Source organism: Heteronotia binoei, chromosome 12, assembly GCF_032191835.1.
Source record: "Heteronotia binoei isolate CCM8104 ecotype False Entrance Well chromosome 12, APGP_CSIRO_Hbin_v1, whole genome shotgun sequence".
Taxonomy (NCBI): Eukaryota; Metazoa; Chordata; class Lepidosauria; order Squamata; family Gekkonidae; genus Heteronotia; species Heteronotia binoei.
This window is the reverse complement of record NC_083234.1, coordinates 9,697,312-9,932,951: the sequence shown is the minus strand read 5'-3', so window position 1 is coordinate 9,932,951 and position 235,640 is coordinate 9,697,312. Positions and strand designations below refer to the sequence as shown.

The 235,640-nt window shown below is 49.8% G+C and overlaps 3 protein-coding genes across 5 annotated transcripts; 2 read left to right on the top strand and 1 right to left on the bottom strand.

Moving 5' to 3' along the window:
- Positions 1-8,968: 8,968 nt before the first annotated feature.
- Positions 8,969-156,669, top strand: USP2 (ubiquitin specific peptidase 2). 3 transcript variants are annotated; one of them, XM_060251272.1, is made up of 14 exons: positions 8,969-9,071; positions 26,239-26,322; positions 63,376-64,163; positions 125,740-125,790; positions 132,629-132,752; positions 138,010-138,121; positions 142,046-142,156; positions 144,488-144,552; positions 146,401-146,504; positions 147,412-147,492; positions 149,528-149,606; positions 151,019-151,126; positions 152,759-152,879; positions 154,240-156,669. In XM_060251272.1, exons 3-14 carry the CDS (start codon positions 63,420-63,422, stop codon positions 154,325-154,327), a joined length of 1,788 nt encoding a protein of 595 aa, XP_060107255.1. In that variant the 5' UTR covers positions 8,969-9,071; positions 26,239-26,322; positions 63,376-63,419; the 3' UTR covers positions 154,328-156,669. The 3 variants fall into 3 exon arrangements, with proteins under 3 accessions (XP_060107255.1, XP_060107256.1, XP_060107257.1); XM_060251273.1 differs by lacking the exons at positions 8,969-9,071; positions 26,239-26,322 and adding an exon at positions 47,711-47,874; XM_060251274.1 differs by lacking the exons at positions 8,969-9,071; positions 26,239-26,322; positions 63,376-64,163 and adding an exon at positions 110,103-110,281 and having other exon boundaries at positions 154,240-154,443.
- Positions 156,670-170,648: 13,979 nt separating this feature from the next.
- Positions 170,649-212,162, top strand: MFRP (membrane frizzled-related protein). The gene is made up of 13 exons (XM_060250914.1): positions 170,649-170,783; positions 174,486-174,636; positions 177,555-177,686; positions 180,036-180,194; positions 181,814-182,042; positions 183,207-183,337; positions 187,083-187,208; positions 189,065-189,141; positions 191,148-191,296; positions 193,077-193,207; positions 199,015-199,149; positions 204,891-205,018; positions 211,917-212,162. The coding sequence occupies exons 1-13, from the start codon at positions 170,649-170,651 to the stop codon at positions 212,139-212,141; spliced, it is 1,908 nt and encodes a 635-aa protein (XP_060106897.1). The 3' UTR covers positions 212,142-212,162.
- A 20,117-nt stretch (positions 212,163-232,279) lies between these two features.
- LOC132580638 (uncharacterized) lies at positions 232,280-234,261 on the bottom strand. The gene is made up of 6 exons (XM_060251611.1): positions 234,210-234,261; positions 234,020-234,079; positions 233,801-233,902; positions 233,589-233,684; positions 233,154-233,467; positions 232,280-232,432 (listed from the first exon to the last, which is right to left on the bottom strand). Exons 1-6 carry the CDS (start codon positions 234,238-234,240, stop codon positions 232,280-232,282), a joined length of 756 nt encoding a protein of 251 aa, XP_060107594.1. The 5' UTR covers positions 234,241-234,261.
- Between the last annotated feature and the right edge of the window lie 1,379 nt (positions 234,262-235,640).

Sequence of the window (235,640 nt, the reverse complement as noted above, 5' to 3'; positions counted from 1 at the left end):
AAAAGGAAAGGTCCCCTGTGCAAGCACCAGTCGTTTCCGACTCTGGGGTGACGTTGCTTTCACAACGTTTTCACGGCAGACTTTTTACGGGTGGTTTGCCATTGCCTTCCCCAGTCATCTACACTTCCCCCACAGCAAGCTGATACAAGTTGCAATTCCAGGGGATCTCCAGCCACTGCCTGGAGGTTGGCAACCTTAACTGGTAAGCAAGCTTGGACCTCCAGATTGGCTAGGTCTAGTACTGTGAGGACTGGCTAAACATTAGGAAGAAATTCCTGCCAGTAAGAGCGGTTCTTCAGGGAGGGGGTAGGTTTTTATAAACTTTAATAATAATAAACTTTTATTTATATCCCGCCCTTCCCGCCGAGGAAGGCTCAGGGTGCCTCACAAGACATGGAGTGTAGCATGATTATAGTAAATACAATTATACAATAAAATACAGTTAAAACTCATTAAGATAAATAAATTACGTAATTAAAACCATTACAAATCGAAGGTGCTACAAGTACAGTACAGTGTATGTATGTGTGTATATATATATATATATATATATATTATATATATATATATATATATATATATATAAAAAGATGGCTAGATGTCACTTCAGGATTCCATCTTATGAAGATGAAGAAGATACTGGATTTATATCCCGCCTCCACTCCGAAGAGTCTCAGAGCGGCTCACAATCTCCTTTATCTTCCTCCCCCACAACAGACAGCCTGTGAGGTAGATGAAGATATTGGATTTATATCCCGCCCTCCACTCCGAAGAGTCTCAGAGCGGCTCACAATCTCCTTTATCTTCCTCCCCCCATAACAGACACCCTGTGAGGTAGATGAAGATATTGGATTTATATCCTGCTCTCCACTCCGAAGAGTCTCAGAGCGGCTCACAATCTCCTTTCCCTTCCTCCCCCACAACAGACACCCTGTGAGAAGATGAAGATATTGGATTTATATCCCACCCTCCACTCCGAAGAGTCTCAGAGCAGCTCACAATCTCCTTTATCTTCCTCACCCACAACAGACACCCTGTGAGGTTGATGAAGATATTGAATTTATATCCCGCCCTCCACTCCGAAGAGTCTCAGAGCGGCTCACAATCTCCTTTATCTTCCTCCCCACAACAGACACCCTGTGAGGTAGATGAAGATATTGGATTTATATCCCGCCCTCCACTCCGAAGAGTCTCAGAGCGGCTCACAATCTCCTTTATCTTCCTCCCCCACAACAGACACCCTGTGAGGTAGATGAAGATATTGAATTTATATCCCGCCCTCCACTCCGAAGAGTCTCAGAGCGGCTCACAATCTCCTTTACCTTCCTCCCCCACAACAGACACCCTGTGAGGTGGGTGGGGCTGGAGAGGGCTGTCACAGCAGCTGCCCTTTCAAGGACAACCTCTGCCAGAGCTATGGCTGACCCAAGGCCATGCTAGCAGGTGCAAGTGAAGGAGTGGGAATCAACCCGGTTCTCCCAGATAAGAGCTGCACACTTAACCACTACACCCAACTGACTCAGTTGAAACCAGTTGAAAAAGGACACTTTTACAAGCCTGTGGAACTGATTGTAGTCCCGCAGGGCTCGCACCTCCTCCGGTAGCTGATTCCACCAATGGGGAGCCATTATTGAGAAGGCCTGCTCCCTCGTTGTTTTCAGTTTGGCCTCCCTTGGTCCAGGATTTTGAGAAGATTTTGAGAACTGGATCTCAGTGCTCTCTGGGGGGATGTATGGAGAGAGGCAGTCCTACGGTAGGCAGGTCCTCGGCCATATAGGGCTTTAAAGGTGATAACCAGCACCTTGTAACGAACTTGGAACACAATTGGCAGCCAGTGCAGCTCCCGCAGCCTAGGCTGTACATGTGCCAACCGAGGTAGTGGGAACCTCGGTAAGCCGTATTGCAGTCCAAGCTCTGCTCACGATGAGTGTGATCCCGGTGGAAGCTGGGTTCAGGTCACTGGCTCAAGGTTGACGCAGCCTTCCATCCTTCCAAAGTCAGTAAAATGAGTATCCAGCTTGCTGGGGGGGAAAGTGTAGATGACTGGGGAAGGCAATGGCAAACCATCTTGTAAAAAGTCTGCCGTGAAAATGTTGCAATGCAACGTCACCCCAGAGTCAGAAACAACTGGTGCTTGCACAGGGGACTACCTTTACCTTTAGATGGCCATCTGGAAAGGCGCAGGGCCTTTTTTGAGCAGGACGCCCAGGAACTCAGTTCCGGCTGGCTTGGCATCATGGGGTGTGGCCTGATATGCAAATGAACCCCTGCGGAGCATTTTCTACAAAAAGTCCCTGCGTGGAACAATGGTAGTGTTGGAGGTGTGGCCTAATGTGCAAATGAGTTCCTGCTGGGCTTTTTCTACCATAAAAACCCTGGGAAGGAAGGCAGGAAGGGTTGCATCAGTGCCTAGTTCTCGTGGCCTTTCTTATGTGCCCAGGGAAATGCTGGTCACCACTTTGGGGTTAGGCAGCAATTCTTCCCCAAGGCAGTTTGGCCAGGGATCCTGGCGGTTTTAGCCATCTTCTGGGCACAAACCAGGGGTCACTGGGGATGTATGTGTGTGTGTGGCGGGGGGAGTGTTTGTGAAGTTCCCACATTGTGCAGGGGGTTGGACTAGATGACCCTAAAGCTCCTTTCCAACTCTAGGATTCCCTGACTGGGGCAGGACCCCTGATCCAGCAGTAGGGTTGCCAATCCCCAGTGGGGGGCAGGGGATCCCCCGGTTTGGAGACCCTCCCCCCGCTTCAGGGTCGTCAGAAAAGTGGGGGGAGGGGAGGGAAATGTCTGCTGGGAACTCTATTATTCCCTATAGAGATTTATTCCCATAGAAAATCACGGAGAATTGATCCGCAGGTATCTGGGGCTCTGGGGGGGCTGTTTTTTGAGGTAGAGGCACCAAATTTCAGTACAGCATCTAGTGCCTCTCCCCAAAATATCCCCCAAGTTTCAAAACGATTGGACCCGGGGTCTAATTCTATGAGCCCCAAAAGAAGGTGCCCCTATCCATTATTTCCTATGGAAGGAAGACATTTAAAAAGGTGTGCTGTCCCTTTAAATGTGAGGGCCAGAACTCCCTTTGGAGTTCAGTTATGCTTGTCACAGCCTTGATCTTGGCTCCACCCAAAGTCCTCCTGGCTCCACCCCAAAGTCCCCAGATATTTCTTAAATTGGACTTGGCAACCCTATCCAGCAGGGCTCTGCTTATGGCCTTGTGTTTTTCATTCTGCTGCTAGTCCCAGTTGTTGCGGGGTTTGGGGTGCAAACAGCCCTTGCTTGTTGCTGACACCATCAGGAAAGAGAGAAGAAGCCACCTGTACAATAGCAATCTTGATAAGAACATAAGAGAAGCCATGCTGGATCAGGCCAGTGGCCCATCCAGTCCAACACTCTGTGTCACACAGTGGCCAAAAAATGTCGGCCGTTAAACCGTCGTGATGCGATGTTTGCCACCAGTCTGAATAGGGTACTTGCTTTGGGACCTCTGTGCCCATCGTTTGCTTTGGGCACTGCAATTTCTAATATCACAGAACTTCTCTCTCTTGCTCCCCGCCCCTCACCAACACAATGCACACACATGGCCCGATTATCTTTATCTTAACTTTTCTGAGCCCTGTTCTCCATCAGAATTGAAGCGTGCCTATGATAAAAACTGGAGGGCAAGAGAGAGCTTGTTCTTGCACTAGGGGTGATGTAAAAGTTTCCTCGAACCCGCCCTTTTCAGGCTGGCTGGCTGAGTCACAACCTAATATATGCAGAGGGCAGCCATTGGCTCAGTCATCCCAACACCCAGCGATTCCTGCTGGGTGTGCACTCGTCTTGGGTGTTCTCCTGACCCAGGGAGTTCCAGGAAGAAATGTCCACCCCATCCCAGCTAGAAAAGTTCCAAAGGAATTTAAAAGGGCTCCCTTTAGGAGTCTTTCCCCCCCCACTCTTCCCTTCAGAATCCTGGATTCCTTTCCATGACTGAAAAGAGGTGAAACAGAAAAAAGAGAGGCTCTTGAATGAAATCCATAGTTGGGTGAAAGGATTTCTGCCCCTGTAGACTCAGGTTGTCAAGAGCCCTGTGGCGCAGAGTGGTCAAGCTGCAGTACTGCAGTCCAAAATCTCTGCTCACGACCTGAGTTCGATCCCAGCAGAAGCTGGTTCAGGTAGCCGGCTCCAGGTTGACTCAGCCTTCCATCCTTCCGAGATCGGTAAAATGAGGACCCAGCTTGCTGGGGGAAAGTGTAGATGACTGGGGAAGGCAGGGGCAAACCACCCCGTAAAAAGTCTGCCGTGAAAACGTTGTGAAAGCAGCGTCACCCCAGAGTTGGAAACGACGGCGTGCTTGCACAAGGGACTACCTTTACCCTTTTTTTAGTCTCAGGTGCTAACTCTGGTTTGGGAAACTCCTGGAGATTTGGGCAGTTGAGGAAGATGAAGGGGTTTTTTTTGGGAGGGGGGGCATGGTATGATTCTAGGACTTCTGTTTTTCCTAGACTCTGTAACAGGGGTGGCCAAACTGTGGCTCGGGAGCCACATGTGGCTTTTTAGCACACATTGTGTGGCTCTCAAAGCCCCACGCTCTGTCGGCTGACTTGGAGAAGGCATTTCTCTCTTTAGATCACTTCTCCAAGCCAAGCCAGCTGGCAGCTGGGAAAATGCATTTAAAGTTGTCTTCTTTCCACCTTTTCCCTCCCCATATATTGCCTTCCTTCCTTCCTTCCTTCCTTCCTTCCTTCCTTCCTTCCTTCCTTCCTTCCTTCCTTCCTTCCTTCCTTCCTTCCTTCCTTCCTCCCTCCCTCCTTCTTTCCTTCCTTCCTTCTTCCTCCCTCCCTCCCTCCTTCTTTCCTTCCTTCCTTCTTTCCTTCCTTCCTCCCTCCCTTTCCTTCCTTCCTTCTTTCCTTCCTTCCTTCCCTCCCTCCCTTCCTCCCTTCCTTCCTCCCTCCCTCCCTCCTTCTTTCCTTCCTTCCTTCCTTCCTTCCTTCCTTCCTTCCTCCCTCCCTCCTTCTTTCCTTCCTTCCTTCTTTCCTTCCTTCCTCCCTCCCTTTCCTTCCTTCCTTCTTTCCTTCCTTCCTTCCTTCCATCCCTCCCTTCCTTCCTTCCTTCCTCCCTCCCTCCCTCCCTCCTTCTTTCCTTCCTTCTTCCTCCTCCCTTTCCTTCCTTCCTTCCTTCTTTCCTTCCTTCCTTCCCTCCCTCCCTTCCTTCCTTCCTTCCTTCCTTCCTTCCTTCTTTCCTTCCTTCCTTCCTTCCCTCCCTCCCTCCTCCCTTCCTCCCTCCCTCCCTCCTTCTTTCCTTCCTTCCTTCCTTCTTTCCTTCCTTCCTCCCTCCCTTTCCTTCCTTCCTTCCTTCTTTCCTTCCTTCCTTCCTTCCTCCCTCCCTCCCTCCTCCCTCCCTTCCTTCCTTCCTTCCTTCCTTCCTTCCTTCCCTCCTCCCTCCCTCCCTCCCTTCCTCCCTCCCTCCCTCCCTCCCTTCCTTCCTTCCTTCCTTCCTTCCTCCCTCCCTCCCTCCTTCTTTCCTTCCTTCCTTCCTTCCTTCTTGCCTTCCTTCCTTCCTCCTCCCTTCCTTCCTTCCTTCCTTCTTCCTTCCTTCCTTCCTTCCTTCCTTCCTTCCTTCCTCCTTCCCTCCCTCCCTCCCTCCCACCCTCCCTCCCTCCCTCCCTTCCTTCCTTCCTTCCTTCCTTCCTTCCTTCCCTCCCTCCCTCCCTCCCTTCCTTCCTTCTTTCCTTCCTCCTTCCTTCCCTCCCTCCCTTCCTTCCTTCCTTCTCCCTCCCTCCCTCCCTCCTTCTTTCCTTCCTTCCTTCTTCCTTCCTTCCTCCCTCCCTTCCTTCCTTCCTTCCCTCCCTCCCTCCCTCCCTCCCTCCCTTCCTTCCTCCCTCCCTCCCTCCCTCCCTCCCTTCCTTCCTTCCTTCCTCCTCCCTCCCTCCTTCTTTCCTTCCTTCCTTCTTTCCTTCCTTCCTCCCTCCCTTTCCTTCCTTCCTTCTTTCCTTCCTTCCTTCCTTCCCTCCCTCCCTTCCTCCCTCCTTCCTCCCTCCCTCCCTCCTTCTTTCCTTCCTTCCTTCCTTCCTCCCTCCCTTTCCTTCCTTCTTCCTTCTTTCCTTCTTCCTTCCTTCCTTCCCTCCCTCCCTCCCTCCCTCCCTTCCTTCCTTCCTTCCTTCCTTCCTTCCTTCCTTCCCTCCCTCCCTCCCTCCCTCCCTCCCTTCCTTCCTTCCTCCCTCCCTCCCTCCCTCCTTCCTTCCTTCCTTCCTCCCTCCCTCCTCCTCCCTCCTTCTTTCCTTCCTTCCTTCTTTCCTTCCTTCCTCCCTCCCTTTCCTTCCTTCCTTCTTTCCTTCCTTCCTTCCTTCCCTCCCTCCCTTCCTTCCTTCCTTCCTCCTCCTCCTCCTTCTTTCCTTCCTTCCTTCCTTCCCCTTCTTGCCTTCCTTCCTTCCCCCTCCCTTTCCTTCCTTCCTTCCTTCTTTCCTTCCTTCCTTCCTTCCTTCCCTCCCTCCCTCCCTCCCTCCCTCCCTTCCTTCCTTCCTTCCTTCTTCCTTCCCTCCCTCCCTCCTCCCTCCCTCCCTTCCTTCTTTCCTTCCTTCCTTCCTTCCCTCCCTCCCTTCCTTCCTTCCTTCCTCCCTCCCTCCCTCCCTCCCTCCCTCCTTCTTTCCTTCCTTCCTTCCTTCCTTCTTTCCTTCCTTCCTCCCTCCCTTTCCTTCCTCCTTCCTTCTTTCCTTCCTTCCTTCCCTCCCTCCCTCCCTCCCTTCCTCCCTCCTCCCTCCCTCCCTCCCTCCCTTCCTTCCTTCCTTCCTTCCTCCCTCCCTCCTTCTTTCCTTCCTTCCTTCTTTCCTTCCTTCCTCCCTCCCTTTCCTTCCTTCCTTCTTTCCTTCCTTCCTTCCTTCCTTCCCTCCCTCCCTTCCTCCCTTCCTTCCTCCCTCCCTCCTCCTTCTTTCCTTCCTTCCTTCCTTCCTTCTTTCCTTCCTTCCTCCCTCCCTTTCCTTCCTTCCTTCCTTCCTTCCTTCCTTCCTTCCTTCCCTCCCTCCCTCCCTCCCTCCCTTCCTTCCTTCCTTCCTTCCTTCTTCCTTCCTTCCTTCCTTCCTTCCTTCCTTCCTTCCTTCCTTCCCTCCCTCCCTCCCTCCCTCCCTCCCTTCCTCCTTCCTTCCTTCCCTCCTTCCTTCTTCCTTCCTTCCTCCCTCCCTCCCTCCCTCCCCTCCTTCCTTCCTTCCTTCTTTCCTTCCTTCCTCCCTCCCTTTCCTTCCTTCCTTCCTTCTTTCCTTCCTTCCTTCCCTACCTCCCTCCCTCCCTCCCTCCTCCTTCTTCCTTCCTTCCTTCCTTCCTTCCTTCCTTCCTTCCTTCCTTCCTTCCTTCCTTCCTTCCTTCCTTCCTTCCTTCCTTCCTTCTCCCTCCCTCCCTCCTCCCTCCCTCCCTCCCTCCCTCCCTTCCTCCCTCCCTCCCTCCCTCCCTCCCTCCCTCCCTTCCTTCCTTCCTTCCTTCCTTCCTTCCTTCCTTCCTTCCTTCCTTCCTTCCTTCCTTCCTTCCTTCCTTCCTTTCTGTCTTGCAGCTCTCAGACATCTGACATTTATTCTTTGTGGCTCTTACATTAAGCAAGTTTGGCCACCCCTGCTCTGTTGTATACCATACAGTCTGCCCTCTAAAGCTGTCATTTCCTCCAGAGGAACTGATCTCTGTTGTCTGAAGTGCAATTGTAATTCCAGAGAACACAAGGCCGCACCTGGAGATTGGCAGCCCCACTAGTGTGACTTTCTCACCTCCCCTTCCTTGAGTCCTGCTACAACTGAAATGCACCCCATATACTGTTTGTTCCTGGAGAACACTTGGAGTGTGTGGAATCTGGGTGCAGTGGGGTGGGGGGAGAAAGGATATCATACTCTGTCTGCACAGCCTGTCTGCCATGAATGCTGGCTTAATCCCCAGCCCATGTGATTTAATGGCTAGAGTATTCCTCTAGGATTTGTGAGACCTGAGTTCAAATCTCATCTCTTTTATGGAGCTCACTGGGTGACCTTGTGTGAATTTTTGTCTCATAGGCCCAACCTACCCTGCAGGGATAAAATAGATATGGGAAAACCACATATGCTGCTGTGCACTTTTTAAGAGGGAAAATAGGATTAAGTAAGACAGATCTTATTTTTGTGCCGTAGATTCTTGCCTTTGAAGTTCAGGGCGGGTGACACACTTTCCTTGTTCCTCAACGGTAGTGCCAGCAGCTAAACAGCCGGCTAATAGTCCCATTTTCCAGACGACAAACTGAGGCAGAGAAATAGAATGGCCACCTAAGGTGGCGTTGCATGCATGCTTTCCGCATTCTCCTGGCACAGCCGTCATGTCTGGTATGATAATGATTATTTCTAAATACGTTGTGGGGATTGCACATCCTTGCAACGATCTCGTATTCCTCTTTCCTGCTGTTGGTGCGCACTGCTTAAAATCGTTTTTCTTTAAAGGCAAGAACATATCGACATTTCCATATGAGACGCATTGAGCTTTGAATTTCAGTTTCAATTTTTTAAAAGACAGGATTCTAGTCCATATGACATGGTAAGCTCCAACCCCAGTGGGACTGGGGTTTTTTTTAACTTTTCTTTTTGCCAGATCTCCCTTTTGCTGTTCAGATTATACCCTCCGTCCCCTCTTGCCTTAGAGCCTCTCCCTTCCAGCACCTCTTTTTTTCTTGGAGCTGAGCCCCCAGCCCTCTATCTGGGCCCCCCATGTGCTGCCCCTTTAAGTCTCCCCCATTGCTGGAATGTGAGAGTTCTCCAACCATCCTGTGAGGTCAGATAAGACGCTATATTTATCTAGTTGGTAACCTGAGCTGTGAATTTCTGCCGTGGATTACACTGAGATCTGTTCCATTTGTTGGCTGTTTCGTTCTGGACTGGGGAAGTTGCTCCCGTCGGACTTGCAAGTAGGTTAGTACCTCCTTGTTCTTGATAATCAGTTTTCCTTTTTTTTTTCCCCCCCTGTCTTTTTCCTCTCCCCTCCCCCTCCCACCTTAGAAAACGCACCCCACTGCTCCAGAACTGAGCCTTCCCACGCAACCGGATCATCTCCCCTATGCCAATCCACTCTACTTCGGGCCTGTTGTTCCATGCACAGGTGTGTACAAAACCCTACAAAGGTGCGAGGGGCTGTTTCGTGAGACTCTGGTGGGTTCTAAGTAATGAAAAGGGGATTTGTTTTTTTGTCTTGGCTTGAGAAACTTTGTGTGGAGGGGGAAAAGACTATTACATGATGCTAGCAATGAGTTTTAGAGTCTAGGGCAGGGGTGTCAAACATTCAGTTCAGGAGCCGAATCAGGCCCCCGGAGGGCTCCTATCAGGCCCCCGAGCAATTGGTTGTCATCTGCTTCCTTCTCCCTCTCTCTTGCTTCCTTCTGCATAACAGCTTGCTTTGCCAGGCTTGCTCAGTTGCACAGGAGCTACAGAGCAAAACCTCTATTTTCTCCATTGGCTGAGGCTGCTCCCTTGGGGAAGGCAGGAAAGAGCCAGAGCTTCCTTTGCCCAGTTCCCTGGATCCCATGGGAGAAATGCAAAGAAAGCACCTTTAAGACCAAGGAGTGCTAACGTTTTAAGCATGTTTAAAGTTTTTTTTAAAAAAATATATATACATTTGCTTTTGTCTGTGTTCTTTATAAAATTTATATCTCTGCTACCTAATCATGAATAGGTACACACATGGCCCGGCTCGACATGGCTTGGCCCAACCAGATGTGGCCCAGCCCAAAAAGGTCTCTTTTATGTCAGATCCGGCCCTCATAACAAATGAGTTTGACACCCCTGCTCTAGGGCATCACTTAGGAAATATTGGGAAGAGCTGTAAATCGGGACTGATTTTTGTGGAAGTTAGGGTTGCCAGCCTCCAGGAGAGGCCCAGAGATCTCCCGCTTTTACAACTGATGTCCAGCTGGGAGAGTCCAGTTCCCCTGGAGGAAATGGCTGCTTGGAAGGGTGGGCTCTGAGGCATTGCTGAGGCCCCTCCCTTCCCCAAACCCCACCCTCTCCGGATCCACCCCCAAAGTCTCTAGGTTTTTTCCAGCACAGCCCTGGCAACCCAAGCTCCGTGGCTGAATGGGACTTTGAACCCCTGCCTCTCCAGTTCTGGCCCAGCAGCTTGACTGCTGCGCAGAAATCTGAGTAGGGTTGCCAATCCCCAGGTGGAGGCAGGGGATCCCCCAGTTTGGAGGCCCTCCCCCCGCTTCAGGGTCGTCAGAAAGCAGGGGGAGGGGAGGGAAATGTCTGCTGGGAACTCTGTTATTCCCTATGGAGATTTATTCCCATAGAAAATCATGGAGAATTGATCTGCGGGTATCTGGGGCTCTGGGGGGGGCTGTTTTTTGGGGGTAGAGGCACCAAATTTTCAGTGTAGCATCTAGTGCCTCTCCCCAAAATACCCACCAAGTTTCAAAAGATGGGACCAGGGGGTCCAATTCTATGAGCCCCAAAAGAAGGTGCCCCTATCCTTCATTATTTCCTATGGAAGGAAGGCATTGAAAAGGTGTGTCGTCCCTTTAATCGTGATGGCCAGAACTCCTTTGGAGTTCAATGATGCTTGTCACAGCCTTGATCTTGGCTCCATCCCTAATGTCTCCTGGCTCCAACCCCAAAGTCCCAGATATTTCTTGAATTGGACTTGGCAACCCTAAATCTGAGGGTTACATGGACTGTGGGAAACCAACCAGTGAAAGGACCCATCTTGGGTCTGACAGATGTGTAGGATAGGGAAGGGGGGGGATGAAGCAGGGCCGGATCTGGGGAGGGCAGTGGGGGAGTGCTTGTCCCGGCAGCTGACAGAGGGGGGGGCGCCAAATCAGGTATGGAGTCCATTCTATTCTATGGGCCCATAAATAGAATTGGCCCAGTAAGGGGGCATCATTTTTTTTAAATTTTGCCCCCCCCCCCAAAAAAATAACACATCGATCCAGTCCTGGGATGAAGGCGTAAGCAAAGCCCTGCTGGATCAGACCAAGGTCCATCTAGTCCGGTGTTGTGTTTTTCAAACAAGCCAACCGAATCTCTCTTAAGTAGGGTTGCCAATCCCCAGGTGGGGGCAGGGGATCCCCAGGTTTGGAGGCCCTCCCCCCGCTTCAGGGTCTCCAGAAAGCAGAGGGAGGGGAGGGAAATGTCTGCTGGGAACTCTATTATTCCCCATGGAGATTTATTCCCATAGAAAATCATGGAGAATTGATCCGCGGGTATCTGGGGCTCTGGGAGGGGCTGTTTTTTGGGGTAGAGGCACCAAATTTTCAGTATAGCATCTAGTGCCTCTCCCCAAAATACCCCCCAAGTTTCAAAAAGATTGGACCAGGGAGTCCAATTCTATGAGCCCCAAAAGAAGGTGCCCCTATCCTTCATTATTTCCTATGGAAGGAAGGAATTGAAAAGGTCCCTTTAAATGTGATGGCCAGAACTCCCTTTGGAGTTCAATTATGCTTGTCACAGCCTTGATCTTGGCTCCACCCCCAAAGTCTCCTGGCTCCACCCCCAAAGTCCCCAGATATTTCTTGAATTGGACTTGGTAACCCTACTCTTAAGAAGTCTGTGGACAGGATGTGAAAGGTGGTTGGTTGATTCCAGCATCTAGGGTTGCCAGCCTCCAGGTGGTGGCTGAGATCTCCTGGGATTACAGCTGATCTCCAGGTAAGATCAGTTCCCCTGGAGAAAATGGAGGGTGACACATTTAAAGGGACCGCACACCTTTTAAATGCCTTCCCTCCCCTGGAAATAATGAAGGACAGGGGCACCTTCTTTGGGGGCTCATAGAATTGGACACCCAGTCCAATCCTTTCAGAACTTGGAGGGTGTTTTGGAGAGAGGTACAGTGATCTTGCCTGGAGGGAGGCTCTATGGCATTGTGCCCCAGTGAAGTCCCTGTTCTTGACCCAGGCTCCATCCCAAATCTCCAGGAGTTTCCAACCTGGATCTGGTAACCCTACCCCCCATTCCGCACCAGGGGAGACCTGGCAACGACCCTAGCGAGAGGGAATAGCTACAGACCCACTTGAAGTGGCAATATTCTTACCCCCCCCTTAAAATTCCACTTTTGGGGGTCTCATGTTTATAGATTTTAATATTAACTTGACAGCCCCGTGGCGCAAAGTGGTAAAGCTGCAAGTACTGCAGTCCCTAATTGGATCCCGGCAGAAGCTGGGTTTTCAGGTAGCCGGCTTGAGGTTGACTCAGCCTTCCATCCTTCCAAGGTCAGTCAAATGAGTCCCCAGCTTGCTGGGGGGGGGGGAGTGTAGATGACAGGGAAGGCAATGGCAAGCCCAGCGGAAGCTGGGTTCAGGTAGCTGGCTCAAGGTTGACTCAGCCTTCCATCCTTCCAAGGTCGGTCAACGAGTCCCCAGATTGCTGGGGGAAGTGTAGATGACTGGGGAAGGCAATGGCAAACCACCCCGTAAAAAGTATGCCGTGAAAACATTGTGATGTGACGTCACCCCAGAGTTGGAAACGACTGGTGGTTGCACAGGGGAGTACCTTTACCTTTTTATTAACTTGAGAGCCCCATGGCGCAGAGTGGTAAAGCTGTAGTACTGCAGTCCTAAGCTCTGCTCACGACCTGAATTGGATCTCGGCAGAAGCTGGGTTTTCAGGTAGCCGGCTTGAGGTTGACTCAGCCTTCCATCCTTCCGAGGTCGGTAAAATGAGTACCCAGCTTTCTGGGTGGAAAGTGTACATGACTGGGGAAGGCAAGGGCAAACCACTCCATAAGAAGTCTGCCATGGAAACGCTGTGAAAGCAACGTCACCCCAGAGTCGGAAACGACTGGTGCTTGCACAGGCGACTACCTTTTTACCTTTTTATTAACTTGATGACATTTCCCCCCTCTAACTCCACTCCAGTGCAACTATAATCCGAATTATTGCAGGGCAGTCTCTCAAAAACCAGAAAGTAACCCACTCCTGCTTAATAAAGTGCCGAATTCCTTAATACAAAATCTCCCAATTGGTGGCCCTTTTCACCACCTGGCATCAGGGGAATGCGCTGAGCATATCAGTTGCTTGCCCAGCGGGACGCTGAGTGACACAGAGCTCTGGGAACAAAGTTCGGAGCCATCCAGTGAGTCCTCCTGGCGCCTCCTATGCAGCAGATGAGCGCGAGATTCTCCTGCATTTTGCTTCCCCAAACGGCTAACCCTTCTGCTTCCAAAGACTTCCAAGATTCTGAAGACCACTGTTTGGAAGCGTCAGGAGAACCTCGCAGAATCACACCTCCATAGGGTTGCCAAGTCCAATTCAAGAACTATCTGGGGTCTTTGGGGGTGGAGCCAGAAGCAAGGGAGTTCTGACTATCACATTTAAAGGGTCCGCACACCTTTTAAATGCCTTCCCTCCCCTGGAAACAATGAAGGATAGGGGCACCTTCTTTGGGGGCTAATAGAATTGAGCCCCCCAGTCCAATCCTTTCAGAACTTGGAGGGTGTTTTGGAGAGAGGCATTGGGCGCTATGCTGAAAATTAGGTGTCTCCACCTCACAAAACAGCCCTCACAGAGCCCCAGATAGCCACAGATCAATTCTCCATTATACCTTATGAGACTCAGTCTCCATAATAGGGAATAATGGAGTGTCCAGCAGACATTTCCCTCCTCCTCCCCCCACCCTGCTTCCTGATTATCCTGAAGCGGGGGGAGGGCCTCCAAACCAGGAGATCCCCTTCCTCCACCTGGGGATTGGCAACCCTGCAACTACAGCAGGAGAGAACAGAGACCACAGTTGGGTACAATATCACTAAGTTACCCTCCAAAGCATCTATTTTAGGGGTGGCCAATGGTAGCTCTCCAGATGTTTTTTGCCTACAACTCCCATCAGTCTTAGCCATTGGCCATGCTGGCTGGGGCTGATGGGAGTTGTGTCAGTATTTGAGTCTGTATAATGTATGACATAATGCTTAGATTGTGAGCAGCTGAGAATGACAGCCAATGACAGATAAGATCATGTGAGCTGAGTCAGGTGTGCAGTTCCCCCCCCCCCCTCTGTACAAGGACATGTGGGAGTGGGTAAATGACTCAGCACTATGTTACTATTGGCTGGCTGTAATATAAATGCACATGGGTGACAGTGTCCTCCCCTAGGGATTTATCTGATAATTGGCGAAGCATTTCAGGTTTTCACGGCTGGTAACATCATTAGGGTTTGTAGGATCTTTCGGGATCAAGTGCCGTGTTCTACTGGAGAAAGTTTTCCTTCCAGACGTTTCATTCTCAGCTGCGAAGAACATCCTCAGTGGCGTTGCAGCAGGAGCAGATATCGCTAGAAACAGCAGCTCTCCAGCAGCCCTGGCCCCACTCAATGCACAGCAGCCAAGAAGGTCTGAGCGCCTGCTCCAGCTGCAACGCCACTGAGGATGTTCTTCGCAGCTGTGAACGAAACGTCTGGAAGGAAAACTTTCTCCAGTAGAACACGGCACTTGATCCCGAAAGATTCTACAAACCCTAATTGGCGAAGCACTTTGGCACTCTGTGCAAGCTCTTGTATATATTCACCTTGTAAATACTTGTACAATACACACTACTTTATTTAAAGTCTTTGTGTGTGTGTGTTTCCTTGTTGAGTCTACCTGAACAGTCAGCTGCGAGCATAACTCAGCCATAGACCGAGACATTGTAGGCAAGAAACATCAGGAGAGCTACCATTGGCCACCCCTGATCTATTTGACCCAGGGGAATAGATCTTTGGGTGCAGTGGAAAATGTATGAATGGATTGTATTTTAAGAGCATTTGCCAAGAGCCCCGGTTCCTCTATTACCTGCGACCTGAAGAAGATTCTTTAATAGAAATATGTTTTTGAACCTGGGAAGCACGTTGTCACGTACAGATATGAAATTGACGACTTATCTTTGGCGTCATCCCCTGCGTTGCTTGAAATTGACGGCAACTGCTTCGCAACCAACACGGTGTATGTTAGCAGGCTGTTGCAATATATAATTAGGAATGGGAGCAATACCGATTGTGGACTTGTGATACCAAAAATATACAGTGAAACTTAAAAAAACAAAAGAGACTTAAATGACTTTTTTTTTTGGTAAAGCTGGAATTTATTAAATATTAGTGTAACTTTGTAACACAGTGAGCGGATCAAGTATCGCTGATTAAGTATGCAAAATAGTACCAAGTCAGAATCTATGCCAAAATATACTATTTTGGCATGGATTCTGACTTGGTACTATTTTCACCTGGAGAAAATGGCTGCTTTGGAGGGTGGACTGTGCAAGATTGTACCTGACTGAAGTCCCTCCCTCCCACAAACCCCCCCCCTGAGGCTCCCCCCCCCCCCAAAAAAAAATCTCCAGGTATTTTCCAAGCCGGAGCTCACAACCGTAGGAGTATCGCTTCACTAATTTTCTTCCTGGAACGTCATGAACTCCAAAACGTCCTAGTGTTAAGAGCCTCACTCATTCCCCAAGGCCTTTTTCCAGGGCAAAATCTTCTTTTCAAAGGACTCCTTCACAGAGAACTGCAAGCACTGTGCTGATTTATTTTATTTTTTTTTTGCAAGCTTTGACTCTGTCTTCCCAGCCTCTTTGGTTGTTGACGGTCACTACCAGGACAGCTAATTACAGGGAACCGTCGCTAAGGAATGTGCTGCGTTTCTGGCATGTGTTCCCTCCATGCTCACAGTTGAGCTAAGGCCAAAAGCAAACTGTCACCATGAACAACAAGTGCTGAAAAGACACATAACACGGTTGCCTGGACATCTAGCCAGCCGCTAAATTTGAACCCAGCACCCAATCCACCTTACAAAGCAGTAGCAGTTAGAGCAGGGGTTGTCAAACATGCGGCCCGGGGGCTGAATGAGGCCCCCAGAGAGCTCCTATCAGGCCCCTGAGCAACTGGCTCATGTCTGTTTCCTTCTCCTTCTCTCTTGCTTCCTTCTGCATCTCAACTTGCTTTGTAAGGCTAGCTCAATTGCACAGGAGTTACATAGCAAAACCTCAATTTTCTCCATTGGCTGAGGCTCCTCCCCCTTCTGGTCCCCTGGGGCGGGAGGGACAGAGCCGGAGCTTCCTTTGCCCAGTTCCCTGGATCCCATGGGAGAAATACAAAGAAAGCACCTTTAAGACCAACGAGTGCTAATGTTTTAAGTTTTCTTTAAAAAAAAAAATCTTTAGTTGTGTTTGTCTGTGTCGTTTAAAAAGTTTATATCTCTGCTACCTAGTCTTAAATAGCTTGGCCTGACAAGGTCTCATTTATGTCAGATCCGGCCCTCATAACAAATGAGTTTGACACCCCTGGGTTAGAGTGTTAGACTAGGACCTGGGAGATCCAGGTTCGAATTCCCATTCTGCCATGAAAGCAAGCCAGGTGTGCTTGGGTCGGTCACGTAGACTCACCTGCCTCACGGAGTTGTTGTGAGGAGGAGAACATGATGGAGACAGAGAGTGTATTGTGAGCCATTCTGGTCCCATGTTGTGGAGAAAAGCGGGATATAATTAGAGTAAGCAAGTTATGAGCTCTCAGTTTTTATTTGCTGACACTTCTGCCCGTATTAGTCGCTTATAGCACAACAAAGGGGAGGAAAGAGAACTGGCTGTGTAAATCTTCCTTGAAATAATTCCTGTTCTCCCTCGGCGAATTGCTCGTCAGATTTTGTATCTCTCCTCCCTTGTTGTTCGAATAGCTACTGAATTTGTTCTCGTTGTGCTTCTCTAGAGGGATGCTGAATGCTTTTAGTGTTTTTTTTTTAAAGTTTCCACTGGGTAAACTGTTTTATTCTGCTTCCCCCCCTCTCAGTTACCTTTCACTAGATATCTAGTTTCTTCTTCGAGGTATCATGCATGCCTTTTAGGGTTGCCAAGTCCAATTCATGAAATATCTGGGGACTTTGGGGGTGGAGCCAGGAGACACTGGGGTGGAGCCAGGAGCAAGGGTGTGACAAGCATAATTGAATTCCAAAGGGAGTTCTGGCCATCACATTTCAAGGGACCGCACACCTTTTAAATGCCTTCCTTCCATAGGAAATAATGGATAGGGGCACCTTCTTTTGGGGGCTCATAGAATTGCACCCCCTGGTCCAATCTTTTTGAAACTTAGGGAGTATATTGGGGAGAGCCACTGGATGCTATACTGAAAATCTGGTGCCTCTACCTCGAACAACAGGGCCCCCAGAGCCCCAAATACCCACTGATCCATTCTCCATTATTTTCTATGGGAATAAGCCTTCTTAGGGAATCATGAGTTCCCAGCAGACATTTCCCTCCCCTCCCCCCACTTCCTGATTACCCTGAAGCGGGGGGAGGGCCTCCAAACCGGGGGATCCCCTGCCCCCACCTGGGGTTTGGCAACCCTAATGCCTTTATTTGTTTGTTTATTTGCATGACTGGCGCTTGCACAGGGGACTACTTTTACCTTATTTAAATTTGCTTCAGGGCTTTTTTTGTAACAGGAACTCCCTTGCATATTAGGCCACACACCCCTGATGTAGCCAGTCCTCCAGGAGCTTTCAGTAGGCCCTGTAATAAAAGCCCTGTAAGCTCTTGGAGGATTGGCTACATCAGGGGTGTGTGGCCTAATATGCAAAGGAGTTCCTGCTACAAAAAAGCACTGATTGCTTTATTTATACTCTGCTATTCTCTCCCATGGGGACCCAGAGTGGCTTACATAGTTGTAATGTACTGGGTTCGGACACGAGTAACAGTCAACATCCTTTATTAGCTAGTTTATCATAAAGACAACATGGCAGGCTAGGGCCCCCTATTATATGCATTGCCCAGAACAACCCGCTTCCTGGTCAGGTCCAATCCTGGATGAAAGAATCCTGGATGGAGAAAGTACATAAAGAAGTACTTTTCTCCCTTTCTCACAATACAACTCGTGGGCATTCAATGAAATTGCTGAGCAGACAGGTTAAAACGGATAAAAGGAAGTCCTTCTTTACCCAAAGGGTGATTAACGTGTGGAATTCACTGCCACAGGAGCTGGTGGTGGCTACAGCTTCAAGACGGGTTTGGGTAAACATATGGAGCAGAGCTCCATCAGTGGCTATTAGCCACAGTGTGTGTGTGTATACACACACACATATATTGGCCACTGTGTGACACAGAGTGTTGGATAGATGGGCCATTGGCCTGATCCAACATGGCTTCTCTTATGTTCTTATGTGACACAGAGCGTTGGACTGGATGGGCCACTGGCCTGATCCAACATGGCTTCTCTTATGTTCTTATGTACAGAGTGTTGGACTGGATGGGCCATTGGCCTGATCCAACATGGCTTCTCTCATGTTCTTATGTGACACAGTGTTGGACTGGATGGGCCATTGGCCTGATCCAACATGGCTTCTCTTATGTTCTTATGTACAGAGTGTTGGACTGGATGGGCCATTGGCCTGATCCAACATGGCTTCTCTCATGTTCTTATGTGACACAGTGTTGGACTGGATGGGCCATTGGCCTGATCCAACATGGCTTATCTTATGTTCTAATGTGACACAGAGTGCTGGACTGGATGGGCCATCGGCCTGATCCAACATGGCTTCTCTTATGTTCTTCTGTGACACAGAGTGTTGGACTAGATGGGCCATTGGCCTGATCCAACATGGCTTCTCTTATGTTCTTAATCCTGACCAGTTAAACTTCCTGCCACAGATCTTCATAGGCGGATTGCCTTTGCCCTTTATGTCAGGTGACCTGTGGTTTCTTGCCGGTCACCTCAGTGTACGTAGTCGTGCTGTGTTGGAATTTCAGGGACTGAAATGCAAGACACAATAATAGTTCTCCTGTCTTCCATTTTTTCCTCGCTGAAAGAGTGCAACTGGCCCAAGATCACCCCAACGAGTTTCCATGGCACAAGCAGGGATTTAAATCCAAGTTTCCCAGATACTAATTGGACACTTTTAAGCCATTACTCCATGCTGACTTTTCCTCTTGGAAGCAAAGAAGCAGGGCAAAGAAGTAGGAGTTGACAGCTACCTTAAATAAATGCAAGAGATTTATTTCTTCTTTCCGAGAATTATTTCGACACAGCTATTACAGCATTGGGGAAAATGTAGAAAGGACAACTAGGACGATGAAAGGGTTGGAACACTTTCCCTATGAAGAAAGGTTAAAACGCTTGGGGCTCTTTAGCTTGGAAAAATGTCGACTGCGGGGTGACATGATAGAGGTTTACAAGATTATGCATAGGACAGAGAAGGTAGAGAAAGAAGGACTTTTCGCCCTTTCTCCAGTATCCAATATCTCCTTCTTCTTCCCACGCTTCCCCAAACTCATTCATCAGCCCCATCGTCAGGAGCTAGGGTTGCCAATCCCCAGGTGGGGGCAGGGAATCCCCCGGTTTGGAGGCCCTCCCCCCGCTTCAGGGTCTCCAGAAAGCGGGGGGGGGGGGGGAGGAGGGAAATGTTTTCTGGGAACTCTATTATGCCCTATGGAGATTTATTCCTATAGAAAATCATGGAAAATTGATCCGTGGGTATCTGGGGCTCTGGGGGGGGGGCTGTTTTTTTGGGTAGAGGCACCGGGTTTTCAGTATAGCATCTAGTGCCTCTCCCCAAAATACCTTCCAAGTTTCAAAAAGGTTGGACCAGGGGGTCCGATTCTATGATCCCCAAAAGAAGGTGCCTCTATCCTTCATGATTTCCTATGGAAGGAAGGAATTGAAAAGGTGTACCTTTTCCCTTTCAATGTGATGGCCAGAACTCCCTTTGGAGTTCAATTATGCTTGTCACAGCCTTGATCTTGGCTCCACCCCAATGTCTCCTGCCTCCACCCCCAAAGTCTCCTGGCTCCATCCTCAAAGTCCCCAGATATTTCTTGAATTGGACTTGGCAACCCTATCAGGAGCTGTTGTTCTGGACCTGGCCGTGTTTTCTTGCATTCCGATGACCTTAGCAAGCTGTCAGCAGGGGAGGTGTGTGTGTGTGGGGGGGGGGGGGACTGGACGTGTTTCTTGTTGTTGTGTACATCACCAAGGAGAGGTAGAACTGCTGCAGGCCAGCCGCCTTTGAAAATAGGTGCTGCGCTCTCTCAGAGAAGCTGGTCTGCCTGCTTGGGATGTTACTGGGGAAAGAGTGTTGCAGAACAGGTACGTGTGTGTGTGTGGGGGGGGGTGAGTTCAAGGCACAGAACAAAGTGCCCATTATCTGAAAAAGCGATCAGGAGAGAGCAAAGCAGAAAGGGTTGAGCCGGTGAATCGGCCAGGGTTGCCAACTTCCAGGGTGAGAGGGAAGGAAGCTGCAGTTAAGAGTCGCCAACTCCAAACCTGGAGATTTGAGGGTGGGGTTTAGGGAGGGGCCCCGTGGCGCAGAGCGGTAAAAGCGGCAGTACTGCAGAACTGTGATCTGAACTCTCTGCTCACGACCTGAGTTCTATCCCAGCGAAAGCTGGTTCAGGTAGCCGGCCCAAGGTTGACTCAGCCTTCCATCCTTCCGAGGTAACAACCCTAGCGGAGAGGGAATAACTGCAGACCCACTTGAAGTGGCAATATTCTTACCTCCCCCCCCCCTTAAAATTCCACTTTTTGGGGTTTCATGTTTTTAGATTCTAATATTAACTTGACAGCCTCGTGGTGCAAAGTGGTAAAGCTGCAGTACTGCAGTCCTAAGCTCTGCTCACGACCTGAATTGGATCCTGAAGAAAGCTGGGTTTTCAGGTAGCCAGCTCGAGGTTGACTCAGCCTTCCATCCTTCCAAGATCGGTAAAATGAGTACCCAGCTTGCTGGGGGAGAAGTGTAGATGACTGGTCAAGGCAATGGCAATCCCGGCGGAAGCTGGGTTCAGGTAGCCGGCTCAAGGTTGACTCAGCCTTCCATCCTTCCGAGGTCGGTAAAATGAGGACCCAGCTTGCTGGGGGGGGGGGCGAGGAGTGTAGAGGACTGGGGAAGGCAATGACAATCCTGGCAAAAGCTGGGTTCAGGTAGCCGGCTCAAGGTTGATTCAGCCTTCCATCCTTCCGAGGTCGGTAAAATGAGTACCCAGCTTGCTGAGGGGGAAGTATAAAAGACTGGGGAAGGCCCAACATCACTCCAGAGTCAGAAATAACTGGTGCTTGCACAGGGGACCTTTCCTTTCCTTTTCCTTAGGGAGGGGAGGGGCCACCTGCAGGGTATAATGCCATGCACTCCACTTTCCAAAGCAGCTATTTTCTCCAGGAGAAGCGGAATAAATGTAAATAATTAGTAATAACTAAGTAAACAATAAAGATGCATTTCTGGAGAGAAGTGGTCATTCTGCGAGTTCTCCAGCCACCACCTGGAGAATGGCAACCCTAGCTGGAGTTCTCCCAGAATTACAACTAGTCTCCAGACTACACCAATGATTTTCCCTGGAGAAACCAGCACAAGAGGGTTTTTCAGCACAGATTAATTGAATGGCTCACAAACTTCCCTGGATAAAGGATGGAGGACTGAGGTCTGTACTACTGTGGATAGCTTATTGTAGGGAAGGCCCTGCTTTGAAATCTCTGTACCTCTTAATGTGCCACATCAGGAATAAGGCTTCAGTTTCTTTCTGGTGGTTCCGGACTTTAAAATCATGCATTGGCTATTGAACGTCCCCCCTGTTTCTGATTGTGTTGATTCACTCTGTGTAACCCACCTTGCACGCCTGTGAGAAAGCCGGACGATAAATAATGGAAACAAATGAATTAATGAAACACTCTGCGGTCTATTCCAGATGAAACCACCCCCCGCCCCTAGATTTCAACAGGCATCCCCCTCCCTAAACTCCCTGTGAATTCCCCAGGGAGGAGTTGGCAACCATAGTAGCGGCTCAACGGATGGCTGGATTTTGCAGAGCTGGTTTCAAACCCCACCCACCATTGGCCTGGGATGGCTGCGAGTTTCCCAGCAGAGCTATTGTCTCTCTGAAGCATAGCCTAAGTACACGCAGGTGTATTTCGATGTAAATCGATGGTGCAGTCTCATTTGGAATACTGTGTGCAATTCTGGTCACCGCACCTCAAAAAAGGATATTATAGCATTGGGAAAAGTCCAGAAAAGGGCAACTAGAATGATTAAAGGGCTGGAACACTTTCCCTATGAAGAAAGGTTGAAACGCTCAAGGCTCTTTAGCTTGGAGAAACGTCGACTGTGGAGTGAGATGATAGAGGTTTACAAGATAATGCACGGGATAGAGAAAGTAGAGAAAGAAGTACTTTTCTCCCTTTCTCACAATACAAGAACTCGTGGGCATTCAATGAAATAGCTGAGCAGTCGGGTTAGAACAGATAAAAGGAAGTACTTCTTCACCCAAAGGGTGATTAACATGTGGAATTCACTGCCACAGGAGGTGGTGGCGGCTACAAGCATAGACAGCTTAAAGAGGGGATTGGATAAAAATATGGAGCAGAGGTCCATCAGTGGCTATTAGCCACAGTATATTATTGGAACTGTCTGGGGCAGTGATGCTCTGTATTCGTGGTGCTTGGGAGGGGCAAAGTGGAAGGGCTTCTAGCCCCAATTGTGGACCTCCTGGTGGCACTTGGGGAGGTTTTTTTGGCCACTGTGTGACACAGAGTGTTGGACTGGATGGGCCATTGGCCTGATCCAACATGGCTTCTCTTATGTGACACAGAATGTTGGACTGGGTCGGCCATTGGCCTGATCCAACATGGCTTCTCTTATGTGACACATAGTGTTGGACTGGATGAGCCATTGGCCTGATCCAACATGGCTTCTCTGATGTTCTTATTTATTCAACCTTTAGCATTCGCTAGCCCTGTTTCTCCCATCCTTCGTTCCCCTTTCTCCCTGTCTCTTCTCCATCCCTGACATCACCATTGTTTCACACAGGGCTTTTCTGTAGAAAAAGCCCAGCAGGAGCTCATTTTCATATTAGGCCATGCCCCCTGTTATCACCATCGTTTCACACAGGGCTTTTTTTTTTAAAGAAAAAGCCCAGCAGGGATTCATTTGCATATCAGGCCACACCCCCTGAGACCAAGCCAGCAGGAATTGTGTTCCTGTGCATTCCTGCTCAAAAAAACCCCCCTAGGGCCTACCTTGCAGGGTCAGCATGGGAGTGCGGACTCATGAAGAACACTTTCCAAATGCTGAGCGCCACTCAAGTAGTCTGTGGATCGGCTAGGCATGCCGCTCCTGCAAAGAAGTCCAAGAAAGTTCCTCAGGAATCCCTGAATAGCATGCCCTCTGGCACATGCCTGCTTCTTTAAGGCGTTTGTGTTAAGGCTCAAGCCAGGCTGTTAACAATGGAACAACTGTTGTTGTTGTTCAGCCGCACAGTCAAGTCCGACTCTTTGCAACCCCCTGGACCAAGTCACGCCAGGCCCTCCTGTCTTCCAGCATCCTCTGAAGTCTGCTCAAATTCGTGTTGGTTACATCCGCAACGCTGTCCAGCCATCTCACCTTTTGCCGTCCCCTTCACTTGGCAGGACATTAATTCACAGGGTCACTGTAAGCTGGAAGAACCTGATGGCACTTAACGTCCACACCCACATCGTCCATTTGTAGCCCTGTTGCTCCCAAGGCTGTTTCCAGCCACAGCAATTAAAAACTATGATGAGTTCATAAAAACAAAACCCCCAAAAAGTGATTAACAGAGCAATAAAACAACCAGCCACAAAAGCTTCCCATGACACCCAGCAGCCGCACTGTAACTTAGAATGTTAGCAGACATTAGTAAAACCCACCCTGTCCGATACGTTCATCTGGTCTAGTAGTTGCGATGTTGGGCTCGAATCTGGGAGACCCGGGTTCGAATCCCTGCTCTGTCTTGGAAGCTTGCTAGGAGACCTTGGGCCAGTCACACCCTCTCCGCCTAACCATCCGCACGGGGTTGTTGGGAGGATAAAATGGAGGAGAGAAGAATGCTGTAAGCCACTTGAGGTGGCTTCTTTAGTAGTAGATAATTAAAAAAAAAAGCAGGCAGGATGTGAGAAAAACAAGAAGAAGAAAAAGTTAGAATTATTAAAACAGCATCCGGAAGCTTGAGAGAAGGAAAAGGATTTTGGCACCCCGTGACTCTCTATGGGGGAAAGAATTCTGTAGCTGAGGGGCCGCAACAGATAAGGAGCCATCTTTAATGCTTGGCCAACTTGGGCAAAGAGAATGAGGTAGCTGTGAGTTCGCCCTGGAGAAAAGGGCAGCTTTGGAAAGTGGACTCTGTGATATTAGATACCCACTGAACTTAGGGTTGCCAAGTCCAGTTCAAGAAATACCTGGGGACTTTGGGGGTGGAGCCAGGAGACATTGGGGTGGAGCCAGTAACAAGGTTGTGCCAAGCATCACTGAACTCCAAAGGGAGTTCTGGCCATCGCATTTAAAGGGACCGTGCTCCTTTTAAATGCCTTCCCTCCATTGGAAAAAAATGAAGAATAGGGGCGCCTTCTTTTGAGGCTCGTAGAATTTGACTCCCTGGTCCAATCATTTTGAAACTTGGAGGGTATTTTGGGGAGAGGCACTGGATGCTACACTGGAAATTCGGTGCCTCTGCCACAAAAAAACAGCCCTCCCCCTAGAGCCCCAGATAATCATAGATCAAATCTCCATTATAGCCTATGGGAATTGATCTTCAGAATAATGGAGTGCCCAGCAGACATTTCCTCCCCCCTCCCGCACTTTCTGATGACCCTGAAGCAGGCAGAAGGCCTCCAAACCGGGGGATCCCCTGCCCTCACCTGGGGATTGGCAACCTTAACTGAACTCCCTGTTTTCATCAAATTACACCTCCCCCTCGCCCCCTCAGGTTCTGTCCCCATATTTCCAAGAATTTCCCAGTATGGAGTTGACATCCCAGGGTATACCACAGATTCTAGACGAAATCCCTCCCCATATCTCACCCTCCCCTGGTTTTACCCCCCAAATTTCCTGACTAGGAGTTGGCAACCCTGCTATATCAAGGGCATGAAGAAGGTGAGTGGAGCTGCCGTCTCTCAGTGTACTGAAGTTTCTGTGTCTGGCCGCCTGGGGTGATTGGTACTTGACAGATACGACCAGAACTCTCGCTGTGCTTAAGAAAATAAGAGAAGCCATGTTGGATCAGGCCAATGGCCTATCCAGTGCAACACTCTGTGTCACATAAGAGAAGCCATGTTGGATCAGGCCAATGGCCTATCCAGTCCAACACTCTGTGTCACACAGTGGCCAATAGCCACTGATGGACCTCTGCTCCACATTTTTATCCAATCCCCTCTTGAAGCTGTCAATGCTTGTAGCCACCACCACCTCCTGCAGTGAATTCCACATGTTCTTTGGGTGAAGAAGTCCTTCCTTTTATCCGTTTTAACCTGACTGCTCAGCAATTTCATCGAATGCCCACGAGTTCTTGTATTGTGAGAAAGGGAGAAAAGGACTTCTTTCTCTACTTGCTCCATCCCATGCATAATCTTGTAAACCTCTATCATGTTACTCAAGCAGTGCTTCCAATACAATCAGAAAGGCCTCTTCTACAGGTCATCGGCAAGCTGTTAAAAAAAGTATTACTGAGCATTTTTACACGGGAGAGGTTAGACCCGGCACCCTAAACTCACTCTCAAAAATTACTTTCTGTTGGAGTTTTCTGGAAAAGATGTATGCGTCACAGGGCTCTTTTTCTAGCAGGAGCTCCTCTGCATATTAGGCCACGCACCCCTGATGTAGCCAATCCTCCAAGAGCTAAGAGGGCTCTTAGTACGGGGCCTACAGGAAGCTCCAGGAGTGGCTACATCGGGGGGCGTGGCCTAATACACAGAGGAGCACCTATACACAAACTGAGTAACCAAGCCCAGATTGGGGAGGGGGCTGTGGCTCAGTGGTAGAAGCACGGAGAAGGTCCTGAGTTCAGATTCCGCAGCATCTCCGGTTAAAAAGGACCAGGCAGGAGGTGATGTGAAAGACCTCTGCCTGAGACCCTGGAGAGCAGCAGCCCGTCTGAGTAGACAAGGCTGATCTTGACGGACCAAGGATTTGCTTCCGTATCAGGCAGCTTCTCACGAAGAAAGTTAAAAAAAAAATGTTGGGTTTGCTGCCTCACACTAATCACCTGCAACTTTCAGCTCGGGTGCTCCCCTTTGGCGTGCCTCAGTGTCCCAACCGGAGCCCTGGGAACTTGGAGCGCATACCTGGCCAAGTCAGCGTGAATCTCGGCACCTCCCCGGCCCTTTGAAGCTATTAGATGAGGCAGCATTCCAAAAATGTGTCAGGCATCATTATCCCAGTGACGCTTGGGAGCAAAGCCTCGAGCCGAGGGCAGGAAGTAGCACGAGGGAGGCCAGCCAGAGGCCTTTTTTTCCCCTTTTGCACTAAGGACAGAGCTCACCTGCTCGCAACCGAGTCCCCCACGGGTCACGTGCTGAGCTCACCTTACCCTCTTGCTCTTTCTCTCCCCCTGCAGCCCGAGCAGTCAGGATGGTATGATGCGAAGTCGTTCCTAACACCACGAGGAACAAAACTCTCGTAGAAGTGGCAGTCACAGACGGTAAGCACCTGGAGGAGGGGCTGGCTCGGGTTTCCCCGGGAGGATCCGTAAGGGGTGCAGGGCTTTCCTTTCTGGGTGGAACAAAGGAAGCTCAAAGGGGACTTCACTCACTGGAAGAGCCTCTGCTTGGCACACAGAAGGTCCACCCAGGTCAAATCCCCGGCATCTCCAGCTTTAAGAAGGACTTATTTATTATTTATTTATTGCTTTAAATTTCTATCATATATATATATGTTGAACATATATATGAAGCTGCCTTATACTGAATCAGACCCTGGGTCCATCAAAGTCGGTATCGTCTACTCAGACTGGCAGCAGCTCTCCAGGGTCTCAAGCTGAGGTTTTTCATGCCTATTTGCCTGGACCCTTTTTAGTTGGAGATGCCGAGGATTGAACCTGGGACCTTCTGCTTCCCAAGCAGATGCTCTACCACTGAGCCACCGTCCCTCCTCTATCCCGCCCTCTCTGCAAGCGGACTCAGGGCGGCTAACAGCATTCCTTTTTACAGGTTAAAACCAATAAAAAAAATAATTACAGTTTAAATTAAAAACAAAACAAAACATTTCATTTCATGGTGCTGTATCACTACAATATAATATAAGCGGCGATCACATAGTACTCTATAACGATGCAGGGTGGCAGCTCTCTCTCGGTTAGATCTCAAAGGCCTGTCAAAACAGTTCGGTCTTACAGGCCCTGTGGAAAGTAGAAAGATCCCGCAGGGCCCTTATGGCCCCCGGGAGAGCATTGCACAATTCTGGTGCTGCCACCAAGAAGGCCCTAGCTCGCGTCAGCTGCAGCCCTAGCCTCCTTTGGTCCAGGGATGGACAATAGATTTTTTGTCCCTGAATGCAGTGCTCTCTGGGGAACATGTGGCGAAAGGCGGTCCCGCAAACAGACAGGCCCCTGACCATGGAGGGCTTTAAAGGTCAATGCCAACACCTTGAAACGGTGTTGAGCCAGTGCAGCTCTCTCAGCACTGGCCGAATGTGCTCCCACCGGGGGAGCCCCATTAACAGCCGTGCCGCAGCTTGTAACAAACAGGGCTTTTTCTGTAGCAGTAGCTCCTTTGCATATTAGGCCACACCCCACTGATGTAGCCAGTCCTCCAAAAGTTCACAGGGCTCTTCGTACAGGGCCTACTGGAAGCTCTTGGAGGACTGGCTACATCAAAGGGGTGTGGCCTAATATGCAAAGGAGTTCCTGATACAAAAAAAAAGCCCTGGTAGCAAGTGATGTGAAAGACCTCCTCCACTCGAGACCTTTAGAGCCACTGCCGATCTGAGTAGTCAATACTCACCTTTACATTCCAAGGGTCCGTTTCAGAATAAGACATCTTCGTGTGTTGTGGGGTTGTAACTCAGTTGGCAGGGCCTCCGCTTGGCATGCAGAAGGTCCCAGGTTCAAATCCCGGCATCTCCGATGAAAAGGAGGCGATAGGCCAGGCAAAAGAGACTTCTGACGTAGATCCTGGAGAGTCTCCGTAGACAGTGCTGACTTGGATAGACCACATGCTGTGACTTGTGGGGTCTGGGGAGAATACTGGAGAGGTTGATTTCGCATGCCTGGTGCTTAGCATGTCCATCGTCGTGGGGCTCTTGCCCGGGACTTAGCCACAAGTCAGTCTTCTATTTCTCCCCAAACAAATGTGGAGCGAGACAGATGCTCCCCGCTGAATGCTCTCACTCACACCCCACGAAAGGGCTCTGGGAACCCAGGGTTGCATTACAACAAGCTACCTTGTCGGAACGGCTGGCCTAATGACGCGTTCGCATCACGCCCGTGAGGTGGCGGCTTTGATTGCCCCAGCCAAATTCCACCCGGCTTAATTATATCCTGCCGCGCCAATTTTCCTCGCTCAACTCATTTGCCTTCTCCTCCTAACGATCGGTTAGAGCTCCGTTCCACCCCAGAAGCAGCAGCCTCCCAGAGCTAGGAAGCCAGACATGACCCCCAGGGACCAAAAAGGTATTTCCAGCTTTCCTTTCTTCTTTTTTTTTTCCACCAGGGCCAACCTGTTGGGTTGCGAGAGGACAGCCCCGGGGGGGAAGGGAAACAAAATTGGGATCAAGGATCTTGAGATCTCTTGAAACGGAATGGGTCAAAAGGCAAAGTCGCCCAGCGGGCTGTGTTTCAGAGCGAGAAGCTCGAAAGGTGATTATTGTGTAAGTAGCAATTAGTGAAGTGCAGAGCGATAGGGCTGGACTTTCCGTGAGCCTGTCTGGGCCTCAGAAACGTCCCGTGCTCCAGGATCCACACTGGTGCAATCCTGCTTCAAAAAACTGCTGCCTTGGCGCTACAACTGGAACCCCCCCCCCCTTTTCAGGTTGACGTGGAGGGTGGCCAGGAGACATCCCCTGCCTGTGGCACTCGGGAGTTGTCTGTGCTAAGCGAGCCACATGGAGAGAGCATAAGGCATTAGAAATCCAGCAATGGTCTCTGGGCCAGGTCCAGAGGACCATAGAGCGGGGGTGGCCAATGGTAGCTCTCCAGATGTTTTTTTGCCTACAACTCCCATCAGCCCCAGCCAGCACGGCTGGGGCTGATGGGAGTTGTAGGCAGAAAAACATCTGGAGAGCTACCGTTGGCCACCCCTGCCACAGTACAATCGGTGCTGCACCACGCGAAGGTCACAGCGATTTGCGGCTCTGGGCCAGCTCTGAGACTCTGATCCTGGTGCTCTCGTTGTGGCCTGGATCTGCGTTGGGTTGTGTGGTTCTGTGGGCCTTGTGACCTCGTAGCGCTGTTGTGGTTGTTTTCGATGGTGGCTTTTTCAGGAGCCTCGTTTTTTTCTCTCTGCATGTTTCTGGAATCTTCAAGAATCCGGTGTCTCCTTTGGCTGTGGCAATGCTAGCTTTTGTTTCTTTTTTTTAAAAAAAAAAACACAGTTTGGGGTGTGGCAGTCGAATGTGTGAACCTATCCGGATTCTTTTTTCCCATTGGGATGTATTTGAGGTAGAGTTGCCAACCTCCAGTCGAGGGCTGGAGATTCCCCAAAATAACAACTGGTCAATAGCTTTTTGTTTGTTTGAAATATTTATTCCACTTTTCCTGCCTGCTTTGGAAGGTGACCTCTATGGTAAAATGCCCTCCAGAGTTTCCTCACCTCCCTAAAGCCTACCCTGCCAGGTTCCACCCACAAATCTCCAGGGATATCTGAAGCAGTTGACAACCCTGTCTTGGGAGGAGAGCCAGTTTGGTGTAGTGGTTAAGTGTGCAGTCTCTTATCTGAGAGAACCAGGTTTGATTCCCCACTCCTCCACTTGCAGCTGCTAGAATGGCCTTGGGTCAGCCAGAGCTCTGGCAGAGCTGTCCTTGTGAGAGCCAGTTTGGTGTAGTGGTTAAGTGCACGGACTCTTATCTGGGAGAACCGGGTTTGATTCCCCACTCCTCCACTTGCACCTGCTAGCATGGCCTTGGGTCAGCCAGAGCTCTGGCAGAGCTGTCCTTGTGAGAGCCAGTTTGGTATAGTGGTTAAGTGTGCAGACTCTTATCTGGGAGAACCAGGTTTGATTCCCCACTCCTCCACTTGCAGCTGCCGGAATGGCCTTGGGTCAGCCATAGCTATCGCAGGAGTTGTCCTTGAAAGGGCAGCTACTGTTAGAGCTCTCTCAGCCCCACCTACCTCACAGGGTGTCTGTTGTGGGGGGGAAAGGTAAAGGAGATTGCGAGCCACTCAGAGACTCTGAGATTCAGAGTGGAGGGCAGGGTAGAAATCCAATATTGTTATTATTTGGTTGGCAGGATGGGATGGCTTTGCTTCTGATTGATCTTTCTCTGGATTTTGTCGTTCTTTTCGGCAGGCTGTAGTTTTGCTGGGATAAATACTGTTCATCCTCCAAGGGTGCAGTTTGGCTGGAGAGCGGAGAGGCAGATTCTCTCGAGGAAAGGTGTAGAATTGGGTCACCGGCTTCACAGGAGGAGGGGCTGGTCTCTCCGTCTTACTGGTGCAGAAGACGGCTTGGGGGAGGTGGTTTGATTTTGGGAGAAACTGCATTTTCTGAACCTCCTCCCCCCTTTCTGGATCACTGTGGGGGAGGAAAGGCAGCATTGGTATAGCCTAATCTCAGCAGATCTTAGAAGCTAAGAGGGTTTGGTGCTTGGATGGGAGACCACCAAGGAAGGCTCTGCAGAGGCAGGCAATGGCCACCCATCTCTGCTTCCTCTCCCTTGCCTTGGAAGCCCCTTGCTGGAGTCACCATAAGCTGGAAGCTCAGGCTGTGAAAACATCATGATACGGCATCACCCCAGAGTCAGAAATGACTGGTGGTTGCACAGGGGACTACCTTTACCTTTAAGCAGGGCTGGTACTTGGAAGGGAGACCACCAAGGAAGGCTCTGCAGAGGAAAGCCATGGCAAACCACCTCTGCTTCTCCCTTGCCTTGGGAGCCCCTTGCTGGGGTTCCTGCAAGTCAGTTGCAACTTGACGTCACTTATGTATGTATATACAGCAGTTCCCCACCTTCTATGCGAAATCGCTCTAGGAGTAAACATTCTGTCTGCACACCTGCTAATTGCATTTTTAAACCTCAGCTTTGAGCCCCACTGCTTGTCGTTACTGACCCTGGAGGGGTGAGAAAACAGACTGAGAGAGGGTAGAAAGGCTTCACCCTTCCAGGATTAAAACCAATCCGGGGATCTATCAGTGAAACTGGTTGAAAGAGGAGAAGCGTTAGACCCTGTCTTCCCCTGCACGGTGGCCCCGATCCATAACGAAGCTTCACACCATTGCTGTTTCCATGTTAAAACACCTGCCAGTTTTTAGTAGGGGTCTGTGAGGTAGAGTGGTAAAGCTGCAGTACTGCGGTCGGAGCTCTCTGCTCACGACCTGAGTTCGATCCCAGCGGAAGCTGGTTTCAGGTAGCCGGCTCCAGGTTGACTCAGCCTTCTATCCTTCCGAGGTCGGTCAAATGAGTCCCCAGCTTGCTGAAGAAAGCCCCATGGCGCAGAGTGGTAAAGCTGCAATACTGCAGTCTGAATTCTCTGCTCATGACCTGAGTTCGATCCCAGCGGAAGCTGGTTTCAGGTAGCCGGCTCAGGGTTGACTCAGCCTTCCATCCTTCCGAGGTCGGTCAAAGGAGTCCCCAGCTTGCTGAAGAAAGCCCCATGGTACAGAGTGGTAAAGCTGCAGTACTGCAGTCCAAATTCTGCTCACGACCTGAGTTCGATCCCAGCGGAAGCTGGTTTCAGGTAGCCGGCTCAGGGTTGACTCAGCCTTCCATCCTTCCGAGGTCGGTCAAAGGAGTCCCCAGCTTGCTGAAGAAAGCCCCATGGCACAGAGTGGTAAAGCTGCAGTACTGCAGTCCAAATTCTGCTCATGACCTGAGTTCGATCCCAGCGGAAGCTGGTTTCAGGTAGCCGGCTCCAGGTCGACTCAGCCTTCCATCCTTCCGAGGTCAGTCAAATGAGTACCTGGCTTGCTGGGGGGAAGTGTAGATGGCTGGGGAAGGCAATGGCAAACCACCCCGTAAAAAGTCTGCTGTGAAATTAGAAGCAAAGGAAATAAGTCCATAAATGGAAATGACACATTGGAATAAAGAAAATGGGAAAAAAAATTAATTAGAAAAGCTCATATAGCTGACAACAGAAAGTGATTACAATGTGTAATTTGTTGCCAGGGGGTAGTGATGGCAACAGAAATAAACAGTTTTAAGAGGAATTCGATCAGGGGCAGTGTTCCCTGTAAGCTGGGAAGTCTTGTGTGCAGAAATTGTACTTCGTGAGCTACTGGAATAAAGTTGTGAGCCACTGCATATATTACCTTGCTCGGGGGTCATCCTTCCTGAGCTAAGAAAAAAATGTGTGAGTCGGAGGCTAAAAAACTGTGAGCCAGCTCACACTAACTCAGCTTAGAGGCAACACTGGTCAGGGGTGTCGAACTAATTTGTTACAAGGGCCAGAGGTGACCTAAATGAGATCTTGTCGGGCTGGGCCATGTCAGGTTGGGCCATGCGTGTACCTAATGAAGATTAGGTAGCAGAGATATAAATTTTATAAAGAACACCCCCTCCGCTTCTCCCTTGCCTTGTAAGCCCCTTGCTGGGGCTCCTGTAAGTCGGTTATAATATATATATAAACTTAAAACATGCTTTAAAAGTTAGCACTCATCGGTCGGAGAGCCAGTTTGGTGTAGTGGTTAAGTGTGCGGACTCTTATCTGGGAGAACCGGGTTTGATTCCCCACTCCTCCACTTGCACCTGCTGGAATGGCCTTGGGTCAGCCATAGCTCTGGCAGAGCTTTCCTTGAAAGGGCAGCTGCTGTGAGAGCCCTCTCCAGCCCCACCCACCTCACAGGGTGTCTGTTGTGGGGGAGGAAGGTAAAGGAGTTTGTGAGCCGCTCTGAGACTCTTCGGAGTGGAGGACGGGATATAAATCCAATATCTTCATCTACCTCACAGGGTGTCTGTTGTGGGGGAGGAAGGGAAAGGAGATTGTGAGCCGCTCTGAGACTCTTTGGAGTGGAGGGCGGGATATAAATCCAATATCTTCATCTACCTCACAGGGTGTCTGTTGTGGGGGAGGAAGGGAAAGGAGATTGTGAGCCGCTCTGAGACTCTTCGGAGTGGAGGGCGGGATATAAATCCAATATCTTCATCTACCTCACAGGGTGTCTGTTGTGGGGGAGGAAGGGAAAGGAGATTGTGAGCCGCTCTGAGACTCTTCGGAGTGGAGGGCGGGATATAAATCCGATATCTTCATCTACTTCACAGGGTGTCTGTTGTGGGGGAGGAAGGGAAAGGAGATTGTGAGCCACTCTGAGACTCTTCGGAGTGGAGGGCAGGATATAAATCCGATATCTTCATCTACTTCACAGGGTGTCTGTTGTGGGGGAGGAAGGGAAAGGAGATTGTGAGCCGCTCTGAGACTCTTCGGAGTGGAGGGCGGGATATAAATCCAGTATCTTCATCTACCTCACAGGGTGTCTGTTGTGGGGGAGGAAGGGAAAGGAGATTGTGAGCCGCTCTGAGACTCTTCGGAGTGGAGGGCGGGATATAAATCCAATATCTTCATCTACCTCACAGGGTGTCTGTTGTCGGGGAGGAAGGGAAAGGAGATTGTGAGCCGCTCTGAGACTCTTTGGAGCGGAGGGCAGGATATAAATCCGATATCTTCATCTACTTCACAGGGTGTCTGTTGTGGGGGAGGAAGGGAAAGGAGATTGTGAGCCGCTCTGAGACTCTTCGGAGTGGAGGGTGGGATATAAATCCAATATCTTCATCTACCTCACAGGGTGTCTGTTGTGGGGGAGGAAGGGAAAGGAGATTGTGAGCCGCTATGAGACTCTTCGGAGTGGAGGGCGGGATATAAATCCAATATCTTCATCTACCTCACAGGGTGTCTGTTGTGGGGGAGGAAGGGAAAGGAGATTGTGAGCCGCTCTGAGACTCTTCGGAGTGGAGGGCGGGATATAAATCCAATATCTTCATCTACCTCACAGGGTGTCTGTTGTGGGGGAGGAAGGGAAAGGAGATTGTGAGCCGCTCTGAGACTCTTTGGAGTGGAGGGCGGGATATAAATCCAATATCTTCATCTACCTCACAGGGTGTCTGTTGTGGGGGAGGAAGGGAAAGGAGATTGTGAGCCGCTCTGAGACTCTTCGGAGTGGAGGGCGGGATATAAATCCGATATCTTCATCTACTTCACAGGGTGTCTGTTGTGGGGGAGGAAGGGAAAGGAGATTGTGAGCCACTCTGAGACTCTTCGGAGTGGAGGGCAGGATATAAATCCGATATCTTCATCTACTTCACAGGGTGTCTGTTGTGGGGGAGGAAGGGAAAGGAGATTGTGAGCCGCTCTGAGACTCTTCGGAGTGGAGGGCGGGATATAAATCCAGTATCTTCATCTACCTCACAGGGTGTCTGTTGTCGGGGAGGAAGGGAAAGGAGATTGTGAGCCGCTCTGAGACTCTTTGGAGCGGAGGGCAGGATATAAATCCGATATCTTCATCTACCTCACAGGGTGTCTGTTGTGGGGGAGGAAGGGAAAGGAGATTGTGAGCCGCTCTGAGACTCTTCGGAGTGGAGGGTGGGATATAAATCCAATATCTTCATCTACCTCACAGGGTGTCTGTTGTGGGGGAGGAAGGGAAAGGAGACTGTGAGCCGCTATGAGACTCTTCGGAGTGGAGGGCGGGATATAAATCCAATATCTTCATCTACCTCACAGGGTGTCTGTTGTGGGGGAGGAAGTGAAAGGAGATTGTGAGCCGCTCTGAGACTCTTCGGAGTGGAGGGTGGGATATAAATCCAATATCTTCATCTACCTCACAGGGTGTCTGTTGTGGGGGAAGAAGGGACTCTATCCTTAAAAGGGCAGCTGCTGTGAGAGCCCTCTCAGCCCCACCCACTTCACAGGATATCTGCTGTGGGGGGAGAAGATATAGGAGATTGTAAGCCGCTCTGAGTCTCTGATTCAGAGAGAAGAGTGGGGTATAAATCTGCAGTCTTCTTCTTGATTCCCCACTCCTCCAGTTGCAGCTGCTGGAATGGTCTTGGGTCAGCCACAGCTTTTGTAGGAGTTGTCCTTGAAAGGGCAGCTGCTGGGAGAGCCCTCTCAGCCCCACCCACCTCACAGGGTGTCTGTTGTGGGGGAAGAAGATATAGGAGATTGTACGCCACTCTGAGTCTCTGATTCAGAGGGAAGGGCGGGGTATAAATCCGCAGTCTTCTTCTTCTTCAAATCCATCCCCAAAGTCTCCAGATAATTTCAATACTGACCTGGCAACCCAAGATGGACTATTGGTCTGATCCAGGAGGGCTCTTCTGAGGTTCGTACGTCTCGTTCCACCAACCTGTTGCCCTGCATAGACTAAGGCCTGAAAGGGTTACAGACCCCTGCTGTTATGTGGTGCATTGCAGGACAAAGTTCCAAGCGAGGGAACACGTTCTTTTATTTTTCAGGGAAATATTTACCCCACAAGGGAATCCTTGTAAGCTTCTGAGGCAGGCTGAAAACCGCCGACTTAAACCAAGGCCCTTTCTCGGCCTGCGCCTCTTGTTTCCCCGGCGCAAGCCAAAGCCCAGCTGGCAGCCGGCCAGGGAGGCCAGCCAGTTCCAGAGTTTACGCCGGGCATCCTGAAAGGGCTCTGAAACGAGGCTGTTTCCCTAGCAACTGGAGACTCTCAGCCATGCGAGCTTCTGACTTTAAAGTCAAGGGAAGCCAGTGTGAGAGAGCGATGGCCGGCCGGCGGCCGGGCACTCCAGAGCCACATGCTCATCGGATCGTGGGGGATGCCTGCTTTCTCCAGCACCGCTTGGCATTTCTGGGTTTGAGCTATGTGGTAGAGCCGTCCTACCCCAGGCCAGTTGGATCAGGCCCCAACAGAGAACTTTCTTTCCAAACTGCGCCGTTTTCTAGTGGCGAGCCCGGCTCCTTCCTCTTTGACGGTCAAAACTGAACCAAGGTAGGCAGAGTTTGAACTGAGTTTCCTCCTGGGTCTAGCCCTGAAGTCTTGGCGGTAGGGGTGCCGTGTTTTTGGACCGGCTGCAAAGGTTTTGCAAGTGTTCCTTTTGACACCCTAGTTTGCTAGAAAAGTATGTAGGAAACCTAAAAGGTTAATATGCAATTAAAGGGCCGAACATTAAAAACAAAGTGCAAAAAAACCATAAATCAACATACATGTGTTTATTGTTGAAAGCTAAAACCATTTGAGGGCCCATTATAAGCCTCTAGCCTATGTAAAATCATAAAACCTCAATGGGAAGCCGCTCAACTTGACCTGACGTGTTTCGACCTAAATTGGTCTTCTTCAGAGGTCAGAAAGGGAAGTACATATATTGGCTCATAATACAGAACAGAATAAAACAATGTTGGACCACAAGGAAATTTAGTAAAGTGACAAAGACTTAGAGATATTCTTGAGGCCTCTTGTTCTATAGCCTTATGTCTTGATCAAGAGCGTACCTATAGCATTCAGTGTTTTTTTTTGTATGCCAACTCTTGGCACATAGGCTCTGACTTTACTTGATCAATTCTGGACCATGTGGCATACAAAAAAACACTGAATGCTGAAAGTATGCTCTTGATTAGGACATAAGGCTATAGAACAAGAGGCCTCAAGAATATCTCTAAGCCTTTGTCACTTTACTAAATTTCCTTGTGGTCCAGCATTGTTCTGTTGTTTTATTCTGTTCTGTATTTAGGGTTGCCACATCGAACCCCAGAAATATCTGGGGACTTTGGGGGTGAAGCCAGGAGACCCTGGGGTGGAGCTAGAGGGAGGGGCGGAAACGGCGCCGGGGAGCGTGGCGGACCGCCCCGCAGCCTCTTCTCCGCTCGCCGTGCTGCTCCTCCGAGATGGGCTCAGGCTGAGCCCATCTCGGAAAAGCAGCCACGGAGCGGAGCAGAGGCGGCAGCAGCGCGGCGGCCTCTTCTCAGCTCGCTGTGCTGCTCCTCCGAGATGGGCTCAGCCTGAGCCCATCTTGGAAGAGCAGCCACGGCGAGCGGAGCAGAGGCCGCCGCACTGCTGCCGCCTCTGGGGTGGAAGCGGAGGTGGGGGGGATGGAGGCGGGCCGGGGGCGTGGCGAGCCGCAAGTCCGGGTCCTAGAAGGGCCCGGATTCGCGGCTCGCCATGCTCCTGGCCTGCCTCGCCCTCCCCTGCGCTGCTGCTGTCTCTTGGCTGCTCCTCCGAGATGGGCTCAGCCTGGGCCCATCTCGGAGGAGCAACTGCGGTGGGCGGGGAGGGGCGGCAGCGGTGCGGCGCGGCGGCCTCCGGGGGACTCGTCATGCTCCCCGGTGCCGTTTCCCTCCTCTCCCCCCGCTTCCATTTTTTGGGGGAGCGGGGGAAGAGGGTGGAAATCCTGGGGTCCCCCGCCAGGGCGGGAGGGTTGGGAAGCCTATCTGTATTATGAGCCAATCTGTGTACTTCCCTTTCTGACCTCTGAAGAAGACCAATTTAGGTCGAAATGCGTCAGGTCAAGTTGAGTGGGTTCCCATTGAGGTTTTATGATTTTACATAGGATAGAGGCTTATGATGGGCCCTCAAATGGTTTTAGTTTTCAACAATAAATACATGTATGTTGATTTATGAATTTTTTTAAACTTTGTTTTTAATGTTCGGCCCTTTAATTGCATATTAACCTTTTAGGTTTCTTACTCCAGTTTTGGGTGAAGTTTCTTTCCCTTCTTTGTTTTTCTTTAGAAAAGCATGTAACCAAGAACGTAGCTGTTGTTGTTGGCATCAAGTCACAATCAACATTCCCTCTAAGCCGCGGAGTCTTGTGAGCAAAAATTCTACTTCATGAGCTACTGGCATGAAAGTCACGAGCTACTGCATGAATTAGTTTGCTCTGGGGCCATTTTTCCTGAGCTGAGACAAAAATGTGTGAGCCAGAGGCTAAAAACTTGTGTGCTAGCTCACACTAACTCAGTTTAGAGGGAGCACTGGTCACGATTGACTTCTGGCAACGCCGTACGGTTTTCCAGACGTTCAGAGGTGGTTTGCCATTGCCCTCTTCTGCGTCACAAGAATTAAATCTGCTCAAATGTTGTATCGTCGTCTGAGGAAACGACAGCTCAATTGCTGGGGAGAGTTGTCACTTGTAAGCGGAGCGGGAAAGATACTCTGCACAGGCTCAGAAATGCTGTTCATATTCCGGAAGCTACAAGGCCCATTCTAAATTAGAACAGAGTCGAATCTAGTCTAGTGAAATGTTGTGATCCGCCAGTCCAGGGGCACCCAAACTGTGGCTCAGGAGACACATATGGCTCTCGCACACGTAGCATGTGGCTTCTGAAGCCTCCCCCACCCTGTCGGCTGGCTTGGAGAAGGCATTTGTCTCTCTAAATTATTTATCCAAGCCAAGCCAGCCAGCAGCTTGGAGAATATATTTAAAGTTGCTTTCTTTCTACCTCTCCCTCCCCCATCCATTTTCCTTCCTTCCTTCCCTCAAACATCTGATGTTCATGTCTTGTCAAACATCTGACATTTATTCTATGTGGCTCTTATGTTAAGTTTGGCCACCCCTGCCCCAGTCTATCACACACACCATGTGCCATAGATTGTCAGGAACAGCAAGACTCTCTTCCAACCTAGCAATCTTTTCTCCTACTCAAGGTGTCCAAACCGCCACCCTATATCACTCTGCTCTGATTTACTTTTTTTTTTTTAGGCTTGCAAAATATTCTTCCCGACATAAAGTGGGTTATCCTTATTCCCATTTTTAAAAAATGAGAATTGTTTCATGCGTCGTAGATTTTTCTTCTTCCCACAAATAGCACTTTGTTGAAAAGCGTCCAAACCACACTGGCGGTGAACAGGGCCTTGTTTTGTAGAAAAAGCCCAGCAGGAACTCATTGGCATATTGGGCCACACCTCCGGACATCACCATGGTTTCACACAGGACTTTTTTTGTCGAAAAAGCCCAGCAGGAACTCATTTGCATATTAGGCCGCACCCCCTGACACCATGCCGGCCGGGACTGCGTTCCTTTGCGATCCTGCTCAAAAAAAAGCTCTGGTGATCAGTATATGAAAACCTGTGGGTATGTAGCTGCAACTTCTTGGTGCATTTTGGTCCCTTGCAACAAAACACTCTTGCGCGCTGCTTTCACTGTGACTCTTTGCACATGACTTGCATGCTTATGCCTTTAATGAAAGTGCTGTCTTGGACAGGAAACCTTTGCAGTGGAATGAGACCCAGGGTTGGGGGTGGGGAGCAATTCACCCAGGGCCTTGCAAAGAGCCAGTCAGTGGCAAAGCAGAGTCCGGAACCCGCTTCCCTCTGAGCTGTCATTCCAGCAAATGCTATATTATATTACTTTACCCGAGAATGTGTCTACTGCCTCTCCAGAGCCCAGACATGCCGGAGGGGGCTCACGACAATAAAGCAAAGTCAAGCAGACAATAAAAACAATAGAAACAAATCACAGCGGTGATGGGAAGTACCATCAAGTCAGAGTGGGCTTACGGCAACCCTGTAGGGCAGGGGTGGCCAACGGTAGCTCTCCAGATGTTTTTTGCCTACAACTCCCTTCAGCCCCAGCCAGCATGCTGGCTGGGGCTGATTGGAGTTGTAGGCAAAAAACATCTGGAGGGCTACCGTTGGCCACCCCTGCTGTAGGGTTTTCAAGGCAAGAGACGAACAGAGGTGGTTTGCTATTACCTACCTCTGCCCTGTGGCGCAGAGTGGTAAAGCTGCAGTACTGCAGTCGGAGCCCTCTGCTCACGACCTGAGTTCGATCCCAGCGGAAGTTGGTTCAGGTAGCAGGCTCCAGGTTGACTCAGCCTTCCATCCTTCCAAGGTCAGTAAAATGAGTCCCCAGCTTGCTGGGGGGGAAGTGTAGATGACTGGGGAAGGCAGTGGCAATCCACCCCGTAAAAAATCTGCTGTGAAAATGTTGTGAAAGCAACATCACCCCAGAGCCGGAAACAACTGGTGCTTGCACAGGAGACTACCTTTACCTTTGTAATCTATAGCTTAAGGAGCCCCATGGCGCAGAGTGGTAAAGCTGCAGTACTGCAGTCCTAAGCTCTGCTCATGACCTGAGTTCAATCCCGGCGGAAGCTGGGTTCAGGTAGCCAGTTCGAGGTTGCCTCAGCCTTCCATCCTTCCGAGGTTAGTAAAATGAGTCCCCAGCTTGCTGGGAGGAAAGTGTAGATGACTGGGGAAGGCAATGGCAAAAAAAACGAAAGGTCCCTTGTGCAAACACCAGTCGTTTCCGACTCTGGGGTGACGTTGCTTTCACAACGTTTTCACGGCAGACTTTTTACAGGGTGGTTTGCCATTGCCTTCCCCAGTCTTTTACACTTCCCCCCGGCAAGCTGGATACTCATTTTATCGACCTCGGAAGGATGGAAGGCTGAGTCAACCTTGGGCCAGCTACCTGAACCAGCTTTCACTGGCATAGAACTCAGGTCGTGAGCAGAGAGTTCAGATCACAGTACTGCAGTACCACCCAGTAAAAAAAGTCTGCCATGAAAACGTTGTGAAAGCAACGTCACCCCAGAGTCAAAAACGACTGGTGCTTGCACAGGGAACAGTCACCTTTACCTTTACCTTTGCGTAGCAACCCTAGGCTTGATTGGTGGTCTCCCATCCAGGGGTGGAATTCTAACAGGAGCTCCTTTGCATATTAGGCCACACACCCCTGACGTAACCAATCCTCCAAGAGCTTACAAAAAAGAGCCCTGTAAGCTCTTGGAGGATTGGCTACATCGGGGGGAGGTGGCCTAATATGCAAAGGAGCTCCTGCTAGAATTCCACCCCTGCATATTTCCAAAGCCCCTAGTTGTTGGAGAGAGGTGGGGTTTTTTTTGTAGCAGGAACTCCTTTGCATTTATTTATTTATTTATTTATTTATTTATTACTTTGCATTTATATCCCGCCCTCTCCGCAAGTGGACTCAGGGCGGCTTACAGTATCATAAAAACAATCAATTCCATAAAATATATAAAACCATAATACATTTATCAGTTTAAAACTATTACGCTATCTCGATCCAGTCTGGCGGTATTGGGTTCTGACTATGACCACCAGCTTCTGTAGGATGTCCGGTGGCAGTCCATTTTCAGTCAACCAGAAATGCCTGTCTAAACAGTTCGGTCTTACAGGCCCTGCGGAACGCCGACAGATCCCGCAGGGCCCTTATAGCTTCTGGGAGGGTGTTCCAAAGTTCTGGTGCTGCCACCGAGAAAGCCCTAGATCTTGTTGCGCATAGCCTGGCTTCTTTTGGGCCAGGGGCAGACAGCAGATTTTTTGTCCCTGATCGCAGTGCTCTCTGGGGGATATATGGGGAAAGGCGGTCCCGTAGATAGGCAGGTCCCTGACCATAAAGGGCTTTAAAGGTTAATACCAACACCTTGAAGCGAACTCGGAACACAACAGGCAACCAGTGCAGCTCTCTCAGCACTGGCCGAATGTGCTCCCGTCGTGGTAGCCCCATTAACAGCCGTGCCGCAGCGTTCTGCACTAGTTGTAGTCTCCGGGTTAGCGTCAGGGGTAGCCCCATGTAGAGAGCATCACAGTGATCTATTCTTGAGGTGACCGTAGCATGGATTACCGTCGCTAGGTCGCTGCGGTCCAGGTAAGGGGCCAGCTGCCGTGCTTGCCGAAGACGGAAAAAGGCAGATCTAACAGTGGCTGCCACCTGAGCCTCCATTGTAAGGGAGGACTCAAGGAGCACGCCTAAGCTCTTGACCTTGGGGACCGGTATTAGTGGCACCCCGTCAAGGGCCGGCAGCTGGATCTCTCTCCCCGGACCGCCCCGACCCAGGTAGAGAACCTCCGTCTTCGTCGGATTCAATTTCAGCCGACCACATATTAGGCCACACATCCCTGAAGTAGCCAATCCTCCAAGAGCTTACAAAAAAGAGCCTTGCAAGCTCGGCTACATCGGGGGGAGGTGGCCTAATATGCAAAGGAGCTCCTGCTAGAATTCCACCCCTGCTCCCATCCATGTACTAACCAGAGCTGACCCTGCTTAGCTTTTGAGATCTGATGGGCCATTCAGATCAAAGCCCCCACCGGGGGATTGGCAACCCTAACTAGCCACGTCCCAGCAAAGATTGCGCGAGCCGTTTTCAGAAACACAAAGCTGCATAGAAACTATTTCTACGGAAACAAGGAGCAGCTGTTCCATTGTGCACGAGAAATTAATGGATATCCCACTAGCCGTGGACTTGCAGCCAGCGCACTGTTGCTTAGCTTTTTGCTTTGTGTACTAAAAATATGTCCGTTTTCTGTGTCTGGAGCCTGGACTAGGGGTGGCCGAACTGCGGCTCGGGAGCCCACATGTAGCACTTTAGCACACATTGTGTGGCTCTCAAAGCCCACACTGCCCCATTGGCCAGTTTTGGAAAAGGCATTTATCTCTTTAAATCACTTATTCAAGCCAAGCTAGCCAGCAGCTTGGAGAATGCATTTAAAGTTAAAGTTGCTTTATTTCCATCTCTCTCCCCCCATCTGTTTGCCTTCCTTCCTACCTACAGGGATGGTGGCTCAGTGGTAGAGCATCTGCTTGGGAAGCAGAAGGTCCCAGGTCCAATCCCTGGCCTCTCCAAAAAACGGTCCAGGCAAATAGGTGTGAAAAACCTCAGCTTGAGACCCTGGAGAGCCACTGCCAGTCTGAGTAGACAATACTGACTTTGATGGACCAAGGGTCTGATTCAGTATAAGGCAGCTTCCTTCCTTCCTTCCTTCCTTCCTTGTGGCTTTCTGACATCTGACGTTTATTCAATGTGGCTGTTACATTAAGCAAGTTTGGCCACCCCTGGCCTGGACCCTGGAGCCAGCAGCCCCTAAAGTGCCCGCTGCCTCCCCACCTTTCTATCTAGGGCTGGCAAGACAGTCTGTGCTGGGGGGGGGAGGGGGGCTTCTTCTAGCGTCACAGTTGCTCCTACACAAAGCAGGGCTGACTCTTGGGCTGCTTCTGTTTCCTTCCCCATTTGCATCCGCCTGGAGTCAGTTGCTGGGTCTGAATTATTGATGGCAAAGCAGCTCACGCGTGGCGTCAGCAGGGCAGGCGAGCTGAGCCGCTGGGCTGCCCAAAGGCTTTGTGAATTCGCTCCTGTTGTAAGGCAAGATTCCCGCCCCCCCCCCCCCAAATTCCCACAGTTTTACAATACAGAGTCCATCCTTCTAGTAGTAGGGTTGCCAGGTCCAACTCAAGAAATATCTGGGGACTTTGGGGGTGGAGCCAGGAGCAAGGGTGTGACAAGCTTAACTGAACTCCAAAGGGAGTTCTGGCCATCACATTTAAAGGGACTGCACACCTTTTAAATGCCTTCCCTCCTTTTGGAAATTATGAAGGATAGGGGCACCTTCATTGGGGGCTCATAGAACTGGACCCCTGGTATTTTGAGGAGAGGGATCAGATGCTATCCTGAAAATTTGGTGCCTCTAGCTAAAAAAAGCCCCCCCCCCGAGAACCCCAGATACCCACAGATCAATTCTCCGTTATACCTTACGAGAATCGGTCTCCAATAGGAATAATGGAGCCGCCAGCGGACAATTCCCTTCTCCCCCTTTATGATGACCCTGAAACGGGGGGAGGGCCTCCAAACCAGGGGATCCCCTGCCCCAAACTGTGGACCGGCAACCATACCTAGTAGTCATTTTTCAGGAAAGGGATGCTGGCTCAGTGGTAGAGCATCTGCTTGGGAAGCAGAAGGTCCCAGGTTTCATCCCCGGCATCTCCAAAAAAGGGTCCAGGCAAATAGGTGTGAAAAACCTCCGCTTGAGACCCTGGAGAGCCGCTGCCAGTCTGAGAAGGCAATACTGACTTTGATGGACTGAGGGTCTGATTCAGTATAAGGCAGCTTCATATGTTCATATATGTTCTCTAGGGGGACTCTCTGTGTTGCCTGGAAGTAATGCCAAGAGATCTCCAGCCACTGCCTGGAGGTTGGTAACCCTAGCTTGGGGTGTGGAGCCAGCCCCCTCCCTGCCAGAGAAGTTATAACCCTGGCTGCTAAACTTTAATAAATATATAATTTAATAAACATTGCTGGCCTTTTTTACCTTCTTTTGCTACACCAGCCGGGCATGATGATTAATCCTCCGTGTGTCATGTGACAAGGCTATCATGTGACTTCTTTTCACAGTGCGCTCCTGGCTTCTATGCTCATTGCCTTGCCTTCTGAGCCCCGCAGTGAGCATTGTTCTCAGATTTCTGAGTCTCCTTTTTGTCTCTAAAAGCGAACAAAGATTTTTGCAGCAGCAGGCAGAAGTTCTGTGCCTCGCCCTCCACCCCCACCCCACCCCAATTATAGCCTCAGGAGCAAAGATTTCAAGCGCGGGGGGGATCTTGGTGTGGGGGTGGGGGGCTCCCACTTCCCCTTCATCCATTTCTTTCACTAGAAATAGGATTGCCAGCCTCCAGGTGGGGCCTGGCGATCTCCCGCTTTCACAGCTGATCTCCAGCTGGCAGAGATCAGCTCCCCTGGAGAAAACGTATATAACTTAGAACACTCCATAGGGTTGCCAAGTCCAATTCAAGGAATATCTGGGGACTTTGGTGGTGGAGCCAGCAGACTTTGGGGGTGGAGCCAAGGTCAAGGCTGTGACAAGCATAATTGAACTCCAAAGGGAGTTCTGGCTATCACATTTAAAGGGATGGCACACCTTTTCAATTCTTTCCTTCCATAGGAAATAATGAAGGATAGGGGCACCTTCTTTTGGGGCTCATAGAATTTGACCCCTTGGTCCAATCTTTTTGAAACTTTAGAGGTATTTTGGGGAGAGGCACTAGACGCTATACTGAAAATTTGGTGCCTCTACCCCAAAAAACAGGCCCCCCAGAGCCCCAGATACCCACGGATCAATTCTCCATGATTTTCTATGGGAATAAATCTCCATAGGGAATAATAGAGTTTCCAGCAGACATTTCCCTCCCCTCCCCCCGCTTTCTGACGACCCTGAAGTGGGGGGAGGGCCTCCAAACCGGGGGATCCCCTGCCCCCACCTGGGGTTTGGCAACCCTACTCTGTGAGTGCTTTAACTAATGCATATATTTGAACAAAGCAGGAGTCAAGTGTCACCTTTTAAGACCAACCAATTTTTTATTTAGAACGTAAGCTTTCATGTGCTCTTAAGCACACTTCATCAGATTCCTCGTCTGATGAAGTGTGCTTAAGAGCACATGAAAGCTGACGTTCTAGATAAAACTTGGTTGGTCTTAAAGGTGCCACTTGACTCCTGCTTTGTTCCACTGCTTCAGACCAACACGGATGCCCGTTTGGATCCAATGCATATATGGAAAACAATTTTTTTTTAAGCCACAGTATTTTTCACATACTAATTTGAAATTATTTTACAGTCCATTTGACAATATGCAGTGTTTTTTCCTTCGTTCGTAGGACTTCCTGAAGTCCAACGCAGGTGCGATCGCAGTTCCCAAACCTGATGCGGCTCCAATTGGACTGCTGCTTCCATCCACTTTCAGAGAATCCTTCTTCAGGCAGCTCACCGAGGGATACAGTTTCCATTTGGCACTGCTCTGTCCATCTCCAAGGATCAAGCACGGCTCCACACTTCTATTTGACCTTAGCTTCTCTTGAAAGGGCCGGCCTTTGAAAATGGGCAGAAACAGCAGTTCAGTTGTAGCCACACCAGTTTGGGGAACTGCAATCACACCTACGTTGGACTTCAGGAAGTCCTACAAACAAAGGAAAAAAACATTGTATATTGTCAAATGGACTGTAAAATAATTTCAAATTAGCATGTGAAAAATACTGTGCTTTAAAAACGTTGTTTTCAATATACGCTTTGAGAGCCAGTTTCGTGTAGTGGTTAAGTGTGTGGACTCTTATCTGGGAGAACCGGGTTTGATTCCCCACTCCTCCACTTGCAGCTGCTGGAATGGCCTTGGGTCAACCATAGCTCTCTTATCTGGGTGAACCAGGTTTGATTCCCCACTCCTCCACTTGCAGCTGCTGGAATGGCTTTGAGTCAGCCATAGCTCTCTTATCTGGGAAAACCGGGTTTGATTCCCCACTCCTCCACTGGCACCTGCTGGAATGGCCTTGGGTCAGCCATAGCTCTCTTATCTGGGAGAACCAGGTTTGATTAACCACTCCTCCACTTGTACCTGCTGGAATGGCCTTGGGTCAGCCATAGGTCTGGCAGAGGTTGTCCTTAAAAAGGCAGCTGCTATGCGAACCCTCTCAGCCCCACCCACCTCATAGGGTGTCTGTTGTGGGGGAGGAAGTAAAGGAGATTGTGAACGTGATATAAAGGAGGGGTGGGATATAAATCCAATATAATCTTCTTCTCTAACGGAGTGTTCTAAGTTATACACCTTACTCATATCCGTGAGCTCTCTGGTTTCGCTCCTGAAGAAAATGGCTGCTTTGAAGGGTGGATTCTTATGGCATTGTACCCCGCTGAGGTCCCCTCCCCTCTCAAACCCCGCCCTTTTCCAGATCCACCCCCAAAGTCTCCAGGTATTTTTCAACACAGACCTGGCACTAGGGTTGCCAGCCTCCAGGTGGGGCCTGGAGATCTCCCACGTTTACAGCTGATCCCCAGTTGGCAGAGATAGGCTCCCCTGGAGAAAATGGTAGATATCAACAGGTTCCGATGTAAGTGAATAATAAGTGAAAAAACACCAGAATAACAATTAACACTTTTACACAATATAGTGTATATGCAACCTACATTTATCAAAATGCATGCATAGCAGAAGTCATCATTCGTAATAAGTAATTATGAATGATTTATTTATTTATTAAAGATTTCAGGTTTTCACGGCTGGCATCATCATTAGGGTTTGTAGAATCTTTCGGGCTCAAGTGCCGTGTTCTACTGGAGAAAGTTTTCCTTCCAGACGTTTCGTTCTCAGCTGTGGAGAACATCCTCAGTGGCGTTGCAGCCGGAGCAGGCGCTCAGACATTCTTGGCTGCTGTGCATTTATTTATTACTTTAAATTTCTATCCTGCCCTCTCCGCAAGTGGACTCAGGGCGGCTGACAACGTTCATATTCACAAGTTAAAGCCAATAAAAACCGATAAAGCATAATTACAATTTAAGATTTTAAAGCCATTTCGTGGTGCTGTATTACTACAATATAAGGGAGCTCTTGTTTTCTGACGGTGATCACATAGTACTCTATAACGATGTCGGGTGGCCTGTCGGAACAATTCGGTCTTACAGGCCCTGCGGAAAGTGGAAAGATCCCGCAGGGCCCTTATGGCCTCTGGGAGAGCATTCCACAATTCTGGTGATGCTATGACTACTGCAATGCTTGTATTTTGATAAATGTAGGTTGCATATACACTATATTGTGTAAAAGTGTAATTGTTATTCTGGTGTTTTTTCACTTATTATCCCCTGGAGAAAATGGCTGCTTGGAAGGGTAGACTCTGGGGCCTTATACCCTGTTGAAGCCCCGCCCTCTCCCAGCTCCACCCCCCCCCCCCCAAAGTCTCCAGGTATTTTCCAACACAGACCTGACAACCCTAAGGAAACGGCTGCGTTGGTGGACTCTGTGGCATTATGGCAAAGTCCGTCCCCACCCTAAACCATGCTACCATGGTTGCCAGCCTCCAGGTGGTAGCTGGAGATCTCCTGGAATTTCCACTCATCTCCTGGTGAAAGAGATCAGTTTTCTGGGGAAACTGGTTGCTTTGGAAAGTGGGCTCTACGGCATTTTCTTTGCTGAAGGCTTTCCCAGGCTCCATCTCCAAAATCTCCCAACGTGGAGCTGGCAACTGTATGGCCTCCCCGAGCTACATATCCCACCCCCCCCAGTCTTTAGGAATTGCCCAGCCTGGAGCTGACAACTCTAGCTGGAAATCTTCCCTCCATCTCACCCGATACTTGAGAATGGGGGGGGGGGGCTTATAAAGTTTACCCAGAGGGGGTTAAAAGCAGGTGATCGCAGCTTTCAACTTGAAAATAGCGCGAGGAGAAATAATATCCCATGCTGATCTGCAATTGCAAGCCCTTTCTCTTTCTCTTTTTTTTTTAAAAAAAAAATCCTCCCTGAGGAATATAATTGCTGACAATTACTTCAAATTGCTCAGTACAGTTGCGAGTTCTCAGGCCCAGCTTCTGGAACCCTCTGCCTTGTCTCCAAGCAAAGCCAAGACATGAAGTTTGCAGCAGGCAAAAGGTTTGGATTTGGGGGGAGTGGGGGTGGGCATTTGTCTTTTCCAGGATGTGGCAAGGCTGGAGGACAGCTGTACGTCAAAGGAGCTTGCATGGTGTCATGGGTCTGGGTTCGAGTCTCTGCTCTGTCAGGAAGACTGATCTTGGCCCAGTGATAAGCTCAATGCTTAATCTCCTTTACAGGGTTGTTCTGGGGATAAAATGTGGGAGAAGTACAAGTGCAAAGTAATGCACATCGGGGCCAAGAATCCCAGCTACAAATACAAGTTGATGGGGTGTGAACTGGCAGAGACAGACCAAGAGAGAGATCTTGGGGTCGTGGTAGATAACTCACTGAAAATGTCAAGACAGTGTGCGTTTACAATAAAAAAGGCCAACGCCATGCTGGGAATTATTAGGAAGGGAATTGAAAACAAATCAGCCAGTATTATAATGCCCCTGTATAAATCGATGGTGCGGTCTCATTTGGAATACTGTGTACAATTCTGGTCACCACACCTCAAAAAGAATATTATAGCATTGGAAAAAGTCCAGAAAAGGGCAACTAGAATGATTAAAGGTTTGGAACACTTTCCCTGTGAAGAAAGGTTAAAACGCCTGGGGCTCTTTAGCTTGAAGAAACGTTGACTGCGGGGTGACATGATAGAGGTTTACAAGATTATGCATGGGATGGAGAAAGTAAAGAAAGAAGTACTTTTCTCCCTTTCTCACAATACAAGAACTCGTGGGCATTCAATGAAATTGCTGAGCAGTCGGGTTAAAACGGAAAAAAAGGAAGTATTTCTTCACCCAAAGGGTGATTAACTTGTGGAATTCAGTGCCACAGGAGGTGGTGGCGGTTACAAGCATAGCCAGCTTCAAGAGGGGGTTAGATAAAAATATGGAGCAGAGGTCCATCAGTGGCTATTTGGCCACTGTGTGACACAGTGTTTGACTGGATGGGCCACTGGCCTGATCCAACATGGCTTCTCTTATGTTCTTATGTGACACAGAGTGTTGGACTGGATGGGCCATTGGCCTGATCCAACATGGCTTCTCTTATGTTCTTATGTGACACAGAGTGTTGGACTGGATGGGCCATTGGCCTGATCCAACATGGCTTCTCTTATGTTCTTATGAGAACTGTGTATACTCCTCTGAGCTCTTTTTAAGAAGGGGTAAGATTTTTTTTAAAGAGCTGAAATTAACATCAAAATCAAGGAGAATTAAAATAATTAGAACATCTGAAACATCATTAATTAACCAGGGGTTAAGAAAACCAGTTACATGCATTGTTGTTTGGAGATAACTGAAATATCATTAGGGAAAACCTGGTTTAAATAGGTACTTATTAAAAAAAAAAAAAAAAAAAGGAAAGGTCCCTTATGCAAGCACAGTCATTTCCGACTCTGGGGTGACGTTGCTTTCACAATGTTTTCATGGCAGACTTTTTACGGGGTGGTTTGCCATTGCCTTCTCCAGTCATCTACACTTTCCCCCCCAGCAAGCTGGGTACTCATTTTACCGACCTCACTTATCAAACCACCCCGTAAAAAGTCTGCCGCGAAAACGTCGTGATGCGACATCAATCCAGAATCGGAAATGGCTGGTGCTTGCACAGGGGACTACCTTTACTTTTTTATCCTTCATTGTTTCAATTGCTTTGACTGGAAATCCACCCAGCCTGAGTTTATTTGTTTTGCTACCTCATGTTACAACCTCAGCCAAAAGATAGCCCAGTTAGTAACAAGAAAATTCTTTAATGTATGTTTGTTTCATTTCCTCATGTGCCTCGCCTTCTCTCTCTTTGGATGTAAAAGCAACATATTATTGGTTCCGGTGGCCTTGATTTCCCCATCCCTTCCATGCTCTTCTCTGTACTCTTTGCTCAGTTTCAGTTTGGATTGGAAGCCTCCTGGGGCAGAGACCTGCCTTTCTATATATTTCTATTTCCCTCTTTGGCTTCTCTCGGAGGTCAAGTTGCAGTAGGGTTGCCAATCCCCAGGTGGGGGCAGGGGATCGCCTGGTTGGAGACCCTCCCCCTGCTTCAGGGTCGTCAGAAAGCGGGGGGAGGGGAGGGAAATGTCTGCTGGAAACACTGTTATTCCCTATGGAGATTTATTCCCATAGAAAATCATGGAGAATTGATCTGTGGGTATCTGGGGCTCTGGCGGGGCTGTTTTTTGGGGTAGAGGCACCAAATTTTCAGTATAGCATCTAGTGCCTCTCCCCCAAAATACCCCCCAAGTTTCAAAAATATTGGACCAGGGGTCCAATTCTATGAGCCCCCCAAAAGGTGCCCCTATCCTTCATTATTTCCTATGGAAGGAAGGAATTGAAAAGGTGTGCCATCCCTTTAAATGTGAAGGCCAGAACTCCCTTCTCTTATGTTCTTATGTGACACAGAGTGTTGGACTGGAGGGGCCATTGGCCTGATCCAACAGGGCTTCTCTTATGTTCTTATGTGGCACAGAGTGTTGGACTGGATGGGCCACTGGCCTGATCCAACAGGGCTTCTCTTATGTTCTTATGTGACACAGAGTGTTGGACTGGATGGGCCACTGGCCTGATCCAACAGGGCTTCTCTTATGTTCTTATGTGACACAGAGTGTTGGACTGGATGGGCCATTGGCCTGATCCAACAGGGCTTCTCTTATGTTCTTATGTGACACAGAGTGTTGGACAGGATGGGCCATTGGCCTGATCCAACAGGGCTTCTCTTATGTTCTTCTGTGACACAGAGTGTTGGACTGGATGGGCCACTGGCCTGATCCAACATGGCTTCTCTTATGTTCTTATGTGACACAGAGTGTTGGACTGGATGGGCCACTGGCCTGATCCAACATGGCTTCTCTTATGTTCTTCTGTGACACAGAGTGTTGGACTGGATGGGCCATTGGCCTGATCCAACATGGCTTCTCTTATGTTCTTCTGTGACACAGAGTGTTGGACTGGATGGGCCACTGGCCTGATCCAACAGGGCTTCTCTTATGTTCTTATGTGGCACAGAGTGTTGGACTGGATGGGCCACTGGCCTGATCCAACAGGGCTTCTCTTATGTTCTTATGTGACACAGAGTGTTGGACTGGATGGGCCACTGGCCTGATCCAACAGGGCTTCTCTTATGTTCTTATGTGGCACAGAGTGTTGGACTGGATGGGCCACTGGCCTGATCCAACAGGGCTTCTCTTATGTTCTTATGTGACACAGAGTGTTGGACTGGATGGGCCACTGGCCTGATCCAACATGGCTTCTCTTATGTTCTTCTGTGACACAGAGTGTTGGACTGGATGGGCCATTGGCCTGATCCAACATGGCTTCTCTTATGTTCTTCTGTGACACAGAGTGTTGGACTGGATGGGCCATTGGCTTGATCCAACAGGGCTTCTCTTATGTTCTTCTGTGACACAGAGGCCGTTTTCGCACTAGCGTTTACTCCAGCGTAGCACCCCATTTACCTCCGGATCTTTTCCTGGTTTTCGCACCTGTTGCTCCGGCGCTGCGTCTTGCTCCGGTGCTGCAGGGGTTTCACGCCGGAGTATCTAGATCCACCTCCTTCCGGAGTTTTTGAAAACCTCCGGATCCACTCCTCGGAGTTTGCTGTGGGAAATCCATCCACGCCGGATCGACTGCTTTGTGGGCGTCACCCTCTCCCTTTCCGTCCTCCCACCCCATCCACCCCCTTGGCCAATCATCAGCCGTTCGCAGCGCTTCCCAAAAGTGCCCGCACGGCCATTTTTTTAAAAAAACTTCATATTTCTTGCGTAATAGCGATATTTCGAAATTAACAAGAAAAAAAAAACCCTCCTGCGTTATTTCGCTGTTGCGTTATCTCGCAACTACATTATACATTGTTGGGGGGGGGGGAGAAATCTAGTGCCGGCGTGGGCCAAAGCGTTCATGTGTGTGTGTTTTAAAAAGGCAATGCCTCCCTCAGCTGTGCCACCAGGATTTCTGGACCTGCACAAAATCGCCATGTATAAAATGGGAAGTTGGAGTCCTGCATTCTTCTCCCTGGCTACATTCCGCTCGGTTAGAAAATAGACGCGAGCTCGCTCTTCACACGCGCCACAGAAGGGGAAGGAGAGAATGGGGCGGGGGGGGGGGGAGCTCTGGCGGCAGGAATCAGTCAGGTCCCCGTTGCAAGCGCCAGCCAGGGAGGGGAAAGAGCGCAGAGGAAATCCCAGCTTCGCCACCCGGGAGAGAGCGAGGCTGGGAAAGGAAGAAGCTGCCACACACACACACACACACACACACACACACACACACAAACCCCTCGATTTCTCTCTCTTCGTTATTGCGATATTTCGCAACTTCAGAATTTGAAGGGGGAATCTAGTGCTAGGATTCTCCACTGTGAATGCTTCTGTTAATACATAAAGGGCTGTGGAGGATTCTACAGCTGCAGCCAATCCATAAACAGCAGCAGCACACGTGATGCGGTTTGTCCACGAAAAGAAGGGGAAGGAACAGCTGTGACTGCCGATGTTACGTTAGTACGTCCTTACGCAACCAGACTTGCGCTTAAAAAAAAAATGATTGACAGGGCATCGAACTCAAGTCGATGCCAGTGGGAAAACGATTTGAGCCGGGGCTTCATGGAAAGCGACTCCGCAAATGAGTCCATGTGCAAAAACGAGGAAAATGAGCCGGACATAATTGCGCCGTGGAATAAGGGGAGCAAACGCTAAGTGCGAAAACGACCAGAGTGTTGGACTGGAGGGGCCATTGGCCTGACCCAACATGGCTTCTCTTATGTTCTTATGTGACACAGAGTGTTGCGCTGGAGGGGCCATTGGCCTGATCCAACATGGCTTCTCTTATGTTCTTATGAGTGATAGAAATAGAAATATAATAATAATAATAATAATAATAATAATAATAATAATAATAATAATAATAATATCCCCATCCTGCCTGACGATGCACCTTATTTGTTTTATTGTTCAACTGTTGGATTTGTTAATTTTATTGTTTTTTAATTTAAATGGTAGGTTTTTCATTGTTGCTCGGTTCATGTTGGATTCTGCCCTGAGCCTGTTATGGGAAAGAGCGGAATATAAGCCTTCTAAATAAAATAAAATAAATAGTAATTAGAGAAGCTGCTGTATAGAAGCGTTTAGGTAGGATGATAAATGCTGTGACTCAGGCTTCTGTGTTCTGCTGAGAGCTACACTCAAGAACGCTTCCTGGAGAACATGGTAGCGCTGCATGACTTGAGCCAGTGAGCAAAGCTGCATGCTTGGAACAGAAAGCAGAATGGCAGTCCCTTTGAGTCATCAACCGGCATGTCTGTGGGGAGAATTCTTCTAATGGCTCTGAATGTGATGCTCAGTCAGTGCATGATCAAAGTAGCCCCAAAGTTGAGTCATTCCTCAGAGAGAATTCCCCTGGCGTGGAAGTCCATCCCGAACACTATTGTTTCATTTGTGTCAGGTGGCCACCCCGATGTCCCAAGAAAGTTGGTGGGATGGGAGTCAAGCGCCATGGCAGACTTAGGGTTGTCAATCCCCAGGTGGGGGCAGGGGATCTCCCAGTTTGGAGGCCCTCCCCGCGCTTCAGGCTCATCAGAAAGTGGGGGGGGGGGGGGTGGAGGGAAATGTCTGCTGGGTTCTCCATTATTCCTTATGAAGATCAATTCCCATAGGGTATAATGGAGAAGTGGTCCACGGATATCTGGGGCTCTGGGGAGGCTCTTTTTTGATGTAGGGGTACCAAATTTTCAGCATAGCATCCAGTGCCTCTCCTCAAAATACCCTCCAAGTTTAAAAAAGATTGGACCAGGGGGTCCAATTCTATGAGCCCCCAGAGAAGGTGCCCCTATCCATTTTTTCCAAATGGAGGGAAGGCATTTAAAAGGTGTGCGGTCCCTTTAAATGTGATGGCCAGAACTCCCTTTGGAGTTCAGTGATGCTTGTCATACCCATGCTCCTGCCTCCACCCCTAATGTCTCCTGGCTCCACCCCCAAAGTCTCCAGATATTTCTTGAATTGGACTTGGCAACCCTAGGCAGACTCCAAATGGAAAATGACAAGTTTTCGTTTGCAAATGTTGACTCGAGGGCCTCTTCGCACATTACTTTCCCACATAAGCGTGTGCTTCACCATGTCTGAATGAGACAGAGACATGTTTGAGAACTCATTTATCTTCCAAGCACATAAGAGGCAGGATTGAGTCCAACTTCACATGGAGTGAATAATAATAATAATAATAATAATAATAATAATAATAATAATAATAATAATAATAATAATAATTTTTATTTGTATCCCGCCCTCCCCGCCGAAGCAGGCTCAGAATGCTCACCAGCAAAGCTGATGTGGTGCATTTTTCTCTTCCCCATCCTCTGAGAAGCTCTGGGTTCTGCAGTGGATCCGTACAATGACCTTATGAGGTAGGACAGACCCCAGGGGTTTTTTTGTAGCAGGGACTCCTTTGCATATTAGGCCACACACCCCTGATGTAGCCAATCCTCCTGGAGCTTACAGTAGGCCTTGTACTAACAGCCCTGCAAGCTCCTGAAGACTGGCTACAGCAAGGGGGGGGGGACGGGCTAATATGCAAAGGAGTTTTTGCTACAAAAAAAAGCCCTGGGACAGACCATGGGTGATTAACTAACTCAAGGTCACCCAGTGAACTTCACGGCAGTATGGGGATTCAAACCCATTCCTCCCAAGTCCTAACGTGATACTCTAACCCAGGGATGGCCAAACTTGCTTAACATAAGATTCACATAGAATAAATGCCAGATGTTTGAGAGCTGCAAGACATAAATATCAGAGGAAGGAAGGAAGGAAGGAAGGAAGGAAGGAAGGAAGGAAGGAAGGAAGGAAGGAAGGAAGGAAGGAAGGAAGGAAGGAAGGAAGGAAGGAAGGAAGGAAGGAAAATTAACTTTAAATGCATTCGCCAAGCTGCCAGCTGGCTTGGCTTGGAGAAGTGACTTAAAGAGACAAAAGCCTTCTCAAAGCCAGCCAATGGGGCGGTGGGAACTTTGAGAGCCAACACGTGGCTCTGGAGCCGCTGTTTGCCCACCCCTGCTCTAACCATTATACCAAACTGACTCTTACTTTGAACATGTGCAGAGAAGTTATTTTTGCCCCTGCTCATTTCACACTTTAGAACACAAAAAGGATAGTAATTCTCTTTCGGCTTGGCTGTTGTGGGTGTGCACAGCTTTATGGGTTGTGGGTGTGCACAGCTTTATGGGTTGCCAGGGCTATTTTTTTTTTTAACTCCTTTGCATATTAGGGTGCGTGGCCTAATAGGCAAAGGAGTTCCTGCTCCAAAAAGAAAGCCCTGTGGGTCGCCAGTGAGAACGACAGCAAAACCCTCTTTTGTGAGTGGAAATCACCACAGGAAGCATGTATGATTTTTAGTTTGCTTTCTTTATATCCCGCTTTTCTCCTCTACAGGGACTCAAAGCAGCTTACTTTGTTCTCCTCTTCCTCCATTTTTGTCCTCACAACAGCCCTGCGAGGGAAGTTTTGGCTGAGAGGGAGGGACTGGCCCAAGGTCACCTGACAAGCTGTCAGGGCAGAGTGGAGATTTTGATGGGTGTGAAATAAAAGTCCTTGCAGGCAGAGGTGGAGAAATGGCCCTCGTTTGCCCTAGTGTTGGTTGAAATGTGGGAACTTGGAGGTATAATGGGAGGTATAGGGTATAATGGAATTCACTGCCACAGGAGGTGGCGGCGGCTACAAGCATAGCCAGCTTCAAGAGGGGATTGGATAAACATATGGAGCAGAGGTCCATCAGTGGCTCTTAGCCACAGCATATTGTTGGAACTCTCTGTCTGGGGCAAGTGATGCTCTGTATTCCGGTGCTTGCGGGGGTCGCAGTGGGAGGGCTTCTAGTATCCTGGCCCCACTGATGGACCTCCTGATTGGCACCTGTTTTTTCTTGGGGGGGGAGGGGGTTGGCTACTGTGTGACACAGAGTGTTAGACTGGTTGGGCCATTGGCCTGATCCTACATGACTTCTCTTAATAATAATAATAATAATAAATTTTTATTTATGCCCCGCCCTCCCCGCCAAGGAGAGAATATAAGAATCTCACGTTCTTATATTCTTGTAACAATTGACAACAAATCCCAGAGGGAAAACAAATCCCCAAGGGGTCGCTGTGTTAAGTCTGCAGCCGCTGAGACAAAGAGGAGCCTTGTGGTACCCTGAAGGCTCACAGATTTTATTTGTGGGTTTCACAGCAGGGGCTATGGCTCAATAGCAGAGCATCTGCTTGGCACGCAGAAGGTCCCACGTTCAATCCCGGGAATCTCCAGTGAAAAGGGCCAGGTAGTAGTTGATGGACAAGACCTCAGCCTGAGACTCTGGAGAGCTGCTTGCCAGAAAATCCCGGCTCTGATGGACCACGGGTCTGATTCAGCATGAAGCAGGAGTGTCATGTGCTCATGACTGCAGTCCTTGATCCATCTGGTGTCACAAAGCATCTCTTTGTTTCGAAGGGAAGGGAAGGCTTCCAGAATATTTAATCGAAAAGAGCAAAGTGATGTTTGTTGCTGTACTTTATGACTTCCCCACATGGGAAAGTGTGTCGTGGTTCGGACTCTGTTTGCCCTTTGGGGGAAGCTATTCAAGGGGCTGGAATTAGTTGTACTAATGCGCATGTACTCTAGGGGGCACTCTTTCACCTCTACAGTGCTCTGTATGAGCAAACCAGTCGGTTCTTCCTAGGAGGTTGCTATCAGAGGCAACATGTGCGAACGCGGTCATGTGTGGAATGTGCCGTGGCAACTTGTCGGCTTTCCAACCTCGTGATTCCACCTAATGCTTCGGGAACTTGCCACAGCATGGCAGCTCAGGGTCACACGGGGGTGATGAGTTGTCTTGGAGGATCTGAGATTGGACAGCGTGACCGTTGCCTTTTCTGATGAAAATTTTGCATTCGCAGCAAAGGAACCAAGTGGTTTCGTGTCTCCTGCCTTTGGAGATGAATTCCTCCTCACTCTTTCTTTGGCCCTGCCTGCTGCTCTCTGATGCCGGAAGACCAAGCTGGGGCGTGGCCTAGTTGTCTTATGGAATTGCCTGCCACCGGGTAGGGTGATAGCGCTGGCAGAGATGTAGATGTGGTTTTAAAAGAATCCTAGAATCATAGAGTTGGAAGGGACCTCCAGGGTCATCTAGTCCACCCCCCTACTCAATGCAGGAAATTCACAAATAAAGATAAAGGTAGTCCCCTGTGCAAGCACCAGTTGTTTCCGACTCTGGGGTGACATCGCAGCATGACGTTTTCACGGCAGACTTTTTACAGGGTGGTTTGCCCTTGCCTTCCCCAGTCATCTACTCTTTCCCCCCAGCAAGCTGGGGACTCATTTTACTGACCTCGGAAGGATGGAAGGCTGAGACAACCTTGAGCCAGCTATCTGAACCCAGCTTCTGCCAGGATCAAACTCAAGTCGTGAGCAGAGAGCTTGGACTGCAGTACTGCAGCTTTACCACTCTGCGCCACGGGGCTGCTGAAATTCACAAATACCTGCCCCTAAATTCACAGGATCCGCATTGCTGTCAGATGGCCTTGTAAGAGGGAACAAGCCAGTTTGGTGTAGTGGTTAAGTGTGCGGACTCTTATCTGGGAGAACCAGGTTTGATTCCCCACTCCTCCTCCTTCTTGTGTCATTGGCCTGATCCAACATGGCTTCTCTTACATTCTAATGATTTGATTCCTTCGCCCGATTTGAGAAAAGCTTCCAATTTGATTCTGCTCCTGACTCTCCTTTACTCTCCAAACTGGAGAGCCAGCTGGGTGTAGTGGTGAAGTGCGCGGACTCTTATCTGGGAGAACCGGGTTAGATTCCCCACTCCTCCACTTGCACCTGCTGGAATGGCCTTGGGTCAGCCATAGCTCTCGCACAGGTGTCCTTAAAAGGGCAGCTGCTGTGAGAGCTCTCTCAGCCCCGCCCACCTCACAGGGTGTCTGTTGTGGGGGAGGAGGATAAAGGAGATTGTGAGCCGCTCTGAGACTCTAAGATTCGGAGTGGAGGGCGGAATATAAATCTAATATCTTCTTCTAAAAGAAAACACAAATATAGGAAGAGCCCAGCTGGGTCAGGTCTACTAGGGTCCATTTAGTTCGGCATCACGATTCCAAAAGTGGAACCAGGAAGGAAGACCACAAACAGAGCATGGTGTTCACAGCCTTCTCTGCTGTTGCGCCCTCTGCAGTCAGTGTTTAGATTCAGAGATCTGAGTTGGGAGGTTCCATTTAGCCACAATAGCCTACAGCCATCAATAGACCAATTCACCATAAACGTGACTAAGTCCCTGTTAAGGCTGCCAAAGCTAATGACCCTCAGTACATCCAGTGGCAGACAGTCACACAAGTTAAGCAACAACATTTCCTTTGCCCACCCCGGAATCAATTACCGTCAACTCCGTAGGTTGCTTTCAAATATTAGTCTTAAAGGGAGAAGGTGAGAAAGTTTCTGTTTAGTCTGGGTATGGCCTGGGTGTTTGGCAACCGTCTCCTTAAGGTAAGGGATTGGCTGCGGATCTGGGAGGTGCCAATTCGAATCCCCATCCGTGATCCGATGCCAAGGAAGGATCCTGTGCTGGCACAGGAGAGGGAGTTTCATGCGGGCACAGCTGTTCTCTATCTTGCCAGACAAGGCACTTCAGATGAAAACCCCTTAAGCTCCTAAGAGCCCCACTGAATTGAATCAGCAGCCCATCAAGACCTGCCTGGTCCCTCTGGAACACTTTCTCTGCTCTCTGTTGTTGTTTTTTTAAAACCTCCTTTCAGATCTCCCCCTTCAATGGGGCTTTTTAGTTTAGAAAAAAACCAAATTCCTTTGACCAAGGGTGTCAAAACATGCTGCTCAGGGGCCGATTTAGGCCCCCAGAGGGCTCCTATCAGGCCCCCAAGCAACTGGTTGTCATCTGCTTCCTTCTCCCTCTCTCTTGCTTCCTTCTGCATCTCAGCTTGCTTTGCCGGGCTCACTCAATCGCACAGCAGAGCTACTGAGCCACGCCTCTCTTCCTTCGATTGGCTGAGGCTCCTCCCCCTCCTGGTCCCCTGGGAAAGGAAGGAAAGAGCCAGAGCTTTCTTTGCTCAGTTCCCTGGATCGCACGGGAAATATACAAAGAAAGCACCATTAAGACCAACGAGTGCTAAAGTTTTAAGCATGTTTCATTGTGTTCGTGGCCTTTATAAACTGTATATCTGCTTCCTGGCATTACATTTTATGACACACATAGTCCAGCCCGACAAGGTCTCATTTATGTCAGATCCGGCCCTCATAACGAATGAGTTCGACACCCCTGCATTGGGCTTTCATCACAGGAAAGGTGCTCTCAAACCCCTTCATCATTTGGCTTGTCTGTTTCCTTTTATGATTTTTTTCTAGTTGCTAATTTTCCCCACAAAGACTCCAGTAGACTGTAGTTTTATCGACGGGGGTAAGAATTCTCTATTTGTACTCTCTCTCATTGGGCTACAGTTCCCAGGGTTCCTTGGTAACACAGGGGACGCTTATCAAATCACTCTGAAATGCTGCTATAAAGCTGCACGATAGGGAGAATTTTGCCAGAGGTGCTTTCCCCGCTGTGGTGCTAAAGAGATGGGAGAAGCTGCCCCGATGGGATCTCCCTATTTCTCCAAGGAGAGCCAGTTTGGTGTAGTGGTTAAGTGTGCAGACTCTTATCTGAGAGAACCGGGTTTGATTCCCCACTCCTCCACTTGCACCTGCTGGAATGGCCTTGGGTCAGCCATAGCTCTGGCAGAGGTTGTCCTTGAAAGGGCAGCTGCTGTGAGAGCTCTCTCAGCCCCACCCACCTCACAGGGTGTCTGTTGTGGGGAAGGAAGGGAAAGGAGATTGTGAGCCGCTCTGAGACTCTTCGGAGTGGAGGGCGGGATATAAATCCAATATCTTCATCTACCTCACAGGGTGTCTGTTGTGGGGGAGGAAGGGAAAGGAGATTGTGAGCCGCTCTGAGACTCTTCGGAGTGGAGGGCGGGATATAAATCCAATATCGTCTTCTTCTTTCTTCTTCAACACTTATAGGCCAACCAGCCTTCTCAGAGGGTGGACACCTGTAGGGTTTTCAAAGCAAGTGAGAGCCAGAGGTGGGTTTTTAACCTCTGCCTAGCAACCCTGGGCTTCCTTTGAGGGACCCATCCAAGTGCAAACCAGCTTCGCTTCCAAGATCTGACGAAATCGGGCTAGCCTGGCCCATCTGGGTCAGGGGGCAAGGCTCTTTGGAGATCTCTTGCTATCTTTCTGCAAAAATACCCTTTGCCCAGCAGGAGGCGCTGGCACCCTTTGCATCTCCGGGTATTGCCTGTAAACAAAATTGGGGTGTTGAGTTTCTGTTTATGCCTCGTCTCTGCCGGTATTTATTTCTGCAGCAGCTCGGAATGGATTTCATCGTAACAATCCCAGTGCATGTGTAACACTCTACTTTGCCAAGTGTCTTGCAGGCTCTAGTGTGTCTCCTTAATGTGGATCTGGGAGGTGCCGGTTCGAATCCCCGCCCGTGATCCAATGCCAAAGACTGGGCTGGCACGGGAGAGGGAATTTCATGTGGGCGCAGCTGTTCTCTCTCTTGCTGGATGAGCTGCAGCTGCTGAAAACTCTTTAAGCACCTAAGAGCCCTCCTGAATTGGATCGCCAGCCCATCTAGACCAGCCTGGTCCCTGTGGGCACTCCCTAGAGGGAAGGGAGCCGCGATCCTTTGTTTTGTATCCAGACATGAAAATATATTTATGGCTATCCAGACCAAATGGCCAAGCCATACTGTTTTATGTGACCATGTGATCAGTTAGTTTGCCCTCTTAATCAACAAACTGCTTGTATTTCAGCTCACGATCCCTAATCCCCTTGTCTGATGAAGTGTGCTTAAGAGAGCGCACGAAAGCTTACGTTCTGAATAAAAATTGGCTGGTCGTAAAGGTGCCACTTGATTCCTGCTTTGTTCTGCTGCTTCAGACCGACAGCCCACTTGGATCCATGAAAATATATTGGAAGCCATCTGAGGCTGAGCCTGACAGAGTAGTCTTGTGTACTTGACACTAAGGTTGCCAGTCCCCAGTTGGAATAGAATACAACCTGAGAGAGGTCACTATAATGGATAACACAACAAAAAATGCAAGCTAGTGACCAGTTTACTGAGAAGTATATAGAAACCAGTCCAAATGTCCAAAACATGTACATTCAAGTCCCAAAGTAGTGTGGCGACAAGCCAATCGATTAAGTACTTGTTTCTTTCCAGTCTTCATCAGACCTGGGACCAGTCATGATTCAATTATATAGATTCGTTACACAATTTTCAAAAAAGAGGGATACAGAGCGTCTCCAGCAGCAATTTCACATCGGCTACAGCTCACTATGTGGCTTCTTGAATCTTTCCCTTCTACTGCAGACTAGCGCCGCAGTCCTCTGAAACAGTTTGTTCTGATTGGAAAACGTGTAGAGCTATCAGGACTGTTCCCCAAGAGAGCAAACAGCAGTTCCCGGGGGGGAGTGGTTTCTGCTTGGGAACCAACAGGGACTCATTTGCATATTAGGCCACACATCCCTGACACCAAACCAGCCAAAACTGTGTTTCTGTGCGTTCCTGCTCAAAAAAAAGGCCCTGATCCTCGTGAAGGCCCCAAGGACTTGGTATAATATGAAAATCAGTCCTCAGTTGCTCCCATTCGTGCCTGCATTCAGTCCTTCAACTTGGTAACCTCCTCTGGATTTCCTTAAATGCATTTTGCCTTTAAAACTTTCCGCTCCACGTTTGAAATGCAGAGGAATATTCTGTGCTTGTTATTGTAATTACTTAGAACTCCGTGTTTCAGGGTAGGCAGTCGTGTGACTTGGCCTTCAGCTAATGCATTGTGCAAACAAGCCATCTTTCCAGTTTTGTTTATTTTCCTAAGGTTGTGTTGGTTGGCCTTTGACTCTGTCAGTGCCATTGATCTTGATCTGTTCGCCTCTTCGATGCCGTTTGCTTTCACAGATGCCGAATAATGCACTTTTCGTTACACTTTGAGACTGGATTTTACAGCATGAAATAGCAAAATCCTCTTGCAAACCGTTGCTTCAATGCCTCGAAAGTGGCTTGAAACGGCATTATTCAGCGTATCTGAAATGGTGTTTTAGACGCCAGCAATTGCATATGACTAACCTGGGGTGGATGCTTTCTACGTTGATATGGAGGGTCATTAACAAAAGCATCTTGTAGGTTGGATACAGATTGGAGGAAGCTTAGAGCAATGGACAAGGATTGTTATAATGAATACTGGCACTACTGGACCAATTGAAATCCTGCAAATAACTCAAATAGTCCCGAGAAGAAGGATTTCACATCCGAAATGGTTTTCATAATTGCACTACCTGCAAGAACACTAACGTGACTTTGGCAATTCTTGCTTTATAGGGACAGTAGCTGCGACGTTTTACTGACATGGCTTTCCTTCTGTATTTTGCCTGTTATTGTGTTATATGGGTGACTTTTGGTGTTGTTAGGATTATTACAGCAGTTTAAATACATTTCTATTGACTTTTGTTACATGGGGAGCTGGTTGTGTAATTTTGTATATTTGAGACACAACAATGAAGAGTTGCGGGTTTGATTTGCACAGGGGAGAAGCAAATTTTTTTTTAAAAAAATCCCCACCCCCAAGACTATCCAACAGAGTTGAGAAATCCAGTCGCATCCCTGCCAGTTTTCCGCATTAGCGGTTGCTGTTCCGATGGTCCTTTTACAGGCCTCATCTTGGGCAGGAACTCACAGGAGCGGAGCTCCGGAGCCTCTACATTTTATTGTGCTCTGTCTTTCTTACCCTTCCCCCTCTCCAAATACTTGCTTCTGGGCTCCATCGTTCAACCCCCTGTGAGACTTTTGCTGAACTCTGAGATTGGACAAACTTGCTAATATTTCCCCCCACAAAAAAGTGGGAAAATAGCCAGAACATCTAAAGCAGACATGGAAATCTTCCTCGTGCCACGGTGGCTACATAGGAGAAGGTAATTTTAAAAGTATGATGTGAGTAAGGTTTTATGACGACGGTCAGGGCCTTTTTATAGAAAAAGCCCAGCAGGAACTCATTTGCATATTAGGCCACACCCTCTGATGTCACCATTATTTAACACAGGGTTTTTCTGTAGAATAAGACCACCAGGCGCTTAGTGTTTCTGGCCCTGATTGTTTTTTTTCGGAAATAATCTTTCTTTATAATATACACCAGTCCAACATGACACTGCATTAAACCAAAGACAAATACACATTTGCTACAGAGAAGATACAAATATGGAACGACATACTTTAGAAAAATAGCAAATCCCGATAATAAGCCTTATTAGGAACCACATTTTTTTTTTTGGATTATCATTCTAAAAGCCCTGATGACAATTATAAGCTGAGCTGATATAATTTAGTGCCCCTTCCAATGACGTCAAGGGGGTGTGGCCTATGCAAAATGAGTTGTGTAAACGAGTTGGGCTAATGAGCTCCGGCACCTCTTTTTCTACGAAATGACTCCTGTCTCTTTATGTCCTGCTTTGCTTTCCGTCTGTCCTTCCAGTCGATGCCACCAGCGCAGCCTCCGACGACGCCCCATCCATCAGGATGTCCCAGCTGTCCTCCACCTTGAAGCGCTATGTCGGCTCGTCCCACTACTCGGATAGCTCCTACGGCAAGTCCCCTTCCAGCTATGGCGCCTACTCCTCGTACACCTCCAATCTATCCTCCTCGTACCCGAACAAGGAGAAGATCGGCTACAAGTCCGGCATGACCTCCAGCTACTACACCTCCAGTCACTTGAGGACTTCGGGGCCAGCCACCTCCTCCTCCTCTTCCATGAACTACAGCGGAGGCGGGCGCCTGCTCCAGCGCCCCGACTCTGGCACCAGGCTGAGCTCCAGTTACAGCCGGGCCCCGGTGAGACCCCCCGGCAGTGGAGGGCTGAGCGGGGGGTCCAGCTACTCCTTCGGCAGCACGCCCTCCACCAGCTACGGCACCATGTTGGGCCGCAAAAAATCCAGCAGCCATTCGGACCTGGCGCAAGACTTGTCTGGCATGCATTTGTCCGACTCGTACCGGGTCGATTCCACCACCCGTAACCCCCTTATTGCCCGGAACCGACAGGAGCTGTGCAACCTCCAGGGGTATTACCAACAGACCGCCAGGCGCTCGGATTACGTCAAGGATTATTTGGAGTCCTACAACCACAAGGGGGGGCGCTCGCCGGTCGGTCTTCAAGGCAGCAACCCCGAGGTCATCACCCCTACCCTGCGACCCATCAGCAATTGCTCCCTTCAGCAGTGGGAACAGAGAGAGAGTCGGACAGACATCCTGGCCAGAGAGTCTTCGGTAAGATGCGGCTGTAGAATCGGGCATGGTAGAAGCCAAGGGGTAGGGTTGTGGTTCAGGGACGAGGCCACATGTTTTGAGTGTCGGAAGTTCTTGCCTTCAATCCCTGGCATCTCCAGTTTGACAGATTTTAAGGAGCAGTCTTCAGGAAAGACTCCATTCATTCATTCATAGACCTTTATTGGTATATGAGCACTCACAGTTCAAGAGAGACTCTTCTCTGACCAAAATCTTGGAGAGTCTCATAAGAACATAAGAGAAGCCATGTTAGATCAGGCCAATCGCCCATGCAGTCCAACACTCTGTGTCACACAGTGGCAAAATTTTATATATATATATATATATATATGTATATATATAATAATAATAATAATAATAATAAATTTTTTTATATCCCGCCCTCCCCGCCTAGGCAGGCTCAGGGCGGCTGACAAGAGTTCGATAAAATTATACAATATAAAATATACAATATAAGGTAATTTAAAACAACATTTAAGTTATACATTGATTTAAAACAACAATCTAAAACCAGTTCCAAATGTCTGGATCATTCCATAGTTTAAACGGCGGTGATCTTCCTGATGTTATCTGTACACTTGTATTATGGCAAGGGTCACTAGATAAATAGTTGGTAATTAAACAGCCATCCTATCAAGTTCTACAAACGCCTGCTTGAAAAGGATGTGTCTTTACACACACACACACACTGTGGCTAATAGCCACTGATGGACCTCTGCTCCATATTTTTATCTAAACCCCTCTTGAAGGTGGCTATGCTTGTGGCTGCCACCACCTCCGGAGAGCCAGCTTGGTGTAGTGGTTAAGTGTGCAGACTCTTATCTGGGAGAACCGGGTTTGATTCCCCACTCCTCCACTTGCACCTGCTGGAATGGTCTTGGGTCAGCCATAGCTCTGGCAGAGGTTGTCCTTTAAAGGGCAGCTGCTGTGACAGTCCTCTCCAGCCCCACCCACCTCACAGGGTGTTTGTTGTGGGGGAGGAAGGTAAAGGAGATTGTGAGCCGCTCTGAGACTCTTCGGAGTGGAGGACGGGATATAAATCCAATATCGTCGTCGTCATCGTCTCCTGTGGCAGTGAATTCCACATGTTAATCACCCTTTGGGTGAAGAAGTACTTCCTTCTATCCGTTTTAACCTGTCTGCTCAGCAATTTCAATTTCATCCAATGCCCACAAGGTCTTGTATTGTGAGAAAGGGAGAAAAGTACTTTTTTCTCTACTTTCTGCATCCCATGCATTATCTTGTAAACTCACTCTCCTCTTCTCCACAGCGCTTCCGTCTCATTTCACACAAGCTGCCCCGGGGGCTGCGACTCGCTCCGCCTCTTTCCCACGGCAAGCAGAAACCGGTTTTCAGAGGATCTAACTTGCTGCGGGCAGGGCCGGTGCTAGGCTTTCTGGTGCCCTAGGTGGATCACCCACTAGTGTTCCCACATGATTTAAAAAAAAATAGGGGAAATGAAGAGCGCCAAACTTGAAACTTTTCACATTTGTAATTTATTGATTTTTAATTTTAATTTTTTTAAAAAAAATGTGATAAGTTATAAAAAAAAATATGAGAATAAGTGCTTGCAGGCCATGCCAGGAAAAAGGGTGGCGGGATAGGATGAGGTGGGAGGCCAAGTCGCACATCGAGGACAGGGGGGTGGATTGGCTTTGCTGAGGGCAGGTTGGTGATGGGAGAGGACAAAGTGACAGCAGTCAGGAGCCAGAGTCATGTGTCGGAGAGGGGGCGCCTAGTGGTGCCCCCTAGGCCAGGTGGCGCCCTAGGCGACTGCCTACTATGCCTACTCCCACGCACCAGCCCTGGGCCTGCGGGAAAGAGAAGAAAAAGATATTGGATATATATATCCCGCCCTCCACTCTGAAGAGTCTCAGAGCGGCTCACAATCTCCTTTCCCTTCCTCCCCCACAACAGACACCCTGTGAGGTAGATGAAGATATTGGATTTATATCTCGCCCTCCACTCCAAAGAGTCTCAGAGCGGCTCACAATCTGCTTTCCCTTCCTCCCCCACAACAGACACCCTGTGAGGTAGATGAAGATATTGGATTTATATCCCGCCCTCCACTCCGAAGAGTCTCAGAGCGGCTCACAATCTCCTTTCCCTTCCTCCCCCACAACAGACACCCTGTGAGGTGAATGAAGATATTGGATTTATATCCTGCCCTCCACTCCGAAGAGTCTCAGAGCGGCTCACATTCTCCTTTACCTTCCTCCCCCACAACAGACACCCTGTGAGGTAGATGAAGATATTGGATTTATATCCTGCCCTCCACTCCGAAGAGTCTCAGAGCGGCTCACAATCTCCTTTCCCTTCCTCCCCCACAACAGACACCCTGTGAGGTGAATGAAGATATTGGATTTATATCCCGCCCTCCACTCCGAAGAGTCTCAGAGCGGCTCACATTCTCCTTTACCTTCCTCCCCCACAACAGACACCCTGTGAGGTAGATGAAGATATTGGATTTATATCCCGCCCTCCACTCCGAAGAGTCTCAGAGCGGCTCACAATCTCCTTTACCTTCCTCCCCCACAACAGACACCCTGCAAGGTGGATGGGGCTGAGAGGGCTCTCACAGCAGCTGCTCTTTCAAGGACAACCTCTGCCAGAGCTATGGCTGACCTAAGGCCATGCTAGCAGGTGCAAGTGGAGGAGTGGGGAATCAAACCCGGTTCTCCCAGATAAGAGTCCGCACACTTCACCGCTACACCAAACTGGCTCTTGCAGCCCTGGAGCAGCTTGTGCAAAATCGGACGGAAGCCCCACGGAGAAGTGGAGTGTGAGAGCAGGACGAAGCTAGGGGGAAATCAGTCTGAGTACATCTTGCTATGCTAGATTTAGGCCCCTGGTGTCAGTATTTGTTTATGTATTCCTTGATGTTGCTGTTCACTTCTGCCATTGCTACCCTGGTTTTCTCCCCTACGGGACCCAAAGTGCCTCCTGTCCTTCTCTTCTCCTCCTTTTGATCCTCGCAACAACCCTGCGAGGTAGGTCAGGCTGAGAGTGTGCGACTGGCCCAAGGTTACCCAGCATGCTTCCATAAGTGGGTTTTTGAACCTGGGTCTCCCAGATCCTAGTCCAACCACATCACCCCACTGGCTAGTGTAGTATAGGGCAACTTCATACCTCTGCATGTCATCAAACCGTCCATAGACCAAGATGGTCTCCAGGCTCACATATGCATAAAAGTCCATCAGTGGCTATTGTATAGAAGGAAGACTCTGTCTGGGGCAGCGATGCTCTGTATTCTTGGTGCTTGGGGGGGGGGGAAGAGTGGGAGAGCCTGGCCCCGCTGGTGAATCTCCTGAGGGCACTTGAGCTTTGGCCACTGTGGGACACAGAGTGTTGGACTGGATGGGCCATTGGCCTGATCCAACATGGCTTCTCTTATGTTCTTTTGTGACACAGAGTGTTGGACTGGATGGGCCATTGGCCTGATGCAACATGGCTTCTCTTCTGTTCTTATGTGACACAGAGTGCTGGACTGGATGGGCCATTCGCCTGATCCAAAATGGCTTCTCTTATGTTCCTCTGTGACACAGAGTGTTGGACTGGATGGGCCATTGGCCTGATGCAACATGGCTTCTCTTCTGTTCTTATGTGACACAGAGTGCTGGACTGGATGGGCCATTCGCCTGATCCAAAATGGTTTCTCTTATGTTCCTCTGTGACACAGAGTGTTGGACTGGATGGGCCATTGGCCTGATCCAACATGGCTTCTCTTATGTTCTTCTGTGACACAGAGTGTTGGACCGGATGGGCCATTGGCCTGATCCAACTTGGCTTCTCTTATGTTCTTTTGTGACACAGAGTGTTGGACTGGATGGGCCACTGGCCTGATCCAACATGGCTTCTCATATGTTCTTATGTGACACAGAGTGTTGGACTGGATGGGCCACTGGCCTGTTCCAACATGGCTTCTCATATGTTCTTATGTGACACAGAGTGTTGAACTGGATGGGCCATTGGCCAGATCCGACATGGCTTCTCTTATGTCCGGGGCAGCGATGCTCTGTCTTCTTGGTGCTTGGGGAGGGGGGCGCTGTGGGAGGGCTTCTAGTGTCCTGGCCCCACTGATGGACCTCCTGATGGCATCTGGCTTTTTTGGCTCGTGTGTGACACAGAATGTTGGACTGGATGGGCCATTTGCCTGATCCAACATGGCTTTTCTTATGTTTTTATGTCTGGGGCAGTGATGCTCTGTATTCTTAGAAGGCAAAAGTAGGAGGGCCTCTGGAGTTCTGGCCCCGCTGGTGGACTTCCTGATGGCACTTGGGTTTTCTTGGCCACTGTGCGACACAGAGTATTGGACTGTTTGGGCCACTGGTCTGATCCAACATGGCTTCTCTTATGTCTAGGGCAGTGATGCTCTGTCTTTTTGGTCCTTGGGAAAAAACCAGGGGAGGGCTTCTAGAGTTCTGGCCCCACTGGTGGATCTCCTGTGGGCACCTGAGTTTTGGCCACTATATAACACAGTGTGTTGGACTGGGGGGGCCATTGACATAACATGGCTTCACTTATGCTCTTATGTCTGGGGCAGTCAGAGCCACTGCTAGAGTGTTGGCGAGGTAGGCCATCACCTAGAGTGCTGCATGGCCACAGGGGCACGCTCCTGCATGCACGTGAAAGCCCCACCTTGAAGCATTCTGCACCGCCGAAATCCAAAAGTTTGCAGTGTTGCTGAGGCCGCCTTTGCTGCCCTGGGAGGTGGGAGCAGAAGGGTTAAGGATGTCGCAGCACAGGAAGAGGCGGGGGCGAGGTGCCCTAGTGGCCTCCTGATTGGCTCACACCTTCTCCAGCCATGCCAGTGCAGCCAGGCCCTGTGGCCAATCAGAAGTCAAGGTGGATGGGCCGGCAGGTGAAGAAGGCAGGCGGGCAGGGGTGCGGTGGGCAGACATGGGCAGGCAGATGGACACAGGCACCCTAGTCTCACCTAGGGTGCCAAAAAGCCTGGTGCCGGTCCTGGGAGCAGTGATGCTCTGTATTCTTGGTGCTTGGGGGGGGGGCAACAGTGGGAAGGACTCTGGAGTTCTGGCCCCACTGTGGGACCTCCTGATTGCCCCTGGGTTTTAGCCGCAAGCCTTGGACTTCTTGTGTCATTGACCTGATCCAACATGGCTTCTCTTACGTTCTAATGATTTGATTCCTTTGCCCGATTTGAGAAAAGCTTCCAATTTGATTCTGCTCCTGACTCTCCTTTACTCTCCAAACTGGAGAGCCAGCTGGGTGTAGTGGTTAAGTGTGCGGACTCTTATCTGGGAGAACCGGGTTCGATTCCCCACTTCTCCACTTGCACCCGCTGGCATAGCCTTGGGTCAGCCATAGCGCTGGCAGAGGTTTTCCTTGAAAGGGCAACTGCTGTGAGAGCCCTCTCCAGCCCCACCCACCTCACAGGGTGTCTGTTGCGGGGGAGGAAGGGAAAGGAGATTGTGAGCCACTCTGAGACTCTTCGGAGTGGAGGGCGGGTTATAAATACAATATCTTCATCTACCTCACAGGGTGTCTGTTGTGGGGGAGGAAGGTAAAGGAGATTGTGAGCCGCTCTGAGACTCTTCGGAGTGGAGGGCGGGATATAAATCCAATATCTTCATCTAGCTCACAGGGTGTCTGTTGTGGGGAGGAAGGTAAAGGAGATTGTGAGCCGCTCTGAGACTCTTCGGAGTGGAGGGCGGGATATAAATCCAATATCTTCATCTAGCTCACAGGGTGTCTGTTGTGGGGGAGGAAGGGAAAGAAGATTGTGAGCCGCTCTGAGACTCTTCAGAGTGGAGGGCGGGATATAAATCCAATATCTTCTTCTTCTTTAAATAAAGAAGACAAATTCTCACTGAACGCATCCATATGGCCGTTCCAGAGTAAACGCCGGTGACTCATTTTGCAGGACGGATAATGCAGGATCAGCAGAAACATCTGCATATCTTCTCAATTTGGGGAAATGCAGACTTTGACTCACTTCACGGTTGTGTGCAGTTCTTCCCCTGAGAGTTCAAGTCAGTAACTCTTCCAGGCAGGAGAGGGGTCTTTGGAAGGGGTCCATATGCGGGGCTTGCAGTGTTCCCTCTAAGCTGAGCTGGTGTGAGCTAGCTCGCAGGAGTTGTCCTTGAAAGGGCAGCTTCTGTCAGAGCTCTCTCAGGCCCACCCATCTCGCAGGGTGTCTGTTGTGGGGGGAGAAGATATAGGAGATCGTAAGCCGCTCTGAGTCTCTGATTCAGAGAGAAGGGCTGGGTATAAATCTGCAGTCTTCTTCTTCTTTCCGAATGCCACAGCAAGTGACTGATGTAGTTGAACAAACACCAGAAAGAAAAGCAGCCTCTGTGTGCCCAGAACCTTTGCTGTTTGACCGTGTCGCAGAAGTTTAGGGTAAATACACAGACCACACCCCTTCCCAGCATGGAGGGCACAGCACAGTGGCCTGCTTTTGCTGTGCCAATGTCAGGTGAGGTCACCTGTTCTCCTGCCCAGCCTTTGCCTCTGGCTCTTTCCGTTCCTGCGCTCGGGTCACATGTCAGCAACAGGTCAGGAGGGAAGAGAGCAGAACGCTCGGAGCACCCTGACCTGGGTGGCCCAGACTATTAAAAAGATATTATAGCATTGGAAAAAGTGCAGAAAAGGGCAACAAGAATGATTCAAGGGTTGGAACACTTTCCCTCTGAAGAAAGGTTAAAACGCTTGGGGCTCTTTCGCTTGGAGAAACGTCGACTGAGGAGTTGAGTTGAGTTGAGTTTAATTTATTTATATCCCACTCTCCCCTCCAAAAGAAGGGGTGACGTGATTGAGGTTTATAAGATGATGTATGGGATAGAGAAGGTAAAGAAGCCCTTTTCTCCCTTTCTCACAATACGAGAGCTCGTGGGCACTCAATAGAATTGCTGAGCAGTCAGGTTAGAACGGATAAAAGGAAGTCCTTCTTCACCCAAAGGGTGATTAACATGTGGAATTCACTGCCACAGGAGGTGGCAGCGGCTACAAGCATAGCCACCTTCAAGAGGGGATTGGATAAAAATATGGAGCAGAGGTCCATCAGGTGCTATTAGCCACAGCGTATTGTTGGAACTCTCTGTCTGGGGCAGTGATGCTCTGTATTCTTGGTGCTTGGGGGGGAGGGGGCTGCAGTGGGTGGGTTTCTAGTGTCCTGGCCCCACTGGTGTCACCAGTAACTCACGAAGTAGGATTTTCACTCGCAAGCAGTGTTCCCTCTAAGCTAGCATGAGCTAGCTCACAGTTTTTTAGCCTTGGGTTCACACATTTTCCTCTTGGCTCCGGAAAAACGGCCACAGAGCAGACTGATTTCTGCAGCAGCTCACAACTTGAATGCCAGCAGCTCAAAAAGTAGAATTTTTGCTCACAAGACTCCACAGCTTAAAGGGAGTAGTGCCCCCAAGGCCCCGAGGCACACCCCCATAGAGTCATCCAGCCCCGATGCTTTTCTTGGAGCTCTCTAGCAGGGCCATCCCCGAGCCTTTCCTAATCTGCTCCTCCGGGCCTGTTGACTTGTGTGTGTGTGTTCTCAAGCGGGTATTAAGCAATTATACCTGTTATATAATCTCTGGGGACTGGAGCCAGGAAGGGAGAGACAGAATTAGAAGCTCAGAGGACTGCCGCGACTTCACCGTTTCGCTGCCAGACCCCATGAAGAACTGTGGCCTTCCAGGATGGGAACGTTTTACGCCGCTCTGACTCTGTGGTTCGGCTGTCCGAGTCAGGACACGATCCCAGAGCTTGCGTTCTTGGGACCAGCGACTCAAAGTTGTGTTTCCCTCTCTCTGCACCAGGAAGCTGTTTATTTGGTACTTTAAAAAAAAAACCACACAACCTCACCTTTCCTGCAAGGCGTTCAGGGCGGCACATGTTCTTTAGTGCATCTCTAGTTTAGCGTCACCGCAACTCTGTGATGTTGATTAGGCAGAGGGGGACTGGCCCTGCCAGCTTCATAGCAGAATCGGACTTTGACCCTGGGTCTCCCAGATATTAGGGCAGGGGCGGCCAAGCTGCGGTTCAGGAGCCACGTGTGGCTCTTTCACACATGTTGTGTGGCTCTCGAAGCCCCCATTGCCTTGTTGGCGGGCTTGAAGAAGGCACCTGTCTCTTTAAATCACTTCAAGCCAAGCCAGCTGGCGGATTGGAGAATGCATTTAAAGTTAAAGTCGCTTTCTTTCCCCCTTAGGGTTGCCAAGTCCAATTCAAGAAATCTCTGGGGACTTTGGGGGTGGAGCCAGGAGACTTTGGGGGTGGAGCCTGGAGACACTGGAGTGGAGCTAGGAGCAAGGGTGTGACAAGGATCACTGAACCCCAACAGGAGTTTTAGCCATCGCATTTCAAGGGACGGCACACCTTTTTAAATGTCTTCCTTCCCTCCACCCTCCCCTTCTCTGATTTCACCTCAGAGGCAGAGCGGAGCGGGCGATGCCGCTGCGCTGCTGCCGCCTCTTCTCCGGTTCACCTTAGCTGCTCCTCCGAGATGGGGCGGCTCGCCACGCTCCTTGGCGCCGTTTCCCCCCCTCCCCCCGCTTCCGTTTTTTTGGAGAGCAGGGGAAGAGGCTGTAAATTCTGGGGTCCCCCGCCAGGGCGGGAGGGTTGGGAAGCCTATTCCCCCTCCCCCTCTATTTGCCTCCCTCCCTTCCCGCCTTCTTTCCCTCCTTCCTTCCTTCCCTCCTTCCTGTCTTGCGGCTCTCAAACATCTGACATTCATGTCTTGTGGCTCTCAAACACCTGATGTTTATTCTACGTGGCTCTTACGTTAAGCAAGTTTGGCCACCACTGTTCTAGGGTAACACTCTAACGGCTACAGCACACTGGCTGTTGAGTGTTGGACAGACCAGGGTGGAAACGCCACACGTCGCGCCATTTGCACTTCTGAAACCGAGGCTTTATCCGTGTGCAGGATACGAAATGGAGCTATTCAGCAGGACCCAAGTGAAACCGATAAATAAGTGGAATGGGGTCGAGCCAGCGCTGGATGTAACAACAAAGAATCGTAAAGACTAACAAACGCTTTGTGAGCCAGGGCGCATAATGCGGTCTCCGGCTCCCGAAACCTAACGCTGCATAATTTGTTTAGTCTTTCATGTGCCACAAGACTCTTTGTTCTTTTCGTAGCGACAGACTGACGCAGCTGCCCGTCTAGAGTTTCAAATGCAGGGTTTTCTTGAGAAGTCACACCTCCCCTAGACACACATTTCCAAAAAAGAGACATTGTTCCACACTTTCCTTCTTACCCTGCCCCACGTTAAGGCGCCTATGCAAATTCATCTTCACGCCCCTGTTTGAAGGGTGTTAGGCATGACCCTGTTTCAGACAGGCTGGGTTCAGACAGCCTGTTCTTGAACGACAGGCCTGGAGAATGATGGTAAAGAGCATGCCTCTGGGCCTACGCAGAGTGTGTTCTTATTTTGCCTGCATAACAATGTGTGTGAAATTAGTGGACAGTTTTCCAGGGCAAAAGTGTTTTTTTCCTAGCCACGTAGAATATAAAACACCCTTGTGATCTAGCTGGGTCCCTTTTTCTTCTCTGCCCAACCGTGATTCCCCAGGGGGTCTGTCTGAGATCCGTTACTGGAGATACTGGGGATTGAACCTGGAATATTCTGCATGCAAAATAGAGTTGCCAACTCCAGATTGGGAAATTCCTGGAGATTTGGGAGGTGGAGTTTGAGGAGGGGAGGGACCTCAGAAGGGTGTAATGCCATAGAGCAGGCGTGTCAAACATGCAGTTTGGGGGCCGAGCCAGGCCCTCGGAGGGCTCCTATCAGGCCCCCGAGCAACTGGCTGTCACTTGCTTCCTTCTCCCTCGCTTCCTCCTGTGTAACAGTTTGCTTTGCAAGGTTTGCTCAATTGCACAGGAGCTACAGAGCAAAACCTCTAGTTTCTCCATTGGCTGAGGCTCCTCCGTTGAGGAGGAAGGGGGGAGGGAGTTGCTCTGCCAGACTCTCTCAATCGCACAGCAGTGCTACTAAGCCAAGCCTCTCTTCCTCCTATTGGCTGAGGCTCCTCCCCCCCCCCCCCAGTCCCCTGGGGAAGGAAGGAATGAGGCAGAGCTTCCTTTGCCCACTTCCCTGGATCCCATAGGAGAAATACAAAGAAAGCATCTTTAAGAGCAATGAGTGCTCATGTTTTAAGTTTTTTAAATATATATATATATATGTATTTATCTGTGTTCTTTATAAAATTTATATCTCTGCTACCAAATCTTAAATAGGTACACACATGGCTCGGCCCAACCAGACAAGGCCCAGCCCGACAAGGTCTCTTTTATGTCAGATCCAGCCCTCATAACGAATGAATCCGACACCCCTGCCATAGAGCCATTGGCCCGATCCAACATGGCTTCTCTTATGTTCTTAGAGCCTGCCCTCCAAAGCTTCCATTGTCTCCGGGGCAACAGATCTCTGTTGTCCGGAGAACAGTGGCGATTGTGGGAAACCTCCAGGCCCCACCTGGAGACTGGCAACCCTAGGCCAGCACAGACCCAAGCCCTGAGTCACAGCTAGGGTTGCCAAGTCCAATTCAAGAAATATCTGGGGACTTTGGGGGTGGAGCCAGGAGACTTTGGGGGTGGAGCCAGGAGACATTAGGAGTGGAGCCAAGATCAAGGCTGTGACAAGCATAATTGAACTCCAAAGGGAGTTCTGGCCGTCACATTTAAAGGGACAGCACACCTTTTCAATGCCTTCCTTACATAGGAAATAATGGATAGGGGCACCTTCTTTTGGGGCTCATAGAATTGGACCCCCTGGTCCAATCTTTTTGAAACTTGGAGGGTATTTTGGGGAGAGGCACTAGATGCTACATTGAAAAATTGGTGCCTCTACCCCAAAAAACAGCTTCCCCAGAGCCCCAGATACTCACGGATCAATTTTCCATGATTTTCTATGGGAATAAATCTCCATAGGGAATAACAGAGTTCCCAGCAGACATTTCCCTCCCCTCCTCCCTGCTTTCTGACGACCCTGAAGAGGGGGGAGGGCCTCCAAACGGGGGGGTTCCCCTGCCTCCACCTGGGGATTGGCAACCCTAGTCACAGCCGCTTCCCGCATCCAGCACCTCCTGCCCTTTCTTCGCTTGGAGGTTAATGCGGAAGCAACAAACGGAGCAGGAGGGAGCTTTTGTGATGAGGAATTGCAATAACAAATCGCTTCCAATCGCTCATTCTGGCATTCAGCTAACGGGTTTGCAGGGGCTCGCTGGGACTTGAGTGCGTGCAGGTGGGGTGGGGGAACTGAAGAGCAAGGGCAGCGTTTTGGGGGCCCCACGGGAAGGGGCAGAGCGGCAGGGAGGGAGAAGAGACTGCTCCCCCCCCCTTGCATTTCTGGATCGAGCTGAGTCTGGCTAGCCTGGAGCGGGCCGCGCTGGCAGAGCCCTGAGACGGAAACAAAAGAGGCACGCAGGGGCGTGAAGAAGCAAAGCGGCAGAACAAGCCACGCCGGGGCCCGTTGGTACATTCAGTGCTCAGCCGCCTCCGTGTATTTGTGAACACAGCAGGATGACATAACCAGGGCTGGGCAGCGCACGCTGTTGCCAGAGACGGGCAAAGATGGCTAAGCATGCCGAGAGCAACAGAATTGCACCGGCACTCTTAGGAATGGATTTCTTTCCTCCCCTGGGACCCTAGGGGCTTGGCTCCATCTAGGTTTGGGGTGTCAAACATGCGGCCCGGGGGGCCAAATCAGGCCCCCGGAGGGCTCCTATCAGGCCCCCAAGTAACTCACTGTCATCTGCTTCCTTCTCCCTTTTGCTGGCTTCCTCCTGCATCACAGCTTGCTTTGCCAGGCTTGCTCAATAGCACAGCAGCTTCGAAGCAAAGCCTCTGTTTTCTCTATGGGCTGAGGCTCCCCCCCCTGGGGAGGAAAGAGGGGAGGGAGAGCTTGCTTTGCCAGGCTCTCTCCATTGCACAGCTTTATTTTAAGGTTAAAAAAACAACAACAATCTTAAGTCGTGTTTGTCTGTGTCCTTTATAAAGTTTAGATCTCTGCTACCTAATCTTAAATTTTTTAAAAAGTAAAGTTAGTCCTCTGTGCAAGCACCAGACGTTTGCGACTCTGGGGTGACATTGCTTTCACAACGTTTTCACGGCAGACTTTTTGCGGGGTGGTTTGCCATTGCCTTCCCCAGTCATCTACACTTTCCCCCCAGCAATCTGCGTACTCATTTTACCCACCTCGGAAGGATGGAAGGCTGAGACAACCTTGAGCCGGCTACCTGAACACAGCTTCCACCGGGATCGCCATTGCCTTCCCTTGTCATCTACACTTTCCACTTAGCAAGCTGGGTACTCATTTTACCCTCCTTGGAAGGATTGAAGGCTGAGTCAACCTTGAGCCAGCTACCTGAACCCAGCTTCCACCGGGATCGCCATTGCCTTCCCTTGTCATCTACACTTTCCACTTAGCAAGCTGGGTACTCATTTTACCCTCCTTGGAAGGATGGAAGGCTGAGTCAACCTTGAGCCGGCTACCTGAACCCAGCTTCCACCGGGATTGCCATTGCCTTCCCTTGTCATCTACACTTTCCACTTAGCAAGCTGGGTACTCATTTTACCCTCCTTGGAAGGATTGAAGGCTGAGTCAACCTTGAGCCGGCTACCTGAACCCAGCTTCCACCGGGATCGCCATTGCCTTCCCTTGTCATCTACACTTTCCACTTAGCAAGCTGGGTACTCATTTTACCCTCCTTGGAAGGATGGAAGGCTGAGTCAACCTTGAGCCGGCTACCTGAACCCAGCTTCCACCAGGATCGCCATTGCCTTCCCCAGTCATCTACATTTCGCCCCCAGCAAGCTGGGTACTCATTTTACCCACCTCGGAAGGATGGAAGGCTGAGTCAACCTGAGCCACCTACCTGAACCCAGCTTCCGCTGGGATCGAACTCAGGTCGTGAGCAGAGAGTTCAGACTGCAGTACCGCAGCTTTACCACTCTGCGCCACGGGGCTGTTCTAATCTTAAATAGGCACACATGAGGTCTCAATAATGTCAGATCTGGGCCCCATAACAAATGAGCTTGACACCCCTGGGGTGGGGTTGGGGGTAAGTGCTATCAAGTCATAGCTGACTTGGGGCTTATGGGGCTTACAAGGCAAGAGATGCTCATAGGTGGTTTACCTCTGCATAGCAAGCTTGGACTTATTTGGTGGTCTTTCGTCCCGTCCAAATACTAATCATGCCTGCCCCAGCTTGACTTCTGAGAACTGATGAGACGGGGTTGACCTGAGCCATCCTGGTCCTTCCTGTCGAGTTGCAGCCAATCCGCGTCAGCTCTTCCTGGGGTTTTCAAGGCGAGATGCTCAGAGGCCGCTTGCCGTTGCCTGCCTCTGCGCAGCGACCTTGGACTTCCTCCGTGGTCTCCGGGATCTCCCGTGATCAGGTACTAACCGGAACCCAGACCCTGCTTAGCAGCTTCCAAGATCTTATAAGATCATGCTAGCCTCAGTTGTCCAGATCAGGGTTCCATCTACAATGTAGTGTCACCATGGAAGGGGCATGCCAAGGGTGTAATTTGAGCCGGTGTTTTATCCTTAGGACCTATTTCCGGGGTGTGAAAAGTTCCCCTGAAATTATGGGAGCAAACAGTACCACTGAGCAGGGCTTTATTATTATTATTATTATTATTATTATTTAGAAAAAGCTCAGCAGGAACTCAATTTGCATATTAGGCCACACCCTTTGGCGGCACCATTGTTTTGCACAAGACTTTACCCAGCAGAGCGGCCCCGTGGCGCAGAGTGGTAAAGCAGCAGTACTGCAGTACTGTGATCTGAACTCTCTGCTCACGACCTGAGTTCAATTTCGGTGGAAGCTGGATTCAGGTAGCCGGCCCAAGGTTGACTCAGCCTTCCATCCTTCCGAGGTGGGTAAAATGAGTACGCACATTGCTGGGGGGAAAGTGTAGATGACTGGGGAAGGCAATAGCAAACCACCCCGCAAAAAGTCTGCTGTGAAAACGTTGTGAAAGCAATGTCACCGCAGAGTCGCAAACGACTGGTGCTTGCACAGAGGACTAACTTTACTTTTTAAATGCTTCTTGAATTATAATTCTCATAATCAAACCTTACTCCCATCATACTTTTAAAATGACTTTCTCCTATGTGGCCACAGTGGCATGAGGAAGATTTCCCTCTGTCTGCTTCATATGTTTTGGTTATTTCCCCATTTTTTTTGTGTGTGGGGGGGTGGGAATATGAGAAAGTTTGTCAAATCTTAAGAGTTCAGCAAAATTCTCACAGGGGGTTTGAACAATGAAGCCCAGAAGCAAGAGGGGTTTTTTTTGGGGGGGGGGGAGGGAAAGAAAGAAAGAAAGAAAGAAAGAAAGAAAGAAAGAAAGAAAGAAAGAAAGAAAGAAAGAAAGAAAGAAAGAAAGAAAGAAAGAAAGAAAGAAAGAAAGAAAGAAAGAAAGAAAGAGAAAGAACACAATACAATTTAGAAGTTCTGGAGCTCTGCTCCTGTAAGCTGCTGCCCAAAATGAGGCCTGCCTCTCAGGAATTCTTCCAGGGTCTCCTTCCTTCCAAATGTTTTCTTCTTGTGGTCTCCCCCCCACACACACACACCCCTTCACCTCCACTCCGCTGATGTCACCAAGGGTAGCAATGCATAGGGTGGCCACACTCTGGTCAGAGCAAGCGGATGGGCAAGCCAAGCGGGACTCTGGGAGCACTCCCAGGTTACCCAGTTTCCCCCTCCTCAAGTAAAAAGCCTGTGGGGAAAATTTGGATGGTGAAGATTTTCGTTGTTGTTCAGTCGCACGGTCGATTTCGACTCTGAGACCCCCTGGACAAAGTCACGTCAGGCCCTCCTGTCTTCCACCATCCTCCGAAGTCTGCTCAAATTCGTCTTTATTTCATCAGTAATGCTGTCCAGCCATCTCCTCTTTTGCCGTCCCCTTCTTCTTTTGCCTTCTGTCTTTCCCAGCATCAGGGTCTTCTCCAGGGAGTGCTCCCTTCTCATTTGGCGGCTAAAGTATTATAGCTTCAGCTTCAGCATCTGACCTTCCAGGGAACAGTTAGGGTTGATTTCCCTTAGCACTGACTGATTTGAACTTCTTGCAATCCAAGGGACTCTCAAGATTCTTCTCCAGCACCACATCTCAAAAGCATCTATTCTTCTGCGCTCGGCCTTCCCTATGGTCCAATTCACAATTCACAAATTTGTTGTTCAGTCGCACAGTCGATTTCGACTCTTTGCGACCCTGTGGACCAAGTCACGCCAGGCCTTCCTGTCTTCCACCATCCTTCGAACTGCTCAAATTCGTGTTTGTTGCATCAGGAACGCTGTCCAGCCATGTCATCTTTTGCCGCCCCCTTCTTTTTTTGTCTGGGTTGATTGGATCTTCTTGCAGCCCAAGGGACTCTCAAGAGTCTTCTCCAGCACCGCATCTCAAAAGCATCTATTCTCCTGCGCTTGGCCTTCCTTATGGTCCAGCTCTCACAGCCATACACTACAGATTGTGAAAAGGGGGAAGGACTAAAGGCCCCTTGCCCTTCTCACCCTCCTTCTGGATCACTGGAGGGAAGGGCACTGAGAAACTGGTCACGGATCCTCTGGCCAATTAGGGTGGAATTTGGGCCTCAGGAGAGTCTCGGGTGCAAGAGGGGGAGGCATGCGGGCACCCTCCATGGGAGGTCGCCTGTGGCTTCCAACTCGTACATCTCTATCTCCGGGGAAAGAAAGAGAGATGCAGCTGGGTTTGATAGAGGGAGGCGCCTGCCTCTCAGCTTCACGATGGATGGGGCAGAGCAAGGGAAGGTCCATGAACCCTGGGCTGTCGACCCCCACCCCATTGTGCAACTGACCAAGAGCCTGAAAGGGCCTTGTAGATCAGATCTGGTGTTTGGTTTAAACAGAGCCTCCAGGTTTGTCCAGCACACACTAGATTTCTGTGTGTGTGCATTAGGGATGCTAATGCTCAGGTGGGAGTAGGAGATTCCGCAATTTGTAGGCCCTCTCCCCACTTCAGGGTCATCAGAAAGCAGCGGGGGGGGGGGGAGGGAAATGTCTGCTAGACAATAAATAAATGACAGACAGATAGACATTACAGTAGTCCAAACTAGGCTTGTGCAAAAGAAAGGTAAATATTTACAAACTAAAAGAAAAGGGTTAGGAGGGTCCAGTCAGAGGGTCCAGGGTTAGGAGAGCCAGTTTGGTGTAGTGGTTAACTGTGCGGACTCTTATCTGGGAGAACCGGGTTTGATTCCCCACTCCTCCACTTGCACCTGCTGGAATGGCCTTGAGACAGCCATAGCTCTGGCAGAGCTGTCCTTGTGAGAGCCAGTTTGGTGTAGTGGTGAAGTGCGCGGACTCTTATCTGGGAGAACCGGGTTTGATTCCCCACTCCTCCACTTGCACCTGTTGGAATGGCCTTGAGACAGCCATAGCTCTGGCAGAGCTGTCCTTGTGAGAGCCAGTTTGGAGTAGTGGTTAAGTGTGCGGACTCTTATCTGCGAGAACCGGGTTTGATTCCCCACTCCTCCACTTGCAGCTGCTGCAGTGGTCTTGGGTCAGCCATAGCTCTTGCAGAGCTGTCCTTGTGAGAGCCAGTTTGGTGTAGTGGTTAAGTGCGTGGATTCTTATCTGCGAGAACCGGGTTTGATTCCCCACTCCTTGAAATTATTTATTTGTTTTATCCTGCCCTCTCCGCAAGTGGACTCAGGGCGGCTAACAATCAGTTCAAGTGACTTCAACAATAAATACAATTAAAACATTTATGATGCTGTTCAGCAACAACATAGGCGGAATCGTCCTTTTCTACCGGTGAGCCCGTAGTGATGGCAATTTCTCAGTAGTCTAGGGTGGTAGTCCTCTTCCGGTTTAGGTACCAAAGGCCTGTCGAAATAACATACTTGACATCACAAAAGCTGTTGTCAGATTCTTGGCTGAAATGGTTAAAAATTATTCCAAGCAGGTTTTATTGTGATCTTAATCTTAGTTTAGCCTTTTATGCTTTGAACAGACATATCTGATTGTGGTTTGGTCGGCAAGCCTCTGTATATCTCTTCTCGTTATGCCAATAAAGGCATGATTGGATTGGACCTCCCAAGTTTCAAAAAAGATTGAACTGGGTGGTCCAATTCTATGAGCCCCAAAATAAGGCGCCCCCTTCATTATTCTCAATGGAGGGAAGGCATTTAAAAGGAGTGCGGTCCCTTTCAATGTGATGGCCGGAACTCCCTTTGGAGTTCACTTGTGCTTGTCACACCCTTGCTCCTGGCTCCACCCCCCGAAGTCCCCAGATGTTTCTTGAGTCAGACTTGTCATCCCTAGTGTGCATGATTTTTTTTCCCTCCCACTTCCCTTTCAAATTGCTCAAGAGCAGCAAAAGAGGTTCTTCTCTTCCCCTGTTCTATTCTATCTTTAAGGCCGATGAGGCTGAGAGTGTGCAGCTGGTTCATAGCCCCCCGCCCCCCCCCCATTGAACTCCACTGAACCCCTCAGACAATTATAATTATCTTACGAAAACCTTACTCCCATCGGATTTTTTTAAAAAAATTACTTTCTCCCGTGTGGCTGCAGTGGTGTGGTGAAGAGTTCCATCCGTCTGCTTGATATGTTTTGGTTATTTCCCCAGTTTTTGTGGGGGAAAATATTAAAAAGTTTGTCAAACGTTTCAGCAAAAAGCTCAGCAAAATTCGCACAGGGAGTTTGAACAATGGAGCCCAGAAACAAGTATTGGGGAGGGGGGGGAGTTACAAAGAAAGAGCGCAATAAAATGTAGAGGTTCTGGAACTCCGCTTCTGCTCAAAATGAGGCCTGAAAAGCACAGAGTGTGTGTGGGGTGGTGGGTGAACCCTCTTCTTTGATTCCCCGCTCCTCCACTTGCACCTGCTGAGATAGCCTTGGGTCAGCCATAGCTTTCGTAGGAGCTGTCCTTGAAAGGGCAGCTGCTGTAAAAGCACTCTCAGCCCCACCTACCTCACAGGGTGTTTGTTGTGGGGGGGGGGGGAGGTAGAGGAGATTGTGACTGCTCTGTGATTCAGAATATAGGGTGGGATATAAATCCAAAATCATCATCTTGCAGTCAATCTTCTAGTGTTGCCAAGCTCCAAGTAAGGTCTGAAAATTTCCCAAAATTCCCAGATCTGCAGATGACACTGAGCAGTTGAGAAAATGGCTGCTTTGGAGGGTAGACTCTAAGGCATCATGAGCTCCCATCCCTCCCCAAACTCGGCCTTCCTTAGGCTCCATCTCCCAAAATCCAGGGATTTCCACACCCTTAGTTGATTATTGCCTTTAGGTTTAGGTGTTTAACTTTAGGTGTTTAACTTTGTTTTGCAACAAAGACTCAGGATCTCTGGCAGGATTAAGGTGCAAGTGGTCTTAAATGATTCTGAATAATGTCCTCTTCCTTAAAGCCAGAGGAAAAAACCTCTGGCTGGATCAGACCAAATCCAGGGTGGGGAAGGGGGAAAAGAGCGTTGCCCCAATATCAGTAGGTGATGTAATTGGCCACTGCTGAACTGGGAGACCAGCACCCACCCATCTGCCCCTTCAGTTGGAGGGTGTGTGTGTGTGTGTAAAGTGCTGTCCCTGTAGGGCAGGGGTGGCCAAGCTGTAATGTAAGAGCCACACAGAATAAATGTCATATGTTTGAAAGCCACAAGAAACGAGTGTTGGATGTTGGAGGGAGGGAAAGGGAAGGAAGGAAGGAAAGTGGCGAGGGAGAGGTGGAAAGAAAGCAACTTTTAATTTAAATGCCTCCTGTAGGCTGCCGCCTGGCTTGGCTCGGCGAAGTGACTTAAAGAGAGAAATGCCTTCTCTGAGCCAGCCAATGAGTTGGTGGGGGCTTTGAGAGCTACACAATATGTGTGAAAGAGCCACACGTAGCTCTGTCCCGTTTGGACACCTGTGCTGTAGGGTTTTCAAGGAAAGAGACATTCAGAGGTGTTGTGCCACTGCTTGCCTCTATGTATAGGTCCCTCTATAGGGTCGGCCCCACTGCTGATGGAGGCAAACCGACCCCTCTGCATAGAGATCCAGTTTCCGGCACTGCTGTCCCATGCTGACAGGTGTCTCGCCGGCACATGGCCGGACTCCCATCACCTTTGCAGGCTTAATATAATCATTGCTCCTTGGCGCATTTCTTCCAGGTCACTTGGGGTCAGTGTGGCTGAGGCGGAATCCTTCCGTGGCCTTCTTGAGAGAGCCGTTTGGTGATCGGAGATGGCCCAGCTTGTGGGGGGCGGGGGTCCACAGGGTGACAGGCAGGCTGTTTTCCTATTCCTTCCTGCTCTTTTTTCCAATCTTGGCTTTTGGTGTTCCCAGCTAGGGAGGCAAAAGGAGGTCAATTTTCTTTCAAGACCTGATGACACAGGAAACAAGAGTGTCAGTTTCTGGAAGCGGCATGTGAGTTTCATCGTTGGGGGAAGGGGTGCTGCAAGTGCCAGGCGGGGCTGGGTTGCACGTGTCTCATGCCAGCCGCTTGTGGTCACCCTGATTAAGGCTGGCAGGGCACTGCCCCTGTGAGATTGGCATGTGACCAGTAGTAGGTTGAGTGAACCGAGTTCTCTGTTTTGCCATTACGGCTCCTGGGCCAGGCTTCGTTTTGGGCACGAGCTCACAGGAGCGGAGCTCCAGAACCTCTACATTTTATTGTGCTCTTTCTTTCTTATAAGAGCCCTGTGGCACAGAGTGTTAAAGCTGCAGTACTGCAGTCCTAAGCTCTGCTCACGACCTGAGTTCGATCCCCGGCGGAAGCTGGGTTTTCAGGCAGCCGGCTCGAGGTTGACTCAGCCTTCCATCCTTCCTAGGTCAGTAAAATGAGTGCCCAGCTTGCTGGAGGGAAAGTGTAGATGACTGGGGAAGGCAATGGCAAACCACCCTGTAAAAAAGTCTGCCGCGAAAACGTTGTGAGAGCAACGTCAGCCCAGAGTTGGAAACGACTGGTGCTTGCACAGGGGACCTTTCGTTTTTCCTTCTTTCTTACTCCCCCCTCCAAATACTTGCTTCTGGACTCTGTTGTTCAACCCCCTCCCCCCGTGAGAATTTTGCTGAACTCTAAGATTTGACAAACTTTCTAATATTTTTCCCCACAAGAAAATGGGGAAATAGCCAAAATTTATAAAGCAGAGGGAAATCTTCCTCATGCCACTGTGGCCTCATAGAAGAGAGCCAGTTTGATGTAGTGGTTAAGTGTGCGGACTCTTATCTTGGAGAACCGGGTTTGATTCCCCACTCCTCCACTTGCACCTGCTGGCATGGCCTTGGGTCAGCCATAACTCTGGCAGAGGTTGTCCTTGAAAGGGCAGATGTTGTGAGAGCCCTCTCCAGCCCCACCCACCTCACAACAGGGTGTCTGTTGTGGGGGAGGAAGATAAAGGAGATTGTGAGCCGCTCTGAGACTCTTCGGAGTGGAGGGCGGGATATAAATCCAATATCTTCATTTACCTCACAGGGTGTCTGTTGTGGGGGAGGAAGATAAAGGAGATTGTGAGCCGCTCTGAGACTCTTCGGAGTGAAGGGCGGGATATAAATCCAATATCTTCTTCTTCTTCTTCATAGAAGAAAGTAATTTTAAAAGTATGATGGGAGTAAGGATTTATTATGGCAATTGTAATTCAAGAAGCATTTAAAGGTAGATGCTGAGCTGATATAATTTTGTACATCTTCATAAGAACGTAAGAGAAGCCATGTTGGATCAGGCCAATGGCCTATCCAGTCCAACACTCTGTGTCCCTCCACCAGGGAAGGTTATCAGCCTTGAACCTCTGGGCAAAAAAAAACAAGTGCCATCAAGAGGTCCACCAGTGAGGCTAGAAGCCCTTCCACTGTGCCCTCCCCCCCCAAGCACAAGAATACAGAGCATCACTGCCCCAGACAGCGAGTTCCAACAATAAGCTGTGGCTAATAGCCACTGATGGACCTCTGCTCCAGATGCTTATCCATTCCCCTCTTGAAGCTGGCTATGGTTGTAACCACCACCACCTCCTGTGATGTCAGGGGTGTGTGGCATGTGCAAATGGGTTGTGCTAATGAGTTCTGACATTGTCTTTTTCTACAAAATGACCCCTGCCCTGGCCTTGGGAAGGCATTTGTCTCTTTAAATCACTTCTCCAAACCAGCCAGCAGCTTAGAAAATGCATTTAAAATTAGCTTTCTTTCTACTTCTCCCTCCCTCTCCCATCTATTTTCCTTCCTTCCTTCCTTCCTTCCTTCCTTCCTTCCTTCCTTCCTTCCTTCCTTCCTTCCTTCCTTCCTTCCTTCCTTCCTTCCTTCCTTCCTTCCTTCCTTCCTTTTCTTGGACATCTGATGTTCATAGAAAAGATTGAACAGAAAGACAGAACAACTGGATACAAAGTCCACCTAGTTTAGTTTCTCCATTAACCAGAAAGTGGGTCACTGTGGCAACGTTTGATACTGGGATCTTACTCAGGCCCTGATAAGGGAAGTGTAATTATACTTTCAGACCTAAACTGGAAGGTATATATTGACAATATTACTATTTCCCATATGTGTAATTGCTGCTGACATAAGACCAGATACATTTGTGGCCTCCCAGCAAAAAATAATTGTGTCATTCATTTCCAGCTTGGAAGTAAGTATATTAAACTAGGCTACAGTAACATATGCATCATTCTGTTGGATGGGATTTTTCAATTGGGTAATACTATATTAATCGATATCATATATAATCTCCCCGTACAGCATTCCATTCCTAGGTTAAGTGTTTATTACCTTGACAAGAGTATCAGGGACTTGGTAGTATGTTGTAATTTGTACTATTTGACCTCTGAAGAAGACCTCTGCAGGCCACAACACATCGGCGGTGGCCAGACTGCAGCTTAGGAGTCACATGTGGCTCTTTCACACATATTGTGTTGCTCTCAAAGCCCCCACCACCCTGTCGGCAAGCTTGGGGAAGGCATTTGTCTCTTTAAATCACTTCTCCAAACCAGCCAGCAGTTTAGAAAATGCATTTAAAATTAGCTTTCTTTCTACATCTCCCTCCCTCTCCCATCTATCTTTCTTTCTTTCTTCCTTCCTTCCTTCCTTCCTTCCTTCCTTCCTTCCTTCCTTCCTTCCTTCCTTCCTTCCTTCCTTCCTTCCTTCCTTCCTTCCTTCCTTCCTTCCTTCCTGTTCTTAGACATCTGATGTTCATCTCTTGCAGCTCTCAGACATCTGACATTTATTCTACGTGACTCTAATGTTAAGCAAGTTTGGTCGCCCCCATCATATATAGTTCCTTTTTGTGCATTTATCACTTTGATGATTTTAGGAGATTTCATTTGGGCCCCTCCAAGGTTTTTTTTTTTTAATGTTTTGTAATATACCTATGTACTTTTGTCTATAACTATTGATTATTATTTTTTCTTAACTTTTGGCCCTTACTAGAACACCAAACTTCCTTTGGAGGTTTTTATTTGGTTGGCTTAGTTTCTCTTCCCCTCTCTTTTTGGTTGGTAGTGGTTAGATGTCAGACCTCACTCTATAAATTAATTAAAAATTGGCCCAGAAGACAGGGCTGGTTGAGTAAGTCTCTGTCACTATGTTCTTTATTTGTATGTTTATTCATTTAGCCCACTTTTCTGGCAAAAATTGGATCCGGCCCCCTGCTCATAGCAGTGTGGGTGGCTGATTCTGTACGTAGCTGAAAGCAAACCAAATTAAAAGACAGGAAGGGGGGGGGGGGGAGAAGGAAAGTTAGGAAGGGGAGTCGGGTTGCCAAGTCCAATTAAAGAAAAATCTGGGAACTTTGGGGGTGGAGCCAGGAGACTTTGGGGGTGGAGCCAGGAGACATTGGGAGTGGAGCCAGGAACGAGGGTGTGACAAGCATAATTGAACTCCAAGGGAGTTCTGGCCTTTACGTTTAAAGGGACAGCACACCTTTTTAAATGCCTTTCTTCCATAGGAAATAATGAAGGATAGGGGCACCTTCTTTTGGGGCTCATAGAATTGGACCCCATGGTCCAATCGTTTTGAAACTTGGGGGGTATTTTGGGGAGAGGCACTAGATGCTATACTAAAAGTTTGGTGCCTCTACCTCAAAAAATACCCCCCCGAGCCCCCAATACCCACGGATCAATTCCCTATTATTCCCTATGGGAATCGTTCTCCATAGGGAATAATAGAGTGCCCAGTAGACATTTCCCTCCCCCCCTATGCTTTCTAAAGAGGGGGGGAGGGTCTCCAAACCAGGGAATCCCCTGCCCCCTCCCTCTCTCACAGGCACAAATACTTACTAGATCTTCTTCCTGCAGAACTTTGCTTGCTGTGAAAACGAAAGCAAAAGAAAGGGAGGGGGCATTCTCCATGGAAACTTACTGACCCTTTCCAATGAAGCCCTTCCTGTTTCCTGTGCAGCCTTAAAGGGGCACACATTTTAAAAACTGTTTGCAGGTTTCTAAACTTGCAGGAGCTCTACAACGACATGATGCCTACATGCATGTTCTCTCCCCCCCCCCCCGCTTCCAGATTTTTGGAGAGCGGGGGAGGAGGCTGCAAATTCAGGGGTCCCCCTCCAGGGCAGGGGCATTGGGAAGCCTAAAGGGGAGGTTAGATGAATACAGCAGAGTGAAGAGCAAGTTGTTCACAGACCTTCATTAGGGTTGCTAAGTCCCTTCACCACTGTTGCGAGGGACTGTTTTCTTACATTGCACATGCGGCGTGATGACGTCACTCAGGAGTGATGCTATTGTGCTGTGGATGCTCTAGAACTTATGTTAAAACTCTATGGTACCACAGAGTTTTACCACAATTCCTAGAGCATCATACCAGGGACACTCTAGGATTTGTGATAAAACTCTATGGTACCATGGAGTTTTAACATGAGTCCTACAGTGTCCCCGGCACAACATTCCTGACTCGATAATGTAACTTCTGAGTGATGTCACCACGCTGGGGCCAATGTGCCACAACGGGACTCTTTGGGGGTGGGGATCCTCTGGAGGTCTGCTCCCTGGTGGCTGGTTGGGGCCTCCCAGACCAGGAAATCTCCCACATCTGGTGGGAGCTTGGCAGCCCTACTTCACATCCAGCTTAGGCTTGGCTGATCTTGCACTTCTTGTGGCAGTGAGTTCCGTAAGCTGACTCTGCAATGTATGAAGAAGGGGCTAGTGCTGGTTCCAGAAGGGAAGGCAGATGCTTCTGGAGAGACAGAAGAAGCAAGTGGTGTCCTTTCTCTGTTTGCGTCCTTCCCTGAAGGCATTCTCCCTCACTATCTTCCATCAAAAGCAAAACAGGATTGTAATCTCTGGCAGTTGGTCATATGTCGCAATACCTGCTTGCTGTCGGAAATGAAAAGGTTAGCGGTGATCATCCCATTTGCCCTGGTAAGGGGCAGTGGGTTTCAAGCTGCAGCACCCTGGGTTTCCTCCAAAAGCTGCTCGTTCATTGGAAGACTAGAGACGATGGACAAGATTCCCTGGAGACCAGAGGTTGAGGGTTGATAACCTTCCCTGGTGGACTGTGGCACACCTGCATTGCGTACAGAAGGTCCTGGGTTTGGCCTTCACTTCAAGGATCACAGGACTTGGAGATGAACGTGCCTGAGGGGGAAGGGCCTGTGTCCTGTGGCTCAGTGGCAGAGCTCACGCTTGGCATGCAGAAGGTCCCCGGTTCAATCCCCAGCATCTCCCGTTCGGAGGATCTGGCAGTAGGTGATGTGAAAGACTTCCGTTTGAGACCCTGGAGAGCTGCCACCAGTCTGGGTAGACAAGACTGATTTCGATGGGCCCAGGGTCTGATTCAGTGTAAGGCAGCTTCATGGGTTTATGAGATTCTGGAGAGCCACTCTCGAACAATACTGAGCAGGTAGGCTCAGCTTCAAAAACATAAATCTGTGCTCTGGGCCTGCACATACGATGCTCTCTCATGCATCCCCCCAGAACCCTCTGCAAAGCAAACAATGTTGTTGATTGGCCATGCTTCCCCGTTTCTCTGCGAGGCACTGCACGAAACTACGGCCAACAGACCCTTATATTTGCTCCCCAGCTTCCTTAGGTCTTTATGCTTTCTGCGGCAAAATGCCCCATTAGCTATCAGGCTTAACCATTCCAAGTCATCACGGGGCATTTATGTTGGCTAGGCTAAATGCGTTTCCCTCCAAAGTTTTACAAGGGAGATACCATCGAGTCCCTTTAGGCGACAGGCTCTGTTCCTGTGGAGCGAATATTCCCGACTCAATTCAGCATGTATTGCTTGATTGTTCCTTTTATCATCATCTCCGTAAAGATTTATTTTGCAAGCTTTCTTTCTCCCCAGATTTGTCTCTTCTGCCACCCTGTTGTTATTTCTTGAACGATACGGAGGGGGAGGTTAGCGAGGCGGTGGCTGACATCCTTTAATTTAAATCTGACCGTGTATGAATGCATCTGTAAGCTCGGTTTCCTTTTGATTTTTATCTCCAGTGTTTAAGTTTTTATATTCGGTGTATTTTTATTTGCAACTGTTATGCCATTAAAGGTTTGGTATGGTATTGCACTGCACTCTTTGGAAATTTTAACATATCGGAAAACTGCAACCTCCTGACGGTAGCGGTAGAAGAAGACGCCTGCAATCTAAAATCCCAGGAGGGAGTTCCCCAAAGCAGATGCCATCCCCAAAAGGCCCTGTCCCGCGTAGGGGCCCTCCCTACAGCAGTATTTTCCCATTTTCATTGGTGTCAACAGCTAGCCAGATGTCTCCAGGGAACTTGGAGTAACATCAAAAACGGGAGCAGCCTTACATCAGAGGCAGAGTGAAGGTAAACCCCTGGTGGTCCAACGATGTGGGTCCCATGTCAGAGACTAGGGATTCTTCGATGTGGAATACGTCGCCTCCACTTGGAGCTCTCCTGCTTTGAGACCAGAGTTTTCCCTGAGAGGTGAGCTTCCCTCAGGTTGACCAGAGGATGGATTCTCAACTCTGCTCACCCTTGATGCTTCGTCTTTTGAGTGTTCCTCATCCAATGGGTTTTGTCTCCCATGCATGTGTAGACGCACCGGTTCCAAAGCCAGATTAACAAGTAGGCCAAATAGGCACTGGCCTATTGGCCTCCACACCTTTAGGGGCCTCAGTTGCTGGCTCCCCCCGCCCCCAGTTCCCCCCCCACTGCTTGCAGCCCTCCCAGCCTGCACGCGCAGCCAGCAACTGAGCCGTTCTTTGCCCGACTTGCCTGGTGCAGCTGCTGCTGGCGTTGCCAAGTTTGCCTCTCTCTGCCTCTCCCTTGCGGCTTTGTCAAAGGGGCTTTCGAGAAGGTGCCTGCAGGCTGCAGTGGGGGCCATGGGTGGCAGGGCAGGCGCTCCGACTCTGAGATAATTTGCAAGGGGGCCCCTGAGATCTCAGCTGCCTAGGGGCCTCCACAGGGTTTAATCCAGCACTGACCGGTTCCCTAGCCAGGTCCTTCCAGGACTAGTTCAGACCTGGTTGTTCACCTCTTTGATGAACGTATGAACACATGAAGCTGCCTTATAGTGAATCAGACCCTCGGTCCATCAGAGTCAGTCTTGTCTTCTCAGATTGGCAGCGGCTCTCCAGGGTCTCAAGCGGAGGTTTTTCACGCCTACTTGCCTGGACCCTTTTCAGTTGGAGATGCCGGGGATTGAACCTGGGACCTTCTGCTTACCAAGCAGATGCTCTACCACTGAGCCACAGCCCCATTCATAGCTCTCCAGGGTCTCAAGCTGAGGTTTTTCATGCCTACTTGCCTGGACCCTTTTTAGTTGGAGATGCCGGGGCTTGAACCTGGGACATTACCAAGTAGATGCTCTACCACTGAGCCACAGCTCCATTCATAGCTCTCCAAGGTCTCAAGCTGAGGTTTTTCATGCCTACTTGCCTGGACTCTTTTTAGTTAGAGATGCCGGCGATTGAACCTGGGACCTTCTGCTTACCAAGCAGATACTCTGCCACTGAGCCACAGTCCCATTCATGGCTCTCCAAGGTCTCAAGCTGAGGTATTTCATGCCTACTTGCCTGGACGCTTTTTAGTTGGAGATTCCGGGGATTGAACCTGGGACCTTCTGCTTACCAAGCAGATGCTCTACCACTGAGCCACAGCCCCATTCATAGCTCTCCAAGGTCTCAAGCTGAGGTTTTTCATGCCTACTTGCCTGGACTCCTTATAGTTGGAGATGCCGGGGATTGAACCTGGGACCTGCTTCCCAAGCAGATGCTCTACCACTGAGCCACAGCCCCATTCATGGCTCTCCAGGGTCTCAAGCTGAGGTATTTCACGCCTATTTGCCTGGACTCTTTTTAGTTGGAGATGCCGGGGATTGAACCTGGGACCTTCTGCTTACCAGGCAGATGCTCTACCGCTGAGCCACCATCCCTCCCCAATGATGATGCCCTGAACCTGCATCCCCAAACAGTGGCTTGCGTGAAGGAAATCCACCACCCAGTTTACACCACATACAACGTGGCTTGAGTTCCAGTCAGCTCAGATGTGGTGTTTTTCTGATGGAAGAGCTTCACTCACTCGGTGGGGATATCAGATGTATGTGCTTGAGTGAACCAGGCTTCCGCGTCCTTTCTGAGAGATTCCCGGCACCACCATGAAATCCAGCACGGTCTCTGGTGTTTTGTAAACCTGGTCTCTCCGGGTTTAACCGGAATCGTATTTTGTTCCAACCCTTTGCTATGCAGGTCTTTCTTCTTTGATGCTTCTTCGTCAGTTTCCGACTGTCTTCATGGTAGAGTTCCCAGAAATGCTTAACCCTACAAAACACCCGTCTGCCTGCAAGGTGCATGAGTTTCAGCTGAGAAAAAGACCTGCAAGACCTGTGGATCCTTGCAGAATGGACAATTTAGAGGCAGCTGATAGCCAGCACCAGGGCTTTTTGTGTGGCAAAAGCCCTGCGGGAACTCATTTGCATAATAGGCCACACCCCCTGACGTCACCATTGTTTCACATAGGGCTTTTTTGTAGAACAAGCCCAGCAGGAACTCTTTGGCATATTAGGCCACACCCCCTGACACCATGCCCACCGGAACTGCTTTCCTGTACGTTTCTGCTCAAAAAAAGCCCTGGCTGCCACCATCAAACTCCCCCTGGAAGTGGGCCATTCATTGAGAAGCACCTGGGTTCTTCTGCTCCCTGTCACATTGTGAGAGCCAGTTTGGTGTAGTGGTGAAGTGTGCGGACTCTTATCTGGGAGAACCGGGTTTGATTCCCCACTCCTCCACTTGCACCTGCTGGAATGGCCTTGGGTCAGCCAAAGCTCTCTTATCTGGGAGAACAGGCTTTGATTCCCCACTCCTCCACTTGCAGCTGCTAGCATGGCCTTGGGTCAGCCATAGCTCTGGCAGAGGTTGTCCTTGTGAGAGTCAGTTTGGTGTAGTGGTTAAGTGTGCGGACTCTTATCTAGGAGAACAGGGTTTGATCCCCCACTCCTCCACCTGCAGCTGCTGGAATGGCCTTGGGTCAGCCATAGCTATTGCAGAGCTGTCCTTGTGAGAGCTAGTTTGGTGTAGTGGTTAAGTGTGTGGATTCTTATCTGGGAGAACCGGGTTTGATTCCCCACTCCTGCACATGCACCTGTTGGAATGGCCTTGGGTCAGCCATAGCTCTGGCAGAGCTGTCCTTGTGAGAGCCAGTTTGGTGTAGTGGTGAAGTGTGCGGACTATTATCTAGGAGAACAGGGTTTGATCCCCCACTCCTCCACCTGCAGCTGCTGGAATGACCTTGGGTCAGCCGTAGCTCTTGCAGAGCTGTCCTTGTGAGAGCCAGTTTGGTGTAGTGGTGAAATGCGCGGACTCTTATCTGGGAGAACCGGGTTTGATTCCCCACTCCTCCGTTGGCAGCTGCTGGAATGACCTTGGGTCAGCCATAGCTCTGGCAGAGCTGTCCTTGTGAGAGCCAGTTTGGTGTAGTGGTGAAGTGTGCGGACTATTATCTAGGAGAACAGGGTTTGATCCCCCACTCCTCCACCTGCAGCTGCTGGAATGGCCTTGGGTCAGCCATAGCTATTGCAGAGCTGTCCTTGTGAGAGCCAGTTTGGTGTAGTGGTTAAGTGTGCCGACTCTTATCTGGGAGAACCAGGTTTGATTCCCCACTCCTCCGCTGGCAGCTGCTGGAATGACCTTGGGTCAGCAGTAGCTCTTGCAGAGCTGTCCTTGTGAGAGCCAGTTTGGTGTAGTGGTGAAATGCGCGGACTCTTATCTGGGAGAACCGGGTTTGATTCCCCACTCCTCCACTTGCACCTGCTGGAATGGCCTTGGGTCAGCCATAACTCTGGCAGAGGTTGTCCTTGAAAGGGCAGCTGCTGTGAGAGGTCTCTCCAGCCCCACCCACCTCTCCAGCCCCCACCCACCAACAGGGTGTCTGTTGTGGGGGAAGAAGATATGGGAGATTGTAAGCCACTCTGAGTCTCTGATTCAGAGAGAAGGGCGGGGAATAAATCTGAAATTCTTCTTCTGTTGTATGGGCTTTTTTGCACTGAAGATTTCACATCTCTGCCCAACTCTGAACTTGTTTGAAAGAGTTCTGTCCCACCGGTCTGTCTCGCAAAACGGCACACACGGTAGCTCTCCGAGGGAAATGATAACACTGTAAAATTATCAAGCAAAGAAACATGAAAACTACGGGCGGGGGGGAGAGCTGCAGCGATTTCGAAACAAGCAGCAGACAAGTTGTAAAAGGGCTTCTCGGCTGCCGGAACCTGCAGAATCAGGCAGCCTTAGGGAGCTGGAAACAGATCCAGAGATGCAGCCATGTTGGTCTGAAGCAACAGAACAAAGTTGGAGTCCAGTCGCACCTTTAAGACCAGTGAAGTTTTATTGAGAATGGAAGCTTTTGTGTGCTAGTAGAAACACACTTCAGGGTACAGTGAGCACCGCTACATCTAGCTTATTTATTTATTTATTTATTTATTTATCTAAGATTTATATCCCGCCCTTCCCACTAGGTGGCTCAGGGCGGCTTACAACATATAAAACTAACATAAAATCTAAAATTAAGCATTAAAGTCAACATTTCATAAGTTATAGTTAAAAATCTAAACATTTGTTATATACATAGACATTAAAATCACAAAGCGGACCTACAGCTACACTCATCGGTTGCATGTTCAATATTCGATGTTCCGTGTTCGATGTTCAGTGCTCAGTGTTCTGTGCCGATTAGTTGTGGGCCAGCCGGAAGAGGGATGTCTTACAGGCCCTGCGGAATTGGGTAAGCTTGTGGGCAGTGGTTAAGCATGCAAAATGGTATAACGTTAGAATCCAATAGCAAGATAGTGAAATTAACAAATTGAAAGAGTAACAGTTTGGCCTGGATAGTATAAGTCAGGGGTGGCCAAACTGTGGCTTTCAAAGAGCCACATGTGGCTTTCAAAGCCACCACTGCCCATTGGCTGGCTTGTAGAAGGTAGATCATTTATCTAAGTCAAGCCAGCTGGCAGCTTGAAGAATGCATGTAAAGTTAAAATTGCTTTTTTTCCACCTCTCCCTCCCCCAATCTATTTGCTTTCTTTCCACCTTTCTTCCCTCCCTCCCTGTCTCGTGGCTCTCAAACATTTGACTTTTATGTCTTGCGGCTCTCAAACATCTGACATTTATTCTATGTGGCTCTTACGTTAATCAAGTTTGGCCATTCCTGGTATAAGTTATGAAATATGGAACAAACACCTCCCTGGGACTGAACAGGGATGTTGGTTTCTTATAAACATATGCTAAACCCATTCTCACCAAGTAGAGCCATCCATCCACTTTATCCCAATGTATTTCTCTTTTCGAATAGAGTATCAGAATAATGTCTTTTTTGTTCTGACAAACTTGAATAAGGGATATTGGTTGTTTATCTCATTACATATGCTAAACCCTTCTTCCACTGTATTCTAATGTACTCTTTTTTTTGTATTGGCAAACTGGAATGATATTTATAATGCTATGCAACATGTTAAAAAGTATATTGGGTGGACAGAAGCACGTCTGAGAAAAAGATGTTCTCAGTTCCCCGTGGCACAGAGTGTTAAAGCTGCAGTACTGCAGGCCTAAGCTCTGCTCATGACCTGAGTTCGATCCCCGGCGGAAGCTGGGTTTTCAGGTAGCTGACTCGAGGCTGACTCAGCCTTCCATCCTTCCAAGGTCGGTCAAATGAGTACCCAGCTTGCTGGGGGGGAAGTGTAGACGACTGGGGAAGGCAATGGCAAACCACCCCGTAAAAAGTCTGCTGTGAAAACGTGAAAGCAACGTCACCCCAGAGTCGGAAACAACTGGTGCTTGTACCTTTACCTTTTTATTAACTTGAGAGCCCCATGGCGCAGAGTGGTAAAGCTTCAGTACTGCAGTCTTAAGCTCTGCTCACGACCTGAATTGGATCCCAGTGGAAGCTGGGTTCAGGTAGCCAGCTCGAGGTTGACTCAGTCTTCCATCCTTCCAAAGTCGGTAAATTGAATACCCAGCTTGCTGGGGGGGGGGGGGAGTGTAGATGACTGGGGAAGGCAATGGCAATCCTGGGTTCAGGTAGCTGGCTCAAGGCTGACGCAGCCTTCCATCCTTCCGAGTTTGGTAAAACGAGTACCCAGCTTGTTGAGAGAAAAGCGTAGATGACTGGGGAAGGGCAAACCACCCCGTATAAAAGTCTGCCGTGAAAACGTTGTGAAAGCAACGTCGCCCTAGAGTCGGAAACGACTGGTGCTTGCACAGGGGACATTTCCTTTTTCCTTTCCTGGGGAGAAACAGTGTAATTAACATTTATTGCCATTCTCACCATCATTCTCCAATTCAACAAGTTTATTTCCTTTTGCTGTTTTCCCAGGCAACTTACACTATCCAGGCCCAACTGTTATTCTTTTCTATTTTTTGATTTCACTATTTTGCCACTGGATTCTAACTTTGTACCATCTGGCATGCTTAACCCTACTCACAAGCTATATGTAGCGCTGCTAACTGTACCCCCGTTTCATAGAGCTTACATTCTCAATAAAACTTCGTTGGTCTTAAAAGTGTTACTGGACTCTTCACTTTGTGGAACTGGAATCAAATTGTGTTTACGTTTGTGTAAAGCAAGGGTCTCGCTGGTAGATTTTTGGGGATGGGGCATGCTAGGATGTTCAGCTGTGCCCTTTCCCCATGTCTTCTTGCTTTTGCTTGTTGTCATAGTGAGCCTTTTCATCTCACCTGTCTCCTAGTTTGGTTCTTTGATGCCATTCCTACACAATTGGTATATAAAAGGCGTCCCGTAGGGTGGCAAGCATTCTGTTGGATTCTATTAATATAGTTGGGGGGGAATTACAGTGGGGTTATTCCAAGCACAAAAGCACATGTCAGAAACTGGGATTTTGAAATTAAAGTTGTCGGTTCATGTAATGTGGCAGCCTCCTTAGAGAATGCCATGACTTTGGGGACCACACTGAAAAGGTCCTGTCCCTGCATACTTGCCAACAGCATATCTGTTCAAGTATGCTTGTAGAGCCCCATGGTGCAGAGTGGTAGAGCTGCAATACTGCAGTTGGAGCCCTCTGCTCGTGACCTGAGTTTGATCCCAGTGGAAGCTGGTTCAGGTAGCCAGCTCCAGGTTGACTCAGCCTTCCATCCTTACGGGGTCAGTAAAATGAGCACCCAGCTTGCTGCGGGAAAAGTGTAGATGACTGGGGAAGGCAATGGCAAACCACCCTGTAAAAAGTCTGCCGTAAAAATGTTGTGAAAGCAACATCACCCCAGAGTCGAAAATGACTGGTGCTTGCACAGGGGACTACCTTTATCTTGTATGCTTGTAGAGCAGGGCGCTAGTAGTCAATCTTAGACCCTGGTCAAGCTAATAGTAAAAGCATAGACACCATTCCCTTTGCAGTGTGGTGTAGTGGTTAGAGTTTTTGACTATGATCTGAGAGCCCCACGTTCAGATCCCCGTTCTGTCCTGGAAGCTTGCCGGGGCATGCATTCTCAGCCCAGCCTACCTCACAGGGCTGTGGTGAAGCGAAAATGGAGGGGAGCAGAATGATATTAAGCTGCTTTGGCTCTGCACTGGAAGAAAGGCAGGGCCTCAATGAAATCAAATCAATAAATTTGATCAGGTGAGCTGGAGCTGTCGAGGTACGAGAGACCCCCCCGAGACCCACATGCATTTGCTGTCCTGTTCTATTTTTGTCTTGGTTCCGGGAACGCACCTGCCATCTGACACTTAGAGAAGGATTCCTTCCCCGCAGGCCCTGTGGCTGCTTGAGAAGTTACAAAACCAGCAAAGCAAACGTTCTCTTTGTCCCTTTTATGCTCGCTTTCATGTCACATAGCACTCTTTCATGGCTGTTTTTTAAAGTTAGAGAAATGCAGGGATCTATTGATGGGTCTTTTCCTAAAGAGCTAAGTGGAGCTTCCATGTTCAATGGTAGCGACCTTAGATCCCAGGGAGTGACAGAAGGGGGAGGGCTGTTACTTTCTTTTCCAGCTTGCACATTTCCCAGGAGTATCTGCCTGTTTTGCATGCAGAAGGCCCAAGCTTCAATCCCCGGCATCTCCAGCTAAAGGGATAAGGTAGGAGGAGATGTGAAAAACCCTTTGCCTGAGACCCCGGAGAGCTGCTGCTAGTCTAAGTAGAGACCTAGATAGACCAGTGGTCTGATTCAGTATAAAGTAGCTTCAGATGTAATCAGGGCTTTAAAAAAAAAAAACAGGAATGCCCAGGAACACAGTTCTGGCTGGCTTGGTGTCAGAGGGTGTGGCCTAATCTGCAAATGAGTTTTTGTAGAAAAAGCCCTGTGTGAAACAATGGTGATGTCAGGGGGTGTGGCCTACTATGCAAATGAGTCCCTGCAGGGCTTTTTCTACCAAAAAAGCCAGGGGTGTAATCATGTGTCTCTGTTAGAGTTCTGAATAATCCAGGTCTTTGACTACGATCTGAGAGCCCCACATTCAGATCCCCGTTCTGTCCTGGAAGCTTGCCAGGACATGCATTCTCAGCCCAGCCTACCTCACAGGGCTGTGGTGAAGCGAAAACGGAGGGGAGCAGAATGATATTAAGCTGCTTTGGCTCTGCACTGGAAGAAAGGCAGGGCCTCAATGGTCTTGGTTTCAGCCAAGGAACAGGGAGACCTGAGTTCGAATCCCCACCTCTGCCAGGAAGCTCGCTGGCTGAACTTAGGCCAGCCTAGCCTACCTCACAGGGTTGTTTTGAGGTTAAATTCCTATACACCATCCTGGGCTTTTGGGGGGCAGAGGGTAGCTTTAAAAGGATCGACAAAGAAACTCTCACGAATATTGCCTCGATTTAGGGCTGCATAAGCAAGCGTGCACAAAACCCCCCCACAATCCTTGCATCTTTGAATGCCACCTGTGTGGGCAGTGCATGTTCCTGGAGACTCACCAGTCTCTCTGTGTGTGTGTGGGTTGTGAGCCAGCTGTTCGCAGGATGGCTGCCCTTTTGCACGGGGCAGGAGAGCGTACGCACTGCCGCATCGCCGCATTGTATTTTCAGCATGCCGCTTATGTCCGTGTGTCCACGCTGAACAATGGCCCGTGCGCACGGCTCTGCACTGCGTGCGCCTGGCAGCATTTGCGTCTGCCTTCATGTCCTCCGTCAGCGGGTCTGAGCTGCCCTTCTCTGCTTCTGTCGGGCTGCCTTCTCTAGACTGACACACCAGCTTGCTGAAGAGGGGTTTAAAACCCCTGTAGATAAATTACACTCTAAAAAGAGAAAGGAGGGGGGGAGAGAGAGGAACCTGTTTGGATGTTTTTATTTTTAACACTGCCAAAAATAGCCCTACCTCGTCCAAGCTAAAGTTAGTTCCCTGCAGCGCCTGCACAAAGCGATTTGGTTAGAGGTCGGAGAAGCGGCGTTAGCAGCTTTGAAGAAGAGTGGGCTGATGCCAAGGGAAGAGCAGGGGGGGCTCTTTCCTGGCACCCTGCAGCTTGCTTTGCTTCTGTGCTCTAGACAGGGCTTTTTCTTTGTAGCAGGAATTCCTTTGCCTATTAGGCCACACACCCCTGATGTAGCCAATCCTCCTAGAGCTTGCAGCAGGCCCTGTACGAAGAGCCCTGTAAGCTCTTGGAGGATTGGCTACATCAGGGGGTGTGGCCTAATCAGGGCTTTTTCTGTAGCAGGAACTCCTTTGCTTATTAGGCCACACACCCCTGATGTAGCCAATCCTCCTGGAGCTTGCAGCAGGCCCTGTACAAAGAGCCCTGTAAGCTCTTGGAGGATTGGCTACATCAGGGGGTGTGGCCTAATCAGGGCTTTTTCTGTAGCAGGAACTCCTTTGCCTATTAGGCCACACACCCCTGATGCAGCCAATCCTCCTGGAGCTTACAGTAGGCCCTGTACAAAGAGCCCTGTAAGCTCTTGGAGGATTGGCTACATCAGGGGGGTGGGGCCTAATATGCAAAGGAGCTCCTACTACCAAAAAAAAAGTCCTGGCTCTAGATATATGGAAGGTGGCTGTGATAAGGGGAATGTCCTCTATGCATGCTCAGGGGCAGGCCTCATTTTGGGAAGAAGCTCACAGGAGCAGAGCTCTAGAACTTCTAAGTTTCATTGTGCTCTTTCTTTCTTACCCCCCCCCCCCCACTCCAAATACTTGCTTCTGGGCTCCATTGTTCAAACCCCCCTGTGAGAATTTTGCTGAACTCTTAAGATTCAAACTTCCTAATATTTTTCCCCACAAAAAATGGGAAAGTAACCAAAACCTATAAAGCAGACAGATGGAAATCTTCCTCATGCCGCTGTGGCCACATAGGAGAAAGTCATTTAAAAAGTATGATGGGAGTAAGGTTTGATGATGACCGTTGTAAGTCAAGAAGCATTTTAAGATAGATGCTGAGCTGATATAGAGCCCCATGGCGCAGAGTGTTACAGCTGCCGTAAAGGTAAAGGTAGTCTCTTGCGCAAGCACCAGTCGTTTCCGACTCTGGGGTGACGTTGCCAGTCCTAAGCTCTGCTCATGACCTGAGTTCAATCCCCGGCGGAAGCTGGGTTTTCAGGTAGCCGGCTCCAGGTTGACTCAGCCTTCCATCCTTCCAAGGTCGATAAAATGAGTCCCCAGCTTGCTGGGGGGAAAGCATAGATGACTGGGGAAGGCAATGGCAAACCATCCCGTAAAAAGTCTGCCGTGGAAACGTTGTGAAAGTAACGTCACCCCAGAGTCGGAAACGACTGATGCTTGCACAGGGGACCTTTCCTTTTCCTGAGCTGCTGTAATTTAGTTCCCCTTCTGGTGATGTCAGGGATGTGTGGCATATTCAAATGAGCTATGCAAATGAGTTGTGCTAATGCGCTCCGGCACCTCTTTTTCTACGAAATGACCTCTGCTCCACGGTACTCTTTCTGCATGCAGAAGTAGCCCCCGATGCTGAGTTTTAAGACACTTGGAACTGATTTGTGTCCGTGTGTTTATTAAGTGCTGTCCAGTCGCATTGGTCTCATGGCAACCCTATGAATGCGTGATGTCCAGAATATCTGATCGTTAACCGCCTTGTAAAGAGCAAAGAGTCCATTGGCACCTTTAAGACTAACCAATCTTATTGCAGCTTAAGCTTTTGAGAAACACAGCTCTCTTCGTCAGATGCATCTCTAAAAAAGCATCTCCTAGAGGAGGAATGGAAACAGCATGGGGTGAAAATGTTCTTCCACCTGAATCCACAACTCTCCCCCCAGCACCCCCCCCCGACCACCCTTTGTCAATGAAACAAACATTTTGGAGACCCTTTCATAGGTTTGCTCCCCCTCTTGTCCAACTGAGGGGGTGGTATTTGTGTCCGTAAGCAGTCCCATGGCGCAGAGTGGCAAAGATGCAGTACTGCAGTCTGAGCTCTCTGCTCACGATCTGAGTTCAAGCCCGGTGGAAGCTGTGTTCAGGTAGCCGGCTCAAGGTTGACTCAGCCTCTCATTCTTCCGAGGTCGGTAAAACGAGTCCCCAGCTTACTGGGGGGGAAAGTGGAGGTGACTGGGGAAGGCAATGGCAAACCACCCCGTAAAAAGTCTGCCGTGAAAGCGTCCTGATGCAACGTCACCCCAGAGTCGGAAATGACGGGTGCTTGCACAGGGGATAGAGCTGCCAAGTCCAACTCAAGAAATATCTGGGGCAGGGCTCTTTTTCTAGCAGGAGCTCCTTTGCATATTAGGCTACGCCCCCCTGATGTAGCCAATCCCCCTAGAGCTTACTGTAGGCCCTTTACTAAGAGCCCTCTAAGCTCTTGGAGGATTGGCTACATCAGGGAGGTGTGGCGAAATATGCAGAGGAGCTCCTGCTAGAAAAAGAGCCCTGATCTGGGGACTTTGGGGGTGGAGCCAGGAGCAAGGGTGTGGCAAGCACAGTTGAATTCCAAAGGCAGTTCTGGCCATCACATTTAAAGGGACTACACTCCCTTTAAATGCTTTCCCCCCTCCCTTTGGAATAATGAAGGATAGGGGCACCTTCTTTTGGGGCTCGTATAATTGGACACCCCCCCCAGTCCAATCTCTTTGAAACTTGGAGGGTGTTTTAAGGAGCAGTATCGGATGCTATGCTGCAAAGTTGGTGCCTCTACCTCAAAAAACAGCCCCCCTAGATTTATACCCTGCCCGTCTCTCTGAATCAGAGACTCAGAGCGGCTCACAATCTCCTATATCTCCTCTCCCCACAACAGACACCCTGTGAGGTGGGTGGGGCTGAGAGGGCTCTCAAGCAGCTGCCCTTTCAAGGACAACCTCTGCCAGAGCTATGGCTGACCCAAGGCCATTCCAGCAGCTGCAAGTGGAGGAGTTCTCTCAGAATAAGAGTCCACACACTTAACCACTACACCAAACCTGCTCTCCTGTTACAGCCTGTCCCTGCCTTCCACTCCTGGTATTCCAAGGAGGTCTCCCATCCAAGTATTTGCCAGTCAGAACTTTTGCTTTGGAGCAAAACTTTCCCAGCAGGCCGATGGCTTGTGATGGAACAGTCAATACAGGCCACACCTCAGTGGGAAATAATCTCTTCTGGAGAGACTTTTGCAGGCCTTTGGAGTCTTTATCTCTTTCCCCGAGCAGCACTTGGTTACAGAGGGATTCCCTTTGCTGTCATTTTTCCACAGCAATTGTTGCTATCTTTTTTTCCCTTTCTTTAATGTTCTGCAGGAGGCTTCCTGGCATTTGTTCAAACTGGGATGGGTGTGTTGAAACCGAACCCAGTTATGAGAAACAAAATTTCCTTTTACTGCTGGGAAAGGCAGGCGGTAGGGTTGCCAAGTCCAATTCAAGAAATATCTGGGGACTTTGGGGGTGGAGCCAGGAGACTTTGGGGGTGGAGCCAGGAGACATTGGGGGTAGAGCCAAGATCAAGCCTGTGACAAGCATCATTGAACTCCAAAGGGGGTTCTGCCCATCACATTGAAAGGGACGGCACACCTTTTCAATGCCTTCCTGTCATAGGAAATAATGAAGGATAGGGGCACCTTCTTTTGGGGCTCATAGAATTGGACCCCCTGGTCCAAACGTTTTGAAACTTGGGGGGTATTTTGGGGAGAGGCACTAGATGCTATACTGAAAATGTGGTGCTTCTACCCCAAAATACAGCCCCCTCAGATACCTGCAGATCAATTCTCCATGATTTTCTATGGGAATAAATCTCCATAGGGAATAATAGCGTTCCCAGCAGACATTTCCCTCCCCTTCCCCCCGCTTTCTGACGACGCTGAAGCGGGGGGAGGGTCTCCAAACCAGGGGATCCCCTGCCCCCACCTGGGGATTGGCAACCCTAGCAGGCGGTGATGGCAAGTCAGGTGCACACCCAGATCGGAGCAACGGCCTCGCAAAAGTTTTCTGAAGCCGGCCAGACTCTAAGGAGGGCTCTTTGATATTTTTTTTGAGAGAGAGGCACGTGGGTCCGGCCTGGACTGGATTCTGCCTTCCGAAACGCCAGCCAGGAATTTGGAGGGCTCTTTTGATGCAAGTGATGGAAATTTACCGGGAAACTATTAGGTCTGTCACCTGGAATTTATAGGTTCTATGCTGGTTTTTAAGAGGTCGGAGGAGAAACGGTCTGTTGCGATCGTTCCAAGAGATGGGCCCTGTGGTTTGGAATAGGGTTGCCAAGTCCGACCCAATAAATATCTGGGGACTTTGGGGGTGGAGCCAGGAGACTTTGGGGGTGGAGCCAGGAGCAAGGGTGTGACAAGCACAATTGTAGTCCAAAAGGAGTTCTGGCAATCACATTTAAAGGGACCGTGTTCCTTTTAAATGTCTTCCTTCCACAGGAAATAATAGAGGATGGGATACCTTCTTTGGGGGCTCATAGAATTGGACCCCCTGGTCCAATCTTTTTGAAATTTGGAGGGTATTTTGAGGAGAGGCACCGGATGCTCTGTTGAAAATTTGGTTCCGCTATCTCTGAAAACAGCCTCTCTGGAGCCCCAGATACCCACTGATCAATTCTCCCTTATAACCTATGGAAACTGGTCGACATAGGGTATAATGGAGTGCCCAGCGGACATTTCTCTCCCCCCCCCTTTCTCATAACCTTAAAGTGTGGGGAGGGCCTCCAAACCAGGGGATCCCCTGCCCCCAGCTGGGGATTGGCAACCCTAGTCTGGAAGTACAATTCAGCCCCCTGGATGAAGCCAGAGCTGGTCTGATAGGAAGGCCTGGTTTTGCCAAGAAGGCCAGGAGCCCAAGCAGCGCCGCCGTCCCTTCTGTTCCTTTGCTAATCCCTGCGAGAGCTCCTACAGTTCCGCAGGGCCTGTAAGACGGCACTCTTGCACCACGCATGTGTGAACTAGGCTGCTGGCCACGACAGTTTAAAGCAACGCAGGAACCAACAACAACAATTTGCTGCACAGCAGCTGCAGAGCGGACGACTTAAGATTTGCTGTACAGAGAATTACAAATTTGGAAACTGGAAGATCATAGCACCGAGATATTTTTATGTATTTATGTTTATTTTACTCTATGTTTTATGGTTTTAATGTTGCCCTGTTATGTTTATTCATGCATGCGCATGTCTGTGTGAGCCTCCCTGAGCCCGCCTTGGCGGGGGGCGGGGGGGGCGGGATATAAGTGGAACAAAATAAATAAATAAATAGATAGATAAGAATGGTGCAAGAAGCGGCACCTCCCAGTTCTGGGCCTTGGTTATTCTCTCAGGCGTTCTCCTGCTGGACAGAGGGGTTGGACTAGATGACCCTGGGGGTCCCTTCCTGCTCTGTGATGCTATGATTCTGTTGGAGGTAGGGTTGCCAATCCCCAGGTGGGGGCAGGGGGTGCCCCGATTTGGAGGCCCTCCCCCCGCTTCAGGGTCATCAGAAAGCGGGAGGAGGGGAGGGAAATGTCTGATGGGAACTCTATTATTCCCTATGGAGATTTATTCCCATAGAAAATCATGGAGAATTGATCCGTGGGTATTGGGGGCTCTGGGGGGGCTGTGTTTTGGGGTAGAGGCACCACATTTTCAGTATAGCATCTAGTGCCTCTCCCCAAAATACCCCCCAAGTTTCAAAAAGATTGGACCAGGGGGCCCAATTCTATGAGCCCCAAAAGGTGCCCCTATCCATTATTTTCTTTGGAAGGAAGGAATTGAAAAGGTGTGCCGTCCCTTTAAATGCGATGGCCAGAACTCCCTTTGAAGTTCAATTAGGCTTGTCACAGCCTTGCTCTTGGCTCCACCCCTAATGTCTCCTGGCTCCACCCCCAAAGTCTCCTGGCTTCACCCCCAAAGTCCCCAGATATTTCTTAAATTGGACTTGGCAACCCTAGTTGGAGGGCTTGCCTCATTGCAGGGGAGTTGAAATGTCGCCATCGCAATTCAAGCTGGTGCTGAATTTGGCATCCCGCTGCCCCCCCCCCCACGTAGAATGCTGACATGGGTGTAATGTGCGCCAACAGGCCAGCATTTTGCGCAACTAACAAAAGTGCCCACCAAACGGTGGGAAGTGGCACAGAGCAGCTGTTGTGGGGAGGCCTGCTTGCCAGCGTGTGCCCACATTCATCCGTGAGCCCAGGCTTGTAATGCTCCCCGGTCTTCGCAAATGAGTATGAGGTGAGAGTTCTTGTTGGTGAAATGGATGCTGATGTCGCAAAGATATTGATGCCTCCCTAACACAGTGGAGCAGGGGACTCCTGACTCAAGTGTTTCCTGTTTCCTTCCCCCTTCCGGTCTTTATAGCAATACTTCTCTCACCCCTGTGGGCAAGAAAAGAACATGGACAAACCGACTCACAGACTGGCCAAGGGGTGGTACATTGAAATAGGAGATTCACCAGCATAAAGGCGTGCCAAATAGCCTTTCCCAGCTTTCTGCTTCGAGCATGTACAATAGGCTCTGGATTGTGGTTGAATGAATGCCTCCATGAACCAGAGGATTTAGTGATGGCCAAAGGCATAGATAGCTTTTAACGGGGATCAGGTTCATTGGAGGAGAGGTCCGTCAGTGGCTATTAGCCATGGTGACTACAGGGGACCTCCACATTCAGAGGCAGTAAACCTCTGAATACCAGTGGCAAGAAGCAACATCAGGAGAAGGTCGCAGCCTCCATGCCTTGTTGTTGGCTCTCCAGAAGAGCTGGCTGGTCACAGTGTGAGAGAGGATGCTGGAGTAGATGGACCACTAGTCTGATCCAGCAGGGACATTCTGATGTTCTTATCAAGGGAAGGCCTCAGGCTCTGTGCCCTGCTGTTGGCCATCCAGAAGAACTGGTTGGCCCCTGTGTAAGACTGGATGCTGGACTCAATGGACCACTGGTTTGATCCTGCAGGGCTCTTCCGGTGTTCTTATCAGGGAAGACTTCAGCCTCTGTGTTGTGTTGGCATTTCAGAGTTAACTGGTTTGCCGCTGTGCGAGGTGGACTATATGGACCACTGGACTGATCCAGCGAGGCTCTTCTTCTGACATCTCTTTCACCCAGCTCTCATATTAAGAAGTCTTTCCAGCGAAGGCTGACTAGAATGGTTAGAACCCTGAAAACTCAACCGGCAGCTTCTCCCTTCTTCTGAGCTTAGCACTGGCGTACGTAACAGTCGTACTCCAGAGGACAGTGGTCTTCCACAGGTGAGCTGCAGAGCACCACCTGGTAGGTCGTGAGCCCCTAGAGAACCACTGTGAGGCAGGACTTGTTGCTCGTGCAAAGCCACAGAGAGCAAAGGCACCACATTCGCACCCATCCCGCCGTCCTCGGCAAGCACGCTGAGAGGCGGAGCTGGAGGCAGGGAGGTGCAGTGGATAACAGGGCTCTGGGAGACCCACGTTCGAATCCCCAGTCTGCTACGGAAGCCAGGCAGACCTTGGGTCAGTCACACTCTCTCAGCCTAACCTACCTTTCAGGGTTGTTGTGAGGATAAAACGAAGGAGAGAAGATCCATCTAAGCCGCTTTGGGTTCCCATTTATGGAGAATGGTGGAGGATAAATGAAGTAAATAAATGGCGAGTTGAGGGGGTCCCTCGCTACTGTCACATGACCAGCCTGTGATGCCACATTACTTCCTGTCACACGCTTGCAAGCTGCCGAGTCCCATGCCTCCACCTGTGAGTGTAAAGAAGACGACGACATTGGATTTATATCCCCCCACCCCAAACAGACACCTTGTGAGCAATGCTCCCTCGAAGCTGTGGAGTCTTGTGAGCAAAAATTCTACTTCGTGAGCTAGTGGCATGAAAGTTGTGAGCTACTGCATTCCCTTCAAGAGGGGATTGCATAAAAATATGGAGCAGAGGTCCATCAGTGGCTATTAGCAACAGTATATATGTGGCTATTAGCCACTGTGTGACACAGAGTGTTGGACTGGATGGACCACTGGCCTGATCCAACATGGCTTCTCTTATGTTCTTATGTGACACAGAGTGTTGGACTGGATGGGCCACTGGCCTGATCCAACATGGTTTCTCTTATGTTCTTATGTGACACAGAGTGTTGGACTGGATGGGCCATTGGCCTGATCCAACATGGCTTCTCTTATGTTCTTATGTGACACAGAGTGTTGGACTGGATGGACCATTGGCCTGATCCAACATGGCTTCTCTTATGTGACACAGAGTGTTGCACTGGATGGGCCACTGGCCTGATCCAACATGGCTTCTCTTATGTTCTTATGTGACACAGAGTGTTGGACTGGATGGGCCATTGGCCTGATCCAACATGGCTTCTCTTATGTGACACAGAGTGTTGCACTGGATGGGCCACTGGCCTGATCCAACATGGCTTCTCTTATGTTCTTATGTGACACAGAGTGTTGCACTGGATGGGCCACTGGCCTGATCCAACATGGCTTCTCTTATGTTCTTATGTGACACAGAGTGTTGGACTGGATGGGCCACTGGCCTGATCCAACATGGCTTCTCTTATGTTCTTATGTGACACAGAGTGTTGGACTGGATGGACCATTGGCCTGATCCAACATGGCTTCTCTTATGTGACACAGAGTGTTGCACTGGATGGGCCACTGGCCTGATCCAACATGGCTTCTCTTATGTTCTTATGTGACACAGAGTGTTGGACTGGATGGACCATTGGCCTGATCCAACATGGCTTCTCTTATGTGACACAGAGTGTTGCACTGGATGGGCCACTGGCCTGATCCAACATGGCTTCTCTTATGTTCTTATGTGACACAGAGTGTTGGACTGGATGGGCCACTGGCCTGATCCAACAGGGCTTCTCTTATGTTCTTCTGTGACACAGAGTGTTGGACTGGATGGACCATTGGCCTGATCCAACACGGCTTCTCTTATGTTCTTATCCATTAGTTTGCTCTGGGGCCATTTTTCCTGAGCTGAGACGAAAAGGTGTGTGCTGGAGGCTTAAAACTGTGAACTAGCTCACACTGTCTCAGCTTAGAGGGAAGCTTGTGAGATAGGTGGGGCTGAGAGGGCTCTCCCAGAAGCTGCCCTTTTAAGGACAACCTCTGCAAGAGCTACGGCTGACCCAAGGCCATTCCAGCAGCTGCAAGCGGAGGAGTGGGGAATCAAACCCGCTTCTCCCAGATAAGAGTCCGCGCGCTTAACCACTACACCAAACTGGCTCTCACTCTAAAGGTGAGTCCCTTGGAAAGGGAGATGGAGAACCCTTGCCCTCAGACATCCTTCATCTTTGCCTCGAATTGCTCTTCTCAGTCAGACATGGAAGGATTGCTGTGCTGGGGAGGGGCGGGGAGAATAGGTACAGGATTCAGCCACTCCCACACGTTGGCATTATACTGGGGAACAGGTAGTGCGTGGCTTCCCGAACACCCTCTATTTCGGGATGACTTCGTTGGCTGTGCAGGGGAGCACTTGAGTCTTTCCCCCCCCCCTGAAGCATCGGCACTGACTCACTGTGTGGACTTGGTCTAGTCACCGCATCCTACTTCTTGGCTTCTACAATTAAAGAAGAGTTTCACTCTGCTGTTTCCTTCCCCCACCTTGCATTCGCCCTTCCGAGGAAAAGCAGAGCTAGTCCGGAGCAGCATTCCCTCTAAGCTGAATGAGCGTGAGCTTTTTAGCCTCTGGCTCACAGCTTTTTCTTTTTTTGGCTCAGCTCAGGAAAAAATAGTCCCAGAGCAAAGCAATTTATGCGGTAGCTCACAACTTTAATACTCACTGAAGTAGAATTTTTGCTCACAAGCAATGTTCCCTCTAAGCCGCAAAGTCTTGTGAGCAAGAATTCTACTTTGTGAGCTACAGGGATTAAAGCTGTGAGCTACTGGCATTCAAGTTACTGCACAGAGCTGCTGCATCAATTAGAGTGCTCTGGGGCCGCCCTTCCTGAGCGAAGACAAAAGTGGGTGAGCCGGAGGCTAAAAATCTGTGAGCTAGCTCACGCTAACTCAGCTTAGAGGGAAGGCTGCTCACAAGCCTCCACAGCTTAGAGGAAGCATTGGTTTGGAGCAGGGCTTGAATTCAGCTAGAGCTCACAGGAGCACAGCTCCTGAACCTTTTTCCCCCTACAAAATGACCCCTGGTCCGAAGTCTTCCTCAGGGCTTTTTTGGAGCAGGAATGCACTAGAACGGAGTTTCAGCTGGCTTAGTGTCAGGGGGTGTGGCCTAATATGCAAATATGTCCCTGCTGGTTTTTTCTACCCCAGAGCCCTGTGTGAAACAATGCTGATGTCAGGGGTGTGGCCTAATATGCAAATATGTTCCTGCTGGGTTTTTTCTACCCCAGAGCCCTGTGTGAAACAATGCTGATGTCAGGGGTGTGGCCTAATATGCAAATATGTTCCTGCTGGGTTTTTTCTACCCCAAAGCCCTGTGTGGAACAACGGTGGTGTCAGGGGGTGTGGCCTAATATGCAAATGAGTTCCTGCTGGGGGGTTTCTACCCCAAAGCCCTGTGTGGAACAATGGTGATGTCAGGGGGCGTAGCCTAATATGCAAATATGTTCCTGCTGGGTTTTTTCAACCCCAAAGCCCTGTGTGAAACAATGGTGATGTAAGGGTGTGTGGCCTAACATGCAAATGAGTTCCTGCTGGGCTGTTCCCTACAAACAAAACCCTGCTCTTCCTGCCTCCTTGAACTCCCACCCGGGCAGCAGCTCCTGGCCCTTTTCTCCCCTCGCCTCTTCAGTCCCCTGGACCTGTTTGGTCCGGTTGCCACTGCAGCAGCGGCTCGTCGCGTTCCCCCCTGCCTCCCCCCCCCCCCCGCTCTCCGCCTGCCGGCCCCGCCTTCCCCGGAGTCCTTTCCAGCCGGCCGGCCTCCCTGGGCGCCTGGCTGCTCCGCCTCCCGGCCTTGATGTCAGAGCTGCTCCGGTGCCGTCAGCAGCTCGCCTCGGCTCAGCTGGCAGGAGGAGGCGGAGAAGGAGGAGGGGTCGGCGAGGGCGAGGCGAGTGCAGCCGGCGGCGGCAGCAGCTCCACGCGGGAGTTGACAGCTCAGCAGCCAGGCGGCGCCTCTCCTTCCCCAGCCTCCAAGCCAGCGCAGCCTGCGGGAAAGCAGCAAAAGCCCGGGCAGAGCCGCGCGCCGGAGCGCTTTTGCGCACAGCCGCCCTCCCCGCTTAGCCAAACTTTTTGGAGGCGCGCAGGTGGCTCGGCGCTGCTGCGTTTCCAGCCGGGCGCCTCCTTCCCTGGGGGGTGTGGGGGGGGTCTCTCTTGCGCCTCGGAGGTTCATCCCGCCGGGGGTCTCCGCGTCTCCCCCCTTTGCGCCTTGGAAGGAGGAGAGAGAGAGAGGAGGAGGACTTAGAAGGGGCCGCCGTGCGCCATGCGGAACTCCTACACCGTCACCCTCCCCGAGGAGCCACCCGTCTCGCCTTTCCACGGCGGGCCCAAGGACTTGCGGGCCAAGATGCCCATGCCCGGCTCCCTGCTGGTCTCCACCTTCGTGGGCCTGGTGCTCAACAAAGCCAAGGTACCGTCCGCTTCCCCCCCACCAGCCCTTTCCTTCCTTGTGCCCCATGTCCCCTCTAAGCTTCTGCTTGGCGAGCCGCTGGCATTCAAGTGCGGAGCTCCTGCATCGAGGCGGGTGCCCCGGGGCCCTCCTTCCTGAGCGAAGGCAAAAAGGCTGAGCTGGAGGCTCAAAATCTGGGAGCTGGCTCACGCCCACTCGGCTGAGAGGGAACGCCGCTCGTGACATCGCTGGCTGGGAAGGCTTGGGAACTTGGCAGGGTTAATAAGTCCCGGTTGGCAGGATGGAATAGTTGGAAACTTTTTTTTGGGGGGGGGGAGGTAGGGTCAGCGGGTCAGGCAATGCCTGGGGGGGGGGGCTGCCGGACGGGCAGTGCGGGGGCATTTGTTGGCAAGGCAGGGCTGAATTAACAAGCCAAGTAGCCACTGGCCTGTGGGCCCCCACACCTTTAAGAGCCCTGGGCTGACTCCCCCCCTGGTTTCCCCCCTGCTTGCAGCCCTTCCAGCCTGCACCTGAAACCAGCAACCGAGCCGCTCTTTGCCCGGCTTGCCTGGTGTGGCTGGCGGTGGTGGCATCACCAAGTTTGCCTCTCTCTGCCTCTCTTTAGCTTTGGGAGTTGTGGGCAAAAAACATCTGGAGAGCTACCCTTGTAGGCAAAAAACATCTGGAGAGCCTCCACCGGGGTTTATTCCGGCACTGCGGTTCAGCCGCGGGCTTGTTGGATGCTTGGGAAAGGAGCCCGGAGCTTTCGCTCTGTTCCGTGCCACCGATTTCCCTGCGCGGGTTTGAGGTAGCTGCTGAGCCCCGCGGATGGAATGCGCGCTGTTTCTAGGTTGCAAAGGCAGCCCGCGGGCCTTTATTCCTTCCCCTTGCGCTTCTCCCCCCGGGGCCGCCGCGTACACGGCGGGGGCGGGTGGGGCGTGGGAGGTGAATGCGGTATAAGAAAGTCTGTTGGAGCAGGAGATCGGGGGAGGACAGCTTTCCCATCCGCCCTGTGCACAGTTCTCATCATCGGTGTGGGCGCACGTGCGCTCGGAAAGGTCGCGCAGGTACCGGAAAGTGCCGGCAGGCCCGCGTTAGGAGAGGGCAGAGTTTGCAAGAGCCGCTTGCCTGCTCGTGGAAATAATAATCCCGGAACGATCAGCTACCTTCCCATGGATGGCTGACCTCCAGTTGTGTCAACTGAGTCCTGGGACCTTCCATGCAAGGACGCTGTGGGAGTCGATTGCACCTTTAAGACCAACTTAGTTTTATTCAGAATGCAAGCTTGCATGTGCGGGCACGCTTCTTCAGACGAGGAATGGGGTACAGTAAGCAGAGCCACATACAGCTGGTGGGGTTTGGAATCCCAAGTGGTACGAAGTTAAAAAAAAAAACCAATAGCAGAACAGTAAAACGAACAAATTCAGAAAACCTTCGATCCGGGTTGCATTCGCGTGGGAAACCATAAAACAGGTTTTCTGAATTTGTTCATTTTACTGTTCTGCTATTGGATTTTCGCTTTGTGCCACTTGGCGTTCCAAACCCCACCAGCTATATGCGGCTTTGCTTACTGCACCTCATTCCTCGTCTGAAGAAGTGTGCATGCGCACGAAAGCTTACGTTCTGAATAAAACTAAGTTGGTCTTAAAAATGCAAGACTCCTCTTTTGTTCTACTACTTCAGACCGACACGGCTGCCTTCTTGGATCTATATACAAGGACACTGTTCAAGGAAGACAGCCATTGTATTGGGGGTGGGGAATACCTTGGAATCAGGACTCGCAAGTTCCAATCCTCTTTGGAAAAGGAGGAGATCCTTCCCTGGTAGCCAGGTGAGCTGTCCTTTGATCCAGGTATCAGTTTCCCAGGGCGGGGATCCTGCAGGAAGAGAAAGTCACCTTGCGATGGGTGCCAACAGGTGACCGGGGGTGAGGCAATGCCACATTGGAATGTTAAGAACGGGAGTCACTGCAGATTCATTGGAGAAGGGTGCATAAGTGGGCGTAGCGGGGTGGTGGTGGCGGTAGTTGATCCAGATTAGCTGAAAGGGGAGCAGAAGTCTTGGGGCACTGGGGGAAGGAGCAGGTGGGCTCGTGCAGGGCCAAAGCCAGGATTTCATGTGCGGTGGAGCCCACAGTCGCAGAGTGTTAAAGCTGCAGTACTGCAGTCCTAAGCTCTGCTCACGACCTGAATTCGATCCCCGGCAGAAGCTGGGTTTTCAGGTAGCCGGCTCGAGGTTGACTCAGCCTTCCATCCTTCCGAGGTCGGTCAAATGGGTACCCAGCTTGCTGGGAGGTGGAGGAGCGTAGATGACTGGGGAAGGCAATGGCAAACCACCCCGTAAAGAGTCTGCCGTGAAAACGTTGTGAAAGCAGCATCACCCCAGAGTCGGAAACAACTGGTACTCGCACAGGGATCTTTCCTTTCCTTTCTGGAGCCCACAGTAGGATTCGTTGTTGGGGGGGGAGGGGCAGGGGGGGCTACCCAGTTTGGCAGCCCAGGGCTCTCGGCACTGTAACCTGCCTGGAGTTCCGCAAGCGAACCCCCCCCCCCCTTTGCCTGGGCAGTCACAGCAGCACTTCTCTCCTCCACCCCTTTCTTGTGTGCCCCTCTCACAGAGAGACAGAGACCTCTTGATTCCCCACGTACACTTTTCTCTAATGCTGTGTTAGGGAAAGGGGAGAGAAAAAAGCACACAGACCAGCAACAACGCTACAACTTGTTCAGAGCAAAGGAGACAGATTGGGGGCTTCCAATGGAAGGGGGGGGTGTTGAAAGGATGGGCCTGGCCCCACCTGGGTCCCGCTGTAGCTATGGGCCTGGCTGTGTGGCAGGACTCCTGGGTCCCCTCCTGCTCTTCTCCCACGCCCTGCCTCTGGCCCTCCTCCACGGGGCAGGCGGAATCTTCCTGGCCCGGGTCGGTGCCCTTGGGAAGTGCCTTTGTGTTCCCTTACATAATAGGCTCCCTGGAGGAACACCTGTGGAGCCGCAGGGCAGGTCAGCTTCTTTGTCCGCCCAGCAAGAACAGAGGAGTCAGGGCGGTTATGTAAGAGCTGCTGCTGCCGCCGCCGCCTCTCTCTTGCCTTCAGGCAGCTCTGGGCTTCCTCGGCTCTGGCTTGCTCTGTACCGCAAGCTGCTGGAGCTCAATGGTTCGGATCCCAGCCAGCCAGGGAAGGGAAGAAGAGAGCCCTGTTAAAGATGGAGAGAGTACAGCAGCTGGGAGGGGGGTGTCCTGGGAAGTTGGGTGGCATCTTGCAGTAGATCCAGAGGAGTTTTTTAGAAGCTCCTGGTTGTTTGGGTAATTGGAGGCACAGGAGCTGTGCATAAACAGAATTCGCCAACGTTTAGTCTCTGGCTGCAAAATGCTGAAGAGTCCAGTAGCACCGTTAAGACTGGCAGATTTTATTGTGGCATAAGCTTTCGAGAAACACAGCTGTCTTCATCGGGTGTGACCAAGAGAGCTGTGTTTCTCGAAAGCTTACGCTAGTAGCACCTTTAAGGCTGACAGATTTTATTATGGCATAAGCTTTCGAGAAACACAGCTCTCTTCGTCGAGAGCTGTGTTTCTCGAAAGCTTATGCTATGATAAAATTTGTTAGTCTTAAAGGTGCGACTGGACTCTTTACTGTCTTGCAGTAGGGCGGCAAATAGGGAGGGGGGATTTTTGCCTTCTCCCCACTGTCCCGGTGGATAATTATTTATTCTCTAAATTATTTAGACAATTATTTCAGTAGTATAGATGACAACTCTTATTATTTAAATCCCGAACACTTTGTCAGTCGCAGCATCTCTGTGTATCTCACCTTGAGGCCCCGGCAGAAAGGCGGATGATGAATAATGTGAATAAATTAAAAATAAATAACTAAAAGAAAATTCAAGATGGGTCGCTGTGTTAGTCTGTCTGCAGCAGTGGAAAAGAGTAAGAGTCCAGTAGCATCTTAAAAAGACGGACAGAATTTGTGGGAGGGAATGAGATTCCGTGAATCACTGCTCACCTCTTCAGATAAGCTAGATTTTGAGTCCATCTGTGCTTATATCTTGAAAGGAAAGGTCCCCTGTGCAAGCACCAGTTGTTTCCGACTCTGGGGTGACGTTGCTTTCCCAACGTTTTCACGGCAGACTTTTTACGTGGTGGTTTGCCATTGCCTTCCCCAGTCATCTACACTTCTCCCCCCAGCAAGTTGGGTACTCATTTTACTGACCTCGGAAGGATAGAAGGCTGAGTCAACCTTGAGCCGGCTACCTGAAAACCCAGCTTCCGCCGGGGATCAAACTCAGGTCATGAGCAGAGTTTAGGACTGCAGTACTGCAGCTTTAACACTCTTAACAGTCTTGAAAGACTGACAAAATTTGTGGCAGGGAATGAGATTTATTTCTTTTATTTAATAGGCTTATATCCCGCCTTTTCCCGTAAATGGGCTCCAGGCGGATCACGACCTATAAAATAACAATAAAAACCTACATATCAAAGTTAAAACACCAATTTAAAATTAACAGTAAAAACAAAAAATAAAACACACCGGCGGACAGGGCACAGCATATCAATAAGCGGTTGTAGGCCCACCTTATACGATGGTAATAACGATAATAAGAAGACATTAGATTTATATCCTGTCCTCCACTCCGAAGAGTCTCAGAGCGGCTCACAATCTCCTTTCCCTTCCTCCCCCACAACAGACACCCTGTGAGGTAGATGAAGATATTGGATTTATATCCCGCCCTCCACTCCGAAGCGTCTCAGAGCGGCTCACAATCTTCTGTACCTTCCTCCCCCACAACAGACACCTTGTGAGGTGGGTGGGGCTGGAGAGGGCTCTCACAGCAGCTGCCCTTTCAAGGACAACCTCTGCAAGAGCTATGGCTGACCCAAGGCCATGCCAGCAGGTGCAAGTGGAGGAGTGGGGAATCAAACCCGGTTCTCCCAGACAAGAGTCCGCACACTTAACCACTACACCAGACTGGCTCTGGATAGCACTGTAATAGCACTGGCTCTCGATAGCACTGTAATAAGCATGATGTCACCACAAGGGAGGCCAAATGATGGAATAATAGGACGCCCGCTGCCTCAGCCATAGGCCCATAGATCTGTGAATCACTGCTCACCTCTTCAGATACAGCTAGATTTTGAGTCCATCTGTCCTTATATCTTGAAGAGTGGAGTTATTTCAGGTATAAGGACAGATGGACTCACATCCTAGCCATATCTGAAGAACTGAGCGGTGAATCGCGAAAGCTCCAACCATGCCACAAAATTTTGCTAGGCTAAAAGGAAAGCATTTTTATTTGTAAGATTTGTATCCCACCTTTCCGCCCTCACAAGGGCCACTGAGGCAGCTGATGATTTCAAACATAAACGACCAAACTGTATTTTAATACTGTTGAAAATCAGCCTCCCCAGACGCAATTCAAAAGCAGAATTAAAAGACATAAAAATATAGAAACTGCAATTGCGGCATTGTTAGGTCAGCGGGAACTCTGAGGGAACAGGCAGTGGAACAACAACAAAAGTCTTTGCCCGCTGGCGGAAGATGGCAAGAGAAGGGGATAGATGAATCTCCCTGGGCAGAGAGGCCCAGAGTTTCGGTGCTACAACCTAGAAGTCCCTCTCCTGGGTTGTCACCAGGCTAATTAAGAAGGTGAAGGCACCTGAAGCAGGCCCTCCACAGGTGACCATAGTGGTCGGGCAGGTTCATAAGGGAGTAGGCTTTCACCGTCCTGAAATAAGACTGTGGGGTAGTCAAGGAAAGACTGCGAGCGGAGACTGTGAGCTTGTACAAGGCAGCGCTGGCTTGTAAAATGACATGTGTTGGTTTGTATCCCTGAGTTTCCCCAATCACCTGCATCCTATCCGTGGACAAATCTTGTTAGAGATTTGCAGGATTTGGTGGTCTGTATCAAAGCGCTCGTGACCAAAGCTCCCTCTAAGCTGCAAAGTCTTGTTGGCAAAAAATCTACTTTTGGAGCTACTGGTATTTATTTATTTATTTTTCGTATTTATATCCCGCCCTCCCCACTGAAGCAGGCTCAGGGCGGCTAACAACATTGAATATCAACAATAAAGCAATAAAACCATAAAGCAGTAAAAACAAATTACAATAATATCAGTTAAAATTAAACAATTTTACAATTTAAAAGTATTAAAACAATTTTAAAACAGCAGTTTTGGTGCGAAGTTCCATACCATGATGTTGAGCAACTCTGTACTTTGGTTGAAGGCCATTCGAAATAATGTTGTTTTGCGGGCCTTGCGGAATTGGGCAAGATCCTGCAAGGCTCTAACATCATCTGGGAGTTGGTTCCGCCTGTGTATGAAAGCTGTGAGCTGCTGGCATTCAAGTTGTGAGCGGCTGCATCAATTAGTTTGCTCTGGGGTCCTCCTTCCTGAGCGAAGACAAAAAGGTGTGAGCTGGAGGCTAAAAATCTGTGAGCTGGTTCACGCTAACTCAGCTTAGAGGGAACACTGCTCAATGCACAAAGCACCGTGTGCATCATCGAACATCAGTTCGTTAAATGAATTGGTCCACACCCACATCGCTGACTGAGCTGGAAGCATCTCGGCCTCCTGGTGTCCCAAAGCAGGTTGTATCCTCCTGTTTGGAGTCTGCGGGACCACCCGAGGTACCAGAATCTACCTGATCCCCATTAGCAGTATCGTTATTTTATTTGTTATATTTGCTTCATTTATGCCCTACCTTTCTCCACAGTAGGGGCCCAAGGTGACTAATATAATTCTCTTCTCCATTGGAGGAGCCAGTCTGGTATAGCGGTTAAGTGAGCAGACTCTTATCTGGGAGAATGGGGTTTGATTCCCCACTCCTCCACTTGCAGCTGCTGGGATGGCCTTGGGTCAGTAATAGCTCTCACAGAGGTGTCCTTGAAAGGGCAGCTTCTGGGAGAGCTCTCTCAGCCCCACCCACCTCCCAGGGTGTCTTTTTTTGGGGGGGGAGGAAGGAAAAAGTCATCGTGAGCTACTCTGAGTGGAGGGCGGAATATAAATCCAATGTCGTCTTCTTCAATTTTGTTGTCACAGCAGCCCTGTGAGGTAGGTTGGGCTGAGAGAGACAGTGACTGGCCCAAGGTCACCAGTGAGCTTCCATGGCAGTGTGAGGGTGTGAACCTAGCTCTCCCAGATCCTAGTCCAATGCTTCAGCCCCTTCACCATGCTGTTCATGTATCCTTCCTCCGTCGTTCCAATGGTAGCCATGTGAGCATAACAAGGGGACCTGTTTTTTAAGGCCAGGGCATAATTGGGATGAACAAGCACGCCTCTGAGCTTGTGCAGAACCATTTTCCCTCACCATTGCGGGACCTCAGTCACCTCCCTTATTTCTGGGATGCGAAGTGACAGCTTTTAGGTTGTACACCGCGACCTCTAAACAGACAAGGCTTAGACACGAAACTCCAGCTTGCACAGGATACGTCTTCCATTCTTTGCACCCCTTTCTCTCTGCGCGAGAGATTCTTTCAAGCGCTGCGCAAGGGTGCAAACCTTGAAGGATTTCCTAACTGCTCCAGTCACTCATCCCTGGCATGAGCTACGGGTGCTCCAGGGCAGGGCAAAGGCTCTTCTTTTTTCTAGGAAAGGAGGTGACTTTCCATCACCTTTGTCTTCTTTCGCTGAAGCCGTGTGAGTGGGCAGTTCACCTGAAGGCTGCCAAGTGGGAAGGAATGCTGCCCAGCTCCTCTTGCCCGGCCCAGTGACGTGCAGTTCTCCGAGACACTCTCAGTTCCTCGTTCTCTTCCCTTTAAAAATACTGGCAAGATGGCTCTGAAGCAGGGTGGGGCTCACCTGGGTAGCCACGCCCTCACTTTCACTTTGAACTTTGACGATCGATCAGGGTCCTTTGGTAGAAAAAGAGGCGCCGGAGCTCATTTGCGCAACTCACTTGCATAACTCATTTGCATATGCCATAGGGTTGCCAAGTCCAATTCAAGAAATAGCTGGGGACTTTGGGGGCGGAGCCAGGAGACATGAGGGCGGAGCCAGAAACAAGGGTGTGATAAGCATAATTGAACGCCAAAGGGAGTTCTGGCTATCACATTTAAAGGGACCGGAAGCCTTTTAAATGCCTTCCCTGTATTGGAAATAATGAAGGATAGGAGCACCTTCTTTGGGGCCTCATAGAATTGGACCCCCTGGTCCAATCTTTTTGAAACTTGGGGGGTATTTTGGGGAGAGGTTCTGGATACTATATCAAAAATTTGGTGCCTCTGCCTCAAAAAACAGCCCCCCCCAGAGTCCCAGATACCCACGAATCAATTCTCCATTATTTTCTATGGGAATAAGTCTCCATAGGGAATAATAGAGTTCCCAGCAGACATTTCCCTCCCCCCGCTTTCTGATGACCCTGAAGAGGAGGGAGGTCCTCCAAACTGGGGGATCCCCTGCCCCCACCTTGGGATTGGCAACCCTAATATGCCACCAGACATGACCAGAAGGTGTCCTAAGTTATACCAGCTCAGCATCTACCTTAAAACGCTTCTTGAATTATAACTGTCATCATAAAACCTGACTCGTTCCAGATGACTTTCTCCACAGTGGCATGAGGAAGATTTCCATCTGTCTGCTTTATATGTGTTGGTTATTTTCCCATTTTTTTGTTTGTGTGGGGGAAAATATTAGAAAGTTTGTCCAGTCTTAAAGTTCAGCAAAGTTCTGACAGGGGGGTTGAACAATGGAGCCCAGAAACAAGTATTGGGGGGGTGGGGGGGTTGTAAGAAGAACACAATAAAATTTAGAGGTTCTGGAGCTCTGCTCCTGTGAGCCTCTGCTCAAAATGAGGCCTGCTCTTGATAGGTTATACGTCTCGAAATCTTGTTGAGGGAGAAGACTCCAGGCTTATACCTCTCCCTTCTCAGAGCGGCTCACAATCTCCTATGTCTTCTTCCCCCACAACAGACACCCCGTGAGGTGGGTGGGGCTGAGAGGACTCTCACAGCAGCTGCCCTTTCAAGGACAACTCCTGCAAGAGCTGTGGCTAACCCAAGGCCATTCCAGCAGGTGCAAGTGGAGGAGTGGGGAATCAAACCCATTTCTCCCAGATAAGAGTCCGCACGCTTAACCACTACACCAAACTGGCTCTCACAGGCGCCGCTGGACTCAGACCTAGCTGTTAAGGCAAGCTCTTCAAAAATGCTGTTTTCATCTTCTCGGTGCTGGCCTGAGCGTGGAGAGCAAGGACGTTGTCTCCGCTTTCATTTGCAGGGGCCGTGGCCCATCTGCTAACCCCCTTCACCCTGCCGTCCCCTCGCACGGAGACGGAGCACTGGGGTGTGCTTGCCTCCTTCGCAGGTGACGTGGCCTTCTGTTGCCAGAGCGAAGCGTGTGCCATTGGAGCCGGTCTATTTTGAGCTGTTGTCAGGAACAAGAGGGAGAGCTGCCTTCCTCCTACACAGGCACGCCAAATGCTGCTATTTTGGAGCCGCTGGCAGAGCGCAGCAGCCCCCCCCCCTCCTCCTCACTTTCTGGGGTGCCAGGGGTGGCAAGTAGCTTACAAAAGGAGCTGCCACTTGAACCCTGGATCCCGGCTAACAGCAAGCAGCAGAAGGTAGAATCCAACCCAGTCTCCTGATCCGGAACACTGCCTCTCCTAGGAGGAAAAAAAAACCACTGCCTGTACTGGATTAGACCTCTTTGTCCCCACTGGCCAGCCTAGGGTTGCCAAGTCTGACTCAAGAAATATCTGGGGACTTTGGAGGTGGAGCCAGGAGCAAGAGTATGGCAAGCACAGTTGAACTCCAAAGGGGGTTCTGGCCATCCCATTGAAAGGGACCGCGCAGCTTTTAAATGCCTTCCCTCCATTTGGAAATAATGAAGGATAGGGGCGCCTTCTTTGGGGGCTCATAGAATTGGACCCCTCAGTCCAAATCTTTTTGAAACTTGGGGATTACTTTGAGGAGAGTCACCAGACGCTATGCTGAAAATGTGGTGCCTCTACCTCAAAAAAACCCAACTCACCTAGAGCTCCAGATATCCATGGATCAATTCTCCATTGTACCCTATGGGAATCGTTCTCCATAGGGAATAATGGAGTGCCCAGCAGACATTTCCCCCCCCCCCCACTTTCTGATGACCCTGAAGCAGGGAGAGGGCCTCCAAACCAGAGGATCCCCTGCCCCCACCTTTGGTTTGGCAGCCCTCGGCCAGTCTAGGAGGGTGAGGAGCAGAGCAAAGCCACCCCAGCCTCTGAGAACCAAAAGCACGCTGCTGCTGACGGTGGAGGCTCGATTTAACAGTACCCACACATCCTCCAAGAATGTGTCTAATCCCTTCTTAAGAAGCTGCCTAAGCTAGGGAACGTTGCAGAAGCTCTTTTGGCGACACGTTCCTTGCATGACGGGATCCCAATGGTGAAACCTATCTCATCTCTCATGTTTGCGTGGCTTACGACACTTCCAGACAGGTGTGTCCTGGACTTTCCTTTGGGCATGGGGAGCACAGGTTGTTGTTGTTGGTGGTGGTAGTGGGAAGTGTTGTCAAGTCATAGCCAAGCGGTTTTCCCTCTAAGCTGAGTTAGTGTGAGCTTGCTCACAGGTTTTTTTTAGCCTCTGGCTCACCCCTTATTGTCTTAGCTTAGGAAAAAATGGCCCCAGAGCAAACAAATTTCTGCAGAAGCTCGCAACTGTAATGCTAGTCACTCACAAAGTAGAATTTTTGCTCACATGATATAAGAACATAAGAGAAGCCATGTTGGATCAGGTTAGTGGCCCATCCAGTCCAACACTTTGTGTCACACAGTGGCCAAAAAACCCAAGTGCCATCAAGAAGTCTACCAGTGGGGCTAGAAGCCCTTCCACTGTGCACCCCCCCCCCCGCAAGCACCAAGAATACAGAGCATCACTGCCCCAGACAGCGAGTTCCAACAATAAGCTGTGGCTAATAGCCATTGATGGACCTCTGCTCCATATTTTTATCCAGTCCCCTCTTGAAGCTGTCTATGCTTGTAGCCGCCGCCACCTCCTGTGGCAGTGAATTCCACATGTTAATCACCCTTTGGGTGAAGAAGGACTTCCTTTTATCAATTCTAACCCAACTAACCCGACTGCTCAGAAAGCAGCTTAGACTCCACAGTTTAGAGGGAGTATTGGCAACGACCCTGTAGGATTTTCAGAGTGAGAGACAAACGGGCGGTTCACCCTTGCCTGCCTCTGCAGAGCAACCCTTGACTTCCTTGGTGGTCTCCCATCCAAATACCAACCAGGGCTGCCCCTGCTTAGGTTTCAAGATCTGATGAGATCAGGCTAGCCTGAGCCGGCCACAAATTTATATCTGCGGCTGCCTCCAGCTTCCCTCACAGCTTCTGGCTCTCCAAAAAACACAAGAGCAGGAAGCCACAAGGGAAACTGGAAGGAACCGCGGATCAAAATGTGCCAGTGCAGCAACTGGTAAGGAGTTGCCTCTTTGAACTGGGGAAAACAGAAGTCGGGAGACAGAGCAACTGCTCTCAGGAACGACCCTGGACCATCCAGCGTACAAATTGCTGAGCTATGGGTTGATAGGAAAGGAAAGGTCCCCTGTGCAAGCACCAGTCGTTTCCGACTCTGGGGTGACGTTGCTTTCACAACGTTTTCACGGCAGACTTTTTACAGGGTTTGCCATTGCCTTCCCCAGTCTTTTACATTTTCCCCCCTAGCAAGCTGGGGACTCATTTGACCGACCTTGGAAGGATGGAAGGCTGAGTCAACCTTGGGCCAGCTACCTGAACCAGCTTCCGCTGGGATCGAACTCAGGTCGTGAGCAGAGAGTTCAGACCACAGTGCTGCAGTACCGCAGCTTTACCACTCTGCGCCACGGGGCCGCTATGGGTTAATTGAGCTAGTGCCTAATGAAGATGGGATTAAGTGGTCTTAGTTGATGTCAAAGGGAGAAGCATAGCAGACTAGCTCTTTGAGGAAGCATTCTAACGCAAAACGTGATCTAAAAGTGGACGGACACATAAAAGGAAAATCATCTTCGGAGCCTGGATTTATATGGAATTTGGATACCACAGCGAACTGAATAAAAAATATAAAGGACTGAGCATCCTCTGCGCATTTAGAGCTTGGTGGATCCTTTTCCTTTGCGAGGTATTTCTGTATCCTGTGCATTTGGTATTGTTGTAAAACAAACAGAGACAATAGAGAGAGACAATAGGGGAGGGACGGCGAAGGGGAGGGACGGTGGCTCAGTGGTAGAGCATCTGCTTGGTAAGCAGAAGGTCCCAGATTCAATCCCCGGCATCTCCAATTAAAAAGGGTCCAGGCAAGCAGGTGTGAAAAACCTCCACTTGAGACCCTGGAGAGCCGCTGCCAGTCTGAGTAGACAATACTGACTTTGATGGACCCAGGGTCTGATTCAGTATAAGGCAGCTTCATATGTTCATATGAGACTTCATATTTTTCTTTTATTGGTTTTTGTACACTGTTGCTAGCTGTTTTTTTTCCTGTTATAAACTGTGTTGCCACTTTGTTTGGATGCCAATGGAACTATGGGTCCTTGGCAGAGATCTAGTGAGGCAGCTCTTCCAGCTTGTAGTCAATACTCCTTCTTGGAGAGCCAGTTTGGTGTAGTGGTTAAGTGTGCGGACTCTTATCTGGGAGAACCAGGTTTGATTCCCCACTCCTCCACTTGCACCTGCTAGCATGGCCTTGGGTCAGCCATAGCTCTGGCAGAGGTTGTCCTTGAAAGGGCAGCTGCTGTGAGAGCCCTCTCCAGCCCCACCCACCTCACAGGGTGTCTGTTGTGGGGGAGGAAGGTAAAGGAGATTGTGAGCCGCTCTGAGACTCTTCGGAGTGGAGGGCGGGATATAAATCCAATATCATCTTCTTCTTCTTCTTCTTCTAAGCTGTGGAGTCTTGTGAGCAAAAATTCTACTTTGTGAGCGACTGGCATCAAAGTTGTGAGCGACTGTATCAGTGAGTTTGCTCTGGGGCCATTTTTCCTGAGCTAAAATACAAATGTGTGAGCCAGAGGCTAAAAAAAACCGTGAGCTAGCTCACATTAATTCAACTTCAAGGGAACACTGTTTGTAGTACCTCTCCAACATCTTGGGGAGAGGCCTGTAGCAGTCCCGTTGCACGAGCTCCTTTTCACAGTAGTTGCCGGGATCTGAAACTTTCGCACACAGCCCACATGCTTTATCAGGAACGAGGGAAAGTCTGCTTCTGTACCAAGCCGGCTTGCCGACGGTTGGAGCTTTTATCATCTTCTGGCGTCAAGGTCTTTTACCGGCACGCTTTGAAGTTTGCTGGTTGGAGTTCATCTGAGGTGCCCAAGATCCAAAGTCCCCAGTTCCTTCTGGCTGAAGTCCTGGATTGCAGCTGTGCTGAAGAGGCCAAAACCAGAGCCAAAAATGCTTCATCATCTCCCCTTGGATTGTAGATTCCCTCCCCTCCTACCCCTCCCCAGCAAGGCCTCTCAGACTTCAGTTACAGGGTCAGGTGTCGGCTGAGCTCATTCCTAGAGCTGGTAGGTGAAGTTCATGCCTGCTGTCTGCCAACTTAGGACTTGCTGAGCTGGGTTCCCCGACTTGGCTATGCTTTGGACAGGCCCGTGTATTGGGAAATCGGACTTTGCCTTCCATCGGCTCTTTCTCCAGGGGCCAACAGTGTGCTTTGCATTCAGCCTTACAGGAGACCAAAGAATTAATAAAAAACCCTTGGGAACATACTGTACTTTGCATCCCTCTCCATCAAGACCTGGAGGGAAGATTCTTGTAGAAGGCCTTCCCGGGTAGCTTATCTGGGAAGCTAAAAGGCCTTCTGACCACGGTTTTTCAGGAATTTGTTCAGCCAGCTCCAGTCTTCTCAGAGATATTTTCTTCTTGCCTTCTTGCTTTTGATCTCTCTCTCTCTCTCTCTCTCTCTCTCTCTCTGACTGCTCAGTTTCTTTATATGATTGCTTTTGCTGCCTGCCACATGTGGGGGGAGGGAGTGACAGATTAAGGGCAGTGAGTAATGCTACTGGAAAAGTGACATTACCTAAGGTGGAAAAGGGAATCGGTTGCAGAACTGGGAGAACAATTGTACCCATCGTACCTCTAGGCTTGCCAGGTCCAGTTCAAGAAATAGCTGGGGACTTTGGGGGTGGAGCAGGGAGACATTGGGGGTGGAGTCAGGAGCAAGGTGGTGACAAGCACGATTGAACTCCAAAGGGAGTTCTGGCCATCCCATTTAAAGGGACCGCACACCTTTTAAATGCCTTCCCTCCTTTGGAAATAATGAAGGATAAGGGCACTTTCTTTTGAGGCTCATAGATTTGGACCCCCTGGTCCAACCTTTTTGAAACTTGGAGGGTGTTTTGAGGAGAGTCACCGGATGCTATGCTGCAAATTGGGTGCCTCCGCCTCAAAAAACAGCCTTCCCAAAGCCCCAGATACCCATGGATCAATTCTCTATTACACCCTGTGGAAATCGTTCTCTATAGGGAATAATGGAGTGCCCAACAGACATTTCCCTCCACTACCCCCGCTTTCTGATGACCCTGAAGCAGGGAGATGGCCTCCAAACCAGGGATTGGCAACCCCACGTACTTCACATTTATAGCATTAAAATACACAGAAGGCTTCGCAGGCACAATCGCAGAAATTCTCACAACAACCCAGCAAGGTGGGGTGGGCAGTGCTTTTTGTGTAGAAAAGGCCCAGCAGGAGCTCCTTTGCATACCTGGCCTGGGAGCACGTGGCTGCTGCATGGCGGGTTGGGCCAGCATGAGCCCTGGCTAGTCCAGGTGGAGCTCTGTTCTTGTGGGCTCTGGCAGAAAAAAAGCCCTGGGGGAGTCGGTATTATTTTCCCCAGTTGCAAGCGGCAAGGGCTGAAAGAGAGAGGCTTGTCTAAGGCCACGGGGTGAGTTTGCAGCAGAGGTGAGATCAGAATCCCAAGTCTCATTCACAGCATAATTTTCTGGCAACGGTGCTACTTTAGTTCCTGAGTAGGGTCCCATCCAAGGCAATTCACGCAAGCGTTTAGTATGCTTCTTGGAAGACGCATCCAGTATTGTAGCATCTTAATCACAGTTTCGTTACACAACCTCCTCTTTGATTTTCTGGCTTCCCTGTTCCTGGTTTGAGTCTTGGCATTGCACGCAACTTCTGGGGTGCAAAGCCTGAGGAATCAAACTCCGGAGATGCCGCAATTTTCCAGGTTTTGGAGTAGCATTGATTTTCCACAGAACTCCTGTTGAGTTTGACGGTTAGCTTGCATTAATCTCCAATCCTGGAGAATCCAGAAACCGATTTATCGAGGTCAGGAAGGCAGCGGGCACGGTGCGCAAGGAGGGGGGGGTGCCTCATCTCACCCCTAGGCCAGGTGGCGCCCTAGATGGCTGCCTACTTGGCCTAATTCCACGCGCCAGCCCTGTGTGTGTACTTAAAACATTTATTCCGCTTCTCTTGGAGAAAATAGCTGCTTTGGAACGTTAACTGCATGGCATTGTGCCCCTACCAAATGCTGCAAATGTGCCAAATGCTGCAATTCTCACACCCGTTTTTTCTTTCCCTGCAGAATTCCAAGGCAGTTCAGGGTCTGACCGGCCTCCGTAACCTCGGCAACACGGTGAGTCCCTTCTGGTCCTTTCTCTCCCTCCACAACACTTGAGAATATCTAGGATACAAACTTCAGATTGGGTTAACAATCAGTCAGCGAACTCTGGGAGTTTTATTTCTGCGGGGGGGGGGGGAGGGCTAAACAGAATCTTCTGTATGCTCGCAGGACTACAGTTCCCAGGATTCCATGTGGGCAGCTGTGACTGTTAAAGGGGTACAAAATGAAGATGCGTTTGTAGCATAGATGATGTTTTCTATCACGGGACACTGGGGCTAGGTTCCAGGATGCTCCGGTTAGCCCTTCTTGGCAAGCCTGGAGCCATCTTGGAGAAATAGTTGATGTGACTAAAACACCTCAGGTGTGTGCTGGTCAGATTCCTGGATATCCAAGGTGATGGGTGTGTGTATTATGGATGAATTTCCTCCAGGACTGGCCTAGCACCTCCTTATGTGCCAACTCCAGTCAAGCCGTGGCACCCCTTGAGGGTCACAGTGGCAAACTAACTGGGCCTTCCAGTTTAAGAGCCAGTTTGGTGTAGTGGTAAAGTGTGCGGACTCTTATCTGGAGAACCGGGTTTGATTCCCCCACTCCTCCACTTGCACCTGCTGGAATGACTTTGGATCAGCCATAGCTCTGGCAGAGCTGTCCTTGTGAGAGCCAGTTTGGTGTAGCGGTGAAGCGTGCGGACTCTTATCTGGGAGAAGCGGGTTTGATTCCCCACTGCTCCACTTGCACCTGCTGGAATGACTTTGGATCAGCCATAGCTCTGGCAGAGCTGTCCTTGTGAGAGCCAGTTTGGTGTAGCGGTGAAGCGTGCGGACTCTTATCTGGGAGAAGCGGGTTTGATTCCCCACTCCTCCACTTGCACCTGCTGGAATGGCCTTGGGTCAGCCATAGCTCTGGCAGAGCTGTCCTTGAAAGGACAGCTGCTGGGAGAGCTCTCTCAGCCTCACCTACCCCACAGGGTGTCTGTTGTGGAGGGGGGGGGGAGGTAAAGGAGATTGTGACCGCTCTGAGACTCTGAGATTCTGAGTATAGGGTAGTATATAAATCCTCTGTCGTGTAGGTTGGTGATGCATGCTGAGGAAATCTTGACAGGTCTTTCCTCAGCCTCTGGGTTCCTCTTTGCGATGACAGTTCTGGGAATCCCCTGTACATTAAGCACTGAATGGTGTTGTGAAACCACCTCAGGAAACTTCTGTGCAGGAGCCTCCCTTCTCGCCCACCACCACCCAGTTCCGCTTCAGTCCTCTCGGAAGAGAAACCTAACCGAAAAAGAGGCTTTCAATGCCTCTCTGGTGTGAGAAGTCAGGCAAGACTTCTTCAGAGTCCCTGTGGCAGCTATAGAGGTATCAGGGGGTGCATGTGAGTGACGTGCTCCACAGAGCCGATGGCACACAGAGCAGGGAGTTATCAGTAAAAATCTTATGCCACATGGTGGTGGTTTTCTCAGATACAGCTCGTCATTACCCTTGCAAAGTAGGGATGGTGTGCTAGACTCGTGGAGCATGGAATGCAAAAGCTGATGCTCACTCATGCGCTTGAGGTGTTGGTGATTTATCTTGCACCCAGCATCCCACATCCGTAGTGAAACCTGAACTTTTCCTCAACCCTGTGGGCATATCTAGACTGCAGTCATCTGTTTTATACCAGTTGAACTCTGCCCGCCAGGTATATTACCTGTCAGGTATGCTGCCTGTCTGTTCAGCACGTTGTCAACAAACGAAGCATTCTGAGCCTGGCAATGCAGAGAAGGAATATATATATATATATATATATATATATATATATATATATATATATATATATATATATTTTAACCCCACATTGTTGTTTGGGTTCTGCCTCCGCCCCCTCCCCTCCCCCCACACACACGTTTGTTCAGTATTTTGACATCACACATTGGTAAATTTACCTCAGAATTATCATTTTGTGAGGTAATATAGAATTCTCAGTTGGAGACCCAAGGTCTCCTCATGACATTGGAATGCCCAGAGAGGAGGCAATATATTTATGTATTTGCTTTCCTTGCACCCTATTTTTCTCTCCCATGGGGACTCAAAGAGGTGTACTTTATTCTCTTTTTCTCCATTTTATCTTCACAACCACCCTGTAGGACTGAATAGGCTCTGAGAGTGCATGACCAGCTCAAGCTTCCATGGCAGTGTGGATTCAAATCTAGACTTTCCAGATTGTTCTCTTACATCATTCTCCTCGCCTGCGTTTTACCCTCACAGCCGCCCTGTGTTGAGAATATGTGACTGGGCTATGTTGAGGCAATGTGGAGAATAAGCGACTGGACCAGGGTCACCCAGTAAACTTCTGTTGCAGAATGGGGATTCGAACCTAGGTCTTCCAAATTCAAATCTAGGTTTTCTCTTACGTTTGGCCTCCCCTGTTTTATCCTCACAACAGTCCTTTGAGGCGGGTCAGACTGAGAAAGTGTGACTGACCCAAGGTCACCCAGTGAGCTTCCATGGAGCAAAGTTTCGAGCCTGGATCGTCCAGATCATAGGGTGACACTCTAACACAGGGGTCCTCAAACTTTTTAAATAGGGGGCCAGTTCACTGTCCCTCAGACTGTTGGAGGGCCGGACTGCCGTTACTGTACAAGGCCGCGGGCCATCAGTTCTCCGTCTTCTGCATCTCTCTCCCTTCCCCACACCACACACCCCGGCCTGGGAACTCACCTCACCTCGGTATCACCTCACACTCTGTCTCCGCCGCCTCAGCCCAGTGCCGGAAGTGTGCGTTGCTAACGCGAGTTTAGGTCGAACGTCACTTCCGGTCTGATTTTGCCATAACCCGGCGGGCCGCATAAATGTCCTCAGCGGGCCGCATCTGGCCCGCGGGCCGTAGTTTGAGGACCCCTGCTCTAACACTACCCTGCATTGGCTAGAATGATTGGGCCAGTCTGTGATAGCTGACTTTGTGTTTTTTTGCCATGATATCAGTGTTTGGTTCAGTCTGTTCATTACTCATCATCCAGATGACACGCTTCCCACACGTTACTTTCCTCATCTTCACTGCAGGGCTCTCAGAAGTTGGCACGTCAGGCTGTTCAGGCAGGAGCTCACAGGAGCACAGCTCCTGAACCTTTCTGAGGGTTCCCCCTCTTCCTCCCCACCTACCTTGTCCATTGCATAGTAGGTGCAGCTGCATAACAATCCCTGGATTCGGAGAGCAGGCAGGCAGCCATCCACCAGGGGCTCTGCCACGCCCACAGCAGCCCTCATTGAACATATGAAGCTGCCTTATACTGAGTCAGACCCTTAGTCCGTCAAAGTCAGTATTGTCTACTCAGACTGGCAACGGCTCTCCAGAGTCTCAAGCTGAAGTTTTTCACACCTATTTGCCTGGATCCTTTTTAGTTGGAGATGCCGGGGATTGAACCTGGGACCTTCTGCTTCCCAAGCAGATGCTCTACCACTGAGCCACCATCCCTCCCCATTCATTAACCCCTGAAGTAGCCCGTGCCACCCTTTCTCCACTTCTTATGTGATTTTGAGCAGCAGGTGGTTTGCTGGCCTTTTGACTGGGGGGGGGAGGCGGCCTAGGAGAGCCACAGGCAAGCGAGGCCTGCTTGGGCCAGCTGGATCTCTAGCCAGCCCAAGCAGGCCTCCCTCACCCAGGGCTCTCCTTTCTTGCATCGGGTTGCTTTTGGCTGGGGGTGGGGTGCGTGGCATACGCTAAGGAGTTATGAGCTCCGCCACCTATTTTTCCTACAAAACAACCCCTGGGGCTGTTTCTCCTTAAAAGGCAGTTAGAACCGTAGAGCTGGAATGGGCCAGAGAGGCCATCTAGTCCAACCCCCTGCTCAATGCAGGATAAGCCCTGGCATATCTCTCGCAAATGTTTGTCCAGCTGCTGCTTAAAGAGGGGGAGCTCACCACCTCCTTGGTAGCTGATTCCACTGCTAAACAACTCTTCATGTATAAGAAGTTTCCCCGAATATCCAGCTGGTACCTTCCCGCCCTTAATTTAAAACCCATTTTGGGCACGTCCTCTCCTCTGCTGCCAAGAGGAACAGCTCCTTGCCCTCTCCTAAGAGACAGCCCTTCAAAGACATCAACAGAGCCATCCTGTCTTCCCACCCCCCACCTCCTCTTCTCCAGACTGAACATTCCAAAATCCTTGCAGCTTTTCCTTCCAGTTTGGTGTAGTGGTTAAGTGCATGGACTCTTATCTGGGAGAACCGGGTTTGATTCCCCACTCCTCCACTTGCACCTGCTGGCATGGCCTTGGGTCAGCCATAGCTCTGGCAGAAGTTGTCCTTGAAAGGGCAGCTGCTGTGAGAGTCCTCTCCAGCCCCACCCACCTCTCAGGGTGTTTGTTGTGGGGGAGGAAGATAAAGGAGATTGTGAGCCGCTCTGAGACTCTGAGTGGAGGGCGGAATATAAATCCAATGTCATCTTCTTCTTCTTCTTCTAGGCCAAGGGTGGCCAAACTGTGGCTCTTTCTCACACATTGCGTGGCTCTTGAAGCCCCCACCACCCTGTCGGCTGGCTCGAAGAAGGCATTTCTCTTTTTAAATAACTTATCAAACCCAGCCAGCGTCTCGGAGAATGCATTTAAAGTTAGTTGCTTTCTTTCTACCTCCTCCTCCTCTCTTCCCCATCTGTTCCTTCCTTCCTTCCCTCAAACGTCCGATATTCCTTCCTTCTGACTGTCAAACATTCGATGTCCATTCATTCCAACTCTCAAACATCCGACGTTCATGTCTTGTGGCTCTTACGGGAAACGAGTTTGGCCACCCCTGTTCTCGGGCTTGGCCTCCAGTTGCAGAGACAGGGGCCCTCTCGTGTGCTCTCAAAACGCTTTAGGACATACCTGTTTCAAATTGTGGTCCAGCCGGCTTTGAGCCCACCTGAGGGCAGCCCGGTCAGCCTGCCCCCAGCCCCCCCAACGCAGGGGCAGGCCTCCCCTGCCTCTAGCAAAATCAGCTGTTGCTTGGCTGAGACCAGCGGTGGAGGTGGGCAAATCCAAAGGAACGGGGTTTAACATTTTTAAAAATAGCTTATCGTTCAGATCTTCCCCTGCAGCAGATGCTCGGCAGGAAGGAGTTGAGGAAGATGCGTGCACGCACACGCGGGAGAGGGAGGGGAGGAGGAAAGAGGGGGGGCTATTCGAGCTGTTCTCTCCTCCAGCTTGGCCGGCAGCCTCTCCTCACCCCCTCACCCCACCTGCAGCATCTGAGAACAGTGGAAGGAAGCGGAATTCCGTTTGTTAGCCTGCAGACATCCTGGATACGGGACTGATCCTCCAGCCAAAAACCCCGAGCGATTGCTTGATGGGGCACAGTTAGAGAGAAAGAGCCAGTTGGGTGTTGTGGTGAAATGCGCGGACTCTTATCTGGGAGAACCGGGTTTGATTCCCCACTCCTCCCCTTGCACCTGCTGGAATGGCCTTGGGTCAGCCATAGCTCTTGCAGAGCTGTCCTTGTGAAAGCCAGTTTGGTGTAGTGGTGAAGTGCGCGGACTCTTATCTGAGAGAACCGGGTTTGATTCCCCACTCCTCCCCTTGCACCTGCAGGAATGGCCTTGGGTCAGCCGTAGCTCTTTCAGAGCTGTCCTTGTGAGAGCCAGTTTGGTGTAGTGGTGAAGTGCGCGGACTCTTATCTGGGAGAACCGGGTTTGATTCCCCACTCCTCCCCTTGCAGCTGCTGGCATGGCCTTGGGTCAGTCATTAGCTCTGGTAGAGATTGTCCTTGAAAGGGCAGCTGCTGGGTGAATCCTCTAAGCCCCATCCACCTCACAGGGTGTCTGTTGTGCGGGAAGAAGATATAAGAGACTGTAAGCTGCTCTGAGTCTCTGATTTAGAGAGAAGGGCGGGGTATAAATCTGCAATTCTTCTTCTTCTTTGCCAGTCCATCACGCGAGCTCTCCGCCAGGGGCAGGGAAGGTGCCAGGGGGTTTGGCCAGCAGTGATGGCACAGGCCAGGAGGAGGTGGGTGGGGGTACCTGACGGGGTGACAGAATAATTTGCACCAAACCTATTCAGACATAAAATAATAGAATCATAAAGTTGGAAGGGACCTCCGGGGTCATCTAGTCCATCTCCCTGCACAATGCAGGAAATTCACAAATACCCCTTCCCACTCACCCCCAGTGACACCTGCTCCACACCCAGAACATATTTCTTCCCTTCTGCAGCTTTGCCTCATGGAATCTCAGGCACCCTTGTGTAGATCATGAGGACATAAGAGCCCTACTGAGTCAAAGCAGTGGTCCATCTAGTCCAGCACCCTGTCTCACATAGGGGCCAACCAGTTCCTCTGGAGGGCCAACAACAGGGCAGAGAGACTGAGGCCTTCCTAAGAACATCAGAAGAGCCCTGCTGGATTAGGCCAGTGGTCCTAGTCCAGCCTCCTGTCTCTCACAGTGGCCAGCCAGTTCCTCTGGAGGGCCAACAACAGGGCACAGAGGCCGAGGCCTTCCCCTGATAAGAACATCAGAGGAGCCCTGTTAGTCCTTACTTGCTGGGGGAGGCTGTCGGCCAAGCTGAAGGAGAGAACAGCTCGAGCCAGCCCCCCTCTTTCCTCCCCCCTCCCTAGAAGTGAAATACCATCCCCCAGCAAGTAAGCAAGCGGCTAGCCTGTTGCCAGCCTCCAAATTTAGAGGCAGTAGACCTCTAAATCCTAGGCCTCTATGATTTTTGTCTCCCTCACTCATGCTCTCCAATATCTCCCAAGCTAAGTAAAAGCCGGAACTCTGAGTGGTGTCTTGAAGGGGGAGGGACAGGTGCATCTCTAGGGGGGACAGCTTTGACCCGTGTGCAAATTGTTGTCCCCTCTCTGGTCTGGGACTTTCCTAGCCGCTGTTTAACTCTCGTTCTTTGCCTCCTGCAGTGTTTTATGAACTCCATCCTTCAGTGTCTGAGCAACACCAAAGAACTTCGGGATTACTGCCTGCAAAACCAGTACCTCCGAGACCTTAACAACAACAGTCGCATGCAGATGGCCCTCATGGCTGGTAAGGGGTTCCCTAGGTAGGCATGCCAATCTCCAGGTGGGTCCTGGAGATCTCCTGGAATTGCAAGCTGATCACCAGAGATCAGTACCTTTGGAGGAAATTGTTGCGTTGGAGGGAAGACTCTGTAGTGCTATATAGCGCTGATGTCTCTCCCCTCTCCTGGACAGAGAAGAAGAAGACTGCAGATTTATACCCCGCCCTTCTCTCTGAATCAAAGACTCAGAGCGGCTTACAATCTCCTATATCTTCTCCCCCCACAACAGACACCCTGTGAAGTGGGTGGGGCTGAGAGGGCTCTCCCAGCAGCTGCCCTTTCAAGGACAACTCCTATGATAGCTATGGCTGACCCAAGACCATTCCAGCAGCTGCAAGTGGAAGAATGGGGAATCAAACCTAGTTCTCCGAGATAAGAGTCCGCACACTTAACTGCTACACCAAACTGGCTCTCTAAGAGGCTCCATCCTCAACATTTCCAGGTAATTTCCCACACCAAAACTGGCCACCCTAAGCTGCCTGTATCCTCCCTCTCACATTTGCAGGGGCAGATTTTGTGTGTGTGTGTGTGTGTGCACATGTGCACATGCATGCCTGGAAGTCCTGGCAATTTCTGGTGACTCCCTATTGGAGCGTGGAGGAAATTCAGAGAAGTGACTTGATACAGCCTGCCCCTGCCTCCGGGGCCTGGTATTCCACAGAGGTCTCCCGCCTAAGTACTTCCCAGGGTGGGCCCTGCTTAGCTTCTGATATCTGATGAGATTCAGGCTTGCCTGGGCTATCCAAGTCCCAGGGCGGGGAGGGGGGGCAGATTTAGTGATACATGGAAGTTATAGCTGATCTCTGTACCACAGAGATCAGCTGCCCTGCAGGAAAAGGCCGTTTTGGGGGAGTACAGCCCCACTGAGCTTCTTTTCCCCTGCCCAAACTCCACCTTCCCCAGACCTTGCCCCCTCAACCAATACTGCCTCTAAGCTGTGGAGTCTTGTGAGCAAAAATTCTATTTCTTGAGCTGCTGGTATTTACGTTGTGAGCCGTTTCATAAATTAGTTTGCCCTGGGGCACTCCTTCCTGAGCTCAGATGAAAATGTGTGAGCTAGAGGCTAAAAAACCATGGGCTAGCTCACACTAACTCAGTGTAGAGAGAACACCGTGCCTCCGACCCTCCAGGATTTGTTGGCAACGGCATGAGTCAGTTCATTCGGGTTGACTTGCAGAGCCAACAAACAAAACTTGGGTCCACTCAGGCACCTTTCAGATCAGCAAAGTTTTATTCAAGGTATAAGCTTTTGTGTGCATGCACACTTCTTCAGGCACGTCGAAATGGAAAGGAATTTTTCCTTCGTTGCCGCAGCTGTTTCCTTTGTGGCCAGTGGCACACCCAAGCTGTGACCCACTGGGCAGAACACCCATCAGCCATGCATGGCCGCTCATCAGGAGCCACACCAAACGGAGAGCCTGTTTGGTGTAGTGGCTAAGTGTGCGGACTCTTATCTGGGAGAACTGGGTTTGATTCCCCACTCCTCCACTTGCACCTGCTGGAATGGCCTTGGGTCAGCCATAGCTCTGGCAGGAGTTGTCCTTGTGAGAGCCAGTTTGGTGTAGTGGTGAAGTGTGCGGACTCTTACCTGGGAGAACCGGGTTTGGTTCCCCACTCCTCCACTTGCAGTTGCTGGAATGGCCTTGGGTCAGCCATAGCTCTGGCAGGAGTTGTCCTTGTGAGAGCCAGTTTGGTGTAGTGGTGAAGTGTGCGGACTCTTATCTGGGAGAACCGGGTTTGATTCCCCACTCCTCCACTTGCACCTGCTGGAATGGCCTTGGGTCAGCCATAGCTCTGGCAGGAGTTGTCCTTGTGAGAGCCAGTTTGGTGTAGTGGTGAAGTGTGCGGACTCTTATCTGGGAGAACCGGGTTTGATTCCCCACTCCTCCACTTGCACCTGCTGGAATGGCCTTGGGTCAGCCATAGCTCTGGCAGGAGTTGTCCTTGTGAGAGCCAGTTTGGTGTAGTGGTGAAGTCTGCGGACTCTTATCTGGGAGAACCGGGTTTGATTCCCCACTCCTCCACTTGCACCTGCTGGAATGGCCTTGGGTCAGCCATAGCTCTGGCAGGAGTTGTCCTTGTGAGAGCCAGTTTGGTGTAGTGGTGAAGTGTGCGGACTCTTATCTGGGAGAACCGGGTTTGATTCCCCACTCCTCCACTTGCACCTGCTGGAATGGCCTTGGGTCAGCCATAGCTCTCGTAGGTGGTCCTTGAAAGGGCAGCTTCTGGGAGAGCTCTCTTAGCACCTCCAACCTCCCAGAGCGTCTGTTGTGGGGTGGGGGGGGGAGAAGATAAAGGAGATTGTAAGCCGCTCTGAGTCTCTGATTCAGAGAGAAGAAAAAAAGGAAAGGAAAGGTCTCCTGTGCAAGCACCAGTCGTTTCCCACTCTGGGGAGACATTGCTGTCACAACGTTTTTCACGGCAGACTTTTTTACGGGATGGTTTGCCCTTGCCTTCCCCAGTCATCTAAGCTTCCCCCCCAGCAAGCTGGGGACTCCTTTTACCAACCTCAGAAGGATGGAAGGCTGAGTCAACCTCAAGCTGGCTACCTGAAAACCCAGCTTCTGCCGGGGATTGAACTCAAGTCGTGAGCAGAGCTTAGGACTGCAGTATTGCAGCTTTAACACTCTGCACCACGGGGCTCTTCAGAGAGAAGGGTGGGGTATAAACCTGCAGTCATCTTCTTCTTCCTAAACCGCTGCTGTTTGCGGCTTGTTTAGGACTCTAAATGAGGGAGCTCTTCTGTACACGGCTGGGCCAGGTCTCTCTGCACACAAGAGTCATACTGGAAGGGGTTTTTGTCCACTGCGGCAAGGAGAAAAACCAGCTTTCTCCCCTTAGTGGGCTGGGATTCCTTGGAGCCCCCCTCTTCCTAAACAGAGACATGATGAGGTCTGAAGATGTATCTTCCCAGCAGTACTTTAAAGAGACACTGTGGCCAGTGTGGACTGTGCTGTAGACACAGATGGGGAGATGGATGTTCTGCCTAGGGTGACCAGCTCTGGGTTGGGGGAAAATACATGGAGACTTGGGGGATGGAGCCTGGGGAGGTGGGGTTTGAGGGAGGGAGGGACCTTGGAGGTAATGCCAGAAAATCCACCCTCCAAAGCAGCTTCCCCCCCCCCCCCAGGAGAACAGATATTTCTCATCTAGAGATCAACTGGAATAGCAGGGGATCTCCAGGTGCCACCTAGAGGTTGGAAACACTGGTTCTACCCCCATGCGATTTTGTTACTTGCAACTAATAGCTTCATGTTGTTGTTAGCCCTGCTAAGGAAAAGGAGATCTATCTGTCTGTCATCTGTCTATCATATGAGCATATGAAGCTGCCTTATACTGAATCAGACCCTCAGTCCATTAAAGTCAGTATTGTCTACTCAGACTGGCAGCAGCTCTCCAGGGTCTCTGTCATGCCTAATTGTCTGGACCCTTTTTTGCTGGAGATGCCGGGGATTGAACCTGGGACCTTCTGCTTGCTAAGCAGATGCTCTGCCACGGAGCCACCATCCCTCCCCATATCTATCTATCTATCTATCTATCTATCTATCTATCTATCTATCTATCTATCTATCTATCTATCTATCCATCCTCCATCCATCTATCATCCATCCATCCATCCATCTATCATCCATCCATCATCCATCCCTCCCTCTATCCCTCCCTCCCTCCATCTACTGCGCCTATCTGTCATCTATCCATCTATCATCTATCCATCCATCCATCTATCCATCCATCTATCTATCATCTATCACAGGGGTGGCCAACGGTAGCTCTCCAGATTTTTTTTTTTTACTACAACTCCCATCAGCCCCAGCCAGCATGGCCAATGGCTGGGGCTGATGGGAGTTATAGGCAAAAAACATCTGGAGAGCTACCGTTGGCCGCCCCTGATCTCTCATCTCTCATCTCTCTCTATCTCTATCTATCTATCTCTCTATCTGTCTCTCTATCTATCTTCCATAATAGCAGGAAGTGTCAGTTTCAGTTGAAAAAACATGGGAGAAGGAAGGATTAAATGGTTCCCTCTCCCATTATATCACCCCCCTCTAAACCAGTGCCTTGGGCAGCTGCTACATCTCTTTAGAAAAAGATGGTTACAAGTCTCTCAGTGTGCAATGAATGGAAAATATAGGTGGTTTGTGTGGTTTTTCTAAAGAGACCTGTTAGGGTTACTGTATTTTGAAAAGCAAAAAAAGAGGACATATTTCCCGAATGACTACTTGAAACAAGGGATCACGGTGACAAATCTCGTTTTAAATACCCATACTATTGAAGCTGGGATAATTGCTACTAATGAAGAATATTCCTAACCTTCCAACCCACCCCCCCACCCCCAAAAAAGGATATCTAGTCACCATAGAGATGAACTCGCTATGCACATTTTTGTCAAATACATTCCTACTGTAGATTCAGGTGAGATCGCCATGATGGTCCAAAGCAACAGAACAAAGTAGGAGTCCAGCGGCCCCTTTAAGATTAACAAAGTTTAATTCTGAGTATAATATACTTAGTCACTGTGGAGGGCTTATATCCAGAATTAAACTTTGTTGGTCTTAAAGGTGCCCCTGGCCTCAGAGTTTGTTCTATTCCTCCTATGTAATTTATGCATCATTTAATGTGTCATGTTCTGTTTTTAGACTTCTCTTCGGTTCTGTTTTTAGATTTCTGATTGGCTCCACAACCCTAATCCTGTTGCAACGTTTATTGAATGTCCCGACCTGTTGATTATAGGAACTCACTGGGTGATCTGCCTCGAGTCCCAGTGAGAGACGCAGACTATAAATAACGTAATTATTTTTAAAAAAAAAAATCCCAGGAAATATAATTGGCTTCTCCTAACAAAGCTACAAGGATGGAAGGTTGACTCAGCCATCCATCCTTCCGAGGTCAGTAAAATGAGTCCCCAGCTTGCTGGGGGTAAAGTGTAGATGACTGGGCAAGGCAATGACAAACCACTCCATTAAAAATCTGCCAAGAAAATGTCAGCTCCTGAACCTTTCTGAGGGCTCCCCCTCCTCCTTCCCACCTTGTCCATTGAATAGTAGGTGCAGCTGCATAACAATCCCTGGATGAGCTCCACCACCTATTTTTCTGCAAGGTGACCCCTGGACATCACCCATGGGTCGGTAACGACTCAGTGCTTGCACAGGGGACTACCTTTGCCTTTTTACCAAAGCTACCCTACCTGCATTCATTCTTTCCTTCTTCCCTGTTGCACTGCAGAATTTGCCAAGCTCATCCAGCTGTTGTGGACGTCGTCTCCTAACGAATCCGTGAGCCCTTCGGAGTTCAAGACCCAGATCCAGAGATACGCCCCTCGCTTTGTTGGCTACAAGTAAGCGATCTTCTCGTCTGTCCATTTCCCCCTTCCTACGTGGCTGTAGGAAACAGTGTTGTGCTTTGGATTCCTTCTTCCTCCACAATGCAGTTCAATGTCCCCTCTAAGCTGCAGAGTCCTTGGAGCAAAAATTCTACTTTGTGAGCTACTGGCATGAAAGTGGTGAGCGAATGCATCAATAAGTGCGCTCTGGGGCCACCCTTCCTGAGCTAAGACCAAAATGTGTGAGCTGGAGGCTGAAAATCTGCGAGCTAGCTCATGCTAAATCAGCTTAGAGGGAAGACTGCGGAGAGCCAGTTTGGTGTAGTGGTTAAGTGTGAGGACTCTTATCTGGGAGAACCGGGTTTGATTCCCCACTCCTCCACTTGCACCTGCTGGAACGGCCTTGGGTCAGCCATAGCTCTCTTATCTGGGAAAACCGGGTTTGATTCCCCACTCCTCCACTTGCAGCTGCTGGCATGGCCTTGGGTCAGCGATAGCTCTCTTATCTGGGAAAACCGGGTTGGATTCCCCACTCCTCCACTTGCAGCTGCTGGCATGGCCTTGGGTCAGCCATAGCTCTCTTATCTGGGAGAACCGGGTTTGATTCCCCACTCCTCCACTTGCACCTGCTGGAACGGCCTTGGGTCAGCCATAGCTCTCTTATCTGGGAGAACCGGGTTTGATTCCCCACTCCTCCACTTGCACCTGCTGGCATGGCCTTGGGTCAGCCATAGCTCTGGCAGAGGTTGTCCTTGAAAGGGCAGCTGCTGTGAGAGCCCTCTCCAGCCCCACCCACCTCACAGGGTGTCTGTTGTTGGGGAGGAAGGGAAAGGAGATTGTGAGCCGCTCTGAGACTCTTCGGAGTGGAGGGCGGGATATAAATCCAATATCTTCTTCTTCTTCTAAGCAGGTCTATTCAGTATGCTTCTCAGGTCTGTTCAGTGGAGTTTACCGTCAGAAAAGTCTTCTTCGGATTGCACCGTAGATCAGTGGCTCCCAACCTTTTTGGCACCAGGGACTGGTTTCATGGAAGACGATTTTTCCACAGACCGGTGGGGGCTGGCGATGCCGGGGGTTTTACCACCTCAGGCGGCCCCCCTTGGGGGTCTTTAAAAGAGGGGTAGGTGAAGGTTGCAGCCACGCTGCCCCTTCAGCCCCTCGGGGACCCAGGCACATGAAAGAGGCGGTGCTTCGGAGTGAGGCCACGATCTTTGCGTACCAGATTCCAAGCAGGCAGAAGGGGTAGCAGGGTTGCTCTGCCTTGCTCTGCGGCCCAGCCGCCAACAGGCCCTGGACCAGTACTGGTCCACAGCCCTGGGGTTGGGAACTCCTGCTATAGATAATCTAACAAGATCAGATGCTTAGAAGATCCCCAATCAGATCTCTGGCTTGTTTCCCCTTTGTATGTATCACTTATGGGAGACCCTAATTTGCATTAGGAGGGCCACTTGTAGGTTGGCCCCGTGGCGCAGAGTGGTAAAGCAGCAGCACTGTGGTCTGAACTCTCTGCTCATGACCTGAGTTCGATTCCAGCGGAAGCTGGATTCAGGTAGCCAGCCCGAGGTTGACTCAGCCTTCCATCTGACTATTCCTGCTGACTATTCCCAGGCCAAAAGAGGTAAGACTCCAGAGCACCCGCACTCGGGATTTCTCTGTTATGGCTCCACAGCTGTGGAACCAGCTTCCGGAAGAAATGCGGGCCCTGCGGGACTTTGAACAGTTCCGCAGGGCCTGCAAGACCGTTCTCTTCCGAATGGCCTTCACCGACTAAGAAAGAGACTGCTAAGTAAGATTACCATCTGTATCATAGCACCAATATATCAATTAATTTTTATTACTTTAGAATTTTAATAGATTTTTAATTAAACTTTTAAATTAGCACTGTTAAATACTGTACAATGTATGTATCGATTTGTGTTGTTAGCCGCCCTGAGCCTGCTTCGGCGGGGAGGGCGGGATATAAATATAACTGATGATGATGGTGATGATGATAATGATGATGATGATGATCCTTACGAGGTCGGTCAAATGAGTCCCCAGCTTGCGGGGGGCGGAGTGTAAAAGACTGGGGAAGGGGGCCTTTGCTTTCCTCGTAGGTTGGAGGGAGGGGTTAACTTTCCCCACCATGCTGTTTTCCCAGTCTCACCTAGCCTATGCAGAATTTCAGGTTCAATCCCTGGCATCTCCAGTTGAAAGGATCAGGCAAAGACCCTGGAGAGCTGCTGCCAGTCTGAGCAAATAATACTCACTCTGCTAGACCAGTGGTCTGATTCAGTATAAAGCAAGTTTTGTGGGTGTTCAAAATATGCCCCATTGGGGGAAATATACAAACGGCTTGCATGTTGGTGCAGTTTCCCTCCAGTGTGGCAACCGTCAAATCTGGCATTGCTTATCTTTTCCCCACCAGTTCTCATCATATTCATCTTCTAACCCAACCCAGTCGTTGGTTGGTGCACACTGGTTTTTTCAGTCTTACAGCTTGGATGGTAGAAAAACAGTCAAAAGGGGGGGGGGAATGCCTAGAAGGTACTGAGTCCTCCTGGTAAATCCCACTCATATGATAAGAGTCATAAGCAGAGCCTTTTTTGTAGCAGGAACTCCTTTGCATATTAGTCTATCCCACCCCTCCATTGTAGCCAGTCCTCCAAGAGCTTAAAGGGCTCTTCTTACAGGGCCTACTGTAAGCTCTTAGAGGATTGGCTACATCACGGGAGTGTAGCCTAGTATGCAAAGGAGTTCTTGCTTCAAGAAAAAAGCCCTGATCGTAAGTGAAACTGGGGCTGGAAACATGGTCATCCCCCATCTCAATGTTCATTTTATGGGTTTGGCTACCAAGGGAGCCTACGCCTAACTAGAGAATCCAGACTACTGCCGTGTGCTGCTAAACATGTGGGGAAAGAAGCTCAGTAGATTGCTCCATGCAACGTGATGTAAAGGGGCGGGGGAGGCTTAAATCCCCCTTGTGCAAAATCAGGCTGCCGTGCATCTGGAAACTGAGTTCTGAGCATGGAACTTGCAGCGTGTGTTTGATTGGAAGTCCTCGTCATGGATGCAGTGAAGATGCTAGAAGAATATAGCCATAGAGTTTGGTCTCGGAGTGGTGGCGAATGGGTGGCTAACGTAAGAGTTGGAGAGATCCTCCCGGGCGTTATTAGCTGCCTTCCTGTATTGATTCCCCCCCCCCCCCACAGACCCACGGGTGGAACCTGATTGGGTCTCAAGAGGCACGTGGATCATAACAACACCCGCCTTTCTGCCAGTTTGGTGTAGTGGTTAAGTGCGCGGACTCTTATCTGGGAGAACCAGGTTTGATTCCCCACTCCTCCACTTGCACCTGCTGGAATGGCCTTGGGTCAGCCATAGCTCTGGCAGAGCTGTCCTTGTGAGACCCAGTTTGGTGTAATGGTTAAGTGTGCAGACTCTTATCTGGGAGAACCGGGTTTGATTCCCCACTCCTCTACTTGCACCTGCTGGAATGGCCTTGGGTCAGCCACAGCTCTGGCAGAGCTGTCCTTGTGAGAGCCAGTTTGGTGAAGTGGTTAAGTGTGCAGACTCTTATCTGGGAGAACCGGGTTTGATTCCCCACTCCTCCACTTGCAGCTGCTGGAATGGCCTTGGGTCAGCCACAGCTCTGGCAGAGCTGTCCTTGTGAGAGCCAGTTTGGTGTAGTTGTTAAGTGTGCAGACTCTTATCTGGGAGAACCGGGTTTGATTCCCCACTCCTCCACTTGCACCTGCTGGAATGGCCTTGGGTCAGCCATAGCTCTGGCAGAGGTTGTCCTTGAAAGGGCAGCTGCTGTGAGAGCCCTCTCCAGCCCCACCCACCTCACAGGGCGTCTGTTGTGAGGGGAGAAGACATAGGAGATTGTAAGCCGCTCAGAGTCTCTGATTCAGGGAGAAGGGCGGGATATAAATCTGCAATTCTTCTTCTTCTTTGCAGCCAGCAGGACGCTCAGGAGTTCTTGCGGTTCCTCCTCGACGGGCTCCACAGCGAAGTGAACCGGGTCTTGGTGCGCCCCAAGGCCAACAGTGACAATCTGGACCATCTCCCGTGAGTTGGGGTGCAATGTGGCAAACCAGGGAGGAGTAGGCAAAGGGGAAGGTGTGGGATTAGATCCTGGCAAGCAGGGCACCCGTAAGGAGTTGCGGGGGGTGCATCTCATTTCCCGCTGCATCCTCCCCCCCACTATTTCCTGTTTCCCTTCCTGGCAGCCCCCATAGTCAGTCCCCTTGTCCTGCTTCCCAGCCAACCTACCTTTATCTGCTCCCCCCCCATCTTTAGTTTTCCCTCCTTCCCTCTCCCTTGCAACCTCTCTGTGGCTGGGTTATGAGGTACTTGTAATCTGCTGGCTTTATCAGGCCCAGGTGTGCCTGGGTTGTGTGTGTGTGTTTTAAGATTTCACATTTTCCTGCAAACCTGGGATTTCCTTCAGGTGTCTAGAGAAATCACCCCTATCTGTCCCAACATTTGTTTTGTGGATTTACTCATCCATTCTCTGTGTTACAGTTTGGAATCATATAATTGTGCTCCTTTGCACTCTTTTCTGAGAATGTTTGTATTTGTAACCTAATGGCCATCGTGTGTCCTCATGGCCATTGTGTCTGGGAGAGCAGTTCTCATGTTGGACAAGATGCTCATCTTTCTCGCAAGGAGACAGGTTCAAGGAGAGCCTCACCACAGACCTATGTTTGTTTGGCATTATCTTCCCAAGGAATCTTGGGATTTGTAGTTCTGTGGGTGATAAAAAGAAGGCCCTCCAGCCAAGAATTTTTAGGACTGTGCCAAATTCCAGTTCCCAGGGTTGGTTTGTTTGGTTATTTATTTCTCTTTTTTTGGGGGGGGGAGAGGAAGGAACCATGACAGAGTCATAAAAAACAATATAAATCAATGGTTTAGCCATGCTACAAGAGTATCTACGTGTGTACCATTGCACAAGTAGCAAGAAACAGTTATACCTAAAGGCTTTTTTGTCCATACGTACATGTAACTTGTACATAAATTTAAAACAATCCTCTCTTTTTTATGTCACTTCTGGGTGGGGGATTGGTCTTCCTTTCAAGTAAACAGTGAGTATTAGAATTTAAAGCAGTACTGTGATCTGAACTCTCTGCTCACAACCTGAGTTCGATTCCGGCGGAAGCTGGTTTCAGGTAGCCAGCCTAAGGTTGACTCAGCCTTCCATCCTTCTGAGGTCGGTCAAATGAGTTCCCAGCTTGCTGTGGGGAAAGTGTAGATGACTGGGGAAGGCAAGGCAAACCACTGCGTAAAAAGTCTGCCGTGAAAACGTTGTGAAAGCAACGTCACACCAGAGTCGGAAATGACTGGTGCTTGCACAGGGGACCTTTTATTTCCTGGGGCAGTGATGCTCTGTATTCTTGGTGCTCGAGAGGGGCAACACTGGGAGGGCTTCTAGTGCCCTGGCCCCACTGATGGACCTCCTGATGGCACCTGGGTTTTTTGGTGACTGTGTGACACAGTGTTGGACTGGATGGGCCATTGGCCTGATCCAACAGGGCTTCTCTTATGTTCTTCTACCTGGGCCATGTGATGCTCTGTATTCTTGGTCCTTGTGGAGGGGGGCAGAGTGGGAGGGCTTCTAGTGTCCTGGCCCCACTGATGGACCTCCTGATGGCACCTGGTTTAATTGGTCACTGTGTGAAACAGAGTGTGGGTCTGGATGGGCCATTGGCCTGATCCAACAGGGCTTCTCTTATGTTCTTTTTTCTGGGGCAATGATGCTCTGTCTTCTTGGTGTTGGGAGGGGGGCACAGTGGGAGGGCTTCTAGTGTCCTGGCCCCACTGATGGACCTCCTGATGGCACCTGGTTTAATTGGTCACTGTGTGACACAGAGTGTTGGACTGGATGGGCCATTGGCCTGATCCAACATGGCTTCTCTTATGTTCTTATGTCTGGGGTACTGATGCTCTGTATTCTTCGTGCTTGGGGAGGGCACAGTGGGAGGGCTTCTAGTGTCCTGGCCACAGTGATGGGCCTCCTGATGGCACCTGGGTTTTTTGGCCACTGTGTGAAACAGAGTGTTGGACTGGATGGGCCATTGGCCTGATCCAACATGGCTTCTCTTAATTTAATTTAATTTTTCGATTTATACCCTGCCCTATCCCACAAGAGGGTTCCAGGCAGCTTACAACATTAAAAACATTACAGAAACATTAAACAAACCACATCCAGGCTGGATAATATCTTATGTTCTTAAAGTGCTTTTGTTCTCGGCTAAGTTTTATTGTTGAATGGCACATTAATTTTGTTAGCATCTTCAGCAGCCCTCCGTGAGGGAAGGGAGACAGAAATCTGTTAGGCTGAGAAATAAAGATCAGGTGAGTTAGTTGCTGATCTTCTTCCAACTTTTCTCTTTCTTGCAGGGATGATGAAAAAGGGAGGCAGATGTGGATGAAATACTTGGACAGGGAAGACAGCCGGATTGGGGGTGAGTGTCCGTCAGGAAGGCCCAGCAACAATAGGAAGGAGGTTTTGCAGGGTTGGTGGCAGGAGGACATGGAGTATGGCTATGGAGACCCACCACATGCTTGAGGTCAGAAATCACCCCACAAGTATAGAGAGAGGAGAGGTTATCAGCATCAGGAGGATCTTAAGTCGGGGTGGAATTCTAGCAGGAGCTCCTTTGCATATTAGGCCACGCCCCCTGAGGTAGCCAATCCTCCAAGAGCTTACAAGGCTCTTTTTTTGTAAGCTCTTGGAGGATTGGCTACATCAGGGGTGTGTGGCCTAATATGCAAAGGAGCTTCTGCTAGAATTCCACCCCTGATCTTAAGCAACGGAGATCAGGAACCATGCAGTAATTTAAGCTCTGCGTCCGTGTATTGTTGGTGTTCCAAACGAGACAGCGGGTGCAGAAGAGAGCAACAAAATCGAGCAGGTGCAGAAGAGAGCCTTTAAAAGTTGAGAGATGAGTCTCAGGTTCAAAATGGAACTTGAGACACTTGGACCAATGTTTCAGAGGGCAGCTGTGTTGGTCCTGATCAGCTAGATCAAACTCATTTGTTATGAAGAAGAAGATGATGATATTGGATTTATATCCCGCCCTCCACTCCGAAGAGTCTCAGAGCAGCTCACAATCTCCTTTCCCTTCCTCCCCCACAACAGACACCCTGTGAGGTGGGTGGGGCTGAGAGGACTCTCACAGCAGCTGCCCTTTCAAGGACAACCTCTGCCAGAGCTATGGCTGACCCAAGGCCGTTCCAGCAGCTGCAAGTGGAGGAGTGGGGAATCAAACCCGGTTCTCCCAGATAAGAGTCCGCACACTTAACCACGACACCAAACTGGCTCTCACAAGGACAGCTCTGCCAGAGTTATGGCTGACCCAAGGCCATTCCAGCAGCTGCAAGTGGAGGAGTGGGGAATGAAACCCGGTTCTCCCAGATAAGAGTCTGCACACTTAACCACTACACTTAACTGGCTCTCGGATCTGACATAAATGACCTTGTTGGGCCAGGCCATGTGTGTCATAAAATGTAACGTCAGATAGCAGAGACGTAAACTTTATAAAGAACGCAAGCACACATATTTTTTTTCAAAAAAGCTGAAAAGAAAACATGCTTCAAACATTAGGACTCTTGCAATATTTTGTTTATGTAACAGACTCTGATAACTTGACACCACTTGCTCTGAATTATTGCATCAGAATCTGGAGAAAATGTTGGTGCTGTATGCTCTGTATGAGTATGTTCAGGGATTTTTTTTGTAGCAGGAACTCCTTTGCATATTAGGCCACACACCCCTGATGTAGCCAATCCTTCTGGAGCTTACAGTAGGCCCGGTACTGAGAGCCCTATAAGCTCTTGGAGGATTGGCTACATCAGGGGTGTGTGGCCTAATATGCAAAGGAATTCCTGCTAAATCGCACACACACACTGAATATGCTACTCAGAAGTAGGTTTGCAACTTGTATCTATAAGTTGCAAACCTACTTCTGATTCATTGCCATTCATTACAGAAATCTCAAGGTCAATGCTCTGTGCCTAGGGCCCAGGGGAAAACATGAAATGGCTGGGCATTGTAAGCTTTTGTACATAAATTGCTTAGTGTGCTGATCGAGAACATGGGAAGGCACCGCAACGCAGACTGAGGGCTATGTGTTTATCTAGCAGCTATGGTCTTCCTCAGAAAAATAACTCGCTCACAACTTGAATGCCAGCAGCTCACGAAATAGAATTTTTGCTCGCAAGACTCCACAGCTTGGAGGGAGCATTGCTGGGGGTCAGCAGCAGCCCTTCCTGTGCCCGGCTCCCTCCTCACACTCTCCTTTCCTCCCCAGATCTCTTTGTGGGGCAGCTGAAGAGCTCTCTGACTTGTTGTGCCTGTGGGTACTGCTCTACGGCCTTTGATCCCTTCTGGGACCTCTCGCTGCCCATCGCCAAGGTAAGGAGCCCCTCGGCCAGTGCAGTTTTAGGTTGCACGGTTAATAGAAGTGTCATATCCAGGAACACGAGAAGAAATGACTTTCTGTCTAGGTAGGCCTCACCTGGAATCCTGTGTCCAGTTCTGGGTGCCCATCTTTAAAAAAAAAAGATGTAGACAGGTTGGAAGAGAGTCAGAGGAGAGCAATTCTAGATCTTGGCTGTGCTCACACACACTAAACAATGCACTTTCCATGCACTTTCCAACTGGATTTTGCAAGTTCACACAGTGAAATCCAGTTGGAAAGTGCACTGAAATTGGATTGAAAATGCATTATTTAGCAGGTGTGACCGCAGCCTTAATTTATTTTATCAAATTTATACCCCGCCCTTCCCTAACGGGCTCAGGGCGACTAACAGCAGATAAAAACCGCATCGAATGGGTGAAAGGGCTGCTGAAAAATAAGTCCTATAAGGTAAGTTTGAAGGAACAGGTTATTTCTAGCCGGGAGAAGAGGAAGGAAGGCACGTGGCCATATCCTTCGACTACTTGAAGCGCTGTCAGGTGGAAGAGGGCAGCAACTAGTTCTCCGTTGCAAGATCGTTTGGGCTTAAGTTACGGGAGGGTTGTTTCCAGTTGACTAGCAGGAGGAGCTTTCTAATGGTAGGAGTGGTTTATTGTGGGAACCAGAATCCCTAGGGGTGGCTAAGCTGTCTCCCTGTCTGGAGATGTTTCAGTTGAACCTTCACAGATGTCTTTCAGAAAGGCTTGAGTTATGGGTTTCCTGCACTGAACGGGGTTGGACTAGGTGGTCTTGGAAGCCCCTTCTGACTCTAGGACTAGTCTTTGTGCCTTCTGAGGTCCTGCACTTCTCTCCCCCAGATCTCCCGCTCAGCACCTCTCTAAACCCAATTTTCTTCTTTCACAGAAGAGCTACGGGGAGGTGAACTTGACTGACTGCGTGCGGCTCTTCACCAAGGAAGACGTGCTGGATGGAGATGAAAAGCCGGTAAGGAAAGGTCTGGGTCATAGGGTTGCCAACCTCCAGTTGATGCAGTAGTTCACAACTCTAATGCCAGTAGCTCATAAAGTAAAATTTTTGCTCACAAAACTCCACAGCTTAGAGGGAATATTGTTTACTGCATGTCCCGTTCCAAGGATCTGAAGAAGACTCAAGGAAACATAACATGTACTGAGGTCCACAGTCTAAGGTACTTAGGAGTTTTGTACAGCCTGTCCCCTTGGTACTTTTTTATCCTGTCCTTCCAAGGAGGTCAGAGTGATTTAGGCACAAAGGTACCTGATGCTGCGCCAGACCTCCCATCTTTGAAGATCAGTATCATCTATTCTGACTCGCAGTGGTTTTCCAGGTAGAGATCTTTCACATCACCTGACCCTTTTAACTGGAAGTGGGGAGGCCTGTGACTCAGTGGGGGAACATCTCCAAGGCATGTGGAAGGTCCCAGGTTCAGCCTCTGGCACCTCCAGATAAAAAGGACCATAAACAATATCAGTGCACAGTCCGAGTCCTATTCCAAAATTGTCCTGAAATGAATCATAAACCTGAAGAAATCACAAAAGGAAGGAAGCTGCAGCTAAATCAAGAAGCTCGGGACTGGTTTCGGTGAAGACCAGGGGTGGAATTCCAGCAGAAGCTCCTTTGCATATTAGGCCACCCCCCCCCGCCCCCCATATAGCCAATCCTCCAGGAGCTTACAAAGCTCTTTTTTGTAAGTTCTTGGAGGAGTGGCTACATCATGGGGGTGTGGTCTAATATGCAAAGGAGCTTCTGCTGGAATTCCACCCCTGGTCTTCACCGAAACCGGTCCCGAGCTTCTTGATTTGGCTGCAGCTTCCTTCCTTTTGTGATTTCCTCAGGTTTATGATTCATTTCAGGACAATTTTGGAATAGGACTTGGACTGTGCACTGATATTGTTTATGGACGTTATTGGTTTAATCACCTGGACAGCTTAATTGTCAGCCACAATATACTAGAAATTGGGCACAGAAATTGCTGTCATAATTGTTCTTTACTGATATGTTATTATTGTGCCACACAGTTTTCCAGTGTTTGCTAACGTACCGTGTAAGGCAGCCTCGTGTGTGAGATACCAGGGATTGAACCGGGGACCTTCTGCACACAAAGCGGATGCTCTACAGCTGAGCCACAGCCCCTCTTGGAGGAGCCTGGTTCTCCCTTCCCTGTTTTATCCTCACTATAACCCTGTGAACTAAGGTGGAGGCTTGCCCTGCCTGCCTCACATGCCTCACTTCCACTGAAAGAATGTGGTTACTTTACCCTGGCTGGGCCTGCCGCTCCAGCCCCCTTGTCCCTCAGCTAGACGCTCATGTCTTATTTCAGGCTCTAGCTGGCCCTCTCCCCTCTTTCAACGCCTGTCGTGATGGACATGTGTCCTTGTGGCACTGCTACATATCCGTTCATAAACAGGTGTGATTTTGCAAGGCAGGGCAGTGGAGTTGGGAGGTGGGGGGGACACAGTGCCCCCTGCAGGCAGCAGCATAAGGCAGTAAGTGGTCCTTGGAACGGCAAGAGGAGGGGCCATGGCTCAAGCGAAAGAGCCTCTGCTTTGCATGCAGAAGGTCCCAGGTTCCCCACTAACAGTATCAGTCGGAAGGTAATGTAAAAGACACGAATGCATGAAGCTGCCTTACACTGAATCAGTCTCTGGGTCCAGCTAGTATCGGCTACTCAAACTAGCAGCAGGTTCTCCAGGACTTCATTCAGAGGTCTGTCACATCACCTACTGCCAGATCTTTTATTTGGAGATGTCGGGGATCGAACCTGGGACTTTCTGCATGCCAAGCAGAGGCTCTTCCACTGAGCCACAGCCCATCCACCTGAGACTCTGGAGAGCAACTGCCAATTTGAATCCAAACTCTGATGGACTAGTGACCTGATTCAGTATAAGGCCGCTTCATGCATATGTGTGACCAGGTCAGGGCATAAAGCTAGCATCTGCTTACCCCACCAGTACTCATATGGTCTCTTCTCCCATGATTGTGACCTTGTTTCTCTCTCCAGACCTGCTGCCGCTGCAAAACCAGGACGAAGTGCACAAAGAAGTTCAGCATCCAGCGGTTCCCCAAGATCCTGGTGCTGCGTATCCTTTTGTTCACCCCACCTGGCCTCGTTCTCAAGGCCATGAGAGAATAACAGACAGGGCAATGAGCTCTGGGGTTCCACCATAGCACCACTGAAGCACAGAAACGGATCTTGCCAAATTGCCTTTTATTTCGGATGGGCTTATTTTACATTAATAAGCAAGTTTCTAGTCCTCACTGAAACGCTTGGGACTCTTTAGCTTGGAAAAACGTCGACTGCGGGGTGACATGATAGAGGTTTACAAGATAATGCATGGGATGGAGAAAGTAGAGAAAGAAGTACTTTTCTCCCTTTCTCACAATACAAGAACTCGTGGGCATTCGATGAAATTGCTGAGCAGCCAGGTTAAAATGGATAAAAGGAAGTACTTCTTCACCCAAAGGGTGATTAACATGTGGAATTCACTGCCACAGGAGGTGGTGGCGGCCACAAGCATAGCCACCTTCATGACGGGGTTTAGATAAAAATATGGAGCAGAGGTCCATCAGTGGCTATTAGCCACAGTGTGTGTGTATGTATAAATTTTTTTGCCACTGTGTGACACAGAGTGTTGGACTGGATGGGCCATTGGCCTGATCCAACATGGCTTCTCTTATGTTCTTATGTGACACAGAGTGTTGGACTGGATGGGCCATTGGCCTGATCCAACATGGCTTCTCTTATGTTCTTATGTGACACAGAGTGTTGGACTGGATGGGCCATTGGCCTGATCCAGCATGGCTTCTCTTATCTTTTTATGAATCAAGGAGACTTCCAAGTATATGAAAAATGCCTAGTGAAATCTCAAGAGCCAGGGTCCGGGAATAGGGTGGCGGTGGCGGGGGGAAAGCTCTTGCCCATATTTTCACAGGATAAGTTATTCAAAAGCAGCAAATTGACATGGTATGAAACGTTTATGCAGGTCAGCTTTTCCCCTGACAGAGAGCCAGTTTGGTGTAGTGGTTAAGGGACTCTTATCTGGGAGAACCAGGTTTGATTCCCTGCTCCTCCACATGCAGCTGCTGGAGTTGCCTTGGGTCAGTCATAACTCTCGCAGAGCTGTTCCTCTCAAGAGCGGTTTCTGTCAGAGCTCTCTCAGCCCCACCTAGCTCATAGGGTGTCTGTTGTGGGGAGAGGAAGGGAAAGGAATTTGTAAGCTGCTCTCAGACTCCCAAGTGAAGGCCGGGGTATCAGTCCAGTCTTTCTTTCTTTCTTAGCATTTTGATGTAAGACATAGCTGTACATCAGTCCAGAGCTGGAAAATCAGCCCGTTTCCACAGAGCAATGAGAGTAGTTTTGCCAGAGCAAAAATATGAACGATTTGCTTCTGCAGAGAGGGGGGGGGAAAGCCAGATGAGCACCCAAATACCTCCTCTCCATCCCGTAAGACCTCCCTTGTAGTTTCTCTTCTTCCTTAACTTTCTGTCTCAGACCTGAAGCGTTTCTCGGAAGCCAGGATGCGATCCAGCAAGCTCACCACTTTTGTAAACTTCCCGCTGAAGGATCTAGACCTGAGGGAGTTCGCTTCCCAGAGCTGCAGTGAGTGTTTCTGACGGAATGTCAAGGGTAGGAAAACGCAGGCAGAATGAATGGGAGGAGCCCAGGTGAAGGGGCACTGTGAGAATAACCTGATGCGTGGCTGCCATAGGCTCTGATGGGACACAGCACGGCTAACATGTCATTTCCTTGAAGTTAGTTTTGGGCTTTTTTTGAGCAGCGGCACAGCTCCGGCTGGCTTGGTGTCACGGGGTGAAGCCTAATGTGCAAATGAGTTCTTTCTGGGGGTTTTTCTTCAAAAAAAGCCCTGCGTGAAACAACGGTGATGTCAGGGGTGTGGCCTAATATACAAATGAGTTCCTGCTGGGTTGTTTCTACCAAAAAAAGTCCTAGTTTCAGGAGGGTAACCTTGTAGGTCTGCAAGAAAAGAGCTAGATTCAAGTCCAGTGGCATCTTAGAAACCAGCAAGATTTTCAGAATATGAGCTTTGGAGAGTCTGATGAGAGAGAGCATGCTTTTGTCAAGACTCTCGAAAACTCACACCCTGAAAATCTGGTTTGTCTCTAAGGTGCCCCTGGACCTGAATCCGGGTCATTTCTCTCTCTCTCTCTCTCTCGGCTTGGCTTCGCGAACGAAGATTTAAGAAGGGTGCAGTAGTCCACGTTTGCTGCAGGCTCGCTGGTGGCTGACAAGACCAATGTGGGACAGGCAGGTCCGGCCACAGCGGCTGCAGGGAAAAGTCTGATTTAGGGTTGGTCCTGTAGCAGTGCGATTCTTCCTCAATCTCCTTTTGTCCTCAAGAACAGCTATGCGTGTGTTCTCAAAGGAAGAGACAGCCTGGTGGATGGTGTGCCTCCATGCTTTGCGATCTGAGGCTAGGTCAGACCACTGGTGATGGTTGATGTGACAGGTGCTAAGGGATTTCTTCAAGGAGTCCTTGTACCTCTTCTTTGGTGCCCCTCTATTTCGATGGCCGGTGGAGAGTTCGCCATACAGGGCAATCTTGGGAAGGCGGTGGTTTTCCATCCTAGAAATATGCCCTGCCCAGCGCAGCTGCGTCTTCAACAGCAGTCACTTCACCTACACTAAATAATGCTCTTTTGAGTCACTTTGCAACTGGATTTTACTGGGTGAAGTGGTGAGCATCGTTCCCTCTAAGCTGAGTTAGCGTGAGCTAGCTTACCGATTTTTAGCCTCCAGCTCACACATTTTTGTCTTCGCTCAGGAAGGATGACCCCGGACTAATTGACTAATTGATGCAGGAGCTCCCAACTTTAATGCAGGTAGCTCACAAAGCAGCAGTTTTGCTCACAAGACTCTGCAGCCTAGAGGGGACATTGGTTGGGAGCAATACTCCCTCTAAGCTTTGGAGTCTTGTGAGCAAAAATTCTACTTGGTGAGCATTGAAGTTGTGAGCACATGATTTGGCTGCTTCATTAATTAGTTGGCTCTGGGGCCATTTTTCCTGAGCGAAGACAAAAATGCGCGCGCCAAAGGCTAGAAAGCGGCGAGCTAGCTCACACTAACTCAGCTTAGAGGGAACGCTGGATGCAAGTGGCAGGAGAGAGACAATCTGTTCATATTTCGTTTGTGACATGAGAAACCGAGCGACATCTCAACCTTAGAAAGGGCCACATTGTATCTAATTTTATTCTCGCCCCCTTTCCTTTGTAGACCACGCGATTTACAACTTGTACGCCGTCTCCAACCACAGCGGCACCACCATGGGGGGCCATTACACCGCCTACTGCAAGAACCCCGTGTCTGGCGAATGGCATGCTTTCAACGACTCCCGGTAAGGCTGGCCTGGGAAGAAGGACCTCTTCACTCCAAGAGCAATTGACTAGTGCAGTTCGTTGCCACAGGATGGGGTGGGGGGGCACAGGGCTCTTTTTGTAGCAGGAGCTCCTTTGCGTATTAGGCCCACACCTCCCTGATGTAGCCAATCCTCCAAGAGCTTACAAGGCTCTTCTTACAGGGCCTACTGTAAGCTCCAGGAGGATTGGCTACATCAGGGAGGTGTGGCCTAATATGCAAAGGAGGTCCTGCTAGAATTCCTTACAGGGCTCTTCTTACAGGGCCTACTGTAAGCTCCAGGAGGATTGGCTACATCAGGGAGGTGTGGCCTAATATGCAAAGGAGGTCCTGCTACAAAAAGAGCCCTGGGTGGCCATGGTCGTTTTGTAAAAGAGGCTAGACAGATTCACCAATGACCGTTAGGTGTGCCAAACTCAGTATGAACCTCCATGTTCAGAGGCAATAGCCTGAACACATGAACGCATAAAGCTGCCTTTTACTGAATCAGACCTTTGGTCTGTCGAAGTCACTATTGTCAGCTTGGACTAACAGCAGCTCTCCAGGTTCTCGGGCAGTTGAAGGCCTTTCACATCACCTGTTGTCTGGTCCTTGCAAGCTGGAGATGCTGGAGAGTAAATTTGGGAGCTTCTGCATTTGCGCTGCTACTGAGCCACACCCCCCCTCCAGCCAGAGGGAGGGAGGCAACAAGAAGAGAAGGCCTTTGCCTCTGTGCCTTGCTGTTTAGACCATCTTGGGGACATCTAGTTAGCCACTGTGAAAAAAAAAACAAGGATGGTTGGATGTAGATGAGTATTTAATCTGATTCAGCAAGTCCACTCAGTTTCTTACACAAACGCAGCAGGTGCTTGCTGATGCAACAGGGTATAGCACATTGGTAGAGCACCTGCTTAGTATGCAGAAGTTCCCAGGTTCCATCCCTGGCATCTCGGGCTTACGCTGCACACAGAGTAAACAGTGCTGAAACAAACGGCTGGAATAAAGTGGAACAGGCTTCCTCGGGAGGTGGTGGGCTCTCCTTCCTCGGAGGTTTGTAAACAGAGGCTAGATGGCCATCTGACAGCAATGAAGATCCTGTGAGTTTAGGGGGAGGTGTTTGTGAGTTTCCTGCATTGCGCAGGGGGTTGGACTAGATGACCCTGGAAATCCCTTGCAATTCTGAGTCTATGAAAGGAACAGGGAGGCCCTGGCCAAATGTTTTGTGCCCCTTCTCTCCCCAAACTTTGCCCTCCCCATGCTCTTCTCCCAAATCTCCAGGACCTTTGCAACCTGGAGTTGGCAACCCTGCCGTCACTGCCAGAGCGGACCCCTAACAGCCTTTCTTTTTCTTCTTCCGGCAGCGTCACGCCGCTGTCTTCCAGCCACGTCCGGAGCAACGACGCCTACTTGCTTTTCTACGAGCTGGCCAGCCCATCTTCGCGAATGTAGCCACCGCACGCCTCCCTCCACCCTGTCCCAGCAGAGGGAAGGGAGCCAGGCACCAGCTCTTTGAAGGAAACACCCAGGACAATGGTGATTCTTGAGGGATTTTTTTTCTAAGCTGGTTTTTTTTGGTCTTTTTTTTTTCTTAAAAAAACCACAAAAACAAAAACCGCGAAAAAAAAAGGGAGAAAGAGAGTCCTAATAAAGCGTTGACTTATGATGCCGACTTTTACGGGAAGACCTTTCTCCTGCGTAGGGGGCGTAGGCCGAAGAGTCGCTCCGTCCAGCATTGTGGCCTTGCAGACTCCGCGGACGGAACCACGGACAGGGCCGCTCTCGGCTCCCAAAATCACCTGTGGCTATTGGGTGGGGGAGGGGGCTTTGCATTGTTTCCCTCTCTTTCTCTTTCTTTTATTCTCTGTGGCTTTCTTCTCTTGGGCGCACACTCTGTGTTTTTTTTTTTTTTTTAAACTCCTCTCTCTTTTAGTGTGTAATAAACCATGAACAGCCGCTCTTCTGGGGCAGGAACCTGTCTGTCCCATTTTATCTGCACGCCCCTTTCTCTTCCAAACACTGCTGTCCCCTTGCCTGGCCACAGGCCTATCAAGAAGGAACTGGAATGGCGTTTCCGGGGAAACGGGAGTCACTGACTTCGGACAGCCATATTTTCTTCTCTGCGTCCAGCGGCGCCACCTGGAGAGGGCCGCGAAGCTCTGCAGTTTAGAAACTGATTTTAAAAGTTGCACTATGGATTCTGGGTCAGCGTTTCTGCACAGACAGCTGCGTGCACACCGGGGGAGCAAAAGGATACGTTTGCGGCTTTGGCTGTCTTCCCCTGCCGGACTGGCGTGCGTTTCCCAGGGAGAAGCTTGAAGGGCAGCTCCGTCGCTCTGTCATGAACCCGGCCAAGAATGCACAAGCTTGATTTCTGACGGGTCGGAGGCAAGGATCTGGAACGACCGTTCTCATATACCCCCTTAATGTTTTAAGGGACGCTGACTGGTTTTGTTTTTGTTTTTCAGCAAACTTTGTCCTTAAAAAAAGGACAGCTTCTGACTGGAATTGAGGGATGCTGATGAAGTGAACATTGAAAGGGGAGGGAGGGTTTGGATGAATGTTTTTAACTGCCTGCTTTCACAACAGTGCCTTAAACCCTCTGAGGAACGTGTTTTCCGAATGAACAAAAATGCTCTTTGAAGGAAGGCTGAGGGCAACCATGGCAAATGCTTTTCCCGCTTCCTGAATTCCCCCACAGCTTTCATGGGACAGGGTCAGTCCCGTTCAGAAATGTGCCCGGCAGTTGGTGCCAACCAAAGAAGTCACCGCATTCCCAGTGCCAGGTTGCCTGGCACTGGTTTTGTGCTTGGCTTTCTAAGGTAACAAGGCCCCCATCTAGTCTGGGCGTAGGGGGTGTGCAAGCAAAGAGTTCTCCCGCCATCTCAGAGGTGAAGAAAACTGAGCCAGCTTCTAGTCAGCTGATGAACGTCACTTGCCTTATTTCAACTTTTCGTCTCGGCGATTCCCTTCATGCACAAGCGGCTGTTACTCGGCAGGCCGAAACCCCACATAGGGTCCCAAATCCTTTTGTGACAGGTGATAGTTCAACAGGTGTGGTCACTTTTTCTCATTGCTGCATTTCTCTAAGCAGGAGCGGGGGGGCAGGGGTGGGAATGATCCACCACGGTGAATAATTCCCCCCCCCCCGGCCTGTTATGAAGCTGCTGACTACACAGAGTTCCACTCAGGAAACGAAGGAGGCAGTTTCAAAGAAGGCAGACACCTCAGTGGGCATACCATTCGACTGTTTCCGCTTCCTGAGGTGAACGCAACAATCCTCCCTATCTTTTCCAGAGTGGACGGGGATGCAAAAAACGTCCCTACAAGAACCTGAGCCATTGCCTGCTCCCCCCACCCCAGGTTGCCCAGAGGGGCAGCCTTGACCCCGTTTGTTCCTGGCCATCTTCTAGGGTACCAACCCCCCCCCCCCCCCCAGTATTTTCCCTGTAAATTAAAGACCCCATCCCTTCCTGCGTTCTTTCCATATGATACCCACCCTCGGTCACTTCAGTGGCTTCAAAGGGAAAGCCTTCTTTTGGCCCCTCTCTTCCCAGTTTTCACTCCACTTTCAATGTAGCTGGGGTGGGGGGGGCTAGAGAAGACCTCCCCTCAGGGTGAATAGAGAAGGTCATGCAAGATGTCCAGGGTTTGCGAGAGGCGAGGAGGCCCGTCTCAGTGGGCTTTTCCGGTGTGGTTTGAATGGCTTGTTTACTGTGTAAGCAAGGATTGGGGAGAGATTCCTGTCGTTCAGAAGGGAGACTTGTACAGAAATAAAATAGCTCGATAAACTCGACTGGGTTCCAGACGCATCCCTGTGTTATGCACTTGCGCCTTTGAAGCACTGCTCGTTAGTTTTGTTTCTAGGATTTTCTCAGTTGTGGCCTGCTGAGTGACAGGAAGCCTCACGCACACGTAGGAGATCTGTGAGTAACAAGAATTGCGGCACCTCAAGAACGTCCTATGTTTCCTGTGGTATAAACTTTTGTGAGTCCAAACCCGCTTTGGCAAATTCATGAAGTGTTATCCTCACTAAACAGGTATAGATTCGGTTTGCCAGTCCCCAGGTGGGAGCAGGGGATCCCCCAGTTTGGAGGCCCTTCCCCCCACTTTAGGGTCATCGGAAATTGGGGGAGGGAGAGGGAAATGTGCTGGGCACTCCATTATTCCCTATGGAGACAAATTCCTGTAGGGTATAATGGTGAATTTATTTGGGGGCTGTTTTTTTGAGGTAGAGGCACCAAATTTTCAGTATAGCATCTGGTGCCTCTCTTCAAAACACCCTCCCAAGTTGCAAAAAGACTAAACCAAGGGGGTCCAATTCTCAAAGCAGGTGCCCCTGTCCTTCATTATTTCCAGTGGAGGAAAGTCATTTAAAAGGTGTGCGATCCCTTTACATGTGATGGCCAGAACTCCCTTGCTCCTGGCTCCATTCCCGAAGTCCCCAGATATTTCTTGGATTGGATTTGGCAACCCTAGTATTGACACACACACACACAAAGGATAAGTGGTGATGGGGGAGGGACTGGGGGAGATGGGCAAACTAGGCCATTTTGGCCAAGAGTAATAATAAAACAGAAGTCCAGTGATGCCTTAGAAGCTAACAGAATTTATTTTAGCACAAAGTTCTGTGTTTCAGAGCTTCAAATGCTTTTTTCACCTGTCAAGTCACAACTGACGGTGACCCCTTGGGGTTTTCAAAGCAAAGTAACGTTGTGAGTCGCCCTGACGGTGGGACATAAATCCAATAAAATAAATAAGAAGAAGATATTGGATTTATATCCCGCACTTCACTCCGAAGAGTCTCAGAGCGGCTCACAATCTCCTTTCCCTTCCTCCCCCACAACAGACACCCTGTGAGGTAGATGAAGATATTGGATTTATATCCCGCCCTCCACTCCGAAGAGTCTCAGAGCGGCTCACAATCTCCTTTCCCTTCCTCCCCCACAACAGACACCCTGTGAGGTAGATGAAGATATTGGATTTATATCCCGCCCTCCACTCCGAAGAGTCTCAGAGCGGCTCACAATCTCCTTTCCCTTCCTCCCCAACAACAGACACCCTGTGAGGTAGATGAAGATATTGGATTTATATCCCGCCCTTCACTCCGAAGAGTCTCAGAGCGGCTCACAATCTCCTTTCCCTTCCTCCCCCACAACAGACACCCTGTAAGGTAGATGAAGATATTGGATTTATATCCCGCCCTCCACTCCGAAGAGTCTCAGAGCGGCTCACAATCTCCTTTACCTTCTTCCCCCACAACAGACACCCTGTGAGGTGGGTGGGGCTGAGAGGGTTCTCACAGCAGCTGCCCTTTCAAGGACAACCTCTGCCCGAGCTGTGGCTGACCCAAGGCCATGCCCGCAGGTGCAAGTGGAGGAGTGGGGAATCAAATCCGGTTCTCCCAGATATAGTCCGCACACTTCACCACTACACCAAACTGGCTCTCCACGTTCAGAGATGGTTGGCCATTGCCTGCCTTCACATTACGACTCTGGTCTTCTTTGGAGGTCTCCCATCCAAATACTTAACCAAGGCCAACCCTGCTTAGCTTCCAATATCTGACCTGGTGCCTTCAGGGAGGAAATCTTTTTGGTGGAGATTTTTATAACACAAATCGCAGAACGGGAGAGAAAGAAAGAGGGAAAGCCAAGAGCGAGAGAGGCCGGATGGTGAATCTTGTTAAGAATTTTTTAGGGGGGGTTGGTCCTAGACCTGCTTGGGGGGGGGTGGTTTAATGGATCATGAAAGAGGTCGGAGGTTCCATTCTTTCATGGGGGACAGATAAACTAAAGAAGTAGGATAAACTAGACTAATCCAGAAAGAAGCACTCTTGATACAACATGTTAAGAAGAGGAGTCAGTGGCTGCTTGGAAGGGTGGACTCTACGGCATTGGACTATGCTGAGGCCCTTCCCTTCGCCAAAGCCCACACTCTCCCGGATCCACCCCCAAAGTCTCCAGATATTTTCCAACATAGACCTGGCAACCCTATGGGGGGAGAGGGGGAGAGAACCCATTCTTTTGGCATTTTCCTTCCAAAGCAAGAAGAGGAGGAAGAGGAAGAAAAGGACTTTTATACCCTGCTTCTCATTACCCAAAGGAGTCTCAAAGCAGCTTACAATTGCCTTTCCTGCCTTTCTCCACAACAGGACACCTTTTGAGGTAGGTGAGGCTGAGAGAGCTCTCAGAGAGCTGTGACTGACCCAAGGCTTCATGCGGAGGAGTGGGGAATCATTCTGTTATTTTATTTATTATTTATTAGACTTGATTTCAATCCTGTCCTCCCCCCCCCCCCAAACAGGCTCAGGGCGGGTGACAGCATTGATCTACAACAATCACACATTAAAAGCTATAAACGTTGACCCATAACAAGACGGCATTCAAACAGTATTCCAGATTAGACGCTGCCACTCTTTGCCAAAACACCACACTGTAAGGCTGCCAATCTCCAGGTGGGGCAGGGGATCCCCAGTTTGGAGGCTCTCCCCCCACTTCAGGGTCATTAGAAAGTGGTGGTGAGGAGGGAAATGGCAGCTGGGTACTCCATTATTCCCTATGGAGACTGATTCCCATAGGGTATAATGGATAATTGGTCCACAGGTATCTGGGGCTCTGGGGAGGCTGCTTTTTGAGGCAGAGGCACCAAATTTGCAGCATAGTATCCAATGCCTTTCCTCAAAAGTCCCTCCAAGTTTCAAAAGGATTGGACCAGGGGGCCCAATTCTATGAAACCCAAGAGAAGGTGCCCCTATCCTTCATTATTTCCAATGAGGGAAAGGCATTTAAAAGGTGTGCGCTCCCTTGAAATGTGACGGCCAGAACTCCCTTTGGAGTTCAATTCTGCTTGCCACAACCTTGCTCCTGGCTCCACCCCCAATGTCTCCTGGCTCCACCACAAAGTCCCCAGATGTTTCTTGAATCGGACTTGGCAACCCTACCGCACTGGCTCTCAATTGTCCACAAAAGGGAGGTGACCGTGGCTCAGTGGTAGAGCATCTGCTTGGGAAGCAGAAGGTCCCAGGTTCAATCCCTGGCATCTCCAAAAAAGGGTCCAGGCAAATAGGTGTGAAAAACCTCAGCTTGAGACCCTGGAGAGCCGCTGCCAGTCTGAGAAGACAATACTGACTTTGATGGACCAAGGGTCTGATTCAGTATAAGGCAGCTTTATATATGCTCACATATGTTCATATGTTCTAGGGAAGGGACGGTGGCTCAGTGGTAGAGCATCTGCTTGGTAAGCAGATGGTCCCAGGTTCAATCCCCGGCATCTCCAACTAAAAGGGTCCAGGCAAATAAGTGTGAAAAATCTCAGCTTGAGACCCTGGAGAGCTGCTGCCAGTCTGAGTAGACAATACTGACTTTGATGGACCAAAGGTCTGATTCAGTAGAAAGCAGCTTTATATATGCTCACATATGTTCATATGTTCTAGGGAAGGGACGGTGGCTCAGTGGTAAAGCATCTGCTTGGGAAGCAGAAGGTCCCAGGTTCAATCCCTGGCATCTCCAAAAAAGGGTCCAGGCAAATAGGTGTGAAAAACTTCAGCTTGAGACCCTGGAGAGCCGCTGCCAGTCTGAGAAGACAAGACTGACTTTGATGGACCAAAGGTCTGATTCAGTAGAAGGCAGCTTCAAAAAGAAGAGGTCTTAGTCCCTGAGAGCTGCAGTTTGATTTTCACCAATAGAGGTAAGGGGATGGTGGTGGGGGATGGTGGAGGACTTACCGGGGGGGTGGGGGGAGAGGCCTCAGCCACATTGCCAGCATTGCATAGGGTGTGATGTCATCACACCAGCGTAGGCTTGCCAATCCCCGGGTCTCAGCAGGGGATCTTCCAGTTTTGCAGGATCCTTCAGGCCTCCAGTCAGCTGGCCGGGAAGGAGGAAGCCCCGCCACCACAACCACCGTGTGCCTTTCCACGTTGGAACGCTAGAAGAAACTTGGAAAGGCTTGCTTTTGGGATGGTTTGTGCCTTTAAATCTGTAGGACTCAGGCTGAACGGGGGGCGGTGTGAACCAGCAGACCAACATGGCTGCCTCCAGTGAGCTGCGAAACTGCAAGAAGGGAAGGAAAAGCAGCCCAGACCCTCTTTTTTTTTTTCAATCTTTTCAGAAGTAATTTGCATAGTAAAGGGTAAACTAGAACTTTTGATTCCACTGTGTTAGTTTGAAGACCTTGGAACTTCAGCACCTCGTGAGTAAATTGCGCCAGTGAGACCACACAAGTGTGGAATTGCAAGCTGTTTATTTTAGCTGCTCTATATGTAAGAAAGAGAGAGAGAGTGTGTACATGAGACTTGTAGCTGTTGGGGAGTGAGGAAATGAAGACTGTATTCTGGGGAACTACACTGCTGTATTTTTACTTATTTATATTAGGGAATGTAAAAGTCTCCTGGCTCCACCCCCAAAGTCCCCAGATACTTTCTGAGTTAGACTTGGCAACTGTATGCCAGCGATTTCTGAGCAATGCTCTGGTATTTGGGTCAAAGCTCTATGGTAAAACCAGCCTCTCTCGTAGAGTTTTTGCCCAAATACCAGAGCATCACTTGGAAGCCACTGGTGTGATTATGTCACTTCCTGGGCACTGTGGCCTGAGCCTCCCTCTTTCTATTGGCAAGTCCCCCCACCAGCCATCGGGTCAGCAGGAGGGGCCAGGTAGGGTTGCCAATTCTATGTTGGAAATACCTGGAGACTTTGGGGGTGGGTCTGGGAGAGGGCGGGGGTTTGGGGAGAGGTCCAATGCCCTAGAGTCCACCCTTCACAGCAGCCGTTTTCTCCAGGGGAGCTGATCTCTGCCAGCTGGAGATCAGTTGTCAACGCAGGAGGTCTCCAGGCCCCACCTGGAGGCTGGCAACCCTAGCTGGACATGGGGGAACCCTAGCTCTACAATGGGGTCTATCAACTCTACTAGAGTTGCCAAGTCCAAGAAATATCTGGGGACTTTGGGGGTGGAGGCAGGAGCAAGGGTGTGTCGAGCATAATTGAACTTCAAAGGGAGTTTTGGCCATCACATCTAAAAGGACCACAAACCTTTTAAATGCCTTCCCTCCATTGGAAATAATGAAGGACAGGGACACCTTCTTTGGGGGCGTATAGAACTGGACCCCCTGGTCCAATCCTTTTGAAACTTGGAGGGTATTTTGGGGAGAGACACCGGATGCTATGCTGAAAATTTGGTGCATCTACCTCAAAACACAGTCCCCCCCCCCACAGTGCCTTAGTTACCCACAGATCAATTCTCCCTTATACCCTTTGGGAATTTGTCTCCGTAGGGAATGATGGAGTGGCCAGCAGATATTTCCCTCCCCCCTCACCCGCTTTCTGATGACCCAGAAGCGGTGGGAGAGCCTCCAAACTGGAGGATCCCCTGCCCCCACCTGGGGATTGGCAACCCTAAGCCCTACCAATAGGTGGTCATTTGAACCCCCATGTGTTCCTCGAGTGGAACCATCCCCAAGGCAGCGTCTCTGACCCGGAGGGAAGGAGCCACTGACCGCCTAAGTAACCCCTCTGAAACCTGTTTCCTCAAGCCGCCAGTGCCTGCCAGAGAATTCTACTGCCCAAGCCCTTCCCTCTCTCCCCACAGGGCTGGTATTCAAACAATGACCTCTTTCTCCCCTCCGTTAAGAACATGGAAAAGAGATTTTGCATTAAGAGTCCTCAGGAATGTGCATGACTTAGCCACCGTTCTTGGAAAACTCCAGCCCCCCTGAAGCTTAAATGTTAAAAAAAGAAAATTCCAACAGGAGCCATGATGACATTTTTAAAGCAGGGATGCCTTGTGTAGAGAGGAGAGGTTAGTTCTTTTAAAGCGCCTTGAGAAATACATAGATCCAAGTGGGCAGGCGTGTTGGTTTGAACAAAGTAGGAGTCAAGGGCACCTTTAAGACCAACCAATTTTTATTCAGAATGTACGCTTTCGTGTGACTCTTAAGCGCACATCATCAGACGAAGAATCAGGTACAGTGGGCAGAGCTCCATATAGCTGGTAGGCAGCGGTTTAGAATGCAAAAGGGTACAAATTTAAGATCCAATGACAGAATAGTACAATTAACAGACTGAGCGAACCTTTGATCTGGGAGGCATGAGTATGAGACAGCGATAAAACAGCAATATGTCAAAATGTGAGAATTGACAAGGAAGTGACAAAATCACTTTGTTAATTTTACTATTCTGTCATTGGATCCTAAATTTGTACCATTTTGCATTCTAAACAACTGCCTATCAGCTTTATGTAGCTCTGATTCTTCGTCTGATGAAGAAGCACACGAAAGCTTACGTTCTGAATGAAACTTTCTTGGTCTTAAAGGTGCATTTGACTCCTACTTTGTTCTTGAGAAATACAGTAAGTCCTCCAGAGGTTTCATTATGGAGGAGGAGGAGGGACCAGAAAATGCTTCATCTGCATTACTTTCATCTCACATTACTTCGTCTGCTCCCCCACCTTAATTACATCTAGAAGAAGAAGACTGCAGATTTATACCCCACCTTTCTCCCTGAATCAGAGACTCAGAGCGACTTACAATCTCCTATATCTTCCTCCCCCACAACAGACAACCTGTGAGGTGGGCGGGGCTGAGAGGGCTCTCATAGCAGCTGCCCTTTCAAGGCAGAACCTGTACACACATAGGGTGCCCAGGGCCAATCCTGTCGCTAGGCAAACTAGGGGATTGCCTAGGGCACTGGACTTCTTTGGGTACCAAATTGGGCACCCCCAATGTGATTCAGTGACATTATCAATTAGGGTTGCCAATCCCCAGGTGGGGGCAGGAGATCCCCTGGTTTGGAGGCCCTCCCCCCCACTTCAGGGTCATCAGAAAGCGGGGGGAGGGGAGGGAAATATCTGCTGGGAACTCTATTATTCCCTATTGAGATGTATTCCCATAGGAAATAATGGAGAATGGATCCGCAGGTATCTGGGGCTCTGGGGGGGGCTGTTTTTTAAGGTAGAGGCCCCAAATTTGCAGCATAGCATCTGGTGCCTGTCCCCAAAATACCCTCCAAGTTTCAAAAAGATTGGACAAGGGGGTCCAATTCTATGTGCCCCAAAAGAAGGTACCCCTATCCTTCATTATTTCCTACGGAAGGAAGGCGTTTAAAAAGTGTTCAGTCCCTTGAAATGTGATGGCGAGAACTCCCTTTGGAATTCAATGATGCTTGTCACACCCTTGTTCCTGGCTCCACCCCCAATATCTCCTGGCTCCACCCCCAAAGTCCCCAGATATTTCTTGAATTGGACTTGGCAACCCTATTATCAATGCAGGAGGGGGCCACCAGACGTTCGCCTTGCCTAGGGTGCCAGACAGTGTAGAGTCAACCCTGAGGGTGCCCCAGGAACAGATAGGTTTTGAGGTCCTTGACAGTGGTCTATTAGGATAAACTGAGCTACTTTTCAATTATTATGTTTTAACTGGTCATTGTGTTGTTAGTATATTGATGTAAATTACCCTCCCTGAGTCTGTTTGCTTGATAAGGCAGCCTAAAAGCCAAATAAATAAATAGTGCTTAAGAAATAACTGTGGACTGAGAAGCCTCGGATTCAAATTTCACTGTTGTCATAGTGCCTTTAGCAAGCCCCTTAGTCCCTCATTTGAGAGCCGGTTTGATGTAGTGGTTAAGTGCGTGGATTCTTATCTGGGAGAACTGGGTTTGATTCCCCACTCCTCTGCTTGCAGCTGCTGGAATGGCCTTGGGTCAGCCATAGCTCTCGCAGAAGTTGTCCTTGAAAGGGCAGCTGCTGCAAGAGATCTCTCAGCCTCACCCACCTCACAGGGTATCTGTTGTGGAGGGGGGAGGGGGAAGGTAAAGGAGATTGTGACCACTCTGAGATTCAGAGTATAGGACGGGATATAAATCCAATATCATCTTCTTCAATATGGGGGAGAGTGGTGTACCTTATAAGACTGATGTAGCACTTACAAGAAGATTGAGTATGCCGAACAAAAGCACTCTACAAATGCAAAGTAGTATTACAGTTGATTAACGGGAGGTGTTGAGTGCTAAGGAACCCCCTTATTTTGTTTATTAAACTACCAAATATTAAAAACAACCTTCTGACAATTAAGTGACATGTTCAGTTTATTTGGTTACATCTTGGTATGTTGCCAATATCTCCAAAAATGTGTACTATCTGGTGATGTGTGCACTTGTATAAATTGGACTAACTACAAATTGTATAAATTGGAGAGCCAGTTTGGTGTAGTGGTTAAGTGTGCGGACTCTTATCTGGGAGAACCGGGTTTGATTCCCCACTCCTCCACTTGCACCTGCTAGCATGGCCTTGGGTCAGCCATAGCTCTGGCAGAGGTTGTCCTTGAAAGGGCAGCTGCTGTGAGAGTCCTCTCCAGCCCCACCCACCTCACAGGGTGTCTGTTGTGGGGGAGGAAGGTAAAGGAGATTGTGAGCTGCTCTGAGACTCTTCGGAGTGGAGGGCGGGATATAAATCCAATATCTTCTTCTTCTAACTGATGTAATGTGATAAGAACATAAGAGAAGCCATGCTGGATCAGGCCAATGGCCCATCCTGTCCAACACTCTTTGTCACACAGTGGCCAAAAAACCCAAGTGCCATCAGGAGGTTCACCAGTGGGGCCAGGACACTAGAAGCCCTCCCACTATTGCCTCCCAAAGCACCAAGAAAACAGAGCATCACTTGCCCCAGACAGAGAGTTCATCTATACCTTGTAGCTAATAGCCACTGATAGACCTCTGCTCCAGATGTTGATCCAATCCCTTCTTGAAGCTGTCTATGCTTGTAGCCGCCACCACCTCCTGTGGCAGTGAATTCCATAATCACCATTCAGATGAAGAAATACTGCCTTTTATCCATTTTAACCCAACTGCTCAGCAATTTCATTGAGTGCCCACAAGTTCTTGTATTGTGAGAAAGGGAGAAAAGGATTTCTTTCTCTGCCTTCTCTATCCCATGCATAATCTTGAAAACCTCTATCATGTCATCCCCTCGGTTGTAGTTTCTTCAAGCTAAAGAGCCCCAAGTGCTCTAACCTTTCTTCATAGGGAAAGTGTTCCAACCCTTTAATCATTCTAGTTGCCCTTTTCTGCACTTTATCCAGTGATATATCCTTTTTGAGGTGCGGTGACCAGAATTGTACACAGTACTCCAAATGAGGCCACACCATCGATTAATACAGGGGCATTATGATACTGGCTGATTATTTTCAGTTCCCTTCCTAATAATCCCCAGCATAGCATTGGCCTTTTTTATTGCAGTCGCATACTGACTCAGTGTTTTCAGTGAATTATCTACCATGACCATCTAGTGCTGTTCATACAGCTGTTCCCTTAGGCAGAAATTAGGATAGCAAATAAAATACAATCAAAAGACCTTACTTAGTATTATTTCCCTGGTATTTAATGATCGCACCTATAAATTTTGCCACTGGAAGGGTGACAAGATGGTTTGTATCCGATAATAGCCATGTTACCTGGGCTCTCGTATTAAGCAATAAAAAGGCAAGCTATGTTCTGGCTAAAGATTTTTCACTTAGTCTAATGAACTGAAGTTAATTGGAAGATGGTGCTACTTAGCCTGGGGCGTCACTGTTCTGAATCAGGGATGGTTTGGTGTGGATTTCAAGGCCAAGCCTTGTTAGGGTTGCCAATCCCCAGGTGGGGGCAGGGGATCCTCTGGTTTGGAGGCCCTCCCCCCCACTTCAAGGTCATCAGAAAGCAGAGGGGAGGGAGGGAAATGTCTGCTGGGCACTCCACTATTCCCTACGGAGACTGGTTCTCATAGAGTATAATGGAGAATTGATCTGTGGGTATCTGGAGCTCTAGACGGGCTGTTTTTTGAGATAGAGGCACCAAATTTTCAGCATGGCATCCAGTGTCTCTCCCCAAAATACCCTCCATGTTTCAAAAAGTTTGGACCGAGGGTTCCAATTTTATGAGCCCACAAAAAAGGTGCCCCTATCCTTCATTATTCCCAAATGGAGGGAAAGCATTTAAAAGGTGTGCTGCCGCTTTAAATGTGATGGCCAGAACTCCCTTTGGAGTTCAATTATGCTTGTCACAACCTTGGTCCTGGCTCCATCCCCAGTGTCTCCTGGCTCCACCCCCAAAGGCTCCTGGCTCTACCCCCAAAGTCCCCAGATATTTCTTGAATTGGACTTGGCAACTCTAAGCCTTGTGTCAGGGGTTGGTCCCAGCCAGGCTATCAAGACGTCTACTGGTGCTGGTCCAATGATGTACCATTTACTGCCGGAGTTGGGGGCATATTTTGCCATACAGCTGGACTCTGGCCATCAAAGATGGCATTTACAGGAGGTAAACTGTGTCAAGGAAGTACCAGGGGTGGAATCAGGGCTGGCCCCACTGCTAGGCCCCACTTCCAAAGGGGGCGGTATAAACATACAGAGCAGAGGTCCCTTAATGGTTATTAGCCACAAAATATAGAGCAGGGGTCCGTATAGTAAAAGCTATGGTATTCCCAGTAGTGGGCTGTGAGAGCTGGACCATAAGGAAGGCCGAGCGCAGAAGAATAGATGCTGTCGCGCTGTGGTGCTGGAGAAGACTCTTGAGAGTCCCTTGGACTGCAATAAGATCCAATCAGTCAGTCCTAAGGGAAATGAATCCTGACAGTTCCCTGGGAGGTCAGATGCTGAAGCTGAAGCTCCAATACTTTGGACACCCAATGAGAAGGGAGCACTCGCTGGAGAAGACCCTGATGCTGGGAAAGACAGAAGGCAAAAGAAGAAGGGGACGGCAAAAGATGAGATGGCTGGACAGTGTTACTGATGTAACAAACACGAATTTGAGCAGACTTCGGAGGATGGTGGAAGACAGGAGGGCCTGGCATGACTTTGTCCATGGGGTTGCAAAGAGTCGGACTCGACTATGCGACTGAACAGCAGCATAGAGCAGGGGTGGCCAAACATACTTAATATAAGAGTCATATAGAATAAATGTCAGATGGTTGAGAGCCGAGGGAGGGAAGGAAAGAAGGAAAATAGATGGGGGCAGGAGGGAGGGAGAGGTGGAAAGAAAGCAACTTTAAATACATTCTCCATGCCACTGGCTGAAGAGAGAAATGCCTTCTTCAAGCCGGCTGATTGGGCAGTAGGGGCTTCAAGAGCCACATAATATGTATGAAAGAGCCACATGTGGCTCCTGAGCTGCAGTCTGGCCCCCCCTGGTATAGAGGGAACAGTCTGTCTGGGGCACTGATGCTCTGTTCTTGGTGCTTGGAGGGCAACAGCACGGGGGTTGGGGGCTTCTGGAGTTCTAGCCCTGCTGTGGACCTCCAGATGGCTCCTGGTTTTTGGCCACTGTGTGACACAGAGTGTTGGACTGGATGAGCCATTGGCCTGATCCAACATGGCTTCTCTTATGTGACTCAGAATGTTGGACTGGATGAGCCATTGGCCTGATCCAACATGGCTTCTCTTATGTGACTCAGAGTGTTGGACTGGATGGGCCATTGGCCTGATCCAACATGGCTTCTCTTATGTCCTTATGTGACAGAGTGTTGGACTGGATGGGCCATTGGCCTGATCCAACATGGCTTCTCTTATGTGACTCAGAATGTTGGACTGGATGGGCCATTGGCCTGATGCAACATGGCTTCTCTTATGTTCTTATGTGACACAGAGTGTTGGACTGGATGAGCCATTGGCCTGATCCAACATGGCTTCTCTTATGTGACTCAGAGTGTTGGACTGGATGGGCCATTGGCCTGATCCAACATGGCTTCTCTTATGTCCTTATGTGACAGAGTGTTGGACTGGATGGGCCATTGGCCTGATCCAACATGGCTTCTCTTATGTGACTCAGAGTGTTGGACTGGATGGGCCATTGGCCTGATGCAACATGGCTTCTCTTATGTTCTTATGTGACACAGAGTGTTGGACTGGATGGGCCATTGGCCTGATCCAGCATGGCTTCTCTTATGTCCTTATGTGACAGAGTGTTGGACTGGATGAGCCATTGGCCTGATCCAACATGGCTTCTCTTATGTGACTCAGAGTGTTGGACTGGATGGGCCATTGGCCTGATCCAACATGGCTTCTCTTATGTCCTTATGTGACAGAGTGTTGGACTGGATGGGCCATTGGCCTGATCCAACATGGCTTCTCTCATCTTCTTATGTGACTCAGAGTGTTGGACTGGATGGGCCATTGGCCTGATCCAACATGGCTTCTATTATGTTCTTATGTGACTCAGAGTGTTGGACTGGATGGGCCATTGGCCTAATTCAACATGGCTTCTCTTATGTTCTTATGTGACACAGAGTGTTGGACTGGATGGGCCATTGGCCTGATCCAACACGGCTTCTCTTATGTTCTTATGTGACACAGAGTGTTGGACTGGATAGGCCATTGGCCTGATCCAAAATGGCTTCTCTGATATTCTTATGAGGGTGGGACTTGACTTGGAAGGGGGGGGGTGGATCTCTCTATTGCTCCAGAGTCCACCTCCAAAGCAGCCATGTTTTCTGAGGGGATTGATCTCTGGTCTGAAAACCCCTTGATACCCAGGCCCTACTTGGAGGCTGGTGATCCCATCTCTGGGGCTTCAACAAGGGCCTGACCTGGCCACTCCCAGAGACTTTAATGGGTGGGTCATAGGGTTGCTGGGTCTGCCCTGGTGGCCAGGATGTAGAGTGGCCGGCTCCAGGTTGGGGAACTCATGGAGATTTGGGGGGATGGAGTTTAAGGAAGAGTCAGAACCTCTGCGGGGTACACTTGCATAGAGTCCACCCTCCAAAGCATCGATTTTCTCCAGTTTGGTATAGTGGTTAAGAGAGCCAGTTTGGTGTAGTGGTTAAGTGTGCGGACTCTTATCTGGGAGAACCGGGTTTGATTCCTCACTCCTCCACTTGCACCTGCTGGAATGGCCTTGGGTCAGCCATAGCTCTGGCTGAAGTTGTCCTTGAAAGGGCAGCTGCTGTGAGAGCCCTCTCCAGCCCCACCCACCTCACAGGGTGTCTGTTGTGGGGGGAGGGAGATAAAGGAGATTGTAGGCCGCTCTGTGACTCTGTCCTTGCAAGGGCAGCTTCTGGGAGAGCCGTCTCAGCCCCACCCACCTCACAGGGTGTCTGTTGTGGGGGGAGAAGATATAGGAGATTGTAAGTCGCTTTGAGTCTCTGATTCAGAGAGAAGAGCGGGGTATAAATCTGCAGTCTTCTTCTTCTTCTCCATGGAAACTGATCTCTGTAGCTTGGAGATGAGTGTTAGCTTTAATTCCAGGAGATCTCCAGGTCCCACCTGGAGGCTGGCATTCCTAGCGGGTTTAGGCCTGTTTCTGTGGCCATCCTTCTGTTCTGGGCCCTGAATAACAGGTGGGGGGGGGATGCAACATCTTCTGGGAAGGAGCACAGCCCCTTGTCGTGTCGCAGAAGAACAGGACCACGAAGGCACCGTGCGAATCACCCATCCCGGCTCCCCTCACCCACTTCCAGGAACTCTGGGAACAAAAGAAAAGGCTCGGCGATGCTGTGCCTTTAAGGCTGGGGTTGCCAACGCCAGGGTCTTTGACCTCCTCGTCCTCAGCTGAGTTGGATTAAGAAGTAGGAGGAAGGTTGGTGGCTGTAATGCTTGCAAATTCCTCCGTTTCCCAGGAGCCCGCAAGCAAAGGCCTCTTGTCCTCGCAGGGAACAGTCTTTGCTGGCCGAGGTATCAGGAGCCGTCAGTCCGACTCCCCCACTGGGTGCTCTGGGTCAGAAGATCGAGGCTGGGTTCCGGTCCGGGCTCTTGCCTCAGGAGGGGACCCTCTGCCGTCCTCTCCTAGCCAATGTGGTGAGAATTGGGTCTGCCGCCATGCCGCAGGAGATGGGGGGATGCAGCGGCTTAGGCAGGGCAGGTATCCTGGCGACGTTCCACACCTCCTCCCCCACGGCCATGAAGGACTACGCTGAGATCATCCTCTACCCTGACATGCTGGATCGGAGCAAGGTAAGAGCGGGACGGGGGAAGGGAGGCCCTGAGTCTTTTGCCCTTTGGATCTGTAAAATTGCCTTTTACATTGTGCTTTTGATCATTCTATTTCTTAGCTTTGGTGTAGTGGGTAAGCACGCAGACTGTTATCTGGGAGAACCGGGTTTGATTCCCCACTCCTCCACACGCAGCTGCTGGAGTGACCTTGGGTCAGTCATAAGTTCTCTCAAAGCTGTTCCTCTTAAGAGCAGTTTCTGTCAGGGCTCTCTCAGCCCCACCTACTTCAGAAAGTGTCTGTTGTGGGGAGGGGAAAGGAAAGGACATGTAAGCTGCCTTGAGACTCCTTTGGGTAGTGAAAAGCAGGGTATAAAGTTCTTCATGTTTTTCTTGTGCTTTTTGGGGGGGTCATCTTCTTCTTCATCATCATCTTCTTCGTATTTTTCTTCATTGCCCCTTTTAAATTCTGTATTCCCTTAACAACAGATTCATGTTGTGGGAAGCACATATGCTCCAAGGTCTAGGATAGCTCATCATTGATCACCTGATGCTGTTCAATAGTTTCAGCATTGGTAGTGAGCCAGGAAACGAAGTCTTGATTCAGTCCAGAAGGATGTGCTGTTTTGAGCTTTGTTGTCAGTTGCAATTTAGCAGGATTTGGAACAGGAAGGCACCACTGCATCGTGCCTTTGCATCGTGAGTTCCTTCTCTGCAGCAAAGAAGGAACTCTGGAGAGCCAGTTTGGTGTGGTGGTTAAGTGTGCGGACTCTTATCTGGGAGAACCAGGTTTGATTCCCCACTCCTCCATCTGCACCTGCTGGAATGGCCTTGGGTCAGCCATAGCTCTGGCAGAGGTTGTCCTTGAAAGGGCAGCTGCTGTGAGAGCCCTCTCCAGCCCCACCCACCTCACAGGGTGTCTGTTGTCGGGGAGGAAGGTAAAGGAGATTGTGAGCCGCTCTGAGACTCTTCGGAGTGGAGGGCGGGATATAAATCCAAGATCTTCATCTACCTCACAGGGTGTCTGTTGTGGGGGAGGAAGATAAAGGAGATTGTGAGCCACTCTGAGACTCTTCGAAGTGGAGGGCGGGATATAAATCCAAGATCTTCATCTACCTCACAGGGTGTCTGTTGTGGGGGAGGAAGATAAAGGAGATTGTGAGCCACTCTGAGACTCTTTGGAGTGGAGGGCGGGATATAAATCCAATATCTTCTTCTTCTTCAGCACCCACCTTCAGACTGGGATAGAAGGGTTCAGGGATCTCCATTCCTACTTGTATCTGACGAGGGCTGTCCTTTGAAACTTCCAGCCTAACAGAAAAGCAGAACAGGGAAGTTACCACTTCAGATCTCAGTGCATGGCCTCAAGCAAGCCATTTGCAGTCTTAGTGTTACCTCCATCATCTGCAAAATGGGCATAATAACATACTTGATTGCTGAAAGAATCACTGGGTGTGGGGTGTTTTGAACGCTCCAAATGTTCTGTGTAAGTGCTATTTAAATAGCTCAATTTTTCAGCTCAGTGGGGAGTAACGCATCAATTAGTCCTCAGGGGTTGGATTAATCGGAGCAAGTGTTGGTTGGCTTTAATTTCCCACAGCTAAAAATAAACCCAATTATGCTGTTGTGCAAACAGGCTGCCACATTCCTTCCCCGTAGGAACTCTCGTTCTCAGGGGTTGAAGATCCGCCTAGCAGAGAAGGCAGAGACGATGCTCTGAAATCCACTGGCGCCACGGGCGATATTTTTTGGAGCCCAGGGTACAGAGATCAGTTCCTCTGAAGGAAATGGCTGCTTTAGAAGGTGGATTCTAAGGCATCTTAAAGAGGCTGTGGTCCACCGTCTCTTGAAAAAACCTACATTAGACCTGGCCGAATTGGCACACTATTGGTCGGTCTCAAACTTACCCTTTTTGGGTAAAATTATTGAGAGGGCAGTAGCGCTACAGCTACAGAATTTTCTGGATGACGCTTCCATCCTAGATCCCCATCAGTCCAGCTTCCTTCCAGGACAGTGTTGGTTGCCCTGGTGGATGATCTCCAGCAGCATCCGGACCGAGGCGGCTCAGCAGTGCTGATGTTGTTAGACCTATCAGCTGCGTTCTATACGGCCAACCATTGGTTACTGACCGATGCAGGAATTCGGGGTTGGCCTTGCAATGGCTTTCCTCTTTTCTAGATGGTTGGGGACAAAGGGTGGCGATTGGGGGAGAGTCGTCCCGGAGGCACGCTTTTAATTGTGGGGTGCCTCAGGGGGCGGTACTCTCCCCGATGTTGTTCAACATCTACACGTGCCCCCTTCCTCAGATTGTCCGGAGGTATGGGTTCGGTTGCCACCAGTACGCTGATGACACCCAGCTCTATCTGTTGATGGACGGCCGGCCTGGCTGTGTCCCAGAAAATCTGGACCTGGCGTTGCAAGCCGTGGCAGGGTGGCTTAGGCTGAGTCGCTTGAAGCTGAATCCGACGAAGACAGAGGTCCTTTGCCTGAGTCGCGGCGGTCCAGGCAGGGAAATCCCCTTACCAGCATTTGATGGTGCGCCACTGACAATGGCTCACAAGGTCAGAAGCTTGGGGGTGCTGCTGGAGCCTGCCTTGACAATGGAGGCCCAGATAGCAGCCACTGATAAATCCGCTCTTTTCCATCTTAGGCGGGTGAGGCCGTTGGTCCCCTTCCTTGAACACGGCAGCCTGGCAACGGTGATCCATGCAACGGTCACCTCGAGGTTGGACTACTGTAATGCCCTCTACTTGGGGCTGCCCCTGTCTCGAACCCGGAAACGACATATGGTTGCCAAGTCCAATTCAAGAAATATCTGGGGACTTTGGTTCTCCCAGATAAGAGTCCGCACACTTAACCACTACACCAAACTGGCTCTCACAAGGACAGCTCTGCCAGAGCAATGGCTGACCCAAGGCTATTCCAGCAGGTGCAAGTGGAGGAGTGGGGAATCAAACCCAGTTCTCCCAGATAAGAGTCCGCGCACTTCACCACTACACCAAACTGGCTCTCACAAGGACAGCTCTGCCAGAGCTATGGCTGACCCAAGGCCATTCCAGCAGGTGCAAGTGGAGGAGTGGGGAATCAAACCCGGTTCTCCCAGATAAGAGTCCGCACACTTAACCACTACACCAAACTGGCTCTCACAAGGACAGCTCTGCCAGAGCTATGGCTGACCCAAGGCCATTCCAGCAAATGCAATTGGAGGAGTGGGGAATCAAACCCGGTTCTCCCAGATAAGAGTCCGCACACTTAACCACTACACCAAACTGGCCCCTAGCTGAAGCTCTTCAGGAACTCAAACTGATTTCCAAACGACAGTTACCCCGGACAAAAACGGCAGCTTCAGGGAAACAGAAGTCCCTTCCCAAGGACTTCCCCCACCAGAATGACAGGAATTTCCAAAATGGCTTGGCAATCCTCTTTCAAGACAGATAGGCTTGCCAACTTCCAGGCAGGACTTGGGGATCTCCTGGAATTACTAGAGTCCACCCTTCAAGGCAGCCATTTTCTCCAGTGGAGCTGCCAGCTGGAGATCTCCAGGCCACACCTGGAGGCTGGCAACCTTCCCTCCACATGAATTCTGCTGAGAGATCTTGGGCCCATCACTGTTCTCCCAGTACTCTCTCAGCCCCAGGAGGGGAAGGTGATTGTAGAGTTGCTCTGAGACTCCGTAGGGTAGAGGAATAAAACCCAACTCTTCTCCATTGTCTGATTTCCTCGCAGGAACATGCCGGCTCTCCTCCTCTCCCACTGCCACGGTTTTTGCTGACTGAGTTTTCCAACCCTGTCTTCGAGGTGGAGGGTGAGGCCCTGTCGCCGAATCGCCCGGACGGGGAAGACAGAACCACCGTGAAGCTCTCCGCCAATGGCTTCGGTAACACCAGATAGGGGGAGAAGATGATACAGAGAGGGAAGCTGAGGCCCGGTTGTGCTCCTCTTATACGGAGATTTGAGAGCAGAAGGAAAGAAAGGTTGGGGAAGGATCCTTTGAGAGATCCTTCAGCACACAGCCAAATGTGGTTGGGGCTAGGGTTGACAATCCCCAGGTGGGTAAATTAAAAAAAACGCTAAGAGACACCATAAATTTTAAACAACAAGACAGTGTAATGTAGAGGTCAGTGGTGTTCTGACAAAGCTTGCACATAGAACTTCAAATAGAAAACAGCATGTAGCCAAAAGACATAAACGGAAGACAGTTCAAAAGCAGTCTTTCCAATCGCAAAGGAGTGACAATAGTCCAGTATTTAGTTCATGGAACAAAAAGAAGCCCTTCCAAAGACGTCTGTTCTAGATACCAAGACGTTTCATCCGTCTTTCTTCAGTTTGGAGGCTTCTTTATCACTGGAACCCAATCTTTACAATACATTCACAGGAGACCAACAAGGTTCAGAACATGTCTGCAAGATTTCTGGACCACTGTCACCCCTTTGTGATTGGAAAGACTGCTTTTGAATTGCTTAAAATTTATGGTGTCTCTTAGCGGGGTTTTTTTTTTTTTACACAGCTGTACGCTCCTAGAGTTTCGCTAATCCCCAGTGGGGGCAAGAGATCCCCCAGGTTTGGAGGCCCTCCACCTTCTTCCGGGTTATCAGAAAGCAGGGGAAGGGGGATGTCTGCTGGGCACTCAATTATTCCCTATGGCGACTGATTCCCATAGGGTATACTGGAGAATTGATCTGCGGGTATCTGTAGCTCTGGGGGGGGCTGTTTTTTGAGGCAGAGGCATCAAATTTGCAACATAGCATCCGACACCTCTCCTTAAAACACCCTCCAAGTTTCAAGAAGATTGGACTGGGGGGTCCAATTCTATGAGCCCCCAAAGACGATGCCCCCATCCTTCCTTATTTCCAATGGAGAGAAGGCCTTTAAAAGGTGTGTGGTCCCTTTCAATGTGATGGCCGGAACTCCCTTTGGAGTTCAAGGATGCTTGTCACCACCTGGCTTCTGGCTCCACCCCTGCGTCTCCTGGCTCCATCCCCAAAGTCCCCAGATATTTCTTGAAGTAGACCGGGCAACCCTAGCTGGGGCAACTGCAGGGCAGAACACACACTTGGCATGCAGAAGGTCTCTAGTCCAGGTCCCAGCATAGAAGGTGTTGAAGAAGAAATTGCCTCTGCTGGGAGATCTGCTGGTAATGGTCAGAGCAGACAGTACTGAATGGGATGACCCAGTGACCAGAGTCAACAGGAAGCACCTTCTCCCATCTCCACCCTTTGGCCTTATGTAGGGAACCCAGATTTTTGAAATCAAAATTTGTTATGCTTCTTGAGTGTCGTGCAATCCTATATTGCAGGTGGGATAGGCAGTTGCATGCAATTCATCAGAGGTTCCATGCAACAATTGCGCCGGGAGACGCTATCTGTGGCTCAGCGGCTGCATTCTGTCCACGCAGAAGGCCCCAGGTTCAATTCCTGAAGATCCCAAAGAACTCCAGTAGCAGGTGCTGGGAAATAACTTTCTCTGCCTGAGACTCTGGAGAGCCCCTGCCAATCACACAGACACACACGTGACGCGCACAAAGTTGCCTGATACTGAATCAAACCCTTGGTCCACTAAGCTCAGTACAGACTACTTAAGGGGTCCCCATAGTGTCTCCAGCATCTTTCCTGTTTTTAGAAAGTGGGTAGGGCCAGGTAGGGCTTTTCCCAGCAAGGCTTCTGATTGGCCATGGGAAATCTGATTGACAGATTTTTTTAAAATATTGCTTCAGCAGCATCAATGCCACCGCAACACAAGGATCTTCACTGTATGACTCAAGGTGAGCTGTGGCAGCCGTCGCGTGGCAGGTTTGGCCTCCTCCAGCAACTGTTTCATGGCAGCCATTTTGTGGATGTGCCCACCATGGTGGGTTAGAATTCCAAAGGTGCCCACAGGCTCAAAAAGGTTGGAGACCCCTGGTCTCCTCAGACTTGCAGCAGCTCTCCAAAGTCCTGGATTCCGGCCTTTCCCTTCACCTCCTACCTGGTCCTTTTGACTGGAGATGCCGGGGATTGAACCCTGAGACCTTCTACATACAAACAGATTCTCTGCCACTGGGCCACAGCCCCTCCCCAGAACACACAAAAAGGTGTGGTGACCTTCTACTGAATCAGACCATCAGTCCATCAAGTTAAGCCTTGTCTACTCAGATTGGCAGCCGCTCTCCAGGGTCTTAGATGGAGATCTTTCCCATCGCTTACCACCTGGTCCTTTTGACTGGAGATTGAACCCTGAGACCTTCTACATACAAACAGATTCTCTGCCACTGAGCCACGGATCCTCCCCAGAACACACAAAAAGGTGTGGTGTGTGGTGACCTTCTACTGAATCAGCCCATCAAGTTAAGCCTTGTCTACTCAGACTGGCAGCTGCTCTCCAGGGTCTTAGATGGAGATCTTTCCCATCGCTAACCACCTGGTCCTTTTGACTGGAGATTGAACCCTGACACCTTCTACATACAAACAGATTCTCTGCCACTGAGCCACGGCCCCTCCCCAGAACACACAAAAAGGTGTGGTGTGTGGTGACCTTCTACTGAATCAGCCCATCAAATTAAGCCTTGTGTACTCAGACTGGCAGCCGCTCTCCAGGGTCTTAGATGGAGATCTTTCCCGTCACTTACCACCTGGTCCTTTTAACTGGAGACGCCGGGGATTGAACCCTGAGACCTCCTGCATGCCAAGCAGATGCTCTACCAGAGCCCTTCCCCAGAGCAGACAATACTGAACTAGATGGGCAAATGGTTGGACTAGGGCTAAGGTTGATTTGCATGTTCCTACTACTAGACTGTGACCCTTGATTCTCTGTCCACAGCTCAGCAGGTCCGGGACGTGGCCAGCAGGAAGTTCAAGCCAGACTGCAAATTCTCCTGGTTCTGCGTGGCCCTCCTCAGTTTGGTACTCTTGGTGCTGCTGGGCTTACTGGTGGGCATCGTCGTCCTCTCCAGTAAGTGTCTGGCACAGGGGTTCCGCAAGCACTCTTCAACTACAGGGCAGGGGCGTTCCCTCAAGCAGAGCTGGGCATCTGGAAACTGCCCCTACATCAAGCAACGGGCATTGATTTCCTACGGATAGTACACCCTGCCAAGAGATCCCCCACACACACAAATACACAGAGGAGCTCTGCTACAGACAGCTAGAGACTGCAGAGAGGGAGAAGGTGGCCTTTGCTGAGCTGTAGCCAGCCCCGTGGCGCAGAGTGGTAAAGCTGCAGTACTGCGGTGGGAGCCCTCTGCTCACGACCTGAGTTCGATCGCAGAGGAAGCTGGTTCAGGTAGCCGGCTCCAGGTTGACTCAGCCTTCCATCCTTCCGAGGTCAGTCAAATGAGGACCCAGTTTGCTGGGGGGAAAGTGTAGATGACTGGGGAAGGCAATGGCAAACCACCCCGTAAAAAGTCTGCCGTGAAAACGTTGCGAAAGCAACGTCACCCCAGAGTCGAAAATGACCAGTGCTTGCGCAGGGGACTACCTTTACCTTTTAAACCAGGCCTTGGATTCAGCAGGAGCTCACAGGAGCCGAGCTCCTGAACCTTTCTGAGGGTTTCCCCTCCTCCTCCCCACCTTGTCCATTGAATAGTAGGTGCAGCTGCATAACAATCCCTGGATGAGCTCCACCACCTATTTTTCTACAAAATGACCCCTGGCTATAACTGTATGCAATGTCGGGGTAAGGCTGGGGAAACAAAAGCACCCTCCACAGCTGTCAACCAGGGCCTATGCATGGTATCCTTGACAGGGGTCCAGATGATCCAGTCCAGACAGGAATGCCAGCCTCTTCGGGGGACCTGGCAGTCCCCCAGAATTACAGCTCATTTCCAGACTATAGAGATCAGTTTCCCTGGAGAAACTTCCCTTGCAGGAGTTGTCTTTGAAAAGGCAGCTTCTGTCAGAGCTCTCTCAGCGCCACCTACCTCACAGAGTGTATATTGTGGGGGAAGACGATAAAGGAGATTGTAAGCCGCTCTGAGACTCTGGTTCTATTATATGGTGGGTTTAAAGCATTGCAGAGACGAGATCATAGTGAGGACAGCTCTTTATTAGGGGCAGCCTGGTGATGGCTGCTTCCACAAAAGACTGACTAAGGGCCTGTGGACTAAACCTATATACAACTCTAATCTCCCGCGCTAGCTTGCCATTAGTTCATTCAAACAGGCAGGAGTCTGTGATTGGTGCAGGGCGGCAGGTCTTTGGATCCCACTACCCATTGTTATACAGTTCCCAAGTTCTGCTTTCCTGGCTCCAATGAGCCAGCAGGAAGAACATACTTTAAGGCACATACATAACAGGTTCAGAGACAGGTGGGGTATAAATATATGATCTATGGTCTATTCTCCAGACTACAGAGATCAGTTCCTATGGTGGGTGGATTCTATGGCTTTGTGCCTTCCAAGGTCCTTCCTCTCCCCAAAACTTACCTTCCCCAGGTTCTAACCCCCAAATCTCCAGGTTATTTCCCATCCTGGAGCCAGCCCATCTGACAATGGTCTTGAACGCTCTCCCACTGTATTTGGCAAACCCTCTGCCCCCCCCCCCCTTGGCAACCCGTGGCCAGCATTTTGCTCACTCCTGCATGATGAAGAATTGCAGATTTATACCCCGCCCTTCTCTCTGAATCAGAGACTCAGAGCGGCTTACAATCTCCTATATCTTCTCCCCCCACTGCAGACACCCTGGGAGGTGGGCGGGGCTGAGAGAGCTCTGACAGAAGCTACCCTTTCAAGGACAACTCCTACAAGAGCTATGGCTGATTAAGGCCATTCCAGCAGCTGCAAGTGGAGGAGTGGGGAATCAAACCCGGTTCTCCCAGATAAGAGTCCGCACACTTAACCATTACAGCAAATTGGCTCTGAAGAGCTGCTGATAGTCTAAGATGAAGCTGGCCTTGATAGGCCAAGGGTTTGACACAGGAGAAAGCAGCTTCGTGTGCTCATGAGGATCCCATTTTGTTCATTCTGTGAGATGTGAATGAAACTGTTCTATGCTGTTCCTGGGCATGCAACCTGGGATTAAGGATGCCATGTCTCCCTGGCCCCTGGCAAGGGAATGGAAGGGTAGGGTTGCCAGATTCGAGTTGGGAACTTGGGAAACTCCTGGAGATTTGGGGGTGGAGCCTGGGGAGGAGGAGGACTTCAGTGGAGTACAATGTCCAAGAGTCCACCCTGCAAATCATCCATTTTCTCCAGAGGAACTGATCTCTGTAGGAAGGTAAAAGGAGATTGTGAGCCGCTCTGAGACTCTGAGATTCAAAGTATAGGGTGGGGTATAAATCCAATATCTTCTTTTTGTTCTGTGGCAGCAGAGCTGAAATCCTCTCACCTGGCCAGACTCTCACCTGGGGCATCTTACCCTCACACCGTCTCCAATGCAACCTCACCTCCTCCTGCCAGGACCCCCCTGGAATCCACAGCTGCTTCATCCCAAGGAGACCCACCCCAAGCCATGACTTCAACACCCTGTGAGTACCAAACTGCTGTTGCATCTGCATTGCTGTGCTGGACACCTGAACCCATGAAGCTGCCTTGTACTGAATCAGACCATCGGTCTGTTCAGGTCAGTATTGTCTACTTAGACAGGCAGGGCTAGCCAAACTGTGGCTCGGGAGTCACATGGGGAGGGATGGTGGCTCAGTGGTAGAGCATCTGCTTGGGAAGCAGAAGGTCCCAGGTTCAATCCCTGGCATCTCCAAAAAAGGGTCCAGGCAAATAGGTGTGAAAAACCTCAGCTTGAGACCCTGGAGAGCCGCTGCCAGTCTGAGTAGACAATACTGACTTGGATGGGCCAAGGGTCTGATTCAGTATAAGGCTTCATGTGTTCTTATGTGGCTCTTTTTCACATATTGTGTGGCTCTTGAAGCCCCCACCACCCCATTGGCCAGCTTGGAGAAGGCATTTGTCGCTTTAAATTACTTCGCCAAGCCAAACCAGCTGGCAGCTTGGAGAATGCATTAAAACTAAAGCTGCTTTCTTTCCACCTCTGCCTCCCTTCCTCATCTATTTCCTTCCTGGAGAGCCAGTTTGGTGTAGTGGTTAAGTGTGCGGACTCTTATCTGGGAGAACCGGGTTTGATTCCCCACTCCACCACTTGCACCTGCTAGTATGGCCTTGGGTCAGCCATAGCTCTGGCAGAGGTTGTCCTTGAAAGGGCAGCTGCTGTGAGAGCCCTCTCCAGCCCCACCCACCTCACAGGGTGTCTGTTGTGGGGGAGGAAGGGAAAAGAGATTGTGAGCCGCTCTGAGACTCTTCGGAGTGGAGGGCGGGATATAAATCCAATATCTTCTTCTTCTTCTTCCTTCCGTCCTTCCTTGCAACTCTCAGATATCTGGCATTCATGTCTTGCGGCTCTGACATCTATTCTATGTGGCTCTTACATTAAGCAAGTTTGGCCGTCCCTGCTCTAAAGGGTCTCAGGCAGAGGTCTTTCACAACACCTATGATCTGACCTGATGCCGAGGATTGAACCTGGGACATTATGCATGCGAAACAGATGTTCTACCACTGAGCCACGGTCCTACCCCAAGCGTGAGTCATGCATTCTATTCAGGTTCCTGCTTTCTGGAAGATACAGTTCTGAAATGAAATCTCCCCGAAGCGCTATCCACGCAGGTTGACAGCAACCATGTCTGTACTCTAAGGCTACCAACTTCCAGATCTCCAGAAGTTTCCCACAGAGGTTGGGCCAAGAAGAAAGGGGCTGATTCCACACAAGAGGTTTTGGTTCGTGGTGGTCATGTTAACTCTCGCTCCGTTTGCACTTGCAACTCACGCTGCATGTTCTCCAAGTGCTGTGTTCCTGGGCTTTTTTTCTTTGAAGGAACCAGAATGTTGAACTCAAAACAATCACTACGTTTTCACCCGCTTGTCAGACTCCTCCCCGAGCAAGTGACCGGTCACCTCTTAAAACATACAAATAAAACATAAGAAAACTTCAGTTTGGCAGGACGTTAAATAATTGTGACAGAATTTCCAAATGCCTTTTTTTTTTTTTTTTGCATGCACGCTGCTGCAGCAAATGTCTCCTCTTAGCTTTCCTCTATTGCCGAGGTCATAAACTGTTTCTTTGTGTCTCCCCTTGCAGCGTGCGGGGGAATCCTGCGTGGTCCCGAAGGCTCCTTCAGCTCCCCCAATTACCCAGCCCCCTACCCCCCCGATATCCTGTGCACATGGCATATCCAGGGGCCGCAGGAAACTGTGATCCAGCTGCGAGTGGAGACGTTAGACATAGAAAACTCCATCTCCTGCTTATATGACCGGCTGGAGATATACAGCGAGCAGGACTCGGCCTCTTTATTGGATGGGTCTTCCCGGTGAGGAATCACCTGTGGGTCTGTTAACACTCATCAGTAGGTCTGATGAGAGGGAAAGGAATGTTGAGGGAATAGGGTGTCATGGATTTAAGGGAGGGCTGCAGGAATAAACAGCTTTAAAAGGGTATTGGATAGATTCATGGGGGATGTCTATAAGTGGCTACCAGCCATAGTGGCTGAGGGGAACTTCCACATTCGGAGGCATTAAGCCTCTGAATCCCAGAGCCAGGAGGCAACATCAGGGGAAGGCCTCAGCCTCTATTCCCTGTTATTGGCTCTCCACAGGAACTGGCTGGTCACTGTGGGAGACATGATGCTGGACTAGATTGGTCTGATCCAGCAGGGCTCTTCTGATGTACTTAACAGAGGAAGGCCTCAGCCTCTCTGCCCTGTCGTTGGCCCTCCAGAGGAACTGGTTGGCCGCTGTGTGAGACAGGATGCTGGACTAGATGGACTCTCACTGGTTTGACCCAGCAGGGCTCTTCTGATGCTCTTCTCAGGGGAAGGCCTCAGCCTCTCTGCCCTGTCGTTGGCCCTCCAGAGGAACTGGTTGGGCGCTGTATGAGACAGGATGCTGGACCAGATGGACTCTCACTGGTTTGACCCAGCAGGGCTCTTCTGATGCTCTTCTCAGGGGAAGGCCTCAGCCTCTCTGCCCTGTTGTTGGCCCTCCAGAGGAACTGGTTGGCCACTGTGTGAGACAGGATGCTGGACTAGATGGACCCTCACTGGTTTGGCCCAGCAGGGCTCTTCTGATGCTCTTCTCAGGGGAAGGCCTCAGCCTCTCTACCCTGTTGTTGGCCCTCCAGAGGAACTGGTTGGCCACCGTGTGAGACAGGAGGCAGGACTAGATAGACTATTGGTCTGATCCAGCAGGGCTCTTCTGATGTCCTTATCCAGGGAAGATGTCGGCCTCGATGCCTTGTTGTTGACTCTCCAGAGGAACTTGTTGGCCACTGAGTGAGACAGGATGCTGGACTCGATGGACTACTGGTCTGATCCAGCAGGGCTCTCCTTATGTTCTTACAAAGGCCTAGGCTTCTCTGCCTCATTGTTGGCCCTCCAGAGGAACTGGCTGGCCACTGAATGAGACGAGATGCTGAACTAGATGGACCACAAGTCTGATCCAGCAGGGCTCTTCTGATGTTCTTCCGTTTTTTGCAGGTTCTGTGGCCAAGAGGCCCCTGCAACGATCAACACCAACTCTAACCAGGTGCATGTCACCTTTGTCTCCTACGGGATCACAACCGCTGCAGGCTTCACTGCCCGGTATCGAGCTATTGCACCCAGTGAAAGTAAGTGCACCCAATTGTTGGGGAAAGCTGGAAGACGCAACTTTCCTATCAAATTAATTCCATCCTTCCAGATGCCCTATCCAAGCCCCAGAGCCGGATTAACAATTAGGCCAAGTAGGCACTGGCCTATGGGCCCCCACGCCTTTAGGGGCCTCAGGCCAGCTTCCCCCACCCCAGTTTCCCCCCTGCTTGCAGCCCTCCCAGTCTGCACACACAGCCAGCAAATGAGCCACTCTTTGTCCGACTTGCCTGGTGTGTCTGCTGCTGGCATCATCACCAAATTTGCCTCTCTCTTCCTCTCCCCTAGCGGCCCCGTGGCGCAGAGTGGCAAAGCAGCAGTACTGCAGTACTGTGATCTGAACTCTCTGCTCACGACCTGAGTTCTATCCCAACGAAAGCTGGTTCAGGTAGCCGGCCCAAGGTTGACTCAGCCTTCCATCCTTCCGAGGTCGGTCAAATGAGTCCCCAGCTTGCTGGGGGGAAAGTGTAGATGACTGGGGAAGGCAATGGCAAACCATCCCTTTAAAAAAGTATGCCATGAAAACGTTGTGAAAGCAACGTCACCCCAGAGTCGGAAGCAACTGGTGTTTGCACAGGGGACCTTTCCTTTCCTTTCCTCTCCCCTACAACCTTGTCAAAGGGGCTTTTGAGAAGGTGCCTGCAGTCTATAGTGGGGGCTGTGGGTGATGGGTGGGCGCTCAAACTCTAGGACAGTTTGCATGGGGGGGAGGGCCCAAGATTTTGACTGCCTAAGGGCCTCCACGGGGTTTAATCCGGCACAGTCAAGCCCTGGAGAATCTGGCAAAGATCTCACTATGAGATCACAAATAGTGTTTGCAGCAAAAGCTCAAAGGGCTGGTCCCTACCTCAAGGAGCTTACAGCTGTAAGTGAGAGATGATCCAAGAGAAGGGAAGGAGGATGTGATGGTCATGAGGGAAGTCCCACATGGGTCTGCTGTAAAGGGCTGGCATGGTGGGGCATCTGCCAAGGTCCACAGCCCAGCAGAGTGCCCTCTGCTGACCAGAGATGCTGGATCCATTCAGTCCCACAAAGAATGGGGGAACAAGACAGAAGATTAAGACCAAGACACCCTGCTGCTCTAGGGACTGGGAGGTTTCTCCTGTTTCAAGCTGGGAGAGGTGACTAAAGGAAGCAACGCTTTTGTACTCTGTCCAGTCTGTCCAGCACTGGCAGGCCTTCAAGGACCATAAAAAGGGGTGCAATCCACTCTTTATGCCAGGATAGCCTGCAGAAGTACACAGCCAAGGGCACTGGATGAATACTTTGCCCTCCAGGAGTCACTCCTGAAAAGCAACCCCCATTCAGGTATAAAGGGATCAAGGGGAGAGACTCTGGCTCAGCAGTAGAGTATTTGCTTGGCAAGCAGAAGGTCCCAGGTTCAATCCCCAGTGTCTCCAATAAACATCGGTTCCTAGGGGATGAGGAAGACCATAGCCTGAGACCCAGGAGACCAGCTGCCAGTCTGAGTAGACAAGACTGGCCTTGATGGACTGATGGTCTGGTTCAGTAGAAGCCAGCTTCATCTGCTTCAGAACACTTTGGTGCAGTGGTGAAGTGTGTGGACTCTTATGTGGGAGAATCGGGTTTGATTCCCCTCTCCTCCACTTGCACCTGCTGGAATGGCCTTGGGTCAGCCATAGCTCTCATAGGAGTTGTGCTTGAAAGGGCAGCTGCTGTGAGAGCCCTCTCAAACCCACCCATCTCACAGGGTGTCTGTTGTGGGGGGAGAAGATATAGGATATTGTAAGCCACTGAGTCTCTGATTCAGAGAATAGGGCAGGATATAAATCTGCAGTCTGCAGTCATTTTCTGTTTTGCAACTAATATTTGAAACAAATTTGGCAGCTGTCTCCATCCAAAATGGGGACAGAAAATACGAAGGAACATTCTGTTCCCCGGACACCTGAGAGTTCAGTTATAACACAGCAGCACGGCTTCTGCTAATTTTATTCTCCAGGCGTAGGAATTGCCTTGTCTGGTCAGACTGGCAGCGACTGTCCATCTCTGAGGTTTCAGGCAGAGGTCTTTCACATCACCTGTGGCTGGTCCTTTTAATCAGAGATGTTGGAGAACCTGGGAACATCTGCATGCCAAGAAGCAGAGCTTTTTGTTTGATCAGGAATGCACAGGAACGTGCTTCTGGCTGGCTTGGTGTTAGGGGGTGTAGCCTAATATGTCAATGAATATGTTTTTTTATTTATAATATTTATTTATAACGGTCATAGACCAACAAACAATTTGTAAAAGTCCAATTCATAACCAATAAAAGGTGATATCAATAATTATCATACACTAAAATATGATACCACCTAAAATATACAATATACAAGTACTTCTTCACCCAAAGGGTGATTAACATGTGGAATTCACTGCCACAGGAGGTGGTGGCGGCCACAAGCATGGCCACCTTCAAGAGGGGGTTAGATAAAAATATGGACCAGAGGTCCATCAGTGGCTATTAGCCACAATGTGTGTGTGTGTGTGTGTATAATATATTTGGCCGCTGTGTGACACAGAATGTTGGACTGGATGGGCCATTGGCCTGATCTAACATGGCTTCTCTTATGTTCTTATACATAAAATACGAATACGTTAAGACACAGAAGATGTAAAATTAATGTTAAAACCAAAGATAAACTAAAAACCCTGTCTAAACCTCTTTGTTTCTTCCCTTAATAAATAAATTATTTATTCACTGCCTAAGCCAGCATTTAAAGCAGTAAAAATCATACAAAATTAAAACTGTCCATAGAATCATACATAAAAGGTATAAAAGGGTTTGAAGAATCTTTCGGGCTCAAGTGCCGTGTTCTACTGGAGAAAGTTTTTCTTCCAGACGTTTCGTTCTCAGCTGCGGAGAACATCCTCAGTGGCGTTGCAGCCGGAGCAGGCGCTCTGACCTTCTTGGCTGCTGTGCATTGAGTATAACAGTATAAAACACTGTTATAAAACTACAAATAAAACAAAACGTGACAGTTACAGCCAACAGATTGGCAAAGATGTTTAACCGTTTCCTGACTGAATCATTAGAATTTTCCTTATTCTTGTGGCAAGCCAGCCAAATTTTGCTAATTTGTAGGTAACCTCAGGGTTTCTATCGCTAAGAAGAGTTGCAATTTTTGGCTACTGGTAAAAGGTATGGCTGTGAAAAATGAGAGTACTTCTCAATGATAATTATAAGCCTTACAGTCAAATATGACATGGACTAGAGATTCGATACCATCATGGCAGCAGCAGGGACATAATCGTTCTTGGAACGGCACCTTTTTGTGTCTCCCCTCCACCACCACTGAAGAGAGAACGTCCCACCTCATAAGAGTAAACGTTCTCCTGTAAAATGAATATGTAAATGCATTCCTGCTGGGCTTTTTCTACCAAAAAAAAGCCCTGCCAAGAAAAATCTGTACCACTGAGCCACAGCTCCCCCTGTCACTACTGCCCAAAGGACCTCATAACCGGCGCTTCCAAAACTGGGCTGAGATGAGTCTCCATGTTAGTTTGTCTGTAGCAGTAGAAAAGGAGTACCTGCAAGACTAACACGATTGGTCAGCGAGGAGGAGCTTTTGTGAGTCACCAATCACTTCTTCAGAACTTCTTGTCCATAACTGGGCGAACAGAAATCTCAAAAGACCATAATTCCCAAGATTCCTGGTGGTTTCCAGATAGGTTCAAGTCGGTTGGAATGTCTAGCTTCTCCTCCTCCAAGGTCTTCCTCTGTTCTAGAGAACTGTTTCTGGGGCGAATTTCTCTGTGACGGCGGACTCTGCCTCCTCCCGGCCTCCGTGTGCGACGGCCTCGACCACTGCATTGACAAGAGTGACGAGTCCAACTGCAGCACAAAGCACAAAGGTGCGTAGCAGTTGCCAAGCACAATTCAAGAGATATCTGGGGGCTTTGGGGGTGGAGCCAGGAGACTTTGGGGGTGGAGCCAGGAGACTTTGGGGGTGGAGCTAGGAGATACTGGGGTGGAGTCAGGAGCAAGGTTGTGAAAAGCATCATTGAACTCCAAAGGGAGTTCTGGCCGCACACCTTTTAGATACCTTCCCTCCATTGGAAATAATGAAGGATAGGGGCACCTTCTTTGAGGGCTCATAGAATTGGACCCCCTGGTCCAATCTTTTTGAAACTTAGAGGGTATTTTGAGGAGAGGCACTGGATGCTATGCTGTAAATTTGGTGCATCTACCCCCAAAAATATCCCCCCTCAGTCCAGATACCCTCGGATTAATTCTCCATTATACCTTATGGAAATTGGTCTCCTTAGGGAATAATGGAGTGCCCAGCAGACATTCCCCCCCCCCGCCACCGCTTTCTGGTGACCCTGAAGCAGGAGGAGGGCCTTGAAACCGGAGGATCCCCTGCCCCCACCTGGGGATTGCAACCAAATAAAACAAACCACTCTGTGAAAAATGCTATTACAAAATATAATTCATACAAGGAAAAGAGTGCATTTCAGCAATTGCATCCCAAGTTAACTTGCTGACCAGATGGAGGCAGCAGCGTTCCGATTGTGCATGAATTTGTGAAAAATCTGACCACTGTGAATATTTTCTATACATATACCGCAAGTTTTGCAAGATGCTTCCTGGAGGAAGGACCTGGCATTCCAAAACGGGCTTTACTCTGCTAGCAGTCCGTTGGAGCTCTTTTCTGGACTTGTGATGTTTTGGACTATTTGCACAATGATGTATAATGTGCATAAATATGTACATGCCGTATGTAAAATTATGAGGTTGCTGAAATGCACTCTTTTCCTTGTATGAATTATATTTTAATAGCATTTTTCACAGAGTGGTTTGTTTTATTTGGTTGGAACTTCATTCCTCTGTGTAGCCTATTGTGTATTTTCACCCCACCTGGGGATTGGCAGCCCTAAAGGTGCGCTTACACAACTCGTGCAAGAGAACCACATTGCAATGGGGCACTGAGAGAATGAGTATGGGGCAGAGAGGCCTGCTGCATGATGTGGGGCTGCAACATTTCCTGGCGGGGGGGCTAGTCCCTTAGTCAATTTCCAGCAAGGGGGGTGACAGAATAATGATGCTCTTGCCAGGGAGGGTCTAGTTCCTTCCCCCCAAAAAACAAAATGGAGAGTCCTGTTTTAAGTTACCCCCTTTGAGCTCATAATCTCTAAAGGGGGAGTTTTGTAAAGCCAAGAAAATTTCAAATTCTCAAAAACAAGCTCCCATTCTTCAAATGGAAACCATAATGTTAAAAACCCTATTTGGGGGGGGGGGGGAGGGGGGGAGAGAGAGAAAGATCGATCCCTGTCACAGCACTGGATAAGGTTGCCAACTCTGTGTTGAGGAAATTCCTGGAGATTTGGTGGTGGAACATAAGGTGGGCAGCGTTTGTTGGGGGAAGGAAAACCAGAAGGGTAGAAGCCATAGAACAGGGGTGGCCAACGGTAAGCTCTCCAGATGTTTTTTTTTGCCTACAACTCCCATCAGCCCCCAGCCATTGGCCATGCTGGCTGGGGCTGATGAGAGTTGTAGGCAAAAAACATCTGGAGAGCTACCGTTGGCCACCCCTGCCATAGAATCCACCCTCCAAAGCAGCCATTTTCTCAAGACGTGCTGCTCTTGAGATCAGCTGTAGTTCCAGGGGATCTCCAGACCCACCTGGAGGTTGGCACCCCTAATCCTCCCTCTTCTTGTACTGCAAGCCTGTTCACTTCTGGGCGGTGATGTGTTTGTCTCTTTGCAGAATGCGGGGGGACTCTGACCAGCTTGGAAGGCCACTTCTTCAGCCCCAATCACCCACAGCAGTACCCAAACATGCAGGTGAGTGACGATTTGCATTCTGTGCATGAGCCTGGAGGAAGGAATCTCATTGTGCTCGATTAGGCAAGCACAGCCGGCAATTTCCCAGGTCCAACAGCTGTTTCCAGTGGTTTTGTGATGATTGGTGCTGGCTTGGTTCCAGAAAAACGGCTGGATCCTGCCTTCTACTAGAGCAGGGGTGGCCAAACTTGCTTCATGTGAACGCCACATAGAACAAATGTCAGATGTTTGAGGGCCGCAAGACACGAATGCCGGATGCATGAGACCCCCAAGACAGAGGAGAGGTGGAAAGAAAGCGACTTCAGCTTTAAATGCCTTCTCCAAGCTGCTGACTGGCTTGGCTTGGAGAAGCGGTTTAAAGAGAAAAACGCCTTCTCCAAGCTGGCCGATAGGGTGGTGGGGGCTTCGAGAGCCACACAACATGTGTGAAAGAGCCACGTGTGGCTTCTGGGCCACAGTTTGGCCACCCCTGCACTAGGGTGTTTACATAGTGATCGGTAAAGGTATTCCCTTGACCTGGACGTCACACGTTAGCCTGATCTCGGCAGATCTAGAAAACTAAGCAGGGTCACTCCTGGTTAGTGCTTGGATGCATCACCCCAGGTTATCCAGGTCTGGGCTTTTAAATATGGTCCCATGTAGGCATCCACAGAGGCTTTCTTCCTTCTCCTACACCAGCGGTGGCCAAACTGTGGCCCTTTCACACTCATTATGTGGCTCTTGAAGCCCCCACTGCCTTGTTGTGGACTGACTCAGAAAAGGCATTTTAAATTACTTTAAATTACTTCTCCAAGCCAAGCCATCTGGCAGCTTGCATAATGCATTTACAATTAAAGTTGCTTTCTTTCTACCTCTTCCTTCCTCCTCCCTCCCTCCTCCCTCCCTCCCTTCCTCCCTCCCAGCCTTCCTTCCTTCCTTCCTTCCTTCCTTCCTTCCTTCCTTCCTTCCTTCCTCCCTCCCTCCCTCCCTTCCTCCCTCCCCCACTCCCTCCCTCCCTCCCTCCCTCCCTCCCTCCCTTCCTTCCTTCCTTCCTTCCTTCCTTCCTTCCTTCCTTCCTTCCTTCCTTCCTTCCTTCCTTCCTTCCTTCCTCCCTCCCTCCCTCCCTCCCTCCCTCCTTCCCTGCCTTGTCCTAAGATACTTGTCCTTAGATAAAGGCTTGTGCTAAGATACCATCAGCTCTTCCTCTGTCTCTAATAAGGAAGTATGCCCCCCCCCCTTTGGATTATTTTTTAAAAAATTCTATGCAAATAAATGTAGGTTTAATGTGGGCAACAGAGCCTTAAAATGATTCATCTCAGCAGATTCCCGTGGCCCGTTTCGACATCTGGAATGAGTCAGCGTGTTTTGAATCAGCAGCCTTACTTTGGGGCAGTGCAGCTGGATGCAGAAATCTGCCTCCATCCGTAATAGTTTTCAGCAGGCCTCGGATTCAGTGGGAGCTCACAGGAGCATAGCTCCTGAACCTTTCTGGGAGTTCCTCCTCCTTCTTCTGAGAGTTCCACCTCCTTGTCCATTGAATAGTAGGTGCAGCTGCATCACAATCCCTGGATGAGCTCCATCCCCGAAGTTTCAAAATGATTGGACCAGGGGGTCCAATTCTATGAGCCCCAAAAGAAGGTGCCCCCAACCTTCATTATTTCCCATGGAAGGAAGACATTTAAAAAGGTGTGCTGTCCCTTTAAATGTGATGGCCAGAACTCTCTTGGAGTTCCGTTATGCTTGTCACACCCTTGTTCCTGGCTCCGCCCCAATGTCTCCTGGCTCCACCCCCAAAGTCCCCAGATATTTCTTGAATTGGACTTGGCAACCATATTACTATGTAGTCGCTACATGCTTACTACTTGCTTATTTACTCAGGGCCATCAATGAATAGGAAGCATGACAGAGAGCCCTAGGGCGCTGCCAGCCTCCCTGTGGAGTTGTGCTTGCAGATGCCCGCTGACGCCCACGCCTTGCCGCCGGTGGTCTCCCCAAACCGATTCACCACCTTTGTCTTTCTTCTTCAGCTCTGCCACTGGCACATCTCAGTGCCCGTGGGCCATGTGATCGACCTGCGGTTCCACAACTTCAGCCTAGAGCCGCAGAAGGATTGCATCTTTGACTTTGTGGAAGTGTTTGACAGCGCGGGGATGGGGCGAGCCAGCGTCATGGGCAGGTAGGGCAGCTTCCCGGACAGGAAAAATGCTTGGAAATGTGGTCCTTTTCCCAACTGGTGCAGCTTCCAAGGCAATAACCCAGCCCATGCTGCGGTTCCCAGCAGGCCTGGCGCTCCCAGTAGACCCCTGCACCACGCCCCACCCCAGAAGCTCCCTTAATAATACCACCATGCAGGGTGGCAAGTGGGGGGAGAGAGCGATGGGCTGCGCACAAGAGTGCTGCCGTGCCACCGCTTTCTCCCTGTGCCACTGGGCCGCTTTCAAGCTTACCTTGGGTGGCTGCTTTTGGCTTGAAAGCGTCTGGGCAGCACTTGGAAAACTCCAAAGAGTGCAGCGGCCGTGCGACGCCTTCCTAGGAAGGGGCCAGGGGAGAAAGGGCATGCCTCGTGGCACCCCCAGGTGGGGTAGCGCACTAGGCAAGGGGGAGAGGGAAAGGCTGCTTTGCTGCTCTGGCCTGTCCGGGGAGAAACACCGAAAAAAGCAGGCAAGGGAAAATGAAGCCGATGGCAGGCAGTTGCTGGAGGGCCTGATTGGAGCCCTCTGCGGGTCTGATCCGGCCGGCGGGCCATATTTTTGAGTCCCCAGAAAAGACAGCCATGCTCGGAAAAGTGGACGGCGGCAGGAAGAGGAAGATGGTCCAACATGAGATGGATGGACTCCGCCAAGGTTTGCATAGCCTGAGCAAGCCTGTTAATGACAGGACATCTTCTTGACGGCACTTCTCACGCACACACACACTTCCTCTCAATCCAGGAAGCCAACCCGCTCAGGCCTTTTTTTGAGCAGGATCGCACAGGAACGCTGTTCTGGCTGGCTTAGTGTCAGGGGTGTGGCCTAATATGCAAATGAGGTCCTGTGGGGCTTTTTCCAAAAAAAGCCCTGTGTGAAACAATGGTGATGTCGGGGGGTGTGGCCTAATATGCAAATGAATCCTTGCTGGGCTTTTTCTACAGAAAAGCCCTGTGTGAAACAATGGTGATGTCAGGGGGTGTGGCCTAATATGCAAATGAATCCTTGCTGGGCTTTTTCTACAGAAAAGCCCTGTGTGAAACAATGGTGATGTCAGGGGGTGTGGCCTAATATGCAAATGAATCCTTGCTGGGCTTTTTCTACAGAAAAGCCCTGTGTGAAACAATGGTGATGTCAGGGGGTGCGGCCTAATATGCAAATGAACCCCTGCTGGGCTTTTTCTACAAAAAAGCCCTGCGTGAAACAATGGTGATGTCAGGGTCTGTGGCCTAATATGCAAATGAACCCCTGCTGGGCTTTGTCTACAAAAAAGTCCTGCGTGAAACAATGGTGATGTCAGGGGGTGTGGCCTAATATGCAAATAAGTTCCTGCGGGGTATTTTCCCCCTACAAAAAAGCCCTGTTTGAAGCGGTGGTGTCAGGGGGTGTGGCCTAATAGGCAAATAAGTTCCTGCGGGGTATTTTCCCCCTACAAAAAAGCCCTGTTTGAAGCGGTGGTGTCAGGGGGTGTGGCCTAATAGGCAAATAAGTTCCTGCGGGGTATTTTCCCCCTACAAAAAAGCCCTGTTTGAAGCGGTGGTGTCAGGGGGTGTGGCCTAATAGGCAAATGAGTTCCTGCTGGGCTTTTTCTACAAAAAAGGACCTGCACACACTCAATCAGTTTGCAAGCTCTGAGCCAGGCTGTCCATACGTTGGAGATCATACGTTGGAGATCATGCCTTCACAGGGTTGCCATATTCAGGACACATGACACACATGCTTTTTTTCCCCTTTCAAAAAGAGATTAAGTCTCCCTCCTTGCATCCGCAGGTTCTGCGGCTCAGAAATACCACCAGTTTTGACCTCCTCGCAACATGTCATGACGGTCCTGTTTGTGGCAGACGAGGGAGTGGTGGACGACGGCTTCTTTGCCACCTACCGGGCCCATAGTGCCACGGAAAGTAGGTGATGACAATGGATCTTTAAGCTTCTGAATTGCACCGGCAGCGGGAGACCGGGCCAGCCAGCTCTCTCCTCTGCTTTGACCGCCTTCTCGTTTCTTGAGCTCCCTCTCCAGCCTCCCTTTTCTTTCTCTCTGTCCTTCTCCCTCTCAGCTTTGGAGCTGCCAAAGAGCCATCTCCCTAGAGTCCCTTCTCTCCTAGGCCTAGCTCTAGTCTGCTTCCATTTTCCTCCCTTCGGCACTCAGTTGCTTTCTGGTCACTGTTTCCCCAGGTTTTCTGAGAGTGTTTTCGTACCGATTTCCCCCTCGTTTTGCTTCCGAGCCAAAGGTAATTCAAAAGCCTACAGATTCCAATTCCGCCCCCCCCTGCCCTTTTGCCGCCTCTCACTCCCCCACCCACCTCAAGGGTGTTCCGCCCACTCTGCACCTTCCGCCATCTTCCTCCCTTCAGTGGTCTTCAAGCTCTATGGATTCAAAATTCCAGGTGCTTCCTGAAAAAACTCCCAAGTACTTCCCAAATCAGGCAGACGCACCTATAACCCAGTTTTTTTTTCATGTAGAAAACGAGATGAGTGAGAACGAATGGTTTGCTGTGGAGGGCTGAGCACTGTCCGTCACAGCAGAAAGAGTAGAAGCCCCCTCCCTGGACATGAGCTCTCTGATATGTTTGGGAGTACCTGAACTTTATGTAATGCTTTGAACGAACAAAATGAGATGTGCAATAAATACCATACGCTTGTCAATCATCCCAGTGCCTGTGTGTTCATTGGCTAGAACGCACTGGAAGTTTGTTCCTTGGGGAGCCATTGAGATTAGGGTTGCCAAGTCCCCCAAAGGTGCCGGCAGGGGACTTTTTTCATGCATGCACAGTGCACACGGCACAATGGCATCACCCAGAAGTGATGTATCGCACTGGGCACAGCGGATAAGGACGCTCTAGGAATTTGTGGGAAACTCTATGGTTTTGCGTGGGGGTGCTCCAGCAATTTTGGGGAAAACTCTATGGTACCATAGAGTCCCCCCAAAACTGCTAGAGTGTCCCTGCATGAAGCCATAGAGTTTCCCATGAATTCCTAGAGCATCCGCAAGTGACGTGCCTGGCGTGATACGTCACTTCCGGGCACCGCACATGCCACATGGCGACAGGACTCGGGGAGGGAGGGCGGCCTCCTCCCTGGCAGCAGGTTGGGGCCCACCAAAGTGAAGGATCCCCTGCCCCCAGAGGAAACGTGGCTGCCCTAATTGGGATGGTTACTACCCTGTGTTTCTCTTCATGGCTCCGCAAAGCCAAAAAGCGAGGAGAATTCCTTTTTTGCTTGAGAAGAGAGAGGAAAATCCTGAGACGAGTGTGGAGACCTCTATGGCCTTATCAGGGTTTTGTTTTGTTTTAGCAGGAACTCTTTTGCATATTAGGCCGCACCCCCCCCCGAGGTAGCCAATCCTCCAAGAGCTTACAGGAGGCCCTGTAAGAAGAGCCCTGAAAGCTCTTGGAGGATTAGCAACATCAAAGGGGGGTGGTCTAATACGCAAATGAGTTCCTGCTACAAAAAAAAAGCCCTGGGCATTATACCCCACTGAGGTCCCTCCCCTCCCCAAATCCTGCCCTCCCCCCAGTCACTCCCCTAGAGTTTCTGAGTTGCGGTGTGAACGCATCTTGTCTTTAGCACACATGATGTACGCATGAAGCACCTGCCATTCCCACCCCACCACTGCTGCCGTTGTGTTTGGGGTGGGTGCTATTTGAGACCAAGCCACCGTTTCAGCCTCTTTTTGTCTTCAGCGGTGATCCTGAGGACTGGGATGTCACAAAGTTGTGTCCCCGTTTGCATCTGGGAAACGTCAGTGGGCCTCTCTTGCCACGTTCCACTTTTGACTTCTTTCAGCCCTGGAATTTAGAGCTGGTCTTTGCCCACAGGGTTCAAAGAGGTGGGTTGTCCCCTGCTCTCCCCCCCGCCCGGAGAAACGCATGTGTTTATTCCCAAATTCCAGCTTCTCTGAGATTGCAGACACTTTGACAATCACAGGTTTTCTTTCATTGTTTACTTCTGTAATTATTGCTTCGTTCTTGACGCCAGCGAGGCCCGGCTCTGACAAAAGAAAAAACCCCTGGCTGGAGAGCAGCTGACAAGGAGGTTTGCGCTCTTGTGCAAACGTCGAACAAAAAATAGGCGAAGGTGGCATGGGCCTGGTGAACTGCTAAGCCGCTTTCCGGAGGGCTGAAATCTGCAAGCCTAGCAGAGACTGGGCACATGGCTTGCCTCCTGGGACACGGTGTTTGCATTCCTTTGAATTGTTTCCCAGGAAACAGCTTTCTGGGGCTCAAAGATCAAGTCGTGTTGAGGACAGGTTCTGCCAACCTGTGCTTTTAAGCTGCCGTGTACTTCCTCTGTGAATGCCTCTGTGCATTAACCCATGAAACTCGAGGCAGGAGTAAAGGCGGCCGGTCTTTCAGGTACCGCTCGACTCCTATTTGATTTCAGTCTGTGACTTTCGTTACTTTTTAAGACACCTGGATGGAGACCAGGTCTATCGATAGATCCGGGTGGGCAGCCGTCTTGGTCTGAAGCAGTAGGACAAAGCAGTTTCTTTCGGTTTTAGCCGTTTCTGCTATAAAAACAAACAAACCCCAAAACATTTCCATGATTTTGCATACTAACTCACTGCCCACTTTCTCTGTATTTAAGACTGCTTGCCGTTCCATCCTATTGCCTGATGAAGCGTGCTTTTCTAGCACACGAAAGCTTCCATTGCGAAGAAAACTTTGTTGGTCTTAAAGGTGCCACTTGACTCCTGCTTAGGTCTATCGATAGCTACTATTTCATTTCTCTTTTTTGAAGTGTCGTTTCTTGTTTGCCTTTCTCACTGAGGCCTAGGGTGGCCAACCTCCTGCTGCGGGCTGGAGATTTCTTGGAATTACAGCTGCTCTCCACACTGCACAAATGGCTTATTTATTTGTTTATTATAACATTCATTCCACTTTTTCCGAAGTCAGTAAAATAAGTACCCAGTAGGGTTGCCAATCCCCAGGTGGGGGCAGGGGATCCGCCGGTTTGGAGGCCCTCCCCTCGCTTCAGGGTCGTCAGAAAGCTGGGGGAGGGGAGGGAAATGTCTGCTGGGAACTCTATTATTCCCTGTGGAGATTTATTCCCATAGAAAATCATGGAGAATTGATTCGCGGGTATCTGGGGCTCTGGGGGGGCTGTTTTTGTGGGGTAGAGGCACCAAATTTTCAGTATATCATCTACTGCCTCTCCCCAAAATACCCCCCAAGTTTCAAAAAGATTGAACCAGGGGGTCCAGTTCTATGAGCCCCAAAAGAAGGTGCCCCTATCCTTCATTATTTCCTATGGAAGGAAGGAATTGAAAAGGTGTGCTGTCCCTTTAAATGTGATGGCCAGAACTCCCTTTGGAGTTCAATTATGCTTGTCACAGCCTTGCTCTTGGCTCCATCCCTAATGTCTCCTGGCTCCGCCCCCAAAGTCCCCAGATATTTCTTGAATTGGACTTGGCAACCCTAGTACCCAGCAGATGACTGGGGAAGGCAATGGCAAACCACTCTGTAAAAAAAAGTCTACCGTGAAACATTGTGAAAGCAACGTCACCCCTAGGCTTGCCAATCCCCAGGTGGGGGCAGGGGATCCCCTGGTTTGAAGGCCCTCCCCCCGCTTCAGGGTCATCAGAAAGCAGGGGGAGGGGAGGGAAATATCTGCTGGGAACTTTATTATTCCCTATGGAGATGTATTCCCATAGGAAATAATGGAGAATGGATCCGCGGGTATCTGGGGCTCTGGGGGGCTGTGTTTTGAGATAGAGACCCCAAATTTGCAGCATAGCATCTGGTGCCTCTCCCCAAAATACCCTCCAAGTTTCAAAAAGATTGGACAAGGGGGTCCAATTCTATGTGCCCCAAAAGAAGGTACCCCTATCCTTCATTATTTCCTCTAGAAGGAAGGCGTTTAAAAAGTGTTCAGTCCCTTGAAATGTGATGGCCAGAACTCCCTTTGGAGTTCAATGATGCTTGTCACACCCTTGTTCCTGGCTCCACCCCAATGTCTCCTGGCTCCACCCCCAAAGTCTCCTGGCTCCATCCCCAAAGTCCCCAGATATTTCTTGAACTGGACTTGGCAACCCTAGTCACCCCAGAGTAGGAAACAACTGGCGCTTGCACAGGGGACCTTTCTTTTCCTTTTCCCTGGGTGAAATGGCTGCTTGGAAGGTGGAGTGTACCCCACTGCAGTTCCTCCCCTCCCTAAATTCTAATCTCCCAGGCTCCAACCTCAGATCTCGAAACTCAGGGTTTGCATCCTCGCTGACAGCCAATTTGGTGTAGTGGAGCAAACTCAAATCTGGGAGAAACGAGTTTGATTCCCCACTCCTTCACATGCAGCTAGCTGGGTAACCTTGGATCAGTCACAGCTCTCTCAGAGCTCTCTAAGCCCCACCTTTCTCACGGGGTGTCTGTTGTGGGGAGAGGAAGGGAAAGGAGATTGTAAGCCACTCTGAGATTCCGAGTGAAGGGCAGTGTATAAATCCATTCTCTTCTTTTTCTTCTTCTGAGGCCCAAGGACAGGTAATGAAGCTTCCATCTACAGAAGTAGTGTACCTCTTAATCCAATTTGCTAGGACAGGGGTGGCCAAACTTGCTTAACGTATCAGCAACATAGAAGAAATGTCAGATGTTTGAGAGCTGCAAGACGAGGGAGGGAGGGAGGGAGGGAGGGAGGGAGGAAGGAAGGAAGGAAGGAAGGAAGGAAGGAAGGAAGGAAGGAAGGAAGGAAGGAAGGAAGGGAGGGAGGGAGGGAGGGAGGGAGGGAGGGGGAGGAAGGAAGGGGGGAAGGGGGAGGGAGGGGGGAGGAAGGGAGGGAGGGAGGGGGAGGGGAGGAGGAAGGAAGAAGCAGAAAGAAAGCAACTTTAATTGTAAATGCATTATGCAAGCTGCCAGTTGACTTGGCTTGGAGAAGTAATTTAAAGTAATTTAAAATGCCTTGTCTGAGTCAGGAAGGGAGGAAGGGAGGGAGGGAGGGAGAGGTGGAAGGAAAGCAACATTAACTTTAAATGCATTATCTACGTCACCAGCTGGCTTAGAGAAGTGGTTTAAAGAGAGCAATGCCTTCTCCAAGCTGGCGGATGGGGTGGTAGGGGTTTTAAGAGCCACACATGGGGCTCCTGAACCACAGTATGGCCACACCTGTTCTTGGAGAAAGTAACAGGGGGAGTGTTTGGTCTTGGTGCTCCTGCTTTGGGGGTTTCTTGGTTCCAGACGATTCTAAAGTTCTGGATGCATTGGTTCTTGAATGTCCCATTCTGTTGACTGCACTGACTCTTTCTGAGAAAGGCAGACTTTAGATGACACAAATCAATAACTGAAGCCCAAGCAAAGGGGGGGGGGGGATGTATAATGATCAGAGCAGTGACTTGTGAAAGACAGTTGCAAGCAGGTATGTTGGAGTGTGTGCACGAGGTTTCACCCTTGCACACACATCCAAACACCGAACCAGGATCCTAGTTGATCCTCGGCTTTGAGACGGAATCACAAATGCTTGACCCTTCAGATTTCGCAGCTGGGACCAAAAGGGTTTTTCCCTAACATATTTTTTTATAAAAAGGATTAAGCGAGGCACTGCAGGTCATTCTGTGAGTCCTGCGGCAGAGCTGGGAGCCAGAGTTGAGCCTGGTGCCTTCTAAGCATGCTGTCCTTTCCAGTGGCTTCCTGTAGCTGAGGTTGTGTCTGGGCATCTTTATCGCTCCAATGCATGGCTTGCCGCATGTTGTGCTTTCCTCTCTGTTGCACCTCTCCCCGTACCCCAGAAACGTGCAGCCCTTCTGAGTTCACCTGCAGAAATGGTGAATGCCAGGCGCTGGAGCTGGTGTGTGACGGCTGGCGCGACTGCCCGGATGGGAGCGACGAATACAACTGCACGGACATCGCCTACCCATCCATCGGTGAGTGGCCCTACAGGCAACTAGGTTCCTGCGTTGGCGGCAGGTCTACATGCTATGGATCAGGAAGTCATAAGAACATGAGAACATAAGAGAAGCCATGTAGGAAGAGGCCAATGGCCCATCCAGTCCAGCACTCTGTGTCACATAAGAACATCAGAGAAGCCCTGTTGGATCAGGCCAATGGCCCATCCAGTCCAACATTCTGTGTCACATAAGAACATAAGAGAAGCCATGTTGGATCAGGCCAATGGCCCATCCAGTCCAACATTCTGTGTCACATAAGAACATAAGAGAAGCCATGTTGGATCAGGCCAATGGCCCATCCAGTCCAGCACTCTGTGTCACATAAGAACATAAAAGAAGCCATGTTGGATCAGGCCAATGGCCCCTCCAGTCCAACACTCTGAGTCACATAAGAACATAAGAGAAGCCCTGTTGGATCAGGCCAATGGCCCCTCCAGTCCAACACTCTGAGTCACATAAGAACATTAGAGAAGCCCTGTTGGATCAGGCCAATGGCCCATCCAGTCCAGCACTCTGTGTCACATAAGAACATAAAAGAAGCCATGTTGGATCAGGCCAATGGCCCATCCAGTCCAACACTCTGTGTCACATAAGAACATCAGAGAAGCCCTGTTGGATCAGGCCAATGGCCCATCCAGTCCAACATTCTGTGTCACATAAGAACATAAGAGAAGCCATGTTGGATCAGGCCAATGGCCCATCCAGTCCAACATTCTGTGTCACATAAGAACATAAGAGAAGCCATGTTGGATCAGGCCAATGGTCCATCCAGTCCAACACTCTATGTCACATAAGAACATCAGAGAAGCAATGTTGGATCAGGCCAATGGCCCCTCCAGTCCAGCACTCTGTGTCACATAAGAACATAAGAGAAGCCCTGTTGGATCAGGCCAATGGCCCCTCCAGTCCAACACTCTGAGTCACATAAGAACATTAGAGAAGCCCTGTTGGATCAGGCCAATGGCCCATCCAGTCCAGCACTCTGTGTCACATAAGAACATAAAAGAAGCCATGTTGGATCAGGCCAATGGCCCATCCAGTCCAACACTCTGTGTCACATAAGAACATCAGAGAAGCCCTGTTGGATCAGGCCAATGGCCCATCCAGTCCAACATTCTGTGTCACGTAAGAACATAAGAGAAGCCATGTTGGATCAGGCCAATGGCCCATCCAGTCCAACATTCTGTGTCACATAAGAACATAAGAGAAGCCATGTTGGATCAGGCCAATGGTCCATCCAGTCCAACACTCTATGTCACATAAGAACATCAGAGAAGCAATGTTGGATCAGGCCAATGGCCCATCCAGTCCAACACTCTGTGTCACACAGTGGCCAAAAAAACCCAAGTGCCATCAAGAGGTCCACCAGTGAGGCTAGAAGTCCTCCGACTGTGCCCCCCAAGCACCAAGAATACAGAGCATCACTGCCGCAGACAGAGAGTTCCAACAATACGCTGTGGCTAGTAGCCACTGATGGACCTCTGCTCCAGATGCTAATCCAATCCCCTCTTGAAGTTGTGTATCCTTGTAGCTGCCAACACCTCCTGTGGCAGTGAATTCCACGTGTTAATCACCGTTTGGGTGAAGAAGTCCTTCCTTTTATCCGTTCTAACCTGACTGCTCAGCAATTTCATGGAATGCCCACGAGTTCTCATATTGTGAGAAAGGGAGAAAAGGACTTCTTTCTCTACTTTCTCCATCCCATGCATAATCTTGTAAACCTCTTATCATGCCACTCCTTGGTTGATGGTTCTCCAAGCTAAAGAGCCCCAGGTTGTCCTCTTTACCACAAGCTTGCTCAGTGGTCTTATACAAGCCATGGTGTCTTCATCTCAGCCAAATTCCCTGCATGAGGAATAGCAACACTGGCCTACTTCAAGGGGCTGTTGTGATAGTGAATGAATAATGCACCATTCGGTCACAATAAACTCTTGGATGCCCTGCAGAGTTCTCAAGGCAGGAGACAAACAGAGGTGGTTTGCTGTTGCCTGTCTCTGCATAGCAACCCTGGTGGTCTCCCATCCAAATACCGATCGTAGCGGACCCGGTGTCCCTTCCAAGCTCTGACAGGGTTGCCAGCTTCCAGGTGGGGCCTGGAGATCTCCCGCTTTTACAACTGATCTCCAGCTGGCAGAGATCAGCTCCCCTGAGAAAATGGCTGCTTGGAAGGGTGGGCTCTAAGGCACTGTACCGTGTTGAGGCCCCTCCCCTCCCCAAGCCCCTCCCTCTCCTGGCTCCACCCCCAAAGTCTCCAACACAGACCTGGCAACCTTAAGCTCTGATGACCTCAGGTGAAGCTGAGCAAGTCAAGCTGCTGCTATAAAGATACCAGACTGGAGCTGCCTTCCGGGTTTTCATCAGTGTTGGGGCCTTTCCTTTTTAAAAAAATGTATTTATCCAGCCCAATACATCAAAACAAAACATAAAGTAGACACCTTTCCTATGTGTGAACATTAAAACATAACCTTCAGCAAACTTTAATGCCAATGTATTTTATGCAATAGTATAAAGAAGAGCCCCGTGGCGCAGAGTGGTAAAGCTGCAGTACTGCAGTCGGAGCCCTCTGCTCACGACCTGAGTTCGATCCCAGCGGAAGCTGGTTCAGGTAGCCGGTTCAAGGTTGACTCAGCCTTCCATCCTTCCGAGGTTGGTCCAATGAGGACCCAGCTTGCTGGGGGGAAAGCGTAGATGACCGGGGAAGGCAATGGCAAACCACCCCGTCAAAAGTCTGCCGTGAAAACGTTGTGAAAGCAACATCACCCCAGAGCTGGAAATGGCAGGTGCTTGCACAGGGGACTACCTTTACCTTTTGATAAAGAAGAGAAGCCCTGCTTATTTATGGGCAAAATTCCCTCCTCAGAGAGAGATTCTACAATGACAGCCACAAAATTTTTGGCTGTAGGATTCCTAGTGTAGAACAATTCTGTGACTCATTAGTTTACCCATTACAAAAGAGCCCCATAACCAAACCTGCCATTGCTTTATCAAAGGGAAATTTGGAGATCTCCACAGAGCTGCTCCCTGTAATCTAGCTGTGGCCAAAAGGATACCGACTGTTTCTCTTAACTCTGATCTAATCATCATTAGATGGTCCAGGAGGAAGTTCAAAAGGGAAATTTCAGGTTGGAAGGGGCGTATAATCCCTGCAATTCCTTTAATATGCTCCCAATATTGCTTCCCAGTATACCAGGGAGGCTCCACTAACAGCGGAGATAATCGCCTCGCTGACCACATCCTATCCAGCAGCGCGAGGGATAAGTCAGCAAGGACTGGGGCATTTCCAGGGATCCTACTGTTGGTGCGATCAAATGCCCCGCGGCGCAGAGTGGTAAAGCAGCAGTACTGCAGTACTGTGATCTGAACTCTCTGCTCACAACCTGAGTTCGATTCCATCGGAAGCTGGATTCAGGTAGCCGGCCCAAGGCTGACTCAGCCTTCCATCCTTCCGAGGTGGGTAAAATGAGTATCCAGCTTGCCGGGGAGAAAGTGTAAAAGACTGGGGAAGGCAATGGCAAACCAGCCCGTAAAAAGTCTGCCGTGAAAACGTTGTGAAAGCAACGTCACCCCAGAGTCAGAAACAACTGGTGCTTGCACAGGGGACTGCCTTTACCTTTTTTTTTTCCCTAGTCAGCGTTCCATATGTTCATTCACAAGGTGAATTGGATTTCCACTTCCCTCCCCAGACAAGGCCTGCCTGGAGAAACTTTTAATTAACAAAAATCCATTTGTCTCCAGACAAATAGCTAAATTTTGTTAAAAAGGTAAAAGTAGTCCCCTGTGCAAGCACCAGTCGTTTCCGACTCTGGGGTGACGCTGCTTTCACAACGTTTTCACGGCAGACTTTTTACGGGGTGGTTTGCCATTGCCTTCCCCGGTCATCTACACTTTCCCCCCAGCAAGCTGGGGACTCATTTTACCGACCTCGGAAGGATGAAAGGATGAGTCAACCTGAGCCGGCTACCTGAAACCAGCTTCCGCCGGGATCGAACTCAGGTCATGAGCAGAGAGTTTAGACCGCAGTACTGCAGCTTTACCACTCTGCGCCATTTGCCATTTGGTAAAATTCCGCAATAAGAAACATGGTTCTGTATGATTTGTATGACCTATCTGAATTGTATGATTTATATGATTTTTATAGACGTTTGATATTTGACATTTTAGACTTTCTGGATTCTTATAAGGTTGGAAGGTTTTTTACGATCAGACAGACTCCTTGGAATATTTTTGGTGATTTTATAGATATTTGATATTTTAGACATTTTAAACTATCTGGATTCTTATAAGGTTTGAAAGTTTTTATGATCAAACAGACTTCTTGGAATATTTTGGTAGTTTTAATAAGAATGTATTATGGTTAATGGCCTGTGACGTGTAAATAATGGTCTTTGACTGTAAATAAATATTCATTCATTCACTTCCCTCCCCCCTTTTTTGCACATGCGCTGAAACATTGCCCAACTTCAGCAGCCTCAAGGTGCTGAGAAACCCCCTTAGGAGTACCATGCCTGCCCACCATACCACACCTGAGAGTCACACTGGGTGTACATGTCTCCCTCCATATTGTTTTTGTCTTTTCCCACGTTTAAGTGTTCTTTCTCATTGACTAGCGGCCCCGTGGCTCAGAGTGGTAAAGCAGCAGTACTGCAGTACTGTGATCTGAACTCTGCACACGACCTGAGTTCTATCCCAGCGAAAGCTGGTTCAGGTAGCTGGCCCGAGGTTGACTCAGCCTTCCATCCTTCCAAGGTCCATCAAAGGAGTCCCCAGCTTGCTGGGGGGAAAGTGCAGATGACTGGGGAAGGCAATGGCAAACCACCCCATAAAAAGTCTGCCGTGAAAACGAAAGCAACGTCACCCCAGAGTCGGAAACGACTGGTGCTTGCGCAGGGGACCTTTCCTTTCCTCATTGACTCCCCACAACCATTTTGTATTCTTTTACCTGACTTGCGTCAGGTACGCAGCTGATAACAGCTTTGTTTTCCTTCGACTGCATGTTTTCAGGTTAGCTGCATGCACGGCAAACTGTATTTGAAAATGGTGCCCGGGGATATGCTAGAACAGAGATGTCAAGCATGTGGCCCATGGGCCAAAACTGGCTCATTGAAGGCCATCCCGTATGCCTCATTGAAAACTGGCTTATTGAACCATCCCATATGCCCCTGGTCATTACCTTTATTGCCATATGACAGAGGCTGTGCATTGTGTCCCTGCATGCTGCCCTGGTACTAATGAGTAATGGGTGGTGGAAGTGGGAAAGGGCACCAGGGAGATACTGTAAGGAAATACTGTGAGAGTATTAATGTTTGAAGCATGATTTGTATTCTGAGCGGAGTTCCCTCCAAGCTGAGCTGGCATGAGCTAGCTCACAGATTTTTATCTTAGCTCAGGAAGGATGACCCCAGAGCACAATAATTTATGCAGGAGCTCACAGCTTCAAGGCCAGTAGCCCACAACTTTAATACCAGTAGCTCACGAAGTAGAATTTTTGCTCACAAGACTCTGCAGCTTAGAGGGAACACTGATTCTGAGTACAAAACAATATTGTCAATTCGGCTTGCCTGTGTCCTTTATCAAGTTTATATCTCCCGTCCCTTGGCCAGCCACTGCTGTAAACACGGAGCATTGAACCAGGTTGGGTTTGGACCTGGTCCAGAAAGGCTGCTCTTCTCGTCCTTCTGGCCACACAGCTTCCTTTCTCCCTCCTCGTCCTCCTGCAGAGTCCACTTGCGAGCCCATCCTGGTGGAGATGTGTCTGGACCTCAGCTACAATGCCACCTCCTTCCCCAACATCTGGCTGACCATCGCTGATCAGGAGGGGGCTGCCGAAGTGCTCCAGGATTACCAGGTGAGCCTGGTGGAAGGCAGGAGAGGGAGGAGAGAAAGGCACTGGGCTTGTTTTGAAGAAGAAGGAGGACTGCAGATTTAGACCCCGCCCTTCTTTCTGAATCTGAGTCTCAGAGCAGCTTACAATCTCCTATATCGTCTACCCCTCCCCCCACAACACACACCCTGTGAGGTGGGTGGGGCTGAGAGAGCTCTCCCAGAGGCTGCCTTTTTAAGGACAACTTTGCGAGAGCTCTGGCTGACCCAAGGCCATTCCAGCAGGTGCAAGCGGAGGAGTGGGGAGGGATCAAACCCAGTTCTCTCAGAGAAGAGTCCGCGCACTTAAACACGACACCAAACTGGCTCTCTATTTTGGAGGTGGGAGATTTGTGAGGAGGGGGCTCTGTGTGGGGCAGCGGGTGCAAGAGGCTGAGAAATAAGAGCTGTCCACGCCAGCACATCTCTCTGGGCAAGAATCCAGCTCCTCTCAGGACCAGATTAACAATTAGGTCAAGTAGACATTGGCTTATGGGCCCCCATGCCTTTAGGGGCCCCAGGACAGCTTTCTTCCCCAGGTATCCCCCCTGCTTGCAGCCCTCCCAGCCTGCACGCGCAGCCAGCCACCAAGACGCTCTTTGCCCAGCTTGCCCGGTGCGGCTGCTGCTGGCAGTGTTGCCAAGCTTGCCTCTCTCTGCCTCTCCCCCACAGCTTGGTCAAAGGGGCTTTTGAGAAGGTGCCTGAAGGCTGCTGCAGCAGGGGCTATTTATTTATTTATTTATTTATTATATTAAGCTTCTATCCCGCCCTCTCCACAAGCGGACTCAGGGCGGCTCACAACATCACATTACTACCATTAAAACCAATAGAACATATAAAACATAATTACATATTTGAATTATTTAAAACCATTTCATGGCGCTGTGGAGAGCCAGTTTGGTGTAGTGGTTAAGTGTGAGGACTCTTATCTGGGAGAACCGGGTTTGATTCCCCACTCCTCCACTTGCAGCTGCTGGAATGGCCTTGGGTCAGCCATAGCTCTGGCAGAGGTTGTCCTTGAAAGGGCAGCTGCTATGAGAGCCCTCTCCAGCCCCACCCACCTCACAGGGTGCCTGTTGTGGGAGAGGAAGGGAAAGGAGATTGTGAGCCACTCTGAGACTCTGTCCTTGAAAGGGCAGCTGCTGTGAGAGCCCTCTCAGCCCCACCCACCTCACAGGGTGTCTGTTGTAGGGGAGGAAGGTAAAGGAGATTGTGAGCCGCTCTGAGACTCTTCGGAGTGGAGGGCGGGATATAAATCCAATATCTTCATCTACCTCACAGGGTGTCTGTTGTGGGGGAGGAAGGTAAAGGAGATTGTGAGCCGCTCTGAGACTCTTCAGAGTGGAGGGCGGGATATAAATCCAATATCTTCATCTACCTTACAGGGTGTCTGTTGTGGGGGAGGAAGGTAAAGGAGATTGTGAGCCTCTCTGAGACTCTTCAGAGTGGAGGGCGGGATATAAATCCAATATCTTCATCTACCTTACAGGGTGTCTGTTGTGGGGGAGGAAGGTAAAGGAGATTGTGAGCCTCTCTGAGACTCGTCAGAGTGGAGGGCGGGATATAAATCCAATAGCTTCATCTACCTCACAGGGTGTCTGTTGTGGGGGAGGAAGGGAAAGGAGATTGTGAGCCGCTCTGAGACTCTTCGGAGTGGAGGGCGGGATATAAATCCAATATCTTCATCTACCTCACAGGGTGTCTGTTGTGGGGGAGGAAGGTAAAGGAGATTGTGAGCCGCTCTGAGACTCTTCGGAGTGGAGGGCGGGATATAAATCCAATATCTTCTTCTTCTTATCTTAATTAGGGTGGCCAGACCGTCCCGGTCTCCCGGGACATTCCCGGTTCTGGCCACCCAATCCCGGATCCCGGGCTGCCTATACCGGGACCATTAAAGGTCCCGGTTTAGGCAGCCCCGGAGCCGGTGGGCCGCGGGCGCCGGCGGGGAAGGCGGCGAGGGAGGGAGGGAGCGTCCCTGCGCCTGCGCAGGGCCCCTGCGCACGCGCAGGGACGCTCCCTCCCTCCCTGGCCGCCTTTCCCGCCCGCGCGCGGGGCCCGGCGGCAGTGGTGGAGGCCTCTCCGTGGCCTCCGCTGGTCACTGGAAGCCCTCCAGAGACTCTGGAGGGCCTCCAGGGACCAGCGGAGGCCGCGGGGAAGCCGCGGAGCAGCCGGCGCTGGTCCCTGGAGGCCTCCAGAGGCCAGCGCCGGCAGCTCCCTCCCTCCCTCGCCGCGAGGACGCCGCCGGAGGACTCCCCGCCGCCGCCGCCGCTGGACTCCGCCGCTGCTCTGTTGGCTCTATCTGCGCCACCTTCATCACTTTCGGGGTGTGGATCCCCCAGTGGGGTGGTCTCGCGACTCCCTCCGCCGGCTGTTTCTGATAGCCCTGCGCCCCCTCTTTCATTTGATATGTGTCCCGTGCGGATGCCACCCTCCCGCCGGGAGATGCCGCAAAATGAGCCCCCTTGAGGCTTATGGCGGCAGGGCTCGGGGGAAGCGAGCTAGACTGCTGTTCTTTTGAGGTGTTATAGAGTGTTTCGAGCCCGTCCCTGTGGCATCGGTCCCATCGTTGTGGGGCCCAGGGGGCCGGCGCAGCGGCACGCCGAAGCAGCCTGTCACTAATAACACAGGTCGAGATGCAGGACAGGAACCTGGAAGTGACCGACAGGCTGCTTCAGCGTGCCGCTGCGCCAGCCCCCTGGGCTCCACAACGATGGGACCGATGCCACAGGGACGGGCTCGAAACACTCTATAACCCCTCAAAAGAACAGCAGTCTAGCTCGCTTCCCCCGAGCCCTGCCGCCATAAGCCTCAAGGGGGCTCATTTTGCGGCATCTCCCGGCGGGAGGGTGGCATCCGCACGGGACACATATCAAATGAAAGAGGGGGCGCAGGGCTATCAGAAACAGCCGGCGGAGGGAGTCGCGAGACCACCCCACTGGGGGATCCACACCCCGAAAGTGATGAAGGTGGCGCAGATAGAGCCAACAGAATAAACAGGACAAAATAAATAGGCTGCATTATGCAGCACAGTTGAGAAAGTGCCTTATCCCATATACTGATGAAGTATATACAGGATTTGAGAACAAAATTGTTTCCGGCGGTGATATTTGGGGGATTTTTGGGGACGTCACAGGAAGTGCTGTGAAGTCACTTCCTGTTTCCGGCAGTGGCACTTGGGGGAAATGATGTCATTTGGGGGAAGTGATGTCACAGGAAGTGATGTCACTTCCCGTTTCCGGCAGGTGACGCGGGGAAATGATGTCACAGGAAGTGATGTCACTTCCTGTTTCCAGCGGTGGCATGACATCACCGGAAGTGACGTCACCGGAAGTGACGTCACTTTCTGTTTCCGGCGGCGCGCGCACTTCGCGCGCGCGCACCCCTACCTTCCCCCCCCCCCCAAGGTGTCCCTGGCTGGCCTTCAGACATTATGGTCACCCTAATCTTAATACAGTACAATATAGGCGGTTCTGAAAATTCGGTGGTGACCACCAGTACCCTACATGGTGCTCTATATGATGTCCAGTGGCAGCTCTCTCTCAGTTAGATATCGAAGGCCTGTCGGAACAATTCGGTCTTACAGGCCCTGCGGAATGTAGGCAGATCCCGCAGGGCCCTTACGGCCTCTGGGAGAGCGTTCCAGAGTGGTGTGGTGGTACTCAGAATCTGAGATAATTTGTGAGCACCCCCGCCCCCACCCAAGGTTTTGACTGCCTAGGGGCCTCTACAGGATTTAATCCAGCACTGGCTCCCAGGACTGCATCTACATCTTTTTTTGGGGGGGGGCAAAATTAAAGGGTAAGAGCCCCGTGGCGCAGAGTGGTAAAGCTGCAGTGCTGCAGTCAGAGCTCTCTGCTCATGACCTGAGTTCGATCCCAGCGGAAGCTGGGTTCAGGTAGCTGGCTCCAGGTTAACTCAGCCTTTCATCCTTCCGAGGTCGGTAAAATAAGTACCCAGCTTGCCAGGGGGGAAGTGTAATAACTGGGGAAGGCAATGGCAATCCTGGCAGAAGCTGGGTTTTCAGGTAGCCGGCTCGAGGTTGACTCAGCCTTCCATCCTCCAGAGGTTGGTCAAATGAGGACCCAGCTTGCTGGGGGGGAAGTGTAAAAGACTGGGGAGGCAAGGGCAAACCACCCTGTAAAAAGTCTGCCGTGAAAACGTTGTGAAAGCAACGTCACCCCAGAGTCGGAAACAACTGGTGCTTGCACAGGGGACTACCTTGACCTTTTTAAAATTAAAAAAATGATGCCACCTTATGGGCCATTTCTATCTTATGGGCCCATAGATAGAATGGACTCCATACCCAATTTGTAGCCCCCCCCTCTGCCCCCCCCCCCCGATCCGGCCCTGCAGTGGCTCCTCTGCTCTGCTAGTAGCAATTGAAGGGGGAGAAACGATTTCTCGTTTCCTTTAGAGTGCTAACAGGAAGGCCAAGGCAAACCCCGCCTCTGCTCATCTCTTGGCTGGAAAATCCCATGGACCTGGGGTCGAAAAAACATTATCATTTAAAATGCTAACAGCTAGGAAAGGGACTGTGCTGTCGATTAGCAAAGCAAAATGGCAGCTGAAGGGTTAAACTCTCAGATGAGATCAGGCTCGGCTGAAGCCATCCACTTCGGAGAAGAGCAAAGCAATCCCAGGATCAAACTGAGAGCCAATTTGGTGTCGCAGACTCTTATCTGAACCGGGTTTGATTCCCCACTCCTCCCCCACAGGGTGGCAGCTGTGGGGGGAGAAGATAAAGGGGACTGTGAGGCACTCTGAGAGCCAGTTTGGTGTAGTAGTTAAGTGGGCAGACTCTGCTCTGGGAGAATCCAGGTTTGACTCCCCACTCCTCCCCTTGCAGCTGCTGGAATGGCCTTGGGTCAGCCAGAGCTCTGGCAGAGGTTGTTCTTGAAAGGGCAGCTGCTGTGAGAGCCCTCTCAGCCCCACCCACCTCACAGGGTGTCTGTTGTGGGGGGAGAAGATAAAGGGGACTGTGAGGCACTCTGAGAGCCAGTTTGGTGTAGTAGTTAAGTGGGCAGACTCTTCTCTGGGAGAATCCAGGTTTGATTCCCCACTGCACCCCTTGCAGCTGCTGGAATGGCCTTGGGTCAGCCATAGCTCTCACAGGAGATGTCCTTGAAAGGGCAGCTGCTGTGAGAGCCCTCTCAGCCCCCCAACTGGAGAGCCAGTTTGGTGTAGTGGTTAAGTGTGTGGACTCTTATCTGGAAGAACCGGGTTTGTTTCCCCACTCCTCCACTTGCACCTGCTAGCATGGCCTTGGGTCAGCCATAGCCCTGGCAGAGGTTGTCCTTGAAAGGGCAGCTGCTGTGAGAGCCCTCTCAGCCTCACCCACCTCACAGAGTGTCTGTTGTGGGGGAGGAAGGGAAAGGAGATTGTGAGCCGCTCTGAGACTCTTCGGAGTGGAGGGCGGGATATAAATCCAACATCTTCTTCTTCTTCTTCAGCCCCACCCACCTCACAGGGTGTCTGTTGTGGGGAAAGAAGATATAGAAGATTGTAAGCCTCTCTGAGTCTCTGATTTAGAGAGAAGGGCGGGGTATAAATCTGCAGTCTTTTTCTTCTTCTTCCATGGGGTTTTCAGGGCAAGAGATGTTCAGAGGTGGCTTGCCTCCCTCTGCATAGCAACCTCAGTCTTCCTCAGTGGTCCCCCATCCAAGTACCAACTAGAGTGGTTGACCACGCTTAGTGCACGGTGAGCAGGGGCTAGGCAGGGCTGCTCAGCCATGAGAACGAGAACGACGAACAATGGAAACAAGCAGATCTTGGATAGAATTCAGAATACCTTTTGCCGATGCAGGAAAAATGCGATCACATCATTCCACCCAGGACAGAAGAATGCGATGACCTCAGGGGGAAATAATGAAGGCGACAGTGGTGAGAGAGGCACGTGGCAAGAGAGTTAGCCGGAGTTATGCAAGGCTTCCCAGACCTTTCAACTCTTTAAAAGTGAATGGAGATCGACGACCTTTTGGCTTGTGAGAGGTCTTCCCAGCCTGCCGAGGTCCCAGGCCTGCACGTGCCAGCGCCTGACTTTGGGTTGCCAAGTCCAATTTAAGAAATATCTGGGGACTTTGGGGGTGGAGCCAGGAGACATTGGGGGTGGAGCCAGGAACAAGGGTGTCTCAAGCATAATTGAACTCCAAGGGAGTTCTGGCTGTCACGTTTAAAGGGACAGCACACCTTTTTAAATGTCTTCCTTCCATAGGAAATAATGAAGGATAGGGGCACCTTCTTTGGGGGCTCATAGAACTGGACCCCCTGGTCCAATCGTTTTGAAACTTTGGGGGTATTTTGGGGAGAGGCACTAGATGCTATACTAAAAGTTTGGCGCCTCTACCTCAAAAAATAGCACCCCCCAGACCAATACCCACGGATCAATTCCCTATTATTCCTTATGGGAATCGTTCTCCATAGGGAATAATAGAATGCCCAGTAGACATTTCCCTCCCCTTCACGCTTTCTAAAGTGGGGGTGGGGAGGGCCTCAAAACCAGGGAATCCCCTGCCCCCTCCCTCTCTCACACACACAAATACTTACTAGATCTTCTTCCTGCGGAACTTTGCTGTGAAAACAAAAGCAAAAGAAAGGGAGGAGCCGTTCTCCATGGAAACTTACTGACCCTTTCCAATGAAGCCCTTCCTGTTTCCTGTGCAGGGGCACACATTTTAAAAACTGTTTGCAGGTTTCTAAACCTGCAGGAGCTCTACAACAACATGATGCCTACATGCATGTTCTCTCCCCCCCCCCCCCCGCTTTCGGATTTTTGGAGAGCGGGGAAGGAGGCTGCAAATTCTAGGGTTCCCCTGCCAGGGCGGGGTGGGTGGGTTGGGAAGCCTAGCCTGACCCAGCCCTGCTCTCTCTCCTCTCTCTGTTTTCAGGTGCTGGAGGGCCTGGCTTGCTACCCATACCTGCGTGCCTTCATCTGCAGCCTCTTTGTGCCCAAATGCACCCCGGACGGGGGCATCCTCCAGCTCTGCCGCTCCGTCTGCCTGGAAGCGGAACGGCACTGCCAGCGGTCCCTCGGCCTGCTGGGCATTCCGTGGCCTCTGAACTGCAACGTCCTGCCGGATTCCGACAACCCCTCGGAGTGCTTCACCCCGTAAGGGGGGCCACACCAGGAGTCATGGGGACGAGGGGGGCTTTGGGAGGTCAGACACCCCCTGCCCTCCAGGTCAGACACCCCCCACCCTCCAGTTTCCCAGGTCCAAGAGGGGTTTGGAATCTGCTCACGTCACCATCTGGTTTAGGGCACTGCTTCTGAACGTGTGTCAAGAATGGATGGGGGTAGAGCCTCTGCAGGTAGGGTTGCCAACTCCAGACTGGAAGATTCCAGAAGATTGGGGGGTGGAGTCTGGGGAGGGTGGGGTTTGGGGAGGGTGGGCCTCGGCAGGGTAGAATGCCCAGAGACCACCCTCGAAAGCAGCCATTTTCTCCAGGGGAGCTGATCTGTGTTGTGATTCCAGGAGATCCCCAGGCCTCGCCTGGAGGCTGGCAACCCGAAAATGTTGCGGTGCTGTCAAGTTTCAGGCATCAAAGCTGCCCGGCACCTCATAATAATTCAGGGATGCAACATTTCATCGAGGATGGTGGAAAACACTGTCGGTCAATTAAAAAGCTGCCCCCAGATTAACTGGACAACAGCTTGTGTTTTTTTTTTTAAATTTTATTTTATTTTCAAAGGGGGATCTGCAAGCAATTGAGGGGGGGAGTATCAATGTTCTAAGAGTCCCGTGGCGCAGAGTGGTAAAGCTGCAGTACTGCAGCCTGAGTTCTCTGCTCACAGCTGGCGTTCGATCCCGGTGGAAGCTGGGTTCAGGTAGCCAGCTCTAGGTTGATTCAGCCTTCCATCCTGGGCTCATAATATTTTTATTTTTTACATAATAAACAACATAAAAACAACAACACAATAACAACAACAACACAAATGTTATAACAATGCAAAACAAAAGCAATAATTGAAAAATACACATAAATGAACATTTTGGGGGAAGAGAACTTTGATCTGGTTCTTCTTCTAAGTTCATCTATCAGTTTCGTTAAAACATCTCTTCCATCACCCCTCTCCTTTATTACTACTATTTCTGCATGTTCAACCAATCATACATGGGCTGCCAAACCTTTTTACATTGATTTAACTTTGTTGCAAACAATTTGGTTGAGAGAAAGTCCATTTCAGCTATTTCCAACACTTTTTGCACAAATTCTTCTTTCTTAGGTATCTGTGGTGTCTTCCAGTACCTAGCATATATAATTCTTGCTGCTGTAGTTGCATGGACCAAAAATCTAGCTTGTGTCTTAGAAATGGGATTTTGACATATACTCAAAAGATAAAATTCTGGTAGGTGTTTATATTTATTTTAAGTATTTTTTGTAGCCAGGTGTGTATTTGAGTCCAACAACTTCTTGCCTTTTCGCATTGCCACCACATGTGATAAAATGAGCCAATTGTTTTCTCGCATTTCCAACTCTATTAGAGGTGTTCTGATATATCTTGGAGAACTTCTCAGGAGTAATGTACCACCTATAAATCATCTTTTATATGTTTTCTTTGAGAGCAGAGGATCTAGCCATTTTTATGTCCATTTTCCATAGCTTCTCCCAATCTGCTAATGCAATAGTATGACCAATATTCTGCATCCATTTAACCATGCTTTCTTTAACAATTTCTTCTTGCATTCTTAATTCTAGAAGTAGATTATATATTTTTGCAATCAATTTCTCTTCAGTGCCAATCCAAATTAGGTCTAAATCATTCATTTTTCTTTCAAATCCCCAATATCTTGTCCTTCATGTATCTTGACTGGATTTGTGCCTTTGTCTACCAATCCCACTGCAAACCGGAATCAATCTTCAAATTTGCTTGGCTATCCAATAATGTATGGCAAGTGGGTATTTCGTCCCAGTTCAACAAATTGGGGTGTATTAACGCTTCAAGTAGGGATATCCACCTCGGCACTTTATCGAAAAATTGTGGTTTTATCCATTGCCAAGTTTTGTATAACGATTTCCTAAATTTCATGTCTGTTAAATAAACTGTTTTTCGAAGGGGGTTGGTACCACATGTAAAAGTGCCATAAGAACATAAGAGAAGCCATGTTGGATCAGGCCAATGGCCCATCCAGTCCAACACTCTGTGTCACAGAAGAACATAAGAGAAGCCATGTTGGATCAGGCCAATGGCCCATCCAGTCCAACACTCTGTGTCACATAAGAACATAAGAGAAGCCATGTTGGATCAGGCCAGTGGCCCATCCAGTCCAACACTCTGTGTCACATAAGAACATAAGAGAAGCCATGTTGGATCAGGCCAGTGGCCCATCCAGTCCAACACTCTGTGTCACATAAGAACATAAGAGAAGCCATGTTGGATCAGGCCAATGGCCCATCCAGTCTAGCACTCTGTGTCACATTAGAACATAAGAGAAGCCATGTTGGATCAGGCCAATGGCCCATCCAGTCCAACACTCTGTGTCACAGAAGAACATAAGAGAAGCCATGTTGGATCAGGCCAATGGCCCATCCAGTCCAACACTCTGTGTCACATAAGAACATAAGAGAAGCCATGTTGGATCAGGCCAGTGGCCCATCCAGTCCAACACTCTGTGTCACATAAGAACATAAGAGAAGCCATGTTGGATCAGGCCAATGGCCCATCCAGTCCAACACTCTGTGTCACATAAGAACATAAGAGAAGCCATGTTGGATCAGGCCAGTGGCCCATCCAGTCCAACACTCTGTGTCACATAAGAACATAAGAGAAGCCATGTTGGATCAGGCCAATGGCCCATCCAGCGCAACACTCTGTGTCACATAAGAACATAAGAGAAGCCCTGTTGGATCAGGCCAGTGGCCCATCCAGTGCAACACTCTGTGTCACATAAGAACATAAGAGAAGCCCTGTTGGATCAGGCCAGTGGCCCATCCAGTCCAACACTCTGTGTCACATAAGAACATAAGAGAAGCCATGTTGGATCAGGCCAATGGCCCATCCAGTCCAACACTCTGTGTCACATAAGAACATAAGAGAAGCCCTGTTGGATCAGGCCAGTGGCCCATCCAGTGCAACACTCTGTGTCACATAAGAACATAAGAGAAGCCCTGTTGGATCAGGCCAGTGGCCCATCCAGTCCAACACTCTGTGTCACATAAGAACATAAGAGAAGCCATGTTGGATCAGGCCAATGGCCCATCCAGTCCAACACTCTGTGTCACATAAGAACATAAGAGAAGCCCTGTTGGATCAGGCCAGTGGCCCATCCAGTCCAACACTCTGTGTCACATAAGAACATAAGAGAAGCCATGTTGGATCAGGCCAATGGCCCATCCAGTCCAACACTCTGTGTCACATAAGAACATAAGAGAAGCCCTGTTGGATCAGGCCAGTGGCCCATCCAGTCCAACACTCTGTGTCACATAAGAACATAAGAGAAGCCATGTTGGATCAGGCCAGTGGCCCATCCAGTCCAACACTCTGTGTCACATAAGAACATAAGAGAAGCCATGTTGGATCAGGCCAATGGCCCATCCAGCGCAACACTCTGTGTCACATAAGAACATAAGAGAAGCCCTGTTGGATCAGGTCAACGGCCCATCCAGTCCAACACTCTATGTCACACAGTGGCAAAAAATTTTATACATACACACACACTGTGGCTAATAGCCACTGATGGACCTCTGCTCCATATTTTTATCTAAACCCCATCCTCGTAGAAGGTCTGCACCTTTTACAACCAATGTTTTTTTGTTAGCTAGTGTGACCCAGTCTTTAAACCACACCAATGAGCAGGCTTTGTGATATAGCTGCCAGTGTGGAAGGCCCAAACCCCCTCTCTGCTTGGCTTCTTATAATACTTTCAATTTAATTCTAGGCCTCTTGTTCTGCCAAATGAATTTAGAAATTAGAGTGTACGACTGCCGAAAAAAAGATTTTTTTCGACTCAGCCTTCCATCCTTCCGAGGAGGGTAAAATGAGTACCCAGCTTGCTAGGTGGAAAGTGTGGATGACAGGGGAAGGCAATGGCGATCTCGGTGGAAGCTGGGTTCAGGTAGCCGGCTCAAGGTAAAATGAGTACCCAGATTGCTGGGGGGAAAGTGTAGATGACTGGGGAAGGCAATGGCAAAGCACCCCGCAAAAAGTCTGCTGTGAAAACGTTGTGAAAGCGATGTCACCCCAGAGTCGGAAACGACTGGTGCTTGCACAGGGGACCTTTCCTTTAAGAGCTCCATGGTGCAGAGTGGTAAAGCTGCAGTGCTGCAGTCGGAGCCCTCTGCTCACGACCTGAGTTCGATTCCGGCGGAAGGTGGTTCAGGTAGCCAGCCCAAGGTTGACTCAGCCTTCCATCCTTCCAAGGTCAGTAAAACGAGTCCCCAGCTTGCTGGGGGGAAAGTGTAGATGACTGGGGAAGGCAATGGCAAACCACCCCGTAAAAAGTCTGCCGTGAAAACGTTGTGAAAGCAACATCACCCCAGAGTCAGAAACGACTGGTGCTTGCACAGGGGACTGCCTTGACCTTTATGTTCTCCGTCCCATGTTGCAACTGCACAAGAGCGCTGAGCAGTTTCCTGTTCATCCCATCACTCTGATCCTTGGCAGTCGAATGCAGCCGCAGCACAACTTGCCCTCCAACACTGGATCCGAGGATTTATAGCAGGGTCCCCAATGTGGGGGCCATGGGGTCTGCCAACACCTTTCCCAGTGTCTTCAGAATGTGGGTGGAGCCAGGAGAGGCTTTTGCCCAGCAAGGTTTCTGATTGGCCATTTGCAGATTTTCAAGAAACAGTTGCTTCGGCAGCAGTTGCTACCACAGCACAAGGGCCTTCGTGGTTTGACTGAAAGGAAGCCATTTTTTTGTCCGGCTCTGTGTCCTGCAACAGCCATTTCATGGCAGTCGTTTCGTGGCTGTGACCACCGCACTATGTCAGAATTCTGAAGGTGCCCGCAGGCTCAAAAAGGTGGAGGACTTCCGAGCTGGAAGAGGGCTGGCCAAACATGCTTAACGCAAGAGCCGCACAGAATACATGTCAGCTGTTTGAGAGCCGCAAGACATGAATGTTAGATGTTTGAAAGCTGTAAGACAGAGTGGCAGGCAAGCAGGCAAATAGATGGGGGAAGAGAGAGGTGGAAAGAAAGCAACTTTAAATGCAAAGTAGCAAATAAATGCATTCTATAAGCCGCTGGCTGGCTTCGCCTGGGGAAGTGATTTAAAGAAAGAAATGCCTTCTCCAAGTGGGTGGACAGAGTGTTGGGGGCTTCAAGAAGAAGAAGACGATGACATTGGATTTATATTGCGCCCTCCACTCAAGAGTCTCAGAGCGGCTCACAATCTCCTTTATCTCCCTCCCCCACAACAGACACCCTGTGAGGTAGGTGGGGCTGAGAGGACTCTCACAGCAGCTGCCCTTTCAAGGACAACCTCTGCCAGTGCTATGGCTGACCCAAGGCCATTCCAGCAGCTGCAAGTAGAGGAGTGGGGAATCAGACCCGGTTCTTCCAGATAAGAGAGCTCTGGCTGACCCAAGGCCATTCCAGCAGCTGCAAGTGGAGGAGTGGGGAATCAAACCCGGTTCTCCCAGATACGAGTCCGCGCACTTAACCACTACACCAAACTGGCTCTCTTCAAAAGTTGCAGAATATGTGTGAAAGAGCCACCTGTGGCTCCCGAGCCACAGTTTGGCCACCCCTGAGCTAGAAGAACAAGAAGTGTTAACACTATCTAGGTGTTATCAATGCATTGCAGGATGGGATTGCCTGTTCAGGGAGATTTGGAGATGATGGTTGAGGAGTGCAGGTAAAAAATGACCCCCCCACACACACAACCACACAGCCTGGGGCATGGTTTTGGAGCTCATCCGAGAACAACTCACTTTGAAACACACCAGCTGCAAATACTTTAATGCATTTTATATAAGGTCGGGGTGGCCAAATTGCGGTTCAGGAGCCACATGTGGCTCTTCCACACATCCTGTGTGGCTCTTGAAGTCCCCCCACCCCATTGGCCAACTTGGAGAAGGCCTTTCTCTCTTTAAATCACTTCTCCAAGCCAAGCCACCTGGCAGTTTGAAGAATGCATTTAAAGTTTCTTTCTTCCCACCTCTCACTTCTCTATTTTCCTTCCTTCCTTCCTTCCTTCCTTCCTTCCTTCCTTCCTTCCTTCCTTCCTTCCTTCCTTCCTTCCTTCCTTCCTTCCTCCCTCCCTTCCTTTCTCCCTTCCTTCCTCCCTTCCTTCCCTCCCTTCCTCTTTCAAAGATCTGGTGTTCATGTCTTGCGACTCTCAGACATCTAGTGCTTATTCTTTGTGGCTGTTACGCTAAGCAAGTTTGGCCACCCCTGTATGAGGCTGCTCGGGGGGGGGGGGGGGGAGTCGCTCAAAAAACAGCAAAAGCATCTGAAAGGGTAGAGCTGTGGCTAGAATCTCTGTTTGGCATGCAGAGGTAGAATCTCTGTTTGGCATGCAGAAAGTCCCAGGTTCAATCCCCGGCATCTCCACTTAAAAGGACCAGGCAGTGGGTGATGGGAAAGACCTCTGCCTGAGACCGTGGAGAGCGGTTGCCAGTCTGAGTAGACAAGACTGACTGGATGGACCAAAGGTCTGATTAAGTGTCAGGCAAACGGCTGGGATGTGTTCAAACCACCCTAACCTTGGGAGAAAGGGAAGGGTGAAATTCTGTAGCAGCCAACAAACAAGAACCTCTCGAGAACAGGAACAAAACAGCCATCAATAATTTAAAAAAAAAATCTGACTCATAGAATTTACATTAGGAGCCAGGGGGTGGATTTTCCCCCCCATCTGATTAATTAATTCCATTCTTGAAGAGATGGAATGCGTCTGTCCCAGCCTGTGCATGCAGATATATATCATGCAGCACTGAGTTCCTGGGGCGATGTATCCAGACTGCAGGTGCAAGGAGACGCGTGTACATGACGTCTCCTGCTGCGGAAATCTCTCTGCCCTTGGAAAACTAGCCCAGCCTTCTCCCTGATGCACTGTTTTTGTCTGCCTGCTTCTTTCAAAACATGAACACATGAAGTTGCCTTATACTGAATCAGACCCTTGGTCCATCAAAGTCAGTATTGTCTTCTCAGACTGGCAGCGGCTCTCCAGGGTCTCAAGCTGAGGTTTTTCACACCTATTTGCCTGGACCCTTTTTTGGAGATGCCGGGGATTGAACCTGGGACCTTCTGCTTCCCAAGCAGATGCTCTACCACTGAGCCACCGTCCCTCCCCTATGGGATTCAATCATGCAGTTCCCATCCTGCACTCCTGAACCGGACAGCCAATTTGCACGCAGTCTATCAGCCTGGTTCCCCTCAACATCCTGATTCTCAGACGCCATCCGAAACACACCAAAATCTGGGAAGCATCACGATGAGACAAGGGAGGATTCGTTGGGGAAGACAGCTGGCAAAAGAAGCATCTGCAAAAGCGATTGGGAGAGGCTACTCCCGTCCAGCTGCTGCTGCTGTCAAATCAGAGACATGCCCCAGAATCCAGGAAGTGTGAGCTCATCTCTGCTGTATCCAATATGTTATGGGTGGCACGCTTGCTGGTGTGTGTTGGGCGCTTGTGGGTTTGTCTGTTCCACTGAGAGTCTGAAGTGCATACAGCGTAGATTCAACCCAGGAAGCTGCCTTCTGCTGAATCAGGCCCTTGGTCCGTCCAGCTCAGCATTGTCTACTCCAGGGGTGGCCAAACTTGAATAAAGTCACATAGAATAAATGTCAGATGTTTGAAAGCCGCAAGACAGGAAGGGAGGGAGGGGTGGAAAGACAGCAACTTTAAACACATTCTCTAAGCCAGGGGTCGCCAACGGTAGCTCTCCAGATGTTTTTTTGCCTACAACTCCCATCAGCCCCAGCCAGCATGGCCAATGGCTGGGGCTGATGGGAGTTGTAGGCAAAAAAACATCTGGAGAGCTACCGTTGGCCACCCCTGCAGAGTCTAAGCCACTGGCTGTCTTGGAGAAGTGATTTAAAGAGATTTCCAAGCCAGGCAACAGGTTGGTGGGGGCTTCAAGAGCTGCACAGTATATGTGGAAGAGCCGGCCCACATGTGGCTCCCGAGCCACAGTTTGGCCACCTGTGGTCTACTTTGACTGGCAACAGTTCTCCAGGGTCTCAGGCTAAGAGGTCTTTCCCATCACCTCCTGCCTGGTCCTAACTGGAGATGCCAGGGCCTGAACCTGGAACTCTCTGCATGCCAAGCAGATGCTCTGCCACTGAGCCACAGCTCCCTTCCTCCCATTGAAACTTCCTGATACCGAATCAGACCCTTGGTCCATCAAACTCAGCAGTGCCTACTCAGACTGGCAGGGGCTCTCCAGGGTCTCAGGCAAAAAGGCCTTTCCCATCCCCTCCTGCTTGGTCCTTTTCACTAGAGGTGCCGGGGACTGAACCCGGGACCTTCTGCATGCCAAGCAGATGCTCTGCCACTGAGCCTTGGCCCCCTCCCTGACTTTGAATTGTGCTCAGATAAAAATGGGGAGCCTGTATAGATGGGTCAAGACTGCACTGATATGGTCCCTGTGACACACAGCCATTAACATAGTGCTGAAGAACCTTCGAAAGGTCTCACACCTGTGCCACAGATGGGGGGTGGGTTATTAAGCAAGCTGCTCCCCTCCCCCAGATCGGTACTACGGGGTTAATGATAAAACCAGGTGGGGCCTTACAGGGCAGTTGAAAAGATCTGTATTTGCGAAGTGGCTTTAATGCTGAAAAATGTCTACAAATACTAAGGGTATCCTCAGGTGGTGGTGGTGGAGGAGGAGGAAGACGAAGAAATAATAATTATAATGGATTTATACTCTACCCTTCACTCTGAATCTCAGAGCAGCCTACAATCTCCTTTGCCTTCTTCCTCCACAACAAACACCCTGTGAGATAGGTGCAGCTGAGAGAGCTCTGACAGAAACGGCACACCCTTTTCAAGGGCAGCTCTGTTAAGAGCTATGGGCTGCCCCAAGGCCATTTCAGCAGCTGCAAGTGGAGGAGGGGGGAATCAAACCCGGTTCTCCCAGATAAAATTCTGCACAATTAACCTCTACACCCAACTGGCTCTCTATTAGAGCTATGGCTGACCCAAGGCCTTTCCAGCTGCTGCAAGTGGAGGAGTGGGAAATTACACATGGTTCTCCCAGATAAGAGTCCATGCACTTAACCACTACACCGAACTGGCTCTCTATCAGAGCTCTGGCTGACCCAAGGCCATTCCAGCTGCTGCAAGGGGAGGAGTGAGGAATCAAACCCAGTTCTCCCAGGTGAGAGTCCACGCACTTAACCACTACACCAGACTGGCTCTCTATTAGAGCTATGGCTGACCCAAGGCCATTTCAGCAGCTGCAAGTGGAGGAGTGGGGAATCAAACCCAGTTCTCCCAGGTGAGAGTCACCACTACACCAAACTGGCTCTCTATTAGAGCTATGGCTGACCCAAGGCCATTTCAGCAGCTGCAAGCGGAGGAGTGGGGAATCAAACCCAGTTCTCCCAGGTGAGAGTCCATGCAGTTCACCACTACACCAAACTGGCTCTCACAAGGACAGCTCTGCCAAAGCGATGGCTGACCCAAGGCCATTCCAGCAGCTGCAAATGGAGGCGTAGGGAATCAAACCCAGTTCTCCCAGGTGAGAGTCCCTGCACTTCACCACTACACCAAACTAGCTCTCCAGGGATGGCCACTCCCCCAAAAGCTGGGAGTCAAGCTGACAAGGGCATACTTGATGAATGCCCGACTAGTGCTCAACTTCATAGGACTGCTTGGGTCCACTGTGCCCTTCCCAGATCCACGGATCCATGGATTAGTTTATTTTTATTCCTCGTTTGCAGAAGTTATTCCCCTCTAGTAGTCATCTGGATCTACAAGGCGGGTAACTGGGGCAGCCAAGCTCCACGTGGGGCCTGGAGAGCTCCCAAAAAACTGCTCTCAGGGGGTCGTTGTGTAGAAAAATAGGTGGTGGAGCTCACTGGCATAACTCATTAGCATATGTTGCCCCCCACCAGCCAAAAGCAACCCGATGCAAGAAAGGAGAGCCCCGGGCAAGCGAAGCCTGCTTGGGCTGGCTAGAGATCCAGCCAGCCCAACCAGGCCTCGCTCACCTGGGGCTCTCTTGGGCTGCCCCCGCCCCGCAGTCAAAAGGCCAGCAAGCCACCTGCCACATCACATCAGAAGTGGAGAAAGGGTGGCGTGGGCTTCTCCAGGGATTAATGAGGGCTGCTGGGGGCGTGGCAAAGCCCCTGGTGGCTGGCTGGCTGCCCGCTCTCCTAATCCAGGGATTGTTATGCAGCTGCACCTCCTATTCAATGGACAAGGTAGGTGGGGAGGAGGAGGGGGAACCCGCAGAAAGGTTCAAGAGCTGCGCTCCTGTGAGCTCCTGCAGAATTCAAGGCCTGACTGATCGTCAGGCAACAGAGACCAGTTTCCCTGGAGGAAATGGGTGCTTTGGGCTCTACGGCATGAGGCCCCGCCGAGGTCCCTCCTCAGGCGCCGCCCCAAGATCTCCACGAATTTCCCAGCATGGGGTTGACAACCCCCCCCCCCATGGCCACCAGGGGAAGAACATGTGTAATACAACAAATGATTATAATACAACGAATGTATATAACACATGATTAGATTTTTAACTGTAAATTATGTAATTGTTAATTTTAATGCTTAATTTTATATTTTATGTTAGTTTTACATGTTGTAAGCCGCCCTGAGCCACCTAGTGGGAAGGGCGGGATATAAATCTCAGATAGATGGATGGATGGATGGATGGATGGATGGATGGATGGATGGATGGATGGATGGATAGATAGATAGATAGATAGATAGATAGATAGATGGATGGATGGATGGATGGATGGATGGATGGATGGATGGATAAAAAAAACACAGAGGGTTGCCAACTTCCAGATGGGGCCTGGAGTTCTCCTGGAATCCCAGCTGATCTCCAGACTACAAGTATTGGGAGTGCCCTGGAGGAAAATAACCCCTTCTGGGGGCAGACTCTAGGGCATGCCATCAGTTCTAGGCAAATTCTTCTCCCAAATGTTCCTCTCCACAGGCATACACACCTCCAAACCACCAAGAATTTCCCAGGCTAGAGTTGGCAGTGGCTCTCCCTCCCATCTATTTTCCTTCCTCCCCCCCCCCTTCCCTCTCTCCCCTCCCTCTCTTCCCCCTCCCTCCCTTCCTTTTTTCCCTCCTCATCCCTCCCTCCTTCCCTCCCTCCCCTTCCTTCCCTCCCTCCTTCCCTCTCTCCCCTCCATCCCTCCCTCCCCTTCCTTCCTTCCCTCCCTCCCTCCTTCCCTCTCTCCCCTCCATCCCTCCCTCCTTCCTTCTCTCCCTCCCTCCCTTCCCCCCTCTCTCCTTCCCACCCTCCCTCCCTACAGGCTTTGGGGCATCAGAACAACCTCCGGGCTGGGCCCTGATCTCCCCCAGAGCAGAAGAGCGCCACGGCTGCGCTCCCTCTGCTTGCAAACTCCTGACTTCCTAGCAAGCAAGGGCCCAAGTTTGGGAGCTCTGACCTCCCCAGGCTCTCCGGAGCTGGATCTTCCCTCTTCAACCCCTTCCCCGCCCCCGGCCCCAGGCCGCGATTCCCCCCCCCTCTCCCCTCTCTCTGGACCCCTTCCATCCACGCCGGTGACACGCACCCGCCCGCCCGGCCCTCCTCTCCCTTCCTCTCCTTTGCTCGCAGGCAACCTTTCCCCCTGGCCTGTGGCTCTTGGCTGCCGCCTCCCCCTCTCCGGTTTCCTTTGGAGTTTGGGAGGAGGGGAGGGGGGTGGATTTGCTCCGGGCTTTTGCAAATCGGCCAAGCGCGCCGCGCGCTCTCCTGGTCCCGGGCAAAGCGCAAAGCAAACTCGGGGTGGGTCGGGGGGACTCCAGGCGGTGAGTACAGCCCCCCGGGGTGGGGGGGAGAGGAAGGGTGGGGCTCAGCCGGGCCCAGCAGTTTGGCCTGGGGCGGCTTCAGGACAGCGTCTTTGGGGAGGAGGGGGGGGGCGAGAACGGGACGCCCGGCAGCCTAGACGGAGCGGACGCTGTGCCAATGCGCCAGGCGCCCCTGTCCGGCGGGAAAGAGGCTTTTCAGGGTCCCGCCGCTGCAGCCTTTCTGGGTTGGGCCGGACCGTGCCAAAACCTTGCCAGAGTCGATAAGCTGGTGTCGCGGGGCGGGGGTGGGGGGGAGAGGAGGAGGAGGGGGCCAGGCAGACGGCTTGGGTGGGGAGGGAGGATGCGGGCGCTTCATCCCTTCTGGGTGTCAGTCTAGACTCTTGAGTTGCATCCCCCCCCCCCCAAAAAAAGCCAATTTATTATTGTTGCATTTTATTCCTCATTTCGGCAAGGGGGTTTATGGTTCGCCTCCCCTGATAGATCAGCTTCAGACAACTTCAAGACGGGATTGGAGAAACATCTGAAGCAGAGGTCCGTCAGTGGCTATTAGCCACAGCGTATTGTTGGAACTCTGTCTGGGCAGCGATGCTCTGTATTCTTGGTGCTTTTTGGGGGGCCGGGGGGGGACAGTGGGTGGGCTTCTAGTGTCCTGGCCCCACTGATGGACCTTCTGATGGCACCTGGGTTTTTTGGCCACTGTGGGACATAGAGTGTTAGACTGGATGGGCCATTGGCCTGATCCAACATGGCTTCTCTTGTGTTCTTATGTGACACAGAGTGTTGGACTGGATGGGCCATTGGCCTGATCCAACATGGCTTCTCTTGTGTTCTTATGTGACACAGAGTGTTGGACTGGATGGGCCACTGGCCTGATCCAACATGGCTTCTCTTATGTTCTTATGTGACACAGAGTATTGGACTGGATGGGCCACTGGCCTGATCCAACATGGCTTCTCTTATGTTCTTATGTGGCACAGAGTGTTGGACTGGATGGGCTACTGGCCTGATCCAACATGGCTTCTCTTATGTGACTCAGAGTGTTGGACTGGATGGGCCATTGGCCTGATCCAACATGGCTTCTCTTATGTTCTTATATCTGGGGCAGTGATGCTCTGTCTTCTTAGTGTTTGGGGGGGGCAACACTGGGAGGGCTTCTAGTGTCCTGGCCCCACTGGTAGACCTCCTGATGGCACCTGGGTTTTTTTGGCAACTGTGTGCCACAGAGTGTTGGACTGGATGGGTCTTTGGCCTGATCCAACATGGCTTCTCTTATGTTCTTAAGTGACACAGAGTGCTGGACTGGATGGGCCAATGGCCTGATCCAACATGGTTTCTCTTCTGTTCTTATGTGACACAGAGTGCTGGACTGGATGGGACAATGGCCTGATCCAACATGGCTTCTCTTCTGTTTTTATGTGACACAGAGTGTTGGACTGGATGGGCCATTGGCCTGATCCAACATGGCTTCTCTTCTGTTCTTATGTGACTCAGAGTGTTGGACTGGATGGGTCTTTGGCCTGATCCAACAGGGCTTCTCTTATGTTCTTACGTATGTTCTTATCAGGAACCCATGATGAAGTCACCTTATACTGAATCGAACCCTCAATCCATCCCAGGCAGGGCCATCTTTGCTCAGACTGTTAGCAAAAGGAGCTCTTCAGAGTCTCAGGCAGGGGGACCTTTCCCATCGCCTCCTGCCTGGTCCTTTTAAATGGAGATGCCGGGGATTGAACCTGGGACTTTCTGCAGGCCAAGCAGAGGCTTGACCACTGAGCTACAGATCCTGGGTCACCCACAGGCTTTGTAGCTGAGGCAGAATGAGGATTGGAAGCCAGGTCTCTGCAGTACAAATTCAGAACCATCCCAAGTAGTATATGGCCAACCCATGCATATTTAATGAAGGGGGCGTGGCCAGTGACGTCACTTCCAGTGACGTCACCGGAAGCTCTGGCAACCCATGCATTTTTAATGAAGGGGGCGTAGCCAACTACGTCACTTCCAGTGACGTCACCGGAAGCTCTGTCAACCCTTGAATTTTTAATGAAGGGGGCGTGGCCAGCAACGTCACTTCCACTGTCACCGGAAACTGTGTCATCAGGGTCATGCCCCCCCCACCACCACATGACGTAGCCAGGCCAATCAGCGTCTACGTCCACACCCGCCATAACCTAGCAACCCCGCATATTTAATTAATTAAGCACCTCCTCCAGGAAATGACCTTACTGACGCAAACCACGTGGCATAGCCAGGCCAATCAGCGTCTACGCCCACCCCGCTGTGACCTAGCAACCCTGCATATTAATTGAGCAGGCCGGAAACCACATGTGTAGCCCCTTCCCCTGCCCCCTTCCCCAGCACCACCCACTGCAGCGTCATTGAACTTCCGCCTGTGGCACCCCACCCCGGAAATTGGGGGCCACCACTGAGAAGGCCTGAGTAGGGTCGTGTGACCCCTCTAACAACACGCCCAGTCACCCCTGGCCAATAGCAAATGGGGGCCCACCCCCACCCAGCCCACCCTCACCAGGTTATTTTAGGAAAGAAGCCATTTGCTCTTGAACACACGTGCGCAGGCTCTTGCTGAGAACATGGAAACCCCGGCCAGGTCCAAGGTACTTTCCAGGCCACCGCCATTGGTGAGACAAAATTTTAAAAGGAGATATGTGAACAGTTCTGAGGATGAAGAATTTGTCCCCGCAAAGTTCCATTTCCCATCTCTTGCTGAGAACATGAAAACTCCGGCCAGGTCCAATGTATTCACCACACCACCGCCATTGGGGAGGCCTAGCTTCAACAACATTGGTGCTCCTGGCAGGCAGCTGGTATTTGACATCCCTTCTGCATCTACTATGTACTTTGGCGGCTTTGTCCCTATGCGCTGTTCTTACCGGGTCTCCAATGAGGCTGCGGAGATGCCCGAGCACTCCTCTAACCCCGACACACCAAAGGTTTACCTAGAAAAAGTTGGACAGTGGGAACGACATCTTGCAAACTTGCCAATGGATCAGTATTCCGAGGCCTTCAGGTTTATAAATTTAGAACAGTTAGGCCACCCCGTCCTCATACAAGAGGCAATACGTGAAGCTATTCAGGGGCTTCTTAATGATATGAGAGCCAGAGTCCAGGATGGTGATTTAGTGCAGCTCCATATAGATGGAGCAGGACTACGTGATCCCCTGCATTCTGTAAGGAGGCCAGCAGGTGGCTTTCCTGCTGATGAATTTATAAATCAGATGTCAAACCTCATGCAGAGTAATGCCGAAATTCATCTTCATGGAACCCTGCGCTTAATTATGACGGTGATAAGGAACAGGGGAGGAAGGGGTAAGAGGGTCATCGGTACCGTCCTGTATAGCGAAGTTATCAAAAAGAAGCGGCAGCATTTACTAAATCCTGATCATGGGAACCGTATTTTTTGCTTTGGGATAAGTCTCATTGGTGTCATGTCAGAGAAGTTGGTGACCATCTCTGAATTAACGGAAAGGGTGCGGGTGTTGTACAGAGAGCTAGGGTTTTCAGATGAGCAGGAGATACTACTATCAGATGTTGCCATCTTTGAAAAACATTTAAAGGTAAATATAGGAGTGGTATTGAATGGCGGTAAAGGTTGGGAAATTTTTAGAACAGGGCCTCCTGTATACCAGAGGACCCATTTTGTTTTGAATCATGAGAATCATTATTACGGAATAATTAATTTGAAAGGTTTTTTTGGCCAGAAAAATTATTGTCAGGTGTGTGGTAATGTTTATAGCCATTCACATATGTTTAAATACAGCTGTCGCATGTGCTTGGACCCCAAATGTAGGCCTCAGCATGAAATACAATGCAATAACTGCAAAGTTTTTTGTAAATCCTGGATCTGTCTTGAAAAACACAGGGATCTGCCAGATATTTGTAAAACAAAAATATATTGTAAATCATGCCAATCCTATGCTCCAAAGAAGCACACTTGCCGTGTTTGCTGGTGTAAGCAATGCAAAGAGCCTGTTGGGGATATAAATAGCCACCGCTGTTTCATGCCTCCTCTTGAAAAGGTTGAAATTGGCAACAATTATATTTTTTATGATTTCGAATGTATGCAGGAGACTGGCATACATATTCCAAATTATATCTATGCAATGGCGCTAAAGGAGAGTGATACCTGGGAATTCAAAGGAGAGGGCTGTGTGACAAGCTTTGTTAAAAAATTCATCAACAAGAAATTCAAGAATTATAGTTTCCTAGCTCATAATGCGAAGGGATATGATAATTACTTTATCATTAGGCAATTATTAGCAGAAAAGATGGAAGTCGACCTGCTTACGCAAGGGGGGAAGCTCATGTGCGTCACTGTTAAGAAGCTAAACATCAGATTTCTGGATAGTTTAAACTTCTTGCCAATGAAGCTAGCCAAATTGCCACAGGCCATGGGCTTCTTGGGGTGCAAGGGGTTCTTCCCCCATTTCTTTAACACAGCTGCTAATTGGGGGTATGTTGGGCCGATGCCTAAGATGGCGGATTACGGGGTTGATAACATGATGAAGGCTGAGAAAGCAGAGTTTCTTTCCTGGTACACAGAGAACAAAAGCAATGAATTTAACCTGCAAAAAGATCTGGCCTATTATTGCCAGCAGGATGTTAAAATCCTGCGAAAAGCTTGTCTCTTGTACAGGGAGGAAATTATATCCATGTCAGGAATTGACCCCTTTAATCACGTAACTCTCGCTGGGGTTTGCATGGCAATGTATAGGCACATGTTTTTGAAACCTGATACAATTGCCCTCCTGCCACATGACCATTACCACAGGCAAGAAAAGCGTTTTTCAACACCATCCATACAGTGGCTAATGTATATTGAGCACAAGGAGGGCCTCCAGATACAGCACGCCCTGAAAGGTGGTGAACTAAAAGTAGGAAATTATTTTGATGGTTTTGCGATGGTTGGGGGGCAGCCGACAGCCTTTGAATTTAATGGGTGCTTTTTCCATTGGTTGTCCCACATGTTTCAGCCCCGCCGATAGAAACCCCCTGACAGATTCATCCTTTGCCGATTTACACTATAGAACCCTGAGGAAAGAAAGTTACTTGAAAAGCCATGGATATGCGGTTAGGTCCATATGGGAACATGAGTGGAGGGAGATGGTTACAGCTGACAGGGAGCTTGGAGGCTTTCTGAGTGAGAAGAAATTTCCGTCACCACTGCTCCCCAGAGATGCTCTCTTTGGGGGAGCAGTGCCATTTGCCTCTATTACAAGGCTGAGGCTGGTGAAAAAATACACTACTATGATTTCACCAGCCTGTACCCTTTTGTTAATAAGACAAAGAAATATCCAATTGGGCACCCCCAAATTATTTATAAGGACTTTGCCCCCATATCTGAATATTTTGGTCTAGTCAAACTGAAGGTGTTGCCACCTCGAGGTCTCTTTTTCCCTGTATTACCCTACAGGTCGGGGGGCAAACTTCTGTTCCCCCTCTGTCGCACATGTGCAGAAATTAAGCAGCAAGAGCGTTGTTTGCATTCTTTACTGGAAAGAGTGTTAGAAGGCGTGTGGTGCACAGTGGAACTAATGAAGGCCCTCGAGAAGGGGTACCAGGTAATTTCTATTAGCGAGGTTTGGCATTTTGAGAACAGCTCTGAAGACCTGTTTTTGGAATACATTAAATTGCACCTCCGACAAAAACAGGAGTCTTCTGGCTATCCTAACTGGTGCAAGGATGAGGGGGAAAGGGCCAAATACATACAGGATTATCTAGAGCAAGAGGGTATTCAGCTGCGTCCTGAACACATAGCGGTCAATCCTGCAAAGAGGCAGATTGCCAAATTATTTTTAAATTCATTGTGGGGGAAGTTTGGACAGCGTTCAAACTTGGTAAACACTACCATAGTGAGGGATGCTACCAAACTTCTAGAATTTGCCTTTTCCCCAGCATATGATGTGTCAGGGTTTGACATAATTGACGATGAAACAGCAAGCGTGTCCTGGAAACATGCAAAAGAAACAGTTACCTTAGCTGGCAACACAAATGTTCTGATTGCGTGTTTTACAACATCCTATGCGCGCTTAGAATTGTATGAACTTTTAGACAAGCTACAGGACCGCGTCCTTTACCATGACACCGATTCAGTCATTTTTGTAAGTAGGGAGGGGGATTTTATTCCGGCTCTTGGAGATTTTTTAGGGCAGCTGACATCAGAACTCTCGCCATGTGAACATATCACAGAGTTCACATCGGCAGGGCCAAAAACCTATGGTTACAAAACGTCGGGCGGGAAGGTGTGCATGAAAGCCAAAGGCATCACCCTCAATGTTTCTAACTGCGAAAAAATTAACTTTAATACTCTGAAGGACCTGGTCTTAGATTACAGTGTCGAGCAGACCTCTAAAGAGATCAGAGTCCAGCAGCCCTCCATAATAAGAAAAAAGAATCAGTGGCTTATTGAGACAGGGCCACTTAAAAAAACCCTCAAAGTAGTTTATGATAAGAGGGTCCTTGTGGACAACTACAGAACATTGCCATACGGCTTTTTAAAATGGATGTGCGGTGGAAACATCCATTTTTCTGCAGTACTGGCAGGGCCTAGCAATTGTGGCAAGAGCGTCTTTGTAAAAAATATTTTGGACAATGCTCAACATGTGCTTTCTGTATCACCTGATAATGTCATGTGGTTTTACAGCTGTTGGCAGAATCTGTATGATGAAATCCTCTGTAAATTCACTTCTGTAAAGTTTGTTGAAGGGCTCCCTGAAACCCTAAATGATGCTGAACTGTTCCCCTGTAATAAAGTAAGTCTGATCATAGTGGATGATTTGATGGACTCTGCTTGTCAAAACCCTGAAATTGAGAGAGCCTTCACCAAATACGTGCATCATCGGAATCTGAGCATTATATTTATTACTCAGAATATTTTCTTTCGTGGGAAAAGCACCAGAACCATAAGCTTAAATAAAAAATACATGGTTTTGTTTAAAAACCCCAGGGACAAATTACAGATTGCCACTCTGGCCCGCCAAATGTACCCGGGGAAGTCCCAATTCTTTCTGGAGCCTTTGAGGCTGGATGCAACACAAAAACCTTATGGGTATCTGCTGGTGGATTTAAATGCGTGCACGCCAGATTCATTGAGGTTAAGAACGGGGCTTTTCCCGCCCCGGTGGCCTGCTGCGTATGTCTTAAAAACAAAGCAAGCCTCCAGTGAGCACAAAAGGAAACAGACGGCACGCTAAACAGTCTGTCACCTCCGAATCCTCCAAAGGGTCAACATGTCCGGCCGTATAAAGAGGAATCTGCCCCTCCTAAAACTGCTTATCAAGACTACCCCCCAACAAAAGAAAGCCATTCTATGCTCAGCTTCAGATGATCTGGTCGCGGCTATATCAGAAATTGCGCTCAATACTTTAAAAGGGAACATCCCTCTTTCATCAAGGCAGTTGTGTGTCTTGAGGAAAAGGCGACATTTCATTAAGAAACTGAGTAACAAGAGAGTACCACTGAAAAAGAAGAAACAGTTGGTGAAACAATCAGGTGGCTTTATAGGGCCTCTGTTAAGCTTTGCTGTTCCTCTCTTAACTGGCCTTTTAACAAGCAGGTGATGGAATATGCTGAAAAATGTACTTGGTTCCTAGCCACCAGCTGGAACAATTAAGGAACCAACCGCCCTTTAAGGAGGAGAACATCAGAGCTAATGCAATGCATTCCCTAGATACCAAAATGAAGGGTGTTCTTCAAAGGCAAGATTTAACAGAGTTCCAAAAAATAAGCCTATTTGATACTCTGCTGCAAAAATATTTAGCTCACGTGAAGCAGGGGAAACTGAAAAATCTAAACTGAACCTGTTTCTGCCTCAGGCAGAGACAGCCTCTGGAGAAACCAATACGAGTTCTGACGTGGTCTCCCAGGAAATAATAGACAGCTTGCCTGACAGGCTTAAGAACCGTGCAAAGATACTGTTAAACAAAATGAAACAGAACAAAATTATTTCTTCTTGGGATGGCAATGGAACCTTTGTATACCGAGGTGAAAATATAAAGGGGTCTCATCTTATGGATTTGGTGAAGGCCGTCACTCAAACACATGATCTGCCTAGCCGTCGCCAGCCTAAAGGTTGGGATGTTTTCATGAAGGCTATGGCTGAACTAAACGTTCCATCTTCTGTTGTGGGCAACACGGCTAATCGCCATGCTTTGGAATATCTAAAGAACCCCTCCTCCATTCCAGAGACGCCACAGCTGTCTCGCAGAGCATCTAAAAAACACAAAGCTGTCACGCCCCCTGGCTGGATAACCTTGTAATCATGTAAATAAATGTTTTTAATTAAAAGAAATGTTGTTTGGTTACTTTTTTAAAAAAATGAACAGACAAAAGGGCAGCTTTTAAGTCCACAAGGGGGTGCTTTATTGAAATACAATGTTGTTGTTGTTGTGGAACTCACTGCATGATATACATGCCTGGGGTTGCACAAATTGCTCCACCATTCGGTCATTCTGTGCTAAATCATCAGAGTACAGCTCTTGAATCTGCTCAAAAGAAAGTCCTTTACTGCGCAACTGTAGAAAAAATATGCAGTGATATCCACAGACCACAGAGTCAGATGCCTGTAGTTGCCTTGGTTGGAATGCAGTCTCTTTGGCATTTTTTCTCAAAAATGTCACTATGGATTTAGGAAATAAAACACTGCTGGGCGCATGTCCATATGAATCAAAGAAACTCACCGCAGCCATCCTCTGTCAAGTATATGGCAAGCCAATGTTCTCCAGGGAGGTCATGTGGGTGGGTATTTACAACTAACCCCGCTGGTCTTTGATCCACTCTCTGTTTGGGGAGCCAGTCGCTTGGATACACTCCCAAGAAAGTCTTTTTGGTGTAAGGGTTAGTAGATAACACAGTTGTTAGCTGCAGGGTGTCCATGTTACATACAGTAGAACTTTGTAAAATTCTTTCACAATCTTTCCAGAAACCAGCAAGGCAGTCTTTTAAAGCAGCATTTAAGGGCTTGTAACAGCCAACTTGCCCCCAAGAATGAACCCTTGTGGCCTGGTTGATAAGCAGTTGCACAGCCGCTGTTGTAATGCCAAGCAATTTCAACAAAGTCCCACATATCTCATTAAAAGGGGCATCTGCATTGATATTAATGCGGGGCTGACAGCCTCTAGCCATGCGTGTGCCCCTTTCCCTGCTTTTACACGCCAAATCAGTTTGTAAAATATTTTCAGAACCTTCCCAGAAAAGCATAAGGCTGCCTTTAAAAGCACCAATGAAGGCATCTACACCCAATGATTGCAAACTGTTTGCAAGGGCAGCAAGTTCTTGCAAGTCAGCAGTGGTAGCTGCCATCAGTTTTAGCATGCTCCCACACATTTCCCTAAAAGATGCATCCATATTAGAATTGTCAATTTTCTGCTTCTTAGAGTTTGGCTCAAAAGCACAGTCTGTTTGGGGTGCATGTTTTCTTTTCACGTTACCACGTCCTTTCGGCTGGGACAGGGTGGAAGTCTGCAGCGTTGCTTCATGTGGTAGGCCACGTCCAGACCTCAACGGGGTGGGGCTCCTTGTGCTCTGAGGAAATCTCTGGTTTGTGACATCTTTAGGAGAAAAAGATTGAATGAAGATAAAATGCCAAATCTCAGCAATATATATATATATATATAGAGAGAGAGAGAGAGAGAGAGAGAGAGAGAGGGAGAGAGAGATAAAAACACACACCGTGCAGGGTTCCTTTGTGTTTCATAGCACCCCCTAGCGTTTGCTGGTCTGGTCTGTTTTGCTTAGAGCCCACATCAGATCTGCGCCTTTTCTCATCTACAGTGGTTAGGCACAACGTTACAATTCATTCCCGCAACCATATAAAAACTAAACATTAAGCGTGCTTTTTAAAATCATAATCCAGAACAGTGAATCAAAAATTTAAACTATACCAGCCAATGCTTTCAAGTGTCTCTTGGGTTCCAACAGGGATAAGGGCGGAGATAAATTTTCCTTAGAAGGCCCAACATCATCTTTGTCAGGGGCTTGTTGGCCTAATGAAAAAAAACATTAGCTTTTTCAAACTGTTTTTTTTTTTAAAAAGGAAAAAGCCCTTAAATTCATTCTCCCCTCCAACCTCACACACAAAGGGCAAATAGAATATTTATCACCTGGTATTTTTGAACGTATCATTTTCCACCACTGTTCACAGCCATGTGGTCTCTTCTGGCCTGCATATTAAAATGCCAAAAATATGAAATATAATGCAGCCCATTTTTAAATTATCACCCACCACACACACACACACCCCTCTTAAAAACAACAAACTTATTTTAAAACTGAGAGGAATGCAAAATATACCTTTGTTTTTTGAAGATTTATCTTCTGCCATTTTTTGTTCTTTTTAAAACCTAAGATTTACAAAAAATATTGAAAAGGACTGATCACAAATAAGCCTTTTAAAGCATTACATTATCACCCCATTTTATGAAGCTTAAGACAAACATCTCAAGGCAAAAAGTGCTTCTCTGAGGCTAGGAAAGGATGTTCCTGGCCCCTTTTAAATACAGCAACCAGGAAAAAACTGAAACACCCCATCCTCCTCCCCCCAGCCATTCATTGTCAGCCTCTTTTTTAAAAGCATATTGTAAAATATATTAAAAACAAATCTCTGCCATTCAAAGGATAACTATAAAGGCTAACTAAATATCCTTGCAGCTTGCAAACGTCTGTTAAATTAAAAAAAACAGGAGTAGATCCCCTCTTTCTTCTCATTAAGCATGCTTGGGGGCAATAAACTAGCTGCTTTACAAAAAGTAAAAGGATTCAAACAGACAAATTTACAAACCTATTTTTACATCTGTCTGTTTTAAGTACCACTAAATCAAAATTACATGCAGTATTAATTTCTAATCACATAGAAAACAGAGTAGCACATGGCTTACCTTGCAAGCCTTCAGGTAAAAGATGTCTTCTCCCCCTTCTTCCCTAGGCAAAAAGGAAGTGACCCACCCCTAATCAAGACCACTATTTTGTGTGAAGGAGCGCTGTGATTGGTTCTCCTAGCCATGTGACTTGCTGATCCAATAGAGATTGTCCATGACTTGCTTAGACCAGATTTCAGCCATGTGGCTGGAAATCCCCCCCCCCTCCTTTCCCCTCCCATACTATTTCAGAAGAGCAGCCTGAAAGCACATGGCAAAGAGGTGAGCAGTTTTTCAGAATACACTGCAGTAAATAGGGGGGTTAAAATGCTGCTAGATTTAATCAGTGTACAGCCTCCTTTCTCTCCCTTGCAACCCCCCCAACTTTTTTTAAAAAACAGTAGCCAGTAAAGGGGGGTTAAAATGCTGCTAGATTTAATCAGTGTACAGCCTCCTTTCTCTCCCTTGCACCCCCCCCCCAACTTTTTTGAAAAATAGTAGCCAGTAAATAGGGGGGTTAAAATGCTGCTAGATTTAATCAGTGTGCAGCGCCCTCCCACAGGCCTTCATTTCATGGGGGCATGACCTCTGCATCTGATATCAATATGGGACAAGTCCAGACATGTAATGACAGCATTGAGTTCTTTAAAAAGGTTCCTTTTTATTTTACAGACAGCGACAAATGGAATTGCAGTCTATTTACAGGTTTTATTTCAAAACAGACATTAAAAAGCAGCGGCAATATCTTTTATTTACATAACAGAAACGCCATTTTATTTTTTCTGGCGCAGAAAAAATGAACGAAAATGCAAATCTTTGATATAGCCCTCAACATATTTAACCATTGTACTGTCAGAGTTTTTCAAAA

What these genes read in the sequence shown, in the direction of transcription:
- USP2 (XM_060251272.1), top strand. Translation starts at nt 63,420, where the DNA reads ATGTCCCAGCTGTCCTCCACCTTGAAGCGCTATGTCGGCTCGTCCCAC. An exon ending in TCCGTAACCTCGGCAACACG is followed by an intron (nt 125,791 to 132,628) that starts GTGAGTCCCTTC and finishes TGCCTCCTGCAG; the next exon opens with TGTTTTATGAACTCCATCCT. An exon ending in CCCCAAGATCCTGGTGCTGC is followed by an intron (nt 149,607 to 151,018) that starts GTATCCTTTTGT and finishes TTTCTGTCTCAG; the next exon opens with ACCTGAAGCGTTTCTCGGAA.
- MFRP (XM_060250914.1), top strand. Translation starts at nt 170,649, where the DNA reads ATGCCGCAGGAGATGGGGGGATGCAGCGGCTTAGGCAGGGCAGGTATC. An exon ending in AGCTATTGCACCCAGTGAAA is followed by an intron (nt 183,338 to 187,082) that starts GTAAGTGCACCC and finishes CCTCTGTTCTAG; the next exon opens with AGAACTGTTTCTGGGGCGAA. An exon ending in CTGCAGCACAAAGCACAAAG is followed by an intron (nt 187,209 to 189,064) that starts GTGCGTAGCAGT and finishes GTCTCTTTGCAG; the next exon opens with AATGCGGGGGGACTCTGACC.
- LOC132580638 (XM_060251611.1), bottom strand. Translation starts at nt 234,240, where the DNA reads ATGGCAGAAGATAAATCTTCAAAAAACAAAG. An exon ending in TAAATCTTCAAAAAACAAAG is followed by an intron (nt 234,080 to 234,209) that starts GTATATTTTGCA and finishes TTTAATATGCAG; the next exon opens with GCCAGAAGAGACCACATGGC. An exon ending in GATACGTTCAAAAATACCAG is followed by an intron (nt 233,903 to 234,019) that starts GTGATAAATATT and finishes TTTTTTCATTAG; the next exon opens with GCCAACAAGCCCCTGACAAA.